At 43.1% G+C, this 288,358-nt stretch overlaps 1 protein-coding gene across 1 annotated transcript; it reads right to left on the reverse strand.

The window, feature by feature from the left end:
- Positions 1 to 17,589: 17,589 nt before the first annotated feature.
- LOC144754977 (cysteine-rich motor neuron 1 protein-like) lies at positions 17,590 to 225,040 on the reverse strand. Its single transcript, XM_078643358.1, has 5 exons — positions 224,721 to 225,040; positions 166,072 to 166,233; positions 146,701 to 146,844; positions 46,630 to 46,872; positions 17,590 to 18,132 (listed from the first exon to the last, which is right to left on the reverse strand). Exons 1-5 carry the CDS (start codon positions 225,004 to 225,006, stop codon positions 18,119 to 18,121), a joined length of 849 nt encoding a protein of 282 aa, XP_078499484.1. The 5' UTR covers positions 225,007 to 225,040; the 3' UTR covers positions 17,590 to 18,118.
- Between the last annotated feature and the right edge of the window lie 63,318 nt (positions 225,041 to 288,358).

The following is a 288,358-nucleotide window of genomic DNA, read 5'->3' on the forward strand; positions in this document are numbered from 1 at the left end:
AGACTGAGTTCAAATAGCCCTCATTGTTTACATGCTCGCGCTAATAATGATGTACAATCAGGATTGTCACCTAAGGGCGCGCATATATTAAGAGAAGAGAGGCCACATGCCTTCCTCATCTCCTTCAGATTATGCAGAGACTGACGTTTTACATTTTTAATTCAAAAGAGGCAGATTTATGCTGTTTACCTTCTGAAATGAGGTATGTATTAAGGCTAACTGAAGCTAAAACAATTAGGAGTCTACCTACACCGATTAGGGGGGAGATTATGTTAAAAGTGGATGGCTTTCCATAATTTCAGAAAACCTTTCTGGCTAACCCTCTGTGGTCGACAGCATACTAAAGCATTTTGTGAAACAAAGACACACCTTCAGAGCTCCACACAAGCTACAATTGATGAAAAACCAGGTGGGAATATGCACTGCAGCATGGTGGAACACAAAAGACAGCCTACGAAAAATAAGATTTGTTATTAGGTTTGCGTGGTCCACCAGACAAGGGAAAGTATCAGCCTGTCTACAAAGACTTGGCCTGGGTCTAGGTTGTTATGGTATTAGCTTTGTAGAACACATCGATATCGTGTGGGATGATCAGCACTCAATACCTTCCCTTTTTTTACAAATTGCTCATCTGTAGTTCTACCGGCATTCTAGACTGTGGCCTCCATCTTGGAGGGACTAGCCTTAAACCACGTTAAGAGGCTACACTGCAATACTTCCTCCATCAAAATTGAGAAGGCCCATATAGACTAGGTGTTTGTGCCATCGAGTGAACTAAGTATATCTTTATCTTATGACCACTCACTGCATTCCGAAAGACAGTGACCGCCAGAGAGTTTCTTAATCTTTCGGCTAAAAGTTCTATAGGTTCTTTAGTACAAAAATTGTGGAGAGAGTGGAGACTAATGATCTGTGCCGCAAACTAAAAAAACTGACCATAGCCCTGAGTAGACTAACAGGCCGAAAGTTTTGTCATATGTGCCCTTTTAGTTCTAGTGTGTGACTTTCACATGAGCTCCTACTTATGACGTGTAATCCCTGGGGATCCTGTAAGAAATTAAATATAAGGTGTGATCATCTGTGCATTCAGGGCAGCAAGGAAAAAAGCATCCAAGGGGCAGGCCCTTCAACGACAGCTGCCAAATTTACGAGACACAGTCCTATTCTGTTTGTGGGCTGTGCAGTTTAGTGGGCCACCTCTGGCTACCTTATGTATGCTACTCTCCATCTCACTTCTCATGATGGCAGACATAGCTGCTAGTCAGTAGTGATAGGATGCATAGGAAATGTAGCTGTGCCTGGGTTCTTCATTCTGTATAACTTTTCATGTTCACTTTTGGCAAGATAATTGTGATCTTTGTTTCCCTTTTCCTATATATGTTCTGTTATAGGTTAGAATAATAAATATCTATTGTATATGAAGCACAGGCTTCATTTATTGTGGGTGTGACAGGTAAGGTGCTGGTTTTAGGCCGCTTGCACACTAACCTTTCGATCTCTGGAAGGACTGATTGTCTTTCCCAAAATAGGGTATTCCTTCGTTGTAGTGTAAGGGAGGGGCTCGAGAGAACACTGTTGTCCTTTATCTGTTCTACATGATTGGTTGATACACCTTCATGGCCTGAGGGCAAAGAGACATCCTACTAGGTGTGACCATAAACCACTTGGCACACATCACTGGCACCCAACAAGGTGTCCTTTTGCATAACACTCATTTGGGTCACGCCAATTGGGATTATCCAAGCCCCTAGAAATATGGCCAGGACCCTGCAGAACAAGGGAAATGCGCAGGTATCTCACACCTGAAAGACAACAGACCTGCTAGATGACGTGCTTGGAATAAAAAGAGCCTACACCGCTCTGAGCCTCCCAGATCAGTTCCTAGGCCTGTAGATTACCTTTCCCTCCACCTAGGACAAACAGGATAATAGAGTATGTGTGCCTGCATAATGTCGTTGCCTTATACGTGTGCCATGTCAAGCAATTACTGAGTGTAATGCACACTAAGGAATTGTTGGCTGAAAGCAGTTGGTAACCAATTACTGGACCCAGCCTTTTAGGGCTAGATGTAGGTAAATGTTATTTACCGATTCATAAATACCGAATTTTACCGATTCGGTATTTATGAATCGGTAAATATGAAGGGGGGAGATGTAGGTATTTTCAGATGTTGAAATACCGATTTGTTAATATTCGGTATTTACCGATTCGGTAAATACCGAATCGGTATTTCCTATTGATTCCTATGGGCTGTGAAGCCCATAGGAATCAATGGGAAATACCGATTCGGTAATTACCGAATCGGTAAATACCGAATTCTGCAAGGGTGCAGGGGGTGTCACTTTGACACCCTCTTGCACCCCAAATACAGGCATGTGTGCCTTGTGGCACACAGATATGCCTGTCTGTCACATGGCATAGGTGTGCATGCACACATGTGCATGCACACCTGGATTCGGTATTTTACCACCCAATTGAATTGGGTGGTAAAGGGGCACATGCATCAACCTATTTAGGAAGTGCAAACGGTGCGAATCGGTAAATTCGGCCGTTTGCGCTTCCTAAATACGTTTTTGGGATGCATGAAACAATTTTTCAAAATTCGCTTTTTTTTGCATTTCCTAATCGCATTTGTGCGATTCCTTAACTGCAATGCATCAATTTTTAAAAAAATGCGAATTTTGAAATAGGAAGTGCAAATTAACACGAGGTTGACCCTCGTGTTAATTTGCGAAATTCTTTCAAAAAGCACAAAAAAATGCATTTTGAAAAGTGTCATGTTACACACACACATGTCCTTAGGACGTGTGTGTGAAACATGCACTTTAAAATACATTTCAGGGGTGCAGGGGGGGGTCCTTTGGACCCCCCTCTGCACCCTTGCAATGCATCAACAAATTGCGAATTCCAAAAAAAAGAAATGCAAAACGGCATTGATTCCTATGGGCCTCTAGGCCCATAGGAATCAATGTAATGCCATTCCTTAATTGCGATTCGCAATTAAGGAATCGCAAATTCCGAAAATTAAGAAATCCTAAAAACTTTTAGGATTTCTTGATGCATAGGATTTTGCACATCCTAAATTGCGATTCCTTAATTTTCGCAATTTAGGAAGTGCAAAATCCTACAATGATGCATGTGCCCCAAAATACCGAATCTGTATTGCCTTTGGGACTCAGAAGAGTCCCACCTACATTTGGATTTACCGAATCGGTAAAATTACCGATTCGGTATTTTACAGAATCGGTAAATTTCCCGATTCGGTAAATTTACCGATTCTGTAAAACAAATGCCCCTACATGCCAATTCTTAAATACCGGTCGGTAACGGCCGAAATTGGCCGTTACCGACCGGTATTTAGGCTCCTACATCTGGCCCTTAGTGGCCAGATTCTGAGCAAGGTGTCCTGGCAATCATGAATCACAGGGAGTTCTCATAAGAACTCAGGACAAAAGGCATCAGTGTAGTGCACATTAGTAGTGGTTATTAATATTATGGCTGTGCACAATAAGTACAATAAATATGTACCTTTCTTTGTGGGAAATTGTATCAGTCACATATGTTATGGCAACATGCACACAGAAAATATGGATATACCCTATTATAGATGATCATGAGTCATGCAGGATAAAACTTCCCAGCAAATAGGAAGGTGCTGGATGACAGAATCAGACTCCTGGCACAACCAACACCTTGATCAATACTCAACAACTGGCTGAAGCAGGTAAAACAGCCCTCAATGCAGGCCCAATAATGGGGGAATATGGAGGCCACAGTTCAATCCCAATGAAGTGAGGACAGCAAAGAGTGTCAGGCATTTCCTCCTGGGACACTGCGCGCCTTCAACACCGGGCCCTTATTATCAATAGACATTTACCTTCTTCTTGTCTGTGGACAAGAATTGAATGACCCTGAGACAGCAACTTCAGTCATACAGGTATGGTACAAGAAGTACAGGAAACCAAAGAGTGCTGCGAATCACATCAAAATGGCACCTACGATGTGCATCTCTGAGAAGCAGTCCAGACAGCTGACATGGCTCTGTGGCGGTACTCCCAGTGCCAACCACTCCTCCACAGGGCCTACCAGCACTCAGACTGGTCCACCGGCCACTCTAGCAAGGGATAGGGATAAGAAGTAAAGGCTGCAGCACCAGTGCGCGCTCAGAGCTGCAGTCTCAGCAACCCAGAGGGACCACGCTCAGCATGGAACGTAGATTCATTTCACTTGTCTCGCAAATGTCCCCATGTGTGCAAGGCCAATGATCCCTCCGCGCCTTGGAACCAGTGAAGAGAAGTGACTCACTGACATACCACTTCACAGCAATTCAGTGGCATACCTTCTCAATGGCTCTGCCATGGGAGAGGGCTCTTGGGCTTCTCGTTGCCTGCCAGGCAGGCACTGTTGAGGCCTGCACCATTACGTGGATGGGTGAGGGATGCTGTTTTGGCTTCAGCCAGCCTGACACAGAAGCACTGACAAGGCCAGCGCCACAAGTCTCAAACGACCCCGCCAACCAGTCATATGTGGATGCCTAAAACACTACAAAGTGAAGGGCCTTATTTAATTATTGGTGGCTGGAGTAGTCACCATTGGCCTGGTGGAGTACTTTACACACACCAGGCCGAGACTACTCCCCCTGCCAAATTTATAAATAACCGCCAAGTAGACGGTCATTTATAAAGGCATTGGCAGGAACAGCCCTCAGTGCAGTTCCTGTCAAAGCATTGTACTGTTTGTTACAGGGCTGTATTGGAAGTATGAAGCCCTGTAGCACACAATAATCTTTTCTTTTCAAAAATAAAATCCCTAAACAGGATTTTCTTTTTGTAAAGAACAAACAGTAAGGTTCTCAGCGCCATGGGGGGCTTTTTCCAATGGGGTGGCATTAAAATGTTTTGACTGTTCCTTACAGTAAAAAATGATGACATGTCTGCCAGCCAAATTGGGTGGGTGGACATGTAGTCATTTCTCTGACTCCCTTGCTCTGCAGGGCCGTTAGAGGAGTTAATCACAGTGGAGAGTGAGCAGTCTCCGCTGTCATTAACCCAAAGGTCTGCCCCATCTAAATGTGGCGGCCAGACCGCATTCTTAGCAGTGAGGTTACTCCGTTACCGCCGTGCAGGAGTATCCTTACAGCAAAGAATTAAATCGGGCCCTAAATCTCTTCAATTGTATTTTTGCAGTCTTGGAATCCCAATGGTGATGCCCCTCTAAGACTTTGACAACCTCCTAGTTTCAGGTTAAGGTCACTCAGGAGATATAAACATGCATATCTTAGGCTCACTTGGTGGTAGCAACATTGGGTCAAGAGATTTAGACCCAGAGGAAGAAATCTTGCAGAAAGGATCAGGATCGCTCTGACCCTCTGATGCAAGTGATGTAGACCCTTGCAGAAAACGGGGTGCATAACAGATCTTGTGTTCCACCAAGTCAAACACTCTGTTTAACTATTGCTCACAACTGATGGGTTCCTTCCTCTCCAGGCATGGGAAGTGGAACCTCGAAGTGTAGGTTGGACGCAAGTTTTCTGGCATCCAGGTTGAGAAACTGCTGATAGGCCAATCCGCATGCCACAATGGGTAGAGGCTAGTTGGTGCAGGGTAATATGACAAGGTCAAGAGATTACATACACAGAGGAAGCACAGATAGAGGTAGGTTGTGCTAAACCAACACCATGGATGATGAGGAGGATGCGTCAATACAAGCTGCTCATCTAAATCCATAACATTATTTATCATTAACATAGTTCATTTAACTGTGAAGACCACCTTCCATTCCATGCCACAAAACCTCATTGTTGCAATAAAAAATTCCTCAGGTGGATATAAAATCTTTTAAAATAACATCTATTTTTAATAAAATTTAAACAGGATTTTACAGGTTACTCAGTGTTTAGCAATCTGTCTTGCATAGAAATGCTAGTCCATTCCTCTTACAGTCAACATCGAGAATGATGAGTGAAAGAAGCACCTTATTAACCGTTTTTACAATCTCAACATAAAGACCACTTTAGAAAGAAATATACACTCCTTGCTATCCCTTCTGTTCTGAATGCGAGACTCACTCATGGCTGCAGAGACAACAGCATTATTCAGTGAGCAAGCAACTTCTTGCTGAAACCATAGAACTAAGGGCCATATTTATCAAGCTAATTAGCATTCGCAAAGGCCGAAATTCTGGGAATTTCGGCCTTTGCGAATGCTAATTTGACAAATGGTATGTATCAAACATGTTTGATGCAAAATAAGGAATTGCAAAATTTGCTATTCCTTATTTTGCGATTGCACTTAAGGAATCGCAAATTTTGCGATTCCTTAAATGCAATATATCAAACAAAAAATATCCAAGTTAGTTGCGAATTCTTTACAAAAAGCTTTTTTCCAAAAAACCAAAGGTGCCATATGACGCCCATACATGCCCTTAGGACATGTATGTGCGCCATATGCCCCCAAATGTCTATTTCAGGGGTGCAGCAGGGTGTTCTTGAGACACCCCTGCACCCTTGAAAAAATTCCTAATTTGCGATTAGCAAATTGCTAATCGCAAATTGCCCCTTCATTCCTATGGGCCTCCTGGCCCATAGAAATGAATGGGTAATTTGCGATTAGCAATTTGCTAATCGCAAATTAGGAATGGGAAGGAATCGCTATTGAATAGCGATTTTGTACATACATACCGTTTTGCGAATTCCAAATAGTGATTCCTTAAAATTCGCTATTTGGAATTCGCAAAACGGAAGTATGATACATATGGCCCTAAGATCTCTGCATTTTCCGCAGAAAACTCTGTTGCTCATATTTGGATTGTCCCTAGTGAAGAGACTAGTTTTTTTTTTTTTTACTAAATTCCTGTTAGATTTCCATGTGGGTATTTCTCAGCTCTCCACAAATTTGTGACATGGTTCTAATTTACACAGATTTTTATTTTTTTAAGTAGTCTAAAACATCCACAAGCCTTTTACTGTCGGGAACTGTGAGAAAGACCAATACACAAAATTACATCTAATTTCATAGGAAACAAAGGGCCATATTATCAAGGAAGCTGCGGTAGTTTATCGCCGCTTTACCGGCAGGAAACTGCCGATAGAGCGGCGATAATGGCCTTGATAATATGCGATTGGAATTTCAATTCGAAGCCCAGGTTAGATGTTCACACATCTAACCTGGGCCTCGATTAAAATTCGAATCGCATATTATCAAGCCCATTATCGCCGCTTTATCAGCAGTTTCCTGCCGGTAAAGCGGCGATAAACTACTGCAGCTTCCTTGATAATATGGCCCCAAGTTAATAGAACAGTGCTTATTTATGAGACAACCTTTCACCTAAACAGTTTCATTGAAACTTTCCTCATGAATGGCATTTAGTATTTCATAGAAATCGAGTCGTAAATCTCCTTTTGTCAAAATTGCCTTTTATTTATGCTTTTAAAAAGGTGAAAATGCCATTCATCTTTCTGTTGGTTTCTAATATAAGATTTGCCTTTTTATGTCCACTGCCCCTGTCACGTCTAATTACTGGATGATATTTCATTAAAAAAATGTTGTTCTGGGGACTTAAACCACCTTCCCCCTTTTCCATTGGTCCTTTTTTTGTTTTTCTCTCTCTCTCTCTCTCTCTCTCTCTCTCTCTCTCTCTCCTTCTCTTCTGTCTCATGTATCCTTATTTTCTGAGAGGACACTTTCCAGCCACTATCTTTCCCTCCCTTCCCTTGAGCTGCATGCTTCTCTTTTCCATTTTCTTCATGAGGTTCTTATTGATTCTCTTAACCCTCTCTATAGTACCTGCCTACACCTTCCTTTACTTACCTCCCTTTTCAGCGTTGCTATAAAATCTGCATTCTTTTCCACTCAATCATGAGTGGGCCATTGATCCCGCAAACGGATTTACTTAGTGCAGGAACAACAGACATGCTTTTACTGGCTGGAAAATCTGTCTGTGAAATAGCGCTGGGAAAGGGCTGCATTGTAGCCCTTACCTTTCTCTAGCCTGCACTGACTCTCAGGCGAGGCACAGGGGTCCTGCTAGCCAACATTCTCTCCTTCACTCTACCGCCTCCTCGCTCTCTACCTGCAGCCCCATATACCCTCCACAGAACATATTTACCAACTGCTGAGAGCAGGTGGTAAATATGCATGTTATCCCATTGAAATGGAAATAGAGTGCATAATTACGGCTGGTAATTCCAGTTCCACACAGTTATTCCTCATTCTGAGGCGATTAACTACTCCTAATACTTGGAACTGTATGCAGTAATTTTGTTCAGTATTGGAAATTCCATAAGTCTGTGGTCTTTGCATACAATTCCTCACAGGTCCTAATCTAAGCTTAACTGAATTTTCAGTTATTTGGGTCCTCAGTTATCAGCTTCTACTATTTTATTTTTCTAAGAATGTATATACTGCAGTTAAACAGATCTTTACAACTCTAGATTGGTGAAGTCAGTGCCCCAAGGGCCTCCGTTTTTGCATACTGTAACTCTGGTATGGACAAACAATGTTTTTAATGAACCATTGGTGGAGCTGGTAATAGGCATTTTCTTTTTTTCATGCTATTCCCAAATTAACCCAAAGTGTCAGTCCCCTCCTTTGCTTGTGTGTTAGTTAACTAAGCTGTAAGGGTGAATTCAGGATGATAACTCAAGACTTACATCACGTTTCATACAACATTCTGTGTTGCCTATTGGGTTTTTAAGTATTGAATGCACTTGCCTTTCTTTCATCTATCCTGCGCAGCGTGGAGGGCTCTTCCTGTGGCACATGAAACTGGGTAACGTACTGGGCGGGGTCTATTTATTTAAATTCCTCAATTTAGGAAAGACTCTTTTTCCTAGAGAATTTTCCTGGCTAATCCACTAGAAGCCCAGTTCACAAGGGTGGAGTCTTGTGCTTTATCTTCCGTTTGAGGAAGAAATTCAATATAGTCTATGTCTTCTGAAGTGACCTTTCCCAAAGGATGGGATTGCTCGTAAAAGCCATATAATATTGGCACAATTAAGTATATTGTGCCTTTCCCTTCAGTGATATTCTGCGGTAAGAATTATTTGACTACCCTCATCTGGAGGATCTAATGGGATGGTCATTCTGCCTGAAATAAGTTTAACATGGCCTTTATCCGACGATTCAAGTTCTGTGGATGTGTCCAATGGTCTTGTCAAGAGCCAAATGCAAAAGGCTGGACGGGCTCTTGATGTTCAACCATATTGGCCATAGGTTCTTGAAGGAGCCCCCTATCATCCCTGTGATGCTCATTTGGATTGTTTGTCCCGCATGAGAACTGGGGATTTTAGAGGCTGATGGTCATGCTTCAGTTGGATATTCATACTTTTCCAGTGAGGAATCAATTTCGGGAATTATTCATACTTTGTTGTAAAAAAGGGAATATAGCGTCTTCCTGTTTGCAGATACCTTGCACGCTTGTTTTTGATCCTGCATAGATTCTTTGTTGTTCCTAGTTGTGGTATCGGTATTTTTGTGTATACAAGGAATGTCTACGGCTGTCTTTTTTGGCTTATTCCTAGACTTATTTTGTTTTTTCTTCTGTTTTTGGTCATTGGTTTCAATAGGGTTTTTTTGTCACAGATGCCTGTAAGTTATTGGGATGAATCCCCCATGATTTGGATTCCTGTTCAGCAATTGTGTCTTTCTTCACTGTTAACTCTATTGGTTGATTGTCAACCCCTGCTTCCAAGACTGTGGTCCTAGTGTAACAGATTATGTTAGTTTCTTGGGCTAATTGTGCTGATCTCTAGTAATCCTTTGTGTGGCCTAAGATATCTAGGTTTGCTCTTAGGTCTCCTCCTAAGGTGGTCATAGCATCTGGAATTGTAACAATTTTTTAATTAATGGAGCACAAGTGCAATCGATGTAGGGTACCCCCTCTTGTTTTTGCACTCGAATTATTAGATTGTTTAGATCGGCCAGCTTCTGATCAATACTGGAACCTGACTTTGCTATCATGTTGAGCAGGTCCACTTGGACATCCATTTTATCAGATCGATAGGACAAAGCATCTAATGTCAATTGTGATGTTCTAAACAGGATGTGCCATATAGCCCCTGCCTCTTTTAAGGATGCAATTGGTGAACCTTGCTCCTGTGAGGAATCCAATTTAATTTTAGTGGAATTAATACTTCCTAGTTAGGATTCTGCTTGATTCTCTGTATCCACTTTGGTTTGTACAATATGAGTACTGTTTTGATTGATAGTTAAGCACTGGGTACTCCAAAAATGTATATTCCTTTCTTCAGGTAAATGCCAATCAGCTGACCACTGATGCTTACAGGGGTAGGGCAATGACAGCGTGAAATGTTGGTTCTCGTACCAGCTTGATGTTTGGAGATAGGTTACAGTGATCTCATAGTATCTCTACTAATTGGCTGTTGCTGTTCCATTTGTTCTTCATCTAAATCTTGTTCAAGGTTTTTCTGACATCTTTTACATTAACCTCAATTGGTTGTTGAGCAATGGACCTCAGTATTGATATTTACGAATTTTGAGGTGATAGTGAGCCAGAGGAGTTTTGTAGAGATAGTGACTTTAGTGAAAGTAGTTCCAGGTCAGTTATCAGTCCCAATGCAGATTTTCTGTCAGCTCTATATTTGCTGGTTGGGCTGCTGCGTTTTAGGTCCCCTTATGTGTCAAGTATTATGACAGTCATTCGAAATGTAGTTGATATTTATTGAAGGTGAAATTGGTCCTGGGAGGGCCCCTGTGTCCATGGATATAGAGAGCATGGTCCCAACTGGATCCCCTAAGAAGTCGAACTTGAGCGGAATTTTTGTTGACTTTTCAAACATTCGATATACTGGGGATATTAGCATCTGGGATCCACCAGCGGATTTTTCTTTAGAGTTTTTTTATACAGTTCTTAATTTGTATTTGAAAAATAATAAGTGTAGACACAAAGTCTTATATAGGAGCCTGTCATCCACACTGCTGGATATCAGGGTTGCTGGGAACCAATGATGTCTAGCTTTGATTCCGCATCATTCCTCTTTCTTCCACCATCCTACACTTTCTTTCTCTTTAGCTCACTCTTATAGGTTCTTTTTCATCCCTGCTGTATCTCTTTGCCACTGTTTTCTGAACATTCTCTTATTTCTCATTTATACATTTGGTGGCTTTGTCTTTCTTGCTCTCGGCCAAAATCTCACGATGAAATGTAAGTCCCCAAAAATGAGAACTAATGCCTACCGCCTGCAACCACCAGAAAAAATTAACCAACAGTAGTAAATTACCAATGAAAAAAGGTTATCCGAAGAGCTCGGTTTTCACAATGTTGCTGAAGACCATGGTGCCAGACTGTTGTCTCTTCAGAAAGGGATAAGAGGAGCTGAGAGCACAATTCAGTTCATTTACGTTTCCTTCATTTATGAGGAAGGAAAAGCAAGGATAACACAGTCCTCTGGTCTGCACCAGCTTTGAACATACTAATTATATTTTGTAAAGAATGAGAAGAATCTATTTCCCCATTTGGACACCACACCCCAATTCTGCTGCCTTTTTTTACAAGCATTTAGAACTTTTGGCCAATTTCTAAAACGGGCTCATTCTGAAGCCACATCATATACCCCAACATCATTGCTTTATGCACTCACTTGATTAGAAATGGAAAGTCACACACATTAAAGAAAGTTGAAGAATTGCACATTAAGTTCTAGCAACAAGTGTCCTTCTCTTAGTGTTGTTGACAAAATGGTAATAAAAGTGTAAAGTGTTTAGCCTGGCATGTACGCGGAGGCTGGTAGAAGATTGTAAGAGTGTGGCTGTTTTATTGACATGACAAGGCACCCACCCCATTGTCCCAGGGTACATTGAACAAAGCCCTGAGTAAATATTCACAGCTTTTGAGTACTAAAAGAGGTTCAAAGATGCAGCTCCACCTGCAGATTTTAAATTTCCTTTTTTTTTTTTTACTAAACTTACACTGGGAACAATTGAAATTTCTGCAGCGTGTAATATTTTAATTCTAGCACGCCCATACTTAATTGGACCAGAAGATTCACCCTTGTTAGATCTCGGCAAGACACACTGTCTTGAAGAGACTGTTGTATTAAAAATGTGGGCTTCAGCCCGCCCATAGGATAGGATAGGATAGAAATTTATAAAGCGGGCTAAACCAGGAAGGTATCAAGGCGCTTGGCGGGACGGTGGGGAAGCAGACAGTCACCAACTACGAGGCGAAAAGCCAGGCCTTTAACATCTTCTTAAAGGAAGCAAGTGAGTTTGCTGTGGTGATAAAAAGAGGTAGAGTGTTCCAAAGTTTGGCGGCCGCCACAGAAAATGAGCGGCCATCCCCACCTGGAGCGACGAAATCTAGGCAAGACAAGCTTCTTCTGGATGGAGGACCTTAAGGTTCTGCCTGGGTGTACCAGTGGAATAAGGTTGCAAGGCGAGATGATTCAGTATCATGCATGGCCTTGTACACTAAATTCAGAGCCTTAAAGGGGATCCACTTCCTGATCGGAAGCCAATGCAAGTTATGGATTCCTCCTCTAATGGAGTGATGTTTGGGAATGTTCAGTATGAGTCTTGCTGCAGCATTTTGTAGTACCTGCAGCTTGTTCAGGGAGTCTTTACTGACATTGAGGTATAAAGCATTGCAATAGTCAAGCCGAGAGGTGACTAGGGCAATGATAGTGGGCCGATGAAGATCTAAGGGAATGTAAGGCAGCACTTTCTTCAGCATTTTAAGATTATGAAAACAGGTGCTAATGGTACGGTTCACCTGGGCACCGAAAGACAACCCATTGTCAAAGAGGACTCCTAGGTATTTAGCAGTAGTCACTGGAATGGGAAGAGGGCCGCAGGTTTCAGGCCACCAGGTGGCAGACCAGATTAGGGACTGAGTGCCGAAAACCAAAACTTCGGTTTTCTCTGTATTGATTTTAAGAGAATTGTCCTGCATCCAGAGTATTAGGCTGATCATGCATGTATTGAAGCTTTGAGCAACCAGCAGCAAATCATCACAGATTGATATAATGATGTGCGTGTGGTCCGCATAGGAGAGGACTTGGAGGCCAAAGGATCTCACCAGTGAAGCCAAGGGGGTCACATAAATATTGAAAAGGGTGGGGCTAAGTGAGGAGCCCTGGGGGACCCCACAAGGTAGACTGAACGATTTGGCTTTAAACCCGCCGTAGCTGACTACATTAGTTCTGCTTTGCATAAAAGAGTGGAGGACCTGTAAGGCCTTCCCACTGACACCAACATCCCGCAGTCGCTGAAACATGGGAACTGGGGAAATGGCGTCAAACACGGCCGAGAGGTCAAGCAGGATCAGCACTGCTGACCCGCCCTGCTCAACCTGCATACAGATACAGTCAGAGGTTGCAACCAAGGCGGATTCGGTGCTGTGCCCTGCTCGAAACGCATTTTGGGAGCTATCCAGGATGCTGTGTGTTTCAATGAATTTCATAAGTTCAGTATTAATAAATTTTTCTAACATTTTGGCAGGGGCGGGGAGAAGAGAAATAGGCCTATAATTCTTTAATTCTGAGGGGTCGGCACTAGATTTCTTACGGAGGGGTGAGACCGTGGCTTCCTTCAGATGTTTGGATAGTGTCCAGATAGAAGAATGTTATTGAAAACTTTGCACAGAGACTCCGCTATAATATCAGGCACCAGCTTAAGTGTGGAAACCCTACAAGGATCGATAGGACACCCGGATTTGAGCCCAAGTAGGAGTTCCATAGGCGAGACACTGTGATAGCTGGGAGCAGTGCCAAGTTAGGCGTAGCAGGTAGGGTTGCTAAAGTGCAATCTGTGACAGAGTTGCTTTCCTCGGAAGAGGAGAATTCGTAACAAAGTTTCAAGACTTTCTCCTGAAAATAAAGTGCTATGTTGTCACAAAAGTCTTGGATAGGATTCAGGAGTGGAGCTCTTGGTGGTTCAGTAATTTCTCTGATGACTTTGAAGAGCATGCTAAACAAGTTATCGGCTGACCTAATTTTGTCAGTAAAATATTGGGATTTGCCTAGAAGATGGCACGCTTATAGTCCTTCAGCAAGGATCTCTGTATCACTTTTCCTGTTGGCAGGGGCCTACATGCTGCCATACCCCTTTGCAAACCTCCTGTAGTAACCAGTGAGTCCAAATAAGTCTGGTCTTGGGGGTTCCCAAGCCAGGATGGTCTCAATCTTAGGCTGTAAGGGCGGCACCTGGCCGCTCCCAACTTGGTGTCCCAAGTACACCACATAAACCTGCCCGATCTGGCACTTACTCGCCTTGATTGTGAGGCCTGCTCTCCACAGCGCCACCAACACTTCCCAGAGGTGGCGCAGATGTTCTTCCCAACTGGCGCTGAACACTGCAATGTCATCTAGGTAGGCAGCACTAAAATCTTCCAGCCCAGCAAACACCTGGTAGATCAACCTCCGAAAGGTGGCAGGGGCATTCTTCATACCAAAGGGCATTACCCGGAATTGGTAGTACCCATCTAGTGTGGAGAATGCTGACCTCTCTTTGGCCCCATCAGTTTAGGCGATCAGCCAGTACCCAGAAGTCAAATCAAATGTGCTGAGGTACCGTGTAGCGCCTAGCCAATCAATGAGCACATCAGCTCTGGGGATGGGGTGCGCCTCAGTCCTGGTGACTGAAATGAGCTCTCGGTAGTCCACACAGAACCGGAGTTCTGGTGTGGCACCCTGTGTGGCAGCCTTTGGGACCAAGACCACTGGGCTGGCCCAAGGACTGGCAGAGGACTCAATCACCCCTAATGCAACCATCTTGGAGACCTCCTCCTTGATGCAAGCTTTCACCCTGTCAGTCACTCTGTAAGTTTTGTGCTTAAAAGGAGGACTATTCCGAGTGTCTACATCAAGGGCACACCAATCAGTGACACTGGAAATCAGGGAGAACAGGTAAGAAAACTGTCCCAACAACTGACAACAGCCATTCTGCTGCTCAGGGGTCGAGTGGAAAAGAGGTTTACACCATCCACTGGCCCATCTTGCTCTCTTGCAGACTGGAGGTCAGGAAGAGGATTAGTCTCTTCCTCCATTCCTTCATCTGTCGCTAGGAGCATGCCCACTTCGGACCTTTCTAAGTGGGGCGTCAGGCGAATGACATCCTGGGAGACCGCAAGTCCACCAAGTAGGTGACATCACTCTTGCACTCCACTTCCTCAAGTGGTCCGGTCCACTTATCCTGGAGCGCACACAGCTACACGGGGGCCATGACCCAAACTTTCTGACCATGCTGAAGCTCAATCAGAGTGGCATTCTGATCGTACCACCGCTTCATCTATTCCTGACTGGCTTCCAGATTCACCTGAGTGAGTTGCCTGAAATGCAGGGTTTGGTTTCTGAAGGCCAGCATGTAGCTATATACATCCTGGGGAGGTTTCCTGGGAGCTTTCTCCCAGCCTTCCTTTACCACACTCAGAGGTCCTCTTACCGGGTGACCATACAGCAGTTCAAAGGGCTGAACCCTAAGGACTTCTGTGGCACCTCTCTGTAAGCAAAAAGAATGCATGGCAAGAGGAAGTCCCACTTACGCCTCATAGGTTCTTCTAGACCCGTAATCATGCCTTTGAGGGTCTGGTTGAATCTCTCAACTAGCCCATTACTTTGGGGGTGGTAAGGAGTGGTGAACCTATAGGTTACCCCCACACTCCTGCCACAGGGAATTTATATACTTGGAAATTACGTTTGTACCATAGTCTGGCACCACCTCTCTGGGGAACCCCACATGGGAGAATATCCCCATCAATGCACGTCCCACCACGGGGGCCGTCATTGTCCTGAGAGGGATGGCTTCCGGGTAGCATGGTCCACCAAGATCAGGATGAACCTTTTGCCCATGGTTGTCTTGGGATCCAGAGGCCCCACAATGTCAATGCCCACCCTTTCAAAGGGGGTGCTGACCACAGGGAAGAGCTAGAGAGGAGCCTTGTGCTTCCTCCCACTCTTTCCACTTGCCTGGCAAGTCTGACAGGTCCTGCAATGAGTATCTGAACTCTTGCACATTTGGGGCCAATAAAAGTGGATGACAAGCCTTTCAAAGGTCTTGTCCTGACCCAAATGTCCTGCTAAAGGTAGATCATGAGCCAAACCCAGTAGGAAGGCTCTGAAGGGCTGGGGTACCACCAGTACAAGGGCTGGCCAAGGCTCAGCATCCATAGGCTCGCTATACAGGAGACCATTTTCCCAGTAGATCCAATGTGATCCAGACTGATCACCTGCTGCCTGGTTTGTGGCCTGTTACCGCTATCTTCCAAACTGTATTTCTATCCTTAAATTAAATCCTCATGGTTATCATGTATTGAAGGGGAATGGGTTCACAATTGTAGCTTACCAATATTACATCAGTCTTTTGAAAAGTAATTGTACTTGTGTCAAAATTAGGATGGAAAGTGTCAATATTAATGAACGTGAAATGTGAGCAAAAATCTGCAAATACTTTGATTTTCGCACATCATACAGCACTCTTGGCGCTCCTATATCCTGTTCAAGCGGGGCTTATTACAGCGTATTCCACTACTGAGTTCAGTAAGAAAGGCTTTACATTCCATTCTGTTGTCTCACATGTATAGCTCTTTGTTAAGTACCATATACATTATTGAGTTGGCCATCCTCCTTGTTGGAAACTAGAATCAGACAATTGGCATCTGTCTCTTTCCCCCACGCTGTCAGGTTGAAATGTGTACTCTTAATATCAACCGAGAGGAAGAGGGGGAGCGAGAATCTGATTGACACCACAGCACTTTGCTCAAGTGTGACAACCTGCCCCTTTCGAGGGATGTATATCATGTGCTATAGATCTTTAAGATGGTGGTTTTTGTTTTCTGGTTGGAAGAGGTGTGACTTATTATTGGGGAGCAGTGGTTCTGATGTAAGGCCTTTCCAGGTTCTTAAAGGGTAAAACATGGGATGTAAAGGCCTCCAACGTTGTCACATGAGCTATCATATTCATCAAGTCTGTGCTTGGTAACATGTTCTGAGGACTCCCTTAGGGTTTTGAATGCACCCTAAACCATTAACTAAATGAACGTGTTAATAAATGATCTAAATACATGCTAAAGAAAATGTACCTCATAGGTTTCTGAAATGCCAAACATTTGCACGCCAAGGTTTCACTTGTCCTTTATGAATACCATTGATTTTTATAACAGGTCATATTTACAATATGCTCCCTTTGCCAACTCATGGGAGCTGCATTCATTAGACTGTATTTGTGTTTGTGTTTGAACAAGTCATTCTGTGTAAGATGCAGTTTTTGCAGTGGTCAGGGGATGCAAGTCACACGTTTACAGTTATTAGCCCTTCCAATAGCCTGTTCGATATTGAACCAGTGCAATCAATTAAATCCGGAAATATTAGTGCAAATTGCAATCTGTGTAATCTGGCCCTGAATGTAGTTCAAAATTTCAAAGGAATAATTAATTTGCTGCAGATATCTATTTGCAATCTGCTGGCCACATATTTGGATTCCCACTGTGCTCAACTAAATCTGTCATCCTTCCGTCAGTGAAATTAGTTCCATCAAATTAGACAATATTCCCACATTTTTACAGTAAGGTGCACACCAATATAATAGCAAAGGTTATATAAATGCAGTAAATTAAAACATCACTCAGATGCATAGCTGTAAGAAATATATTTATTTCACATTATGTTTATTATGGTACCATAGTCAATACTGTGATAGTTTTTAACTTGCACAAACATATTTGCGAAACAAATCATGTTTTAACTGCTTGAATGTATTTAATTTAATGTCAAAATTCTCTAAATTCTGAATATCTGCAAATTGAAAAAATGCCTAATTGCCCAAAATATTAGCAACCACACCATTTGTAGCTTTAAAACTTCAGAGATTTAAACAAATTTACGAATTAAAGAAAGTTATTTAAATTCCACTACAAACCAACAATTATCACATTTACAATTTAAAACTCAACAAATTCTGAAGAGTCTTCAAATAGAAAAAATGCACTATAATCATTACGAACTGCAAAGTCATGTTAGTTGTAGTGATTTTCTTCTTTCCACAATTCCCATTAAATTTACTTGTTCCAGAACCCTTTGAATAGAGTATGTATTGCCATTTCACAATGTTGTCTTCTTTATTTATGGTCCGAGAGTATCAGCCTCCTTTTCACGTTACTTCTTTTGTCATGTATCTGATACTTCAGGGGAAAAACACATATAAATTAGAATTCACCAAAAGTATTGGGGGGAGTAATTCTTTTTCAGTAAGGCAATGAAGAAAAGCACAATTACAGTAACTTCTGGAGGGACCAAACTAACGAACATGGATTCTGCCATATATTCAAAGACTTTCCGTTAATATCTGACGGGGTGGACAAAATTCCAATATAGTAAGCATTGCCACAGCAATAGACATAGAGCATTATTAGGACTTTGGTAGTCTCGGTACAGGGTCACCTGCTGCCCCTTCCCCGCTCAGACACAGCCAAAGCCATTAAAAACCACCCACCAGAGAAAAACTTATTTGTTCTCTGGCAGACGGTTCTTTGGCAGTCCCATTGCGGTGCCTTTGAAAAAGACACCACAATGGGAGCGTAAAAATCAGTTCCTGCAGGGCATGGACTAACGAGTCCATGCTCTGTAGGAACTGGGAGTGTACACACACAGGGAGGCACAACATGTGCCCGACCTGCATGTACCCCATGGCGCAGAGGCACAGGGGGCCCTCCAGGGTCCCCTCTGTTTCCTCAGTGCCACAGTTTTCATGGTGGTCAAACCGCTATGAAAAGTGTGGCCCTGAGGAAACTCCTAATATGCTTGAAAGTTCTGCAGTCACATCACCAGCACATTAGGGGCCTCAGACTGCTGCCCCACAGCCAGCGATCATGGATCCCTGGCGGCAACAGCGGTCCCGTGATGGTCCAACTGCCACAGTTCTATTTTGGCGGGTGGACCACCAGTCTGGTGGTCCGCAGACTGCCACAAAAGTTCTGCGGTAAGGGCCGTACACTTAATTACAAAACCACCTTATTTAATATCATTCATTTAGAGACACTGTCCATGTTTCAAAATTAACCAAGTACTAAAATTGGTTTAGAACATTTAGAAATATGTTTTTGGGATTGCAAACTCTAATTTGGAATGTTTGTGACCATAAAAAGATTAAGGGGCTGATTACGATGGCGGATGGACTGAAGTCCGTCTGCCACCATTTCGTATTTGGGACCACCCACCTACAAGGCAGCAGTCCCACAGTACAAATTACGATGCGAATGCCAACGAGGTGGTCGCTTTGCCTATGTTTTGCATTGTGGTGGGTGCTGCTTGCTGCAGCACCCGCCGCAATGCAAAAAAGAGCTACTTTACATATCCCTGCACTACGTGGCAGGCACCATGCGGTGCTTGTCACATAGTGCAGGGATGTGTAGGGGGCACAATTGGGGCCTCCCAGGCCCCGTGTCTGGGAGCCAGGGGGTAAGGAGGGCCCACTATGGGCTCCAAAGTCCCTTTCTGCCTGCCTGTTCATGGCGGGTGAACCACCATGAACAGGCAGGCAGAAAGGGACATCGTTTTCCCTGCCCCTCTGCTGCACCGGCAGGCTCAAGGAGCCCGTCGGATGTGTGGCGGTCACTCTTTACGACCGCCACACATTCGCCTGCCATCATATTTTTGGGGGACGGTAAAGTTGGTTATGATGGTGGGGATATTGCCACCGAGAGCCTGTCAGTGGCGGTCTCCCCACCATCGTAATCGAGCCCTTAGTGTATCTGGTCCCTAATTCAAAGAAGTAAAAATCAACAAAACCATGATTGTCAGCTGGATACTGGGCATGGCTAAACTTTCCAAATTAAAACAGTTGCATACAGGGTAGACCTTGTGAGATATCTTGGTGTTATGTACTATTGATACCTCTTGATATATGTACACAACTGATGCTAACAGAAACATACGTAATCCCTCTCCAATCCCTCACATAGCAGAGGTATAGTCCCCCTGCCTCCATAACTACTCAAATAATTACTTTCCTATTCATCCAGTATCACCATCGTCAGGCCTGTTACCCATAACCCACCCCTCTACATCCTCTTTTTTCCTCCCTTTTCCCTCTCTCTCTCCCCACACTCTTCATCAACTAGATCTTAGATTCCCTCATTCATTCTGGCTAGATACCCAGGTAGAGGATGTACCCTCAGATGCTGTTACTTTGTCCTTGTTCTATTATCTATTCCCATGACCATCTGCTGTGCTGTTTGACTCAGAACTGAGAATTTTAATTTTGTTTCTGTTTATATGATATGCCATTTGTTTCACTGATGAACTTTATGTATAGTGACATCTCCCCTTGTTACCCTAAATCAATAAGCAAATGTTACAAAAAAATAAACAGTTGCACACAATCTAAAAGAGCGCAATAATATTTATTGGGAAGACGTCCCAAACTAATATGAGATGTATAACAAAAGAACCAATGTCTTTGTAAGTTTTTTTTCTTGTACCCTGTATAAGTTGTTTTCTTTTATTTTTTTCTCCTCAGTCCATCCATTTTACCGAACAGTTTCCAGCACTCTCTAAACTACTCATACTGTAAGTTGTGTTCAGACATGACATCCTAACTTAAAAGAATTGATGTGAATTGTAATTTCTTTTAATTAAGTGTTATTGCTCACAGTTGCAGGAAATAACAGCTGTTAATTACTCTCCTCATAGGTACGAACCTGAGTCACAAGTTTATTTGGTGATAGGAAGCAGAATCAGTCAAAGTAAATTAAAAAAGTTTTGTTTATGTTGTTCTGCTTTTTATTAGGTGATTAGCCTTTCCTCTTACAAGAGGATGGACTTAGACAACGGTGTTTGTGAACCAGCAGCTGCTAGTGAAGAGGTTGAGGGAGTGATGCAGGTGGATGCAGTAGTTGTTTCACCCGCACATTCGGATAAGATGTTTCTTATTCAACTGCATCACACCATATTTACCCACAACACACAAAACGGACTTTGAGAAAAGGGCAGACATCCATTTTTAGGTTTATAATGGTAAATATAACGTGAAAAGAGAGCATTCTAAAAGGTTAGGGTGTTTCATCAAATATAGTGTAAAGATATTATAGTTCACCAATATTGTTTCAAAAATATTGTGACTTCAAAAAAATCATGGTACAGAATTAAGAAGGTAACAATATCATATTATTATGTAATATGTCCTTTAAATATAGTTGTCTGTCATATCAATTTATTTAATATAGTTGTATAAAATGTAGTATTTTTTAATTAGTTTGATACTTTTATGTTATTTTAGTATTATAAGTTATTACTAATATAAGCATAATTGTATTTAATTGGTTTTAATATAGTTTATGACTATTCATATAAACGTATTTCTTTCTTTACTTTGAAATATTAATTTAGTATCTGGTTGTTGGGTTTGTAAAGTTTGCCTAAATGTATAAAATGTATTATATTGTTTTTAATGTAAACATCTTTTTTATATTATTTCATTTTGTACTTGACAATTAATTATGTGTATACATTAACTGATTAATTGTTATTTTAACTTTGTTTTAATTTCTAATTAATTATCAATTGGTTGATTTGTTTATGTAAATATTTAATTGTGTTAATGAATGAATATTTATTGTTTCAATTGTTATTGTTCTATGTAATAATTACCTTAATATTAATCATTTATATCTGTTATAATGTTTGTTTTGTTTATTAATTTTTAATATTTGCCATTTTCAAAAATGTAGACTTTTCTATTTCTAATGTAAATTTGCACTTTTTATATTTTATTTCTAGTCTATTTTTAAATATTTTATTCCCAAAAATAAGGAGTGAGATTAGTAAATCTGACCCTTTCAAGGTCCAACACTTTCCCATTTTTGCTTATGTTGGAGTTGGGAATCTGATGGATTCACTACTGTTTCTCCGATTGGAGTGGAAATTGTAGATTTGACCCCCTGCAAAGTCCAACACTTTCCCTACTGTTGCTCAGACTGAAAGGGGAGTAATGAACTTTACCTCTCCAAATCTAACTTTTTAAATTATAATTTTTATGTTGTTTAATATATTGTTTTGTTTTAATTTTAAAATTTGTATTGATTTGCAGATTTTTTATGTTGATATTATATATATTTCTAAGATTTTAGTATCTACTGTTTGGTATTATAATTAAATCTTATTATGTGGTAATATTTATCTTTCAATTATATATATTTTTTAATAGTATGTTAATTCTTTTGCAATTATATTTCAGTATATATATATTATTTTATGTTGATAAGTTATAATTAGTTTTAGAAATTGTTTATAGTGTAAATATATTTTTTAATGTAATATTATTTTTTAAACTTAATCTATTTTTCTAAGTTAATATATTGTATAATAGTTAAAATTCATTATGAATGCCCAATTGTTTTCAATATTGTGGTTGTCTATATTTTTATGTGCAAAGTATATTATGTTGATATTTGTGTCCTCAACATTTTTTGGTGATCTCTTTATCGCCTATATTTTGTTAGACATCCATGTTTGGTCATTGCCCAACATTACCGTTCAGGATATACCTGTTCTTTTTCATATTTATTATTTTAAAAATGTAAAAAAGGAAAGTAGAGCATAGGAATAGCTTCACTTACTGCAGAAGAACTATGTAAATCACCTGAACATCAGGTTAAAGCAAAGAAGCTAAAGTTGAAAGCAAGCTGTAATTTACAGTCTGCATACAGTGTCTGCACTCCACTTGCTGAAGGCTGCTTAAAGGAATAAAGTAAAGGGGTCGGTTTTGATACTTTCTTGAAAATAATAAAGACAAGCAGAGGAGCCCAGATCTCAAGCACATTAATATGTGAGAGTTAATTACATCTCTACACAAGACTAAATCCTTGGTCACAATTTTAAGCACTGCAGAATTTTATGTAAGTTGATGTCACTTATGACTCCAGAACGACCATTAAATGTGTAGATTTTCCAGCACTCACATGTTGCACATAGGGAAATTAGTCCTTTCTGAGGAGAGGACAATGCAGGCAGTCATGAAACCCACAAAAATGTCATTTTGTGGGTATTCACAAATAGTATCATTGCATTTCCCACACATCTGAATTTCATAGCTTACACATAAAAGAACCAGGTGTTAAGTGATGAGTTACATGAGTCACGTCCTATCGAACACACCCACCTTTTACTGGAAGAGAAAGAAAAAGTAAATCTTTAGAAGAGAGGTTGTACTTTCAATTAGAAGAAATCAATAGAAAATAATAAACTGTAAAATAGCACTTCAATTCTAACTCTAATAGTGGAGTTTTCCACAAAGCAGATAATCTAATCACATAGGTTTGGAGGAAACACTTGAATAAAGGGGTAATCACAACATGCATAGCTTTTCTCATGTGCGCCCAGGGCCTTTGTGAATTCCATAAAAGTTAGAAACCTCTGCAATGCGTCAGCATAAAGTTAAATAAATGAGGTCCAATATCGTATGTCAGAGAAATGTGCAATTATATTTAAACACCTTAGGGGCCTATTCACAAGCTGCAATTTGTAGTACATTTAGTAGTATTAAAATAGTACTACTCATGTACCTCAAAATTTTATTCACAAATCTATGTGTGGAGACCTCTCTTATCTTTTCTATGTGGAGTTATCTGCCTAGGTTACAAAGGTCTCAGCAAATGAATGTGGATGTTTTAGTACAAAATTTGGGAGGAACCTGATGGAGTGGCTGCTAAATTTGGAATACTGACTACTAAATGGGATAAGATTTGGGTGGAGTAAGGAGGGGTTTAGGGAGGTACATGCAAACACAACCATCCACCCATAAAAGAGTAAGACAATTGTTAATCATATGCCTCAGTTACATAGTTACCACACTAATAAAGACCCAGAGTAGTTTTAAATGTAGTCCAGCTAATCCTTAGAGTAAGTCCAGCATTACAGCTGGCCACTCATAGGGACTACAACAAAGTCCCATATAAAATAATGATGGTATCGACTTAAAATAACACCCCTTAGGAAAAATGGTGATATACAATACATTATTGTTTGCATTTTAAATGTTATATTATGTTTTTAAATTAAATACGTGGATTTTTATTTTGTTTAAAAATAATTAAATGAAGTTTTTAAACATTTCAGTAAAAATGTAAATTAAACAAATACGTTTTAATACAATTTGGTGCATAATAATTAAATATAAAAAAGATAATCAGGGTAGGATTTTTTAAAATTATTATTTTAAAATATAAAAGTTAAATTGGTATATTTTATTTTTTAATTATTTATTAAACATTTATTTGATGAGATCATGTGCTGTAACTTTTTTTTTAGTCACAGGTAATAGTAATTATTTTTGTTTAATTTACACTTTTATTTTGCTCTAAAATATTTGTAATGTGTTTTTAGTCATTAGAAACTGTTATTATTTTCTCTGATACATTATCATAGGGAGATCGCCAACCTGGTGGCAGAGACCTCAACCTACATGGGAAAATGTACTAGTGGCAACGCTATGCTTGTTAATATTTCTCTAGCAGGCTCCACTCCCTGTTTTTTGAGTCATTTGGGACATATAGGTCTTCTCCTTCTAGTAAATTTGCACTCAGAAACAGTGAGTAGCAGGAGATGTAACCTAAAGGCTAGAATGCTGATGCTGAAGTTCTCAATTACAACTTGGGTTTGGCAGTCGACAAATATAACTGTGTGAACCAAAGCAAACTATGATTTAGCCCTGTGCATCAATGCAAGGTGTGACTGCACAGCTTACTTTCCAAGCTCGATGCCAACTGTTGGACTTCGCCCTTTTGGCAGGGTCATACCAAAACTTTTTGCCTTCCTCCTGTATTTTTTCTGACCTGTTGTTGGTGGTTTTATGTCTCTGGGCACTTTATCACTGCTGTTCAGTGCTAAAGTGCATGTGCTCTCCATTGTAAACTAGGTAAGATTGGGCTACTCCTGTTAGGCATATTTAATTTACCTGTAAGCCCCTTGTACAGTGGTATCCCTTGTACCAAGGGCCTATAAATTAAATGTTACTGGTGGCCTTGCAGCGCTGCTTGCGCCACCCACCAAAGTAGCCTTTCAAACCTATCACAGGTCTCTGCCACTGCAGGGCCTGCGTGCGCAGTTTACTGCCACTGTGATGTGGCACATAAAGTGGTTGCCACTTCCGTGACTTCCCTTTTACTACATATCAGTCACACCTAAGGTAGGCCCTAGCTAACCCTATGGGCGGGGTGCAGTGTAGATAAAAGGTAGGACATGTGCCTTAACTGTATGGCATGTCGTGGTAGTGACAAACAGCCTATTTGGCTTATCACTGCTGTGAGGCTGCCCTCTCATATGAATGCATTGGGGATTCCTGATATGCGCTATAGTGGTAATTCCTGACATGAGAGGGGTAGCGTGATCAAGTTTGGTATTTTTGGAAAAGTAGTGATAAATCCTGCTTATTGTTGAAAGCGGATTTATTATTACTATTTTAGAAATGCTACTTTTATAACTAGGCATTTCTGTGTGCATGTGTCTTTGTGCCTGCCTGTTGTGTATTGACCATCTGGTTCTGACTGACAGGGGGAGAGGGGAAGTGCATTTTCTCCAGGCAGTCCCTCGGGGGGTCAAGGTGTGTCCTGCCCTTCCTGGGTGACTCAGCGCAAGGCTGAATAGACCTTGGCTGAAATTAGAGTAGCAAGAAAGGTTTCCCCTGACACCTAAATAGGCCTGGTTGCATTTGGAGTGGTGGGAGGAGTAGCACCTGCACCTGAATAGGGCTGTGTCTGCCTTCCACAATGATGGCTCCACCCCCCTGTTGTGTGTCTGGAGCCAGGGCTTACAATTTCTGTGCAAATGTTTGTGGACTGCTTTTTGGTGGTGTAGGGCAGTGTTCCCACTGATGGTACTTAAAAACATTTTTAGGTGTTATAGATTTGTGCAAGAAATGATGACCATAATGTTGGTAACAGTACAAAGTGTCATAGTCTGAAGTACCTTTTAGCATTTCAGTGTTCGGAAATGCAGCAGTTTTCTCTAAATCAGACAACATGTTATTAACAGTTTCAGAGTCCCAATCACAGAAAGTGTACTGGAGGTAATGATATCACTCAATGAAATTTTAAATACATGAGAAATTTGTAAAAGTTCAGAAGGACCGAATATGTCGAAATCAACCTTGTCCCAAACTATACCGTCCGGTATAGGAATTGCTGTAATGTTCACTGATGACAAGTCTCTTTGTTCTCGTTGAGAAGACTGATATGGCTTCAGAATCAAATTAACTTTTTGGGCTGTAGAGCTTTGTTGGAGATATCGTCCATTAATAAGCATGCTAAAAGTTATAACTATGCATAGCCAGAAAAGAAAGAACAGTATCCCAGTGATTACCCAGAGTTCTATCCAAGGTGATACCAGGTAAGTCTTTTTTAGAAAGTTCAGTAAGTCCTTGACTTGTTGTTTGCGTGTTTGTTGGGCTCACGTCATTTCTGGTTCACTTGGATCCAAAGAAAACGCATCAAAGTTCATGAAGTAGCCAGAAGTAGTTTGATCAATTGTTGGAATTACGTCAGGATTTGTTGAAATCGTATTTCTCTCTTGTGGAGTCATGTTGACGTAGACGTCTGTATTTGGTCTAATTGCAACTTGTTTGTTATTTTGAGTTTCATTTATGAAGTTGAACTTGTGGTTCAAGGGGAACGAGTTCCATAGCATTGTTGCATAGTCCTTCATTCCATAAAGGTGACTCTTCGAACGTGATGAGTCTTTCCGTTTGAACTTCTTGAATTGTAGTGAAAGGAAGGCATCTGCTACTTTGGAGTCCATGTGGCCTACTGCTCAGTATCGGCCACATTGTATGGTTTGATTAGGTCAATTGAGACAAATCTTTTCTCCTTTATCCCGGCAAGAGGCGGCAAAAGCATAGTTCTTGTTCCTTGAATTGCTAGGACTAGTACAGGATTTCTGTATGATGGTCCAAATTATTTTTTATCCGCTATTTTCTCTCTGACCAGATCCCTGACTTTTGGGATCCAGACAGTTCTTATAGTGACTGCTTTGATTTCCCCAGTGGCTGTTCGTTTCACCTGTACATTACTGTGCAAGGCTCTTGTTTCAGTTAATTCCTGTAAGATAGCCAAACGGTTATGGATAACAAAAGGTTTTTCATCCGCCACTGTGCCTTCACAATCAAGACCATGGACCCACATTCTCATCCCATGTAGGACCACGTAAGGAGTGACATCCCCTAGAGAACTTATTGGCTAGTTGTTGAGGGCTCCCTGTACCCCATATAGATGATGGACCCAACTACCGCCCTTGCCTAATACCCTAGCTGTTAAAGATTGTTGTAGGTCCCCTTTTTTCCTTTCCACTACCAAACTTCCCTCAGGATGGTACGGAGAGGAGTACCGCAAAGTTGCGCCCATACTTTCCATGGCCTCTTTGTAAGCTCGAGAGCTAAACGCCGAGCCACGGTCAGAATGTAAGGTGCTAACTGCGAATGTCCCTATAAAGACTAGCAAATCTTTGATAACAGTTTGAGCGTCAGCAGAGCGCTGAGGCCAAACCCATAGTAATCTTGAACATGAATCCACTGCCACCAAGATATACTTGTAAGCCCCACCTGATTGTAAGGTGTTGCAGTGGTCCAGATACACACAAGTGAGAGGTTTGTCTGATTTTAATAAAGGTGTCTGTGCCGGGCGTGTTATGGTGGAGGCTTTCATCTGCTGGCAGATGTCACATTTCAACACATAGTCTTTAGTTTGCTTTGTTAGACCTGGCCACCAATAGCTCTGTTTCAATAATGAAATAGTCACTGTAACACCTGTATGCACAGAGCCAAACTCTGGTGTGCTGCAACAACCAAACCTCTTCTATGTTCCATATTTAGTATTACTCTATCCCCCACTCCAGGAATCTGAGCAAATGGAATGTTGTTTGCATCTAACTTGAGGAGAACTTGAGTGGAAATGTCTTTGGTACTGCTGAGCTGCCCTTGTGTGAAGCAATGACAGCAATCATAATCTCACGGTCTATCCTCGTTTTTGAACAAGTGATTGCAGCTATGGAATCTGTGCGTACTGCACCCTTCGCGGTTTCATCAGGCAATGAATTCCCTTCAACGTGAATGCCATCACGTTGATGACTCAGTGTATGAATCACATGAGCCCGTGGTAGTTTGTTTCTCAACTCAACTACCTGTTCCCATAGCTTTTTATGCTTAATTGAGCCACCTTTTGTGTCTTTGAACCCGTTCTGTTCCCAATGATGTAAATATTCATTGATCGATTGCACACAGTAAAAAGAATCACACACTATCAGTGGGGGGAATTTGTGATCCGTATTCACCAGTGCCAGTATCAGAGCTTTTAATTCTGCCAGCTGTGCCGCACAGTCCACCAAAGATTGTGTTTTTTGCAACTAGGATAGAACTTTTCATCCTGCATACGACCTTTAACGATTGCGCATGCCACACTGTATTGCTGCTTACTCCCTATGGCCAGCTGAGCAGATCCGTCAGTGTAAATTATATATTCATACTGATCTAGATGCAATATTTTATTTGGTAGAGGGTATTGTTGTTTGTATTTCAGGAATGATTGTGGTTGTAGACTTGGATCTAATCTGTATTCAACATCCGTTGCAGTAAGAGAATTAGCCCATTGTATCCATCTCCGATGTAAGGCTTTTGCATTTGGAATGCTGGCCTTTGTAGCAGCTTCTAAAGCTGGTACCGGTTTTGCAACAATTATGCGTTTTCCCTGAACCAGTGCTCTTTCTCATGCTACAGCGGTCAGAATTCTGTCTGATGAAGTGAAACACATTTCTGTGTCTGTGTACAGGTGTGATTCGTAAGCGATTGATACTGTTTCGCCTTCATAGAAGGTTAAGTAGGTGTACCCGCATTGACCCGCTATTACATGGATCACTAAGGTGCGTATGTTTACCCGCGTCTGTAAGTGCTTTGAAGCTATCATGTCTTCTTGTAGTGAACGTAGGATGTTTGTGTGTTCCTGTCTCCATTGTCTATCTGAAAAGTCAGGTTTTATTAAGTCGTAGAAAGGTTTTACTCTTTCTGCGTAATCCAAAATGTATGTTCTGCCGAAATATAGAAACCCCAGTATTGATTGTACCTTTTTTAATGATTTTGGAGGTTGGAGCAGCGCACACTTTTCAAAAAAATTTGCAGCCAGACTTTTCCTTTCACCTGACACCTCATATCCTAAAAACAGGACATTGAGGTGGGCAATTTTTGATTTTTTTATATTAAATTTGTAGCCCTCAGAGGCGAATCCCATAATTATGTTGTTCACCCTGGTCAAGTGCCTTTCTAAGTCGTCGTCCATCAGATAAATATCATCAACATAAGACAATGCTTCGTCATAAAAATTTTGGAGTAACTCAGTCCCACATGCATCAAGCTAATTTGCGATCGCAAATGTTGCAAATCGCATAAAAATGCTGTTTGCGATTGCAAAACAGCTACTTTCAATGCATGTAGCAAATTCGCAGAAAACCTTACTTTTCGCAAGATTTGCGATTTCTTAATCTCCGAATCTGTAATAGCGATTCTGTATTACGGAATCACAAATAAGAAATCGCCAACTCATATGCAATAAGAATTCACTAATATAGAATCATGCAAGAATCGTAAATTGCATCTCCTAAATAAGAAGTAATCTTATTAGGTGGTAAAAATTTCACATACAACAAATCAGGTGTAAATCATTAGCAAACTACTTAAACAGTCCCAGAATGCATCAGAGTGTCTCACAATGGCAGCGCTCTACGTCATAGTGAGGAGAATGAGGCTAAGAGCAACAGCACAGAGAAGGAGGATTCAGCAGAGAATTTTCAGAGTGCGCGTCACTTTGCTAGGGCAGACGGAGGAAGAGATATATGATAAACACAGGCTGAATACTGCCACAATCTTAGATCTCATTGCTGAGTTAGACCCAATACTGCAGAGTCAGACTCGCAGGACACATGCCATCCCTACCCATGTGCAGGTCCTATGCTCACTGCATCTCCTAGCTTCAGGGACCTTCCAGGGAGTAATTGCAACAGCTGGTGGTGTGTCTCAAAGTGCCCTATCGCGCTTTTTCAAGGCTTTCCTAAATGCCATGTTGCAGAGGATACACTACCACATTAGATTCCCCACAACACCACAGGAATGCTGCAAACCCAATGAGATTTTTATCAGGTTGCACAATTTCAACATGTCCTGGTTGTATTGATGGGACGCATGTACCCATATGTTTCCCCTCAATGAATGAACATATCTACCGGAACTGCAAATCATACCATTCACTGAACATCCAAGTAATCTACAATTCAAAAACAATAATCACAGACATAGTGGCAAGTTACCCTTGCAGTGCACATGACTCCTACATCTTCAGGCATAGTGGCATACACAGACGTCTGCTGGCGGGTGAATTTTGAGAAGGCTATTTGCTGGGTAAACAGATGTAATACTGTCTTGCACATCTGTCCGCCTTGGTGACACATAGCAGTACCTAATGTATGTCTATTTTTCACATTCTGTAGGTGACAGTGCATATGCTGTGAGGTCTTTCATCCTCACTCCCTAGCTGAATCCTACAACACGAAGGGAGCCGCGATACAATCATGCACACATTGCTACACTCAATGTGATTGAGAGGACATTTGGTGTACTCCAATCCAGGTTTCGCATCCTCCACAAAACCGGTGGGGCTTTACAGTATAGGCTGGAGACATGCTGTAAAATCATCTCTACATGTGCTACGTTGCACAACGTTGCCACCAATAGGGACATTTCCCTGGAAGACTCTGATAGCAAGCCAGAACTAGACATCCAGCCAAGACAACCACACCAAGCACCACGCTGTCCAAATGCAGGAGAGGGGAGGTGGAGACTGAAAGAAATCACGCAACATTACTTCTAAGGTGAGTAATTAAGGCACAACACAGTTTTTTTGTCAAGGCTTATTTTGTTAGGTGGGTAGTTGTGTTGATGCACACATACCATTGTCAGACACGTGCAGTGTGGATGCCGACAATTCAAAAGTCATTCTCTTGGCACTACAACATCAGTGTTTAAGGGAGTCATATATCTGGTTACGTAACAAGATTGGTACAGTTCCAATTCACTACTTTCTGCTGCCACGCACTCCTGTGGCCCTGTTTGTAGGCTCTGCTACCCCCGTCATTGAACCCTTCGTGCCGGCTTGACTCCTGGTACCTCGCCTCCTGTCTTGTGACACAGGTACCAGTAGGCTGCTCAGGCTGGAGCCCTCCTTACTGTCCCCCTGCACGCATGAGGCTTCCACTATCTGCTGCAGTCTGTAGTCCTTCCACAGCAGTAGTGACCTGGATGAGGCCCCTGGCAACATTCCTGCAGCAGTGGGCCATCCCCACCTGCATGCTGACTGCTCGTCTTGAAAGCTGAGCTGTGGTGTGACTCAGCCTATTGATGGCCCTGGTGTAACTTTGCATGCGTACCATGGAAGTCTGATGCCTCCTGCCAGTTGTAACATGCTCTGCCTGAATGACCCTGCACATATCCGCAATGGCAGTCGCAACATGTTCTAGTCTCTCATTGTTCGCCCTGTGCCCTTCCACTACTGCAGTAGTAAGCTCCCTCAGGCAGTCATGAATGCCACCAATGTGTTTTGACATTTTTCCCAGTTGACCCTGTATGTGACGGATATTCTTCCCTTGCAGGCGCTGGACCCTCAGCATCTGGGACACCAGGACACTTGCAGTGAATTGGCCATCGTCATCAGCAGGCATGGGGATTGCCCTGGGCCTTCGCCTGCAGAACTGCACCGAACAGCACCGCATTGTTGGCTCTGGTGTTGGTGATGGTGGGGTATGTGCAGGCTGCTGTGTGTGGGATCCTGTGTTGCTGTCCTCATCACTCTCCAAATCAGGGAGTGGTTTTACTCTTCTCCTGCAGTGAGTGGGAGCAGGTATGGGTGAGGAGGCTGGCATTTCTTGTCTCTCATCATGCTGTTCCATCTATCCCTCTGACTTGTGGGCGTCAGCCACATCACTGCCCTGCACTGCATCTGTGATTGGAACAGTGCAGGTTCAGTTCGTTTTTTATTTGCACTTGTTTGTAACATTGCGCCTGCGCAGTTATATTAAATCTACTTCTGTCATGTTTAAAGTCTACTGTTGTCACTTCCTTGCTGTACTCTGCTGCACTAGTGCTTTGTCCCTCCATGCCTTGCCCTTACATTTGTCTGCATACAACTCCCAGAATGCATTAGGGTGTTGCAAGTAAAAGGTGGACTGGACCCAGGTGTGCTAATCTACCCAGGGTATGCATTTGGGCAGTTTGTGATTACATTTGACTTACAAACATGTTTAGCTCTGCTCTTACCTTTGGATGTGCCCGCATGTCCTGAGGTGTCGATCTGTGTCACACCAACATCTGACTCTGGCTGCAAAGTAGATTCCACCATGTCCTCCAGTGGGGTGTTAGGGCGGTCGCTAGATGGTCCCCTCCTGTGTTCTTAGCTGCGGCTAGCTTGTCTGCCACCCTCTCTTTGGCCTGGCTGCGAAGGTCATAGCATCTCTTGTGCAGGTTAGGTATGTCACGGTGTGTCACCCCCACAGCATTTACCTTGGCTTGTATCCCAAGCCAAATCTTCCTCTTCATTGACTCTGCCACATGCAGGGATTGTTCCCCAAACAGCTGGTCATGTCTCTGGACAACTTCCTCAGTGAGGATTTCAAGTTCCTTGTCACTGAACTTGATTTTTCTCTCCCTGCCTTCTCCTTTTTGTTGTTCCTTTTCAGTGGCCACTGTGTATTTGTTTCACAGCTCCTGTTCAGCAACACTTCCTCCAGGGTGTGCTCCACCAGTCTTCCTCCTCCTCCCCCTCTCCCTGTGTACAGTTGTGGTGAATCAGTGAAAGACTTCCTGGTTTGTGATGTCATCACAATGCTGCAATATGGGTAAATCGCTATTTCCCAATCGGTAATTGTGAATTTGCAATTACAGATTCGGAAAACACAGAATCAGTAATGATATTTGCGATTTTTACCGAATCGCAAATATTTACCGATTTCATTGATGTATTCGCTTACGCGATTTCCTAATAGTGATTCCTTAATTTCCGCTATTATGGAATTGCAAACGCATTTTTTTTATTTATTTATGTATTTATTTATTTATAAAGTTTTATATGGCGCAAACTTGACCCAAGAGGGTATCAGAGCTCTTTACATTTAGGATTGTTACGTTAAAAGTTACATAAGTTGCAAGAGCATAGAAAGATACAGTACACATAAATAATGTTGCAATAATTCGTAGGAGGGAGTGAAGGAAGGAGTCAGTAGCAGGCAGACGAGGAGGAACTGTGCATGTGGGCCCATGTTACTCTTGCTGAAAATACCCCCGGGCTGCTCTTATACCCTTGAGGGAGATGACAAAATTGTCGCTGGGACTCCAACGCTGAGAATGCGGTCAAATACCTGCTTTCAGGCGCTATATTTTGGCAGAAAAATCTATTTGAGATATCAAGTGAAGTTTTGTATTTCTTCCGCACAATGTTATTCATTAATGTGGCACAGTGTGCATTTTGGACGGCGAATGTCTTTGTGCATGTGTTTAAATGTCTGTAATCTAAAACTAGACAATATGAGTTGTCCAGTTTAATTACGGGAAACAAAGGATTGGTCATTGGTGAGGTACATGTTTCAAAGACGCCTTAATATTCAAGTTGATCTAAGATCTTCCTGACCTGTTTTTTAGCTTCTTGCTTTATTGGATATTGTCTCTGTGCATTTGGTGAGACTTTTAACAGGATCACAAGGTGCGTTGAATCCTCATCCCATCCGGCATGATTTTTGTATATTGCTGGAGCTAGGGCAACAGCCCACTCCCGTGCTTATGTGTGCTTAATATGAATAGGAACGAGGTTGAAGAAGGTTGGAAAAATTATATTTTATTCCCTAGGACACTCCATAACGAATGCTGTCGGCCACTCTTGTTCAGCTAATACGATGTCATAACCAGATGGCAGGTTCTCCCAAAAGAGACCTTTAACTTTCCTAGGCTTGACCCCCTCCATTTGGAGTGTTATTTCACGTAACGTATGTGGGACGCTTACCCTTGTATCTGGAGTTTTCACCATGATGTAATCATTCAAGTCGGCTGTCACCAGAAATTCAGAGGTTCTAGTGAGCTATTGTTCCTTCTGCCACACTGTCTAGCATTGACTAGCAAAAAATGGTTAGGGGTTCTGCCCACTTAACCCTCCCATACCTGAGCAGGAGACATCCAAGGATGAAAAAGTAGCAACAAAGGGTACTGAAGGGATCAATCCTTTTTTAATTTTCAAACAAGAAACATCTAATTATCTTGTGAGTCACAAATTAAACATTGGAAAAATATATAGGTTAATTCATATACACACAAATGAGCGGACATCTAGGGAGGCACAACAACCAACAATCTATATACAAAATATCACATATACATCATATACAAATATACAAAACATTTACAATATAAACAAACATTTATCTGTACCCTAAATTCAAAAGATATATAAGAATATATATACACCAATTAAAGTAAGTGCCTCCTCTTGATTTACACTGGAGTGCACAACAAAGTGGTAGTCCCAAAAGAAAAGCACCAGGGGGTTAGAACATCAACCCAATCTCTATTTGTATAGGTGCATATCAGACAAAAATCAAATCTTTCTTAAGTTGTAACAGGGGACTCCATTCAAAACAAAAGGTGTCGACGCAGTCGCGGTCGCGTTTCAGCCAGATGATGTAGGCTTCATCAGGACATGGGTACTCTAATCTTGAGGGCCCTGGCCAAGCCTAGGGCCGGAATAGCGGCTAGTCCACAAGACCACCCACAGGGGTGGGGCGGGAATCACTATCTTTGCCCAGGTACTTATATATACAATGTGTCCACTTGAATAAGGGAAGTATCCAAAGAAGCGTGGCTTGAATCACACGGTCTTTCTAAATTCCTTGGGTGACACGAACAAACAGTGTTCACCTCAGTGATAATCACACCACCGGGAACTGTCTAGCATTGTCTGAGCCCATTCCCCGTTCAAAAGTTGTGTCCTCAGAATTCTGGGCATGTCTGATCTTCAGCCCTGCAACTTCCTTCTTTTTAAACTGAGGTTTTGATTTTGGCTTTTCTTCTTTTTTGGAAGTATAGTCTTGAGTGTGCTGCTTGTACCTGGACTTTGTACGCTCTTCTTTTATCAACTCTTTGTGTTGTTCGAGTAATTCATCTTGTGGCATTGTGTCAATGTCAGGATGTGGTGTGTAGGCTGCTAGTATCAGCCATCTTGCTCCTGGTCTTCTTAACGGACCGAGCCTTACTCTTCTTCTTTTAGGGGGAGGGCGCCTTTAAACAAGTATTCATGTTCCTGGCACGTTAGTGAAACTTCAATGTCCTCGTACGGAATGTATTCCACTGGTATGTCATCATATGTGTAATAATGAAACATTTTTGTTGTTGCATTTGCTGCTGGGAATGTAACCCATGAATATAATACCTCTGTTTGGGAATCTTCATGTGTCTCTATCACGAATACTACTATGCCACCTCTGGCTGTTAAACCGTGTTTAAGTAGTATAAGGGTGAGTGTGTGTCTAATATTTGGATGAAATCTTATTCCATTCAGATCTTCCTCCTCGTCTGAGTGAGGAAGTACTTGTGTCAGCAGGTCTAAGTCGCCTCCTTGGTTAGTCATTTGTGTTTAGAACACAGAATAACTAAGATAAGGTGTTTTGCACAATTTAAGAACAACGTGTCCTTCAAGCTTGATTAACCAGCAGCCAATACATAGAATATTTCGCCTACTCAGCTGTGGCGGAGTTTGTGCCCACCCACTCTAGACTTCTCCGGCGTTTTGTGAGTAGGAGTCTCTGAGAACAGCACGACTGAACTACTCAGATTCTACTGTTAAATAAGTACGCAACCAACATTGGTTGGATGTATGTAATTACGACGCAGTGTTTACACCGCGCTGTCATTACAACGCAGTTATCACATTGCAAGTCGTTACAAGGACTTGCGTTGGAGGCCGCTGGATTGTGGATTATTTTAATTTTCTATTCCAACTCCAGCCCACGTAACAGTAGGGAAGGGGTTGGAATAGACAATTAAACTATTCCTTGAGCAAGAGCGCCATCCAGCGCAAGTAGTAGTAACGACTTGCGTTGTGATGGCTGCGTCGTAAAGGCCCCGCGGTGTAAACACAGCGTTGTAAAGGATGTTTCCTCATTTGGGCCAGGTCATGTAGTTCCTATATAACCTATACAGAATCTGCGCGTTCAGATAACTTAAACTGTGGGTTTGGTGGCTGACTGGTTCCGAGCACCCCCACCTGTTTGCATTAACTAGCTCACAGTGCCACTAGAATCTCCTCTTATCGGGGAGAGAATAGTTTCTGGCAATCTTAGAACATGACAACCCTGATCCCTCAGAAATGTGGAAACAATGTACTACCTTTATCTCAGTCACTCGTGCTCACATATTCGGTCTCAGAGAGTTACACAGAAAAAACAGTTGGGCGTGTGTTGGACTTGGCCTTTTTTGCAGGGTCATCCTTTTTTGCCTTCCACCTGTTTTTTGTCTGACTAGTTTTTGTTGGTTTTATGACTCTGGGCACTTTACCACTGCTGATCAGTGCTAAAGTGCACTTTATAAAGATTTATGTATGGAGTAGTGATTCCATGATTGGCTGGTTTGGTTTACCTGTCAGACCATAGTACAGTGCACCACGAGTGCCCAGGGCTTGTAAACCAAGTGCTGCTGGTGGGCTTGCAGCACTGATTGTGCCAGCCACAGAAGCAGCCTGTAAATGTGTGTCTAGTGGTTCAGAGTAGCCCAGCTAGGTCCCGTTGTGGGAGGGGTGTAGGGGCTCACGTCCTGTCTAAGTGGAGAAGGAGTCAGTGTGGGTCTGCGAAACCCAGTCTCAGAGCCTGGATGGTTCTTTAAGGGAACACCAGGTGGGGAGCCTAGGCTGTCCTGATGGGACGCCCTTTGAGGGGGATCCCCTAGTGTCTGGTGAACTGTGAGTGTCTGTAAGCAGGCCTCCATCAGTTCTGGTGTCTGGCCGTGCCGCTCCTAAGTGGAGGGTGCAAAAGACCAGATGAAGGGTGAGAGGGGCAAAGAGACCCCAGTGGAAGAACCCGTGGGTCAGGGACCAGCCAGAAGGGCTGCGTCACCAGTGAATGACCATGGTGACACCACTTCTGTCCTGGGGTATCTTCACGCACTGTCAGATGGATAGGGGTCGGGAGATCTGTGCTAGGCAGACTGCCACACGACGCATGAGTTATGTGTCACCCTCAAAGGGGGCATATATGCTCCCAAGGAAGTCCTGGTGTGCCAGGCGAGTGTTCCACCGCAGGGGTTGGTCCCTGGATTGGAGAGCCAGGTTCAGGTGTTTTACGACCTGGAGGGTGGGACAATTGTAATCAGTGTCCTGACCCATGTCGCTTCTAGGGGTACCACTCTAGTTGGGAGGGTGCAGTGCTCTGAAAGGGGGTGCAGAGGGAGTGAGTCCTCACCTCTGACCACGGTGCAGCCCGAGAGTTTAGACCCTAGGTTGGCGGGCCAGGTTCAGGGTGTCCCCCCTGACCTGGAAGCCCAGTTGCAGGAGAGAACCCCTAAACTGGTGGGTGAGTTGTGCAGGACACCTGCTACAGGCACCCTGACAATTCTGGAAGGGGGTACCGCTCCAGGTGGGAGGGTACAATGCCCCAGGGAGGAGGACCGGGTGTGGGAGAGCCCACCACAGACACTGGTCCAGCCACCGGGTACAGGCCTGGGGCTGGTGGGTCAGTGTCAGGATGTCATACTTGACCTGACAGGAGGGAGAGTAGACAAAGGGTGCCAAGCACCTGGGGTTACTGCCCCCCGCTCTCTAACGCCACAGAGGTTTGAGAACCCTGAGAGGCATAAGGCCCGGGTATCATCACCGACTACTGTCAGAGGCCACTGTGGCTTGCTGTCTATCTGTTGGCACACACCTGTGAGCAAGCTAGGGTTAGGTGCTGCACAGATGGTGTCCACAGGTCAGGAGAAGGGTTCCACATGGTTTAGCATGGTGGGCCCTGAGAGTATGGGCAGAGGAATTTAAATGGGTTCAGAATGGCGTAGAACTGGAATACGCCCCTGCTGTTGCGGGCCAGGTCCATGTTCTATCGCCCAAAACAGGGAAGCCCATCAAGGTAGTGATTGGTCTACACTGCGTTTTGACTGGAAAGGGGTTGTGTTGGACTTGGCCCTTTTTGCAGGGTCATCCCTGAACTTTTTGCCTTCCTCCTGTATTTTGTCTGAGCAGTTTTTGTTGGTTTTATGACTCTAGGCACTTTACCACTGCTGATCAGTGCTAAAGTGCATATGCTCGCCCTATTATAAATTGATGTATGGATTAGTGATTCCATGATTGGCTGGTTTGGTTTACCTGTCAGACCCTAGTACAGTGCACCAGGAGTGCCCAGGGCTTGTAAACCAAGTGCTGCTGGTGGGCTTGCAGCACTGATTGTGCCACCCACAGAAGAAGCATGTTGACTGAGCAAGTGCACCCACTTGCCAGTCCCTAAAACCTTCCCTTTTCTTCATATCAGACACCCCTATGGTAGGCCCAAGGGCAGGGTGCATTGTAAGTATAAGGTAGGACAAGCTCTGATGTGTGTGGCATGTTCTAATAGTGAATTACAGCCATTTTCTTTTTTCACTATTGCAAGGCTACCTATTCCCCATATTCCAGTATGGGCAGTTAGATTATTACATTTTATAATCCTAACTGACTCAGGGAACATGGTAGAAATTCGAGTTTAGTATGCCTGAACTCAGAATGGTAATATTCATATTTTAGTGAAGTTGGTTTTAACATTCTGTGTTTGAAAATACCACTTTTAGAAGGTAGGTATTTTCTTGTCTAACTATCCAAGCCTGCCTCTGCTAGGTTGTGTATTCCTTGTCTGGAGTTTGAGTGACAGAGGCTGGGGGGTTCCAGGAGGCAGGGTGAGTCAGCCCAGTGGTGAATAGAGAGAACTGCATCTAGATGTGAGGGAGGAGTTGCACCTGGGACCTGAATAGGGCTGTGCCTTCCCTCCACAATGCTGGCTCCACCTCCTGTGGTGCATCTGATGTCTCTGCCCTGCACCGTGAAAGGAAAGAAGGAGTTATGTAAACAGAGTGCTCCAGGACTGACCAGAACTGGTTTGGACTTGGCAAAGGCCTCTCTGCCTTCAGAGAACAAAGAGAAACTGGGTATAAAAGAGGGGTCCCAACCCCCAGAGAATTAGATCACTTTTGGGACAATAAGAAGAAACCTTTGTTGAGGAGTGGAACCAGAGAGACTGAGGAGAGACTATCCCTAAGCTGAAGTGCTGCTTGAGGCATTGGCCTGCAGTGGTTGCCTGACAGCCAAAGAAAGGAGAGAGGAACTTTGTGTGTACTTTCATCAACTTGTGTAAGGATCTCCAAGGGCTTGAAAACAGAGCTGGCCCCCTGCTGAAATCTCAGGGACAACAGACTTCACCCACCAGCTCCCCAAGAGTTATTTTGAAGTGCCTGCAATTGTGCTGGACTTTTAGAGGACTTGCGTGCCGCAAGGAGCTGGAAGCACGATTCAAGATCAAGAAGCGTGTCACCGAACTGCCGCTGCATCTTCACAACACAAAGCGCCTCACATCGCCGGAGGAGAGGATCGACATCACAGCAGACGCTGCCGCATCACCGGGAAGCGTGTCCCAGGAGAAGAGGATCGACGTCGCATCAGATGCCGCCGCATCTCCGAGAAGCGTGTCGCAGGCATCGCCGGAGAAGAGGATCGACGTCGCAGCAGATGCCGCCGCATCACCGGGAAGAGTGTCGCAGGGCCTGTCGCGGCTCACATCGTTGAGGAAGCAACTCGCATCGCCAGGGGAGAGGATCGACGTCGCAGCAGACGCCACTGATGGAGCAGATTTCATCTGCAGTCAGGCATTGTTTTATTTTTTTGTGCTTCAGACAGACTGCATTTAAATTGCCACGCACATTTTGGTGCAGGTTAAAAACATGGCACATGAAAAACATGAAAGTGAGGCCTATTCAGTCTGAAAATGCTTTTGCTTAATTAACATGTGTTTTTTGCAATGTAGAGAAAAGAGGCCTTTTTAGCTTTGAAGATTAATAGAATGTGTTTCTCTCTTCCCAGCTTATCCCTTGTAATCTAAATCCACTATTTCTGTCTTAAAAGACTTGGACTTGTTGCATATTTTGATAAATATTTTCAGTTAATAACACCTCTTTTTATAATGTGTGTGAATTAATAATGCACCAAACACTACACAGGGACTAAATGCTTTTTTGCATGAAAAGCTATCTAAAACATTAAAGCATGTTGGTGTGTGTGCTGCATTAACTGTGTGCGCTATAGTAACTGTGTGTGCTTTTAAAATTTACACTACAGCATGAAAATGCTATTTTGCACATTGCACATTTTTGCATGTTGTCATAAATAATAGAAAAGCTGCTTGAAACTAATAGCTTGGCTAGGTAAACATTTATAAGGGGTATTAGTATGGAGTTGGGAAACATAATGGGCTGATTTACATGAAATTAATATTATCTTTGTGTTTGTTTTATTTTTGGGGCCTACAATTAAATGGCTGCCTGTGAATCCAGCAAGGCTATGGCTTGCATTAAAAGAGAAGAGAGCATGCGCAGACTGTACCAGCTTTCCTAAAGGAGTCAAGGACATCTTGAACTGTACATTCTTGTGATTCTGCCAATGTACCAGTGTTAGTTAAAAGTGTCCATCTGACTACCGTGTGGAAGGAAGGAAGGATGAATTAGAATGAAACATTTTTCCTAGTAAATGTTGCAAACGTTTATAAATGTATTAAATCATTTGCGCTTCTTTTGTTAAAACTGGTAAAGTCAGGTTTTTAGAATGAGTCAGGGTAGTGAGAACTCATGCCATCATGACTGACCAATCACGTACAGGTTCTCCTGAAAGATGCTACATCTTTGTGTAGTCTGCCAATAATTAGAGTATAAAATAATGTCCTCTCTGGATGGGGGCTGGCTTTCTCAGCTCAGCTGGCTTCTAGGCTCATTAGGGGGGTGTGTGAGCTCTTGAGAGAAGGAACAGATTAGGCCAGACATCCTATGGGTTAGGTACGAGATCGTCACGGGTGCATGGGCGTCCGAGGAGAGTTAGGGGGAGGTTTCTTGCTTCCACGTCATATTTTGGCACTGCAGGCCACATTCCTTTGAGGTCTGGTGAAGGGCGGGCTGTCTCCCTCCTTGTTTTGCTCTTTAGATACAGAGATGCACAGAGCAGCAACAGATAGAAAGGCTCTTTAGATTTAGATGCTAAACTTTAAGTTTATGCTTTGACTAATTAATTAGGTCTGAAAAGCTTTATTTGTCTTATGCATTTATTTCTCTTTATGGGAGATTTTTGCCAACTATTTAATTATTGATTAGCTTTGCAAGACTATTTTCTTAGAAACTCTTTAAGAATTTTGACTGATATTTTGCGCCACATTTTCTTCCCTACATGTTATGGTTATATGCAGACTGTAATGTGTTCTTTATTAATGCTATTTCTCCTGTTCTCCAAATTCTGTAACCTGATTGATATTTTACTAATGAATAAAGGGTCAGAGAAAAATTAACTTTTGACTAGAAAATAAAACCCTTTAAATACTCAACAACTCTCTTTATTGGCTTGAAATAATAAATTGCATTTTTGACTGTTCAGGTTTATTTAAATCTCCTGAAGGTAATACATGGTGTGAAGGGCCCAACACCTTTTGAGCGGTAAATTAGAGGTAGCATGAGGGTTTTGCATTGAGAAACTACCAGAAGAAATTACCGCTCCATCACCACCGCATCACTGGGAAGCGTGTCGCAGTCCCTGCCGCGGCTTGCATCGTGTCAATCATCTCGCATCGCCGGAGAAGAGGATCAACGTCGCAGCACAAGCCACCGCATCACCGGGAAGCGTGTTGCATCAAGGAGAAAGCGCCATCTTTGTTTCTTTGCCCCAGATCTTCAGCGAATCACCTTTCTTGCGTGTAAAGGACTACCGCATCACCTTTCTTGCAACACTTTTGTTGCCCTTTGTGTCGCATCTTAAGGTACATTGACTCAAAGTGTTGCATTTTAAGATCTAAAGAGAACTAAGCTAATTCTACCATTTTAAGTACAGTATTGTGGATTTTTGTCGTTTGTGGTCTTGTGTTAAGTCTATATAAAGAATACTTATTTTTAATATACAACTGTGTGGTGTCCATCTGTAGTGTTGTCACTGGGTTACTGTATGTGTTTACAAATGCTTCACACACTGCCTCTGAGATAAGCCTGTCTGCTTGTGCCATGCTACCATGGGGGTGAGCAGGCGTTATTTTAGGAGTGTGTCGCACTTACCACTAGAGGCAAGGGTCCCTATTTGTCACAAGTACCTACCTGTGCCAACTAGAGACCCCCAAATCTAACAGCGTGTTACAATAAGAATGTATTGCACAGTTGTTCGTCTAGTGTAAAATAGATGCGCTGCAGCAACCGTTAGATAGTAACAGACATATATGATTAGCAGTACAGTGACTATAAAAGGATAGTACAGTTCCACTATCTTGCAATGATCATGAATACATACATGAATATACAATGCATGATAAAACGAAAGCTCTTACTCCTACGATGCCTATCTAGATATACCTAAGTGTACCTAGCATGCGAGTAGGTGTAAAGCCAAGAATCTCTCTAGGATTTAGTCTAACCCCGTTATCTGAAGTGAGAGAGTGTGGGACCCCGTCCTGGTCTCAATTTGGACACCCCACGAGGGATGTGTCAGACCATTTTCAGCTGAAGCGTCTGCATGCAGGAGCCTCAGCGTTTCTGGTCAGTGTGTTGTCTGGGAAGTCTCGATCTCCTCTAGCTAACACTAGTAAGATGTGCTGTATTTGTACAGAAAGTATCTAGTGTTCCTTTGTCCCTTGTTTCTTGTATTAGCCATTATTGGATTTGAGGATGACGTATTGGATGAACCTTGTACATATATAATATGCAGGTGGTGTAGCCCCTGCCTGGTTTTCAACAAACCTTATGAATTTTCATTCATACTGTGTGAGTCTATTGATGAAATTATAGGACGCTATTGTTCATGGAAAAACCCTCCCTCTGCGCCCAGGACTAGAACTAGGTAAAGGTTAAATCCTAAAAGGCTTGTTACTGTGTAGGGTAGAGGAGGTAATGTAGATGAAGGTGTATGATATTACCCGGGCCTATATTAGGGTACTTACATGGAACATAACAAGGCCTGACACTGAGAGAACAGATAGGTTCACTAATTTTATTAGGAGACACCAATGCCATCCTCAAACCTAATGGTATGCAGTTTCACAGCTCTGAAGTACATAGAAGAAAACAAGAGTTTTATAATGGAAATATGAACTTAATATGATTTAGGAATTTGTCGTGAAAATATTCTGGAGATTGTTTTGAGATGTAGAGGCAAAAAAGGTATTTTCCGAGCCTTTAATGATAAATTGTTTTCTTTCACATGACATTACATACTACATTCATATATTCTCACTATGCTTTTGGATATTGGTCTAAATGCAGTATTCTCAAAGTTTCTGGGAACGGGGATATTTTGGCTGCAAGGCAAATTGTCTTTCTGTCAAGGCTGCAGTTTAAGGACATCCGGACAACCTTTAAGTTAACCCCATTTGTTGGACTTCAGGATTCAGGTGCACATGCGAATAATACTGTGCACTCTGCAGCATTAAAATCCTTTCAGTGCTATTTGGTTTTAGCCGGAGAAAAAGACAATTTGTTTCATGTACTATGCTGTCTGAGTTCGTAATATTTAGTCTCTGCTTATTTATTTTTTAATAGCAATAATACTTTTACATATCATATACATTAGACTGGTCTCAAGTACAGCCTTATACAATAATGCTTCACATTTCTTGTGTGTGCTCTGTTGGAGAAAACAAAAAAGGAACTCGTGAAAACCCTGTGTCTGTGACAATTAATATTCTATATGTTTTAAATTCTGAATTCAAACTTTCTCTGTGTAAGTTCAGTGGAGACATGGGGACATCACCTGTCTGTTTTCCCTGTTCAAGCTGGTAATTTGGTTTATCTGTGCCTGGGTAAGACCATAGGGAAATCTAACGTGTACGGTCAGGGACATGCTACAATTGGTTCATCATGTTCCAAGGAGATGTGGCCATTAAGATCCAAAATGTGTCATAAAAAGTATGAAAATCGAATTGTGAGGGGCATTTATGCTACATATTCAGAAAGGTCTTAATACGTTTGGAGGTTTGGCATTCTCATTTGGATGCTTGCTTTTTTTGATGAGCTGTACTGGTTTTATACTAATGTGAGTTGGAAAGAGAATGTCACCAGCATTTCGCAGGGCACTCCTCTCCCCACAAAAAAGTTCTTACATTTGTTGATAGCCCAATTGACAATCAAAGTCACCTTCTCTATTACAGAATAGTTACATTTTTAATTGCTTGGTGAACTTGAAGCAAATGTGATGGTTCATCAAAACCTCCCCTAATTGACTTGAGCAGGTATTCATTATAACCACATATTACCGGCCAGGAAGAAACACTTGGAGATGAGGTGCTTTCTCTAGATCCCTCTTTATCCCTCTTTATCAGCTGGATCTCATTTTCACATTCCTTGCTCCATTCGAACCCCACAATTTAATTAAGTATATTTCCCATGGTACTAGATCTTTTAGACATCCCGGCAACACACCTACTATTAAATTCAAGCTTATCAAGGAACTGCAAAAATTTCTCTTTGCTTATAGATGATTATAACTACTTTCTACTCAAATCTTCTTCTATAGGACGTCATGCTCTGAGATGGTATGTACCAAGTAACTGATCTGTTTTTCCCAAAACATTGTATGTCCACTTTTAGAGTGCATCCATACACTTCAAATTTCACTAAGAGCTTGGCAACCATCTCATCATGATCAGGGTTTACCAAACATCAAGACATCATCCTGATAATATTTCACAACCTGTTTGTCCCCTTGTATCAATCCCAAAGACCTTTGGAAAGATATAGGCTGCTAGGTTTAAGCACAAAAGATTGTCCCCGTTGGCCTCTGGTTACCACAGTCTGTACCAACCATTTCATTGTTTCTACCAGTTCAATCATCCAAGAGTTTGTTGAACTCTTTCTTGACAGCATCATGAACATTGACAGTTAAACTCTTTACTTTTAAAACAATAGACCTGATGCGATTCTTTAACTTGATTTGTGAACAAAGGATTTCTAACAATCACACTTGTCATATATATATATATAAGAGCTGCTCTTCAGACCTCACAGTTGCATGCTGATGTACTTATGCTCTGGCATTGGAGTAAATGAAAACCCCTTACTCCTTCTACTGATGTCGCCCCTCCGTGATACATGAAAATTACCAACAACACTTTTCTCTCTGAACTTCATAGAAGTGTTCAAATATTTTGCGGTTTTGATTTCCTGCCCCCCATAACATCACAGCCTTTTGCCCTTTTAACTCATTTACACTATATCTTTTAACATTTCTCTGTATTCGTTCTCAGAAATGATTGTTAATCCTGGACCATGAATCAAACATCATTTCAATTTTCCTACCTTCCATCTCAATGCAATCTGAGGGATTACTGCCACTTTTATTTCCAAACTGCAACAAAATCTCACCGCACACATCTTTAACTTCCACAGCTGTTCTCCCTCCAAGACAATCTTTTCTATTGGCCATATCTCCAGCCAGACAAAATCTATAATGCTGCTCTATGAACTTTGCCTCACTCTCCATTTTACCCTCTGACTTTTGCACAGCCACTACATTCACAGACTCTTTCCTGAAAATCATTTTCTTTAATTCTTTATACTCAATTGTGTGTTCTATGACCTTTAACATTACAATCACTTCAAAAAGTGACCGTTCACCTTTCAACCATAAGTCTTCTTTTACTTGTTCACATTTACAGTCCAAGAGGAATCGATTCCTTATTCACTGACCAGATAAAAAAGGGGCCGATTATGATGGCGGACGGACCTGAGTCCGTCCGCCACCATAGCGTAGGAGGGAACCTCCGCATTGCCTGCGGAGTTCCCTCCTGTGCAATTAGGATGTGACCGCCACCCTGGCGGTCACATCCTCAATCTTTAACATTGCGGCGGGTGCAGCTTCAAGCTGTTAACCCATTCCTTTCCTCCATCAACGTAACACATGGCATCCAGCGGTCAGTTCATATCTGTGGCTGTGTGAAAACACTGCATTCCACTGCTCTTCAATGCTTTTAAAAAAGTATCTTTTTCCGCTTCACTTGGGTCACAACCTCAAAACGACACCTCCACAGCTTTGCCTTGTCTGTGTAACTCCACATAGGTGAGCACACCAACTCACCTTGACCTGTACTCAACTACATGTCTCAGCTTGCCTGAAGGACTTCAGCACCTCTGATCTGTGTACATCAACGTGTTCCTCACAGGCTTCTTGTCACCAGTGTCAAAAAGAGCAATAGAAGACACCCGGAGAAGAGATAGACAAGAGCCAAGTTGATTTAGCCCTCATCCACAGTCTACACTAACTGAATCATCAAAAACAGACACTGTACAACAGCCTCCCTCCATTCTCGAATGGAACCTTCCTGCAATGATGCACAAGATTCCACACATAGATATGATAATGCATTCTTACCTGAAACACATTCGAAATGATCACAGCATTTCCCAGGAACTCCCTCACCCTTTAAAATCATTTCCTTTTTAGCGTTGCTTTCGTCGCAGTGATGTTTGCATTTATCAAAGTTACAGGTGCAGAAGCTGGGTATGGTGGGGCAGCATTCCCCAGGAGGAATGTGAGGTTTACTGGCAACTGAATCACTGGAACAGTTCAGTTGGGGCATCTTCGGACATGTGATGTTGGCACAGAGTATATTCACTGAAAATTTAGAAAAAAATTAAATATTATATGATACTTTATAGAGTTTACAGCAGATTAAAAAAAAAAATACCAATTTTATTGGTGCCTGAACATGGAAAAGAGGAACAGCAGTTGGCGACCACGTAAATCATATATAGGTCAGTAAACATTATTGTTTGTCTTCTGCAGAATAGGCAGTATCCTTATTAAGGATAGAATGTATGGTTCATTACTCAGACCTTAAGGAACTTCGTTCACATCACTTCACCAGGCAAGGATCCTCTTCCCTCATCTTTAATTAGTTTATAAGATACCCCTCTCTAAACATTCCAGTCGTACCACAAATTGTTGTTGAAGTATTCTTTAGCCCTAAACTCTTCTACAGGCATCAGCCATTCACCCATATTTTTTAGCCACCTCTCAAAGGATGGTAGCCTAGATTGGATAAATAAGCCTAATAGACACTAAAGTTCTGGGGCGAAAGCAAGAGTCTGGAGTCTGGAGGATTAGTAGTAGGGGCCCAACCCAAAATGCATTCAAATCACTATTAATATGTAGGAAAATTAACATTTTACACTTTTCCATGAAACAAAGTCGAAAATGCAGTTTGAAGGTATGTCCTCAGGCAATTAAAAGACATTCTAATTGAAATGCTTAATATCATGCTCACTAACATGATGTGAATGAAAGAGGTAGGATGTTGGGGATTCAAAAATGATATTTAACATAATCATCTCTATTCCCTCTTCGGGGTGTCACTTTTGATGGACGTGCTGCTTATGCTTGTCTGAGGGGATATGAAGGCTTCATGCTCTGCAGGATGGTGGTGTGTGAGCGGACTCCACAATAAATAATCTTGTGATTTAATCAATACTAGAGAGCCTCAAATGTAATGATTTCAAACGCGAGTGGTTCTCGGTACCCCCTTTCTGCCAATGCACTGTGCAGCTCAGATGTGGCATTCATTGTTTATTTAAGAAATCTATTTGATTCAATGGTCCTACTTTCTATGTAATATTTAAAAAATGTATGTTTTGTGTGCCTGATACCCTGCTGAAAACTAATTTACAGTTGTATACAATTGAAGGTTACTTCCTTCAGCGCAACGGAGGTGTTGTTTATATTTCCAATTTTTATCTTTTCTGTTTAAGGTTTAATACACGATATTAATTAGATTTAGGGAAAATCCCAATAATACCATGTGATGTGTTTAATATATACCTATTGGCTGTGAGATGTTACTTTCTTTGTCACGGTGACGGCACAGTTTCTTAGTCTAACATTGTATACAAGCCCACTATTTGGGTAACAAGCCAGGTTCCTTTCTGTCCCTCTCAGAGAGCAGACTCCATGTTTCTCTGTTTTCCACATTTTGTTCACACTGCTCTTCTACCTCATCAAGCAGTCCTTACGACAAATGTTCCTTGAATCTTATTTGCCATGAAGTGGACTGTATTTAGTGTTAGCTATTAGTTTGATTATGGCTCAGTTTCCGCAGCCAATTAGATTTTATATGCATTTGTTTTTATGAATATTCTGAATTGATTAACCAATGCATTTTTTCCCCTTTTGTGATGACTTCTTCATTTTTAGCCAAACTCCATTGTATTTGTTTGTTCTTTGAATCCTGTCTTGTGTGTATTGTCTTGAGAGGATTGTCTTTTGTATTGGGGTAATTTCAACGATTTATTTAAGGTCCTCCTGTGAAATATACTGACACATAGCCACGATCCTTCAATCAGTCTATTTAATGTAAAAAGTGCCAACACTGGCATTGTGACCTAGTGATTGTTTGTGGCATGGCTTGCTGCGTTGACGGGCTAACATGGTGTTAGGTTAGGGCATTCTGTTGCTGGTTTGGCACCTCGGATCCTACCAGCTGGATATTTCACTTTACCAGGGCTTGCCTAGATTCTGTCCCACTCCTCTCGATGTCACACATCCATTGGCACCAACGAGCAAGTCTGGGTCTCACAGTTGTTACCCCACTCCTCTGGATATTGGGCACACCTTGGCATCAAGGAGCAGTTCTAAATCTCAGACAGGCTTTCATGACCATTGTCTCTCTGCTGCACTTCCCAAGTCATGTGCAACAAGCTGCCTAACTCTGCCTTCCTCTACAGACTGATCATTGTCGCAACTCTAGGCTTGGTGTAACCAGAGTAAAAGTGGTGATTGGGACCTGGGTCCCCACTCCGATGTCTGTATCCTAAGCTATATTGTCCAGGTTAGGGTGACTTAGACCATGCCAATGCACATGAAGCAGTAACTGCACCCTTCCTCTTTCCATGAACATGCTACCCAAAAGCATGTGGTCACAGCTTTTTTGTGTGCACCGGGGACAAAACATGTATGGACCAATTGTTCGCTTCTGTTTCCTCTTGTGCTCAAACACTTCATACACCATACGCCTACGCTTTTGCCATCCAAATATTCTCCTCTCTCCCTTGCTAACAAATATACTGCCAGTGTTAGTGCCAAGCCAAAACCCCTCATTAAGAAGAAATGTTGGAACTGACTGTAGTACCAGGTGTGTACAACTGACTGTGCTAACAGTAGCACCAAGGAAGAACTTTGCTATCATTATGACCAAAGATTCTACATTTTGGAGGTAGGCCAGCACCCCAATGACATCAACATGAAGGGGCCCACACTGACTGCAGGCCAGAATACTGCTGTCACTAAAAGTAGGCCCTGGCAATTTGCAGCAGCCCAACAATGTTAAAAGTAAGGTAATTACTGTTAAAAATAGCATAGTACAGTATTGAACATAAAACAGCACTGTAAATAAGAAGTGTTAACCAATTTAACCTTTTCAATTCATATAAATCAGACAGATGAACAGCTCAGTGGCCTGGTGGGATTTGACTTAAGACTTGTAGGTCAATACAACTGCAGGATACGGTGCTGTCTTGTGGTATTGTTTTTAAGTTAATATTTGTGTGCACTAATATTGACAAACAATATGCTATTTTACAAATGATCCTACATATATAGGCTGAATTAATTTAGTTTTGCACTTGAAACACATTTTATATGATATAAATGGAAGTGAAGGTATTAATGTGTTTTAGGCCACATGTCTGTATAAATATCCATTTTAAACAAGATTAGAACATTGGAATGTTGGGAGCTCCATTGTAGACAATGGAGTGCCCCATGCCTTTACGGGCCAGTAAAGGCCCACAGAGCAACATTCCAATGTTCGAGGGGATTTAAATCCCCTCAAGCTTTGAGAGGCCTTTGTTTTATTTGTTAGAACATTCTACCTTCTAGTGGCAGAATGTTCTAATAGCCTTATAGCCCTTCGTAGCAGGGCTATACCGGCTTTTAAAGTCCCGGTCCCTTGTTAAAGTCCCTCTCCTTTGTCTCAGACCTTTAACGCGGGAGCAGGCCTTTAATAGCCGGTATAGTCCGCTACGGCGGGCTATAAGGCTATATTAATGACATCTCTGACACTTACTCCTGTCCCCCTCACACATCCTCTCCACACAGGCTCCTGTGTAGTAGTTTATTTCCACTGTTCTAAATACATTGCTTTGAATTAACTTTTCCCTGTTCTCTAAATGTTCTCTATGACTTGTAAACATTTTCACGGTCTCTTCTCCTCTGATCATTATTCATTCACTGGAAGTTTTTATTGTTCAATGTATCATATTTGTTTGAACATCTCCAGACGACATTAGCATAAAGGGTGTTGAATACATTATTTAGAAATGGGATGGTGCTTATGTGTTAAGGTAATGACGTGTATAATTTTTCTGTTCTGATTTGCTAAAGAAATGATACTTTTGCTCACACCACAATAATTTTGCAGTTTTTCTAATTTGCTATCAAACCGCAATGAGGTTGCAGTTTCTCCAATTTGCTATGCGGAAATGTGTATAAGAACCCCTTAGTTTTGGGGTTAAACTAGAGATTTTCCCCAGCTTTCCTATGTGGCTAGGAATGCTGCCTGAATTCTTATGTTTTTGCTATGCTACCCAATGAGACTTAGATTATGTTTCTGATTTGTTTTACATACCCCCGTATAACTTTGCCTATGAGATTCTTCATGGAATTGACTCAGTAACAATTTTTTTGAATTTTGTTATAAAACCCTTTAACGTTTCATTGATCTAGAATGCAATTCTTGAGTCAACCTCAATATTTAATGACTGTTCTACTCTCCTAATTGATGTTTGAGGAGGTGCTTTAGCGTGATGACATTTTATCACATGAAACGTATGTTTAACACTGTCTCTGATCTAGTAAACTGTGGGAGAACAGAATGAGGTGAATTTTGGGGTGTCCAAATTTTGGGGTATAGTTTTGCACCCCCAGTCTCACGGCCATTAAAATTATTGATTTTTCTTAAAGGGTCAGTGCGAAGGATTGGAGTAGTTTTAGCTAAGCAATGACACAACGGTTGATGTGAATTTTAGAAAATTCTCAAAAGTTTTGCTAGAGTAAGATGCCAGACCATGTAACGGCAGTTTAGATATGTACTGCTACGGATGCACACTCTTTTCATCCTGGTATAGTGAATTTCAATGAAATGTGTAACTCTTTCAGGCAAACATTTCATATTGTAAGATCTTGCTTACAGACTTAACAATGTGGTCCCAATGCTAGTCACTGTGAGGGTTACACACATTCACTCCATCATGGACTTCAGAGCTCTCAAGTTGCCCGAAAACAGGATGAGTAGCGGCTCCAGTCCAGTTTTATTCTTTGCATTTTGTTTCATCCAGTCCGGTAGTAAACTAAAAAAGAAATACTGCAATAATAAGAAAATAAAAACATTACTGGATGAATTACTCCCACCTAGAATTGGAAAACTCGTGATGCTTCAGCATACATTGTTCTCTTATTTTGCACATGAATACATTTCCTGATGTAGCGCACTTTAGAAATTATTTGCTTTTAAGACACTCATATTTGTGGTAGGGAAGAGAACGAAGTCACAGGTGCACAATCATTTGCCCAATGGCACACAATTTAACAAGATTAAGATGTTGCTTCTCCGTGTTCCTGTTCCTCAATTTTGAACTTAGTAATGAAGCAGAGTGTCTTAGTGCATAACTTTGCCAAGGCATCATTATAGTCAACCAGAAGCACCTTCTTTGCAAAAGTGTGGTTCATTTCGGAAATTCAAGGAATAGTGTTCTTGGGGCCGTGAAATGGTAACATTCACTGTGTGGCGCCGTCAGCGAGTCTTTTTAGCCAATGATAATATACATCTTGGAGCTTGAAGTTTATGTTTTCTAATATATGTAGCTATGTTCTGTTGGTTGAAAGCCAGGACTAACTGAAATGCTCATATTTGACTTTCGGAAGTAAGGCAGATATATAACTACAAGGAGGGAACCTGCTTCCTTGTTAATATCCAAGTTCTGTTAAAATAATTTTGGCACATGCTCAACATTTTTCCAAAGCAGAAAATATTAACCTGACATTTGTGGTTCAGCGTTTTTTTTCCCGAGTGCTCTCTATATTTGGTAAATTGTTAATATGTGCTTATTTATAAGGTGGAAACAGAGATGTAACAACATAGGGAGGTTTTCAAATGCACTTTTATTTACACGCCTGGCTCCTGGTGTTCTTTACTTACTACTGCCGAAGCAAAGTATTCTTTTTTTAGTGAACGTTTTGTTGATTTTATAGCCTGTTCCCTATACTTCTACAGTTTAGTCAATGACAATAAAATAATGTAGTTTCCTCACATTAATCGAACTCTGGCCAAAGATGGATAAAAACAATTCAACTAAATTGTAACTAAGAACTGAAAAAAGAGAAAATGTACAGTGCTGCCTTGCTCTTACTACGACTTGGAGAGTAAATATGAACTTGATACTGGATGTGGGAGGCAAGCTCTGACCTGCTCCCCGTAATGCAACCCCTGCCTATGCGAATAAGCTAATCCTCCTCTCCTCTCAATGTAGCAGCTGGAAACACACAGACACAGACGTCACTGCCACTAGTCTGCCTACCCTGAGGCACTTCTGTAAACGTGATAAATCTAACTAACCACTCAATCATGTCAAGTTTATATCCCCCACTCAAACATCTGGGGATGGGGTGGTGAATCCCCTTCGCCCTCCCTTGTTCCTAAACCCATGGCTTTAATCAGGTTCCAGGTTTTAATGTCTTTATTTCGATATTAAAATCATAAAAGACAGATTTTCAACAGTCATTTAAAACAATTTCATCATCCCTACATAAGAGAGAATATTATAAAGTAGTTGCTTCTATATAACATCAACAATCTAGACTCTATTTAAAAACCATAATTTTTTAAAAAGTTATTAAACCTTGTTAGAAATACACAAGACATTACATTTTGACAATTCTTAAAAATTAATTTTATCAATTCTTAAAAAATATATTTGACAATAATTGGAAGGTATTAAACAATTTGCACACTATTATTTAATCATGTGGCGGATGAATTCGTTCTTGCCCTGATTACCCATGCCCATCCTAAGTATTTGGCCAAACATATCACAGTGAAATCAGATGTATTTGTTTTTAGGGCCCATATTGCATCCGAGGATTTTTTGCATTTCGTACGTTTAAAAATGGGTTTTAGCCATTTTAGACGGGGTTCTCTATATTGGGGGCAGGCGAATAAGAAATGACCCTCTGTTTCTTTACACCCGGGGCAACAAATACAACAATTGTTAGTATTATTGCACCAGGATGAAGTAAAGGAATTAAGAGGTAAAGAACCCACCCGAAATTGGTGGAACAATTTTCTGTCCAATGGTCTGGAGATAAGATCCCAATATGTCTCACGTACCGGATCCAATTTGAATCTTAAGAAACGCCCCGTTAAATCATCAAAGCTTGATGCACGTGCCAACGAGTGGCGTGTTGAGGCCCAAAATAAACTCTTAAATTCCTTTTTTGAGGGGAAATTGTGAGTACTTGGCGAGACCCATAGGTGACTAAGACCCATATCACAAAGGCTCTTTTTCACCGATTGAAGCCAGGGTATTCGCTCTGAGCGCCCAATTGCCTTCACCTCAGTTAGCTCCCTCGCAAAGAGTGCCAACTCCTCCGTAGTCCACAAACGCCTCCAGGTGGACACTACTCTAAACCTTGCCATGTCCGATATCGGCAGGCAACCCATGTCATGACAAAGAGGGGTCAGTGGGGTTGATTGGGGGAGCCCCACTAAGTTGCGAAGAAACCTACACTGGGTTTTATACAAGCTCGAGAGATCCATAAAACCCCATAACTCAGCCCCATAGAGTGTTGCAGCATTAATTTTAACATCATAAATTTGTAATGCGGGGGCGACCCTTTTGGTAATAGATTTCTTTTGCTCTCGCAGGAGGCAACCGGTCAGTTGGGCCAATTTTAGCTGCTGGGTCTCTATTTGTGGCTTCCAAGACAAACGGTAGTCCAGGGTGACCCCCAGATACGTCATCGTGTCAACCTGATCCAGGTTAACCCCGTTAAGTTGGACACTACTACGTATTGGTTTTTTCCTAGAGAAAACCATGAATTTAGTTTTCCCTACATTTATTTGGAGGTCATTTTGGTGACAGAATTCCTCAAAGTGGTTTAGAGCTCTCTGCAGGCCCCCCCTCGTCCTCGATAAGAGGAGGGTGTCGTCCGCGAAGATCAACATTGGGAATTTAGTCCCCGCCAAGGACGGTGCATCTGTATTGAAAGTCCCGAAGAATTTCACTACCTGATCTATGAAGAGTAAGAATAGGGTGGGTGCGAGAACGCACCCCTGGCGGACTCCTCGTGATACTCGAAATGGGTCCGTAACTTGCCCTTGTGTCCCCCATCTAACCCTAGCGAAATTATCTTCGTGTAGTCTAGTAATAATTTCCACTAGTTCCCCCGGCATTCCTAGGTCCCTTAATACCCGCCATAATTTTTCCCTCGGCACCAAATCAAAAGCCGATTTCAGGTCGATAAAAGCGGCAAAAAGGGTACCACCGCCAAGTGTGACAGTCTTCCAAAAGATCATACAAAACCTCAGGACCTGGTCAATGGTACTTATACCAGATCTGAAGCCCGCCTGTAATGGGGACAATATTCCTTCAAGCTCCATCCACCCCAGAACCCTCACCAGAATCATTCGAGCAAACACTTTTTGAAAACAGTCAATCAAACTGATTGGGCGGTAATTCCCAGGGTTTGATCTATCACCCTTTTTATGTATGGGGATGATCTCCGCCCCTTTCCAGGTATTGGGGATGCTAGCACCTCCTGCTATGGTATTGGCTATATTAGTTAGATAGGGTACCCAAAGGCCGGTGTTTACTTTGAAAAGGTCTACCGGGATTTGGTCCAACCCAGGTGCCTTCCCCCTCTTTGTTAACCCTAGCGCATACTCCACTTCAGCTTCGGTAAAAGACAGGGTCGTAGTACTTGGGATTATTACCGTCAGCATAGAAGGTCTGGGTAAGGGGTCTACGGCTACTGGGCAAAATTGGGTAGAATAATATTTAGTCCAGTCTTCCGGGGATACATGGTTGGACGGAGTGCGAAACTCACCATCCTTTCCACATTTAACTATATCCCAGAATTTAGTCTGGTCATTTGATTTACTGGCATCTAGTAGATCTGACCAGAACTCATCTTCCCAATCCTTTTTTGCCACCCATTGCACCCTTTTATACCTTTTCCTGGCCTCTTTAACTGCACCAGAATCTCTGGATTTAACTTGCTCAATGAGATGTCTATGGGCCTCTCTACATTCTCTATTGTACCATTTTGCTCTTTGGGGATTCGAGTGACCGCTGTTTAACTTACATGGCTTTGATAAAATCATTTTAAGTTTAGAAAAACATTCATCATGTAGGCGCATCATCGTATTTAATTCACCCTGACCCCGCTCAGCTGCAACGGACCTCATATTCTTTATGGTGTTAGTAACAACATTTTCAATGTCGGCCTGTATCATTGCATCGTTAGAAATTAGTGACCACTTCACTCTCCTCCGATCATTTGCCAAGGTTACAACCCCAGGCCCCCTTTGAACAGGTTCTCCTAGGCCTATCTGACCGGACATTTTAAATTTCAAGGACAAGGGATTATGGTCACTTTCTGGACGTACTTTAATTTCCATGTCATCAACTATACTCCAATATTCCATTTTTATAAAGATGTAATCTATCCGACTTTTCCTTGCACCATTGTCAAAAGTGGGTTTAGCTTCAATGTCCGATTTGGTGCGTCCATTCACTGCCCGAAGTCCCCATGTAAGACAAAAAGCTGTCCAGTTCAGGGCTGCATCCGTGGCTTTGACTGGAATTTTGTTGGAAAGTTCGGGGATCATCCATGTGGCGTCTTCCTCAAACCCCCAATTGTCCTCCGGCAGATACAATGGCTCAATCGTACAATTGATATCCCCTGCTATAATGATTAGTGAGGCTTTATTCCAGCCCGTTAGTAGCGTATCTAGAGCACCAATCAACCTGGGGCTTCGGCCACCCGGGAGACCTCTGGAATATATATTAATAATGAGCATGTCCTGCCCCCCTGCTATGCTCACCCTAATAGCCAGAATGTCAGGATTATCTATATACAATTCAGCAGCTGAGAAACACCAGGACTGTTTTACCCATGTGGTTAATCCCCCAGATGCCCGCCCCTTTGTACCTTTTATAGCAGGTTTAGAGAAGTTTAAATAACCAGCCAGATAAAATGGAGATGTAGCCCACGTCTCCTGCAACAACACAACCTCATAATTGCCTATAAACCCCAACCAATCCTCCGATTCCAAGCGCGACTTGGCTCCAGCAACATTCCAAGACACCATATGTGAGTTTAGTGGATCTATCTCTGCATGATTGTTACTAACAGGGATAGAAGAATGGGGGCTCAGTGAATCAGTGCCAATTGGCCCATTGGCTTCTATATTAGAGGTGGTGATGTTAGTCCCCCCATGCTCCCTCTGCGTCCTAGGATTATGGAGCGTAAGCAGTTGCTCCTTTGCTAGTTGTTGGATATGAGTGGGAGGGGTATACACTTCTTCAACTTCCATAGATCCTGAACTAGGTAGCTGGGTCGTTGCACATAGTCAGTCCACCCATTCTAGGTCTGACAGTGCCTCAAATTGGTTGTGGAGTGGAGGATAATATTGGGGGTGGTGTGTTGCAGGCTCTCGGTGTCTTCCCCCTTTAACTTTCCATGGGTTGTGACTCATGTTATGAGTTTGGTGTATATAGGGATAGAAGTAGCCAAGATTTAAGGTCTGAACGTCACCCAAACGGGCGAATCTTGGTTTCCTCTGGATTCTGTCTACCACCCAGTAATCTCTAAATGAAACCAAAATACAGTCCCCTTCCAGATCTTTTTCGCCCTTTCCTACCCATTCTACTCTCCTTACATAAAGGATTTCTGTAGGGGAGGAAGGGGGAAGTGGGCGATGTTTATTCAGCCAAAATGTGACCTTATTTCGCAGATCCATTTGGGATTCTTTGGAACCCTCTCTAAGGGGGGCCACGCCTGTTAGTACAATAGTATATTGTGACGCTTCTGGGGGCAGATTAACTCTCAATGGGTTTCGTGTGGATCTATTATTAGTCCTCTTATTCCTGTCGGTATATGGGGTTTTATTATCCCTTCCCAATGCAGGGGTGTAAACCGGGGTGTTTTCCCCCTGATTTGATGCACCATTCCCTCGTTCTTTTTTCCCCTGAACAGTATTGACTGCCAAAGGATATTTGGCCTTCGGTGTTTCTTTGACCGGGACTCTACTAACAGGTGGTATTTTTATCCCCGTTTGTTGTTTCTTGTTTGTATTAGTAGTTGGTGTCACCACTGGATTGATCTTGGTTATCCCCGTATTTACAGTTGTTCCCCCATTTGGGTTTGGGCCCCTCAGCTTTATACCAGTGGGTATTAGATTTTGTAAGAGGTCCATATTAATATTAATAGCTGCTTCTAAAACATCTATTTTAGCGGACATTATCCTAGTATTCTCAATAACTGGAAGCAATAGAGATTTAACCATTGCTTCCATTTTTGCCAACAGGGCATCGTCACTGCTAAAACAGGTTGGACATGTGTTTGACGACCCAGAGTGAGCCAGTGATGGACAATACACTACTGGGGGTCCTTGAATAGACTGGGAGTGGGAGGAGCTATCTGCAAGATCTAGTTTGATTTGTTTCTGCTCCATGACCCCCTGTGGGCTTGAAACGTGTTTTCTTTTTCGTGAAGCCTGCTTAGGAGTTACAGGTAACGGGACAGGAGTACTAGGTAGGGTAAGGATATGTACTTGCGGGTTTCCTGGCGAAGTACACTTATCATTCTCACTAATTACGCTATCCCCTTCTATACTAGTCGAACTGTAGTCGGGGTTCAAATCCATATTTTCTTGTGGCTTATGTGATATAGCTTCAACCCCGTCCTCATGAACTATTATGTCAGTGTTTGATATGGAGATACAGTTAAACGCTGCATTGGTTAATGGGCTTTTAGCACAGGCCAGAGCACCTAGTGAGGAGCGTTTCCCAGTGACTAAGTCCAGGGACAATCTATGCTCGACCTGTTGAATTTCTTTTTCTAATATTCCTGTAGCTCTGGTAATGAAAGCATCTAGGGGGCCTGAAACAACACCCTGTGTGGTTTGAATATGGACCAATCGTTGTTTACCTGATCTCAGGGCCATAATTATATGTAAGTGTTAGAGCCTCTGGGTACAGTTAGACAAAAGTATCTAAATATAATATAAAATTAAAAAAATTAAATGGACCAGGACTTTTGGCCCAACCCAACCTCGTCCGGCCCCGGACGGCCACAGACGGTCCCGCCCTTGTCCCGGGCTTCTCCCGGCGCTACCGCGCGCTACCGCGCAGCGGAAATGTCGGTGACAATTATATGCAACTGAAGGGGAGGGGGAGGAGCAGGCAGGGAGAGCGGCCCAGGTGATCTCTATTTGGGCAAGCAAGCGCTCCTGGGAGCTGTGGTCCTGCTCCAGCGCCTGCTTTCACTCGCAGCCCCGCCTGACTCACTCCTTCGCCAGACACCGACGTGAAGATCAGGGGTCCAGAATCCACCCCAGGCGCAGCGGGACCCGCGGAGCGGGTACCGCAAGAAGTAGGTTTTTACACAGGTTACACAGGTTAATACACCGTCCTCGCGCTAGCAGCCAAATGCACAAAATAAGGGCGTCCCGGTGCAGGTCCAGAACACAGGAGTTTTAAAGTCCAGAGGAGGGGGAGGAGCAGGCAGGGAGAGCGGCCCAGGTGATCTCTATTTGGGCAAGCAAGCGCTCCTGGGAGCTGTGGTCCTGCTCCAGCGCCTGCTTTCACTCGCAGCCCCGCCTGACTCACTCCTTCGCCAGACACCGACGTGAAGATCAGGGGTCCAGAATCCACCCCAGGCGCAGCGGGACCCGCGGAGCGGGTACCGCAAGAAGTAGGTTTTTACACAGGTTACACAGGTTAATACACCGTCCTCGCGCTAGCAGCCAAATGCACAAAATAAGGGCGTCCCGGTGCAGGTCCAGAACACAGGAGTTTTAAAGTCCAGAGGAGGGGGAGGAGCAGGCAGGGAGAGCGGCCCAGGTGATCTCTATTTGGGCAAGCAAGCGCTCCTGGGAGCTGTGGTCCTGCTCCAGCGCCTGCTTTCACTCGCAGCCCCGCCTGACTCACTCCTTCGCCAGACACCGACGTGAAGATCAGGGGTCCAGAATCCACCCCAGGCGCAGCGGGACCCGCGGAGCGGGTACCGCAAGAAGTAGGTTTTTACACAGGTTACACAGGTTAATACACCGTCCTCGCGCTAGCAGCCAAATGCACAAAATAAGGGCGTCCCGGTGCAGGTCCAGAACACAGGAGTTTTAAAGTCCAGAGGAGGGGGAGGAGCAGGCAGGGAGAGCGGCCCAGGTGATCTCTATTTGGGCAAGCAAGCGCTCCTGGGAGCTGTGGTCCTGCTCCAGCGCCTGCTTTCACTCGCAGCCCCGCCTGACTCACTCCTTCGCCAGACACCGACGTGAAGATCAGGGGTCCAGAATCCACCCCAGGCGCAGCGGGACCCGCGGAGCGGGTACCGCAAGAAGTAGGTTTTTAGACAGGTTACACAGGTTAATACACCGTCCTCGCGCTAGCAGCCAAATGCACAAAATAAGGGCGTCCCGGTGCAGGTCCAGAACACAGGAGTTTTAAAGTCCAGAGGAGGGGGAGGAGCAGGCAGGGAGAGCGGCCCAGGTGATCTCTATTTGGGCAAGCAAGCGCTCCTGGGAGCTGTGGTCCTGCTCCAGCGCCTGCTTTCACTCGCAGCCCCGCCTGACTCACTCCTTCGCCAGACACCGACGTGAAGATCAGGGGTCCAGAATCCACCCCAGGCGCAGCGGGACCCGCGGAGCGGGTACCGCAAGAAGTAGGTTTTTACACAGGTTACACAGGTTAATACACCGTCCTCGCGCTAGCAGCCAAATGCACAAAATAAGGGCTTTAATCAATTAAATATAAGTCTTTTGCTAACAATAATTCCAAAGAAGGGGCTAATCAATATTGAAGCTTTATTTTGGTCTTATTTGCAGGCCTGGGGGCCGTGATTGCCAGTTAGGAATGGCCTGTTCCGTTTGTTGACAGGACCAAGGCTGATTTATTTGCATATTGCTGGTATGGGTATGCACTGGTTAATCAGGAGTTTGACCATCTTTCCTATCACTGCTTACATATGCCACCACCATACCTCAATATGTGACACCGTGAGGCAAGCCCGTAAGGTATGTAAAAGATCTAGGCCCAGATGTAGGTAAATCTCATTTACCGATTCATAAATACCGAATTTTACCGATTCGGTATTTATGAATCTGTAAATGAGATGTAGGTAAAAAATCTGTATTTTTTACCGAATCGGTAAGATTCGGTATTTACCGATTCTGTAAGTACCGAATCGGTATTTGCTATTGAATCCTATGGGCCTTGAGGCCCATAGGATTCAATAGCAAATAACGATTCGGTATTTACCGAATCTGTAAAAATACCGAATTGCTAAGGGGGACAGGGTGTCACTTTGACACCCTGTTGCACCCCTGTAACTGGCGTTTGCGCCATGTGGCACACAGACATGCCCTTAGGGCATGTCTGTGTGCCACATGGCACAGGTGTACATGCACAGATGTGCATGTACACAAGAATTTGTAATTTACCATGCAATTGTATTGCATGGTAAATACCGAATTCTAAAGGCCCAGTAGCACTGTTAGAAGTGCTTCCTACATCCCAAAATACATTTTCGGTATTCTTACCGAATAGTAAATTTACCGAATCGGTAAAATTTACAGAATCGGTATTTTTACCGATTCTGTAATTTTACCGAATCGGTAAAATTACCAATTCGGTAAAAATACCGAAAATGTACGTTTTTCTAGCCCCTACATCTCCATAGCCCTTTACCGGTCGGAAACGTCCGAAAATCGGTATTTTCGGCCGTTTCCGACCGGTAAAGGGCTACCTACATCTGGCCCCTACTCTCCTAGGTCTGCATCTAGAACAGCCATCTTCGCAGGTCACATATATCTTGTTTAGGGGTGCTGGGGTGAAGTACTCTCTATGTATGAACCTAAATTGGGTGAGGTGGAATCCAGCATAGCACATTATTCTACTGTTCTATTGAAGTGATGAGTACTACTCACTGTTCGGTACCTCTCTCCCCCACTATGCCCTGACCGGGAGCCTCATTACAGGATAATATGCACAAAGTGCCATATAGAGTGTTACTACAGCCTTGCACCATGCATCAGAAAATGAAGTTCCTAAGAAGTGTTACATTTTGGGTTGCCTACCAGGGGCCTCCTCTCACATTAGCTTGTTGGCTCTTCCCAATAAAAGATATACCAAGAACTAGCCAACGTAAATCCCAAACCAGCATCGCACTTAATCAAATTTCATGAACACATCATATTTGCAGAGATCCCTCATCCTATGGCAGCCACCCCTAATCAATTCTTCATCTCATGCACCACTTCTTGAATTTGCAAATCTTGGAAGGCCGAGACTTCAGTGTCAATGGAAAACAAAGGGCTCATAAACCTCTCTTAATGCGCCTGACTCCAGGTCTGGATTGGGAAAACAAAACGAGCCCTGGCAAACCAGTTTATCACCGGCCCCCGCCACTACAAAACCGGCCCCCACCCTTCCTTCTGGCCCACTGGGAAAATGGCCAGTGACCGCTACGTCCATTCTGGCCCTGCCTGACTCGGACCAGTGACATTAGTGATATTAAGTAAGGAAACCCTGGTCCATCAAAAATAAAAACAACCTCAACAAAGTGCGTTCATAACATACAGTGCTCAGCATAATCTGTCCACTGGAATGGGTGTTTTATAGTCAGGCCCAAACGTTTTTTTAAACTCAACTTCACCCCAAATGTCTCCAATAGTTGGAAAAGCCTTATGACAGACCTTCCAAGATCCCTTAAGAAAACAAATGTATGCTCCGCATATAGTGACACCAGAGGGGTCTTGTCCTGAGTTGTAAAACCTTAGTCAATCAGTTTTTGTTGTAACATAGCCACCAAAAGCATTATAGCTGAAGCAAATAAAGAGTGGCCAGAAAAACCATGCCTTGCTTTTCCAAGCCTTAACTGCCGACCCTCTGATATAATACAATTTGATTTCACTCTGGTTCTTACTGCGAAGTATAAACGTTGATTCAATCAGCATGCAGGGGCCAAAGCCATATAAATCAAGCTCACAACTAATTCTACCCAACTGTATCTCATGCCTTTCCAATATCAAGGGAGACACCACGTAGACTCCCTTGCCCATCTCTACATAAAGCCTGAAGCATAGTCAACGTTCGTCTATGAAGCATGATGCCAGACAGGTCTTAGTATGATAGTTCCGTGATGTCCCTCAGTGGCCTCATAGCAATTGCTTTGCAAATTACTTTTACATCAGTATTGAACATTGATGATAAGGTAAAGGCAGCTATACTTCATTACTCGCTGGCCAGAGCTAGTGCCACACCAGTTGAGAGTGTCTTTTAAGCTGTTACTAAGGCCTGCATTTTCCTGCTAGCGTTTATTGCACAGCGCGATAGCGCTTTTTAAAATTGTTTTATTTGCTACATCTATTGCCACACTAGTGTTTGGATACCTGGAAAATTTGTTGGGGCTTGAATTACTCGCAAGTGACTCCCCGGTCCACCACAGCTTTTAGAGCTGCTTGATGTGGAGGGAGGTTCACTCCTTAACTTTTCGACTTCCGGGTTGCCACTAACAACGGCCATCTTGAAGTCGGCGGACTAGTTGATCACCGCATTAGAGGGCAGACATTACTTAAACCGGGCATAACGCTGACGCACAGATGATAAGGTAAAGGGAGCTAATCTTCATTACTCGCTAGCCAGAGCTAGTGCCACACCAGTTGAGAGTGTCTTTTAAGCTGTTACTAAGGCCTGCATTTTGCTGCTAGCGTTTTTTGCACAGCGCGATAGCGCTTTTTAAAATTGTTTTATTTGCTACATCTATTGCCACACTAGTGTTTGGATACCTGGAAAATTTGTTGGGGCTTGAATTACTCGCAAGTGACTCCCCGGTCCACCATAGCTTTTAGAGCTGCTTGATGTGGAGGGAGGTTCACTCCTTAACTTTTCGACTTCTGGGTTGCCACTAACAACGCCCATCTTGAAGTCGGCGGACTAGTTGATCACCGCATTAGAGGGCAGACATTACTTAAACCGGGCATAACGCGGAGTCACAGATGATAAGGTAAAGGGAGCTAATCTTCATTACTCGCTAGCCAGAGCTAGTGCCACACCAGTTGAGAGTGTCTTTTAAGCTGTTACTAAGGCCTGCATTTTGCTGCTAGCGTTTTTTGCACAGCGCGATATCGCTTTTTAAAATTGTTTTATTTGCTACATCTATTGCCACACTAGTGTTCGGATACCTGGAAAATTTGTTGGGGCTTGAATTACTCGCAACTGACTCTCCAGTCCACCACAGCTTTTAGAGCTGTTTGATGTGGAGGGAGGTCAAAGTCAAAGTCAAAAGATAGCTTTATTCGATTTTAGAATAAAATCATAAAAGCACAATTGAAAAATATGTACATTCAGATGGAAACTCAGGTTAGACACATTTAAAAGTACATACAGTTATACATAATTCATAGTGGGATACCCTCTAAAACCAGTTTTTGTTTGTAAATACGCCACTGCAGTTATCCCATAGTGGATCTACATCTGATTGCGAATTTCAAATACTTAGATACAGCAATAGTAGTCATTTCATCAGATAGTGTGAGTAGTTTAAGTAAGGCGGGTCTACATTGTCTCTTATTCCAGAACCTCAAGAGAGGTAGTAGGTATCTCTTCCGCCCCCACTCATAAAATCTACAGAACAAAACGCAATGAATAGTAGATTGATTTGAGCAATCATCACACGGGCACTTGTCTAATGTTAACAGCCAGTCATTAGGGTTGGGAAAAGTTAACATCCTAAAAAAGCTACCAGTTCTCAAACGAGTTAAAAGCATTCTGGTGTAGCTTGTCTGGTTAGGTGACAGGTAGAGCTGCAGACCAGGGCCCTGCAGCAAAAACTGGTGATAAATGACAGAAGCCTTCTTTCCCTCTAAAGACCAGCGTTGATCTTCCAAGAAGGCAAGACAGGAATCCTTCAAAGCTTTTCTTGTAATTAAGGACGTTGATAAGGGTGAATTATAGAATTCTTGGCACCTTGTGGAGGGAGGTTCACTCCTTAACTTTTCAAATTCCGGGTTGCCACTAACAACGGCCATCTTGAAGTCGGCGGTCTAGTTGATCACCGCATTAGGGGGCAGACATCACTTAAACCGGGCATGACGCGGACGCACCGAAGGCGCGCCAAAGGAAAGCCTGTCTGCGCCCATCCGCACCCAGCCGGGTCCAGGGCCCAGGGCCCTTGCCCAGACCATCTCACCTCCAGGTAATTCATATACCTATACCAGCGCCGAGCTCCTAACCCTAAACTCTGCAGTTCAACCACCATGCAAGCACACACTGAGTCTAGATCAGTCACTGTGCTGCTTGGCCTGTGGATTCACGGGAACAGCAAGCGTAAATCACGGTCAGGAATCAAACCCACAATTGCCCCAAAGGGAAATCGTGAAAATGGGACTAATTAACTGTAGATCCCTACCCAAGCACATGGTGGAAATTAAATTATTAATAGAAAACGAAGACCTGGATGTCTTGTTTTTGACCGAAAGCTGGCTTAGGGAAAGCTCAGCACCAGAAATAGTAGAGATTCTACCCCTGGGATATGAAATTTCCCGCTTGGACAGGGAGGGATCTGTAGTGGGAGGATTAGCCATCATTCATAAAGCACGGTTCGGGTGTATAATATGCCCAGAGAATATTGCAAATTCCGAGGCCCTCAGCTTCCGAATATCTATCTCTGCCTCAAGTTCCTTCTCGGGGGGATTAATCTACAGACCCCCAGGACCCTGTGGCCAGTTCTTGGATGCAGTTCCGGACCTAGTAGCAAGTATGCTTGTTGAGAGGAGTGCCATTACAATGCTAGGCGACTTTAACATACATCTAGATGACCTTAATGATCCTACAGCCAGGAGATGCCTAGCGGACATGGAAGCCCTACAATGAGAACAACGGGTATTATCGGCCACCCACGATAAAGGTCATCTTTTGGACCCCATTTTCTCAAATGATTTGAGATTGAGGTTATTAGATCCCATATGAATGACATGGACGGACCATGCCCTTATTCTAATGCATCTCCTAATGCCACTGGGTGGGAGAAGAACAAAAGAAAGAACACACTATAGTAGGAAGAAAATGGCCCAGGATTGTGCCGGAAACCTGAGTCAGCGATCTGGAGTCCTCTGTATCCCCGGACAATCAAGATCCAGAAGCGGCCTATAGGAACTGGCAGACATGGGTAAACACCTCCATAGACAAGAACTTCAGGAAACCAGGCCCCCTATCTAACAAAAACTTGAACAGATCATCCTGGTTTTCACCCACACTGGTCACTCAAACAAAAAGCTGTAAAAGGCTTGAGCGAGACTGGAGGAAGTCATACGACCCAGAATTAAAAAGAGCCTATAAAACTGCAATACAGCTCTACCACAAGAGTATTAGGAGAGCGCAGGCTGTTTTCTTTGAGGAAAAATAGCAAAAGCCTCTAACTCCTCTAAGGAGCTCTTTAAAATTGTAAAGGGACTCACTACGGTAAAACAGGGAGCTATCAGCCCGCACTACTCTAAAGAAAGGTGCAATGGATTGGCCACGTTTTTTAAAAGTAAAGTAGAAAATATCTATAACTCCCTCCCACCCCAACCCAATGATAACATCAGGAGCACCGGTCCATGAAAAATCACAATGTGAACAAAGGGAACCAGACTCACCGATTGCCCCTGCTCTTAGGTCCATTCCACGGGTTAATACAGATCTCATTTCCGTTTTACTTCAAGAAATTAAATCAGGTTCACCACGGGACCCAGCCCCACCACATATTCTTGCACAGGGAGGAAGATCAATGCTTATCCAGCTATGGAATGTAATAAATCTCTCCTTTGAAAAAGGTATAGTTCCAAGTGATTGGAAACACGCTACCGTTAAGCCCCTGCTGTAAAAGACGGAGTTGGACCCCGCTGATCTATCAAACTATCGTCCAATATCGTTATTGCCAATAGTGGGGAAAATCGCAGAAAAGCATGTGAACACTGCAATTTCTTCTTTTCTTGAAAACTACAGTGTCATCCATCAGTCCCAGATGGGGTTCAGACCCAAACATGGGGGGTCATTATGATTGCGGAATTCCCGCATCCTCCGGGCCGGCGGTGGCTTCCGCCGGCCCGGAGGATGCAGGAAAACCGCAGCGGAGCCTCCACAGACCCACTGCCAAATTAGGATGGCTGGTGGGTCTGATAATCTGTCCGCAGCTTTTCCGCCGTGGTCGGAAGGCGACCGCGGCGGAAAAGCACTAACATGTCTGGCGGTGTCTATCAGACACCGCCAGGCATATTAGGATGTCTGCAATGCTATGCTTTTCCACGGCGGCTTTTCCGCCGTGAAAAAGCATACGGACCTTCACTTCGGGGGCCCGTTGCGGGCCCTCTGGGTGAAGGGGTGGTGGGGGGTGCACATGGGGGGTACCTATGGTACCCCCCTGCATTGCGTGCACAATGCAGCAGGCACCGCGCGGTGCCTGCCGGTTTGTGCACGCAAATGCTGTGCATGCATTTTTTACATTGGGGCGGGTGCAGCTTGAAGCTGCACCCGCCGCAATGTTAGAGATAGAGGATGTGACCGCCACCCTGGCGGTCACATCCTAATCAGATCGGAGGGAACGCCGCAGCCCATGCGGACGTTCCCTCCTCCTCAGGGGTCGCAGACGGACTCAAGTCCTTCCGCGATCCTAATCGACCCCATGGTACTGAATCGGTACTGTTAGTGGTCACCGAAAAGCTTAAGTCCCTATTGGACCAAGGTAAAACTGCAGCTGTGGTACACTTAGACTTGAGTGCCGCTTTTGATACGGTAGACCACTCAGTGCTGATTCAGAGGCTGGAAAATGTGGGAATAGTAGGAGTTGCAAAGAAGTGGGTAGCTTCATTTCTGAGTGATAGGTACTTTCAATGCATGGAGGCAGGATTCCAATCAGACCCCCTTGAAGCCCCTTGGGGAGTACCACAGGGCTCCTCCCTGAGCCCGACGTTATTTAATGTCTACCTCAGTCCTCTGGCTCATTTAGTACAGGAATTTGGCATTTCCATCGTATTATATGTCGATGACACGCAATTGGTGTTTTCAATCTCGGATTCTCAGAACTCAGACCACCGTCAACTTGTCCCCTGCCTCGAAAGAATTGGGTCTTGGATGTCAAATTGCAGGCTCAAGTTAAACAGAGATAAATACAGAACTAATGACTCTGGGCAATAATGCTAATCCGTGATTGGAAATCTTCTGGCCACCAAGCTGGGGGCCTTCGCCTTCCCCCAAGGCTGCCATTAAAGATCTAGGCGTTTGGCTGGACTAGAAACTTAACAATGGAGGTCCAGGCCAACAATCTGTCCGGGACCAGTTTTGGAATCATATGTCTGATTAGGAAAATCATGTCTCTGCTCCCGGTGGACGCACGGAGAACCATAGTTCAGGCCCTAGTTACATCGCGACTGGACTATGATAACTCCCTCTTTTTGGGATCACACAAATACGTTATAAAAAGATTACAAGTGGCTCAGAATGCCGCCGCCTGATTGTTGCTGAGCATTCCCAGACATCAATCAGCCAGGTTAGGTCTGCGGAAATTGCATTGGCTCCCGATTCATGCCAGAATTAAATTCAAGTCTCTGAGTCTGGCTCATAGGGCCATGCATTAGACACACTGTCCTCATCCAAAAACTGATTATGCACTACTTACCACATCAGTGCCTCAGATTTAGCTCAAAATTCCTGATGAAAGCGGTCCCAGTTAAAAAAGCCGGATGGGGCAGAAGATCCTTTACTCATCTGGTTCCGATGCTTTGGAACAGCTTAGACCCAGCGATCCGTCTCATGGAAAATAAACTGACTTTTAAAAAAAGGCTCAAGACCTCGCTTTTCCTGGTGGACTAAGTGTGGACGGTCTTTACCTTTATCTGTCAGCGCTGAGATGCCCAAGGGTGGTCACGCGCTTTATAAATCCCACAAACATAAACATAGACAGATGTGTGTGAGAATTGTAGGGACCAGGTTGGAATTATTGCTGTTATAGCTTCCTTCATCATGTTTAGCTGTCAACCTAGCTCCAAAGCCCAGCACATACTTCCTATAGTCTAGCCAGATGTTTGCCAGGCACGCTCCTAAAAAAGTAAGCCTCAAAGCAATATAGCCAGGGGTCTTGCTGCGGTGTGCATATATTCATGCTTCCACTAAGACTTCCATATTTAACAGCCACTCCAGTTTGTCTCACATCTGAGGTTACATTGACAAGGAAGACGTTCAGATATTCCTTACTGTCTATGCGTCCACATCCAGTGGCTCTGAGTACAAATCAAGAGGGTAGCTGCAAAGCACATCATCAATAGCCTCTAATGTAATCTGATCGCTGCCCACCCCATTCACTGTCCATAGTATCGACTTCCATCTGGAGAAACCAGGCCAACATTCTACCAGGCTTGTCCTATTCCTTAGGCAACCTCTACCAGTACAACATGTATGAGTATTTATCATGCTTATTGTACAGGTCTCCCAGTATTTGTTAATTTGAGCCAATAGTTATTGGTGGGGCCCACTGGCACTCATTTATATGGACCGGCAATTATTTTTCTTCTTCAGACTTTTAGCGAGATCAAGAGAGTGAAAAAAAGCACAAGTGGAAAGACAGAGAAACAGAATGACAGATAAACTGTCACAAAGGGAGAAAGCAGGATCCTGTAAGAGTGAGATAAAAGGACACTGAGGGTCTGATAGTGGATTTAAGAGGCATGGGGACATTGAAGACTAAAGAGCCTTGATATTTAGGGTGCCAACATTTAAGAGCATCAGACACAGGCTTCTAAGACCACCTTTGGGACCCCAGCACTCATTCTTTTACAAATTACGCACTGTTTATGGTCATGAAAGAACTGGTTCACCACAGAGGAGCATCTCATCTCAACTTCCATAGGAGTGAGCTTCTCTTCCATATCCCTTATGAGTTGCACCTTCTTGAGTATTTACATCTTATACCCTACTTATGCACATTCTACTCACTGCCACTTTCCCTGCTTCACAATAATTGCTATAGTTGAAGAGATGCTCTGATTAATCAGAAAGTATTTCAATAGTTTCTGGCAGTAAAATATCTCATACTCCATGTTTCGAAAAGTCTCCACTCGTGGGGCCTCATTTAAAGGCAATTGCGCCGCTAGTGTGTTCCTTCTTTTGATGCACCGGTGGCGCAGTGTGCATGCCCATATTTACAAGGCCATGTAAAGTGACACTGCATGGCTTTTCATACAAGAATAAATCTTAATCCTGAGCAAATATATGTCATCAATAAAAAGTTCACAAGGCCATGTATGTCCAAATCCAAATCTTCTTCATTATTTTCAAAAAGATATCACTTCCAAAAGGCACAGGAAATTCACAGATGATTCACGTTATCACAAAGACGCAGCCAACACGTGTTTCGTCTTATCACCCACGACTTCCTCAGGGCATATAGTCAATAGGGTATCCGTATATATCCTCAATCAATCGTATCACAATAGTGTCTAAAAGTATCCTGTATCCACTCATATTCGGGATAACGAGTACAGAAAAATGTGAATCTGACACTTGGGGAGTGCTCCAAATAATACAACCTGCTTTTCATGGCCTTGTAAATATGGGCCTCTTTCTCACATTACGCTTCGTGAAAGGGGTGTTCCATGGGTGTTGCTGCGGGTGTTCCCAAGCAACATCCACGAAACCCGACACATTCCCAGATTTACAAAGTTTTGTAAGCTGGGAGTGAGTCAGAATCCTACGTAGGAGTAGCGCAACAAGGAGAACTAGTGTAGTAATCTATCTTTCATGTCTATTATTGTGCATGCTCCCATATTGTCATTCCTCTCCTATGGTTACAGAATTTTTATGTTGGAACATTCCCTGTGTATTCTGGTTTGGCAGTTTCCTGGGAGCTGTTGGGACTAATGATCATTAAACTACATTTGACCTACCTTTTGAGTGTACTTGGAGTTACTTCAAATTGGCGACGAGGGCTGACCATTAGTACCAGATACCCACGTGTGTTGCAGTTTTAACTACCACTGGAAAGTATCCTGTGAACTTTCAGAATATTTATTGCTGATGGGATCGTGGATCTCAGTGATAAATCATCTTGGAATTGGTAGGGAAGTGGTTAATTGAAGCAGCGTTTAACCAGGAACAAGACAAGATTTAGTGCACAAAGTAAAAAGTTTATTTTGGAACATAATTTAGGATTTGAGGGACAAGCTGTTCTTGAACACCTCCCTCCCATTGTAGCGGGGGAGGGAGAAGATGAATTAGATGAGTTCCAAAAAGTTGTTTTGAGTCTACAAAAACAATTTGATGTTGAAAAAAGTTTGGTGGTAGCGAGGCATAAATTCTAAGTTTGGTGGTAGCGAGGCATAAATTCTTTACAAGAGAACAGGAAAAAGTTGAGAGCATAATTGCTTATGTGGCCGCATTACGCATACTTGCATCTGAATGTGAATTTGAACAATTCACTTCACAACTAATTCGTGATCAGATTGTGGTTCATACTAATAGTGGGAAAGTGCAGGAGAAATTGCTCACTCTTAAAAATCCATCATTGGATGAAACAATATCTATAGTTAAAAGCATTGAGCTTTCTCAAAAATCGAAGAGAGAATTGAAACCAGAGAAAAACTTGGTGAATATTGTGAGAGAAAATGAGGAGAAAAATGTGAAATCTCAACCTCAAATTAAGTCACAAACTGAAGTTAAGGGTCCTAAAGTTGTACCCTATAAGTCTGACAAAAGGAATTTGGTGTCTAAAAATTTGTGCAAAAAGTGTGGGTTCGCAGCTCATTTTACAAATGTTTGTCCGGCGAAAAACGCCACCTGTCACAAGTGTGGCAAACAAGGACATTTTGCACGGGTGTGTAATTACAAGAGTAATGTAGGTGTGGTTTGTGATGAACAAAGTGAGAGTGAGACAGAAATTGTATGTTCATTATCAGATTTAGTGGTGGTAGTGAAAGATGAAACAGAAGACTGTGTTGATCCAATAGTGGAAATTTTGGTAGACAATAAACCACTTAATTTGTTAGCTGATTCAGGGGCACGCATTACAATGATAACAGATGAGTTGTTTGAGAAAAATTGGGAAAATAAACTGCTCAGTCCACCAGACAGAAGTCCAGTTTCATATGAGGGTAGAAGAATTGAGTTATCTGGTGTGTTTGAAACCTCTTTGGTTTTTAAAAATAAACACATTCAAGGTAAAGTGTATGTAGCGAGAAAAGGCATCAATATATTAGGGTGGTATCACCAAGGGTTGTTTGGAATGACATTAAGACCAGGTACTAAAGAAAAGGTTTCCATAGTGGAGGATTTAATGATTGAGGATTCATCGGTATCATGGTTTAAGAAATTTCCTAAGGTTTTTGGAAATCAACTAGGATGTGTTTCAGGTTTTAAACATTTAATTAAGGTAAAGGAGAGTGCTGTCCCTGCTAAGCATAAATTGTGTAATGTTCCATTTAGTGTGAGGGAAGATTTAGGGTCAGAACTTAAGAAAATGTGTGTATCAGGAGTAATTGAACCGATTGAATCTTCTCTTTGGTTGTCTCCCTTGGTGGTAAGACGCAAACAGAATAGCAGTCTTAGGGTTTGCATTGACCTTTGCTGTGTTAATGATGAAATTTGGGTGGATTCACATCCTCTTCCAAGGATTGATGACATATTATCAAAATTTGCTGCGGCAAAGGTTTTCTCTAAAATCGACTTAGCCTCAGCATATCACCAAATTCAATTAGATCCGTCATGCAAACATGTTACTGCTTTTGTTTCACTGATTGGCACATTTCAATTTAGAAGGATGCCGTTTGGCTAAGCTTCGGCGGCGTCCATTTTTCAACGGGTAATGGAAAAGGTTTTGGAGGGTGTTGATAATACAGTGGTTTACCAAGATGACATCTTAGTAGCAGGTGTCAATGAAGGAATACATAATTGTAATTTGTCAGCTGTCTTGACGAGATTAGAGCAGAATGGTATTGTGGCGAATAAACAAAAATGTACTTTTGGGGTACAGTCTATTGAATATCTGGGGCATCAGATTTCAGGTGAAGGTATACTTAGAGAAGGCTTGGTTCAAGCAATTGTTGATGCTCCTAGTCCCACTACTAAAGATATGGTTTCATCATTTTTAGGAATGTGTGAATTCTGATCAAAATATATTCAGAATTTTTCAATGAAGACTGTAAATATGAGACAATTACTCTTGAAAAGAGCAATTTTCAGATGGAATGACATTTGTGAAAAAGAGTTTATTGATTTAAAAAAAGATTTGGGATCATGTAAAATGCTCACACCATTTGATCCTGATCTAAAATGTACGGTATCAGTTGATGCGAGTATGTATGGATTGGGAGGAATGATTACTCAGTTTAAAATGGGGAAGGAACAAACGGTGGGCTTTGCATCAAGGGCCTTACGTCCAAGTGAAAAAAATTACTCTGTTATAGAGCGTGAATTGCTTGCATGTTGCTGGGCAATTGAAAGATTTAAGTGTTTTTTGTGGGGGAGAAGTTTTGACCTATTGACTGATCATAAGCCTCTGATTCCCATTCTTCAAGGGAAAGTGATAAAGTAACACACACCACGAATTGCGAGGCTCAGTGCTAAATTACTACAATATAGTTTTAAGGTGGCGCATATATCAGGTGGAAAGAACACACGGGCAGATTTTTTATCTAGATTTCCCATTCCTATTTCTGCTCATGAGTTAAACAAAGACGTCGATGAGGACTGTCTTATTGCAGCTATTGATGCGTGTTCAGTGGGATGTTTTACAGAACATGAATGGTTCTCTGCCATGGAAATAGACTCTACTCTTAAACAAGTTAAAAACGATATAGTCGAGGGTTGGCCCAAAGAGAAACATTGCTGATAAACTTACTGTGGAGGAAGGTGGTATGGTTATGAGAGGTGATACGTTTGTTCCACCAGAGAGGTTGAGAAATTGCATAATCAGATTTGGTCACGAGGGACAGTTGGGCCAGACTAACACTAAGAAGAGGATTAGGAATTTCTATTGGTGGCCATCTATGGATCGGCAAATAAATTCTGTTGTTGAAGATTGTTTAACCTGTAATGCCAGTGATAAAGTGGTGAAAATTGTGTCTCCCCCTAAACAAGAGCTTCCTAGGCCAGATGGTCCTTGGTTAAAATTGGCGGTGGATTTTGTTGGACCATTCAATATTCTACCTAATAAATTTAAATTTGCTTTGGTGGTATTTCAGTAAATGGTGGGAAGTGCACTTCATGCCTGACCCTAATTCAATGGAGGTTATCAAATTTTTTCAAAGTTTGTTTGCAAGGGAAGTTTTTCCAAAGAAGATTGTGTCAGATAATGGAGTTCAATTTACTTCTAGAGAAATGATGAGTTTTTTAACGCAATCGGGAATTAATCATAGAAGGGTGGCACTATATCACCCACAGGCAAATGGTTTTATTGAGAGGGTGAACCGTATTTTGGTAGAATGTTTCAGTGGGCAGTTTCATCTAAAATTGACATCAAAGAAGTGGTTCAAAGCATGTTGTGGGCCCATCGCACTACACCAAGCAATATTACTGGTTCAAGCCCTTTCAAATTATTGAGAGGGAGGGAAGCGTCTTTCCATTTATATCCAGCTCGGATGAAAAAATGGGGATCTACTCTTAATGTGAAGATGGGTGAATCTATTGTTAAGTCTGAATCGGATTGTGTAAGAGAAGTAACAAATGGAGAGGTTGTGAGCAATAATCAGCTTAAAAAGGTTAAGATTTTTGTTTCTAAAATAAAAGTGGGTGATTGAGTCAAAATTAAATCACCTCATAACGTGCCAAAAGGTCTATCTAAATTCAGCTCTCCGGTGAAAGGTGATGCTGTTGCTAGGTGTGCTGTTAGGGACAATGGAAAGAATTGGTGGAATCTTTCACGCATTTACAAATTGCCTGAGAAGGTGATTTCACAAATGGGTATTGATGAAAGTGATGAGAAAAAGAATTCAAATAGTAATTGTAAGCTAGAATATATTCCTCCTAGGAGGAGTAATAGGATCCGGATTCAACCTAGACGGATTGATTTATGATCAGTTCTGTTTCTTTTTTCTCCTTTAATGATACTCTTAGGAGGAATAGTAGGATCGGTGTGAATTTCTTGTTTTTATTTATCTTTTCATTTTGTTCTTTTTTCTTCTCTTTTCATCTTTTCATTTTTCTGCTTATTATGTATTAGTCTATAGTTTTAAGTTTATTTTTGCATAACTGTTATTATTTAGTTTTAGTAAAGAAGGGAGATATTGTAGTAATCTATCTTTCATGTCTATTATTGTGCATGCTCCCATATTGTCATTCCTCTCCTATGGTTACAGAATGTTTATGTTGGAACATTCCCTGCGTATTCTGGTTTGGCAGTTTCCTGGGAGCTGTTGGAACTAATTGTCATTAAACTACATCTGACCTACCTTTTGAGTGTACTTGGAGTTACTTGAACTAGCTTTTTTTCTCCTCATATTCCCCTCTTTCTATGTGTGCCTCATAGAAAGAAGAAAGTGCCATCACTGATTGTTTTTGTGCAGGAAGGTATTCCTGCCTGCACAAAAATAGTAATTCCCATAATGCAAGTACCCTTGCAACATGACGCAAGGGTGCCTGCGCTGGTGCATGGCAGACAAACTTGCGGCAGTGCAGGGTAAAACACAGGGATGCATCGTATTGTTGTTAATGCGACACCTCCCTGTGCTTTTAAAATGACGCAGCTCGGCGCAGCAATATATCTTGCTGCGCTGCACTGCATCATTTTTTGTAAATGAGGCCCTTGGTCTCCACATAGAGGTAGGTGATCTTGTAGGTTAAAGGTCAGATACATCTGTGAATGGTCTGATGGTATCTTTCCAAGGTGAATTACTGACATAATATCGGAGTCAACAATATTGTGTAATAGAAATATTGTGTCAAAAATATTGCTTACAAAAATATCAATTTCCTATCCTTATAATGGTATATCAAATTAACAAAAAATATATATTGTTTCGCACAAACATAAAAAACATATAGGGGTCTATTAGCCGCCCGCCACACTAGCGGTGCTGGGACCGGCCGCCAAGGGTGCAGCGGTCCCGCACCGGCAATCTGGATGCCACCGCCACAGTGGCAGTGGCATGCCCCATCCACAACATTGTGGCTGGCGGTGCTCACAGCACCGCCCGCCACAATGCCATGGATGCACCTTGTGCATTTGCATGCACAACGTGGCAGGCACCGCGCGGTGCCTGCCACATTGTGAGTGCAAATGCAGGGGGGTACCATAGGTACATCTCATGTGCACCCCCCACCCCCCAACACCCTGGGGGCCCGCAACAGGCCTCCACAGTCATGCACCGCATGCCTTTCCATGGCGGCAACGCCACCCTGGAAAGGCAGTGATCTGCCTGTATGGTAATATGGATGGCGGTGTTTTCCAGACACCACCACCATATCCAGCCCCTTTTCCACCCGGTCGACTGGTTGACAGGCGGAAAACCGTCGGACGGTCTTTCCTTCCGCCAGGTTCCCCCCGCCATAGTAATATGGCAGGGGGGAAATGGGTGGCGGGTATGTATAATGGAGGGCGGATCGCCACCGCCATACAGGCAGTGGCGATCCACCTGACATTATAATAGACCCCATAGTTTTTAAATATATATAGGTTAAAATAAGAAATCTTAAATATTTTAATATATACCATAATATTTAATACTATATATAAATGTATACTTATATAAACAAACATAGATTTATATGGGTATATTTATATACATGTACAGATGTATATGATTTAACACAATTATTGAAAATATATAAACTTTACATATAGTTTTTTTTGTTTAATTCTTTATATTTACTACTATAAAACACATATTATTTATTCATTTTATATGTTTTACAGGCAATTGAAAAAATATTAACAATTCGATTCCAAAACATTAAATAAAATACCAAACAAATAAAATAAAATAAGAAATAAAAACATTTATACTATTCCCACTCGAGTTTATGCAACAGTAGAGAAACTGTAGGACTTCCGAGAGGCTAAATACCTTATTACCACTACAAACAAAGCAACAGTAGGGAAAGCGTTTGACTTCGGACGGGTTACATTTCCTATTTCCACTCCAGTCTATGCAACAGTAGGGAAAGCATTGGACTTCAGAGATGTCTGATTTATGATTCCCACTCCACTCTGTGCAACAGTAGGGAAAGCATTGGACTTCATAAGGGTTACATTTACTATTCTCTCTCCAGTCTGTGGAACAATAGGGAAAGAGTAGAACTTTGGAGGAGTTACATTTACCCTTACTACTCCAGTCTGTGCAACAGTAGGGAAAGCGTTGACCTTCGGAGGGGTAAGATTTACTATTCCCACTGCAATCCGTGCAGCAGTAGGGAAAGCGTTGGACTTCGGAGGGGTTAAACTTACTATTCTTCAGTACAGTCTGTGCAACTGTAGAGAAAGTGTTGGACTTCTGAGGGGTTAAATTTACTATTCCCTCTTCCGTCTGTGCAACAGTAGGGAAAGAGTTGGCCTTTGGGAGGGTAATATTTACTATCCCCACTCCAGTCTGTTCAACAATAGTGAACCCATTGGACTTTAGAGGGCTTAAATTTAGAATTCCCACTCCAGTCTGTGCAACAGTAGGGAACAAGTTGGACTTCGGAGGGGTTACATTTACAAGTCCCCCGCCAGTCTTTGCAACAGTAGGGAAAGGGTTGCACTTCGGGAGGGTTAAATTCACTCTCACTACTCCAGTCTAAGGTACAGAAGATAAACCCTATTTGTATTGAAATGATTCTTTTTGCATGTTCACCCCCACATTTATTGGATTGATGCTGATGTTTTTTTTTTACTTTGAGAGTGCACTGAGGCCTTCTAACTAGACCTCAGTGCCAGTGTTCTAACCCTATGCCATCTTATGTCAAATTGAATACACCAAATCAGCAAGAACTGGCTCACTTGTAAGTCCCTAGTATATATTACCCAGGTGCCCAGGGTATGTAAGATAAGAGTGTTCATTCAGGGCTGCAGCATTGTTTGTGTCTCCCTGCATGAAACAGAGACAAAATGGACCCCAGCCTGCCACTGCAGACTGACAGGGCAGTGTGTGACACTGCTAGTTTGACTTTGCCATTACACACAATGGCAAAGCCACCACTTCCCTTAAGTAACATATGTACATCTACTCTGATGAAGGTCAAGAGAGCCCTATAGCTGGGAGATAGTTATTACAATCACGTATGATTTCTTATGATTTCTTATATGTCTTAACAGCAACACTTTCAAATTATCGCTTTGCTGTGGAATGGTTAGGAGGCCCATTGACTAACACAGGGTTACCGGCTAGCACCCCAGTCCATTTTATTTCTAAATTGGCCTACCTAACTAAGTCAAGTAAGATATTGAGTTTATTGTGATATTAAATCTAACCTAATGCCCAGGCCAGATTTAAAGTCACTATTAAAGTTAAGCAACTTTTAGAAATGTGCCACTCTGCACTTCAACTAGTCCAGTGACCTCACAAAGGCATTGACACATAGACAGGTTTCTGACTGCCTGGGGAGACGTGTGAACATCTCCCATGCCCAGGACCAAAGGCAGTTGTTGCAGAGCGAGGTGTTATCTCCTCTCCCAAGATAGCCACTCATGGTATTATCCCAAAAGGCAGGCTTCAAAGGTGAAGCCATCTTTGAGGGGCCACTGTGACCACATCTCTGAGTGCGTTGCCTTTTGTACCTGCAGACACATGGACGACAGAGCTAAGGAGAATGAAACCAGTGCCTAAACCGGTTTTTCAGTGGGCATGTAGCCCAATGGTAGCCAGACATTTAGGGCTCGATTCCGATCCGTTAAAATCACCATCGTACGACTCGCATCCGGAGCCGTTTCCGTATGTATCGTACGGACGCCGTACGACCGGACGATTCCGATCCCGATCGGGCGACCCAGACGCGATTCGTACGGTCCACGTCGATTCGTACGGAAAAGTGCATGATCACCTACACACCGTACGGCGGGTACCCCCCATGATCGCAGGGGTATGTGCCGTACTCCTGCGATCATGGGGGTACGTGTCGTACACCCAAAGGACATGGGGGTACGTGCCGTACACCCAGCGTACATGGGGTACGGCACGTACCCCATGTACACTGGGTGTACGGCACGTACCCCCATGATCGCAGGGGTACGGCGCGTACCCCTGCGATCATGGGGGTACGCGCCGTACCCGGGGGGGGGGAGTTCCGTACCTGTTTCGGGGCGAACTCTGACTGTACAACAGTTTCCAGCTCCCGTAGAAAAAGGGTCGTACGGAGCGTACACAACACGGATCGTACTTGCCGGGTCGTAAAAAGCAGCCGCGAAACGTATGAACGTTGTGTACAGCGGCTTTCGAGGGCGATTCGTACGGGAATTTCATTCATGCGGTCCCTGGTACGATTCGGACGGATAGTTGCATCGGGTGTGGATCGTACTACGTCGTTCATACGGGGACGGTTATGGGTACGATTCGTACGGACAAAAATGCTCTGTACGACGATTCGGAGCGCTTTTTACGGGATCGGAATCGACCCCTTAGGGTGGGCTACCCCGCTCCCGAAGAACATGGAAGTGTTGAACAATCTTGAATGGGGAAAGAAAGGGGCACTCTGGGATAGCCAGATGCCACACATCATAGGATCTTCATCAATAGAGAGGAAGGAACCCAGTTGACCATCGGCAAAGGACTACGTGGTTCCTTCAAGGCACATTCCTGGGATACGTTGGGCATCCCTGGCACCCTGACCCTCAGTCCTCACTTGGAGAAGAAGAGAGGACCAAAGAAGGACTGCCATGCTGACTTTTGTTTGCACAATGTGAGGCTGCACCATGTTGAAGACTGCACCTTCTGCACTTTTGGGGTAGCAAGATTAGGGCTGTGCCTGCAGCTCCTGACATGGGGAAAGGTTGATTTCCTGCCTTCACTAACAGCAGTGACTCCAAGGATCAGTCTGCTGATCTCCTGGAACCAGCTCCAAGACAACAAATAAAGACATACTCAGATTTTTATAGTGTGACTAACCACCAGCGAGGGTATGCAGGTATTGTCCGTTGCCAGGGAGATTGAGTGATTTGCCCAGAATCACACGATGTTGAGTAAATGCAGAGACATGAACCTGGATCTCCCGATACCGAGTTGGCTGCTCTGGCCGCTGCTCCATATCCTACCCTAAGGGCTGAAAGAGCCCATACGGACTAGTTGGTAGCCACTGCAGACGTTTTGCCACTACCAGTCGCCGGACGCCACAAAGAGACAATCCAAACTAGCCGAAACCTGCACCCTAGCCTGCTGGAGCCAGGAGTGCTGTCAAAGACCGGATTCGTCGCACCCAAGGGACACCAGCTCCCTATAAAGAGTCTGCATTCAACCACTGTACTGTGAGACCAGTAGTGCAGCATAGGCTACCCGACTATTGCAACATAGATGACTTCGAGAGATCCTGATCTCCATGGCCAAAGTTGCCCCACAACACCCGTGGTCTGACAAACCACCACCAAGACCAGAGCTTTCTTTTGAGCCTCTTTGCCTGCATCCCACAGCATCGGGACCACTCCATTGACTTCTATGTCAGCCATGCTGTAGAGTTTGGAGCTTGCTCTAAAAACACTTTGGTGGCCAGGTAACTGTTCAGAACCTCCATATTGGCCCCCTAGACCATGCCCCTGTTGGATATGGTCACACAACTCGCGCAGGAGTACCTGCACTAACTTTTCAAACTTTTGAAAAGTCTATAAACTTTTTGTTGACCAATACTTGTTTGCAGTTGCATTTAAAAGTGATAAATTCTAAAAACGTTATCTCCGGAATCCTCCGGTGGATTTTTGTGATCCAGGTCTCTAAAAATATATTATATGCTGTATTTTTATAAATTGTTGTGTCTTTTTATTGGTATTTGATTTTCTTATTTTATTGTTTGGTGCTGTTAAATGCTGCATACTAAGTTCCTTTGCCAAGCCTTACTGCCCGTAGCCACTGCTACCCAGGGAAGAGCTAATGTTATGTAAATTATACTGACTAGACCCAAGACGGTGTCTGTGAGTGTAATGCACCATAACGCCCCACAGCCATATCATATAGTACACTCAGATCCTCCCACTATTAATTTACAAAAAGTATAACACTCTAAATATAAACATTATCACTGAACATAAAATATATATAAAAAAAATAAATAAACAACAATGATCCAATTTACTAAATTCAGAAACAATGTATTAATTAATTTTAAAATAAAATGTAATGGCTATTTAATTATTATTTAATTAACTCCCACCCTATACGCCTCCAAACCTAGCAGCCCACACTTAAAATATAATGATATAAAATATGCATAGCACAATTTATATAAGTATTAATCAATTACATATTTAGTTATTATTATTTAATTGTTAATTCATTATCTTCCCACCCTATACTCCTACAAACCTAGCAACCCACAACTAAAATATAGCTAAAATAAATCAGTGTTGCATAATGTATATAATTAGTAATCAATTCAATATTTAATAAGTGATTAATTAATTGTTAATTAATTAGTTTCCCACCCTTTACCCCTACAAACCCAGCAGCCAGCACCTAAAATATAACAAACTTACATGATTACACAATTTACATAATTAATAATTAATTAAATAATTAATAACACATTATAAACTAAATGTTAATTATTACCTAATTAACTTCCATCTTTATACACCTACAAACATAGCAACCTGCACCTAAAATATAAGTATAATAGATAAATAATATACAATGTAAAAATCAATATCAATCACATAGTTACCTAAAAATGATTAATTAATTATTACTTCATTAGCTTCACATTCTATCCCCAACAAACCCAAATTAGAGGTTCATGAAAGTTGAAGCCACAAGCAGTGGCAGCTATTACAACAAAATAAAAATGGGCATTTTGATGATATCTTCCAGTAATTCCTAGAGGAAGCTTGTTCCATTTTTGCAAAGATGCAAGAGTCAAGACACATAAAGCTTCAAAGTTTAGTTTAAAAATGTTCTTCCTTTTGATTGAGAATTTAAGTCCCAAGAAGGTAGCAATGGAGACGTAGAGAGGGTCCGGACTGGAAGACTTATGGTTATACAAAATTTGGATTTTGTTTTTTTTAAATGTTAGCCTCACTCTTCAACAAAATATCTCACCTAATGTTAAATGGAAGACAGAGGGATAGATGGATCATTAGTAGAAATTACATTATTTCAAATGAGGTTGAACTTATAAGGCAAATAAGTGCGTAGACAGTGGACTACCCTGAGGTGCTCAATGTGAATAAAGAATTTGATTGACGTAAGTTGTATGTGAACCACACAGGCCAATATCGCATACAGAGATTTAATTTTCAGTTGAAATAATGGGCCAAAACTGAAGTTCTGGAAAACATGCCATAAAAAGGGACAGTAGGCCCTGACAAAGTCCTTCTTGGTATCCAGAAAGATCAGCGTTGTTGGATTGATTATAACCTTTGTGACATCGAAAAGACCAAGGGGCTGATAACTATGGCGGACAACTTCAGTCCGTCCGCTATCGTTTTGTATTTGGGACCGCCCGCATACAAGGTGGCAGTCCCACAATACGCATTAGGATGCAACCACCACCGAGGCGGTCGCATTGCCTGTTTTGTATTGCGAACCTGCTTGCAGGCCAGGTCGCCCCCCCTACTGCCGAACATCTCCACCTGCTCGACAGCCCGCCGCTGCTCTGAGCTCGAGTTTGAGCCTTCTGTGCCCTGATTGCCTCTGCTCGCCGCTGCGCCATTTGGGACAGTATCGTATTTTTTGTGTCTTCCTCCCTGTATTTACTGCCTGTTTGTTGCCGTGTACCGTATTGCTTAGTTCCAGCCCTCTCGTACACCCCCCCTTCTTGCTCCTGCACCCGTTTCCCGCTGCTGCCCCCTGCGGCCCACCCCCTCATCGCCCTGCTCCCGCCTCCCAGCGGCGCCCCAGACGTGGCCTTCCTGACCGAGACCTGGTGGAATGACTCCTCGGCACCCGACATCGCCATAGCCATCCCAGACGGTTACAAGATCACCCGCAGGGATCGCGCCAACGGAGTCAGAGGAAGAATAGCCATCATCCACAAGTCCAACCTCAAGGTCGCCACCCATGCAGACGACACCCTCAACACCGCCGAACACCTGCACTTCCGGATCCACACCGACCCCAACACCACCCTCAGAGGAACACTCACCTACAGGGCCCCTGGACACCAGGCTCAGTTCAGCAACTCCATCGCCAACCTCGCCAGCACCCACGCACTCGCCTCCAAGGACTACATCCTTGTCAGGGATCTGAACTTCTACCTCGAGAACAACAATGATGCCAACTCCACCACCCTGATCGACAACCTCGCCAAACTCGGCATCAGACAACTCGTCACCGCACCCACCGACGCCGCCGGCCACACGCTGGACCCCGTCTTCTCCACAGGCTCCCACGCCACCTTCAACCACACCACCGAACTCCACTGGATCGACCACCGCTGCATCCATTTCACCGTCAAGAAACCAACCACACACCACCGCACCCAACAGCAACCTCGCCGCTGCTGGAGCAAAGTCACCGACGACCAGCTGATCACCACCCTCACCCAGAATCCACCCACCAACTCCACCAACCCAGACGCTGCAGCCCACAACCTCAGATAGTGGATCAACGACTGCGCCAACACCTTCGCCCCGCTCAAGAAACCCTCCAACAACCACGCTAGCAAGAGAGCCACTTGGTTCACCGGCGAGCTCCAGACCTCCAAACGCGCATGCCGGAAACTGGAGAAAACATGGCTCCAAGAACACACACCGGACAACCTCGCAGCCCACAAGGACGTCACACGCAGACATCACCACCTTATCAAACTAGCCAAGAAATCCTCCTTCAAAAATCACCTGTACAACAACGCACACAACAGCAAAGAGCTCTTCAGCATCGTAAAGGAACTCTCCAACCCCAGCGCCAACACCAACGACACCCCGCCCTCACAAGAACTGTGCGACTCACTAGCCATCTTCTTCCACTGACATCCACGACAGCTTCAACACCACGACCGCCCGACTACGCCAGACGCCACTTCCCCTGTGAACACCACCAGCGCCTACCGCCTGACCTCCTGGTCCAACGACGAGACACACAAGGTCATGAACTCCATCTACTCAGGATTTCCGTCAGACCCGTGCCCACACCACATATTCAACAAAGCAGACGCAGCCATCGCAAACCAACTACGGAAGGTCATCAACATCTCCTTCGAAACAACGACATTCCCGGAAAGCTGGAAGCATGCCAAAATCAACGCCCTCCTCAAGAAGCCCAAAGCAGACCCCAAGGACCTCAAGAACTTCCGGCCCATCTCCCTGCTCCCGTTCCCGGCAAAGGTCATTGAGAAAATCATCAACATGCAATTGGCCCGCCACCTGGAAGACAACAACGTCTTGGACCCGTCCCAGTCGGAATTCAGGCGCAACCACAGCACCAAGACAGCCCTCATCACCGCCACAGACGACATCAGGCGCCAACTAGACAACGGCGAAACATCAGCCCTCATCCTCCTGGACCTGTCAGCCGCCTTCGACACGGTATGCCATCGCACCCTAAAGACACGCCTCCTAGAAGCCGGGATCCAAGAGAAGGCCCTTGACTGGAACACGTCCTTCCTCTCAGGCAGATCCCGGAGAGTCCGCCTCCCACCCTTCCTATCCGAAGCCACTGACATCATCTGCGGCGTCCCCCAGGGTTCATCCCTCAGCCCGACACTGTTCAACGTCTACATGGCCCCCTCGCACAAGTGGCCCGCCATCACGGCCTCAACATCATCTCCTACGCTGATGGCACCCAGCTCATCCTCTACCTCACCAAGAACCCACACACCGCCAAAACCAACCTCCACGAGGGAATGAAGGTTGTCGCCTACTGGATGAGGAGCTGCTGCCTACAGCTGAATTGGGACAAGACGGAGGCCCTCATCCTCGGACCCACCCCCTCAGCCTGGGACGACTCCTGATGGCCGACCACAATGGGAACAGCGCCAACACCCACCGACCATGCACGCAACCTAGGATTCATCCTCGACTCCTCCCTCTCCATGTCCAAACAGGTCAACGCCGTCTCCTCCTCCTGCTACAACGCCCTCCGCATGCTCCGCAGGATCTACAAGTGGATCCCAACCGAAACATGAAGAACGGTGACACATGCCCTCGTCAGCAGCAGACTGGACTACGGCAACGCACTCTACGCAGGAATCCCAGCCAAACACCTACAACGACTACAACGCATCCAAAACGCCTCCGCCAGACTGATCGTCAACGTCCCCCACCGCATCTACATCACTCCCCACCTGAGAAGCCTACACTGGCTCCCCGTCGACAAGAGAATCACTTTCAAGCTCCTCACCTACGCACACAAAGCACTCCACAATGCTGGGCCAGCCTTCCTGAACAGCAGACTCAACTTCCACACCCCCAACCACCAGCTCCGCTCCACCAGCCTCGCCCTCGCCGCTGTCCCCGGCATCCAAACGTACGACCTCTGGGGGCAGATCCTTCTCCTACCTCGCCATCAGGACCTGGAACACGCTCCCTATCCACATACGTCAGACCCAAGACCTACTCGCCTTTAGAAGACCCTCAAGACCTGGATATTTGGACAGTAGCAGCACCCCCTCCCCGCAGCGCCTTGATTCCCTCACGGGTAAGTAGCGCGCTTTACAAGTACTCTGATTGATTGATTGATTGACTTGTTCCGCGGTCTACAGCGCCCGCCACCGTACAAAACTAAGACAGGTTACCCATCCCTGCACTACATGACAGGCACCATGCGGTGCCTGCCACATGGTGCTGGAATATGTAGATGGCAGAGTGGGCTAAAGAACGGTGATGGATCAAACCCAGATCTTTTGACTGGGTGTGAGTGTTTGATTGGTTCAGATGCTCTGTCCATCACCACCCCCTTTTGTACCGGAATATGTAGATGGGCATATGTCCTAGCCTGAAGGATAAAGGGGGCCCCACTACGGGCCCCCAAATCCATTTACACCAGCTGGTTCATGGCGGGTTGACCGCCGTGGAATGACAGACAGAAAGGAAAATCATAATCCCTATGGGGTTGCCGGGCAGGCACTGCCGCAATGCATAGACTAGTAGTCGTTCCGATGGGCGGTCTGATTGAATCCACCCTTCTGGACATTGGCGGTTGGTCTTTCCGACCAATAGACTTCCACCCGCCATTGTAATATGGCAGGCGGAAAACTGCATTACGATGGTGGAGGGACCGCCACCAGCAGCCTGTTGGTGGTGGTCCCTCCGCCATTGTAATCAGCCCCCCAGTTTGTGAGGAAGTAGTATTTTGCAACAGGATGAAGCCATGCTGCATAGGATTAACCCAATCTCCTATCCAGGGGCACATTCTAATGGCAAGTATTTTGAAATAAATCATTGTATCCCAATTTATGAGAGAAATTGGCCAATATGACCCAGAACATTTGGAATCTTTGCCTTTCTGGAAAAAAACAATATTAGTTTTTTTCCATATAGGAGGAAGACAGGAATCTTATATTATTAAAAGAGTAGAACAACGATATTAGAAAGGCTACTTGAACATTAAACATACTTGATAGAAATGTGGAGAGAGAAAGTTCATATCTGAAGGTTTAGTGTTGAATAGGCTAGCATTAGGTTTTCCTAAATCTTGGTTAGTGATAAGCATTTTCAAATTATGATTTTGGACCTTGATTACATGGTGATAATTCTTACCTTGCTTCTCATTATTCTCAAAACATTTAACACTATTTTAGAAATTCAAGAGTAAGGGATATTTCTCTTAAATGGTCTTGCTTAGCTCTTTTTATCCCTAGTGTTAGACCTGGCCTCTCTGGCATGTGTTTCCCCTGTCTTTATTTTTGCTTCTGACTTCCTGGTTTCTGACTGTGTACTGCATTTCTTTTTTGCTGGTATTAGTATTCTGGGCACTTTACCACTGCTGACCAGTGCTAAAGTGCAAGTGTTCCATGTGTAAAATGTAATTAGTTTATGCATGTTTGGCGTATTTGATTCACTTGTACATCCCTAGGAAAGTGCACCAGGTGTGGTCAGGGAATGTAAATCAAATACTACTAGTGGGTCTGCAGCACTGACTGTGCCATCCACATCAATAGCCCTGCAAACATGTCTTAGAACTGCCACTGCAGCATCTGTGTTGGTAGTTTTAAACTGTTGTGTCAACTTGGCAAGGTGGCAAGTGCAATCACTTGCCAGGCCCTAACCTTCCCTTTAACTGCAAGTAAGGCACCCCTAAGATAGGCCTAAGGTAGCCCCATAGGCAGTGTGCAGTGTATGTTAAAGGCAGGACATGTACTGGCGTGTTTTAAATGTCCTGATAGTAAAATACTGCTAATTTAGTTTTTCATTATTGCAAGGACTATTTCCTCCATTAGAGCTGCCTTGTAACATCTTACAAGTGTAACTTCTAATTGGGGACAGATAGAGATTGGGAGTTTGGGGTCTCTGACCTCACAATTTAAAAATACATCTTTTAGTGCAATTGTTTTTTTAATTGCGTGTTTGAAAAAGCTACTTTCAGAAAGTAGGCATTTTCTTGCTTTATCATTCAGTGCCTCTTTTTGCCTGTGGAATCCATGTCTGGGTTTGGTTGACAGGTGGGCTGTTTGTGCATTCATTCTAGGTACTTACACAAATGGAGCTGAGGTGTGCCCTGCATATCCTGATGGGTCTTCCTGAGATAGAGCGGTGGGAGGAGTTGTCACTGGCATCTGAATAGGGCTGCACCTGTCCTCACACAAAGCTGTCTCCACCTCCCTGTAGTGTGTCTGGAGCCAGATCCGGGAAAGGCAGGGTCTTGTGCACCACACAGACCTTTCTTTGAATTTTGCCTACTTCAGAGGCAGAAACTGGTATATGTAGTGGAGCTGTGACATCATAACTTCAGAGCACTTCTGTACTAATGGAAACTGTGCCAAGAAGAAGAGCTGGATGCTGTAGGAGAGACTGACACTGCTGGTTGCTTTGTTGTGCTGGCCTGGTGCTTGCTGCTTCTGTCTTGGATGGTGAAAGAACTGAACTTTGCTTCCTCTATCCTGCTTCCAGGGTTCTCCAAGAGCTTGTGTGTGCTTGCCTCCTGTTAGGAAGTATAAGGGCCATCCAAGACTAACTCCCCTGCTGGGAGTTCTGACCTGCCAAGTGGTGCCAATTCTAGTTCTGGGCCATTGGAGTTGGTTTTGCTGATAAAAACCAAGAAAATCCAGGCATCGGCTCTTAACGCCTGTTTTTCTGACGCAGCACCACCTTGTGATTGAAAAACCATTGCATTGCCGCTGTGCCGCTGAAGAATTGATGCAGCACCTGCCGTGAGGCTAAAAGATCACTGCCGCTCGAGTCGCACTATGTCACTGAAATACGTGGCACCAGCTCAGACTCCAACGCAGGGCTATCAGGGCGATGTGTGGCTGAAGAAATCGATGCATCACTTGCTTTGCAGCTGGGAAATCGACGCAAAGCCTGTTCCGCCACTGTCGCATTGAATCAGCGCATCTGGATTTTTGAGACATTGTTTTGAGACATTGTCCCTGTGTGCCAATATCTTCATCGATGTGGCCCAGCAGTAAGGAACTAAGGCTGCATGTCTGGATGTCGATGCATCACCTCCCCTAACAGTAAGATACCGACGCATCACCTCCGCTCACAGTAAGGAACTGATGCATCACCTCCCCTGTGCTGCATTAAGGAACAGACACATCACCTCCCCCAGAAATAAGGAATCGAAGCATCACCTCACCTGGGAGTAAGGAACCTACGCATCGCTTTGCTTTTCTGGCACCTCACCTCCCCTGCACCGGTTTATCTCTTTTGATTTTGACACATCCAAGGGACTTTGTGATAGATGTGATGCATCCATAGATTTCTATGAACTGAACGGTTCTGTACCTTTAAAAGTGATTTATTTTTATGCATGTTGGATTGTTATTGTTTTGGTTGTGTTTTATTCAGATAAATATTGGCTATTTTTCTAAACTGGTGTGGTGTCTATTTGTAGAGTTTTCACGGTGTTACTGTGTGTGTTTGTACAAATGCTTTACACTTTGCCTCTTAGATGAGCCTGACTGCTCGTGTCAAGCTATCAAGGGAGTAAGCAGAGGTTATCTTAGCTGTGTGACTCTCTTACCCTGACTAGAATAAGGATCCCTACTTGGACAGGGTGCAAACCACTGCCAACTAGACTCCCATTTCTAACACCTAGTATTAGTGGATGTGACAGCTGAAACTTGAATAACTGCCCTTGAACACCACAACACCATATTGAGAGTAGCTGAATTAATGTTAGAAGTCAAATATTCTGTGTTATTTCTAGTCATATAGGTATTAAAGAGTTATTTGAAATATGCAAAATGTGCATATATCATGTAAAACTTTTTTTGAAATGTTTTAGTTTTAAGGATGCATAGATTAGTAATCGAAAAACTGATAAGATTGCACCTAAAATAAATTACCTACTTCATTCTGAAGAGTAAATAATGCTATCAATAGTCATGCCACACTTTCATCTATAATGCCATTATTATAAAATAGCTGCAGTTTCTAATTTTCTGTTAAACGGCTCCTGCTAATTCACCCTCCCAATTAGTGTCCTGCTGCAAAGTCATCTTTTTCCTCTTTTTGTGGAGCGCTGAGTGAATGATCTCTAGCTAATAGCGATGTACAATATTTGTTAGAAAGTGTGTATTGTGAATGAGACTTCCATGATGTTGGACCTGGCCCTCTCTGCAGGGTCATCCCTGAACTTGTTGCTTCCTCCAATATTCTCTCTGACCTGTTTTTGTTGGTTTAATGACTCTGGGCACTTTACCACTGCTGACCAGTGCTAAAGTGCATATCCTCTTCCTATATAAAATGTATATATTGACTGATTTCCATGATTGGCTTATTTGGTTTACTGTCAGACCCCAGTAAAGTGCACCAGGAGTGCCAGGGCTTGTGAAAACAAATGCTGCTGGTGGGCCTGCAGCACTGGTTGTGCCACCCACAGTAAAACATAGTAAAATGTGTCTACGGTCTGCCATTGCAGAACCTGCGTGCAGTCTGGTACTGTCATGCTGGCTGGGCAAGTGCACACACTTGCCAGCCCCTAAACCTTCTCTTTACTTCATGTGAGTCACCCCTATGGTAGGCCCAAGGGCAGGGTGCATTGTAAGCATAAGGTAGGACAAGCCCTGATGTGTGTGGCATGTCCTAATAGTGAATTACAGCCATTTTTGTTTTTCACTATTGTAAGGCTACCTGTTTTCATAGGCCAGAATGGACTGCTGGAATTATTACACTCTATAATCCCAGCAGGCTCAGGGAACATGGTAGAAAGTCAAGTTTAGTATGCCTGAACTCAGAATAATAAAATACTTCTTTTAGTAAAGTTTATTTTAATATCCTGTGTTTGCTAATGCTACTTTTAGAAAGTTATACAAAAGGAGGGGTTAGGCCCTGAGGATTAGAGGGTAGGCTGGGCTAAATAATTCAATACAACAGGAAGGTGCCTGTCCCTTAAAATTATTTTGAAAAATGATTTTATATATGAAAAGATAAACAAAACTTTATACGTTTATCCTGGCAATTATTTATGCCTTTTATTTTAAATGCTTATTTATGCTTTAGATATTTTAAATCATCAAGAAAGACACATCATCCTTATTACAAAGTGCCACATTGTTAAAACATATTTACAAAAAACAACAGTGAATTGTGCATTTATCAAATCTATAATAAGTCATACAAGTGTTATGTATTATTTAGAAAATAAACAAAAAAAGAGAGAATATCATGAACATTTCTTAGGACATATAAGATCTTTCATATACCGTAGCCCAATATACAACTTGTTGACAACAAAAACAACCTTGTTATAGGAAACCTATTAATTGTCTCTATTAATCAAGGAATTTTGGGGATATGTATCCAGTTATCTAATTAATCACGGAATAATAGCCGTTGCCGACGCGTTTCGAGTTCTGGTTCAAAGTCACCGGACTCTCATCAGGGCTGTGTTGATCTTTTCATTAAACCACTTCATATTTTCACGAAGCTAGTGGATTTAAAAAATGTCGAAGGTATCGAAATTGCTGGTGGTTTGAATCTCCTTTATATAATATTAAATACAGATCAGGACAGTCGCCGGTTCCTTTCTTTTAGCCAAATATACACGGAACAGAATCAGATGGATGATTTGTTGGCAGAGTGTGCCTTTTTCTGAATTAATGCGGCTATCGCTTGCGGGGTTGTTTGCATGCGACGCTTGGCGTCACCGTTTTAGAATGTCGGAGGTCTGTTCCTTCTTTCAAATCGCCGGCTCTGTAGAAGGTCACAGCTGCATTGTGGTATGGTCATTCGAACATCCAGGTCTTGAGTTCCTTCCTGAATAGCTGGAGTGATAGTGAAGTCCTTAGGTGTAATGGTAGGCTGCCATTTGCGAGAATGAGAATCCTCCGCTGTTGGTTCGGCAGATCCTTGGGGTGTCTTTGAGGGAAAGTGAGGCCGTATGGAGGTGTCTGGTTGACTGGTAGAAATTCAGTCAGTCAGTTGTTGATGTATGCAGGACCTTTGTTATGCAGGGCCTTTTAGGCGTGGGTCAGCATCTTTAACTGGCATCTCTTGTGAATCAGCAGCCAGTGTAGTTTCTTGAGATAGGAGAGGTCGAGGATGAGTCTTGTGGCTGAGTTTTGAACTGTCTGGAGTCTATTTGTGAGGTGTGTAGTGGTTCCCACGTAGAGTATGTTTCCGTAGTCCAGTCTTCTTGAAATGAGGGCCTGCGTGATAGATCTTCTGGTGTTGGCAGGGAGCCACTTGAAAATCTTGCAGAGCATGGGAAGGTACGAGGTGATACATCTGAGGGAGTCTCTCTGGATGCCTATGTGGTGAAATATGTTGATCAGGATGTGATGTGAGTCGGTGTCAAACACGGTTGACACGTCTAGGAGGATGAGGGCTGCTGTGATCAGGGCCCTCTTGATGTTGTGTTTGGCTAAGAATCTGGATTGGGAGGGGTCCAGGACATTGTGGTCTTCTAGGTGTTGGGTGAGTTGTTGATTGATCGCTTTCTCGAGGACTTTTGCTGGGTAGGGGATCAGAGAGATGGGCCGGTAGTTCTTAGGTTTGGTTGGGTCAGCTGACCGTTTCTTCAGGAAATATCTCACTTCAACATGTTTCCAGTCTACCGGGAAGGGGGCTGTGGTGATGATGGAGATGTTCAGGACTTTCCTGATCTCCTTGTCGATTGTCTAGCTTCTGAGGTTGAAAACATGGTGGGAGCATGGTTCCATGGATGCTCCTGAGTGTACGGCGTTCAAGATGGAGATAGTGGCTTGCGTGGTGAGTGGGTTCCAGTGGGTGAGCAGGTGTTCAGGGATTGAGTTCAAATTTGTGAGCTGATTGAGGCTGTTGGTGAAGGAGGGTTGGGGGTTGATTTGTTCGTAGATGACTGAGAACTTTCATGGAAAAAGTCTGCAAGGTTGTCGCATAGTTCTTAGGAGGGGGTAATGCTATTCTTGATGGACGTGGGGTTTGATAACTCCTTCACAATGGGAAAAGTTCCTTGCTGTGGTTTTTGCTGACTTCAATGCAGGCGGCCAGGGCATTTTTGTTGTTTCTTTTAGGAAATGGTGGTATTGGTTGAGAGTAGGTCCTGAAGGTGGTGCAGTCTTCCAAGCTCTTTTTGATGCACCACTTCTTTTCTAATTGACTGCAGCTGCATTTGACAGAGTGTAGTTCCTCAGTGAACCAGCTTGATCTTTTTGTTGGTCCTTTGGCTTTGGCTGGGACGATGGTGTTGCTCATTCTGTAATCCGCTGGGAGAGAATTTTTGCTTCTTGTTTTCAGTTGTGTGTAGAGCCTGGGAGGTGGGCGTGGAGAGCGTTGCTCCATAGGTGTTCTGATACCGTTCTCGAGTCTCTGCACGTGGATCTGGGGGGTGTAGTGTTGGAGTGGGTGGGTCCTGTGATGGTGATGTGGAGGCTGTTGTGGTCGGACCAGGTGAGTTGAGTGGCATGGTTGTTTCTGACTCAGTCACTGGAGGTAAAGATGGGGTTGAGCCTGTGCCCTGCGATATGGGTGGGGGTGTGACAATCTTCTTGAGGCAGTGTTTGCTCATCCTCTCAATGAGGTCGGTGGTGTTGGCATCAATGGGTCATCAAGGTGGAAATGGAGGTCCTCAAGGAAGATGCAGTGCTCCGGGTCATTTGCAAGTGGGGCGATGATGTTTAGGTTGTCGTCGCAGAAGCTGTTGTGGGGTCTGTAGGCAAGGGTACCTTTGAGGGTGCTTATTCCCTCTGTGTTGAGTTGGAAGATGAGCTGTTCCATTATTGGGTCGGTTCATCTGGGGATGTTGTGCAGTGGATGGTGTCATATAAATGCTTACGATTCCAACCCAATGTTTGTTGCTTTGGTCTCAGTGTGTTATCTTGTAGCCTGCGTGGATGGCCTGCATGTCTGGTGCAGAGGTAGGGTTTAGTCAAGATTCTGTGAGGAAGATGACATCTGGGGTGAGTGCTGAGATCCTGTCCTAGATGTCTGTGGCGTATTTCCCAAGTGATTGTGCATTGTGTAGGATGCATTGGAATTGTGTTGAGGTGGTATCGGTTCAAGTGGTGGATGCGACTGTGTTTGTGGTGCCTCTGGTGTTGTTGATGGCTTCATTGTTGAGAGTGAGGCGGCAGTGTCTGCAGGAGAATGGTCCTTTGGTGGTATGCAGAGATGTGCGGCAGCACTGGGTGTTGGTGTGTCTGAGGTCGAGAGCTCGGAGTTCAGCACCGGTATAACTTAGGTGGGGAGGAAGAGCTAAGGCTCCTGGCACTGGGCGCGTTCCAGGAGTGGACAGGCTCAGAAGAGCTTGCCTTTGGTGTACAAGTAGCATGGCCACACAGCAGCCTCCATAAATAGTCCTGGGAGGTGGGATGGATCAGCAGGGAGGCAGATGGGGCAAAAGGTGAGAGAATCAGCATCTGCAACACGCTCAGAAACAACACACTTAACAAGGCAGTAGTTTCACAGTGGTTATGACAACAAAATAATGAAAAAACATTGAAGAAAAGTACTATTGGCAAATTACTGGCAAAGACAATTGACAATGCAAAAAGCCAATAAACCCTAGAATCCCTACATCGTGATCGATCCAGGGCTCATGGGCTTGAGGGACTGGGGCATAGTACCTCTGTCAGGAAGCCAGGCAGAGCTGGATGGCAGCCAGGGAGTGGCTACTAGACCGTAAAGGTCAGGGCTGCTCACAGGGGCCTCTTGACAGAAGTGAAATGAAAAAAATCAATCAAAATTATAAAATGGACACATGACAAAATTAGGGAGATGGATGTAATTACATCGAAAGCCCGCATTAAAGATTTGATTGTGCAAACATGAGACTGGAGTAATATATAGAAATACTGGGAAAATTGGAGGAAGGGAACAGTGAACAAGAAAAAGATGAAGACTAGTGAAGTAAAAGTGGTAAAAGGTGTAGAAAGCGATTCAGAAGTAGGGATGAGTACAGTGGATTAGTTTCCTCTGAGAGAAGTACACAGAAGTAATTTTGTGCATGTTTCTTGGGCAAGGGTAGACTTGTGCTTTTACGAATAACTTTCCAAAATTGAGAGAAGATCCAACAAATGGTATGATGAGGTGCATAAATGAATGTATCTGTCTCCAATGCTGTGGACATATTTTAATTCATTGATTGAAATTGTTGTTCCAGGAGATTTGTGGTTTGAGTGTAAGGTGGTTGCAGGGCTGAGGCAGAAACCACTAGACACGTTCCTAACAATGCACCATCATCACAGGTGGCTGAGAAATATAAGGCAGTGACTGAGCATTTGAAGACAAGGATTCCAGAAAGGGATATAAATTAGGAAAATATTTTAAGAACAACACAGGAGCCTAAACAGTCAGTGCATTCCTTTTATGAGAAATTGATGGAGATATTAAAAACACATAGCAGAGTCAAAAACTACAGAGAAAGATGCTGTTGGAGGTTTTGTTTATGCTTTCATGAACAGGTTGAAATCAGATATTAAAAATCTACTTCATGCTGGTTGACAAAGGGCATTGATCAGATTTTGAAACTTACTAAGAGCAGTAGTGATTATCTTGAAAAAAAACAGAAAATGCTGAAGGAGAAACTGATGGTGGCTCAAAAAAAGCAATTTGAATGCGGCCAGATAGGTTTAATGAAATTAGGGAGAAATGGAATGAATCAAATGGGGCAAGGTGACCCGGTAAATAGTATGATTGGGAATGTCGAACTGTTGAAAATTAGTACAAACTGCCATTTGTGTGGGCGGATCACGCATTGGAAGAGGCAATATAGACAGAATCCATATAGAATTCTGCTTAATATGCAAGAATGGTGTAGAGAAATAATGCAATGTCAAATTTGTAGTAGAGCATGAGGCAGAATATGCAGAGTCAGGAAACGTTTCATATGCCATTATCCTCAGCATCTGTAATGCAGCAAATTTATTTTATTTTTATTTATCAGATTTATAGTGCGCATGGCTGCCCCAGCGACGGGGCGTCCCAGCGCAGACCACAGACTCCAGGACAAGAACCAGAGAAGATAGAGCTTAAGCCGGAAAAAGCCAGGTCTTTATGGCCTTCCGGAACGCAAGATGATTCTGGATCACTCTGGTGGACACAGGAAGTGAGTTCCAAAGTTGCGCGGCCAGGCTGCGAAAGGAACTGCCACCCGCTCTGGCTTTCCAGACATGCGGGGTGCACACCAGAGCTAAGGCGGCGGATCTTAAAGGACGTCGTGGTGCATAGAACTCTCGCAGCCCCGCCAGTCCCACTGGTGCCTGAGGTGATAAGATCTTATGCGCCAATCAAAGCGCCTTGAATTGAATGCGCTTTTCTACCGGCAACCAGTGGAGTTTCTGAAGTACATGGGAATCAGAGCTAGTATGTGGAAGGGCCATCAGCAAGCGGGCAGCTGCATTCTGAGCCCTTTGAAGGCGCTTGACGCTAGCTTTGTTCGCGCCCAAGTATAGGCAGTTCCCGTAATCCAGTAGACAAAATTGTCGACTGAAGGATGATTTGGCGAACTTTAGGAGGAAAGAAGCCCAACAATGGCTTCAGGCCCCTCAGAAGCCCAAAATAAGCCCCAGCCGCTGCTTTGGATTGGACTTCAAATGTTAGGCCATTGTCAAACCAAATGCCTAGGTTTTTCACTGTCTCATTGGGCGAGGGGGCAGGTTTCAGGCGGTCCGGCCATTACTTCTCGGACCACAACCCCTGGTCTTTCCCAAACAGCAAGATCTCGAATTTGCTGGCATTAAGCTGTAAGCAGTTTGTCGCCATCCAGTCCGCAATCACAGAGAGGTCCTCTTTGAACTTGATCAAGTTGGTACGGCTTTTCTTGGAAAATGTGATCACTAGCTGCGTGTCATCAGCGTATGATACCAGTGACAGACCCCTTCCCTTCGCCAAGACAGCCAGAGGCTGGACGTAGATGTTAAACAATAGATGGCTTAACACTGAACCCTGCGGTACAGCCTGACACAAGGCGAGTTCTTGAGAATGGAAAGGAGGGACGAGTACTTGGAAGGACCTTCCCTCCAGAAAAGACCGGAGCCACTCCAGAGCCATGTCTCTGATGCCTATTTCCTGCAGGGGGTTTAAGAGAATCGCATGGGAGACGGTGTCAAAAGTGGCACTTAGGTCCAAAAGGACCAAGGTCGCTGAGTCTACGACATCCAAGTTCACCCGAATGGCCTCCGTGCACTACCAGAAGAGCAGACTCAGTGCTATGGCGGGCACGGAAGCCATGTTGGGATGGGTCAAAGATGGCATTCTTCTCCGAAAACTTGGATAGAATGGAATTCATATGCGATTCTGCCACCTTTGCCAAGAACAGCAAATGGGAAATCGGGCGGTAGTTAGCTGGCTCTGCAGGGTCCAACGAGGGTTTTTTGAGCATAGGAATAACCTTGGCATGTTTCCAGGCCCTTGGTACAGACGCTGAGGCCAAAGATAGATTGACCAGGTTGAAGTTCAGTGGAAAAAGAAGAGAGTGGAACTGACGAAAGTGAGCAGGCGTCAGTGAATCCGCTGGTGAACCTGATTTGATCTTTGAGCAGAGTGCCTCAAACTCCATCTGAGACCGCAGAGGAAAAGATGACAGGGTGTTAACTCACATGGAACAAAAAGTCCCCGGGTCCCCCACTACCGGGGGTGAAATAGGGGTGGGTAAACCCTGATAAATCTTATCAACTTTATTCACAAAGAACAAGGCCAACTCGGTACACTGCTGATCAGAGGAGATCGAAGAAGTCCCCGTGGTGCCTCAGCTCTTCATGCTCTTCAGAACAGAGAAGGTTGTCTTGGCAGGGTTAGTACTGGCCAGAATTTTATTGGCCACAAACTCGGCTCGAGCTTGCTGAATAAGCTTGTGGTACTGCTTAATTGGGGCACGATATTCCCTTTTTGGCGCCTGGTCATAGGAGCGCCTCCAGGCACGTTCCAACTGCTTGCAGCCCTTTTTGGCTGTGACTAATGAGTCACTGAACCAAGGGTTTGATGGCCTGCGGAATTTCCCTCCCAGCCTCGCCGGAATACAACTATCCAGGCCTGATGTTACCCACTCATTAAAGCAGGAATTTGCTGTTTCCATATACTGCGGCAACTGGGGCCTATGGCTAGACAGCCAATTAGAAACACAGCCAGAGTCGAGCTTGTGCCAAGGGCGCTTTAGCACAGGAGTTGGGCAGATCAAGTCGCCTTTTACCTGAAGTCGCATGTTAAAGGAGACCAAAAAATGGTTGGTCCTTGCCTGCGGAACGGACGTAGAATCGTTAGAGAGCGTAAGTTAGAAAAGGTAGGGCCCAGCAGGTGGCCAGCCACATGAGTACCTGTTTGAACCTGTTGGTCCATCTGATAGGCCTCCAAATCCGCCAAAAAGGTGGCGATCTCAGCCTTCCCGCAATTATCAAGATGGAGGTTGAGGTCCCCGAGAATAGTGACGTTTGCCGTCCTGCATGCATATTGCGCGACTTTGTTGAGCAGATCTTCTCTAAAGGGACAAGATGGACCTGCCGGGCGGTAAATAAGGAGGCCAGTCATGGTGAAATTATTATTCAGTGTACTTTTAAACAGAGCACTTTCACAGCCAGCGGTGTTCTCTTTGCTCAGGGAACAGTTGTAGACATCCTTTGCAATGATTGCGATGCCCCTCCTCTGCCGGCCTCTCTGCAGATACTATGTAACCTATATCCCGAAGGAAGGGCCAGCCAGGATTCAGCCGCCGAGTCAAGCGTAAGCCAAGTCTCGGTCAGGAATAGAATATCCGGGTCCTCCTCTGTTAGGAGATCGAAAAGCTCTCCGTGGTGTTTGACGAGAGATCTACAGTTCAGACTCAAACACTTTAGGTCAATATCATCTCCCAGACGGGGATACGAGTCCTTAGATGGAAACTGGCAGGCACAGTACTTGCAGTTAAAAGCATCCTCACTTGGATCCCAGACGGGAGAAGGGCACTTAACTTCCCAGGCCAGTAGCTCATCACGCGCATACACAATGCGAGCAGCAGTGAAAAGGGCAGGGGTCATAGCAATTGGCAATGGCCCGGCGCGGACGGGTGCAGACGGGCTTGCCTTTGGCGCGCCTCGTGCCCGCTGTGCGCGTCCGCTGCGTGGGCACCTGAGTGACGTCATTTATGGGAGCCCCGGAGGTGGTCAGGCAGGCAAGTCAGCAAACACTAGTCTGCGACCTCGTCGTTCCTCCCCCAAAATGGCAAACACACTCCCTCCCTCCCATGCCCCGAACAGTGAATCTCCGAGGGCAGCAACTGTGCGATCAACATACGGCGCAATGAGGTAATAATGAAAGCAATGAATTCCCCACACAGTTAAAAGCACAAATAAATATAAGCAGCGAAATTACTAATGCAGCGCTAACAAAGCTCCTGGCTCACGCCTCAGGAGTCTGGTGACCCCTGAGAAACAAAATGCCATATAATACAGGTTATCCCTAGAATACTGTGATCATCACTGATGAGATGGTAGGCACTAGTCTGCAATGACAGTGACTGAGAGGGGAGGAACATTGCTTACTAGGAGCAGTCTTAAAGGTAGATCAAAATGGCCCATACTTTGATGGAGAAGTCAATGGCCATCCTGTTTCATTTCTGATTGATATGGGGGCTACCCATTCTATAGTTCATTCTGTAGATGTTCCGAACCTACCCTTCTCATGAAAAGAAGTCCAAGTTGTAGGGATCAGTAATAAACAAATTGTTAATCAGATATCAGGAGGCGTGCCAGTTAAGATAAGACAAATTAGGAATAAACATCAGACTCAAGCACGGTGAACTAGCTTGGAAGGGATCTTCTTTGCAAGACGAACAGATGATGTTGCAATAGAAACACAAGATGCGGATTCAATTGTTAAAATTAGTGCAGAGTACTCTAGAGTTGAGATGTACCCAGGTTTGACAAAAGAAGGTCTTCCTCCTAATTTAAGCATCACTGTTACAGAAGAAGTGTTGAGTTTTCCAGTAAAGAAATTGGATTGATTAAAACATCAGAACCGTTGACAATAAAAACAAAAACAAATGCATTATTCCCAAGAACTAGACAGTACAGATTATCTAAAGCATAGGAAGGAAAACCAGTTATAGAGAAAATGATTGAGCAGGGAATCCTTTGAGAGATTCTTGGCAGTCCATGCAATTATCCTGTCATAGGAATTAAGAAACTGAGTGGTAAATGGAGAATTGCTCAAGACCTCAGAGAGAATAATGAAATTGTGGTTCCTTGTTGTCCTATGGTACCGAATCCAGCAGTAATACTGTTCGAAATTCTGGCAGAGGAAGAATGGTACATAGCCATTGACTTGTGGCAAGCATTCTTTCGATACCTTTGCATGAGGATTCTCTATTCCTCTTTGCATTTACATTTTTGAATAAAGTTTTTGTGTGGTATTGAATCCTACAAAGGCATACAGAGAAACCTTTGATTTTCTCCCAGAATCTAAAGAAGGATTTAGAGAGTTTGAGATTACCATGTAATTCAGAACTAGTCCAGAATATAGATGACCATCTATTGGCATCCAAGAAAAAAGAGATTTGTAAACTTGATACCATTGCACTGTTTGATAATTTTGCGGAAAATGGGCATAAATCATACCCAACAAAAATGCAGCATTGTTAAAAGGAAGCTATCTATCTCAGACACCATAATGAAAAGGGTGTATGAAATCTTTAATAAAAAAGCATTTGAGCAATTCTGAAATTGAACTCCCGACCACTCAGGGGGAATATTAGATGTTTCTGGGAATTGTTGGTTATTGCCGGGAGTTGATTCCTAATTTCTCCCACATTACATGTCCTTTAGTAAGGCTGGCATATAATGATGTCCAAGATCTGGTACCATTTGATGATGAGAGTCCTGAATCATTTAAGAGATCACAGGAGGGTTTGTGTTATGCGCTCGCACTCCAGATGTCTGACTACAATCAGATTTTTTTTATTTGTTATGTCATGAACAAGACAAAAGTGCAATACTCGTTCAGAAACAAGGAGGATTCATGTGCCCTAATGCTTTATTTTTCAGAAATGTTGGATCTAGTTGCTGGGAGTCTTCCCAGATGTCTAAAATCCATTGCAGTACTTTACCTAGCAATAGAGCAAAGTGAAGGAAATGTATTGGGTCATACATTGATTTTCTGTGTTCCACACTCTGTTGAAATTCTTTTAACGAGAGCAAAAGCAACGCACATTACAAACAGCAGATGGACACAATATGAGCAGGTGATACTTTGAGCAAAAAATATCTCAATTCAAAGGTGCAATGCCTTGAACCAAGCAACACTGCTCTGATTTCAGACAAATGAGAAGGAAAATATTGTTGTGGAGAATGATTGCATCAAGGTGACGGAGTTATGTACAAAACAATCCCAGATTTTAAGGAAGTCCAGTTATAAGAATCAGATTTAACATTGTTTGTTGATGGTTCTTCTATGAGTGATCCGTATGGAGGATTGACAACTGCTTATTGAGTGTGTTATGCTTCAGAGACATTAGAGGCACTCTACTTGCCAAATGCTACTTCAGAAAAAGTAGTAGAGTTGATTGCCCTAACACAAGCTTGCTGCTTGTCAGAAAAATTGAATGTAACTATTTATACAGAAAACCAGCATGGTTTAGATTTTGTAAATGACTACGGTCAACTCTGGTGTTAGAAAAGGTTAATGCCATCTTCAGGTGCTCCTATTAAAAACAGTAATGTATACCTTGGATTTGTTGGATGAAATTCAAAAAATAAACAAAGTGGTAGTTGTGAAGTGTCAAGACCATAAAGCTGGCAATTATTTAGATACAGTAGGAAATAAGTAAACTGACCAAATGGTAAGGTATTGTGCCTTGCAGGAAGGCACTGTCATTCAAGAGAATGAAATTAAAACATTCATAAATGGTGATATTACACAGAGTTCAAACAATGTGAAAAACTACTTCTTGGATTAGTTTCAGATTTCTTTGACTGAATTAAGGTATCTACAAGATGATACTCCTGATGATGAAAAATTTAAATGGATGACATTGGGTTACAAAAAGAAGTATCAGGATCTATACGTAAATAAGGATCAGAAAAATATCCTACCTAACTCTATGTTGACGCCTATGTATAAATAGTTGCATAATCAAACTCATGTGGGCAGTTAGCCTAATCAGGCCAAAAGGAAGCACTGGGAAATAATATATGACATTACAACGCATGATATTACAACTCATGCTTTTACAATGCAGTCTTTACATCGCAACAACCAATGATTTTACAAGCGTGCCATTACAATGCATTTTTAAAAACTACCATTACAAAGCATTCCATTACAACTCCTACCATTACAATGCATACCGTTACAACGCATAATACTTTTAGGCCAACAGCAGGGTAAGTGTTGGATAGTGTAGGGGTAAAAATTACTATTCCCACTCCACTGAGTGCAACAGTAGGGTAAGTGTTGGATAGTGTAGGGGTAAAAATTACTAAGTGTTGGATAGAGTAGGGGTAAAAATTACTATTCCCACTCCAGCGAGTGCAACAGTAGGGAAAGTGGTGGATAGTAGAGGGGTAAAAATTACTATTCCCATGTACCCCACAACCCATACCCACCCTAATACTAAAAAAATCTCCATTACTTAACTTATAATGTGTTGTAATGGCATGCGTTGAAGTGACCTGCGTTGTAATGGCATGCATTGTAATGGCATGCGATGTAAAGGCAGTTGCATTGTAACAGTTGCATAGCAAAGGTAGGTTGTTGTAATGACTGCGTTATAATGGATGTTTCCCACTGGGAATACATGGGATTTCGACATGTTCAAGAAGTGCGTGACAGATGGTTGGTCTGTCATCTAAACAATCAGGGGGAAAGAAGTGTTACTGTTGTGAATCACAAGGTTGTAAGCAGACTTTATTGAGATACCACTTTGCAGTGTTCTTAAGTATATCTTGGTAGTAGTGTCTTTGTTCTCAAAATGGGTTGAAGCATTTCCCACTAGGTGAGCAGATAGCCTAACAGTAGCTAAATTGCTGTTGAGGGAGCTGATGCCACATTTTGGCCTCCTAACTTCTGTTAAAACTGATTGTTGCTTTCATTTTAAGAATGATGTACTACAGATAATTTGTACAGCTTTTGAGATCAAGCAAAGATTTGACTGCAGTTATCAACCACAATCCTCCGGTGTCGTGGAGAGAACAAACAGTATGCTTAAGCACAAACTGGCAAAGGTCTGTGTCTCAACTGGTGTGAAGTGGATTGATGCACATTCCCTTGTGTTGAGGAATATGAGAAGTACTCCAAACAGGAAGACAAGCGTATAGCCCCATAAAAATGTCATGGGCAGAACAATAAGACATGCACATCACCTTCAGCTGTGTTAGTTTCAATGGCTGATGATATTGCTCTGGACTATTATAAAGGTCTGTCTGATGTGGTGAAATCTGTCTCTCAACAGGTGTATGCAGTCACTGAAGACTACAGACACACTCCCTGTCACAGCCCGAATGCTAGTTATTGGATTCCTATTCATAAGCCCGTCTGCAAGGGATGTCTGGATAAACATTGGAGTGGCCCTTTTCAGGTTATTTTGACCACCAAAAATGAAGCCAAGTGCATAGGAGTGCATTAAAAGACCCACACTGCTGACACAAAGAGTGACATCAGTTGAAACTATGGAAGAGCTAAAAGAGGCAGATGATCAAAATGCACAGACAGCTGAACAAGGTGACAATTCAAGTGACAGGCTAGGCCAAGTTCACAGCGTGCATCCAGATGGGGTGAAGACTTTGTTTCTACAACTGCTGAAGATCATGTTGAGATTCGAGTCAAAATCTCAAAGAACAATCTAAACAGGCAGCTGCAAGTGAGGGACAGGTCAGACAAAGAACTTGTAACTCCAGAAGTCCAGTTACAAAATACTCAGAGAAAAGGGCAGATTCCATGCAAAAGAGTTAAGCTTGTGAGGAAATTAAAAGAAGTAGACCCTGATCCAAATGATGTACTTGATAAGTTGAAACTGAACATCAATGTCAAAAATATCCCCTTTGAAAGAAGAACATTTGCTGTAGAAAGAACTGACAATAGAAAGTTTGGATAATATATGAGATCATGTGAGTGCTGAATTTCTGAGAGAATTAGAGATTGTCACAGAAGAAGAAAAGGCTGAAGATGTCTTCAGAAAAATAACTTTCAAGCAGAAACACTGTGAGCCAGAATTAAAGACAAGAAAACAGTCCACCTGAGAAATCAACGAGAGAACAGCATCAACTGGAAAAATATCTACCAGAAGAAGAGTTCCTAAGTGAAAGTATAGTTCCATCAGAGTGGGTATATCTGGGTACAATATCAGAGGAAGACACTGATGAAGATGATTATTTCCCTTTGAACAGGTGCCCTGATTACAATGAGAATGATCAAATTCTAAATTCTGATGCTGAAACAGAGGAAGAAAGACCTTGAGTGTAAAAAGTGACTTTGAAACATTAATATTTTTGATAAACCTCAAGATAAGATAGTGTAATGCTGTTTACAATTGAAAATACTGAAAGATACTTATGCAGAGAAATATTATGAGCCAATAATGTGGAACTGATGTTGGTTTTTGAATTTTTGATTTTTACACTGAAAAACGGTTTCCTTTTGCACATATTAGTTGATTATGAAGAACTTGATTTGCTACAAGAATGTTTGTTTTTGCTTTTGTTTTTGTCTAGTCTCTAAAATGAAGATAGGATACAGCATTTGCTGTAAAATGTAATGAGTGGCATTTTAAATGTAATAATAGTGATATTAGTTGGCCTGTTGGTGTGCTTACTGACTCCTGTGGGAAACGTTTTGCAACAAATAAATAATATTGTAGTAAGTAGAAATAATAATATGGAATACCAGCACAGAAAAAGCATTTAGTTAGTGGTTTTAAGAATAATGGATATACAAGAGAGTATATTAATATTATGTGGGTTAATGATTGCTTTGTGTGCTCTTTTCTTCCTAAGTCAGCTGGAGAAGGGGCTGAGTATGAACAATTTGAGATTTTCTATTCATTGTCCTGTAATATGTTTGTGGGTTTCCTCAAATAGGAGGAAATGTTATTCTCCATATCTAACTGCTTTTAACGTGACACAGGAGAATGTATTCGTTAATGAAAATGATAAGGAGATAAAATATGGAGGTAGGTATTTAAAAGACATTATACAAATCAAGGCTGAACCTAACATGGATGATGCTAATTAGTGTTTGTTGAGTAAAGAAGAGCAAGATTTTCTCTTGGAATATAATGAGAGAGGAATAAAAGTTGTAAGAAATCAAGAAAAGCATGATACAGGCATGGAAGAGATTAAGGAAGAAGAAGAATTTATGTTTTTGAGTTTACACCCAAGATTGAGGATGGAACGAGAAAGGAGAGTTGTGTATGGTAAGGCGTGCTTCTATGGAAAGGAGGCAAGGTAGAATTTGTTGGTGAAAGTACATGCGCAAAAACCTATGAAGTTAGTGGAGGCATTTTAACTGGAAGAGAATATGTGATGAGGGGAATTTATCATGTTTGTGGGAAAACTGCTTATTTTAATTTGCCAAAACATCGGGTGTGTTCATGTTTTACAGCTTTAGTTTTTCCTAGTATCTATCATGTAGAATTGAATGAGGAACATGGGTCAAGTAGAATGAAAAGAAGTTTTGGGTAAGTGGTTCTAAATATTTTGGGGGCTATCATTTATCCTATGGGAATAGCCATGAATGATGTAAAGAAAAGACATTTGTCAAGAATTGTAGATATTCAAACAACAAGAGAGGAAGGGTCAGACAGCCACTCTTACACCCCTTAGGTAGATTATCCAAAACAACAAAAGAGTAACCAAAAAAGCCAAGTAAAGGCTAATTGCAGTAAAACCTGCAACCAACAGAGAAAAAAACGTGAAATTAGTCAGAGACACTGTGGTTCAAATTAACTCAACCTTTTGTTGTCCGTCTTCACTTTGTTTTTATTGAAGGTGTACTGTCCCTTTATTAACCGCATGGCTGCGGTGGCTTTTCCCGCTGTACGCGGTAATTTTAAAAATACCGCGTTACATGACGAGCTCGTCATGAGCGCACTGCAGGTTACGCTTATGACGAGCTGAGCTCGTCATCAGCCTGGAAGGGGTTAAAATTAATTCAGGGAATGATTACATCCTCTTTTAATCACTTCTTGCACATATGGGCACTAATTCACTAGCCTATACTAAAGAACCCAATTATGAAGCCAGTCACCGACTTTGTTGGTGCATGAGGGTTCATTTTTCACAGTGTCTAATTTCACGTTTTTTTCTCTGTTGGTTGCGGGTTTTACTGCAATTAGCCTTTACTTGGCTTTTTTGGTTACTCTTTCGTTGTTTTGGATAAAAATTGTAGATAGTCTTGCAATGGATACAGCAGGGTCTTTTAAACTGGGGAATGTAGTGATGGTAATGCAGAACCTTCTCATCTTCGATATTATCTTGGCGGAGAAAAGCGGAGTCTGTGAAGTATTTGGGGCAAAGAAGTGTTGTACTTTTGTCCCTGATCATAGTGGAGTAATTGACTCATATATTACTCCTTGTAGGAAATCCGTTATGCTGTTGGTTCTCTTCATGAGTCTGACTCAGAATTTGTTTATTAGATTATATGTAATTATAGACTGATAATTTTGCATTTTCTGTATTTCTGTAATTTGGCGATTTATGCATTCTCTTTCTCTATACTGCATTTTGATTACTCTGTAACAATACCCCTTGCTTTATTATGATCTAGAACTGATGGTCTTATCTATAAGAGCCCTGCGTCACATTTGCACCAAGTAAAGTGGTACATACATGACGCAGGGCACTCATAAATCCACCCTGCATGGCTTTTAGTGACCTCATAAATCATGAATATGGTGACACAGCACACATCGCTGTGTCACCTTACTCTGCACCTGGGAGGCGTTTCATGGGTGTTGCAGTGGGTTGTCCTATGCAACACCCATTGAATTTGATGCTGCCCCAGATTTTCATAAACATATATCCAGAGGGAAGCGCCAAATTCGTATGGCTCCTGAGGTGAGGCGTAACAAGGAGAAATAACTTAATTTCTCCTTGTTTTTTTCCACTTTCTATGTGTGCTGCAATCTGCAGCATACATAGAAAGAAGAAAATACATCTTAGGATTTGTTTTTGCAGGAAGGGGCACCTTCCTGCACAAAAACAATCCTGCCTGCCTGCAACAAAGGCACGCTTGCACCATGGTGCAAGGGTGTCTCCATTGGCGCTAAGCTGCCGAAATGGCACCAGTGTAGGCAGAAAGGTTAGGAATGCACCATATTGCTTAAATATGGTGCATTCCTGCCCTTTCAATTTGGCATAGTACAAGCCAACCTTAGTCTTTTATGCATCCAAATATGATATTCTGTTTGAGTCTGCTGAATTGTAGAATCTGGATGAGGACTGTAGTCTCTAACCGCAAAATAAATGAGAGATTCCAGAGCTGAGCTATTTTGGAGTGATTGACTATTGAGGTTCGGCTCCCATATAGGCTTGATAATTCATATCTAAAAGATGATTTGTGTTAAATGTTTATCTATTAATAATTATTGGGATACTGAAGAGACTTCCAATTATGCTCAAGACCAGAGGATTGTTAGTTGAGAGGGGCAAGTACCCACCTCAAGTAATAATCACATTTCTCAAGTACCCACCTCAAGTAATAATCAAATTTCTTGTTAGGTTGATCCACTAAAGTCACAAAAATAAACCTGAGTTCAACCCTCCGGTAGCCATGGAACAGAGTGGACAGGCTTAGCTTACAGGCAATATTTAAAGTATTTATGGAATACTAAAACAGTATTAAAGTTGTAATGCAAAAGAATAAAATCCCCAAATGAATTAGAAAAAAGAGTAAAATGTAATAAACAAAATTACACCAAAATGATAAACATCCAATAAGGGGAAGCAGAGATCTGATTTTTTTTTTTTAAAGTAGAAGCAGTGCCAAGAAGCACAAAGTGCCAATGATAGTCAATGGTAGACATAAAGCAGGACCTAGGTGCAATTTGATGCTCTCCACGATGGAGCCTGGGTCAGATAAACAAATCAGGCTCATTCTGGGCGAACGATTTTACCTTCTGACTTTAGGCCTGTAATTCCCAATCCATCACAGAAGTACACATCTGAAGCTCCCCAGGACCTCCTGGCAGGATGGGCAGCTGGAGGGTCCTGCCCAGGTCCATTTGCCATGGTCAGTTGGTCAGATGCAGGAAAATGCCTCTTGTGGCTTGTTGTGTTCCTGTTACATTAACATAAAGTCAGCCTTCTGACCCTTGAAATCCACTTCCTTGTCTTAAGTACAAGAGGGAGAACAGGTCCAGTCTTCTAGGCCCTTCTTAGTTAGCAGGTTCAGTCCTATTCTGATCTTCTGCATATCCAGGAGTGTTCTGAAGTGGGTGCAGGAGATACCACATTTATGTCAGCCACTAGGTAATGGGTTGGAATAGCCTCTAGAGATGCCCTAACCAATAGGTTAAAGGTTCCCAGGGCTAACCTTACCCACTGTGTGCATTTTCAAGATGGCCGTAGTCTTTGGCCACACTAAACCGAGGGCAGGGTGTGTTTGTGGGGAGTGTTCTATGGCATTCCTGATTCCTCTCACATCTAACACTGAAACCCACTATTATACAGTCCCTGTTTCCACAACAAACTCAGACACAGAAATCTGGTGGGACAAAGCTGAGCAGTCTGCAATCAGACAGCAGACATACACAAACTGTTTTGGCATTGTGTTTCCCTCCTTTGAAGTTCACCCCAAATGTCATATGAAAAACCCCGGCAGATCAGTCTGTCGCAGGGATCCTGTTCTCCTACAGAACTGTGCATAGAGACTTGGAACCTCAGTAAGTTAGGGTGTGCCAAAACCCACCTTAGTACCCAAAATCCCCTACCTGACTAGCTACAGTGTCTCATTGGTCATTACAAACTCCAAATACTTCGACAAACCAGAACATGGACTTAGAATACCTCAGGTAACGTGGAACACATGAACACTCTTTCGTTATACAATCATTTCAATCCAGAACAAGGAGTAAATGAGGACGCGTGCATATTTGAAATATTTATTTACTAATGCAGTGTTCTCAAATGCAGTATCTTAGCTAATACAAGCAAACATATGATAAGAATCAAAGTAATCAGCATAGTTACTAGTCCATAGAATGCAAAAGGTGACAGCATGTTAAAATGCTAAAACGAATAGGGTTAATCAACACCTAATTCTCACCCTCCCTAGCTAGTATATTATATTATATCTAAGAAGGTCTCTTTGGGTTGTAGCAGGGCGGCCCCATACCTCTGATCCTAGTGGTATGGGATCACATCATCTTCCACCAGCTCTCTGCAAGCGAAGCACCATCAAGTGTGTGTGGGTGCTCCGCGTGAAGCAATATAAAACGTGCCTAAAGCCAGAATTTGGCTGCCGCTGCATGTATGTTATGTCTAGGAAGGTGCGAAGATCAGACCTCCTCATAACAACCACTGTGTCGAGTTATCCTTGAAGGTTTCAGCATTCACTGTACAGACACAGTTCACTAAGCAAAGCTGATATCAGAGTAATAACATATTATTCTCGTGTGAATCAAAACGCTCTACTAGGCTCAAAGTTAAAACAACAGTTATGTGTTGTGTGCAGAAGCAGCAGAAAGGTAAAATGGCGTTTAAACTTCTAATAAGCTCATGCTAACTTAACACAGCATATAGGGACAGCATATCTATATGACATCCCCCCATGATCCGAGCACGGATAAGACAAGATAAAATAAGGAGCTCATTTTTGAAATGCAGAGTTCAGGAACGATAGTCAGTTCAAATTTGAGGAAGTGAGAAAAAATATTTTCGTCACCCAAAAAATCAAAATATCACCACCATGACAATTTTAGCGTTCAAATTGAACAAAGTCAATAGTTCTGTGACATGAAAATGTATTCATAATTTCAAAAAATATATTGAAAAAAAGGTCAATGTCAACAAAGGCTTCGATCGGTCTCAGCCCAGGAATGAATATGCAAAATAAGCAGCAACAGCTTCTAAAAGGAAGTCCCTGTTATCATCCGAAAACAACTCAGCCATCCAATTCAATAGCGGGAAAGAACATTCATGCTCTTCAATTACCGGAGCCTCTAGCACCATCAGAGTACAACTCAGTGGGTTCTCAATGAAGCTGTGTGCCAAGAAATCTTGCGCCGCTGCTAATATATTCCAATGACCCATTACTCCATGCATCGCAGCCAAGGCCATAATCCTTTCGTCAGAACAAAGCAACACATGAGCAACTAAGGGACTCATCAACTGATTAAAATCCACGTCAGGAGAAACCATCTTGCAGAGACACAAATCCAGGGGCCAATCGAAATCGCAGCTCAGGCAATGAAATACAGGCTGGACACAGGTAAAGTAGTAAAATCGAAACGATAATCCATACGCTGCGCCCAAGGTTGCGAGCGGCAGCGTGACATAGTATTCAAGCATTCTGTTGCAAAACAGCACCAGTCGCGACTGCTCGTCTTGAACCACAGGACGGGCATCCATTTTTAATAAAACAAAATAGCACCAGAACGCCTGCGGCCAGTGCCAGAATAACGGGGAATTCACCAATAGGCTGGAAAAGATTGAATGGAAGAAAGCCGGAATGACTCCAAATATCTTTTCAAATGAAGTCACAAGACCGCTGCTAACTATTTTTAAAAAAATGTGCGAGGCCCGAAGTGGAGGACCCATTAAAGATTGTATGAATCAGTTCACTGAAATGCAATGGGAGGTCAGTATTCAATAAAGCCTGCACCTCTGTGCGGGTGTTGGCTACGTGAAGGACAAATGTTTCACGAGCTGAAGTCAGGGCAACTTCTTTTTGTGACAATAGGGCTCTTATTCTACTCATTCCATTGAACTCTGCCTTCAAGGTTGGAATTCTCGGCCAGATGGAAACATCCGAGTTCCCATGCGGGGGTGGATACAAAACGTTTTTACAGCAAACCACTCGTTCACTGACTGTAACCACATAAGCGATGCCTTTTATTAACCCACAACAATCTTCATTATTTAAAAGCAAATAGCTGCTGTTTGCCAGTAACGTGAATGTGGGGACGATTGCGGGAACGGGAGTACCTTTCAAAACACAGGCTAAATTAGGCTGTTCTTGGTTGTAAGAGCCGCGTAATTGGATATGTCTACACATCAATGAGTGATCTGGTGTTTCTGTGCACTCTTCACCTTTTAGATAAACTTCCTTTCCTTCTCTAAGGCATCTGTATGTAAAAGGAAGCGACCAGGCTTCATGGAGATATGAACTACCCAGGGGCTTGTATCTACCAATGGCAAAATATTGCATACAATTTGTAAATTTAAACAAAGCAAACGGTAAAGTAATTAACCCGTGGATAAGCCATGTTGCAACAGTGGCCTCTGCCACAGAGAACGGTAAAGACTCCAATCTTTCAATGTGTAACATGGAAAAAGATGCATCTCCCATTGAAAGCAAACGCTGCTTGTCAGTCAAATTAAAAGGGGCAAAGAGAGAGGAGACATTCATGTAATTCCAAGGCACTTTTCCGGCCTTAAGTGTCTGCAGGGTCCATGCAAATTGCATAATGGAACGTAATTTATTTTGACCATGGTACAATACAGACACCTCACCCTGCACAATTTCAACAACAGATGAGACAATATTATCCAATGTGTAAATGCGAGAAGAAAGCGTGTCAATGCTGTTATCTACAACTGCAAGCACTTTTTCTAAGCATGCTTGATCAATAGCTCTAAGGCGGGTAGCCGCCTCAATCTGTGATGTTTTCCAGATCTCATTATAAATCGCATATATCCATCTTTTCTATCTACCACTAGCCGGGCCTTTTATGAAATCATTCAAATCAACATCATTAGTCAGCTTAGATAGATGCAGTTTAACCAATGCCAAGGTAGAATGCTTGAGCCAATTCTGACATAATTTGCCTACTGAATAAGTGGTGACAGAATGGTCAGTCTCAAAACGGGGATCGGTCCTGACTTGTGTAAATCCATCAGCTAAACCCAGAAAACGACGTTGGCATGAATCAGCACCTCTGTGCCACAACAGCCAACCTTTTGGATCCAAACTGGATATGTTAAAGGACGAATTTTGCAATAGAGCTTGCAATTCCTTGATAGAAAATTTTGTAATATTACTCCAACCAGAATATTCTTCTAAATCAGGGACAGAAGGAGTATTTAATCTTTTAGAAGTAGCCAATCCAAAGCATGTTGTTTGAGAAATGGTAGAATTCAAAAACAACATATGATTTGGGATGAGACATGCACGGTGCAAAGCCTCAGTGCCTTGTACCTGCCAACTTTTAGAACCCCAAACAGATTTAAGGTCAACAGTTTCCTTCCACAACTCGTAGCCTCCAACAGCTAGCTGGTCTAGAAAGGACTTCGAGTACAATAACTTAGTATCGGTAAGTCTAACCTTGGACATGGACTTTTCTGTCATTTTAAAATAAAATGAAGCGGGATTGGACTGATTGAAATCAGTAAAATAAGTGTACTTTTTCAAAAAAGTATTCGACCTGCCTTGTAAAGGAGCTGAGCAATGCTCCCACTGTGTATAATTTACAGTACTCTGTCTGGAGTTAGTTTTATGTAAGTAGTGATTGCCAAAATGTTGGAGGCAAAATACATCACCATAATTAGCAGATTCTAAATACAAATCTTCAGCATCAAAGGCAGCATAATATTTCAAATCAGAAAACAATGCCTCTACGGCCTGAACATCCCAATCATCAGAACGTATGTTTTGTTTTACCACATCCCCCATGTTTACTCTGAGCACATTAGGGACATTAACAACCTCAGTCGGGCTATGGATTTGAAATTTAACCGCATCCCATACAATCCCATCAAGGACAGGCCAAGCAGTGATGTTAACAAAAGCCAAGTCCCTCTTCAGTCTGTGTGCTGAATGCGATGAGGAAAGGGGTGCCAAAGTTCCATTTAAATGTTGCATGCATGTTCTCTCTTCGACATAGTGTCCACTGACGATTCGGAAAAAATAAAACACAAAACCAATTGACATAAAAAGGTAAATTGAAAAAAGTACCAACCAAATATATGTCCAAGGGGGAATCAAAAAATGTTTTTTAAATAAACTTGTCTAAACTGCCACACGTGAGGGCTTTCCTGAGTTATGTGAAACAGTGTCAAATGAAAATCTGGATTCTGTGGCCAAACGAGTTTGCAAATCAGGCATCGATAAGTCAGTTGGGTAAGTGTAGTTAATTTAATCAAGTTGAGTACCAGGCAATGTACTCAATAAAGGACTAGAAATAGCATGCATCTCGATGGCCACCTCTGGTTCTGGATTCGAAGCAGTGGCCAATACAGAATTTCTCACAATCGAAGGACAGGAGACCGCCGGTGTCATACTAAGAAGAATCGGCCACTCTGTGTATCTTGACATTGTCAATTGAGATATACCTGTTATCCTTATGAGCTGGAAGTGGTGGTAATATGACTGTTCTTGTGCCCTTCACACCAAGCACAGGAACTTGAGCACGGTAGGAGGGACCAAAGTCTTTCTTGTTGTCGATCTTCTCTCGAACCAGTTCACCAACTTGGGGTAGCCAGCCAACTACCGGGACCTGCAACGCATCATCCGAAGTGGAGGGCAAATGTTCCTTTGCAAGACTGTCTCTTGTCTTTTGTAGAGTCTGTAAAACATTGCAATGTTCATCTACATCAAAGGAGGTAGCGCAAGCTACCGAGTCTAGACCGTCAAGGTCCGGCACATACATCTTGATACCAAAGAGCATTTCGTATAGGGTCCGCCCACCCAGAGACCTTCTAGGGAGATTATTAAGAGCACGCTGCATGCCATTGAGATGGGTCAGCCAGTTCCTGCCAGTGCCTATAACTCGAGCTGTCAGTGATTGCTTTAAGTCACGGTTCATTCGTTCCACTACACTATTATCCTCAGGTCTGTATGGAGAAGAAAACTTGACTTGGACCCCCATCGAAATCATGGCATCCTTGTACGCCTTAGAGGCGAAAGCCGGACCCTGATCCGAAAGGAAAGTACCACAGGCAAAAATCCCTACAAAGACACGCAAATCTCTTATGATAGTCCGTGAATCAGCGCTGCTGTGGGGCCAGACCCAAACAAAGCGTGTGCATGAATCAACTGCGACTAAGATGTACTTATATGCAGTATCAGAAGAAAAAGGACCGCAGTGATCTAAAAAAACACAACTTAGTGGTTTATTAGATATGTACAACTGTGTCTGTGGCGGATGCGCAGCAGTGGAAGGCTTAATCTGCTGGCAAATGTCACATTGAAGGACATACTCGCGCGTCTGTTTGTACAGTCCCCGCCACCAGAAACGCTGTTGTAATTGAGATACAGTGGCTGAAACGCCTGCATGCGCAGACGCAACACCTTCATGAGCCGCTGTGATCAATGCATTTCTGTAATCCGAGTTGGGAATTAGTCTCTCCCTAATTTCAGGAATTTTCACATAAGGAACCTTATCGGGACTTAAGTGGAATGTGTACTTCGAAGGGAAACCCGTAGGATATTTACCTCCCTTCTCAGTGGCCGCAACAGCCGCCAAGATATCATCATCAATCTTACTTTTGGACCGAGTAACTGCTGCAACTAAATATGTCGATACCGCAGATTTCGCCGCCTCATCAGCAAGCGAGTTACCAACAGCGTGAACTCCAACACGCTGATGGCCGAGTGTATGAATTACAAACACAAGTGGCAACTGCTCTTTAAGCTCAGCCACTCGGACCCAGATCATTTTATGTTTTATTGTGCTACCCTTGGAATCAAGAAAGTCATTCTGAATCCAAAAGAACAAGTTCTCATTGTAAGACTGGACACAGTAGTAAGAATCACTCACAATAAGAGTCGTCACACCAGGATCAGCGTACTCCAATGCAAGCATCAAAGCACGAAGCTCTGCCAATTGTGCGGTGCAGTCCCCAAGAGTCTGCGTGTGCACGACCCTGGACTTGAACTCATCGTTCACCATGGCACCAACCACAATGGCGCATGCGGAAACGTAGACGTGTTTAGAGCCATGCGCAACCTGCGCAGAGCCATCAGTGTAAATGATGCAATTGAAATCCTCCAAAGGCCGCATAGCTAAAGGAGCTGGATGAACGAATTCATATTGTAAATACTCCTGCGACCGTAAGGAGGCATCAAAAATAAACGTGACACCTGGAGACGTCAATGAAGCAGCCCATTGTATCCACCGAGAGTGCAAAGCTTTTGAATTAGGTGCACTGGCTTTCGTAACTGCCTCCAAAGCAGGACACGGGGTAAAAACCAACATGCGTTTTCCTGACAGAGCATGTTCTTTAAGAGTGGCCAATACAGAATTTCTCACAATCGAAGGACAGGAGACCGCCGGTGTCATACTAAGAAGAATCGGCCACTCTGTGTATCTTGACATTGTCAATTGAGATATACCTGTTATCCTTATGACCTGGAAGTGGTGGTAATATGACTGTTCTTGTGCCCTTCACACCAAGCACAGGAACTGGAGCACGGTAGGAGGGACCAAATTCTTTCTTGTTGTCGATCTTCTCTCGAACCAGTTCACCAACTTGGGGTAGCCAGCCAACTACCGGGACCTGCAACGCATCATCCGAAGTGGAGGGCAAATGTTCCTTTGCAAGACTGTCTCTTGTCTTTTGTAGAGTCTGTAAAACATTGCAATGTTCATCTACATCAAAGGAGGTAGCGCAAGCTACCGAGTCTAGACCGTCAAGGTCCGGTACATACATCTTGATACCAAAGAGCATTTCGTATGGGGTCCGCCCACCCAGAGACCTTCTAGGGAGATTATTAAGAGCACGCTGCATGCCATTGAGATGGGTCAGCCAGTTCCTGCCAGTGCCTATAACTCGAGCTGTCAGTGATTGCTTTAAGTCACGGTTCATTCGTTCCACTACACTATTATCCTCAGGTCTGTATGGAGAAGAAAACTTGACTTGGACCCCCATCGAAATCATGGCATCCTTGTACGCCTTAGAGGCGAAAGCCGGACCCTGATCCGAAAGGAAAGTACCACAGGCAAAAATCCCTACAAAGACACGCAAATCTCTTATGATAGTCCGTGAATCAGCGCTGCTGTGGGGCCAGACCCAAACAAAGCGTGTGCATGAATCAACTACGACTAAGATGTACTTATATGCAGTATCAGAAGAAAAAGGACCGCAGTGATCTAAAAAAACACAACTTAGTGGTTTATTAGATATGTACAACTGTGTCTGTGGCGGATGCGCAGCAGTTGAAGGCTTAATCTGCTGCAAATGTCACATTGAAGGACATACTCGCGCGTCTGTTTGTACAGTCCCCGCCACCAGAAACGCTGTTGTAATTGAGATACAGTGGCTGAAACGCCTGCATGCGCAGACGCAACACCTTCATGAGCCGCTGTGATCAATGCATTTCTGTAATCCGAGTTGGGAATTAGTCTCTCCCTAACTTCAGGAATTTTCACATAAGGAACCTTATCGGGACTTAAGTGGAATGTGTACTTCGAAGGGAAACCCGTAGGATATTTACCTCCCTTCTCAGTGGCCGCAACAGCCGCCAAGATATCATCATCAATCTTACTTTTAGACCGAGTAACTGCTGCAACTAAATATGTCGATACCGCAGATTTCGCCGCCTCATCAGCAAGCGAGTTACCAACAGCGTGAACTCCAACACGCTGATGGCCGAGTGTATGAATTACAAACACAAGTGGCAACTGCTCTTTAAGCTCAGCCACTCGGACCCAGATCATTTTATGTTTTATTGTGCTACCCTTGGAATCAAGAAAGTCATTCTGAATCCAAAAGAACAAGTTCTCATTGTAAGACTGGACACAGTAGTAAGAATCACTCACAATAAGAGTCGTCACACCAGGATCAGCGTACTCCAATGCAAGCATCAAAGCACGAAGCTCTGCCAATTGTGCGGTGCAGTCCCCAAGAGTCTGCGTGTGCACGACCCTGGACTTGAACTCATCGTTCACCATGGCACCAACCACAATGGCGCATGCGGAAACGTAGACGTGTTTAGAGCCATGCGCAACCTGCGCCGAGCCATCAGTGTAAATGATGCAATTGAAATCCTCCAAAGGCCGCATAGCTAAAGGAACTGGATGAACGAATTCATATTGTAAATACTCCTGCGACCGTAAGGAGGCATAAAAAATAAACGTGACATCTGGAGACGTCAATGAAGCAGCCCATTGTATCCACCGAGAGTGCAAAGCTTTTGAATTAGGTGCACTGGCTTTCGTAACTGCCTCCAAAGCAGGACACGGGGTAACAACCAACATGCGTTTTCCTGACAGAGCATGTTCTTTAAGAGTCGCCATCTGTACAGCTGTCAAAACTTTCTCCACAGTGGAAAACCGCATTTCAACCGAAGTGTACAAGTGTGACTTGTAAGCAATAGGTACTGTGTCTCCTTCGTTAAAAATCAGGTAAGTGAAACCCACCGTCCCAGGGATGATTCTTATCACCAGGTTGGTGTGGTTGTCATGAGTCAGTAAGAATTTAGAAGCGAGCAGATCAGCTTGCAAAGATTGCAGGATAGCTGAGTGCTCAGGCAGCCAGCAAGATTTGGTAAAAGTAGGTTGTATCAAAGCATACAAAGGCTTGATACGCTGGGCATATTCCGGGATATATGTTCTACCAAAATTTAAAAAAAACAGCAAAGACTGTATTTTTTTCAGCGTTGTCGGAGCGCGCAGTTGTGCGCATTTCTCCAAGAAGTGAGGTGCCAAACCTCTGCCTTCATTGTTGAGCTCGTAGCCCAGGAACAACACTGTATACTCTGCATTGTGCGATTTTGCAAAGTTGAATTTGTAACCCATGTCCGCAAAGCTACAAATCAAGCGGTCAACTCGACACCGATGCTCCCAAAGTTCGTCGTCTGTGAGATAAATGTCATCCACCGACGAGCATGCATCTGGGTCGACTCTCTCCAAGAGAGAGACAATGCGGGCAGCAAATACCCCAGGACTATTTTTATAGCCCATAGGTAAATGTCGAAATTGTTTTTGCACACCGCCGCAAGTAAAGAAGGTCCATAGGCAACTCAGACCATCCAAATGGTGGGCAAAAAAACCGATGGAAATGTCAAGGGTGGTCTTAAACCGCTTACGCACAAGACTATCCACCAAGGCCGAGCCGTAAGTATTCTGTACTGCACAGGTATGGCAATGCGAGTTTAAATGCCGGTAATCCAATACCAAACGATAAGATCCGTCAGACTTGGTCACAGTAAAAAGTGGGTTATTCATTGGTGACACACATGTTTCAATCACTCCTTGATATTCCAATTGCCTTAGCTTCAAGTCTTATGGGATATTGAGGTTGAGGCTGTGGCTGAGACCGCAAAGAATCTCGTGGTGTGGGGAAAATGTATCCCACCCACTTTGTGTAAGGTACAGAGCCAGCGCGAGAGCCTTAGCCCACTCTTCTGCAAAATTCAGGGCATGCTCCTTAGAGACTGTGTGCGCGAAACTAGGGAGGATTACCTCTCCCCTATCGGAGCCGCAAGAACAAAAGGTGGGGGCCAGTCAGCCTCCGCTAACAAAATGTCATAGGTAGTTGTAAGATTTTCCCAAAATATCCCTTTTATGGTATGCTGTATGTCACCTTCGATCAACAGGACAATTTCATAAAGTCTGTCAGGGGGAGCAACTCTAGTGTCAGCTGTTTCTACCACAACATAACGGTCAGTCGCTGTCACCTTCAGTAGTGGACGCAGGGCCTCTCTTATTATGGTAATCTCCGCCGCGCTGTCCAGCAAGGTCAGAGCCCATGTCAGATTCCGAAGCTGAGTTCTCACTATCTGTGGCATATCTCGCTGTTAAAGCGACTACTTTCTTCTTTTGAAACTGGGGTCTTTTCGGTGGTGAGCCTTCCTGCTTGCCTGCACTGTCTTTCGGGCGGCGGTGGTCGCGTCCCTGCTGGCCACCCCGACCCCTGCCGCCTCCTCCACCACCTGTCGCCGAGGCCGATGCATCCTGAAAAGAACGAGGAGAGCGTTGATCAGAAACCTGAAATCGATCAGGTGATTTTATCTTCGCGCGATCGCGCAAGTCATAAACACGTTCTGTTGGGGCAGGCAATGGAGACGCAGGACGAGACTCCTGTTTCTGTTGCTGTTGCTTTCCCTGTTTTTGTTTTTTAGGCCAATTTTGTTTTTTTGGTCTTGGGCTGAATGTCAGTCTCTGACTTCTGCCCTTGGGGTTGGTTTTTCTCTTTAGTAGAAAAAGGCTTGAGACCCCTACTATTGCGGCCCACGGTTTTATAAGCTGCCACAATAATCCTCGCTAACTGACGGGGTTTCTCGGCATCGGGAAGCGCATGCAAAGCATTGGCCACCTGAAAGTTCACTGCATCCCCCTTGACATTAGCAAGAATGAGATCGCAAACCACATCAAAGGTGCCACATAGGCGCATACCCAATTCAACCACAGCCTCAGGTCCGTGCTCATCCTGAACACGCTTAAGGACCGTTGGCAGGACAGCCATAGACGGAGTGCCGTAACACCTTGCATAGACCGCCGCAAATGTTCTACCCCAGGTCTCACAGTCACCGATTTCAGGGGCCAAGTCTTTAGGTAAGCTGATTGTCAGAATACTGTGTTTCTCACCAGGAGTCGTGTTTGGAAATACTGCCTCAAGCTGGTCAAACTTCTCGGCAAGCCAGAAAGGAAAATCATCCTTATCTTGGGGGCGCTTGCCCATCACCGCGTTGACCATTACAGGACTGCGCTTCATGCCGCCCTGTCCGGCAGGAGGCGCCGCACCACCCGGGACCCCGCCCGGGAGATTACGGGTTATGTAATGCACTAACGATCTAATCACGTTAATTGTGACCACGGTACATGCCCCGTGCTGAGGATGAGGTGTAAATCCAGCCAAAACAGGCCAATTTGCGCCCGGAATGGACAAAGGACCTAACCTCGGAGCTGTCAAAGAGTGGGGGAGGGCGCCACCACTCCACACGCGATGCTGCCAAGTATCTATAGGTACTTCATGTGCCCTATACGGAGTATATTCATTCGGCAAAGCAGTGGGTGTGTACATGTGCAACACGCCTGAAGTTCCGTTCACAGCTGGAAAGGTAACCCACGAGTAAAAAATTTCGTAAGGGTAAGCCACCTCTGCACTCACCACCATTATCACGGCCATGCCATCCATGGGAACATTATACTGCAGCAAACGGTTGCGCACCGCAATGCGACTATGCTGTGGAATGTCCACCGCGGCCATACCGACACAGAAAGTTAAAAAGGACAAAGGTAACTTTGTAGCACAACTGGGTAGTAATTCAAGGAAACCGTTTAGAAAGATTCAAGCTTGAAAAGACCTATTCAAAAAAATAGGTAGGTTTGTCCGACACCACTGTTAACCAGAACAATAGTGAAGGGGTCAAGGACTGAATGATGTACTACTCAAGTGTCATGTAATAAGACCACCAAAACGTTGGGCGCCATGTCGCAGGGATCCTGTGCTCCTACAGAACTGTGCAGAGAGACTTGGAACCTCAGTAAGTTAGGGTGTGCCAAAACTCACCTTAGTACCCAAAATCCCCTACCTGACTAACTGCAGTGTCTCATTGGTCATTACAAGCTCCCAATACTTCGACAAACAAGAACATGGACTTAGAATACCTCAGGTAACGTGGAACACATGAACACTCTTTCGTTATACAATCATTTCAATCCAGAACAAGGAGTAAATGAGGACGCGTGCATATTTGAAATATTTATTTACTAATGCAGTGTTCTCAAACGCAGTATCTTAGCTAGTACAAGCAAACATATGATGTAAATGTAAATTGTAATGTAAATTGATACTTGTATAGCGCACTACTCACCCACAAGGGTCTCAAGGCGCTTGTACGAATACCGCTGTGGAACCCATCCTGGCTTTCCCTGTGAGGTGTCCACTCCTGGGCACCCCCAAGGTGGAGGCCAGGCATCCTTAGCGTTGTGGGGGCCGTTGTGGAGATTAAGCAAGCTATTGCCCAGAGTTGCAGAGTGGGACTCCATGATTGGAATAGGCACCGAGGCGAGAATTATCAGGTCCGTGGAATTTTGAGCCCAAGACCCGCCGAGGCGGGGAATTGAACGCAGGTCCCGGGCTAGACCTCTGCATCAGGGTCTGCCACTCTAACCATTGAGCCACACTTCCCCACTTCTCTGATAAGAATCAAAGTAATCTGCATAGTTACTAGTCCATAGAATGCAAAAAGTGAAAGCATGTTAAAATGCTAAAATGAATAGGGTCAACACCTAATTCTCACCCTCCCTAGCTAGTATATTATATTATATCTAAGAAGGTATCTTTGGGTTGTAGCAGGGCGGCCCCATACCTCTGATCCTAGTGGTAAGGGATCACATCATCTTCCACCAGCTCTCTGCATGCGAAGCACCATCAAGTGTGTGTGGGTGCTCCGCGTGAAGCAATATAAAACGTGCCTAAAGCCAGAATTTGGCTGCTGCTGCATGTATGTTATGTCTAGGAAGGTGCGAAGATCAGACCTCATGACAACCACTGTGTCGAGTTATCCTTGAAGGTTTCAGCACTCACTGTACAGACACAGTTCACTAAGCAAAGCTGATATCAGAGTAATAACATATTATTGTCGTGTGAATCAAAACGCTCTACTAAGCTCAAAGTTGAAACAACAGTTATGTGTCGTGTGCAGAAGCAGCAGAAAGGTAAAATGGCGTTTAAACTTCTATTAAGCTCATCCTAACTTAACACATCATATAGGGAAAGCGTATCTATATGACAAGTCAAGTAGGTCCTAATACTCCAGCAGAATCTGAAACTGTGTTGTCAACTAGAGGCCCACTGTGATGGAGGCTGGTCTGGCTCTAGGGACAAAAGACTGCATGCAGTCCTGGGTGTTAGCTACCTCTGTATTTGACAGGGCAGGCCTCATTGAAGTTTATGTGATCAGTCCACAGGCCCTCCTTTCAAGAGCATAACAAGACCTCACAACACCCAAGGTCAAGGACTTTTGTATCTGTCCTAGGAGCAATACCATGCACCCTGCCCTATGAGTAATAAGACATACTTAGGGGTGACTTATAAATATTTAAAGGACGTTTTAGGCCTATTAAAAATGAGATATTTCAACAGGTTAAATTTTCCATTAAAACTGCAGAGCTAGGCTCTAATGATAGGTCTTGGGACATGCTTTACTGTGCCACTGTAGAAGATGGCATGAGTGCCACAGTCCAGTAGTAGCATTTAATTTGCCAGCCCTGGGTACATCTGGTACGATACACTAGGGACCTATAGGAAAATTAAATAAACAAATCAGGTGTTTAATCATGTTGAAAGGAGGAGCACAAGCACTTTACCTCGGGTTAATAGGGGTAAAGTACACACAGTTCTAAAACCAGCAAACATAAGGTTTAGCAAAAAAGCTAAATAATCTATAGTGACACTGCAGAAAGGGTACATTTCCACCAGTTGTGACCTAATGCTATTCTAGGATATAACTTGATCAAAGATTGGAAGCATCAATTCTGTGCAATGAGCAAAACATTGATTCTGAAATATGTTTTTGAGGTTCTGAATAAAATATAAAGCCAAATTTATACAAGTTGAACTGGTGCCAGCATCCTTTGAGACAAAAAGAGGTCATAATATGAAGTTGATCACGAATATCTCTTACAAGGAGAACCTCCAAGGTTCATACATTTGGTTAACTTCACCAAAAAGGAACTAGGGACCTTACCATGTAGAGATTTTAAGCAGTAATTGTCAAGCTCTGTAGGATCATCATTGTCAGAGACACATAAATTACATATTGTAAAGGAGTATAAAATGTTAGCGATTATCCATCTATCCTGAATATCAGATTTAAAATTGTGGCATTTCCAAGTGCGACCTTTAACCAGTAAAGTAACCCATGTCTAGGCACTTAGTAGCACCAAGTGTTGTGAATCCTAGTTGACACAGTTTGTCTCAATCAAATTTTGTCAGATGTGTTTCCTGGTTAAAAGAAATCTCGGGGCAGAATTCCTAAGCAACTGAGTTACATACTATCATATTGTTGGTTGGGCATTGAACATAAGCAATGTGTCCTCAAGGTTTTGCTGCTCTACATCATCTTTTAATTTTTCCTAATTCAAACCATCTCTCATCCCCATCATTCACCCCCTCTCAGGATCCCCCCATTCCTTACCAATGACTATGGGGGCTTCTATCAGAAGGGTCAATGTCACCCACGAGAAAATAATGCAAAAAGTCAAGCATCAACATCAATTGCCTTCAAGATCTCCATAGAAATCAGCCATCATCTGATGAGCCCCATGTATTCTTTAAAGCAAAATATATTGGACCTTTGTGTCTGTGTTACAATTATAGGTATGTGAGTTATTTATGATCTTTAGTCTTTAAGGCTCCTGGAAAAAGACATGTGCCCCAGTGATGTGCAAAACTGGGATCATGTACCTTAATTTCTAGCAGCATCCAACAGTGGAACGTCAAATATCCAATCTGAAAAAAATCTAATTGTGATATTCATTTTCCAAAATACAATTTTTCAGAATTTTGCATGAACATTGAACACTAGGGGACATTCTGAATTCAGAAGTCATGCAAGATAAAGGCAAGCGGTCAGCGCAGCAGCAGGGCCTGTGTTGCTCCCAGGAGACCTTTTTCTCCTTGAAACATTGTAGGGTGTAACAATATTGCTAATTTAACAAGTAAAACAGAAAATGAGCACAGACTCCCTTCTTATGAAAGGACATGATTCATACCAAGTAAGCACAACAAAACATGAGCACCGGGGGAAATATTGAACACCAAAAGGTGTGCACCTTATCCAGGACACAACACAACCACCCATAACAGTCTATTCATTCACTTACTGAGCACAAAGCTATCCAATCATATAGTATGAGGGATGACCTGGACCCAGTTCAATCTTGAATGAAGGAATCTTTGAACCCAACAGTGAACCCTCTGAGTACCTTTCATTGCCTACATGAACACATCAACCTAATAATAAGTATGATACGTCAAATGACAATGACTGCTTGATAAACTTGTTGAAGCTAACAAAAGATTTAGTGAATGGGCTGGTGGAGTTTTTCTTAAGATGATTACAAGTTGTTATGAGTGTCCCTATATGTCAGGAAAATACTTACTAAACATCTATAAATATAAAAAAAAAGAAAATGTTAGTTCCATCGGTGTTGATAATGGTGAGCAAGTATTCTCAAATTCAAAGATTTTAGACTTATTAGTAGCATTTTATAAAACTTTATACAATAACATGATATACTCTGTCTGCTACTGAGAAGGGCTCATATTTTTCATAAATTGAGTTTGCCACTAACATGGATATGTCCTCGCTGAAAAAGGATCCACCTAGCTTTGAAATCCATGATGTTATAGTGCGATTGCAAATGGAGAAGACCAGAGGGATAACTTGTGGTATTGTATATACATTTTCCAGAATCTTAATACCAAAATTACTTGAGCTATGTAATCATTTCTTAGATAATTATAGTTGGAGGGGACATTTCTTGTAGCCATGTTTGCCTGATTACGACTAAAATATTTATTTTCCCATTTCATTAACTATTCTGGATTGTAATCTTTTTGCTAAGATACTAACTATACAACTCGGAAACTATATGCCAAAGCATATCAAGTGAGATGATTCCAAGTTTGTTAAGGGATGTGCGATATGTGGTAGTTCCATAACTATTTATGAGAATCATAGCTAAATCCCACATTGCTGAATCTGTTTATGCTGCTATTTGTTTGGATGCTGAACAGGCTTTTGATTGAGTAGGTAAGGATGGTATGTTAAGGGAACTTTAATGGCAAGGTATTAGTCTAAAATAAATGAAAATGGTTTCTCTTCTTCATTGTTCTCGCAGTGCATCTATACAAAATATCAATTCCCCTTTTCTCTCAATCATGGTATGAGACAAATGTGCACTCTCTCTATTTCCCTTCATTTTGTCACTTGAAGCCTTCTTTGTAAAAATGTGCTATAATACACCCAGAATAGGTTTTAAGCTTAAAGAAAAGATTACTAAATCTTCAGCATACACTAAAGATATTTTGATATATGTATCAGAATGTGAATATTAAGTCTGTTTAAAGAAACAGAACCATTTCCTGTGGTTTTATGCTGCAAGGTAATAAGTAATATAGTTAAAACTGTGGTATTTCAGTAAAATGTTTTTTTTTACCAGAAATGGCCTTTGACTCTTACATGTTGGCAAGGAATATACAAAATTAAAATAATTGACTATCAGGTTTTCAAAGTCTGTGCATCAAACAATAAATGTTAACATTAATGATACTGTATTTAAAGTCAATTGGTTCCTAGAAAGTTGTTTTTACCAGGATTTGGTCTTAGCAGAGATACAGGATTTGGCATAGGACTGGAGGACCAAGAGATTTTGGAGAAAGGGAATATGGAAATTGAAAATAACTCAAACACTAGACTGATAACATGATGTTTACCTGTAGACTATATCAACTCTTTGGTCGTCAGACACTTATGGGATAGACGGAATTAAGCCAGTATTTAAGCATATAGCTCACATGTAGATGATGCCTGGCAATATGTTATTAGATGTTGTAGCTCTGTCCTTTTATACTACTTTTACACACATTCTTGTGCCCCTTACCTTTCTTGTTTTCCTAACATATCAGTTACCTGGCAGCCCTAGTCCATCTAACCCCTCTCCTTGTGGTTGGATTCTGTTCTTTGTAACTTTGGGTATTATGCCTTTCTCGCTCTCTTTGACTTGCTATCTCAGCTCCTGTCTGGTTTCATTTGCGTTGGTCTCCTGGGTGTGTTTTCTGGTGATCCTGGCATAGAGGAGTTTCATCATGGCAAACTCTGCGATGCCAACCTGTAAGCCAATGTCTTAACTATACTATGATATCATGTCCTTTATCAGGATCCAATACTTACCTGTGGCCTTCTAATCCCTTGAGGCTGGTGCAGGAATGTACGCTAACCCTGCCAATGAAGTCTCCTGTACCACTCATGACTAGAGCGTACTCCAGTCCAAACGAGAAGGCTAGTCCAGTTTTTCTCTTTTGTTACCACAAGTGATCTGTTCTTTTACTCATTAGTAAAGTGGGTAAGGGGTCAGCAAGGGGCTACAATGGGTCTACACACCAGAAACCTAACAGGCCTCCCCCTCTTACTTTCTTTGTGGAGCAAATTGGATGGCATTTGTTTGGTGTTATTTATGTTAATCCCTGTTAATAACTATGTTTATTGATGTTCCCAATAAAATTAGCCTAATCCGTTCTGGGGTAATATTGAACATTTTATCTCCTTTCTCATTTAAAGAAATGTTGTATATATTACAAAACTAAATTTTCTGACTTCCCCTACTGTAAGACATATTTCTTCTCTGTTTGCTTTTATTTCAATGAGAAACCTGCCTGTGATCAAGTATTTTTTCTATTCAACAATTTGGTATAATGAAAATGTAATATCCTATCATTCCCAATGTGATGCATTTCTACCATCTTTAGAATGTTCATGAATGCAGCAGTCAGAATGTTAGTACTCTGACTGGAGAGTGACAGTTTGGATGGGCTGAGCACCTGGATAGGAGCTCCTGGTGGGGTCTCCACAATACCTTCCTAAGTCTCTACTAAGTCTTCCCTAGGTCCCTTTAGTCTCCTATTGAGCTTATACCTGACTCAACTTATCTACTCAATAAAACTACATGAAAACTACCTTCAAGCGTGGACCTATTTACTACATTAATTTGGCGACGATCCTAATTACGAACCTGCCTACCTTTTTGTCAACTCACCTCTACAAGACCTACAAGCAAGTTTCCACAAGCAAGTTACAAGCAAGTTACAAGAACAAGTTATCCTGAATTTCACTCAAGACACCCCAACTGGCACCGAGACCTCACCAGTGACCCGACATCGGTCGCCCACAGCAGCCTGCCAGTTGTACAAATGTCTGATGAGTCACTTCTCTGACTATAGTACATTTCTCTACAAGCTACAACCACTAAATTACCTTATATTTACAAGCCTTGTCTCAACTTGTACTGCGTCAAGCCTCTACACGACCTCTAGCAACAATTGGGCTGATCGCAATTTGTCAGACTGTTTTAAAAATACAAGGATTTAGACATAGCTTGTCATTCGGCCTTTGTGTGCTGTTTCTCTGCCTCGTTATTCATGCTTCTATTATCACAGGCAGTTTCATTACCATGAGCACAGCGTCACTGCCATCTACTGGAAGTTTTTTTTAATAGCAGCAAAATAAATTGTGGAAACTTACACGCAAATATTTTGTTTTGTTTTCGGCCCTAACACGTATGGTACTGATTTAGAAATAAATTGACAGTGAGTTTTGGGGTACCTGCTAACGCATTCGGGAAAGCACTGTGGAAAAAAATTAACAGTGAGTTTTGAAGTACCTGCTAGAGCATTCGGGAAGGCGCTGTACTATTACAGCTGAGTTAAGACTCTGAATGGTCTCAATTTCCAACATCACTCGTGGCTTGTTTACTCACCTTCATGAATGTCCGTTAAACGTCGGTTGATCACAAGCGATCTTCCCTCCTTCCCTCCTGCCGTCCATTTAATGACGTATGTAGAATGCTTCAGGGAATTAGCGATACCAGATTCTTTTCAAGTCCTGACGCTTGTGACGCCGACCCTTGAAGACGTTCTTCACGCTTCTCACGCCACTACTAACAACGTGACAGCCATTTTATGTATGTTTGGATTGTCATAGCAACGGCATGCTCGTGATGTTTGCAATCAACGCGTGAATCAGGGAACATTTGCTTTTCTTACGGTGATGTACACACCAGTGTATATTTGGATGTCTGAATTTACTTCAAAAATACTAGATGTGGAAATTCACTTGGGTGATTCAAAGAACGGTAGAGTGGAGGAATCTTCACTCATGGTAACTATTACTTTACACTCAGCTGACCAGGGACCATGTCGACATCTGTGTGCTCATCTGCGTCGACGAAGAACAGTATACACAAAATTTCGGGTGAGACAGTTCGCTCACCGGCGTGCTCTTAAAATAAATATTTATAGTGTACAATAAACTCAGTGCAAAACTTAAGTATTTATAATACATTAAATTGTTATATAGTATAAAGTAAGTACCTATAATTAGAAATATACATTTTCACAGCATTATATTTATAATCCAATATCATTTAAAATGGTAGTGTCTCTTTAGCAATGTTCTTTACCATTAGCAATGTTCTTTACCATTAACTGCCTTTTTGTGTGGTGTTTAGATGAAATGTCACATTTTAATGTCGTTTGGGGACAGTTTAAAAGTGTTTTGGAGCTGGTCTCCTTACCCTAGTTCATCTTTAGTGTTGAGTGATGCGCACACTCTTTCACTAGTCACACCTTTTGTATTCCTCATATAAGTAGTCTGTACTTTTCACAACGTGACTTTTATTCCCTTGGGCAGTTTTTTTTGTTTTACAATGATTTGGATCTTGTTGCACTAGTGACTTGGTTTTCAGTATTGATTGACAGTTTTGGTTAAACAGACACTCTCTGTGGTACGTAGGGTTTTAGTCCCTTTAGTTTTTTTGTTGTGCACATCAGTAGTCCATACACAGATCCCACTGGATTTAGTTTGTCTGTAGTTTATATAGGGTTATTTTCCCTTTAGTTTATCTGAGTACATCTTGTGTCTATACGCAGATTCCTTCATAATTTTGTTTATCTGTGTTTTGTTAAGGATCATTGTCCTTTTAGTTTCTATCAGCACCACATTGAAATTTGTAGGTACCAATTTCGTTTACTTACAAGGAGTTATGCTTGGGATAGAGGATGGTTTGTATATTTAATTCCATTCTTTAGTTTCTAACTTTATTTCCATTCCATTCTTTGGTTTCTAATTTTAATTCCATTCTTCTATTCCTATTTCGCTAATTCTTTCTTTCCTGTGCTCACTTTTCTTGACTTCATTTCTCTGTTTCTAAAATGATGTTTTTAACTTTTAAATTTTATATAAGAAAGGGAGATATGTAATATCCTATCATTCCCAATGTGATGCATTTCTACCATCTTTAGAATGTTCATGAATGCAGCAGTCAGAATGTTAGTACTCTGACTGGAGAGTGACAGTTTGGATGGGCTGAGCACCTGGATAGGTGCTCCTGGTGGGGTCTCCACAATACCTTCCTAAGTCTCTACTAAGTCTTCCCTAGGTCCCTTTAGTCTCCTATTGAGCTTATACCTGACTCAACTTATCTACTCAATAAAACTACATGAAAACTACCTTCAAGCGTGGACCTATTTACTACAGAAAAGATTATAATAAAAAATATACCACGTTCTCTTCTTTCTTTTGGAGCCATATCGGACAGGACCCCGGCTGCTCCGCATAATACAACTATTTGGGGAGACCTCTGGACTATATATGAACACCCGCAAATCTATACTGTGGCCTCTACGGGGAGAGTCTGAAATGGGGACCTGGGCAGGAGAGGTAACACCAGCCACAACTGGGTTTAAATATCTTGGGGTCTATCTGTTGTAATCCCCATCTATATCCTGGGAGAAAATATTACCCCCATATGGACGCGGATTCAGGCTGAGATGAACTTATGGGCCCGTCACTTTCTATTCTCAAGAGATCAGCAATCTTTAAGATGGTGTCGTTCCCTCGACTCCTTTACCAATTGCAATTGTATTCTTTAAAGCAAAATATATTGGACCTTTGTGTCTGTGTTACAATTATAGGTATGTGAGTTATTTATGATCTTTAGTCTTTAAGGTTCCTGGAAAAAGACATGTGCCCCAGTGATGTGCAAAACTGGGATCATGTACCTTAATTTCTAGCAGCATCCAACAGTGGAACGTCAAATATCCAATCTGAAAAAAATCTAATTGTGATATTCATTTTCCAAAACACAATTTTCAGAATTTTGCATGAACATTGAACACTAGGGGACATTCTGAATTCAGAAGTCATGCAAGATAAAGGCAAGCGGTCAGCGCAGCAGCAAGGCCTGTGTTGCTCCCAGGAGACCTTTTTCTCCTTGAAACATTGTAGGGTGTAACAATATTGCTAATTTAACAAGTAAAACAGAAAATGAGCACAGACTCCCTTCTTATGAAAGGACATGATTCATACCAAGTAAGCACAACAAAACATGAGCACCGGGGGAAATATTGAACACCAAAAGGTGTGCACCTTATCCAGGACACAACACAACCACCCATAACAGTCTTCATTCACTTACTGAGCACAAAGCTATCCAATCATATAGTATGAGGGATGACCTGGACCCAGTCCAATCTTGAATGAAGGAATCTTTGAACCCAACAGTGAACCCTCTGAGTACCTTTCATTGCCTACATGAACACATCAACCTAATAATAAGTATGATACGTCAAATGACAATGACTGCTTGATAAACTTGTTGAAGCTAACAAAAGATTTAGTGAATGGGCTGGTGGAGTTTTTCTTAAGATGATTACAAGTTGTTATGAGTGTCCCTATATGTCAGGAAAATACTTACTAATCATCTATAAATATAAAAAAAAAGAAAATGTTAGTTCCATCGGTGTTGATAATGGTGAGCAAGTATTCTCAAATTCAAAGATTTTAGACTTATTAGTAGCATTTTATAAAACTTTATACAATACCATGATATACTCTGTCTGCTACTGAGAAGGGCTCATATTTTTCATAAATTGAGTGTGCCACTAACATGGATATGTCCTCGCTGAAAAAGGATCCACCTAGCTTTGAAATCCATGATGTTATAGTGCAATTGCAAATGGAGAAGACCAGAGGGATAACTTGTGGTATTGTATATACATTTTCCAGAATCTTAATACCAAAATTACTTGAGCTATGTAATCATTTCTTAGATAATTATAGTTGGAGGGGACATTTCTTGTAGCCATGTTTGCCTGATTATGACTAAAATATTTATTTTCTCATTTCATTAACTATTCTGGATTGTAATCTTTTTGCTAAGATACTAACTATACAACTCGGAAAGTATATGCCAAAGCCTATCAAGTGAGATGATTCCAAGTTTGTTAAGGGATGTGCGATATGTGGTAGTTCCATAACTATTTATGAGAATCATAGCTAAATCCCACATTGCTGAATCTGTTTATGCTGCTATTTGTTTGGATGCTGAACAGGCTTTTGATTGAGTAGGTAAGGATGGTATGTTAAGGGAACTTTAATGGCAAGGTATTAGTCTAAAATAAATGAAAATGGTTTCTCTTCTTCATTGTTCTCGCAGTGCATCTATACAAAATATCAATTCCCCTTTTCTCTCAATCATGGTATGAGACAAATGTGCACTCTCTCTATTTCCCTTCATTTTGTCACTTGAAACCTTCTTTGTAAAAATGTGCTATTATACATCCAGAATAGGTTTTAAGCTTAAAGAAAAGATTACTAAATCTTCAGCATACACTAAAGATATTTTGATATATGTATCAGAATGTGAATATTAAGTCTGTTTAAAGAAACAGAACCATTTCCTGTGGTTTTATGCTGCAAGGTAATAAGTAATATAGTTAAAACTGTGGCATTTCAGTAAAATGTTTTTTTTTTACCAGAAATGGCCTTTGACTCTTACATGTTGGCAAGGAATATACAAAATTAAAATAATTGACTATCAGGTTTTCAAAGTCTGTGCATCTAACAATAAATGTTAACATTAATGATACTGTATTTAAAGTCAATTGGTTCCTAGAAAGTTGTTTTTACCAGGAGTTGGTCTTAGCAGAGATACAGGATTTGGCATAGGACTGGAGGACCAAGAGATTTTGGAGAAAGGGGATATGGAAATTGAAAATAACTCAAACACTAGACTGATAACATGATGTTTACCTGTAGACTATATCAACTCTTTGGTCGTCAGACACTTATAGGATAGACGGAATTAAGCCAGTATTTAAGCATATAGCTCACATGTAGATGATGCCTGGCAATATGTTATTAGATGTTGTAGCTCTGTCCTTTTATACTACTTTTACACACATTCTTGTGCCCCTTACCTTTCTTGTTTTCCTAACATATCAGTTACCTGGCAGCCCTAGTCCATCTAACCCCTCTCCTTGTGGTTGGATTCTGTTCTTTGTAACTTTGGGTATTATGCCTTTCTCGCTCTCTTTGACTTGCTATCTCAGCTCCTGTCTGGTTTCATTTGCGTTGGTCTCCTGGGTGTGTTTTCTGGTGATCCTGGCATAGAGGAGTTTCATCATGGCAAACTGCGATGCAAACCTGTAAGCCAATGTCTTAACTATACTATGATATCATGTCCTTTATCAGGATCCAATACTTACCTGTGGCCTTCTAATCCCTTGAGGCTGGTGCAGGAATGTACGCTACCCCTGCCAATGAAGTCTCCTGTACCACTCATGACTAGAGCGTACTCCAGTCCAAACGAGAAGGCTAGTCCAGTTTTTCTCTTTTGTTACCACAAGTGATCTGTTCTTTTACTCATTAGTAAAGTGGGTAAGGGGTCAGCAAGGGGCTACAATGGGTCTACACACCAGAAACCTAACAGGCCTCCCCCTCTTACTTTCTTTGTGGAGCAAATTGGATGGCATTTGTTTGGTGTTATTTATGTTAATCCCTGTTAATAACTATGTTTATTGATGTTCCCAATAAAATTAGCCTAATCCGTTCTGGGGTAATATTGAACATTTTATCTCCTTTCTCATTTAAAGAAATGTTGTATATGTTACAAAACTAAATTTTCTGACTTCCCCTACTGTAAGACATATTTCTTCTCTGTTTGCTTTTATTTCAATGAGAAACCTGCCTGTGATCAAGTATTTTTTCTATTCAACAATTTGGTATAATGAAAAGATTATAATAAAAAATATACCACGTTCTCTTCTTTCTTTTGGAGCCATATCGGACAGGACCCCGGCTGCTCCGCATAATACAACTATTTGGGGAGACCTCTGGACTATATATGAACACCCGCAAATCTATACTGTGGCCTCTACGGGGAGAGTCTGAAATGGGGACCTGGGCAGGAGAGGTAACACCAGCCACAACTGGGTTTAAATATCTTGGGGTCTATCTGTTGTAATCCCCATCTATATCCTGGGAGAAAATATTACCCCCATATGGACGCGGATTCAGGCTGAGATGAACTTATGGGCGCGTCACTTTCTATTCTCAAGAGATCAGCAATCTTTAAGATGGTGTTGTTCCCTCGACTCCTTTACCAATTGCAGAATCACCCCTTTCAGATCCCACCCGTCTGGTTCCGTCAAATCGATTCAGGGCTGAGTTGTTTCCTTTGGGCTGATCAAATGCTAGAGTCGCACTGAAAATCTGCTTTCAGTCCACGTACTCTGGGGGGATAGTAACCCCAGACATCCAATCGTATTATGCAGCATCACACCTTTTGGTTTTGAATGATTGGTGGTACGTGAATAGAAGCGACCTGGTGTATCACGTGGAACAGTGACTGATGGGCGACACACTACCTCACGCACTCCTACATAGACTAAGGGAGCTTCGATGCCTCCAGTCTGTCACACGAGTAGTTATCGGGGTATGGAAGGATTCACTGCGCAGAATGGGATGGTGGGGACATTTGACAGGAGAGACGCCCTTATGGCGGAGTGGCCTTCTGCCTCAAATGTCAACCTTGTCGGGGTTTCGAGAATGGGATGCCATAGCAACTCTACTTTAGGAATTGTTATGTGGGGCACCACCCTAATATTCTTCTAGAAGCTCAGGGAAGAATTTGATATGCCACACACGCAATTCTATAAGTACTTACAGTTTCGGCATGCTCTATATCCATATATTGGTGCACAGTCAAAATATCGAGTTGAAAATTTCGACCTACAAAAATATTGTGTTTAAAATTTCGCAGGTACAGAATATCGATGTCAAGAATATCGTAGGACAGAATATCGACCCTGAGGTAAGTAATATCGAAATCATTTATATCGATGTAAGTAATATCGAAGTTAGTAATATCGATAGCATATATATCGATGTAACTAATTTCGATGTTACTAATATCGATATTTGTATTATTTTTTTGATTTTTATTATGTATGTGTTATATGTTTTTGTTAAGTATTTAAATTAATTTATATTATATGTGTATTATTTTTATATATTAATACATTTATTTTTAAGTAAATTATATGTTTTAATACCGGAGCGGGTTGTGGGTTTATAGGGGAATCGGGTGGGAAGTAATTTAATTGTAATTATTAATTGGCAATTAATTATTTTAATTGATAAATTAATTATTTAATTGGTAATTAATGATAATTGTTATTAAATGTTATGTTTTACTACCAGAGCGGGTTGTGGGTTTATAGGGGAATAGGGTGGGAAGTAATTTAATTGTAATTAATTAATTTTTTATTTAATGATTAATTGGCAATTAATTATTTTAATTGATCAATTAATTATTTTATTGGTAATTAATGTTACTTTTTATTAAATGTTATGTTTTGGTACCAGAGCGGGTTGTGGGTTTATAGGGGAATAGGGTGGGTAAGTAATTTAATTGTAATTAATTAATTTTAAATTAAATTATTAATTGGCAATTAATTAATTTAATTGATAAATTAAATATTTAATTGGTAATTAATGTTAATGTTTATTAAATGTTATGTTTTAGTACCAGAGCGGGTTGTGGGTTTATAGGGGAATAGGGTGGGAAGTAATTTAATCGTAAATATTGAATTTTTCATTTAAATAATAATTGGCAATTAATTATTTTAATTGAAAAAATAATTATTTAATTGGTAATTAATGTTAATTCTTTTTTATTGTAAATAATTACATATTTTTATGTGTAATATATTTTGTAAATATTTATTAATTGCCATTCCCTACTGTTGCACCCTTTGGAGTGGGAATAGTAATTTTTACCCCTACGCTATCCAACGCTTTCCCTACTGTTGCACTCACTGGAGTGGGAATAGTAATTTTTACCCCTATGCTATCCAACGCTTTCCCTACTGTTGCACTCACTGGAGTGGGAATAGTAATTTTAACCCCTACGCTATCCAACGCTTTCCCTACTGTTGCACTCTTTGGAGTTGGAATAGTAATTTTTACCCCTACGCTATCCAACGCTTTCCCTACTGTTGCATCCACTGGAGTGGGAATAGTAATTTTTACCCCTACGCTATCCAACGCTTTCCCTACTGTTGCACTCTTTGGAGTTGGAATAGTAATTTTGACCCCTACGCTATCCACCGCTTTTCCTACTGTTGCACCCACTGGAGTGGGAATAGTAAATTTTACCCCTACGCTATCCAACGCTTTCCCTACTGTTGCACCCACTGGAGTGGGAATAGTAATCTTTACCCCTACGCTATCCAACGCTTTCTCTACTGTTGCACCCACTGGAGTGGGAATAGTAATTCTTACCCCTACGCTATCCAACGCTTTCCCTACAGTTGCACTCACTGAAGTGGGAATAGTAATTTTAACCCCTACGCTATCCAACGCTTTCCCTACTGTTGCACTCTTTGGAGTTGGAATAGTAATTTTAACCCTATGCTATCCAACGTTTTCCCTACTGTTGCACCCACAGGAGTGGGAATAGTAATTTTTTCCCCTACGCTATCCAACGCTTTCCCTACTGTTGCACTCTTTGGAGTTGGAATAGTAATTTTTACCCCTACGCTATCCAACGCTTTCCCTACTGTTGCACCCACTGGAGTGGGAATAGTCAATTTTACCCCTACGCTATCCAAAGCTTTCTCTACTGTTGCACCCACTGGAGTGGGAATAGTAATTTTTACCCCTACGCTATCCAACGCTTTCCCTACTGTTGCACTCTTTGGAGTTGGAATGGTAATTTTTACCCCTACGCTATCCAACGCTTTCCCTACTGTTGCACCCACTGGAGTGGGAATAGTAAATTTTACCCCTACGCTATCCAATGCTTTCCCTACTGTTGCACCCACTGGAGTGGGAATAGTAATCTTTACCCCTACGCTATCCAACGCTTTCTCTACTGTTGCACCCACTGGAGTGGGAATAGTAATTTTTACCCCTACGCTATCCAACGGTTTCCCTACTGTTGCACCCTTTGGAGTTGGAATAGTAATTTTTCTCTCTACGCTATCCAGCGTTTTCCCTACTGTTGCACTCTCTGGAGTGGGAATAGTAATTTTTATTCTTACGCTATCCAACGTTTTCCCTAATGTTGCACTCATTGGAGTGGGAATAGTCATTTTTACATACCCGCTATCCAATGCTTTCCCTACTGTTACACTCACTGGAGTTGGAATAATAATTTTTACCCACCCGCTATCCAACGCTTTTCCTACAGTTGCACTCTCTGGAGTGGGAATAGTAATTTTTACTCTTACGCTATCCAACGCTTTCCCTAATGTTGTACTCATTGGAGTGGGAATAGTCATTTTTACATACCCGCGATCCAACGCTTTCCCTACTGTTGAACTCACTGGAGTTGGAATAGTAATTTTTACCCTTACGCTATCCAACGCTTCATCTACTGTTGCACCCTCTGGAGTTTGATTAGTAATTTTTACCCTTATGCTATTCAATATTATTTATATTTATTTATGTATTTAAGATGTTACATAATGTTGTATTTAATTAATTGTTTAAATAAAGAAAGTATATTTAATTGTTGTTATTTATTAAATATAATTATTTATTATTATGTGTTTATGTATTTTTAAATCGTAGTATTTGTTAATATTTTACATTTATTAAAAAAATTATGTATATATTATAATTAATTAAGTATATATTATATATTTTATTATTATTTTAAATTAAATGTTTAATAGTAAATATGTATTATTTATTCATTTTAAACATTATAACACATTTTAACAAAAGTTTAAAATATATATAAGTACTATTTACTTAATTTTACCTTTTTTATTTTCAACGATATATTTAATTACGATATTTTTAACATCGATATTTTAGTTTCAATATGTTTGTACTTACCATGTTGTAGATAGGGTGTCGATATACTTGCCTTCGATATTCCAGCATCGATATTTTGTCTGTCGATATTTTCAGCCTCGATATTCTGTCAGAGATTCCCATATATTATGCACTTGGACTCTCTGCCGGACTTTAATCCAAAAGAAGCCAAGGTATTTAGGGGCGATTTGGGAGACCACACGATTACAAATATTTACCAGTCCCTGGTGACGAATCTCTCCACCACATTAGACTCACTCCAGGTTAAATGGCAGCCAGAGCTTGGCCCCCTTGACAACGACGATTGAACAGAGGCACTAGAATCCCAGCAGGGCGCAGCAATAGCCTCTTGCTTAAGACTTATTCAAATCAAGTGTTTATACCGCGCTTATTTTACCAGACACAGACTGTGGAAGGCGGGACTGATACCTTCCCCTACATGTCTGTGTTGCTGTGAAGTTGGGCACATTAATACATACAGTTTGGCGATGCAATGCACCCAATACATTTTGGCAGGGAGTCACGACTTGCCTGTCTGAAGTATTGGGGTGAGACATACCCCTATTGCTAAAACTTACCCTACTCCATATTATAGAAGAAATAGGCAGCAACCGTTATAAAAGACACTCATTTTTCTTGGGTCTCACCTTGGCTAAAAGGGATATAGCTAAAGCATGATAGGCCCAGGCTCCACCCAGGTTGGGAGCCTTGACCGGTGTATGTGCCAAGAACAACCTATATTTACAACCTATATTTAAGGCGCAGGGTTGCCCACAAAAGCACCCAAAGATTTGGAAACGGTGGGCAGACTATAGAGGCCTAGTTTTTGGAAACCCCACCACCACCAACTACAGATGTGGAAGGGCTGTGGTAATAGAAACTGGTGGAAGATGATGGTACAATGGACTAAGTTATATGCGAACTGGCTCAATAGAAATGATGTATGGATCATTAGTATGTCTCTATTAAAAGAGAGGGACCCAATGATCCAAAGGAGCAGGGTACCAAATGACAATTGTCAAACCCTTACAGCACAGAAGCAAGCAACGGAAAATGCAGAATTATTCAAAATGTGAGAAAAAAAATAATATATATATATATATATGTGTGATAAAACCATACAGTTTATCAAAACAAGTTAAGACCAGCTCAAGCTCGTAAACATCAATCAGTACAATAATACATGTGAAGTCATAAATAAATCAACAATATACATAATAGAAAAAACATAATAATTATTACAAACAATCAAGGGACAGAAAGGAATAATGATTCCTGAACACTATGGGAGAGCTACAAAGGTGTAATGGAGATCAATCCTGATTATTAGATGTACAACTTATGTCTTGTTCGTAGTCCCCCAACTTGACTCAAGGTAGTTCTCCCTTTCTTGTATCAACGCATTTCGGTGGGCAATAAATTTGTAGCCGACACCTTCCTCAGGATAATATATAGTACCATCCCATTAGACCAATTAAAGCCGGCAAGAGTATCATGGAGTTGTATTACTCGTACTCCGGACAAAATAATTATGGGGCAACCGTGGGCAGTTGACAGCGTCACCTCCGAAATTACTACCGTTGCATTGAAGTACTTCTAACAACGATGGTGAGCTTAAAGTAAGTCTCAGAATCTCGATGTCATACAATGTTCAAGCGCCCTCTATAAGAGGATGTCAGCGACTAGCTTGATAAACCAAACACCCGGTATATATGCCTGCCGGGAAGTGTACACTGTATATAAAACGACGAACTATCGGGACTAACGCCTCCACGTCGTGCGGACAGCTAGCTGTCCGCACGACGTGGAGGCGTTAGTCCCAATCGTTCGTCATTTTATATACAGTGTACACTTCCGGACGTGGGGTGTCGAGATTAAGGACTAGGCTACTCTTGCTGTTTCCACACCGGCAGGCATATATACCGGGTGTTTGGATGAGTTGTATTAGTTGCAAATTTCATAACCTCTTTCTTATTTTCACATGCTTTTGATTCTAAATGTGGTTACCACTTGTTTTTATACTTACATCTTCCTTTTTGCCCTTTCTTCTGAAAACTTACAAACATTTATTTTTCTGATATGTTATGTGTTTACATTTTCATAATGGTACATAATAAGTTATACCATTCAACAACCACATTACCTGTTAGGTTTTCTTTATAAAAATATATTTGTATTTCATCTTATAACATAAGATTGTCTAGAGTATAATTATTGGAACATATCGGATTTCGACATTTAGATTTAAAAAAATGTTTTACACAAAAAACACTAGCTCCTAGGTGATATGTGGTGATATGCTGGTGATTTCCAAAACACGTGTGTGTGTGTGTGCGTGTGCATGTTTGTTTGTGTTTAACCCACACTATGAGGACCAGATTGTCCTCATAGCATGGGTAAACACTAGGAGATGATGGATGGAGCGCTGAAACGTTTAAGACACTCACCCCCAGTCACTTTCAGATCTGGTTTGAATCCATCATCATTCTTTAGGTCACTTCGCCACCCCAGTTCAGACCCAGCCATATGCAAATCAGTCTTGCCCTGTTCCTCATGGGAACTGTCCAGCCCGTACTGCCAAGCCAGGTCTTCCCTGGACCAGGAACAAGCATCCTGGGACCGTTTTCGGGGTAACACCCCTCATCAGCCAGGCTAGCTTGAATCCAGTGGCAAAGTGATCAAGGGACCCACACCTGGGCATACACTGCCAACTTAGGGCAAACAAAGTAAACACAAAAGAACTGAGTCAAGACTGATTTGCATACGGCTGAGTCTGAACTGGGGTGGTGAAGTGGGCAAAAGAACAATGATGGATTCAACCGAGATGTAATAGTGGCTCGGGGTGAGTGTCTGAAATGTTTCAGTCCTCCATCCATCATCTTATTGTGAAACCCTGACAGTACCAGAGATACACTATCTGCAGTAAGGACCAGTGCATTATGAGGACCACTCCAGGTAGTGTGTTTTGGTTACTTCGAGTGAGTGTATCAAACAACTGAAAGTGCAGTTAGATTTGCCTCGGTCTGCTTTATAACCAACCCTACTTTCTTTTTTTATTATTTTTTTATTTTTTATTTTATACCAGGCAAAAAGCAGGAATCATTTAACAGTAATGTAACATAGAATACAAGTACATAATACAGGTAATACAAACAATACAAACAAACAGCGGATATTGAGATTCAAAGAGTAATTCAAAGATCATGATGAAACAAGGAAGGTGAAATGAGAGATCAAAAATTAGATACAGCACCAGACAATTACACCCTAAGATCATTTACACACATTTTTTAAGTCAGCCAATACCGCTGGGGACAATACAATTTTTCCATTCAGTTATTGGACGCCAAAGTATTTCCCCGCGTAGCTTAGAGTGTATACCTCTTGTTTCAAATATAGCAATTTCATATCTATAAACTGCCAAAAAGCGTGCTAACCACATCTGGAAGCTTGGAGGATCTACCTCTTTCCATCTTGCAGATAAAATTATCCTAAATACTGCCATACCAATAAAGATTAGTCTTTCTTCAGATTTCATTAGATTTAGAGAATAATCATGGCCGAGTAAAAATAAGGTTTCTGAATATGGTATTTTGTGCCTAAATATTTCTTCCCAAAAGGAAATTATCATATTTTTGATTTGAATCAAATTGGGACAAGTATAGAACATATGAGTAAGAGTTGCCGGCCCTTGAATACATCTAGGGCATGAATCATTCTCACGTTTACCCCAGATAAACAGTTTAGCAGGGGTGAAGTAGAGATCAAAAACAGTTTTATAGAGTTGTGCTTTAAGATTACTTGCCATCAGTAATTTTTTACTCATATTTAATACTTTATTGATGTCTACATTAGGATTATTTAATTTTAAGGCCCACTTTCTTTCCGTTTTATCAAGATCATCATTCTTCATGCTTAAGAGAATACTATATAAGGTTCCAATTCTAGTATTTGATCTTGGTATTACATCCATGATTTCAATTTTAGATAGACAAATTAGGGACTCTTTGGCCTTTAATTTAGCAAATATCTGTGCAAATTTTAGAAAATCTCCATTGGGTAGCTTATATTTTACTTTTAGAACAGGAAAGGTTGTGTCAAAATCATTGATTAAAAACTCACCAATAGTTCTAATTCCCCGTTTATCCCATTGCTTTAGAATACCAGTGAGGTCCTGACCTTGCATGGCGTTAGAGTGCAAAATCGGTGTATATCGATTAATTTTCTCAATTTGCATATATTTAGCAATTTTATTCCAAGTTTTCCATGCATTAACCATAATTTCTCCTTTAAAATCTTTATATTTTCTTGTCTCGGTCTTTCGTAATAGTAATCCCTTAGCCTCCTGGCCTACCAGAAGCTCATATATGGAAGGTATTTCAGCAGGGCCTTCTGAGTTCTCTGAATTATAGCCTCTAATCATAGGTGTAAGTTGTTTTATCTGCGCTGCCCAATAATATAGTATCATATTGGGTATAGTAAGGCCGCCTTTATCAAGGGGAAGTGATAATAACGCAAGGGATCTCCTAATCTTCCCATTCTGCCACACAAACTTGGATATAAGTGAATTAATCAATATTAATGTTTCATGTTTGATAGCTAATGGAATTGCCCGAAACAGGTAAAGGCATCTAGGTAGCGTATTCATTTTGACATAATTAGCTCTTCCTATAATGGAAAGATGAAGACTGTTAACCCTTTCAAAGTCGTTCTTGATCTTATTCAGTAATAGATCAAAATTAATTTTCGTGATTAACTTAGTATTTGCACAAAGTTCAATTCCCAGATATGTAGCTTTTTCAGTTCTTCGTTGGTCCATGCAGGTTGTATTATCTGTGCTTATAATAATCGTTTTTCCTTTATTAAGAGAGTATCCTGAGTAGGGCCCGAATTCAGATGTAACTTCCTCTATTTCACGAATAGCCTCTATCGGTTCAGATGTAATAATCGCGATGTCATCGGCGTAGGCCAGTACTTTTGTTTCGAAATGATGACTAATAACAGGTTTAATATTACTACTTTCTAGTAATTTCAAAATAAGAGGATTAATATATAATGCAAATAGTAGGGGCGAGCATGGGCACCCTTGTCTAGTTCCTCTCGTTATGTTAATATATCCAGAAAATAGTCCTGCTGCCAAAACTTTTGCTTTGGGGCGATGATACATTGATTTAATAGAGTTAATAAATTTAGGGCCAAAATTATTGCGTGTCATAACTTCCCAGAGAAAGTTCCAAGTGACACGATCAAAAGCTTTCTCAGCATCAAGCAGGATCATCGACATTCGCCCCCCCTGGCAACCATGGCGTCAAATAAAGCAATTGCCCTGCGGATATGTTCTGTAGTTCCTTTCCCAGGAATGAAGCCATGTTGCCAAGGGGACACGAGATGTTCGACGACCCCGCTGAGCCTGAGCGCTAGTACCTTTGCATACAATTTAGAGTCCGAATTAATTAGAGATATGGGGCGATACGAGGTGAGCTGTTCAGGGGATTTTCCCTTTTTAGGAAAAACGATTATATTAGCCTCTTCCCAGGAGATTGGAGGTACACCATTACACTGTATCCCAAGGAATAGATCATGCAAAATAGGAACTAGTTGATGACTAAGAAGCTTAAATAACTCAATCGGTATTTTATCGGGCCCTGCTGCTTTGCCGGATACCAATAATGATAATGCGGCACCCACCTCTGTGAATGTAATTTCTCTTTCAAGATCCTCCTTTGTAACATCATCTAATAATTTCGTGGCCTCAGGGTTAACAAGAAAACTATCTAAATAATCTTTTATATCCTCCTCAGAGATTAAAGCTTCCTCAGTATACAATTTCTGATAATACCTCTGGAATTGAGAGTTAATTTCGACTGCATGAGTAAAGGTCTGCCCGTTTTCTATTATAGCAGTAATATCTTTTCTTGTAATTTTTTGTTGTGTACTAAGTGCCAGTTGTCTGCCCACTTTCTCTCCACTTTCGTATACTTGTTTCCTGTGTGATTGATATGTTTGGGCAGCTTTCTGGCTAAATTTAGAATTTAATTCTGATTTCAGTACTGCCACCTGCATCATCACATGACTAATATCTTGTTTTTGTATAATTTTGAGAGTATGTTCTTCCTCGGCTTTAGCTAGAGCTGCTATTCTTATTTCATATTCTTTTTTTTCCTTTTTTCTGATTTTAATTTGGTAGCTGATAGTTTCCCCCCTCAATGCAGCTTTATAAGTATCCCATACGGTGTTTCTTGAAGCACTAAAGCGATTCATATTAAAGCATTCCTCAGTCCAAATTTTAATATAATCAATATATTCTTTGTTACATAGCAGTTTCCTATCAAAAGACCATGATATTTTTTGAGTAAAATTAGTTCCATCAACAATTAGTAATGTTAAGGGATTATGATCCAAAATTATCTTTGGGAATTTATGTGTGAAGAAGGTGCTAAGTCTCTAGAAGTGAAAATATAATCTATTCGTACATGTTTTTGGTGGGGATGAGAATAGTAAGTATAGCCAGGATCAGTTGAATTATTTTGCAGCCATATGTCAGTTAGTCCAAGGCTGCATATTAAACTACTAACAGCGTGATAAACCTTCGGTTTCCGACCCGTATATTTCAGTTTAAATGAATACAGCGATAAGGGTGGTATCAAGGAGATATTAAAATCACCGCAGAGAATTAGCGGACCTTGCCACATAGCTAGTTCTGTTTCCAAAGTTTCAAAGATTGTAGGATCATCCTGGTTTGATCCATAGACAGTGCATATAGTGATTCCATTTGCTAATTTAGCAATCGCCCACCTTCCATGTGCATCAGATAAAAAGCGTGTTCCTTGCCCATAACAGTTTTTAACAAGAATTGCCACACCCCTAATGTTGGTCGATTGAGATGAAGCTACTATTAAATTATATCCCTTAAGTCTTAATAACGCTCTCTTACTCCAAGGAATATGGGTCTCCTGTATACACAAAATATCCACAGGATGTAATTTCACTAATTCCTCTAACCTTAGGCGTTTATCTCTAGACAGTAACCCTCCTACATTCCAGGATTTTATACTAAGCTTACCCATTGTTGATATGGTAAATTTGACTAATAGCATTGCTCAGATAGTACTCCATATCCATGTCCTGCTGTTTCTTCTCAAAAGTTAATTTTATTCCTGCTATTAAACCTGGTTTGTTTTTCTTATTTTCTACCTCCCCCCCTTTCTCCACCACCCCCCCTCCCTTCCCACTGTCCCTCCCCCTGACCCACCCACTGCCCCTCACCATTGCTCTTTCCCCCCCTTACACAGGCATTCAGACTCTCCCAGAGTCTGTGTGATGAAGTTGCTGCACTTCTACTGAGCTACCGCTCCTTGCCATAAATAACAAAGAAAACTTTTTAAGTGAATAAGATTAATGCCTAACATAAGAAAAAAAAAATGACATTATATATCATATATCATATGTCATAGCTGTGATCATCCTGTCATCCACATCTAATCTATACCTAATCAGGCTAATCAGGCTTTTGCCTAATTTAAACCAACCAGTTTTTTAAAGTATCAGACAAGCTATCAGACAAGCTATCAGAAAAGAAGCAGAAAGAGAAGAGAAGAGAGAAGAAAAAAAAAAAAAAGGGGAAATACTGAAATCTCATTCTTTCCCTCCCTGCACATTTATAAATGTATACATTTATAAATTATGTAGTATGTATATTATTGCTGCAGTTATCGGTGATTTATAACAAAAATTGTCTAAGATATTTCATCCAGAAATTCTTTTGCTTTTATCTCAGACTGAAAAAACTTTGTCTGGCCACCATGAATAATCTTAAGTCTAGCAGGGTTGTTCAAAAAAGCCAGAGCACCCTTTTCCTGAAATGGTTTGATCAGCATTCGCAACCTCCATCGTCTTTCGACGGTTGCGTGGCAAAAGTCAGGTCTTGAAAAAAAGGAAAATTCTCTAAAAGTTAATTTGCGATCTGGTCTCGCTTTCTCTGCCACTGCCTGCCGAAGTAGAAAATTGCCAAAATATACTAAGATAGCACGTGGGTATACCCCTGGCTTTGATGGTGGATTAAAAGGGACTCGATGAGCCCGTTGGATTTCCAGCTCCCAGTTCCAATTCTGTATCTCAGGCATAGACTCGCTAAAGAGTTTGACAATGAAAGCTCGCACATTCTCCCCTTCTATTTTCTCCGGTACCCCTAGAACGCGGAGATTATTGCGACATTGTCTATTTTCGAAATCCTCAAGTTTCCATTTAATATCCATCAATTCTGCCTCCTGAAGCTTGATCTTCTCATGATTTTCTGAGGAATCTTTCTCCGCCGACATCACCCTTAGTTCCATTTCAGTTACTCTTTCGCCAATATGAGTACACGTTTTAGAAAGTTTTTTGACAATCCCCTGCATTTTACGCAATGCTGCGCGCGATCTCCTACTATCTAGAGCAGTCTCTTCCCTGTGGGCCGCTATTGCTTGTAGAATGGTCTCCACTGCCATGGGAGTTATCTCGGGAGTGTCTAAACTGGCGCCTTGATTAGACTCAAGATGACCCTTGGCTAATTTATTCTGTGTAGTTCTAGCGTTAGTTTTAGGCTTAGTCTTTACAGTATTGAGATTCTGTCTTCTCTCTACGTAACTGTCTTCTGAGGAATATATATGTGGTTCTGATTCCTCATCTTCATCATCCTCGCCCTCCGTAGATTCAAAGCTCTCTGACCACTCTCCTAGTGCATCTACTTCGGCCTCCCCGGTTTCATCGGAAAAGGAGTAGAACTCACTGAGGTCTTTTTCCCCCTCCGGTTGTTGTCCAGTTCGCCCAGTTTGTAGCAGAGCTGTACTCGGTAATAAATCATTAATACCTTCGCTTGTTATAATCTGTTCCGAGGTTGGTAGTGGAGATGCACATGATAACTCTTCTGTGGCTATTAAGCATGGAGTTAGTGCTGATGTTATAGACGCATTCCGGTTAGTGATTAGTGTTGCTTCTGCCGTCAGATTAGCTTGATCATTTTGTACACCTACAATATTGCCACCGGGGCCCGAGAATGACATTGTGCGGCCCTCCTCAGTTTGTTTCTCGCCTTTCCCTGCTCCCACTATTAATGCATCAGTTCGTCTGGAATTAGAAATCCCAATAACCGTAGGGATAGCCGTAAGATTATTAACATTAATAGCGCTCAGGTCTTCCGTGCTAGCTGCAAACAAAGAGGTGGCAGGAGCATTTGAGGGGCCAGAGAACCCCTCCTCTAATTCTTGAGTGTTATTTAATTGTAAAGTGGTTAAGCTATTCTGCTCGTCATTCAATGGTGGGGTAGACACAATCTCAACCTCAGTCTGTGAACTAGTTTGAATCCTACTTTCAAAGCGCATTTAGAGTTAGAATAGAAATTAGACACTTCATTATGTTTAATGGCCGGTTCTCATAATATTAGGTATGTTATGGTGTGTGTGTGTGTGTACGTGTGCATGCATGTGTGTGTGTGTGCGTGTATGTGTGTGTGCGTGTGTGCGTGTGTGTGTGTGTGTGTGTGTGTGTGCTTTCACAGGGTGCATCTTTCACAACAGACATAAAAGACGTGGAGAAGGAAAGCTTGTGTTTCTTGTGGGCTTCCGAATATATGTTCAACCAAGTTTTTCATGTCTTAAGAAATGGCAAAAACAATGCTAGGTTCTTTAGCAAAGGTAAAGGTCATTTAAATAGGCCTGGGAGAAGCACTACGCTACGCTCGCGTAGTTTGCGCTACTTCGCACTACGCGAACTGCACGTAGCACAGGGCGAACACGTGTAGCATAGCGGAGCGTAGTGCAGCGGTAATTTTTTGCTTGCTCGCAGTCCTCAACGTGAAGTTGGCGACCGCGAGCAAGCAAAATGACATGCCGGTGAGACTTTTTCCTCGTTCGCGATCATGAACATCAAGTTGCTGAACGCGAGCGTGGAAAATAAACCTCCCTGTGAGATTCTCAATGCTGGGAGGTCAGGTTTCTCATTGCAAGTGGTCACGTATGCTCGTGACCGCTCGCGTTGAGAAACTACTAGTCTGCGTTGAGAAAGCTGCCGCTCGAGTAAAAATCCACTCGAGTGGCAGAAAACGACAGCTCTCACTGTGCAAGATGCCGTTTTCAATGATTGCACAGTGCCGGATGCATATCTGCACTGTGCAATCATTGAAAAGGCATCTTGCACAGTGCGAACAGGCTACTACGCAGTTCGCGTAGTGCTACGCGTAGTGCTACGCGTAGCTCGCGTAGCTCGCGTAGTGCGAAGTGCACTTCGCGTAGCTTCGCGAAGCGCTACTACGCAATCTACACCCAGCCCTACATTTCACCCTTCTGTGGCTCTAAAACACATGTAACTATTATTCATCTTTTAAACAGTTTACTTAGCTATCCAGCTGTCTCCTTAATCAGTGAGAAGTTCTCACACAGTGTAGTTTGCACCTTACTTGTATCTCGCTATTAGATTTAGGTGTTTAGTTACCTTACATGTGCTTGGTGCATTGACCAAAAATACCCACGTTCTTTTCACTACAAAATGTCTTTTTAACCACCTCCTCCCATCAAAGTATGTGTAATTTGGGAAAGAAATCTCCCTTCATAAAATATGTCATTTAATTAATCTTACCAAGTGCTTCTTTACATTGTTGCTTGTCCTTGAAGGTGTACTGAGTTCTGCATTTACCAAACTCGCAAAGACATCGTTTGTCTCTAATTTCACATCCTTGGTTCCAACAGGTTTCAATTCCAGCAAAGTAATCTGGGTCATATCCTAGATAAATCAAATGATGACATTTATTTTTTCTTACTTCAAGATCTTCGGTAAAAAAACATATTATAATACAATTGCCGCAGGTCTTGAGAAATGATACTATGAAATAAATAACAGGAGAGCACGTGTGAAGCGAGTTTATGAAGGTCAGCAGGTTGGGGTGAATTTTGGGAAGATAGATTGAGAAGTACAAGAGGTAACATGCAGACACCAGGCCTGCAGAAAGCCAGTCAGCCATTCTTCACGTACACTTTAGGCTAGTTTAGGTCAGGTCAGTGCAAATCAGGTTGGACTTGTTTTGTTTAGTTTAGTTTATTTAGTCTTGGTGTCTGTTGCAGATGCTGGGGCATTAAAGTGGTGGGGCAGCGCAGGGGGGCAGCGCGGGGCAGCGTGGGGAAAATAATTTAAAAAATGCTTACCTGCCATTTGCAGCGTCGGTGTAATTTTGGCCTCTGCACCTAAACTCCCAGAATGCCACAGGCTCCCCTACGCCAATCCAGGTGCTGGTCTCATACTGGTGTTACCCAGTATGAAAGCAGTGCCGTGACTGGTGTGAGCACTCCAGTTAGGCGCTCACTAAGAGACTATGACCCTGTGCTTGCTCTCCACCCAGATGTAAAGCACAGCTCGGGTGGAGAGATTGAAGTGCGCATAACGATTTGGCCGGCCTTAGATGCAGCAACGGCCCGTGCAGGTAAGAGCCGTGGGCCGGGTGGGGGGCATTTCAACAGACGACGACGAGGGAAAATTTATTATTAATTTAATTGTTGCTCGTGGTCATCTGCCAAATCCCCCTCAACCCGGCCTCTCTGCCCCCCCCCACTCTTACTTACACAGGCCGCTCCTGCTTAGACGGGTGGCAAAACTGTCCTGCACACTTGAAGCAGTGCCACCACTCCTCCTTCCTGCAGCTGTGTTGTGTCAGAATGGACGGCCCAGCCCCACCCTGGCTCGGCTCCAGGAAGCGAACGAGGAAAAATAAGTTAATAATAAACTCTGTTATTTTCATTTTATTTTTCACTTTAGAAAAGCAGTGCGTCGACGCTCCTCCACCTTAGCGGAGGAGCCGCCGCTACTTGGTGTGTTTTTTATATAGCGTTTATACATACAAAGGATTTAATGGTGCAATGTTACAGACATTAGAATATATGTTATGTTATGTTAATTTGTACGGACAAACTATCACACCTAAAGGGTGTATTGGCAGTGTGGAGTAAAACAGAAATGGCTGAAATAAACAAAGTGTAAATTGCTCGAGGGTCACTACTGCAGAAAAAGTAAGTCTTGCTTGTATTGTAGATGGCTGCTTACATTTCTGAAAAAACTCAGGAGAGAATTCCAAAGGTGTGCCACTTTGGCGGTAAAATACCTCAATACACCTCTGGCCTACCTAAAATAAAGGACTGAATATATTAAATCAGTAAAGGAAGGCATGGGGTGCCTTGGTTGATAACTCACTGAGCTATTAAATATAGAAAAAAGTCCTAGACGGAGAAAAGATTCTATGTGCAATACAAGTGCCTTGCTTTTAATTCTTTCACAAATGGAAAAAATATGTAGGTCACAAGAGTTCTGTGTGGTAGAATCTACAAAGCCATACACTGGTGGCATTCTGTATTCACAACGAAAAAACGATAGACTCAGAGGGAAGGCCGAGAAAGCAGTGGCTACCCATGGAGAAAAGAGTCACCTTCAAAATCCTCACCCACGCCTACAAATGCTTACACAACAACGGACGCAAATACTTCAACGACAGAATCAGCTTCCACGAACCCAAAAGAATCCGATCTGCAAACCTCACACTGGCCAAAACCCTGCGCAACCACAAAGCAAGAGCAGGCGGAAGATCCTTCTCTTACTTTGCAGCTAAGACCTGGAACAAGCTACCGGCAGACATCAGACGCGCGCCCTCCCTGAACATCTTCAGGAAGAACCTCAACACATGGCTCTTCATCTGAACAGACCTGCGGACCCCCCTCCCATCAGCTCCTTGAGACCCTCACGGGTGATTAGCGAGTTTACAATTCCCTGATTGATTGATTGATTGATGGAGTAGTGGCTCCTCCCCTAAGACAGAGGAGCATTGCCCCACTGCTTTGCAGCTTTGAAGTTATGAAAACAAAACGATAGAGGGGGCGTGGCTAACCACCAAACATGGCGGCCGCAGATTAGTGGATCTCTGAGCCTGGTCTGAATAATCCTGACTAATTACCGCTAGCCGGAGCTCATCAAGGCCAAAATAACAACTTACCAGAGAAGTGAAGCCAGGACACATCAGCTGGCTGACAAAGGGGTGAGTATCAGCACCGGGAAGCTCGAAGTCTGAGGTGAGTCCTGCGCAGTAGGCAATCCTTGAAGTGCGGCGGCGGCCCAATGCTGCGAGGAGGAGGAGGAAGCCTCTCCGGCGAAGTGCGATGGACGCGCCGAGGGCTGCGGAGAGTGCCGACTGCTTCCTAATACCCCGCCCGCTCGCCTGTTGCCCATGGGCTGGAGCGGTGGGCACGACTGCGGCCGGGAGCTCTGGTATGGGCCTAAAAGAGAACAGAGGCATACGGAAAAAGAGCGCTGAAGACCCCCAGCCGGTACCCTCTCCCACCTGACTGCTCGAGAGAGTGGGTGACTCATCCGTGCCTGCGGCGATCCTTAAAATGTAAATACTAGATGGCCAGAGAGAAACTGCGCCGGGGACTGCGCCTTCCATGTGGCACGATCTCTGTTGAGGAGGGAAGAGCTGCGAGCGGAATCAGGAGTGCCATAGAGGCTCCCTGCTGCAGATTTTTATCGGTACAACGCCAGATTCAATCGGCACCGGACATCGCTGGGCCACGAGTCTTCCCAAGTAATATTTCCCCTTTGAGGAACGCGGCTAGAACGCATTTACTGGACACAGCGACGAGTTCCCTTGCAACAAACCTTATCCATTTATGATACAGGTTGCCTGCCCTGTTACACGTCCTGATGAAGACCCCACTGCAAGGATAATATGAATACCTGCGCATTTCAGAGGGTCGAAACGTCGACAACCACTTGTTCTTTCGATGTCAACTCCATGTCCTAACTGCCCATTAATTGAACTTTGTGGAGTATGACCTTTGTAAATACACAATTTGAACTTTTTTGTCCGTTTTCCTGTACATAATATGTAACTCCTTTTACTTCTTACTTCCAATTGATTGATTGTTCTGTCACTCAATTCCTTCCCTAACACATTGCCCTCACTTGATATCACTCACCCTCTCCCCTCCCTCCCTGGGGCACTGTTCAACCACTTGTTTATTGTTCAAAAGTGATATATGCATTACTTTCTCCCATTGTGATTAAAACAATGTGGACGGATTCATTTTCTGTGTGATTGTATCAATTTAATTTTCATATCAATTGTCTGTTCAGGCTGGGACCCTTTCCTCTTAGTACCCTGCTGCAGCGAGGCAGACAAGGCCTCAACGATCAAGTGCCACAAACGAGGGAAAACTGCGGCGGGAGGCTGTCTGCCTCTCCTTGCCCCTCCTGTTCACCTCCCACCCACAGGGCTGGAGCAGAGGGAGCGAATACGTCTGGGGCTCTGGTGAAGGCCTAGCCGTAGACTGAGGCCGGCAGCGAGATGGGCACTGATCCCCGGAAGGCCTACCGGCGGATCTCTGCCCCCTCCACTCCATTAGTGAATCAGCGTCACATGGATTGATCCACGCGGGAATATGAGGCTAAGAGGTATGGACACAACCCCTGCGCAGCCTGGCTTGCACTGACAGCCTGGTGATCCCTACGGTGCACATTGGGGGCTTCGCAAACCACCGCCTGAAGCACATAAGTTTCAAGAGGCCAAACACAGCGAAATGAACAGCCGGGATCCGCACCAGTTATAAACAAAAGAGTGACCACTGCTGTATTGGGGAGTAAAAGAAGAGGGAACAGTGAGACACAGTGCAGCCTGAGGCATACATGGTGGACTGCCATGATAGAGAGAAACACATATTGAGCAGGATTGCTAGTCATGAGAGAGGCCCTGAATGAGACACATTGGCAGCTGATATAAATTGAAGCAACTGGAGTGACTGTGCTGGTGTGAAGCCGGTAGAGTACATACTCTGATGCGCTGCCAAGAGTGTAAAGGAGTAGAACACGGAAGGTGAGCACCAGACCAGGACCCACAAACAAAACGGAGGACACACCAGGCACCTGAGCACTATTGGCACAAAGCTGTCCAGAGGCCTAAAGAAGAGCTACTAACTTCGGGAAAAGCAGCCATAACTTCACGGTAAATTTTTAACAAAGGAGGGAGGGAGAGGGAAATTGGATTCGGTCTCCCCTGGCAAATTACATAAACAAAGTAGAATCCACTACAGTGGTAAAAGTGGTCCCTGCAGTGGTAGGGAGCACACAGTGTTGTGTAAAATACCCCTCACACACCAACAGGCCCCTTGGTGTCATGCTTCATCATTGGGGTCTTCGCACCCCTCTGCGGGATGCGGCGTGCTACGACTCACGACTACGTAGGAGCACTTGAAGTGTACTATGTGTTGGTGTGTGTAGGGAGTTATGTGTGAGTGGTGAGGTAGTGAAATAGTGATGGTTTAAAAAATGCCTGGCTCGTAGGGTAAAAATACATTTTATTAGGCCCTCGGCTGGTATCGTTAAAAGCGGGTGCAGGATGAGGTTGTTACTGTGTTTTAAGATACATCAACCACAAAAAGTGTGTCGACATGACATGTTTCGGAGTGCCAAAACTCCTTCTTCAGGACGAGGGAGTGCACAAACCTCCTCACCTTACTCACATGTAGTGTAGATGTCAAAGTGGTTTTTACAAAAATTCTATCTACAAAAGAATTAGGTGTAATGTTCCTAATTGTGTTTATAATACAATGGTCTGTTGCGCCCAATTGGCGATAATAGAACAAGACTTATATGTTAAGGCAGGATGGCCTCATGAGCCCTGTGTGGTATTGAGGGTTGTCTTCCGGCTCAATGTGGCAACGGTTATAGCGAACCTCACTGGGCTGTCTTCCCCACCATCAAACCCAGTGATAAGGGTGGAGGTATTGTGGTGGAATACAAAGAACAAATACAACTCATGTTGAGTGTCTCTGAACACTACTTTCGTAATGCCACTTATCCTGCACAATGAATCAAGACAGAGATACTAGACATCACTCAGAGAGGGATGTATGACTGAACCACTACTACCTAAACCACGAATTCCCTAACCACGAAGGCTAAACAACGATTCAACCCAAACAACTACATTTTTTACAAGTTCCTTAACCACAAAATTTACCTTTTTTCTCTTTACACATTTACAATAGTATTTTCTTTGCAATCCTCTTTTTTTATAACATTTCCCACTGATCTTACTTTACTTTTGAGGTACCCACCATGATATTAAAACTTCTTGAATTGTTTTCTAATCTTTCCTGTCTTCCATTGCTGCCTCTTCTCTTCTTCTCCGGAATGCACCACGGTCCGGTCCGGAAAACAGAGTGAAACGATTCTGCGCATACATCAGCAGATTCGACAGAAATGGTATGCATGCTTTCCCCAAAGTATTAATTTAAAGTATTTCAGCCATTTTAGGATCTTCACAACTGCGTAAATCATTTTATGAGCAAACATATATTGAGGCAAAAGTATGGACATATATATTGAAGTGCTCATTTGGAGTGAAATACACATTTAATTAGAAGTATACTATTTTTTATGAAAAAGGAATACATTGTTTTAAAGAATAAATCTCATTTGCTGGAGAAGTAATGGCACGCTCGTTTCTGAAGACATATTTTTGAGTAAGATGAAATGTTCAATCATGCACAAGTCTCAGTTCTGTAAAAGGGGCTTTTTAATAGATATGACACCAGTTTTAAATCTCGGGAATAGTATATGTGATTCTTCCTTATCTCGATATATAAATATACACCACCATCTGTATTGTCTTTTTTTGTAATGAATCTGCAGCAGCCTCTTATCTAATAGTTTTAGCTCCCTAGAGGCGGAGAAGTCTGAGTCTTGGTTTAGGAATGTTGTGGTTCAGGAATTCGTTGATATGAAGAGTCGTGGTTAAGGACTTCGTTGTTCGGGATTCCTCGTTGTTCTGACTTCGTTGTACAGGTAAGTCATAATTTAGACTTCGTTGTTTAGGATGTTTCCACTCAGAGAGCCCTAGAGAGAGGCTCCATATGTATGCAGGAGTTTGAATACCTGAACAGACCTTTTTACAATATCCCGGTCCTTTATGGGGTTCCTAAAACATACAAACACACCCTTAACCACTTATTTAGGCCCATTGTACTATCATAGGCTCACTTACGGAGCTTCTGTCCAAATATGTGGATGTTTTTCTTTTACTGTTGGTTCTTGATCTACCTGCCTATATTAGAGACACAGGCCATCTCATCAACAAAATAGAGGGCATTAAGTTTAACCCAGTCACAGATATATTAGACGGCTGGATAGGACACTATAGAGTTTTCTTTCCTCTATTGATTTAAGTGAGTTGTTTTGGTTTATCTCTCATGTACTAGGACCTATTTAGAATTTTCGCTTCAGTTTTCCTGTTATTTCTTTTCAGTCACGTTGGACCCTAATTCTTCCCATTTTATCTGGGGCTCTGGATTTAGGCCTTTGGCGCTCCATTCTACTTGGCCACTTGTGTACTTGTTTTAGACGTATGTATATCTAATATCATTACCTTTATTTAGACAGACTCTTGGAACAGAATTTTGCTGTTACAGATGATTTTTGTTTTCTTGTATCCGCTTCAGGAATTGAGTTCATTTTTCACTATTGTGCAGGAACTTCATATTTACTCATGTTCCTGTTCCAATTTACGTCTTTGGTTCATTTATAGTTTCATAGCCTTGTCTTGGCACAGCTCCAGTCGATATATGATGTAAATATTGTATTTTCTATTATTTTATTTCCTCTATCTATTGGTTCTTTGGATTCTTTACTGATTCCCCATTCTTCTCAATATGTGTCTATGCTGCATACACTTTTTTTCGGGTTTATTTCTTATATCTCATGGTGTTTGTATTTGTAACTTTCTTGACATGACTTTTTGATAGTAAGTATCTTCTTGTGAGTTTTGCTCCAATTGATTGGCATTTTTAACTACATGTTTATAGTACATTTGACGTATTGTTTGCTTGACCCCACAGACATTTAATTTTTTAGAGCCCTGCTGTTTCTTCATTACTGATTATGTACCATGGATATAGATAGCCCGGTGTGACCACTACCTACATATGATGAACTTTGCGCCCTGATGTATATGTTTATTGTAGATGTGTTTTATTTTTTTATTTTATTGTATTGTTTCACTTTACATAATTTGTAAGTTCGTCATTCTGATATATATTCAGCTGTTGTCTGTCTAGCACTGTATATCCCATTATGTGATTATTTATTATATGTAGAAATGTGCCTTTTACAAATTCACTGTTTGTTAAAACTAATGCAAAAACAAACATAAATATAAATATAAATATAAAAAAGAATATTTGTATATTGAGAATAAATTACTGAAAAATAATAAACTCTGTGGGTGAGATATATATATTTGGATGTATCGCCTGTCTATTTGAATACTGAGTGGGGAACTCTTTTCATGTTTTGGGCTGTGCTTTTCCCTGTACTTGTTTTACCCCCAGAACCTGTTTTGTTCTCAGGGTCCCTCTTCTGTTATTTCTTCGTTACTCCCAATATGTACCTCACCCTCAGCTTTTCAGACTACCCCTCATCAGTCTGTGGAGAGACCCACTGTTGGTGGCAGTGGCTGACAGTTAAGGGGGACTGTGTATTTTACTTTTCTATGAACATTCATTCTGTCCCTACTCAATATGTGCTGGATGCCATTGGTTGAGTGATACGTGTGGTATGTGTCACGATTCGCTCCCTATGCTTCAGTGCCCACCATCAGGGGGCCTCATTGTGTGACCGTCCAGTGTTCGAATAAGCTTCTGGACCCTCCCCTTCATGCATATGCTGACTTCCAGCCAATTGGACCTTATTTGGGAATTGACATCCATTCCCAATCCATGTCGGGTTTTGTGGAAGCCAGCCTGCTCATGCCTAAAACTCCATTGCCTAGAATTCCCTGCTCACTGTTTTGTCTCCACTCCTGCAAGCGAAGGATGAGTGGAGGAATTCAGCTCACCTGTAGCTGGCTGCTGCTTGTCTGCTCACACCTGATGCATGTGATTACTGGGAGCTCTTTTAATCCCTAGCTCCCTTCAGTCCAGCTTTGGTAATTGTAGCTGTGTACCGGTGAGACCGACCCTTTTTTCCTGAGGTTTTGATATCTTTGTTTCCAGTGTTTCCTGAGCTTTAGTTATTCCTAGTTCCTGAGCTGCTGCTGTTTTCCTAGTTCCTGAACTAGCACTGCCTGCAGTGCTACCTTGACTCATGAGCTTTAGTAATTCCCCGTTCCAAAAATAGTACTGCCTGCAGTGCTACCTTAGCTCTTGAGTTTTTGCTAATTTCTTGTTCCTGCTCCAGCACAGCCTGCAGTGCTACCTTGTTTCCTGAGTTACTGAGCTTTAGTTATTCTTTGTTCCTGTTTCTGAGCTGCATCTACTTCTTGTTCCTGATTTGCACTGCTTTCAGTGCTCTCTTGACTCTGTGTTTCCTGAGCTGTAGCTATTTCCTGTTTACAGAAGTAGCACTGCTTCCCAGTGCTACTTAGATTCCAGAGCTATAGCTATTCATTATTCCTGAAATAGCACAGCTTGCAGTACTTCCTAGACTACTTGATTCCAGAGCTAGTGCTATACCTTGTTCCTGAACGAGCACTTTCTTCAGTGCTACCTTTTTTCCTTGATTCCTGATCCAGTACTACTCTAGTGCTCCCTTGATTCTCTCTCCTTCTGTATTTGCCTTTTCCCAGTCTCTGTCGTTCTTCCCACTACCTTTGCTCTAGTTCCTAGTTTGCTGTCTTTCTATTCCTGCTGTCTTGCTTCTGTTACCTTGTATGTTTGTTACTTGCTTTCTTCCAAATGTGCCCTGTGATTTCCTTCTTTTCCTGTTAAGCACCCCTTCTTGCGAGCTCTTTGTCTATTGTGCTTGTGTTTAGTTTTACCCCTTGCTGTTACTGCCTTGCATATTCCTGTTTGATCTCCACGATCAGTGGGCACAGCTGACTACCTAGGTGGTGTTTCCTATTTACTGGGACAATAGCCTTTGAGTTACATTTATAACATCAATACAAATGGAGAAGGGGCACATATAGGTCCAGCATACAGGCCCCAATAAATACAATGTAGCCCCAAAGGAGTGTGCAGTTCCTGTAGGGTGGGACAATAATAGAAGGAGGCTAGGCTGGTCAACACCCTTTCTCAGTAGTGGAGTGTGGGTGTCTCCCAATTTGGGAAGTGGGGCCCTAACACACCCATTTGGGTGTCATGCTTCATCTTAGGGCTTGCTCCTCGTCAGGCCAAAGCTGCAATGCCTGACGGGCACCCTAAGAGGGCCTCTTTGTCTGAGATCTTTTTCCCAAGCCGTATAGGTGAGGTGCGTGTGAGGGGCCTAGTGGTGTAGATGTGAGATGACGTGAGGAGAAATAAAATGAGGCGACGTGGTGCTCCAAAATGAATTTTAATCTGCAAGCCCACTTGTCTCAATTAAAACCAGAATAGGGATACCGCTGATTATAATGGTCAGAGGTGTCTATATGTGTGTAGTCATGGTCAACATGTTTCTTGCCCTATGTGTGTAAATCACTCGGCAATTCTTCAGGACCTATCTTGATGCACTATCTACACAGGTGGTTGGTTATTGAAAATGTACCAATCCCTCTGATGACCTTTCAATGAGGTACCTTAATAATACAAATCATGTGACCACCCTAATGAGAATCAAAACAGAGAGAGATAAACAGCAGTACATGCATAAGATATGCACAGACAGTAATAATGCCTCCAGAAAGAAATTAAAAACATGCCACAAACACATGCACAAGTGGTTAGTATAACTCAAGAGGTGCATGGCCAGACAAACATAATAAGCAGACTTGTGGCACATGTGACATTTACAAAACATACTGGTGCCATTGATGGTAACCAACCACCGTAGGAAATGGCGCGATGGAACTCACCCAATTCGGGCTCAAGTCACGCCCACCCCCGGATACTGCACTGGAACCTTCACCTCGCCACTTCATTTGGATTCCGGGCGTTGACTTCAGTCTACTCACGAGACCCCGCAGCCGCCGGAGGCCACTGGATTCAGACGTCTGTCATTAGGTACTGACTACAGGACCCCGGCAGTGGATTGGTTGGTCCGACCCTGCCCCCCCGACTCTGCTTTGATTAGGCTTGAGAAACTTTGCAAATCGGGGCTCCGACACTGCGTCTCCGTCTACTTTCGTTCCCTACTTAGTGCCTTCCAAACTAATACCACATCGGATTTTTTGAGCCTTCTTGAACTCAACCAGGACACCCTCGAGTGCCTCGAGTAAGATTACTTCACTCGCTAGGAACCCGTTTCTTAGCCTTTGGAGCACCCCCGTACAGTACCTGGACAGTACAGTACTGCACATTGCTCACAACACATCCAAACTGGCAACCCGGTCCTGATGAAGATCCTGACTAGATAGGATCGAAATGCCGTCGACCCTATGCACAGCGTGACTCCCGGCACGCCCTCAACCTTGGTTCCCAAACAAATACTTGTTATCTATTCATTGATGACAAACCATTGCTTCTGTACATTTTGTTTTTCACTTTGTCACCTTGCGTCGGTGTGTTTTCCCACCTGTCACTCGCGCCGTCACTCTTTGTTTCAAGAGCACTAAGTGCACAAATCCCCCTTGGGTTGCCATCGCATTTTATGCCAACAATGCTGCTACAACTGTCCTGTATAAAATGTGATTTAAATTTATGATGCTATATGCTCTTTCCAAAATTGATACTGAGAGTCGCTCCTTCTTACACGACCTAGTAATGTCTTGTACACGCACGTATATTTGCCTTTCTCATTGAATTCGATTGAGATATTGTTGCTGAAAACTCATCAACAGTTAGGCAGAGAAACAAGTTACAAAAGTTAACGTCATGCTGGTTTTGAGGGAGAAAGGGGGAAGATAAAACACGATAGGTATAAGCCATGGAAGGCTGCCTAAGGATGAGCAACCTGTCGAAGTGGAGACACCCATACTCCACTACAAAGTAAGGGTGTTGACTAACCTAGCCTCCTTCTCTTCTTTCCCCACCCTATAGGAACTGCATACTCCTTCAGTGCTACATTTATAACATCATCATAGGTATCAGCTTCACAGGTCCTGCCTTTGCATGTATATGCTATATGTGGGTATTGGTTGTCAGAATCTGTAACAGCAATTGTGAATGAGGAAGCTAATGAACTTCAGTGTTACCGTGTGCAGCTACCGAGTGATTTACCCCTCATTCCCTCTATTGTTAATGTTGTTATGTGTATGTTTATATATGCCTGTCTGTTCTGGCTGTATTTGTTCTGCATACTAAATCACCTCTTCAGTGCCTAGCCTTTCTGAGTTTTAGTTACATTGTTCCTTTGTGCCGGCTTCCCCTTTGGATCCCTTTTCTCCTCTCCGACTTCCTGTGTGATTCTGAACAGTGCTGTGCTCCCCTTTCTGCTTATGTTTTCTACTGAGTCACAAGTCATTGCCCAAGTCCCTAACTGTGTCCCAGACAGTCCCTGACAGTATTTCTTTTGGTTTAGTTTCCAAAGACAAAGTGAATGTAGCACAAGTTGGTGGTGTCCCACTTTCCCAGCCATGCTGATGCCCACAAGGTCTACACCTAAGAGATTTATTGATGTGTTCTACTGACTAAGCTTAAAAATATATCTAGATCCAGTCAATTCAATCAGTTCAATTCAATTCAATCTTTATTCGGGCACAAAAAGGAATCCATAAAAGTGCAACCTTGCATGATAAAAACATACAAATAAATACTTAGTAAAAATAATTCAGAAAAACGAGCAGTTAAAATCCAACATCTATGCAGAAATGAGCAATTCAGCGCAACAAAATTGTTTGTTCATGCTTATTTGATATTCATAGTGCTACATACTTGCTCATCTGTTTTTAGAAAAGCACCCACATGGATAATTACCTCTTCATTTAAAAGTTGGAAGAGAATACTATCTGTGGGCCGGCCCCGGTAGATTGATGGAGGGGCAGACAGCACAGAGCTATCTACATTAACAGGCGCTTATCACAGCGATATTTATGGAGCGAGTCCTTCACACCCCCCTACCCTCACGTCCTCCCCGCCGAGCTCTCGTCTGGGATGCGGGGCTGTAAATGTGTGTGTGCCTCACCCTGGCAGGGAGTAAAGTAAGGAGGTTTATGAAGAGCGGCGAACACTCCCCACAGGGGCCCATCCTTTCGGCAGGCATGCAGGGGTTAGTACATCTCGCACGCTGGAGCACAGCCTCACTCGTTTGGTGCTAGTCTCACACCTTACTGCGCAGTCTCACTCAAAATTCAACATAGGAACCTCCGCTCTAGAGTGGTACCTCGCCTCAAAATCCCAAGATACAAGAAAAAAAACATGAGTGGCACATTCTTCTCTGTTCAAGCAGCTAAAATATGGAAGTTTTTATCCCCGCCAACATAAGATCCATGGACAACCACCTTATCTTCAGAAAACTACTCAAGAATTGGATCTTCCCCACATAAGCACCATACACAAACAGAAATATAAAGCATATCCCTCTGTATATAAGTATTTATTTGTACTACAGATATGTACCTATATATGTGTATTGCTTTGTATATACCTGTAGAATAATTATGCTTTTAAAAAAAAGATTAAATACATTTTTTAAAACAGCACTTGAAACCAGAGTTTATCTAATGCATCTTTAATCTAAATATACTTACTTCCTTTATGCATCTATACACCTTCCATGTACTTGGATCTATATATTTATTACTTTTCTCCCCCAAAAAAGGACATTCAATGCACTACCTATTTCTCACCTTATACCTCTATCAATATCTTTAATCTACTTATACTTCAAATATGCATCCATATACTTTTCATGTACTTATGGATCTATATATTTATTAATTTCTTCTAATTCAGCATATCTAATGCATTACCCTATTTCTCACCCTATACACCTCTCAATATATCTTCTACTTCAACTTTCTGAATCATCTTAAACCTCTTTCTACTACTCTTTCCAATGCACTACCCTATTTCTCACCCTATACCTCTATCAATATATCCTCCACATCCACTCTCTCATTCATCCCAAACCCCGTACCACTACTATGATCCCCAAAATAGCCCCTTTCTAGACTCTCCCCTACTCTACCCCGCCTCGCACCTTCTGACACCTCTTTTACTATACTCATCACCCAAAACAAGCCTTTCTAAACTCTTCCCTCTGACTCTTCCCCTTCACATTCCTTTTTCCTCATCCCAAGCCTCCTACTACTGCTATGACCTCAAACATAAATCAAATTTCATATTTTACTATACTAATTCACCACTAATCCTTTATGGGTTGCAGAGTAGCATGCTACTTGCCAAAAAAAGAGCTTCAACACCTCATCAGGGGTAGCAAGCACTATATAAATGCAAAGCTTTTTTCCCTCTTCTATCGCTCCGCTACCCTTCTCTATCCAAATAACTGAATAACATATCCACCACTCAAATTACTTTTCATATTTCACTATACTAATTCACCACTAACCCTTTATGGGTTCCAAGGTAGCGTGCTACTAGACAAAAAAGCGCTTCAACACCCCATCAGGGGTAACAGGCGCTCCTAAATATATGCAAACCTTTTTCCCTCTTCTATCCATTCGCTACCCTTCTCAATCCAAATAACTAACTAAAGTATCCACCACTCAAATTACTTTCATTTTTCACTATACTAATTCACCATTAATCCTTTTATGGTTTCCGGAGTAGCGCGCTACTGGCCAAAAAAGCGCTTCAACACCCCATCAAGGGTAACAAGTGCTATATAAATGCAAACCTTTTTCCCTCTTCTATCCCTCTGCTATCCTTCTGAATCCAAATAACTTACTAACCTATCCACCACTCAAATTACTTTCATATTTCACTATACTAATTCAACACTAATCCTTTATGGGTTCCGGAGTAGCATGCTACTCGCCGAAAAAGCGCTTTGATGCCTCGTTAGGGGTAGTAAGTGCTATATAAATCCAATTGCAATACAATACAATATGCTGCACTAAAATCATTATAAGAGGAAGCAAAAAGTGCCTCATGAACTTGGAATAAAAAACACTGAAGAATGTAAAATGCAACAAAGATTAACCTGACCTTCCATCGCACAGACAAGGCACTGCATAAAGGTTTACTTGGTAGCCCAGTGGAAACCACAGCAAATAGTTAATGGTGCTTGCCCTGTAACAAACAATATGCTATGCTCCCAATGACGAATTTGTCTAGTAAGGTATCCAGCAGTTAGGCGGTCTACTGTGATGTTCAAATACACTGCCACACTCGTCTTCCCCCTATCTATGGTCATTCTTTCAGTGTGAGTGAGTTTAAGCAGGACATGCTGTAACTGTTGTTTTACTAGTACTGATGTTACTCTCAGCATCCGTCAAAACATGCGGAAAACCAATCTTCTGAAAGCAAGATTCCACTTTGGCTAGCCACGGAATCTCAAGACCCTTGTCACAACTAAGACAGTCCGTGAAAATGTCTCTAGTGATGCTTGCTGTAATGGTCTAGTTATCCACCCGGGGCTAGGTGAAGACCCGGAAGTACCCACACACAATGTTTCACTCTTTGGCCAGGCGTGGCCAGAGGGTATAAATAAATGGGCCGGGGTCGCTCGGGACTTCCGGCTCGGACGAACTATACTGAGTGCCTGTCTCATCATTACAGAAAGCAGCATTAGGCCTACTTATGGCGCATGGCGGTACATGAATAGTGAGAGCCCTACACTGGCGACAATGGTGGGATGTTCAAATCACAACCACCATGAAGAAACGTCACCTATCGTGCAGACAAGTCCGGCGCTAGCAAAGTGCGGAGCCCAGCGGCTGAGGAAGCAGAGAGACGACGTCGGAAGCTTGCGGTGAGCCGATGGCAGCGCCCACAGTGATCACAGGCGGCCCGCTCAGCGCTCAACATTGCTCTGCTCTGAGGCGCACCAGTTCTGTGTGCATCGCCGGGAGCGTTGCAACGCTGCCTGGGAGTCCCGGTCTTCCCCCGTGAGTGCGCCCATGCGCAGGAGCAGACAGGGGCCCGACCGAAGATCAGGCGAGCGGAGAAGAGGACACGTGAGGGGGAGCGAGCGGCTGCTAAGAGCCTGAGCAGCTGTTGGGAAGCACCAGACGCCGCACGAGTGGTGTAGGACACGGCGGCAGTGTCTTAACCTGAAGATAACTGTTCAAACCAACAAGCACTGGCAAAGGCAACACCAGTTAGGCACAGAGACCAGAGAAAAGAAAAAAAAAAGGAAGAGAACGTCAGGTACCAGCATGACAAGCACAATTGTGGCATGACGTCAACCCGCAGGTTCAGCACGCACAACAGGAAAAGAAGACCAACAAGCATTGGCAAGCACAACATAGCCTCGCACAAAGAAAAAAAAAAGAAATCAAAACCAAACACAAATATTCGTGATTAGGAACATCACAAGAGCGTGGTGACACGCTGGTGCTACTACCAAATAGAGGGACAGCATGTTGAACCCAGTGGGACAAGCAGCTTCACAGGTGGCGGCCCCACCTAAGCCACAACACCCCATACATTCCCAAATTGCTGCACTTCTGCCATTCAGCGAACTAATTGACCCAGCCACTGCATCACCAAGATGGAAGGTGTGGGTGGCCGCCTTGACAATTACTTTGTGGCAACGAGAGAAACCGACTTAACCGTCAAGAGATCGCTGCTCCTACATTTCCCTGGTGACGAAATATACAAACTGTTTGAGCATCTTCCGAACACTGGGGCACCCACTGACTATGATGCTGCGGTCAAAGCTTTGGGCCCCCATTTTGACCCCCAGCTCAACCCTCACTACGAGCTATTCAAACTCAGGCAAGCCAGGCAAAGAGAAGGAGAATCAATGGACACTTATCATGCACGCCTCAGAGAGTTGGCAAGCACGTGCACTGAGGACGATCAGACCAAGGAGGTGACGGTGCAACTCATCCAAGGCTGCCGCAACAAAACACTGCGGACACTCATACTTCGACAACCCCGTATCTCCTTAGAAGAAATTCTGATCCTTTCTCGCTCACACAAATTATCAGATATCTGAGCAACAGCAATGGAAACTGCGCTCCACCCACTAACTGAGCAAACCGTTAACGTCAAAACAGAGCGAGTTGACGCCATTCGCACACCATCTCGTGGCAGGCGAGGAAGGCGGCCAACCAGGACAATGCGACGGTCACAATGTGGGTACTGCGGGAGAGAAGAGCACCCTCCAGACAGCTGCCCAGCAAGGGGAAAGACATGCTCCAAGTGTGGTATCCCCAACCACTTCGCAAGCGTATGCCGAGGAGGCTCGCGAGGGAGAGGCAACCCTGGGAGAAGAACACTGATGGGAGCTGTAAGACATCTATCGCTGGAATAACCCACAACTTCACGGCCAAAAAGGACACCTGCTCGCCACAACCAGTGCCTGGATGACTCCTCCACGGAAGAAGACGAAGAATCCTATTTTGTGTCGTTTGCAGGCGACCTCAAAAAGAGGCGACGACCGTAGCCCAAGTGCAACATTGAGATTGATTGATCTCCAGTAACTGGCCTGATCGACACAGGAGCTACTGTCAATGTGATGGGGTCACAACACTACAAACAGCTGAACCTGAGACCACAACTGACACCGTCCAAAATCAGGATTCTAATGTACGGAAGCCAGAAACCGCTTCCCCTGAAAGGAAAGATCACAGTCCAGGTGAAATCGGATGGAGTGATGGAGAGTTTTTTACCGTGCGGGATGTTCCTGGTTTCCTGTACTTTGAGGAGGCTCAAAAAGGCACTGCGCCAGAGGGACATTTTCCTAGAATAGAAGATGAGGTTGTTGATGACAGTGCCCAGGTTCATGCAGAGATGATGGTCAGATATCAGGGTCTCGGGATGTCTTTTCAGGGTGGAGTGTTCAAGGGATTTAGAGGCGGATTTGGAGAGCTTAGGACGATAGTTAACGGAATAGTAATTGTCCCCCGTGTAGGTCAAGCAGGGCTCTGCCATGTTGGGGAGAGTGATGGAATTGACGCCCCAGCGATCGTTTGCGTTGTGCAAGATATACCCAGGTCTGCCCTACTATCACGGTTTGCTTAAGGACGGTGCAGCAGAGCCCAGATGGCCCATTTGAAAGAACAACTCTAAACACGTGTAAAGGCTGTTAGAGATGTGCCCATGCCCGGATGGGGTTTACCAGGTCACATTCTTTATAGTAGGTTGAGAGGGCGGAAGACAAAGCTAATATGAAGATGGTCGCTGTAAGGGTCTTCTTTCTGTTATTGGAGGTAGCTTCTGGCCCAGTCCTCTTTCTATTGTTGTGAAAGTATGGCATAGTCCTCTTTCAGTTACTATGATTAGGGTAAGAGATGACAGCTTCTATTGTGTGAGGCAAGCGTCATAGAGTGAATGAGCCAGCCGATAAATATAAGATGGCTGTCTCAAGTAACATGTCTCCACCCCTAAAGTAAAGCAGATGGCTTACTCTTCTTTGAGTGGGTGACGTACCTTGCTAAACTCCACTCTGACCCTCCCTAAACACATCTTTCTCCTCCTTAATCCCATTCTCTCTTTCTGTCCACTCCCCTATGACCTTCACACCATTACTACTAAAAGCTATACTTATGTATGACGAAACTCTTCAGTCAGGACCAGTGGTGTAGCTAGACTGGTTGCCACCAGTGTCAATCCCTGCGGCAGCCGCCACGCGGCCGTATGTAGGACCTGGTGGTGGGGGTGCTGGTGATTCCTGCGTCAGCTGCCCTGTGGCCGTGTGTAAGAGCAGGGGGAGGGTGCTGGCGATGCCACAGGTAAGAGTGAGGGACGGAGGCTGCCACCCTAAAAACTCAGGCCCCCTGCGCGCCCCCTTGCTACGCCACTGGTCAGGGCTGAGAATCCTGCAGACATAAATATGGGGTAAACATACCTTTTGTGCTACATTTTGTAATACTACAAAACGTACTTCAAATTGCAGTTTGTGAATCAGCCCTAATGTTTATACTGATAGCAGTGTGAAAGTTCCCAATATGAGCACCAAATATTTTAAATAAGTCAATGTCAATGAGCTCAGGATTCCACCCAAATACAATTTTGATCAAAAGATGTACACTTTTTTTTTTTTTTAATTATTCTTATGTATTCTTTTTCTGTAAATCGTAAAACGAAAAGAGTTTTTGGCCTCGTGATCGATATTTGCCATATTAGGCTCAAGTGCAAACCTTTATTGTTGATGTGGTTCAGGTGTTCTAATGTAAGACCCTAAAACAAACTTTTCTTAAAATACTCAACAAAATCTCCTAGTGTAAATCATGCATTGTATCTTATTTGACATTGATTTCTGTTGTTGGGGCAAAAGAGAGTTGAGGATCAATGTTGACACCGTTTGCCTTTACCTTATGCCGGTATTGTTGATGTGATGCAGTGAGATGACTAAGAAAAAACATCTAAATCCACTCTGTCCAGTATATGCATCATAACAGTTCTTGCATCTTTCATGCACCTCCGCCTGAATTTTACTCACTAACATAAAAGAATGTAACCCAGCTATATAGTTGGTTGCTGCTGCCTGCTGAAAAATACTAATATGTAGGGATTCTGGATGTAAACTGAGATTTCAGCATGCATTGGAGAATTTTGTAAATTTGTGGAGTGGAAAATCCTGCAGCAGAATCACCTTTTTTCACTGGGATATTATAGCACAAGTCCTTCTAATGGAGGATTTTCGTCTGGCACATGGGAAAACAGTTGGTTAGAACTCAACTCTTAATCAAACTTCTGTGCTCTCAATGGAGGAATAAAGCCACTCGTGTCCCTTTCAGTAAAACTAATTCTGGTATTTACTACAGTCCATATCATGCCTGGTTAGGATCCATTGACCCGAAGACACAATGAGCCATTCTGGAACTTTTGTATAATTCTGTACTGTCCCACTCACCTTCCTCATCCTCATTTCCTGCTGTGTATTTGTATGTACAATTTGCATGCAACCTTTGGTTTGATAATATTTACACTTCAGATATTAACGGTAAAACGTAAAAAAGTAAAAACAGAAAAACGTACAGACACCTACCTTCATCTGTATGTTTGTAGCAGATGTCGTAATTGTGGAACCTAAAGTCATCAATGCAGGTGTTTTTGGTGTAGCAGTCACAGACGCCTGTTCGCTTGTAGCAGCCATATTGCTTAGGACATATTTCATCTTCTTCCACAAAGTAGGAATAATCTGGCAACCCTGTGCAGTAACAAACGTGGCAGATTCTACTTTACTTATTTCATTCAATTTTTACGTATTACAACAAATTACTATGCAGGGAGACACAATATGTAATGTTATGTTATGTTATCCTGTTTTATAGAGCACACAACTGCCCCAGCAAAGAGGCGTCCCAGCTCTAAAAGCAGAAACATAGAAGGCTGCTGACAGAAAAAAGAGACTAAAGCGGAGGAAATAGGTATGTTTTGATAGCCTTGCGGAAAGCCAGCGGAAGAATATTGGCGAAGCATTCCAGAGTTTGTCCACCAATAAACGGAAGGAGAGCTCGCCCGCCTGAACCCTCCTTGTCCGGGGCACAGCCACCAGATGTTGTCCCATCGAATGACGAGAGGGAGAATAGGGTGAAAGCAAGTTCGACAGAATGCCAGGAGAGGAAAAGTTCAGAATTTTGAACGTGATACAGAGGGCCTTGAATTCCAGGCAGTTGGCCACAGGGAGCCAGTGTAACCTACGAATAGCACTTGTTGATCCCAGGAGTAATAAGGAAATGAATGTATAAGTTATCAGGATTACATTTAATGTTCGGTTGCAAAAGCCCTAAGGTAATTATTCCAATTACTGTTATGAATTGGGGGACAGCATGTCTGTGGTTCAAAATGGAAGTATAAAGGCTACAGTTCAAATAATGCATTGTGTTAAGAAGCTTTTTGAAACATGTTTTTTGCCTGGCATTGGCTGCAAGCCTTGTGGCTTTGTCAATTCTTATTTTGCCATATTTGTAATAATGGTAGTGTTGGTATAGCTGTCGGTCCAATGCCAATATAATAAAATGTCTAAAAGCACACATTGCCATGTTGTCTGTGGTAGGGCGTTTCCTTAACAAGGGCATGGTTCTGTGATAACACAAGTACATTATTGATTGATTGATTGATTTTATTATGATTTGGAATTCCACAGAATTGCACATAAAAATACATCTTAAAAACACGTTACATTCCACAAAAGATATCAACATAAATTCATATTGTCATTACATTTAAGAACCCGTGTAATCCTAACAGAAGCAAGAGGGCCTGAATGTTGCTTATTCATGTTGACATACTTGAATTCATACAGATTTATAATCACTCGCTATCCTAAGACATTCGAAATTACATTTATCAATAAACAAATGTAAAACAAATGTAGAATTCGCTATACAGTACTAGATCGTGAACACAAGAACCATGTAAAAAAAATATTTGATCTATTCACTAAACTGTACTGTTAACCAACAGCATTACAGTACAAAGAAGTTCAATACCATAAACACGCTTCTTTTAGTGTAAAAATCTACAATAGATTAGCAGCAAACAGGGATTTAGGGAGGTACTTGGAATCCTAATGGATAAGAAACTAGAAGTTTATAATAGTGCCCATACTTAATTCCAAAAACTAATCTATCGGACCATAAACGTCTAATATATAATAGTCTAGCAGCAGAACGATTTTGGTAAAATGCTTGAAATCCAATAATTAGTAACTAGCAGCAAAAAACGGTTTACAAAGTGCATATGCTTAATTGTAAACATGAAAAATAGTGCAAGTGCTATGTACAAACATACTGAGAAAATCTTTACGCCCTTAATAAATATTTAAAAATTGTTTAAAAAAGCTAAAAATGTTAAAACACATCATTTCGGATGGGGGTGGAAACAAACAGTTTCGGGCCTCTTCTGCAGTAAAAATATTAAACTTTAGAAAACAATTCCTTAAATATCTGCGACGTATTGACTGTAATGCGGGACAAACGAATAAAACATGATTCAAGTCTTGTATACAGGAGTTGCATAAATGACAAAACCTTTCATATCTAGGGATACCCTCCCAGATTCCTGTTACGATTCATAGGGGGAGTAAATTCAATCTTAGTAGCAAAATCACCCTACGCACTCCATGTTTAAGATTCCATAAAACATAAGGTTAAGGATTTTTGACAATACTACTCCCCACTATACAATCTATATTTCTATTCTTTGAACACAGTTTAATATCTCTTTCACGAGAGACCCCATAGATTGTTTTCTTTATTATAATTTTCAATGCCCTCTTAGAGAGAACCGCTACCCCTTCCATATCTAAACCAAACTTTGATAGTGCTTTTAAATTATTCCTAAAAATAGCCCTTTTTTCTTTCATATTTACAAATATTTCTCTGTACAATGCTTCCCGGAGCAAATTTTCTGAGCAATTTAACAGTGCATTACTCCATCATAAGCAAGTGGCCATTGAAAGCACATATGTAGAAAGGAGACCAAATTGGAGCCTAAGCACTGCAATCAGTGCCGCATAATTCAGATTACATATTTGGCGCCAGATTTATCCTTCCACTCTCTCGAATTTGGCCCACTGTTGTGCATCTATTGTTTCGCTGGCATAGCTCAGAGTTGGCGGAATATTTATTTTATAAACCGAAATAATATGTGAGAAATGTCTTTTCCCACAGTGTGTGTACAGACGATTAATCGCTAAGGCTTGTGAAATAGCCTTGCCTTTACAATGGTCCATATGTTTATTCGTTGAACACCTATTTGTAAATATTTTTCCTAAATACGTATACAATTTTACTACTTCAAATTTCTCTTTTCCCAGGAACCAATTCAAATTTTTTCTGACCTTACATCCTTTAGCACTAAAGATCATGATTTTGCTTTTCATAATATTTATTTTTAGATAATAATCCTCTGTATACCTAATTAGCTCACCAAGTCGTCTTTGTAGTCCAATTGGGGTTAAATCCATTATTATGGCATCATCTGCATATAGCAGACAGCTCAACTCTAAGTTTCCTAATTTAGGGGGATCCCCTTTACTAAGCCCCACTCTTCTTGGCATATCATTAATATAGATAGAAAAGAGTAAAGGGGACAGAAGGCACCCCTGCTTCAATCCATTATTGGTTACTATTTTATTCGAGAGGGTTTGTGTTCCCTCTAATAATACTTGAGTCCAAGTAGAAGAATGGAGAGCAATAATTACCCTTAAAAGATTCCATGGTATCCCCATGGTGACCAATTTCCTCTATAGCTTCCCCCGATCTCACCTATCGAATGCTGTGGAGAAATTTGTAAAAGACGAATATAATGGCATGCCCCGACTTACTGGATATTTTTCAGTTAGTGTTTGCAGAATGGAGATATTATCCAGTGTGCCACTATTCTTACGGAATCCTGTTTGTTCCAGTGTGATATAATTATTTCCAAATGCCCACTCTTGGCGATAAGTAAGTATACTCTTTGCAAACAGTTTAACCATTGCATCCACGAGCAAAATCTGTTTAAAACTGGCCAGCAAATTTTTGGACCCTTTTTATATAGCGGGATCAGAATACTTCCCTTCCAGGATTGTGGAATATCACCGTAGTTATAACAATGGGCAAACAACGGGTGCAATAATTTCGCCCATTCTTCACTATCGTGTTTTATTATAGCTACTGGTAGGTCATCTGGGCCTATTGCTAGAATATCTTGCCCCTTTAATGTAACCCTCAATCTCTGTGCATGATGGCAACCCATAGTGGCCCCCAATAGTTAGGGTGGTATTAACCTCTTGGTTCTGTCCAACTATGGTATTTAAAGCATAGAGTTGGGAAATATACATAGACCATTCTGCTTCTGGGATTAAAATAGGTTTTGACTTCTCTCTCCCATCACAAAATTTTGCTATCAGTGCCCAAAACTTCCTAAAGTCTCCAGAAAGAGCCACCTCTCGGAGTCTAACCCATGTTTGGTCTTCCACCCTGGTCAGCAGTTATTTTCCTTTTCCGTACCTGTTTCAGCCTATTTATTTCTCTCTGCCTTTGTATCGTGGGCAACCTAAATTGGTCTCTAATTAAACCATTAATTTCTCACTTCATTTTTTTAATTTCCCATGGTATTATTACTAATGGAGTAGAACTAAAAATGTGCTTCTTTTTTCCAAAGGATCTAATTACGGCAAAGACTCTCTCAAACCTCTGGACCAGTGTTCCTTGAGAGGGAATGAAGGCGATATTTTCAAAAACCGTCCTAAAATTTGGAAGCAAGTTATTTGACCAGCAAGTGCGCCCATTGTTTCGATTATAGGAGACCTTTTCCTCCCTCTGATTCCAAAGTTCAGGCTTCTCAGTTTCCGTGTCCACTTTTACAACTAAAATATTATGATCACTCATGTTTGTGGCAGATACCTTAAATTGTGTACATACATTAAATAGTTGAAAAGAAACTGCCATGTAGTCAATTAAAGAGTGACCATGCGGCCCTTAAAATGTATAGGCTGCGGGGGAATCCTCCGGAAATCTCCCGTTTAACGTTACCAGATCTAAGCTTCTAACATTTTTCAGGAGTAACAAGCCTCGTTTATCTGACCTTATGTGGACCTGCAATACAGAATCTGGAATAGCCCAAACCCCCTCCAGTTCTGGGTTAGAAAAGGACATAACTACACTATTGGATAATTTGGCGTAAAAATCACCCACCATCAATATACGTGAACATACTTCTTTGTTACTTAATCCTTGTACAAAAGTACAGACAGAATCGACCAATCTATTTGACACTCTCCCTGGGGGAATATACACATTTACTAGAAAAAGAAAAATTGCTTGCCCCTCGGTTATTTACACCCATCCACAGTTTTGCTACAATATAAAAATTTTATGGATTCTTATAAATCACAGGATTCCATACTATATCACAAGTAGGCAAGATAGCTAAACCTCCGCTTCCGTGCCCTTTTACAGATTTTTTTGCTGTACTACAGTACACATAAAAGTTCTCAAACTGAAACTCCTCCTCCATCCACGTTTCCTGGAGGCAAATGATTTTTGGGTCTAATTCTAAAAATGATTTAAGTTTATAACTTGATTTTCCTACCCCCGCCACATTCCAGGATAGAATATTTCCTAATTTGCTACCCCCGCACTATGGGTTTTATGGTAGATGTTTTTGAGCTATTCAGGGTACCTGCAACCCAACTCCACTTTGCTACCTCATCCTCTCTGTTAGGGTTAGTGGGCCATCGTTCATCTGGTTCTAAAATGTTAATTTCTCTATCTCCTGAGTTTCTCCCTACTGTTATTTCAATATCTTTTAGATTTATAGGGATATTTACACCCCTATTATTAGAGCATCCGTACTCTTGGGACTGATAAATCGTTCCTAAGCTTTCTACTGGAACTCGGCTAGGGGATACAGTAGGGATCACATCTATACCACTTTTCCTAAAGCAGTCCGCATTAGCCATAACCAGTGCTGACACTATCCCTGAAGTAAATATAGCTCTCGTGCTTGTGGGAGTGCTCCTCCAGTCTAACTAGACCGTCTCAATATCTTTACTGGTTATTAACCCCAAATCCTTTATCTGTAGGAGGGCACTTCTATTCCGTAACATTGGTTCTGTTTCAAACAGGCAGACAAAAATCAAAGTCCTGCTCACTTGCCCGACTCCAGGTTCCGTTTTCATTATTGTTCTAATACCAGGCTTCCCGGGCTTCCCTATGGCTGTGTCTCTAACCGGCCCCCCACCCCAGTTGTCCCCTGGCCAGGGTCAAACCTTGCAAGAAGAGTATTCTGCCCAGTTCGGTGGAATACATCACCACTTAAGTCCACCGGATGGTCTATGACTGGCACACAAACAATTTCCATTACCTTTCCTAATATGGGGTCACTACTTTTCTCATGGTTTATCCCACTTTTTTCCTGGCCCTCTTGACACTGTGCGGCTATCGACTCCTCGTTCACACAAAACAACTGATTATTATTTAAATGCACAGTCTTTTGACCCGTATTCAATATGGATATGTATTGCCCCAAAGTCCCTGTTTCCATTCTACTTGGAGGAAGATTTATACTATTTATTTCCTCACTTACTGGAAGGAACCGCAGTTCTTTTTGTTTTCGTTTAGGGATGCGTCGGTTCCTGGTCTTCTTCTTACCCCTTCGACCAATTCTGACGTGGCCTTCATTCAATACTGGGACCTCCCCTAAAGGTACACTGTCTAGGGTATTTACTAATTCTTCAGTTGGTTTTACGCTTCGGTTGATTGTGTTACTTTTTTTAAAAATAGAGTAAAGTCGTAATGGGGGAGTTACTGGGGATCCTCTAAAATTAGATTTTTCCCCTTGACTAATAAACTGTGTGCTCTCCTGAGATTTAACTGAGGGTAAACTAACAGTTGGGCTACTTCCAAAGGAGACGCTTTTAGATCCCACATTAAAGTCCACATTTGTAAAGCGCACAATCACCCGTAAGGGTCTCTAGGCGCTGGGGGCCGTCGGGAAGATTAAGCGAGTTATTGTCCAGAGTCACATGGTGCTGGGCTAACCTGCCGCCGGAGCCGGGGATCGAACCGTGGTCCCCAGATTCCAGCGTCAGTCGCCCTGGCCGCGGCGCCACACCTCTCCCTCACTTCTTCCTTTTCCCCATCCATCAATTTAGTACCGCTCTTTGGCATCCTGTTACACATTTGACATGCATGACTGGGTACTTCAGAACCCTTTTCCAAATTCTTTATGGCTTGCTTGGTTTGATTAAATTCTTGAACCCCTGTTAGTATGGGCGTGAGGACATCCAATATATGATCTGTATTTACTGTGCTTTTTTCCAGCAAAGATAAAATTGCAGATATAAGTGCATTAATACATAGGATGTGTGTGTTTAGTTAGGTTTAGAACTGAGAACATTATCTCTTTGAATGGTTATGCTAACTAATGTGTGCTCAATTGCAATATTTTTATTTTTGTAAGCACGTGTTTGGCATTGATCATGTAAAAAGGCACAGGGGGGGAAGTCTCCATTTCCCTGCTATGCATGCTGTATTACAGCTACGTGTCCATCTCACCTTCTTTTAGAAAGGAAGCAGAAGCTGTTACATTTGCTTGCCCTCGATACATTTCTGGTCGCACAAGCCTGGGTCAAAGACAAAAGATAAGGCTGAATGTGATGGAGTGCGAGTCGGATACACGAGGTGGATTGAGCCTGATGTCAGCTTAACTTCCAACTTAGAATATTTCTTGAAGAAAAGTCCAGGAGAAGTTAGAGTTCAGTGGGGCAGGGCAGTAGGCAGTGTCCGAGGAAAAGTCATCGCTGGGGAGCGCTAGATGAAGTCTCAGTGAAGCTGTTGTTAGGGAGAAGAGCTCGGAGCGGAGGAAGCTAGGTTTCCAGGCAGAGGAAGTCATCATCATCAATGAAAGTCTGTCACCATTAAGCCTGGCGAATATTTTTACCTCGGACTCAAACAACTTTTGGGAATTTGAAAAGCTCAATAGGGATGAAGCTACAAAAGGGCTCCATGATGGCAAATACTGTCGAGCGAAGGTCCCACTGAACAGGGTTTGCTGATGCAGAGAAGAACATAATGGGATCTACTGCAAAGTCAAGCCGACCATAGAGGCACCTTGGGCAGATCGGCAGGCAGGTAGATCCTGGTCTTCTGACAGCTCTTTTGCTGCCCACGTTTATAGTTATGAAGGAGCAGCACCTCTTACTCCTCATCAAGGGTCCAGGACTTGGGAGGTGCCACCTGGGGTCTTAGGACTCACTCCAGCAGAGGCCAAGTGCAAGGTTCAAGGTCCCTGGAGCTTGTGATGTGCCTGTAGCTCACACAGGAAGCCAGCCAACTTGCCCTTGGAGTCACTCTGGTAGTCCTGTGTTCAAGCAATAGGCAGGCCTCAAGCAGCAGGTCAGTCCTCTGAGGAGCAAGACAGGTCTCAAGCTTTAGGGCAGTCCTCTGGTAGCAGCAGGCCAGTCCTATGGGGTCCAGACAGTCCTTCTGAAGTGTTCCATAGGTCCAGAAGTGTACTGAAGAGTTGTTCTGAGGGTCCAATATTTAAACCTGGTGACAGCCTTTGAAGTGGGGGAATTTTCTAAGCTACCCCCAATTCTGGTTCTGGAAAGTTCCTTCATTTCCCTGCCAAGGCTCCAAGAATCATGGGGTGACAAAAGACTAGTGACAGCTTCCTTGTTAGTGTCTATGGCAACCCTTTGTAGTGTATGTGGGGGCAGGGAACAGCTCCACCTCCAGCCCTCCTGGCAGGATAGCCCATAAATGCTGGATCTAGGCTGGAAAACGCTCTGGTAGCCAGGTAACTGTCCAAAGTAACCCTACTGTACTCCAAGACCTTCGTCCTGTCGGGCTTGGTCACCCAAGTTTGGCCAGAGTCTCTGAACTAACTGATCCAAACTATTCAAAAGTTTGCAAAGCTTGATCAATGCTTGTTTGTGGTTTCATTTAAAAGTGTATATGTCCTCAAAATCTGTATCTCTGGAACCTTCTGGTGGATTTTCAGGATTAAGGGCACTAAAACTTCATAAAATATGCTCCATTTTTATAAATTGTTGTTGTGTCTCTTTCTTGTTGCATGACTTTCTCATGTCATTGTTTGGTGCTGTTAAATGCTTTACTCACTGTTCCTTTGTTTAACCTTGCTACTTGAAGCCACAGGTACCGAGGGTTGAGCTTAAGGTTTACATATGAGCCTGACTGGACTGAAGACAGGTTGTACGAGTGTACTCCATGATAAGGCCCCACAGCCATATCATATAACACAGCCAGATACTCACATCGGTGCCTAGTGACGGGATCCAGAACTTCTGTTAAGCTGTACCAGACAATTAGAAAGGTCACAACCACAGAAAGAACATACAGAATTAGAGTTGAAGTAACAGTTTAAGAAGTTTGCCAAAGTTGTGTATGTACTAGACATTGTTCTTTTCAACAGCCAAAGGAGTTAACAAACAGTTTTCATATAATGGCAAAAATGTATTGTAAAGGCTTAAAAATGGATAACAAGACAGTTGACCTGGCAACCCTGCCCACACTAAAAATCAATTATTTGAAAGGAATTTGCAGGGGAAGGGACATTGGATTAAGCATGACTGCTAAAAGGGAGGAATTGGAGCAAGCCCTCAGGGAATGGGAAGAGGCAAGTAAAGCCCAGGCCCAGTTGGCAGGATAAGTCACTACTGACAGTGGTGAGTAAGAGGACAATGGCAAAATTCTTCTGATAATGAAGATCACATCTAAAGTGTGGTCCCCAGGTTCAGACCAAGGAATGGCTCATTATCTAATTTATTTGAGTCTAAACTCGAAAGTCCTACCAGTTCCCAATCAAAAGTCAGCACCTATTAAATGTCACGAAGTAACCAAACATTATCCTACGGGAGAGGTCGGCCTTACAGTAGTGAAAAACAAATTTAGGAATTATTCACTATCAGGACATGTAAAACGTAAGAGCACCTGCCCTGCTTTTAAAATACAATGCACCCTGTCCTTTGGGAAGTGTAGGTCCCCCCATAGGGTAACTTATTTGTATAAAAAGGAAAATGTTGGCCTTAAAAAAAGTGTATTTGGCCAGGTTGTACTGGCAGATTAAAACTGCACTACAAGCTGCAATGGCAAGCCTGAGTGGGTGGTACAGTGAGTGCTGCAGGCCACTATTAGCATTTAACTTACAGGCATTGGGTAGCACCTTTTGCTAGTCTCACTAGTAAATTAAATATGCCAAACAAGTGTAGGCCAATTTTACCATGTTTACCAGAGAAAGCACAAAGCACTTTAACACTGGTTAGTAGAAGTAAAGTGCACAGAGCCCTTATGCCTACAAAAACGAATTTAAAAAAACAGAAAGGTTGAATGCAAAATGTTTGAAGAACACACCAAGGATGTCAGGTCTAACAGGCATTGTTAGCATACAAAAGCAGTAATATATGATATGAGCAGGGAGCCCCCTCCTCTCTACCTCGGAAATTCCTGGAACCTTTGGTATAAGAGGATGTCAGAAGCAGGTGTGTGTGGCACACTTGGTTTGAGTGCTGAGGAAACATACTAAATGATTGAATTCACAGAGCAGGCCCAGCACCAACCTAAGGCATGTGGGGAAACGAACATGGCTTGGTATGCTATAACTTAGAAGATAGAGCCCAGTAATTATATGGCTGACAATGTGGAAGCAACTTAGGTATGAATTAAACTAATGGAATAGGGATGCGCAGAGGAATACAATAGTAGCATTTTTTAGATTCACTCTAGCATTTGTTATGACTGCTGAGCTTCAGCATAATAATTATCATTATTTTGATACATATATTTTTAGAAAGACAATTGCAAACAACAAACATTGAGAGATCCTCTGACATGTTTGGTCTGACTCCTGACACAGTATAATAGAGTATAACTCATTGGAGAGAAGAGTGAGCATCACATGCCCATTCAATTTTTCTCTATAAAATGTACCATAAATATAGCCTCTTTTTGTGGATAAGGAGAGCTACATGTGTGGCCCCCTAAACTGTGAGAAGTACGATAGTTATAGTAATTCCTGGTGCTGAGGGGAACTATTTTGTATGTGGATGTGCATCATGGTTTAAGAGCAGAATGCTGTCAGGCCTATTAAAGTTAGACAATATCTGAAGTGACATGAACTATTGTCCCATGTTGTATGCTGTAGTGTTGTTGAAGAAATGTGAATGACACCACAACAGACCAATGCATAAGAGCTGGCAGGCAGCTTTCATAAGTAAGTGTATTATACATAGAGTGCTATTCAAAGAAAATGTTGTTGGCTATTGCCAGACCTAAACAAAATTGAATATCCATTTTTGGTCATATTTGATAACAATAACATAGAAAATTCGAATTGTGTTCATCATGATTCAGGCAGCTCAAAAGAAGCAAATTGCATCGAAGTAATGTGTAATTCACAATCTGCCCATATGTAAAGCCTGTAATCAGTGTAGCTGAGCAACATCTTAATATACTTTGGTATCATCAAAATATGTCTTCTCATATTTGATTATGAATATATTGCACACACAAGGAGATGATGAACAGAGCGCTGTAACTTTTCAGACACTCACCCTCTGTCACAGATCTGGGTTGAATCCATCATCGTTCTTTAGCTCACTTCGCCACCAAAGTTCAGACTCAGCTTTGTGCAAATCAGTCTTGCTGGTTTTGGGGGAACACCCCTCATTAGCCAGGCTAGCTTGAATCAGTGGCAAAGTGAGCAAGGGATCCATGTCTCAGCATACCCTGCCAACTTAGGGCGAACTAAGCAAACACAAGGAGATGATGGAAGGAGCCCTGAAACTTTTCAGACACTCACCCACAGTCACAGATATGGGGTGAATCCATCATCGTTTTTTAGCTCACTTCGCCACCCCAGTCCAGACTCAGCTTTACGCAAATCAGTCTTGACCCTGTGCCTCATGGGAACAGTCCAGCCTGAACTGTCAAGCCAGGTCTTCCCTGGACCAGAAACAAGCATCCTGGGACTGGTTTCCTGGTAAAAACCCTCATCAGCCAGGCTAGCTTGAATCCAGTGGCAAAGTGAGCAAGGGACCCACGTCTGGGCATGATGGATTCAATCCAGATCTGTGACTGGGGGTGAGTGTCTGAAAAGTTTCAGCACTCCGTCCATCATCTCTTTGTGTTTGCTTTGTTTGCCCTAAGTTGACAGGGTATGCCCAGACACCACACCACCAAACTTGTAATCAGGCCTTTAGTGCCAAGGGCGTATCCCTAAAGCCCATGATTCAGAATGTTCAAGAAGCTGCACATTTTAAGGCAGTACTACAATTTGGTACAATCAGTATCTCTTCCCACAGTCTCTCTAACGTTTGTCAGTTTTCCCACTTTAGAATCTTGCACTAACTCACGTCTTCTGATGATGCAGTTATTCCGGCCAACCCCCCCAAAAAAATTAACTAAGACTTTAATACCAATTACAGATGATAAGGACCAAATGTATAAAACAGTAAGTGTTTGCCAATTGGATGTCCTTGTTGCCAGAAAAAGTCCTTAAATGCTAATGAGGAGAAAGGTTTCACTCACCTGTTAAAATTATTCAAGCAAAACAAAACAAAGTTGTCGCATCTGTCTAGAAGAATGCCAGGACTTGCTATCTTTTAAAAGGCAGACAGTGAGAGTTGTTGACAACACCTGTCTGGCCTTTGTAGCAAATGCAATGAGAGTGGGTATCAAAAGGTTTCAATTGGGGGAATCAAAATCCTGACCAGGCGAAGAAAAATACATCCCTTAGGTTATTGATTCATGAACCAACTTTTATCATTAAAAAGCTATTTTATTTTGAATTAGGTCTTAAACTGTCGGAGACATCATATTATTGCCTACAGATTAAGGTAAAAAAACGTGTGAGAGTGGTTAGTAAATAAAATCAGGAGATAATAACCTATACGATTGGCTCGAAGCTGGTGCCTACACTTATGATACAATGTTGTTCAAGACCAGTGTCTTAAAATTAGGCCCCATAGCCCCCGAAGTGCCCACTGAGCACAGTACACTGACTGGGTCGGCACTGTGCAGTGCCTGGGAGCTCCTGACTGGGTCGAGGGCGTGGTGGCTCCATGTACTATGCAGGGCCCCCCTCAAGTTTTGTTACGCCACTGTTCATCACGTTTATTTTTCAAAAGCTCTATCAAATACATGATGGTCCACATTATAAATCGGGATAGCAGAAACGTCACACTTGCACACATGTTTTACCTATGTATATTTCACCATGAAAAATCTGGTAAAAAGTGTGTGGGGTAATAAAGAGTGAGGGGAAATCCTGCAGGAATCAGGATTAAAGCACAGTTTCCAGAGGTATTTTCCTATTTTTAAGAAAAATCTTGTATTTGTGCTGTTATAACATATCCAAAATAACTACTACTTCTGGATGTGATATTTTTGCAGCAGGAATTCCACTAAACCCATAATATACCATAAGTAATGTTTAAAGAGTTACTTTGCTAGATAGTTGAGTAAAAAAAAAGAATACAAATATACCTCCAGGCTCAGCTGATATTGTTGAAACTTTATATTGTCATTGCCATCGTAGATGGTGGGGTGGCTGCCCTAGGTGGCATCAGTATTGGTGGCGGCGGCCTTCTCGGGGCGGCAACAGCCCCTCCCTGCTCCTCGAGGGGCGGCAAATGAAGAAAATACTCACCAGCACAAGATCCCCCGCTCTTTACTGCAGCCGCCGTGGGGCGGCAAACGCAGACCCTGCCATGGGCACCCATAGGGCTAGCTACGCCACTGGATCCACCATATTCTTTTTAATAGAATAGAATAATTGGGTGTATGGCATATACGGGTACAGCTTTGTTGTGGCACTATCTTCTTGTAGATAGAAACTTCCATATATCACTTGCGCCTTTTGCCCCCACTAAAAATGTAAGCTGTGAGGTTTCCCAAGTTTCTATTTATCTCATCTTCCCTTCAACAAATATATGACTCAGTTGGCTCACTTGATTCAATCTTTCATCTTTGGCTTTTTTCTCTATGCTGACGATGCTCAGATCGTTTAAAAAAATGCTGGTGGTGGGAATGTTTTTGCACTTCTTTTAATTTGAATGTCTGTGCAAAGTGTAAAGTTGAATGAGCTTTAACTATCTAAAATTAAACAGGGCACATAGAAGTTCATTGCCTCTTCCCTACCTTCTCTGGCACCTTCCCTAACGGCTTCCTTCTTTGTGACCTAACTGCACCATTGTTAAATGTGTGAAAAATCTGGGTATTAAAATTGATTCCACTGTGAAAATAGCAATTGTTAAAGCTTGTCTTTTTAAGTTTAAAAGATAACGTTTATTTGGCAATTGAAGTAACACAATCAACAATAAGCACAAGCAAAAACAAGATGATGTGCAAAATAAGAAAGATCCTAATAAACTCTAGAAACTAGTTATAGAAAGAAAAGTAAGAAGGAAAGAGAGAAAAGTACCACCACCATATCTTATCAGAAAGAAAGCACAACTCTTGTCTTTGTCAACTATGTATAACGAAACATATTTTATATCTGTTTTTGTCTCAAAGGATGTTAATTCTCAATGCATTCATTTCTGTCGATCAGGACTGATGGCGATTTTTCAGTAAAAAAATGTTTCAGGCTAATGCCGACATTAACATGTCACATGCAAATGTATTAGTTGTGTATTTTTTCACTTTGAGAATGACCATTCCTAATGTAGGCCACATTTAAAAATTGCTAACGTCGTTTGCCATCTTGTTCCATGTTGTGTATCTTTCTTTATTTCACAAGAAACCTAACCAGCAATGTTAAATGATGTATCTTTTATTTTATATTCAATCAATCAATCAATCAGGGGTTTATAAAGCGCACTACTCACCCGTGAGGTTCTCAAGGCACTGGGGAGGGGTGTAGATCCGGATCAGTCAAAGAGTCAGGTATTGAGGCTCTTTCTGAAGGTGTGAATAGTGGGGAGCATCTGATGTTGACTGGGAGCTTGTTCCAGGTCTTAGCTGCGACGTAGGATAGTGCTCTTCTGCCTGCTCTGGTTCTGCGGATGCGTGGAGTCTCTACCAGGGTGAGGTCGGCGGATCGGAGGTTCCTTTTGGGTACGTGGAACGAGACTCTTTTGTTGAGGTATTTGAGTCCGATGTTGTGGAGGAATTTGTAGACATGGGTGAGTAGTTTAAAGGTTACTCTCTTCTCGATGGGGAGTCAGTGGAGGTCTCATAGGTGCTAGGTCATGTGCTCATGTCGTGGGGTTCCGAAGACGAGTCTGGCTGAGGTGTTCTGGATGGTTTGGAGCTTGTGCAGCAGGGTTTTGTTGATTCTGGCGTACAGGGTGTTGCCGTAGTCCAGTCTGCTGGTTATGAGTGCATAGGTGATGGTCTTTCTGCATTCAGGGGGATCCACTTGAAGGTCTTACGGAGGATCCAGAGGGAGTTGAAACAGGTGGAGGCAACGGCTTTGATCTGGCAGGTCAAGGTTGGAGAGGAGTCTAAAATGATGCCGAGGTCCTGGGCGTGGTTAGTCTGGGTGTGTGGATGTCCGAGGGCATGGGGCCACTAGGAGCTATCCCAAACAGTGGGCAAGGACCCGAGAACGAGGACCTCTTTCTTCTCCAAGTTCAGTTTAAGGCAGCTGTCGCTCATCCAGGCTGCGACGTCTTTCATTCCTTCTTGGAAGCTAAGTCTGGTGTCTTCGGGGTTCTTCATGATAGAGAGGATGATCTGGGTGTCGTCGGAATAAGATACTATGCTGAGCCCATGCTGTTTGACAATGGCTGCCAGGGTGGCCATGTAGATGTTGAAGAGCATGGGGCTGAGCGCGGATCCTTGGGGTACTCCAGAGTTGATCTCTGTAGGTTCGGAGAGGAAGGGTGGAGTCTGATCCTTTGGGTCCTGCCAGAGAAAAATTAGTGGATCCAGTTGAGCAAGGGCCCTCGAATACCGGCATTGTGGAGTCTGGCGGCGAGAGTGCTGTGTGAGACGGTGTTGGAGAGGTCCAGAAGGATGAGGGTCGCAGTGTTGCCCTGGTCGAGTAGCATGTGGATGTCATCGGTGGCGGTGAGGTCTCAGTGCTGTGGTTGCTGTTAAATCTGGACTGGGAGGAGCCGAGGAGATGAGGATGGTGTTCTCTTCAATGAAGGTGGTCAGCTGGGCATTGATGAATCTCTCGGTGACTTTGGCTGCAAAGGGAAGGAGAAAGATGGGCTGATAGTTTTTTTATTGTGTCCAATTCTACAATGAATATTTACAGAATTGGCTTCAAAACGGTTTCAAAGATGCAAAAGGTGGCACAATCAAGCATAAAACGCTTTGGGAAGAAGTAGTTCAGTTAAGAGAAGGACTACAAAATACTCACGTGATACATACGCTGATTCATCAACGTGATGGGGCTCACGTTGAAGGGAATTCATTGGCTTATGAAGTCGCGAAGGTAGCTGTGCAAATGGCTTCCGTAGCTGCAATCACTCATTCAAAAACTAAAACAGACAGTGAAATAATGCTTGCTGTAAATGACACAAGCAAGGGCAGCGGGGCAGTGTTACCTAAAGGGTTTCCACTGAAATACTCATATATAACTGATGCGAACAATGTTCAGTTTGCTCGAATCCCTGGAGTGGGGGATAGGGTAATTCCAAACATGGAACATAGATTAGGACTAATCCTAGCAGCACATGAAGGGCTCGCCTGTGATCACGCAGGTGTTTCCGCCACAGTATCATTATTAACACAGAGATACTGGTGGCCATGCATGAGGAAACAAACAAGAAACTATGTTTTGGAATGTGAAATATGCCAGAAGATGAAAGTCTCTACTGTGAAACGTCCTGCGCAGACGCCCCTTTTAATTTCAGATAAACTATTAGCTTGCGTTTACCTGGATCACTGCGGTCCCTTACAAAGGGATGGTAACTATAAATATATCATGGTCACAGTGGATTCGTGTTCAAGGTTCCTTTGGATTTGGCCTCAGCGCTTGGCTGACGCTCAAATTATTATAAAAGATTTGCGAATCTTTATCGGCACATATGCAATCGGCACGCTACATTCTGAACAGGGTCCTGCATTTAGCTCTCGAGCTTACAAGGAGGCGATGGCCAATATGGGCATTGCATTGCGGTATTCTAGTCCATTCCATCCTGAGGGAAATTCGGTTGTGAAGAGAAAAAACCGGGACTTTAAGCAATCTATAACAGCTAGGGTATTAGGTTCGGGTGACGGGTGGGTCAAACATCTAATAAGTGTCCAACGTAGTCTTAATAACTTGCCAAGAAGTTCTCTAGGGGGTATCACTCCATATGAGGTCCTTTCTGGGACAAAAATGTTGGTCACGGACCTTGATTGTCACACATCAATGGTGGAAACCTATGAAATTTGATATCAAATATTGTTTGGCAGTTTTACAGGACTTGAATGAACTAAGATCGAAACAAAGCAACGTGTTCCTGAAGCCAACCACCACTGAGGAAAAACCGACTGTCCCAGCAAGGCCTGTCTGGATCCCAAAGCTTGGTGATCTAGTCAGAGAAAAGATCGTGGACAAGAAGGAATTTGGGCCTTGTTACAGACAACCAGTACATGTCCTAGCAATCCACGGATCAAGAGCAGTTTTACTGCCACCCATTGCTGGTAAAAAGGAGAACAGGTTTGTGTCTATCGACTTGATCAAACCCCACTGTGTGGCCGATACTAAGCAGTAGGCCAAGTGGACTCCGACCAAGTAGCAGATGCCCTGCTCCAGCTACAATCCAAGAGGTTCAAACTGAGAGACTCATCCCCTTTGAGGAATCTGCAGTGCCAAAAGAAGGACAATGCAACAAAGCTATGGAACGTTTACCTCTTGAGACCCAAATAACAGTTTGTCAAGAAACATCTGTCTAATACAACGAAATAGCACCTGTCTACAATGAAGTAACAAGTGATCAAGTGGTTCCAGCGATTTCAACAAATCCTGATGCGATCCCAACAATTGACAGAAGTGCCTCTAACTATTTCATTAACTTTGATACCATTTCTGAGGATCCCAGCGAACCTGAAACAACGCCAGCAAAAAGAACTTTCAAAGAACAAGCAAATGACCTTTTTCACCACCTGGAAAAGACTTATCTGGTTTCACCATGGATTGAACTTTGGATTGTGTTGGGAATATTTTTTCTTCTACTTTGGTTGACTCTGGTAATAACTCTGGGTATGCTGATACATTGAAAATATGTCAAAATGGACACAGCAAGTAAGAACGTCAACTTACACCTCAAGCCACACAAATCATCCCATCGTGAACAAAGGGACTTGTCATCAGTGACATCACAGCCTTTCCTATACCTGGGGGTATAGCTTGGGACAAAACAGAATTTGAAATTTTTTGGCCCGTCGGAGCTGCTGATGAATCCACACTTATTTAAGATTTCATTAAGTGTCTGTGAGAGGGACGGGCGGAAGAAGAAGCTAGGAGGTCTTATGCGTGGATCTATTTTGGCGTTTTTATTTAAAGTCTGTGCACAAAGAGAGTTAGTAAAGCATATTGACGTCTTCTAGGGGTAGGTCTCCAGAATGGTGAGGGATTTCCTCTGGCGATGTCGTCTTCTTCTCCAGGTGGTTGTTGGTGACGTTCCCCCGGGTAGCGTGATGAATAGAGAAGAAACAGAGGCGGTAAGTATGGCTGTTAAGGGCCTCTATTAAAGGAGTACCATCACCAAGATGTTTTAAAGGAAATCCCCAGGTGCACTAGGATTGGATGTGTGCAAAGATAGGAGCAAAAAGAGGGCTCAAAGAAAATAGGCATAGAAGGTTTTAAGCATGCCCTTACTTCAGGACATAAGCCTACAGGCGGTTCCCAAAAACCTTAATTACGGGCTTCTTTTTTCTTTACCCGACAAGCAAAGCAAGGCGAAAAATTAGGCTTATGGAGCAAGTAACGCTTTATGAGGATTTAATTAAAGGAAATGGCAGCCCACGGTACACATACAAAGGGTCAGAACTGTGGAGACCAGGTGCGCCCGCTCCCCTCCCCAAAACGGAGAAAAGAAAAAGGAGAGAAACCACAACGCAACAAACCAACACAAATCCCTGTGCCCCAGTCTTTCTCCGTAACGTTACCTCCCTCCCTCCAACCCCTTCACCCGATTCACACACTGTGAAAGCCGTAACTCTCCAGAGTTACGGCGGCAGTTGGGCGTCCTCTGGGGGTGTCCACCAATCCTCAGACCAGGTCTCGGCCTCGCCGTCGGCAGCGTCGTCTGCGTCTGCTTCGGTGGGGTCGTTGTCCTCGGGTTGGTCTTTGTTACAGCTGGTCCTCTTCGTGTTTCGCGCATTGTCCTCCGGATTGTTGGTGTCTTCCGGGTTCTCCCTCTCGTGTGTCAGGTCCGCCCCCCTAATGGCCCGAGTCATGTCCCATTGGTTGTTGTTCTCCCCTGGGCATTCCTGCAGCAAAGAGGATTCCGGGTTAGTTAACCCTCTATTGTCTGGGCCGTGGGACGGCAGTTCTTCTGGCAAACTCCGGCGGCGGCTTATTACTGGGGTAAATATAGGCTCCTCCTCACAGTGTCTTTGTTTCATCTAGTACCTTTTCTGATGATTGGGACTTTGAGACCATTAATAACATGATGTCAGACCTAGAAATGTCTGCAGTGTTCACAAATCATGAATAGTTAGAAGGTTCATCAGAATATGAACAAATGTATTGTTATAATCTTTATGGTCATCATTTCTTGCACAAATCTGCAAATCCTAGAAATGTATTAACCCATAAACAATGGGAACATTGTCCTACGCCACCAAAGGGTAGCTCAAAAACTTTTGCTAATAAGTTTCCATAATTTTCAGGGTTCAATGTATCCAATCCAGAATCATTTTATTTTAGAAATGTAAACAAAACGGGACTGAAAAATATGTTAACGAATACCAAACAGATTTACTCTGCAGCCTTTTATGCCCAACTGTCGAAACTAGGTTTCGACTTTTGGAAAGACAACATTGAGACAAAAACTGTCTGGGGTACAAAAGATTCGCAAGTACAGGGTGTAGAAGCTATGCTTGGAGTCTGCATCATCCCTTAGTAAATTATGTTTTTGAATGACTCTGTCCAACAGAAGTCTTGCCTTGGGTTAGCCAAGATCAAAGACATGAACAACCCATCCATACCTACACCTACACATGATAATGATAACACTTCAGAGGGGGAGGTCAACGTACATACTATTTTGCATCACAACAGAACAGATCCAGATTGGAATAAATGGTTGATCTGGCCCACAGACACAAGCAACTGTCAAGATAAGATTCCTGAACAGAACACAGGGTTTCACATTCAATAGGCCAGACCCAAGATACGTTTAAAGACAGCATCCCGGAATAGTAACAACATACAGTGTAGGGAAGCTCTGCCTTGATTGACTACAAAGATCTACACTTAAGGATGTAAAGCAACACTTATCTTTACTTAAAGATGGCGCTGCTCTTAGGGAATTCTTGCTAGGACCAAGAAAACCGTGTCAAAAACATTTTATATATGCCGGTATCTATGCTGCTTATAATGAAGCATGGAAGATTATGCAAGCAGAGACTGCTGAAAGAAAACGAGAAATTGATTGTATTAATTTAGAGAAACTTCTCTCTGTGGTTGACAATGGGTTAACGACACTGTCGTCCAGGATATATTCATTGGACAGAATAGTGTCTTCTGCCATAGATATCATGGAACAGGACTTGGCCATGCTGCAACATGGTCAGTTGCACCTACGTTCTATCATGCTACTAGGCTGGACGTTGCAAAACCTTCGTTCAAGCTATGTGCCTTGGCATTTAATCAAAACTACGTCACTGTTTTCAGAATTCAATCTCACTGATAAACAGATCAAATTGGCACAAAGGGTAGCAGACTATACAGTGCTGACCATTGAAAAATTGGAAAGATTGCCATTTATGGTAACAGAGAAACCAGCTACTGAATGGATTATACATGGAACAATCAGATTCCATTTTCAGTATTACCTAAAACACATACCAGCAGGCACATATGAAAGGTTGGGTAAAGAGTACATCAAGACATCATGGGATTTACCATACATACACAGATGTTGGAGTGGGGGACGTGAAGTGTTTCTTAGCGGTTCAAACTGTGAAAACGCACAAAGCGGCTCTCTCCTTTGTCAGGGTATAAACTTACACAGGGCCTGCGATGGTTCCTCTAACAATTTATCCTGTCACCTGCAAGGTTCACCAGCTGCGGTGATTGATCCACTTTTTGGACAACTTTCAAATGAAAAGTACCTCATGTTGAAAGATCACAGCTGCTGTGGCATGTTGCTAGGAATGTTACAACAATAGGAGAGAGAGGGAAGGTATGGAACACTCTCAGTCCACCAGGTCAATCTTTGTCAAACAACAAAAGAGTGTCAGAAAAAATTTGAAAAAATGATATACTAAATGTGTAAGCACAAATACAGAGACAAGATGAGCCTTAATAATCCACTTTCAGAATTATTAGGAATTTTTAAGGAAGCCCTCACTCACCACCCTGGTTGGTGGGTGACATGCTTCATCATCGGGCCCACCAGAAGAAGCCAAATGCTTCCCTGGTGTGCTACAACGCCAGAATACTGCGGAGCTGGTTTTTTTGTGAAAGTAGTGTGAAAAAATTGTGAATTAAAAATGTCAAGGTAGTGTACCACACAAAAAGTTTTATTCAGGGGTCAACCTGACATGGTTAAAACTATGTGTTGGGAAATTTACCAAATAATGTTTTGGGTATTTCCACTCAAAGTGGGGTTGACATGTTTCTGCCCGTTATGTGTCATTTAATGGGCTTTCTTCAGGACCATGAGGAGTGTACCCCGGCGGTATGGGCGCGCTAAGGCCCACCCTGACCAGAGGACGTGAAAGTTAAAATATTTTGTGCTTTCCACGAGGTCCGGTTGCAGGAAGTCCCAGGTGCTGAACGGGTGCCAGGTGTTGCGGGCGGTGTGCCATTGTCGCCTCCACCCCCTCCCGAGACCTATGGAGTGTGGATCTTTTTATTAACAAACTATACAGGTTCCTCGCAATTTGAGGGAAGTCCCACGACTTGTTGGTTTGTTTTTCTGCACCTTTAAATTTTTACACAAAATATTTTAACTTTCACGTCCTCTGGTCAGGGTGGGCCTTAGCGCGCCCATACCGCCGGGGTACACTGCTCATGGTCCTGAAGAAAGCCCAGTAAATGACACATAACGGGCAGAAACATGTCGACCCCACTTTGAGCGGAAATACACAAAACATTATTTGGTAAATGTCCCAACACAAAGTTTTAACCATGTCAGGTTGACCACTGAATAATACTTTTTGTGTGGTACACTACCTTGACATTTTTAATTCACAATTTTTTCACACCACTTTCACAAAAAAAACAGCTCCGAAGTATTCTGGCGTTGTAGCACACCAGGGAAGCATTCGGCTTCTTCTGGTGAGCCCGATGATGAAGCATGTCACCAACCAGGGTGGTGAGTGAGGGCTTCCTTAAGAATTCCAAATAATTCTGAAAGTGGATTATTAAGGCTCATCTTGTCTCTGTATTTGTGCTTACACATTTAGTATATAATGTTTTCTAATTTTTTCTGACACTCTTTTGTTGTTTGACAAATGTTACCAGGAATACCATATCTAGTAACTGTGTCATCCAGGGTCACTTGCTGTATGCAAGTATTGTTTCCAAAAACCAAGTTAGTCAGGGAGTCGCCACTTTGGCCTTCACTGAACATCTCTTCTATACGAATTGACACTCTAAGCAGAATGAAAGCCATTCTTTTGCAAAAAACTGTGCCACTGACCTCGGCCAAAGAGACCTATGATCTACAAGTCGCAAGGACTTCTGCCGAGATGCACGCCTTTTTAACTACAACTGCCCTATACATTTCTCAGAAATGTTAAGTCATATCTTAAACATGTATGATACGAGCGGTATTGTAAGTGTATTTAAGACAGTATTTTCTGGACTGTTAGCACCCTTTCAAGCAGTCCCAAGAATATTTCCAAACTTGTGCACTCTGTGTTTGGCAGATTGCCCCTCCTTTTGGGACTCGTTGCAGGGATAGTATTTATGCTCCTACTGCTACGATATGGCAAGCCAAATCACCAGCGACATCCAGTTCTCCATGGAGACAATTCTACTGGCGATGAAGTGTCGTGAGCACATCGTCCAAATTTTGGGACTACCTCGTCTACAAGAATTAAATACCACATGGTTTCTGTCATTCAGACCAATTTGGCAACATTGCATCTTACCTGTTCTACGCTGCCTGCAATGCGGAGAAGAATGCATGTTAGACACATGTCTCACACTCCCATCAGACATGCTGACGGATGTTGATACCTTGCTCGAATCAGTAATGGCCCATGCTCTGTGTTCTCCCCAGCGGCTACCAATTCAGATGACGGCATTCATTGAGATGTCACAGACGCAAATTGCAACTGCTGAGGTACGAGAGGAAACAGACGCGCAGGTACTATCCATTACGAACATTGCTAATGCAGCCAATGCTGACGGCGATGCTTCACATCTTTGTGCAGTTAATGTTCTAAACGAGGTAATCCAACTTTCACCTACAATGGTAGACGACTTTTTGTCAACAGACATAAAAAATGTCATGTTTTCTCCAAGCCCTAACTCTGACTTTTGATGTTGGCACACAGTGTTCTGAGAGACTTTGAAATTAACCTTCATTTTTCAAAACAATGTACTAACTTGGGAACTCTTTTTCCTATGATTAATTTTTCTTTTCCCAAATTTGTTTTTTTCTTTCTTTGGCACAATGTAATCTGCTTACAGTAGACCTATTCATAGAGAACAAGAATTCTTTGAATACTTCCAGAGACAAAATTTGACCTTGTCCACATACAAACAGTTTTATGTAATCTGACATGAAATGGTTTCGGCTTTTTTTCTTCTGTATTTAACGAGCCATTTCATAAATGAATATCTTCACAATTCATTCATTTAACATTCAAATGTCAAACAAATATGCTTCAAATGGAACATTGCTTTAAATGCGTACAGCACCAATGCATCTTTATGTGTACAACCAATTCTAATGCTTTATTTATGTTTTTTTGGGTGGGTTTTTAACACTTCATGTTTAAATATGTTTAACCTGTTTAGAACTTAGTAATGTCGTACATAAGAAAGTGGAGTGTGTGTTGTGTTCGATTTTAGATTCCGTATGCATTTACTGATACATGCCCTTATATAGGTACATTTCACATTGCCCTTATATAGGCATAGATATACAGTCCTTATTTAGGCATAGTCCACGCTACCCAAATACAGGCATGGCTACTTCCATCCGTTCATCTACGTCACAACGAGTACTAGGACAACCAGACTCTTAAGCTGTTAGGGACTTCCCCTTGTTTTTTTTAATATTGATTTCTCCATGAACTCAGTTATTATACGTGAACATCTATTCCTTAGGAGTTCATTCATGACGTTCACATGCCCAACTTTACATCAATACTGGCATTCCTAAACACCTTCAAGGTATACATATACCTTCACTTGCTATGGCAAAGCACAGTGTGGTTCGGTGCAGTTCGACTACCTACTTGCACCACGCAGCTCTGTACAGCAAGTGCCGAAGGAAGCCAACTCTCCAGCTGATGCACTGATCAGAAGCTGTTATACTCCTGCCGAGAAATCCAGCTCCAGTGTTTCTGACTCCCCTTGCTGGGTGTTGGGAAATTCAGTCCCGAGACAGAGATACCAACCTCTCTCATTCTAAGGTATGGAGCTGATTAGAACCTAGAGAACCCTTTGGCAAATTCCTGGCAGAACTAAATCTATGCTAAGTCAGCACCTACTTCTTCCCGCGTACTAGACCTAGGTTAGGTACACTGGGGTAGGCGTATTTTAGAAGCACCAGTTGAGTATTTTAGCCTGTGTTATTTATGTATGTATTTTTATATGTCATAGCAACAGACAATGCTATTACAGTATTATTTTATATTACTGTTTATGCTGTACGCATTATACTTCGCATGCTGTCTAATGATTGTAGCAGTTCACCTCTCTTGCATGAGAAAGAAGACTGTTTAATAAACCTTTTTTATTGCATCACCCGTCTCTCTATTTCTGTGCAAACTCTGTAGAAATTAAGCATGCATGATTGACTGAGTGAACTAGTTATCTATTGTTTCCAGGACTCTGAAGATATTGTTTCGATTCTAGGAGAAACAAAGTTGTCATGTTTATGCAGTTGTCAGAAACGAATCCCTTCTTGTTTATTTGAGAAAGTTTCTAGTGACCTCTGAGTTAGCTGGCACATATACAATTAAGTTTAATGTACTCAATAGAGACATACTGACCTCAGTCCTATGTCAAATCTATAGTGTATATTATTCCAATGCGCAGAGCCTATTGGGAATATAGGAACTACACTACAGTGGCAAATACTTCAGTGAAGAGCGGGGGCCTCCCAAGCTGGATCCATGCCTCCCACACCAAGAGAGTGAGACAAGCTGCTGAAAAATTGGTGAAAACAACCACTGATTCACAGAGTCAAACTCAAGCACAGAATGGTGATGTTGGTTTTGCTATTTATATAATCTTTCGCAAATTCAGTTTGATTATGTATAATTTCATGATTTATACAACTGATAATGATTATGACGTTATTTGCCCTTGTGTTGTACGCACCGGATGATTGAATCACTGATAACCTTGTGGCCATTGATTTTCAATACATTGAGGTTTTATTTCACTCTCTATATCCTTCCAGACGTTGGATCTCCTTTCATTCTACTGTGTTTTATTTTGGGTGTTATTTCATGCTTTCTACTTTTCCATTCTAATTGGTTGATGCCTCTTGGCCTTTAATGTAGTATTCTCCTTGCTAGCTTTGGAATGCTTGGGCCATGGCATTGTGTAATAGCATTCCATTTAGAGTGTTCGTTCAAATGGTTGGTCAGTTGGCTCCTGTGTTTCCCTGTGCGAGCCTGCTGCTGCGCAGCACCTGTCTGTATTACAAATAAACTTCAACAAAAGACAATTGTGTGACATCGCAATTACTACATTTTTCCGTGACGACGATCGCAGGTGTCTGCTGAACCTATCGCGTGTGAAAGAAGAAAGGAACATTTCAAGCTGTGGTGAATCCTACCTCGTCAAGTGCAGGCACAGGGTGGAAGTAGCGTCCGAGTTATTCTCCGCGTAAATCTTCTGCAGCCTCCCACCGGAGCAACGTTGTGAGGTACTGTGTACTCCATTCATTATTTAGCAGCAGCGAAGTACGTTATGTTAGTCTACGTCACAAGACTAACTGGAGTTGGCGTTTCAGCTTCTGTTTAAACACCATCTTGGATATACAATTTGGTCAACGTTCATTGGCTCATTAGTCACTCACGTCAAGTGACGCGGTCTCATGAACGACGTAGAGGCCATTTTGCATGACACTGAAGAGTGTTTCGGAGACATTTTGTTTTACAGTACTTCATTGGCAAGAGTGATTTACGTCACAAGCAGTAGCAATTTTGGAACAGGGTGAAAAGTAGTCTGAGCCATCTCATGTAATGCTTTTCACGAAGAAGCATTTTGAAGGTATTGTAAAAAGGAAATTGTCTATCGGATCGGCAAATAAACAAAACGCGACTGGTTTCTGGAAGAGTCGGTGAAGTGACAGTTTCATATTTAATATACAGGATGGTGAGTGTTACCAGCATTCTTTGATCTACCGGCAAATTAACAAAATGCGGCCGGTATCTGGAAGAGTCGGTGAAGTGACAGCTTCATATTTAACATACAGGACGGTGAGAGTTACCAGCATTCTTTGATCTGCATTTGATGGAACTGCAGCATATTGACTTCTTAGTATGTTCATTTTCGATGACACACACATCATTATGTCCATCAAGACTGAATTAGTAATTTAATCACGTTAAAGTGCTAACTAGAGTTTATTTTTATTTTTTTACTTTCAAGTAAGAAATACATGCTTTATCCATTCTTTTTTCATTTTTTTTATTTTTGGTAATAGCTTCTTGAACAATTGATAAATTGTAGTGAAAAGTTAGTTTAAAAAAAAATTGAAATTTGTTTTCAAAATACAGTCTGTGTCCCCACCTCCACCTTTTTTAGGGAAACGCCAGGAGAACCACCAATACAGTGGAAAAAATGGTACGATGCCTTCATCACCTACATTGGTGCTATAGGGGGTTCACGTTAACGTTATCGGGCTGAAAGGAAAAAATATATTTTATTGAATGTATTGGGGTTTGAAGGGAGAGAGCTTTTTAAACATTTACCTGCATTAGTACGTGCAGTTGACGAATAGGAGATTAATGAGTTTACTGAGACGCAAAAAATTGGAATTGCGTTTTGACGTCCAACCTAGTTTAGTAGTAGTAAGGCACAAGTTTTTTAAGAGGGAACAAAAAGTTGGTAAAAAAGTAGAAGATTTTATTTCAGCATTACGAGTACTAAGTGCTGAATGTCAATTTGAAGGTTTTAGAGATCAGCTTATAAGGGATCAATACATTTGTAAGTGTACTGCCAGTAAGGAGCAGAGTTGAATTCAAATCCCTCTGTACCTGTTACCGTATCCTTGCTGGGAAGGCGCCAGCACCACTCCAGAACTAGTCACCAGGTATGTACCATCACGCGCCCTGCGCTCCTCACATGGAGGCCTATTAAAGGTCCCTAGGGTGAGAAGGGCCCGCATGGGAGGAAGATCCTTTCGCTACCTGGTGGCGAAGAGCAGGAATGCTCTTCCTCTTAATCTTCGCCTGGATCCATCCGAATCTAGCTTCCGGAGGAAACTAAAAACATACCTATTTTCAAAATAACCGGGCCCACTACTCACTTCTGCCCCTGAGTTTTTTTCAGTTCAACGCGGGGACACGCTTTTCAGCGTAACCAAGCGCTTTATAAACTTCCCTTATTATTATTATTATTATTACTGACAAGAGTATCCAGCAAAAACTACTTTCTTTAGGTAACCCAACTCTTGAAGAAACAATTAGGATAGCAAAGAGCATCGAACTTTCAAATGTTTCGGTGAGAGAATTAGATGAAAAAGGATCATCAACTTCTCCATAAGAGGAGTCTGTCAATGTTATAAGGTCAAAAGATTCTAAAACTTCTAATTTCATTCACAATGATAATACGTTTTTAAAACAGACAAATATTTGTTTTAAATGTGGCAATGTTCCCCATTTTAGGTCAAGACGCCCATGTCCTGCTAGAAATGTCACCTGCAGGACGTGTGGTAAGTTTGGACATTTTTCCAAAGTCTGTCAAAATGGGAAAGGAATCTTGAATTTTATCAAGATCCAAAACAGGTTACCAGATTATTGTCCTCAGTTGCAAATGTTTCTGTGTCAGAATCAAAGTGTGATGATTTTGATAGCATTCAAGATGATTTGAGAGACATGGTAGTTGTCGTTTGTGATGTAAGTGTGGTTAACAATCAACCTTCTGAGTGCGTTGACCCTTATGTGGAAATTGGAGTTGGGACAAAGATTTTATGTTTACTTGTTGATTCTGGTGCGAGAATCACTATGATAACTCAGGAAAAATTCCATGAAGTTTGGGGTTCTCGTCCATTACTACCTCCTGATAGATCTCCTGTTTCATATGAGGGAAGAACAATTGAACTAGCAGGTTATTTTGAAGACACTTTGAAATTAAGGGGTAGGAGAATCTTTGGTAAAGTATATGTGGCCATCAAGGGATTAAATATCCTTGGATGGTTTCATCAAGGACTTTTCAAAATGGTACTTAGACCTGGCACGAAGGATCAGGTTTCCATTCTTAGATCAGAAGATTTTGTAGATATTTTGTGTGAAAGATATCCTTCAGTTTTTAGCAACAGTCTTGGACAGATTGGAGGTTTCACTCATTGCATTAAGGTTAAGGAAGGTGCTATACCAGTTAAGCATAAACTCAGGAATGTACCTTTTAGCGTGAGAGAACAACTAGAACAGGAACTCAAGGATCTTTGTAAAAAAAGGGATAATCAAACCTATTGAGTCATCTCTTTGGCTTAGTCCGTTGGTCGTAGTCAAAAAGAAAAATGGTGAACTTCACGTCTGCATAGACTTACGCAGTCTAAATAAAAACTATATGGATTGATTCCCATCCCCGTCCAAAAATTTCGGATATGTTGTTTTTAATCAATGGTTCAAAGTGGTTCACAAAGTTAGATTTAGCTTCAGCCTATCACCAGGTGGTGCTGGACCCATCATCAAGACACTTGACTGCTTTTGTTTCACCCATTGGTACTTTTCAATACTGATGCATGCCATTCGGGTTAGCCTCTGCGGCAGCGGTTTTTCAAAGAATCATGTCCAATTTACTTAGGAACATAAATGGATTGGTCGTTTTTCAAGACGACGTTTCGGTCCACAGTGAAACGTCTGAGTCACATGATGAGGCAGTTTGTTGTGTATTGGAGACCTTGCGTGATGCAGTTGTAGTCTTAAAGAATGAGAAATGTGTTTTTAAGGTGAAGAAAGTAGAATATCTGGGTCATGTCCTTTCTGAACATGGTGTGGAACCTAGACCAGGTCTGGTTAAAGCTATTGTGGATTCTCCAGCTCCTTGTGACAAGGTAGGCCTCAAATCGTTCATTGGTTTGTGTGAGTTTTACTCGCAAGTTTTACCTGATTATGCCTCAAAACACCAACCTCTTTCTAATATGCGCAAGAAAAGTGTTCCTTTCATTTGGGACAAAGAATGCAGCGATGTTTTTGAATGGATCAAAGAATGTTTGGTCAGTCCCATAATACTCAAACCTTTTGATCCTAATGTAATGTGTCCTATCACTGTTGACGCTAGTGGAGTGGGTTTGGGTGCTGTTCTCACTCAAATTGGCATGAGCACACTTTGGGATATGCTTCAAGAGTTTTGCACAGTTCTGAATTGAATTTTTCAGTAATTGGAAGAGAATTGTTGGCATGTTGGTGGGCCATAAGAAAATGTCCTCCTTATGTTTGGGGAAAACACTTTAAATTATGCACTGATCACAACCCACTTGTTTCCATTCTGCCTGGTGACAAAATGAAGGAACATACACCTAGAATTGCACAGTTGTCAACTAAACTTTTACAGTATGACTTTGAAGTTTCTTATATCCCGGGAAGCAAGAACATAAGGGCAGATTATTTTTTGAGACATCCTGTGGAGTGTGAAGATCAATATGACGATTATGATGAGGAAAATAGTTTTGTGGCTGCTGTTCTTTTGAATGATATGTGTGCGATCAGTGAAGCGGAATTGAGAGAAAAAATGTCTGAAGACATATTACTTGGAGAGGTCATCAAGTGTGTGAAAAGTGGTTGGCCGAAAGAGAAGAATGCTCATTTGTCCTTGCAGACTTTTGTTAAAGTAGCTGATGAGTTTTCTATTGAGGATGGATTACTTATGCGTGGTGACAGATTGATTCCTCCGGAGTCATTAAGATCCAGGTTAATTTAGGGTGCGCATGAAGGCCATCTAGGTAAAACATTTACAAAAAAAAGATTGCGTGAACATCTGTGGTGGCCACAGATGGATAACAATGTTGATATGTTTGTAGGGGAGTGTGTCATATGCTCAAATTCGGAGAAAAGTATGAAAATACGTACACCACTTCTCCAACCTATTGAGTTACCAAATAAGCCATGGGATACAATTGTGATTGATTTGGTGGGACATTTTAATACCCTTCCGACCAATGCAAGGTTTGCAATTGTGGCAATTGATTATTACTCGAAGTGGCCAGAGGTTCGTTTTATCAATGAACTTAATTCCAACAATGTCATTGATTTTCTGAAAGATATTTTTTTACGGGAAAGTTTTCCAGCTACAATTATAAGTGACAATGGCGTACAATTTGTCAGCCAGGATTTTGAAACATTTTTGCACCAAAGCGGGATCATACATTTAAGAAGTGTGCTCTATCATCCAATGGTTTGGTGGAGCGAATGAACAGAGTTGTAAATAATTGTGTACAATGGGCTTTAGCTGGAAAATGTAATGTTCAAAATGCAATAAGATCCATGTTGTGGTTCTATCGTACAACACCCCATTCCTCCACAAAGGCTTTCCCTTTTGAACTTCTTCGAGGAAGGAAACCTTGTTCGAAGGTATGTCCTGGATGGATGGCAAGATGGGTAAAAATGAACACTGTAAATAACATTGACAACATTGTTAGGTCTAATGTTCTACAAGCTCAATGTCAACCAAAGACATATTTTGATTCAAGGAAAAGATCTGTCTCCCAGAATATTAAAGTTGGTGATATTGTACGGATTAAGATCCCTACTCACGTGAAGAAAGGCTGTTCAAAATTCTCTGAACCTTTTACGGTTGACAAGGTGTGTGGTAATGCGGTAAGAGTCAATCTGAAAAACTGGTGGAACTTATCTAGAATTGTAAAAGTCACTGATGGTTCGGGCAGATTTCCTCATCTAGTCCCAATAGTTCTGATAACATGTTAAGTCCTCTAAATAATGATGTTTCTGCTTCTCCTGCTGCTGTGGGTTTGCGAAGAAGCTCTCGTCAACGTACCATTCCAGCTAGGTATCGTTAACTTTCTGGATGGTATCATTCCTGTTTTCTCTGTAGCTAGATATTTGCATTTTCCTAATGTTATCTTTCTAGCATTCTGTTTGATTGCCATATTGCTGTTTGTTTAGTAGTTTATCACTATGTTGTTTTTAATTTTTCTTACTTTTCTATTTTGTTTTCTTTTCCTTTAATATGTTGAAAGGAGGAGGATAATGTAGTATTCTCCTTGCTAGCTTTGGAATGCTTGGGCCATGGCATTGTGTAATAACATTCCATTTAGAGTGTTCATTCAAATGTTTGGTCAGTTGGCTCCTGTGTTTTCCTGTGCGAGCCTGCTGCTGCGCAGCACCTGTTTGTATTACAAATAAACTTCAACAAAAAACCATCGTGTGACATCGCAATTACTACACCTTCACAATCGAGTATAAATCTCAGATGTTAGCTCGCTGTTTATTCTCGTGTTTTGCTAGCTCCCAAGAATATGAAATTCTGGTAAGGTAGAGTCTGATACGGTTTCAGTTTACAACGGACAACCCTGAGATTGGCCTTACTTACTTGTGTTTTCTTTTTTGTTTATCTTTCAGCACTACAAAATGGCTGCTGCCTCCTGGCTTTCTTACACCAGTAGTTTCAACAAGTGCAAATCATGGTTATCTACCTACAACATTGCACATATATCTTTTCTTTTTTGTGTTTATATTAATTGTTTTTTTCTTTTGAAACTCCTGAGCATTAACATGCTTTATAACTTACTGCCCTGTGTGCCCCTAACCTTGCGAATTTGTTCAGTCTTGTAGTGTTTGGTAGGGTCCCTTCTTATATACATAGCTGTAATTGGGCATTATTCCTGTGTGGTCTATTCTAATACACCTGACTTCCATACTATAATATGGCGGTTGTCTTCAAGCTGGTGGCTTCATTGGGTTTAACTTATGGTTCTATTTGCTCGCATGATGCATATCCATGTGGTCCACAGCGCTTTGCATAGCCCTCGTTTTACCGATATTGAGTGTATGTGCCATCGATTTATTTTATTATTTTTGTAAGATGCCCGATACTTTTTCGGCCTTGATACAACTTGCGGCACATTAGTCCGCTTTCTACTTTCATGAGGCATACGCTATAATTGCTCAGCATCTTTCCTGATTCTATTCTTCCGTTTGGGATCTAGGACGTGACTTCAAGCAGCATGCTGGCGGAACTGGCCGTTTGAAATGCGCTGGAAGTATTAGTATACTGCTAATTGTTCACGAGCCATTGATTGATGGTTTTTAGCGAGGGAACATTTCCTGTCTGTGAATTCTCTAGCGCCATTTTTACACGGTGTGGCTTCCTTACTCCTTACTTTCAAGAAGCAAAGTCCAATCTGTTGGTTTCAAAGAAGACCACAGCCTTAAGCGGTTATGCTCTGTCCGCAGGAGCTTCTTTTTGAGCCCATACGTAGCAGAACAGGTTATATATCCTGTTTCTCTTCGAAAGCACTTTGGGTTATTTCATGCAGGCGTCTCCCTTAATTTTTGCATGTTAAGGAAATGTTTTCTTTAGCCCTCTTTACAAGTCCCTTTTTGCGTATTACATAGGTTGCCTTTTTAGAGATATCATTCTTTGAACTCGTATATGGTATATGTATACTCCTTTGACTAGTCGTTTTATATGCTTGCAGTCTAAATGAGCAACCCAATTGGATTCCTTGCAACAGCATGACCGCCAGATACTAAATTACTGGTTTCACGACCAGGTATAGTATGTAGTATCTGGGCTATTCAGGGGTATTTTTTTGCCCCTTACTCTTTATTGATACTTTTTTTGGTTTCTATTTGCAGCTCTGTCTGGATTGTAAAACTCTTTTCAGTCCTATCTAAACTGTGGTAATTGATATCCTACTTTTTTCACGATCTTTCAGTTGTAAGTACTTCCTCCTGTGTAGTCCAATTTCACTTTTTCATACCCATTATTTTTGGTTCTTTATGAGATTGTCGTCATATTATAGTTTTTTGCTCTTTTGTTTACTTATGATACAGCTCATCTTAATTATCTACCCTTACGGTAGCCTCTTTGCAAATCACCACAGCCAGTTATTGCTCCTTAATATGCCATCTGGTATGTTGGTTCATACTAATTTCTTCGTTTTTTAATCCTATGAACCACAGTGGTCTAATTGTGTTCCTTTTTTCTACATAATAATAGAATGCAACTTTTCCCTCATGCAGTGAAGTCCTGTACCCTCTGCATGTTATTATTTATTGTAGAGGAAGTCTACCCTGTGATACAGGTGATTATAAGTTTTTTTCCATCATGGAGGAATTTCCTTCTGGTTTTGTATTGATGTACTCTTTTCTTTTACGTGGTCATGATGTTGACAAACTTTTTCTAATTTTTCCACTTTCTGATTTCTAGCACTGGATTTCTGCATCTTGGTTGTGGGCTGATTTGATCTTTGTTTACTTTCCTCTAATTCTTTTGACCACACATGCTATTTGTTTTTTTAATCTTCTCTGGATCACCTTATGTCTAGTCCTTTTTACCTCTCTAATTTAGTTCTCTTTCATTTTCTGAAACCCATGTACATATTTTATTTTAGATATTTTATTGGAACTCTGTGGACACTCTCATGTTCCATGTATTGTCCTGATGATGACCTGACAAATTCTAATTGGTCGAAATGCCGTTGACTTTGAGAATTGGCTCTAATTGAAGGGGTGCACTTTGTTTTTTGCTGTGTGTTGTTTCTGTTTTGTCCAGAACTTTGCCTTTGTAAAGTTTTCTTCACTGTTTATATAACCCCATGAGTGCCATTATTGCTATGTATTTATACTTATGATTGTTTACTTTGAACTTTAAATTTTTTAACTAAAGAAATTGTTTGTACATGGGTACGTTGTGCCTTATTGGCCTGTTGACACCCTCTTTCCGTTTTCTTTTTCGATAGTGTACCTTTTGTAATTTGCTTATGTTTTATTTTTTTACTTTTGTCCATTTTCAAAACCTACTTTTATTTAAATAGTTTACTTGAATCATTGTTTGGATTCCTTTGACAAATATGGCATCCTCTCAGGGAACTGCCCCCTTCATTGCCCCAGAGTGGGCCCCTCACCGAGCTTGTGTCAATTTTGGGGGACACCATTTAGAAATCCTGATTTCAATCAGGGAGCTGGCCTCTACCAGATGCTGTACTTTCCGGAGCGAGAACTTCACATACTTTAAGAAATCGCTATTTGGTAATGGCAAAATGCAATGCACCATACGAAACAGCAAATAGCGATTGTCTAATTGCGATTCCTTAAGAATCGCAAGCGCAATTAAGGAATCACTTGTTGCTATTGCCACTCCATTCTTTCCTATGGGCCTCAAGGCAGATGTATGACATTACCACGCGAGGTTTTACTACATGGGTTTTTACTTTGTAGTAAACACCACGCATACCAGTAGTTCGCCTTTACATTTGCTTTCAATATAAATACACTTGCCATGCAAACGACAGGCATGCACACAGAGAAAGTCACACCAGTAACTGAAATGTTTTTATTTAACATAATTTCAAGGTTGTTACATTTTTAATGGTGAAATAATAACATTACAAATACATATTATTTTTTTAAGTAGTTATACCCCACCTACTACTATGAAGCCACTGTCCTCCATTAGTACCAGAGTTTCACATGCAGAATAATACTGACACCTACTGGACATTTTGTTTATTTTCGTGTGCAAATTGTTTACACCATGTATCTCTTCCCTATATATTTATTGATACAAATTTAAGACACTAATTAAATTCATACTCAGGTTTTTTAAAACAGTACCAGAGTATCAACAAACCCAAAGAAGTAATAATGTAAAAAACAAAACAAAAGGAAAGTGTTTTTATTATTTTTGTAGTGTAATAGAAGTTCTATAATATTGTCATGTGATTTCATTGCAAGACCGGAGGCTACATTACGCATTCATATTTTAATACAGTCACAAGCAGCCGTCTACATCACAAAGTAAGACAGCTCTAGAACGGGAAACGGCCTTTACAACGAAGCCGTTTCCCCGAAATCTTTAACCACGCATGCAGTACAACGCATGCGTGGTTACCACTAATGCCTTTACCACGCATACCTTTACTACGATGTTTGTAGTAAAGGCATATGTGGTAAAGGTTAAAAGACAAAAAAGGGGGCTTGGGGGGTCTCCCCCCCAAATAAAACAACTCACCATAAGTCACGTCGGCGTCAGCGTCGTTTAAGAGAAATCGGAAAAAAATGCCGGTTTCTCTTAACGACGTATGACGTCACCACGCAATTATTCGAGGAAAAGTTTATCCGTGGTAAACGAATTCCGTTGTAACGCATGCGTGGTAAAGGCATGCGTTGCAACGGAATTTGTTGTATCATCATATATTCCTCTAGAACAGAACAATCATTGATGCGCTCTGAGCTCAGATTAAGCTCTCCTCTCAGCACGCATCCCTGCTAGGTTTTCTAGTTCCGTCACAGGTAAGTTCTAAGGGGGGAAAGGGGAATGGACAGAGAAGAGACTGCTCCCAGGATCTGCCTGCTCTGTGTTGTTCTCTTCTTCAGCTTCTTCTGCTTCTTACAGGTCTGTCAACATTTCACAATTACTTTTATACTCACTGCAATTTATAACTGTTGTTCTTTCTTTACTTTTAATATATAAATTCTTATCTTACGAGAATATCTTGGGAAGCTCGCTCCTCTTCTACTTCTCACTTTTTAATTAACTTTGCATAAATGAGAAGTCTTCACTTTACTCTCTTCTTGTAGTTCTAGTATTGCTCAACACACTGATTCTTTCTGAGCCCCTTCTACCAGTGAGGAAATAAGGTAAATGTTAATGTGTGCATTTATTATTATTCAACAGATTTCTCAGCCTTCCCTTATTCCATGTCACTTACTATGAAGAGAGATAAGTGAGGAATTGTACCGGGGGTTCTATTCTGCCTTGTTGTTTCTTTAATCTTCTTACTTGCAGAAAAGAAATGTTTCAAATTATGGAGTTCTTTAGCTCATATATAATTCACTGCAATTATTGCCTTTTTAATGCTCCTTCTTTTTGACCCTTGGTAATAGTTGTTCTTGAGAAATATTACTATGCCCTAATTATTTTATCTTCCAGCTATTTATTAATTGGGGAAGTTTAGAAGTGAATATTTGCTTCTAAATTCAGGGTCTTTATTTAGTTTAAATGCAGAGGACACAAAGCCTAATCACACCTGAAATCATTCTTCATTTTTTAGCTTAAATGAATTCACCAGACACACCTGTGAAAAGAGGTCACATCTGTGTCTAATACATTTCACAGCTTGTCAAACTAATTAACTGTTGGCTTTTGAAAACAGAGGAAATAGAATATCTCTGTTATTTTTCAGGCCTTTCAGCTTTCCTCAACTTGAAGAGTTATTTTAATTGTTTCCTGTCAGACCAATGTTTGGATTAAAGTGTCCACATCTGACTGAACTGTAACTCTCGACTGAAGTCAAAAGAAATAGAACCTCACTTCTTTCCTTGAGTTTTTTCCTTGGAAATGGAACTGCCGATTTGTTTAACAGGAGACAAGATAAAAACTTTATACTGTGACTTGTATATTAGTTCTCAGAGAATTTCTTCTACAATAAATTGTTTAAATGCACTAACCTTTAAACAGAAGGTAATATAAGGGTACCAATGAAGCTAAACCCATATTTTCTGCAACCTACCCTTGCTAGCTAACTCGACGCCGGAATTTCTGATGCTCCTCTTCTAATCTCTTCAGTGAAGTGCGCAGTAGAATGTTGGATCACACTTCACCAGCTATTCAGTGGCTTAAAAGACTAGACCGCTGACAGCAGAATGCTGTCGCAGTATGTGCATGTTGGCAGCCATCTTGGAATTCCTACGATGCCAACTTGCACTCCAACTTAAGGAATTAACAGGCTTTTTGGAATCTTGTGAAGAGGAGATGGTGGCCAGAACTGCGTTACATGGAGGAAACCTCCTGTGAGTCCTGACACCCAATAACTTTCTTTTATTGCAAAAGGCCATTTTGTGATCGGAAACGGACGATTTTTGCGAATCGCTCTGTTTGCGATCGCAAAGTACCTTGATGCATGTGCCCCAAAGAGTATAGGATATCTGGCCAGCCACTTCAACCATAGTCTAAATTCACTGAGTGACTGCATCTTCCTCTTTCACAAGGAGAACATAAGCAGGGGCAGGAGAGATCTATTGCTGAAAGGAAGAAGTTCCCTTCATTGCTAATGACTACTATGTCCATGTGGTTTTTGAGACCAAAAAGTATGTTCGCTATTAGCCAATGCGTTTTTTTTAATTGGTGAGAGCCATGAGTGAAAGCCTGTTCAAAAGTGAGGAACAAAAATATAGGTAGAGAAAGATATCCATTGCAAAGTGGAATAATAGCTCAGATTGAATGTCAAAGACGTAACCGATGAGTGGTGTGATAGAATGGGAAAGAGATGACACTGGTGTAAAATATGTAGACTTTAAAAGGGAGAGGAGTGAGGGAGGAAGCACAAGGTGGAGTGAGATGAAAAGTAAATTGGAAATGATAAAACTAAGAGGAAATGAGGGGGCGTGGCTTGGCGGGCCATCATGGCGGACGTGAGCTGAGAGCGCTCCGTCCAGCCTCACCTTTATCCTGAAGATATCCTGCCTCTCCAGTCACTGATTTGATCCCTGAGCAGCCCTGTGTCGATCGGACGCCGCTGACCGGCGCCTGGGCTGGTTTCAGCATCGCGGGGTGCCCCGTGACAGCTGTGCGGCACCCAGAGGGGGACGCGGCATGCTGGTGACGTAGCTTTGAGTGCTGCTGGGGAGTCGCCTGGCTTCTTGGCTGAGGCGGTATGACGCTGCGACAGTGGCAGTGTTGGAGGGCTGCGCATTGGAGGTCGCTGGAGCCTCAGCCGGCATCGGTGGGTCGGAGCTCCGTTCTCGGAGTGGGCTGCCCCCCGGCCCTGAGGTCTCCTGCAGAGGTGCGATGCGGCTCGACAGCCATTTCAGGCCGCAGTGACAAGGCATTAAGTAGAGGACGTGGTGCAGTCGGCTGGCCGCCATCTTGGTCCCGTGTATCTACGCTACAGAATCCCGGCAAGATATTCCAGGTGATGGGGCTCTGTGCAAAGTCTGGGCCCTTTTGTCCTAGCAGACGGCTGGGACATGTGAGTACCTGCGTGCCTTCTGGATGGGAAGACTGGCAGTAGCTCGCACCCCCTCCATCCCTGGGCCCCAGCACCTCTTCTCTCCCTCCCCTTCTCTCTACACAAGTTGGCTGGTGGCTCGGTGGTCTTGTCGGGCCGCAGGGGGGACGTGCACATACAATCCTTATCGAGGGGGACCCTAGGGGCTTAAGGGCGTGGGGAGATGCCGCGAGGCAGCCCGCCAGCGTATTGTGGGGTGAGTGCCCATTGCTTTGTCGTCTCCTCCCTCCCCCATCATATATCGGACAACGTCGACCGGCGGCTGGCCGTACTGTGTTGGGGCACCGCAGGGGGTGGGTGGCCCTCTGGTGTTGAAGACTTCTGTGTGTGGCACTACGTGGCTCGGAGGCCATACCGGGCCGCGGTGTTGAGGAGCTGTGGGGTGTGCACGGCGCGGTCAGCTGGCCGCTGTCCCAGGGTTGCATCGTTGAGTGGCGGTGGTCTGGCCAGGTCTGGGCTGTGAGGGAAGCCCACTACAGCATTTTGGGCCTTCCCCGTCCCGGCGGGTGGCTGGGGCCCGCGCCCCCTTCTACACTTCTGGGCTCCAACCTCCTTCCCACCCATTTCTTCTTATGTCTCTCTGCTGTGGGTTCGGTGGTCTTGCCGGGCCGCAGGGGAGGACTGTGCGCTAGGGACGCCTTAAGGGGGTCCCTCTGAGGGCCCCTCTTGGTGGATCATTAGGCCGCATGGACTGGTTTGCAGTATTCTGGACTCCGCCTGCTCTGCCGTGGGGTGGATTGCCGGGTCCATGGTGCTACCGGGCGTGAGGCGGTTGGGGCAGAGGGATTACCTATTGCCCCCCTCTGTTTGACTGCGATCTGTTTGCTCGCCTGCAACATGGTGCTGTGATCATTGATGATCTCTGCTTCGAAATCGGCAGGGGTCAGCGGACCATCATGACGAGGGACAAGCTGGGCGGCGGCCCGACCAAGCAAAGCACGATCGATAGATTCAAGGGTCAGGAGTCCCAGGCAGTGGTGACTGGGGGGTCCCCGGGCACGGTGCCGGACAATGCTGCCCTCATGGCCGCCATCATGCAGTCCAGGGATACCCTGGAGGCCAAGATCGGGGCAGTTGGCTCCGATGTAATGCTGCTGCTCCAGGACTTGGGGAACGCTGTTTCCCGTATTACAGAGACGGAGGCGAGGATCTCGGGAGTGGAGGATGTGGTCACCACGCTGCAGCAAAAGGTATCATCTCTTGAGACCGCACAACGGGGCCTAGCGTCAAAGGTGGAAGATGCTGAAGGAAGAGCACAGTGCAACAACCTGGGCTTTCCGGAGGGCTGCAAGAGTGGTAATGTGGAGCGGTTTCTCACAGAATGGCTTGAGGGCTGGCTCCCTACTGGGAGCTGTTGAGATGCTTTGTGGTGGAAAGTGCACAGAGGGCCCTGATGCAGAAGTCCCCACCGGGAGCCCACCCGAGGCCTTTCATTGCTAGGCTCCTCAATTATCATGATCGGGACGTTATCCTGAATCAGGCCAGAGCCAAGGAGCTGTTGCTATTTGACAACTCGCACATACTGAATTTCCCGGATTACACAAGACAGGTGCAGCAACGGCGGCAGTCTTTCCTGGCAGCCAAGGCCCACCTCCAGGAGCTCAAACTCCCTTATGCCTTGCTTAATCCAGCGCAGCTGCATGTGGTGTACCAGTCCAGCACCCACTTCCTTGATACACTGGAGGAAGTGTTCCTATGGACTGGCGAGATGGTGCGGCTGCATCCCCATACGCCACCAGGTTGGGAGTCCGACTCCTCCTCAAGTGGACCCGCCCAGAATCAACTCAGGCCAAGGGGGAGAGGTGGCAGGCGTTCAAAGTCCAGGCGTCGGTCCCAGTCGGTTGGTGCTTCGGGACGAGAGGGATCGACCTCTAGACAACATGTTTCAGCAGACTGATCGCAGGAGGACTGTGTAACTTCCTCAACTTTAACTGTTTGCATTGACCGGAGAGGCGCATACGAAGGTCGGTCTCTCCGCCGGGGCTTTCAGACCATTCACCAGTGGCCCTCACTGTACGGGCCGGTGGGGCCCGTGGGCCCTTCCGGTGGCGTCTCTCGACCTGAAATCTCCACAAGGAGGATTACAGGAAGCAGTTGGAGGATGTTATAAATCAGTACTGATTAACGTAGACTTGGTTCGGGGGGCAGCTACCCTGTGGGAAGCAATGAAGCCCACATTTCTTACTGTGTAGCATCCCGTAAATTGCAAAGAGAGGCCTGGTACGGCAGAGGCAGCTATCCTTGAGCTGGAGGCGCGTAGTGGGGAAGAGGGAGGGAGACAGGCTCAACGCCAACTGCTGCTAGCACAGCAGGAATACTTTCATATTCTCCTAGAAGAGGCTTGTCAGGCGTGGCTGGCTACCCAGTGCAGGATCTATCAGTGGGGCGATAAATCTAGGAAGCTGTTGCATATGTTATGTCAGGGGTCACTTCGCCCCCAGGCTCTACCGGGTATTGTGGGGTCTGAGGGGCTACCCTTTCCTGATGCGTCGGATATTGCTGGAAGTTTTGCTGAGTATTACGCTGCCCTGTATGCCCCTAAGGAATGCCTATCACCCGAAGTAATCGGTTGTTTCTTGGACGGCCGCCCGCCTAAAGCGCTCTCAGATAGAGTACGAGAGGAGTTGGAATGCCCACTCACAGAGGAGGAATTGTGGGCGGCCCTGGCCCGAATGGCTTCCTGAGCTAATTCTTCAAATAATATTTTCTGCAATTGGGGCCCCACTATCAAAGGGTAGTGGAGGAGGCCAGGGACCAGGGTAGACTGCCCGAGGACTGGAGACATACGGAGGTAGTAGTCTTTCACAAGCCCGGCAGACTACCCAAGCACCACGCCTCATATCGTCCCATCTCTCTTCTGAACGTCGAGGCAAAGATATTGGCCAAGGCTTTGGCAAATCGTCTCCGGCCCCATATAACCTCGCTCGTACATCGGGATCAGGCTAGGTTCAAGCCCCAATGGACGACCCCCCACAATATTCGACGGGCGCATGTCGCAGTGGCAAAGATCCAGGGACTGGAGGTGCGGGCAGCGCTTTTGTTGGCGGACATGGATAGGGCCTTTGATTAGTTGAGCTGGGTTTATCTATTCGCTCTTCTGCGATGATTGAACTTTGAGTACACAGACTTAACGGCGTTGGTGCGAGTTGCAGGCTTTGTTTCCTCTACATTTCCCATTGGGCGGGGTATCAGGCAGGGGTGTCTATTTATTTGCCTTAGCAATGGAGCCCCTGGTCGCTTGTGTGAGGATGGACGGTCAGGTGTCCGGCTATGAATGGGCGCACGGATTTTCTGATCCCATAGCTCTGTATGCCGATGATGTGTTATTCTTTCTCACCAACTTAGATAGCACGGGTCCTCTGCTGTTTCGCATAATGCAGATTTTCGGGGAAACCTCAGGATTATATATGAACCCTTGGAAATCCACCCTGTGGGTCCTGGGAGACGGGGGCGCACTGGGTTCTTGGGCTTCATCAATGCAGGTGTTCCATGGGGGACTGAAATATTTGGGGGTTTACCTGTCTGACTCTCCCGCCACGGCGTTGGATCGTAATCTTGCACCCGTATGGGACCGCATGCGTGAAGACATTGAGATTTGGTCTCACATGCCCTTATCTATTCATGGCTGGTCAGCCATTTTTAAAATGGTCTCGCTCCAGCACCTTTTGTTTCAAATGCAGAACCATCCCTATTCGATGCCCCTGCGGTAGTTTCATCAGGTGAATGCAGCCTTGGGCCAGTTCCTCTGGGATGGTGGGGTGGCTAGGGTAGCGTTAATGACCTGTTTCCAATTTACATATTGCGGGGGCCTGGCAACCTCGGATATTTGGTCTTATTATATGGCATCGCACCTGCTCATCTTAAATGAGTGGTGATATGGGGACAGGACGGACCCGACATATGCTGTCGAGCAACGGTGCATGGGGGATCATACTCTACATATGATTCTTTACTCCGCCCTACTGAGACGCTCGTTACCGTCGGCCACGCGGATTGTCTTTCAAATCTGGAGGCAGGTGCTACGAAAGATGGGTTGGTGGAACAACCCCACTTTGGCATAATAGTCGCTTTCCACAACTGGCATCCCTATATGGGTTCCGTGATTGGGATGATATTGGGATTTCCACCTTGGGTGACGTTATGCGGGGTCCAATCTTAAAATCTTTTCGGGATATCCAGAAAGACTTTCAAAGGCCGAAACCCCACTTTTTCAAGTACCTACAGTTCAGGCACACTATCTCTCCCAGCCTGGAGGGTTAGGAGTCCCTGCCGGAGTTCAGCCCAGTCTAAGACAAAGTATTTATGGGGGACGTCCTTGACCATAAGATCTCCAAAATGTACCAGACCATGGTTACACATTGTTCCTCTTCACTGCAACGCTTAAGGGAGGCCTGGGAGGGCGATGTGGGTCAGATGGAAGAGGAAGACTGGACAGAGGCTCTGGCATCTCTGCGCGGGGCAGCCATCGCAATGAGTCTACGGCTCATTCAATTTAAGTACCTCCATAGAGTTTATTATACTAGGGTTAGGCTCTGGAGGGCGGGCTTGGTGACCTCGCTGGTGTGTCTCCGATGTAATCATGAGGATGGGACCCTGTTGCAAACTATCTGGCACTGCACAGCACTGACAAGGTTCTGGAGGGGGGTGCTGGCCTGTCTCTCTGAAGTCTAGGGTGGGAGCTCCCCAATTCCCAAAGCTAGTCCTCCTACATGTGATGGCAGGGATAGGGGGCAATATCTACAAGCGCCATCTTATGCTCCTGGGCTTTACCCTGGCGAAGAGGGACATAGCTAGGGCCTGGAAGGCAGCAGTCGCTCCCTTGATATCCGCATGGAAAAATGGTCTATACTTTTGTATGGGCCTGGAGATCCCGGTGTTTGAGGCCAGGGGATATCCCCGGAAGCATTACAAGATTTGGAGGGGCTGGACTGATTATCGGGGCCTGGAACTTGAGCCGCCCAAGGGGGATCGGAGTTGAGACCCAGGGCGACCTCTATATTTCCTGCTGCTCGTTTTTCTTTTTTTCTTTTTTTTTTATTATATCGTTTTGACTTGTGATTCATTTATGGCCCTTGGGCAGGACAATTGTTCATGGCTGATGACGTCTTATATTGTACAATAGCAGTTTGTGTAAGAGTTATGTTGCTCTGGAATAGATGGCAGTGTGGGGGTGGGGGGTTGTTGTTCTAAGGGTTTGGTTTTATTTGCATTGCCTATCATTTTCTCCTAATCTTTATGAAAAATTGTCAAATTCAATTTTTGTATCTTGCATGCGGCAATTGTCTCTGGGGCTCAGAGATCGGCATCATATGTGATATATTGGCAAATAAAATCTGTTTTCAAATAAAAAAAACTAAGAGGAAATCGGAAAGTTAGAAGATTCATGTGAGGGATAAGAGACGTAGAATTAAAGGAAACCAATGTGCTAAGAGTATGAAAATGAGAGGGGTACAGGTGGAGCTAGTTGGACAAGTAGGGTTGCAGAAAAGAGAAGATTACAGAGATAGAGAGGCAGGTGAAAGTAGCATTGAGTGATGTTAGCAAGAGAATGAGAGTAATATGTCTAGAAGTTAGAGATTAACTGAAGACAGATATTTAGTGTTCAAAGATAGAGAGAGTGGATGTTATGGGTATTAGAAAACAAGATGTGTGCAGGTTAAAGGCAAATAGGATGGAGGTGGAGAATGAGAGGCAGGTGAAAGAGAAGCAGGAAGGGATAGAAATGTCTATGGATAGGTAGAGATATGATTTAGAGAATGAGAGTCATATAGTTGGAGGTAGGCTTACAAATTGAAGAGCTAGAGTCAACAAATGAGAGATGGAGGAACACAGAAGGAATAGAGAAGAGTACAATACTGTCTTTCACAGATGTGAGAACAAGAAGTGGGTGTGTAAGAGAACATGGTAAAGTCGTGAGAATCAGACGTTCACATTTGAAGGGAATCTGATCTAGAAAGTGAAAGAAACGGGTGAAATAGGAGGACAGAGGTGGAGTCAAAACGAGAACTGGGAGAGGGACAGGATAGGGGAGGGAGGAAAACTGAAAAAAACTGAAATAAGAATGACTGCAGCAGAGGTAGTAAATACTTTAAGCCAGTGATTGCATGAGGGGATCACCAACACCCATTTTTAGGGACTGGCACCTTTTTTTCCTGAGCAGACTTTGATGCAAAGCAAGAGGGAGAAAAACACAAAAAGGGGAAAGAAGGAGGAAAAGAAAGACAGAAAAACTGTGACAAAGGGAGACAAAAAGAAGTGTGCAAGCGTGAGATAAAGAAGCAGGGAGTGCCTGGTGCTGGATTAAAAATCATGAGTTGGAAACAAAACTACGTAATCTTGGTATTCTGCATCCCAACCTTCCGTAGCACCAGCTGCGGCTCCTGGGCAAAACGTTGGATCTTAGCATTTATTCTTTTACAAATTAAGCACTGAGTAGGCGACAGGAGTGTAAGAGAGAGAAAAGCTTCATATTATGGCAAGGAGTTAAATGGTAGATGAATGAAGATTGGGTGATACGTTTGAAGTAGTAAAGGTGGTGAAAAATTTAGAGAGGTAAAGTTAGAAAGATAGAATTGAGAAATGTGAGAGATGTAAAAGGCAATCAACAACATTCATAGATGTATTGCGAACTGACCTTTCAGGAGACCTAAGGCAGCAATGCCACCTCTGATATGATCTTATTCTTATGTCTATGCCCTGAGTTCCATACATATCGCCATGAATTTATACATGTGGAGCACCCGTACCCACATTTTGTAAATCAATTACACCAAGCACAGTTTGGATAAGCCCAGATGTCTCCCTGACTGCAGAAGATGTGGATCTTATTGAAAGCCAAATGTGTTGCAGATGATCCCGCTGATATATTGGGGATAGTGTGCAAGGGTGAGGTGCTTGAAAACGGTAGGCAGTGGCGTAATTGTTTGTGGTGGCCCCCTCACAGTACCCTCTAAGAGGGTGGTAAACCAATTGCAAATGGGAAGGGGTCCACAAGGGACTCCTTCCCCTTTGTGAATGGGTGTGCAAACATTTTTTCAGAACAGGCAGTGGTCCCAGGGACCACTACCTGCCCTTAAAAAATTAAACAAAAACGTTTTAAAAAAAAAAAAAAATGCATCACATTTTCCTTTAAGGAAAGCGGGCTGCATTTAAAAAAAACTGTTTTATTTAAAAGCAGTCCCAAACATGAAGGCCTGTTGACCCCAGCAGGCAGCCATCCCTGGGAATGCCAGCCATTCCCAATGGGGTCACAAATTGCGACAGCCTCATTAATATGCATGAGGCATGCACTTTGCGACCTCATTGGGAATCGCAAACCGTGTCTCAGACACTGTTGTACATTGGAAATTGCGACTCGCAATTTGGCGCAATTTGCAAGTTGCAATTTCCAATGGTCGTACATCTGGCCCTAAGTCTCAGCCTTTGCCTCTGGCCAAGTGCAGAGATGCGAGATTCATTTCATCAGCTATACATCCACAACAATGTGTTGCAAAACCTCCATCTTTAAGTTCCATTCAATGGAATTAAACTCTTTCACAGCCACAAAAAACATAGTACTAGCTTGCAGTTGTGGGTCCACCTGATGCAGGAGAGCAAAGAGTATGCATATGGTTTAATGTGGCTTCGCCCAGCACAATACTAGCTTGGTCCAGCAGGATCATTGCTGGATGGAAGGCGGCCAAAAGACTGGCAATTATTCCAGCAAACCCCCTTCTGTCTTAAAACAGAACAAACTGTAGGATGCATTGGTTGCTGTATTTACCAGATTTAATTATCACTATGTGTACCCCCTCCCTTGTAGTGGGATGGTGAATTCCATCATTACTGGCCTCCTAAAACAAGGTCTTTAAATAGAGAGTCAGTGTTGCTGAAAAGAATTCAGCAGTAAGGCCATCTGATCCAGGAGCTTTCCCGCTACAGATGCTTCCAATAGCTCTCAAGATTTCTTTTGATGTTGAGGACTCTAGAAACACTTACCTGCAAATGTCATCTATCTATGCGTTAGTTGCATCAGTTAAATATCAAAGTTCAGACCTGAAATATCAATTCTATAACCACTGATTAGTTTGAAGAGTACAATTATGTGCAGGGTGATGTAAAAGACTCAACGATATTTAGGGTATCAAAGGAAACTTTGCCTTCTACATCACTTATTCCCATTATGTAAGGAAATGCCTCTTTTTGTATGATCACCCCTCAAATGTAAATGATTCTGCTTGTTGTTTGACTCTGAAGTGCACGGGCCGGGCTGACCAGTCCCCAGAGCAAGTGTTCTGACCCCTCCAATTATATCTGAAATTGGCTAACCTGAGTGACATATTAACTTACCTATTTGTTCCTAGTAAATAGTACTCACTGTCCCCAGGTCCTATAAGTTGAATGTCACTAGTAAATAGCAGCACGTATTGTGCCACCACTGCAGTGACAAAGTGAAAACCAGCCTCAAAGTCTGCCACTGCAGGCCAGTCAGGCAGTTTTAAAACTACCGACATGGCAAAATAATCCTTTTGCCAAGTCTAATCCTTCCTTTTTAATATTTATAAGTCACTCTTAGACAGACCTTAGAAACCCAAATAGCAGTGTGCAAACAATTAAAAAGACGGACATATGTTGTTTATGTTTTACATGTCTAGATTGTGAAAACTCACAGTTTTCCTTTTCACTCTAGCAAGGCTGATAGTCCAATTAACTAACATGCAGTTACACTAGCTCAACTGTTAAGTACTACCTTACATTTGAGAACACAAAATATGGTACTTCAAGGGTTCAAAATAATTGCTACATTAAAATTGACATAATGCTAATGTCAGATTTAAAGTCATTTTTAATATAAAGGTGACTTTAGGAAGTCTATGAGTCTCAAACACGTGATGGTCTGTGCCAAAGGTAAAGTTTCAAGCCAACCGCGATAAAGCACCGGTAAGATGCTGGGCCGTGCTAGTCCTGTTCATACTTTTACTTTAGTGCTCAGAAACTTTTCTAAACTTTTTGCTACAAGTGAAAAGAAGCAATTTATGAAACTTTTTTAGTGAATTGCAGTGATTTATCAAAACCTTTAAAAAAATCATAACTCTGGTTCCATTCCTCGGATGTTTGTTATTTTGGTGACTATTTAAGATAGAAATATATGCTATTTTTATAAATGTTATTGTGATTTTTATTTTGTTGTATTTTTTACTTATTAACTGTTTTGTCATTGATAAATGCAATGCACTTTTTTCCTTTGAGTTTGTGTCACAGCAACCCAAGACGGATCGATGTTTTAAATTAAAGTAACCTAACTGAGCCTGATCCAGAATTGTGACATTATTACATGTGGAGATCTCACAACCACTCCAACTAATAACGCAGTTTCTCACACTGGTGTTTCAGTGGTTGAATCTGGAACTTGGGTTTATCAGTACCACACAGCAAATAAGCTAATAAATTAAAAATCCCAAAATTGTCATCAAGCAAAAATAGCTTTTGATTTTTATTTGGGTCTAAGTCCTTAATTGGTCATTTTTGATTTTTCCATGTTATTATTTTATTCCACTTTTTGCTATTTTTAAACATTTTAAGGGGCCTTGAAGCTAGACCTGGCTAACCTACACAATCTGTCCCTCTGAAACAAAAGAAGCCACAGAGAGGAAAGAAGACCATGTCCCTCTATTGGAGGAGGTGGACAATGAGGACAATTTACCCCAGTGCAATACTTCAAGACGATGCTCTTACTCTGGCAGTGAAGGAAGCTCAGCCAGTACCAGTCATTCTGACTAGGCTGGCATGAGCTAGAAGAGCAAATGGCAATACGGCTTTGGCAGACCCTTGAAGAAAATATGCTGGCCCAAGAAGAAGGAGGGTCAAGTTTGGCCTGAATTTCCAGAGAGATAGTGGCAGTGAACAAGAGCTATCCACAGGGGTCACATGACCTATGACTTCCCAAAGGGATTGGGCTTAGTTTTGGGGTTAGGAACAACATGGATAAATGGTTTGCCTCCTTTGAAAGAGCTATGAGGCTGAGGGAGGTCGGCATATATCACTGGTGGGCATATTTACAAGGATTTAACGCCATGGTATCGACAATTTGTTGATGTTACGGTGGCTTTTTTTAACTGCAATATTAACACGTTGCCATAAAGTCCAGTTTGCAGCATTTTTCCAGAGTTGACGTGAATTTCCACACCACCACTTGTATTAGCGTGACTTACTGAAAATGAGATGCAAGGTAGGCGTTCCGGCGTAAAAACACCCACAAAACACACAACGTGATATTTACAAGGATGTCCGTCGCTGTAAAAGAAAAACTGCTGCTAAGTCCCATTAGCAGCAGTTTTTAAACATCAGAAATTACCTGGTCTTAAAAATGGTGCAAATACACTTGGGGCCTCATTTAAGAGGTTTTGGTGCAGGACATTGCCGCAAGGAATCTTGCTGTGCTGTCCTGTGACAAAACAAAAGGGCAGTAATGCACCCTATCAATAAGAAAGGGCGCATTCCTGTCTTTTTCCCCAATGTTGGTGCACAATGGCTGCCATGCGCCAATGCAGGCACCATTGCACCATGTTGCGGGGCTGATTGGTTTTGTGCAACCTTTCAGTAAAAAGGAATCGAGAAAGCAGGATTGCCTAATCCATGTGTGCTGCAGCATGCTGCAGGCTTTTTTTGTGTTTGTTTAAAATTCTTTATTGGTAATTTTCGCAAAACATAGTTGCTGTACAGTTAAAAGCATCATTTCAGATCAGGCGCGGAGGAGCATACATAACAGATAATAATAATTCAGACAATAGTTCAGTGCAGGGCCTGGAGCGTAGGCTGCTGCGACTAACACTGTGCCACTCGCCAATATGCTTTACAGGGCATACGGGGATTGGACCTTCATCTTATGCCACTAATAGGAGCTGATGAGTATGGCACTTTGACTGGAGGGGAGAGAGACCAGGGTTTAGGGAATAACAGTATTACCTGATGCCCAACTTAGGTCTCCGCTACTACTATTTTCTCCCACACTGTCTACGCGATCCACACAACTGTAGGATCAATGTGTACATATCTATATGCATCCTTGGAAGATGATGAGGAAAGTGGGAAATGTATTATGGGGATAGGGGGAAGGGGGGAAAGACAGGGCTACTGTGGGTCAATGAAGCAGCCCTGCCTTACTTGCTACTGTGTCGCTGCTACCGCCACTACGTCCGTACATATTACTGGAGCCTGGAACTCGCCCTCTGACTGCCAGCTGCGTTGAATCACCTACAATATAACATCCTAGTCAGCTTCATCGGAACTTTGCGCATCCCATCCCCAATGTGTCTTCGCAGCGCAATGCGATACTTTCAGCTTGCACCTAGATAGATAGTGTACTGGAACATGCCAGCGCAAGGTGAGGCTCCGAATGTTTCCATCTCTTGGTGATTAGCACTTTGCTGCAAGTAGTCACAGATCTATAAACCTGGACTCCACCCTATGCCTAGCCAATCTACGGAAGAGCCCCATGAGACATACATCCCACATATATGCCACCATCTGCCCAGTGCAGCCAGCTAAGTGTGATGTGATGCTACACCAGGACTCATCGGGCACGGTGCAGCCCCAGAGCATATGAAAAGGATCCGCGTCATTCACTGTCATCAGTCTGGGCATAAAAAGGAGACCATGCCTGTTCCAAAAAGCCCCCCACCGGTGGGCAGTCCTCATGGTTTGCTAGTGTAAGGACTGGGATGGGGATTTGCCCGGGGAAACCAGCGGGTATAGTGAAGTCACCTTAGTATCCGTGCGGAGGGTGGATGTTGACACCCTGGCAACCTTACCTTGTATTATGACCAACTATCAATGGTACTAAAGAAGAGGGATACTGTTGCAAGGATCCTGCGCTTACACAGAACTGTGCACAGAGACCTAGGACATTAGTGAATTGTGGTGTACCAGAAACTCAGCTCAGTACCTAGAAAAACCCCAACCAGCTAGCATCAGTCACATTAGCTCTTCATCCTATAGCAAAGTAACCAATGATTAGACAACCTAGAACATGCAACTTAGGACCATCTCAGGAATGGTGGGAAGTGAGAACACTCTTTTGTTATATTCTCATACCAGTCCACAACAGGAGAAAAGAAGAGACACGGTATGGTTAAAATATTTATTTTAACGACGTGATCTCATGTGCAGCATTTTAGCCAACATAAGCAGACATATGATTATGAATAATATGGTCAGCATGGTTACAATTCCATAAAATACAAAAGGAGGAATCATATTACAATGATGGTGAAAACAGGTCCTATAGCGCCTAGTTTTAACACCCTCCCTATATAGGAACTATGTATTATAAACTAAAGTAGGTCTCTTGGGCTTGTTTTGGGGGACCCCATTACCTTTCCGCTCAGTAAGTGTAAATTACATCTGGATCAGCATAGTCTCTCTGCATCCCTGGAAACAAGAATCTTCCAAGTGTGTGAAATCATGGCGAGTGTGTGATAATAAGGACACCAGAATCTTACTTGGCTCACAGCTGCCAAACTGTTGTGTCTAGAGAGCGTTACACGGACATGTTGAAAAACAGCTAACATGTTTTGATAACTGTTAGAAATGGGAGTCTCTAGTTGGCAGTGGCAGGCCACAGTCCAAGTAGGGACCCTTCTTCCTAAGTCAGAGTAAGGGGGCTACACCCTTTAATAACCCCTGCTCAACCCTGTGGTAAGGCAGCTAGGCTTATCTCAGAGGCAGTGTATAAAGCGTTTATGATCATACACAGTAACACAATGAAGGACACTACAAAGGGACACCACACAAGTAGTTATAACAAATAAGTATCTTTATATATAGACTTAACACAAGACCAATAACGGTAAAAAGCCACAATACTGAAAAAGGGGGCTACTCTTGAAAAGCTGGAAAAAGAGTTCAAGGTGTTCAAATAGGGGTTCAGTTCAAAGCAGGGGTCTCTGCGACCCTTTTACTTACAAAGTACCTGGATTTCGTAGCAAAACAAGCAAAAGGTCGCAAACGAGCTGTAGCGATGATTTTCCCCACGCTAGGCCGGCGATGCGTTGAATCCTTGTCGCAAGGGAGGATGATGCGCCGGGCTACGGGTTCGTGCGGGACAAAGCGACAGACTTATTCACGCTAGGCCAGTGATGCGTTGAATCCTTGCCGCGAGGGAGTATGATGCGCTGATCTTGTTGCTTGTGCGATCTTGTTGCAACGAAAGAAAATGGCACCCCGCGAGGGAGCGACGATCCGGGTGTGATGCGAGGAAAATGGCAGACGCACGGCACCCGCTCTGCAGACTGCGCTGATCTTGATGCGATTATCTGGGGTTAGTGAGCCTTCGACAAGCCCGCAAATGTGCGATGCTATGATCTCTGGGGTTAGCAAGCACTTTGTGGCTCGCAAGCGTGCAATGCGATGATCTTCAGGTTGCGAGCGCTCGGCGGCAGCGGCGCAACGATTTTTCTTACACTCTTCAGCTGCGGTGGCTCACAGCTGCCAAATTGTTGTGTCTAGAGAGTGTTACACGTACATGTCGAAAAACAGGTAACATGTTTTGATAACTTTGACGGCTCAGCACTCACTGTTCAGACTAGGGGCACGATGTAAGTCTAGAGATGCCGAAAACAAACCTTTTCTCATGTATAGACCTTCGTGAAGGCTAACGTACAAAAACAGCTATGCAGTGTCATGTGAAAAAGCAGGAAAAGGTAAAATGGCGTTTAAACTTCTAATAAGCCATGCTAACATAACATGCGCGCAAAGCAGGCCTCAGGCCATACTACAATACAGAAGTCAGCATGACCACTGCGGTACAGGTTGGTTTCCCCAGAGGAGGTAATCACAGATCTTCTACACAGAGTAGTCATGGCTGACAATGAAGTAAAATGTCACTGCATGACAGTGGTGACCTTTGAGTGGGGAGGGATTTACCTGCCTGAAGAAGGTAGATGTGACCCCTGCCATCCCAGTAGAGTGTCTGATGGAATGATCATGAAACCTCTGCTTGGTCAAATGTGGAGAGGAAAACTCATGCAGAGACATTGGGTCGCCCTGAGTGGATATGTGTAGCCACTCGTGCCCAAACAGCACATTGTGGGAGTCAAAGGAGGCTGGGCCATAGAATAATGGTCCAGGCCCCTACAAACAATAAGAAGGGCTAGAAGTCTGGGAAACCAGATTCCCAAGTTCCCAGGTCTCAGAAGGAGAATTACCATCAGGACCTAAAGGAAAAGCACCCCCTCCTGAGAAGATTTGCCAGCTTTTAGAGTTCCTATGGGCAAGAGAACAATCCAGGGAAGAGTTTTGCCATGTACAGAGGACTTGTCCTACTCCGAGAGCCTTTAGCAGCAGGCTGAAGTACAGGAAAAGGAGAATATCAGTCATACCCACATGGTCTACTGGGGCATTGCTGTCTTATACAGTGAGCTACAACGTGTTCTGTCAGGTAATACAATTGCTTATAGTAAACAAGAATTGAACTAACAAAGCCACAGAGCAATCTTTGAGCTGAAGCGTTCAGTAATCAATACTTGGCATTCCTTTTCAACAATAAATCTAGGTCAATACACTGTTGCACCATATGTCACTTGCTTCACTAAGTCACGTTTTTATGTTTTTTGGATGTATGACAGCCATATACAAAAGAAATCATCCTAAAAAAATAGGAATTTGAATATGTAAATTGAATAACATTTTTGTGAGATGTGTTGACTTACATTTATGGGTGAATAGGAGTGCCAAGTATTGATTACTGTGTGCTTCATCTCAAGGATTTTTCTGTGGCTTCATTAGATCAATTCTTGCTTACACTAAGCAATTGTTTTACCCAATGGAACACATTGTAGCTCATACTGTGTAGACCCAGGCTCTTGGTGACACAGGGTCCCTACATTATATTTAATGGTCTTATACAGCGAGACAAGGGAGCCCAAACCTGAAACAACTATGAGCTTGTTGCCCCCCCAACACTACAGAGCATTCCTACAAAATCTGGCCCATGTTTGTCTCCTTGACTGGGCATCTGGGGCAGATCAAGACCTGAGACATGTTGGTCAGCCAATTTTACTAGCCCCAGATATCAGAGGAAATAAAGGAGTTCTGTCGCTCCTGCCCCACCTATCAAGCCAGTGGCAAGACAAGCAGAAAACCAGAGGATCCACTACCTGTGGTTGGGACACCCTTTGGGAAGTTCAGGATTAATACTGTGGGCCTCTTAGACCCTCCAAATGCTTCTTGCAAAAGGTGCATCCAAGTGGTGGTAGACATGCCACAAGATACCCAGGGGTAATACCCATGAGGTCAATGATTGCCCCCACAGTGGCCAGAGCCTTGTTTGGTATCTTCACCAGAGTGGAGCTTCATAAGGAAGTGGTATCTGGCAAGGGCACAAACGTCATGCCTGCGTACTTGAAGGCAATGTGGGATGAGTGTGGGGTAACTTATACGTTTACCACCCCTTATCCCCCTGAAATGGTTTCTTTTTAAAATTCAACAAAACTGTGAGACACACGACTATCGATTTGCTGACAAAATCAAAAGAAGGTGGAATGTCCTACTAAAATGCCTGCTATTTATCTACAGGGAGGTACCACAAACAGGAGTGATCTTCAGTCCATTTGAACCTTTGTTTGGGCAACCTGAAAAGGGTCTGTTAGGAAAGGCCTTGTTTTCCATGTCCACCCCCACATTTTTGGACTGATGCTGCTGGTTTTTTGACTCTGTGAGTGCATTGAGGCCTGCTATTTAGACCTCAGTGCTAGTGTTCTAACCCTATAAAAATTGTGTTAAATTGGAAACACCCAATTGGCAAGTACTGACTTACTTGTAAGTCCATAGTCTATGGTACCCCAGGTACCCAGGGAATGTATGGCAGAGTTTTCACCCTGGACTGCAGCACTGTGTTTGCCGCCCCGCATGTGACAGAGATATAATGGACTACAGCCTGCCACTGTAGACTGACAGGGCAGTGTGTCACACTGCTAGTTTGACTTTCCCATTACACCAAATGTCAAAGCCACCCCTTCCTTTAAGGATGTTAATGTTAATGTTAAGAATAGTTTATAGAGCTCACTTACACCGGGAGGTTTCATGGCGCTGAGATAGGGTACCTCCATTACCTGCGGAGGAGTCAGTTGTAGGCTTGTGCAAAAAGACACTTTTGAGTGACCATCTGAATTGCAGAAGGTCAGTGCAAGAGCGGATCTCCAGGGGAAAGGAATTCCACAGTCTGGGGCAAGAGCCGCAAATCTGCAGCCTCCCAGCCATTTCCATTTGAACTTGGGGGTGGAAAGGAGCCAGAGGTGAGCTGATCAGAGGTTGGAGGATGGAGTGTGCTTAAGTATCAGGTTGTTTATGAATAAGGGATTTTGACCGTGCAAGGATTTGAAAATCAAGCAACCAGTTTTAAAGGTGCAGCGTTGGAGGATGGGAAGCCGGTGCAGTTTCCTCAGGAGAGGAGTCGCTGGTTGCCACCTGGGTTATTGGAGGATCAGTCTAGTGGCCTGATTCTGGACCATCTGTAGTCGTTTAAATAGGTACAGTGGCATGCCCAGGTAGACAGAGTTTGCGTTGTCCAGGTGTGACAGGACCGTGGCTATTACCACCTGGGTCAGGGCATCCTGTGTGAATAAGCGGCGGATCTTCATGATTTTTCGCAGTTGAAAGCAGCATTTAGATATAACTGACCCAACCTGAGTTTTAAGTGAGAGATCGCTGTTAAGGGTGAGTCCGAGTGTTTTAGCCGAGGAGGAGGGAATGGGCGAGGGCCCTAGCTCTGTCGGACAGTAGTGTGGTCCCCAGAACTTATGGCTGTCCCCAGTGAGGACTAGCTCCGTCTTGCCGGTTTAGCTTAAGGTGGTTGCGATCCATCCACTGTTGGATGTGCAGCATGCTAGCCTGAAATTCGGTGACAGAGCTGTGGGAGTTGTCAACCGTGAAAACCGGCTGCAGGTCATCCGCGTAGTTGAAGACGATGATCTTTCTGTCTTGGAGGGACTGAATCAGGGGAAGGATGTAGAGGTTGAACAGGTGAGGGGAGAGTGAGGAGCCTTGTGGAACACCACACGTAGTTCTTTTATTTGGGGGCTGTGAAGTGGCCTGAGCAAACGGCCTGGAACCGGTCCTCCAGGAATGAGCTAAGCCAGCAAGCAGCAACGCCCTGAATGCCTGCTTGCCTGACACGATCTGCCAGTATGGTATGGTCGACCGTGTCAAAGGCGGCGGAAAGGTCAAGCAGCACTAGAGCCTGAGGGGAGCTTCTGTGCGTGTTATCGAGCAGAGTGTCCAATACAGCTAGTATCACGTTTTCTGTGGAGTGTGCAGGGCGGAAGCCCGCCTGATGTAGGGTCAAGGTATTTTGAGTCTTCCATGAAGTGGGACAGGCGTTTTGCTACATAGGCCTCCAGTACTTTCGCCAGAAAAGGGAGCAAGGAGAAGGGGCGGATGTTAGACAAAAAAGTGGGGTCAGCGCCGGTTTTTTTTAAGAGAGGAACAACTATGGCTTGATTAAATGGATTAGGAACGTGACCAGTCGAAAGTAAGTCATTCAGCAGGGTCAGTGCAGGACCCGGGAATATTGAGAGGGAGTCTTTTAGTATGTGAGGAGGACATCAGTCCATGGGGGCTTCCGACTTGACTCTAGCCAGGAGGTCCTGTAAGGTCTCGGTGCTGATGGTTGGGAAGCAGCTGAGCGTGCGGTTGTTGCTCTCTGTGACAAAGGGGGTCATGGTGGGGGTTGTTTAGGGATACTAGCTTTGATAGCAGTGATTTTATCAATAAAATAGTGATTCAGTGAGTCGCACAGAGCTTGGGGAGGGGTGGCCTTGGGTAGGATTCTATCCGGGTTGGACAACTCGTTCAGGATTGAGAACATTTCTGTGGAGTTTTTGTTGGAAGTGAGGATACGTGTGGAGAAGTGAGCAGCTTTGGCAGAGAGAATAGCCTTCATGTATTCTTTCGAGCTAAAGTGTACAGGAGTTTTTTGTCAGAGGAATATTTTTTTCGCCACTGCCTTTCTAGATGGCCAAAGCCAGTTTTGGGGATTTGAGTTCCGGAGAGAACCATCTCTGGGCATTGGCGCGGCGGGCAAGTTTAACTTTTTTTAGGGTAGCACCCTTATCGCTAGCCGCGAGAAGGATATATGTTAAGTCTTCCTTAAGGAAGGGCTATGGATCGCAAAGGCACGAAGCTATATAGTATTAAGTAAGGCATATAATTTTCAAAGCATCACTTACAAACTGTTGTTTCGCTATGGAAAGGTCAGTGGCCCTATTGGCTAACACAGGATTACCGGCTGGCATACCAGCCTGGCTAACTTCTGAATAGGACTACCTAACAATGTAAATTAAGTTATAAAATTAATTATGGTATTAAAAATAACCTGATGCCCAGGCCAGATTTAAATTCACTATTAACCCCATGGATGCTCAGCATATTCCCCATCTGTGCTGAGAATTTGTAAATCCCATTATTCATGACGAGCTGGGCTCGTCATGAGCGTGCGAGGAGGCTACTTCATGACGAGCCCAGCTCGTCATGAGTGTGGAAGGGGGTAAAGTTAGGCAACTTCTAAAAAGTTGCCACTCTGCACTCCAGTTAGTCCACTGGCCTCACAAAGGCACTGACATATATAAAGATTTCTGACTGCCTGGGGAGATATGTGAATGACTCCCAGACCACTAAACAAAGCCAGTTGCCACAGAGCGTGGTGTTACCTCCTCTCCCGAGACGGCCACTCAGGATGTTAGCCCAAAGGTGAGCTTCAAAGGAGAAGCCGCCATGGAATGGCTACTTGTGACAACACCCATGAGTAGGATGCCGTTTGTTCCTGCAGACAATTAGAAGAAAGAGCCAAGGAAGAGAAACCAAATGGACAAGCTGTTAGCCACCACAGAACTTTTGCAACTACCGGGCATTACAAGAGACAAATCTGAGATTTGTCAGATGTAAGAGACACCAGCCCCACCAAAGGTTTTGCCTCTAACCGTGGTGCAGCGAGACCAATAGCGCAGCATCAGCTGTTCAACTACTACAACATAGAGGACATCGAGGGACCCTGAACTCCGTGGACAAAGTTGTGACACATCACTTGTGGACTGAGTACCAACCAGAGAGACACCCCATTGACTGCACCACAACGGGAGCATCCCTTTGAGAATCTTTCCCTGCTTCCCTCAGCATTAGGACCACTCGATTGAAATCTATGGCGGTCATCCTCTAAAGTTTGGAACTTGCTTTAAAAATGCTATGGTGGTCAGGTAACGATCCAAAGTATTCTTTCTGGCCACCTAGACCTTTTCCCTGCCGAATTTGGTCATTCAACCTGGGCTGGAGTACTTGCATAAACTCTTTCAAACTTTTGAAAAGTTCACAAACTTTTTGTTGGCCAATGCTTGCTTGCGGGTGCATTTTAAAGTGATAAAAGTTTTAAAACCTGTATCTCCAGAAACCTCTGGTTGATTTTGTTGATCAAGATCTCTAAAAATTCATTAACATATGCTCTATGTTTATAAACTGTTGTTGTGTCTTTTTATTGATATGTGATTGTCCTATTCTGTTGTTTGGTGCTGATAAATGCTTTATACTAAGGAGCCTATTTACAATTCACTTGCACCACCAGTTAGTCACTTTTTTGACACACCAGCGGCGCAGTGTGCTGGCACTGCTGGCCCATATTTACAAGGCCAGGCAAAGCCCCCTGCATGGCTTTTTATGGCCTTGTAAATACAATCCCTTTTCACACATCACTTTGCGTGAAAGGGGAGTGACATGGGTGTTGCTGTGGGTGTTCCCACGCAACACCCATGGATTCTGCCGCATTTCCAGATGTACCACATATCGTAAAGCTGGGAATGTGTCAGAATCCATGGGTGTTGCGCAACAAGGAGAAAGATTTGTAGTTCTCCTCGTTCTATCCTCTTTATATGCGTGCTGCATTCTAATTGTTTTTTAAACGTGCCTCTTCAATCCTGCAACACATAGCTTGTTGTGCCTCACATTGCTCTGTTCCTTCAAAGCACCTCTGACTTCCGGTGTGGGCAGAATGTATTCACATTGTCTCTGTGATTGGGGGTGCTCGGCCTGCGTGCATCACCTGTCCAGTCACAGTACTATCAACCACTCAGCGTGAAAGCGGGTTGAGCATAGCTGCATCTTGGCACATTGTAAAGCACTAATCTAGAGCATATAGGCCTTAGCCGGCCTGTCCACTCTGTCCATGCATTTTATTGCTGCTTGATTTAATTCCTTTGCAGCATGCCAGCAGGAGCCGTGGGGTGCACCTCTGACATGAAAGATGATGATGGCCCTTGGAGGCATCCGTTGTGCCCCTGACGAGAGCACTAAATGCAGAACTGGGGGACCTATATGAAGGTAAACCAGGAAAAAATCATGTCTGTATACCGACAGGCTGTTTTAAGTTGTAATCGGGGGGTGCAACGTGCAAGGGCATTATAACCAGTCAGAAAAAGTAATTCCAGTTTATTTTGGCCCTCCCTGCATTTCCCACCTCCTAATCAGGGCCATTAAATGAAATCTTCAGTACTTACATTTGCAGACTCCAACGTCGGGGATGTGCGCAAGGTCAGTTCCAATCACTGCCGCACATCTCGTCCTGTGGTCACAGTAGCCGAGTTCCCAGTTGTTGCCGCCACAAACCTCCCATTCCTGCTTGGCACAGTGTCTGCAGCAACCGCAGGGATCTATCGCCCAATTGCCCGGGCAAGGAGTTGACTCAGGAAGACATTTGCTTTTGTCGCACTCGGTACAGTTGTAGGCCGTCACATCTCCAAGCACAACAAAGCACACAAATGCAAATAATATCCTGGAACCCATGTTCTGCGCACAAGTAGATTCTAAAACAAAATGAGCCCACGTCGCTCTTTTTATATTTTTTCAACTGAGATTGTGTAATATTTTTTTTTTAGCCAGACTCAGCTAAATTTGTTTACTCACGAGGTCATTTCTCTTCCCGACGGAAGGTAATGTACATATTTACACGTACTCACTAGTTCGACAGAGCGTTGACTTCACAGACGTATCATCCGGTCACTATTTTTCAGCGCGTGCCCACGTGGCCTGTTTCTGCACACCCCGGCCCGAAGGTTTTCTTAAAATTTGCTTATGAGGTAGATTAAAAATGTATGCAACTTCAATCCCCGTTATTCGCTTTCCCGGTGTTAATGTAAGCACCACCCAACAATGCCATCGTGAACAGTAGAGAAATTGAGTACATTGTCAAGATGTTGGAACATTTCAGCCAATTTGCCCAACACTTTGCTCACACAACTATAAGTCCTGTAAAGGTAACTGAGGAAATGTTCTTCTGAATGTTAAAGAAAATGAAGTATGAGGCAGTTTACGCAGGGCTGGGTGTTCAGAGGTCTTTTGGGGTCGCAAAACGATTTGCAACAAAATACCTTTTAAAAATGTGTAAATGCAAGGATGCCCACTATCGCCCTTACTATTCCATGTAGTGCTAGAACCCTTAGCATGCACACTCCGCCAAAAACATGCAGCCACTGCTCTACAACTTCTTCAGCTCCCAATTGGCATATCAATGTATGCAGATGACATGGTACTGTATGTAGAGAGCCTCATGTTCACTTATCATCGCTATTGCAAGAATATATAAAAACTTGGCAGACACTCTGGCCTCCAAATAAATTGGAATAAGTCCACAATATTCCCACTCACAGTCATCACAAAACCAGGACAGGTGGAGTTCCCATTGGAATGGCAAACGGACCCTGTTAAATACATGGGCATCTGGTCCCACAGGGACCCAGAAGTGGTCATTCGAGAAAATGATGGAACTGTCAGTACCAAAATCGAAGAAAAAATAAAACACTGGATTAATCTCCCATTGTCATTGGCAGATAGAATGTCCGTCATGAAAATGGTTATACTTCCCAAAATACTCTACCTATTCAATATTATCCCTATACCACCACCCACCGCTGTATTCAACAGAATCACCTCGTGCATCACCAGGTTAATATGGGCTGGTAAACTAGCCCGTAATGAATTGCGCACACTGACACTGCCATATGACAAGGGAGGTTTTACAGTGGCCAACTTCTTATTATATTACTCAGGTGCCCAAGCGAAATATGCGCATTGTTGGTTTTTCCCTGTGTGTTATCTGCGACATACGGCGGTAGAAGCTGGGGACGCCCATCCGATACCATAGGGATGTATATTACCACACCAACGCCCCCATATAGCCAAAGACGAAATAAACACAATTAAAACTGCAAACCTAGGGGGGCGTGGCTAGCAGCCGATCATGATGGCTGCATAGTAGAAGAGCTCCGGAGACAACGCGGCCCTTCGCATTAATCCGCATGCTGATCCGGTACAAAACATAGCTCTGGGGGCTGTGACTGAGGTCCAGGACCAGGCGGCGGAGACCGGGCAGAATCCGACACCGATACCGGGGCTATGAAATGTAGTAAAAAGAAAGCAATGATATGCGGCCTAACCCGCTGCCAGAAACTGCGTCCTAAAGTACCTCGAAAGCCGCGGCGGAAGAAGAGGTGTATCGGGCTCCGGCGAGACAATAGATTGCGGCGATTCAAAAATGGCCGAACAGCCGAGAGTTCACGGCAACCAACAGAGGAGTCGATACAACGATCTCAAGGGGCGAGGGGGGAGCAGGAACCCCCCCGGATAGCACAGCAGGAGGGGCGGTCGCCGGAGACTCACCGGGTCTGCTAAGCGCTGCGGCGCGCACTAACGGCATATCCTGAGGAGTGCGGCATCCCTAAAAACACATGAAGATTGAACGCAGGACCCCCGCCGCATCACCCCCCCACCCCCCCCCCCACCCCGAAAGTGAGCAGATTGCGGTTTGCACAGTGGGGACCTGGTGGTGGCCTACCTCGTATGCAGCGCCGGGACAAACAGTAAACGGAGGCCGGAGGAGGAGGGGCGCGGTTGCGGAGGCAGCAGAGGCAGCGACGAGAACAGTGAGCGCCCCAGCAGCGTGATAGCCCGCGGCGGCGGGTGTAAGCAAGACCGGAGCGGGAGGAAAGCCCGGCGCTGAAACTACAAGCGAGAAGCCTGAGCGTAGGAATTGCACAAGGGACAAAGAGAGGCTGACCAATACCGCATGCATTGGACGACCGGCCGTGGCTGTCCCGGTAGCCGTAGACTTAGGTGGAAATCAGGCAGGCCCCCCCTCCCCCCCTCACGCCCCCGCTGGTGAGGGGATCACCAGAGACTGAGGTGTCCAGATGGGCACTGATTAATGATCGGATACACAGCATTAAGCAACAATGGCACAACCAGGAAGGTGATATCGGGGATTAAGGTCAGCACTACACCAAGGTGGACCGGCATATGTCAAGGCTAAAATCGGTGGCAGTCAACTTACAGAAGCTATAGCAGTGCATGGTCCGTCAATCAGACTCACTACGGTGCTATATATAGCGGAAGAAATCACAGCTACCAGCTAGCAAACCCCGGTAGCCCCCAATCTGCCCCCCAGGGGGGCAAAAAGTCCACTAGACACCAGGGATTTTTTTAGGCAAATTTTTATTAGGGTGGGGGCATTGGCATGCCCGTCTTGGGCTGACCCCTCCCTAATTAAAATTTACCCAAAAAACTCCCTGGCGTCTAGTGGTCTTTCTGACCCCCCTGGGGGTAGATGGGGGCATTACCCCCAAATCTGCCCCGCCGGGGGGGGGGGGGAAAGCCCACTAGACGCCAGGGATTATTTTGCGGGCAAATTTGAATTTGGATGGGCTGCCCAAGACGGGCATGCCTATGCCCCCACCCCCTCCCCCACAAAAATAACAGCCTTCCTGCCCCCCCTGGGGGCTGATGGGGCAGTAGCCTCCAATCTGCCCCCCTGGAGGGGCAAAAAGTCCACTAGACACCAGGGATTTTTTAGGCAAATTTTTATTAGGGTGGGGGCATTGGCATGCCCGTCTTGGGCAGACCCCTCCCTAATAAAAATTTACCCAAAAAACTCCCTGGTGTCTAGTGGTCTTTCTGACCCCCCTGGGGGCATATGGGGGCATTACCCCCCAATCTGCCCCGCCGGGGGGGGGGCAAAAAGCCCACTAGACGCCAGGGATTTTTTTGCGGGCAAATTTGAATTTGGATGAGCTGCCCAAAACGGGCATGCCTATGCCCCCACCCCCTCCCCCACAAAAATAACCGCCTTTCTGCCCCCCCTGGGAGCTGATGGGGCAGTAGCCCCCAATCTGCCCCCCCAGGGGGGCAAAAAGTCCACTAGACACCAGGGATTTTTTTAGGCAAATTTTTATTAGGGTGGGGGCATTGGCATGCCCATCTTGGGCAGACCCCACCCTAATCAAAATTTGCCCCAAAAACTCCCTGGCGTCTAGTGGACTTTTTGACCCCCCTGGGGGTAGATGGGGGCATTACCCCCCAATCTGCCCCGCCGGGGGGGGGCAAAAAGCCCACTAGACGCCAAGGATTATTTTGCGGGCAAATTTGAATTTGGATGGGCTGCCCAAAACGGGCATGCCTATGCCCCCACCCCCTCCCCCACAAAAATAACAGCCTTCCTGCCCAGCCTGGGGGCTGATGGGGCAGTAGCCTCCAATCTGCCCCCTGGGGGGGCAAAAAGTCCACTAGACACCAGGGATTTTTTTAGGCAAATTTTTATTAGGGTGGGGGCATTGGCATGCCCGTCTTGGGCAGACCCCTCCCTAATTAAAATTTACCCAAAAAACTCCCTTGTGTCTAGTGGTCTTTCTGACCCCCCTGGGGGCATATGGGGGCATTACCCCCCAATCTGCCCCGCCGGGGGGGGGCAAAAAGCCCACTAGACACCAAGGATTTTTTGCGGGCAAATTTGAATTTGGATGAGCTGCCCAAAACGGGCATGCCTATGCCCCCACCCCCTCCCCCACAAAAATAACAGCCTTCCTGCCCCCCCCTGGGGGCTGATAGGGCAGTAGCCTCCAATCTGCCCCCCTGGGGGGGCAAAAAGTCCACTAGACACCAGGGATTTTTTAAAGCAAATGTTTATTAGGGTGGGGGCATTGGCATGCCCGTCTTGGGCAGACCCCTCCCTAATTAAAATTTACCCAAAAAACTCCCTGGCATCTAGTGGTCTTTCTGACCCCCTGGGGGGATATGGGGGCATTACCCCCCAATCTGCCCCGGCGGGGGGGCAAAAAGCCCACTAGACGCCAGGGATTTTTTTGCGGGCAAATTTGAATTTGGATGAGCTGCCCAAAACGGGCATGCCTATGCCCCCACCCCTCCCCCACAAAAATAACAGCCTTCCTGCCCCTCCCGGGGACAGATGAGGCAGTAGCCCCAATCTGCCCCCCCCCCACCCCACTTGGGGGAGGGGGGCAAAAAAACCACCAGACACACAGGATTTTTGGGCACATTTGTCTTAGGTTGGAGGCTGCCCAAAATGGGCATGCCAATGCCCCCACCCGCAACAATGACAGCCTTTCTACCCCCCTGAAGGGAGGATGGGGGCAGTAGCCCCCAATCTTCCCCCCCGGGGGGGCAAAAAGCCCACTTGACGCCAACGATTACGCTGGCTTTTTTATGTGTGGGGTGGGGGCTGCCCAGAATGGGCATACCAATGCCCCCTCCCCCCACAAAATATAGCCATATAGCCACAATGTTTCTGCCCCCCTTGGGGGCATATCGGGGCAACCACAACCCCGAAATCTTCCCCACAGGGCAGCAGAAAGCCGACTAGGCACGGATTTGTTTTTAGCAATATGCCTACCAGTGGATTTTGGGCCCTAGCGCAGCTGCCACATAGGGAAACCTAGCAAACCTGTACATTTTTGAAAACTAGACACCCAGGGGAATTCAGGATGGGGTGACACGACTGCCTCCCACCAGGTTCTGTTACCCAGAATCCCTTGCAAACCTTAAAAATTGACAAAAAAACGCATTTTCCTCACATTTCTGTGGTGGAAAGTTCTGGAATCTGCGTGGATCAACAAATTTCCACCCACCCCGCGTTTCCCCAGGTCTCCCGGAAAAAATGGTACCTCACTTGCGTGGGTAGGCATAGTGGCTGCAACAGGAAAAGGCCCAAATCGTACGGTGGAGAATTTAAAATAACCTATAGCAAAACTACCTTCTTTTTTGGGGGGGGCACCTGAGTTTTTGGCCTCTGATTTTTTTCAGCTACAATCGAGATTTGCAAGGGATTCTGGGTAAAGGAACATTGGAGGATCCACGCAAGCCATACCTTCTTGGAAGCCCCCAGGTGTCTACTTTTCAGAAATGTGTGGGTTTGGTAGGTTTCCCTAGATGGCCGTCTAGCACGGGGCCAAAAACCCAGGTAACCCCTCTTGCAAAAGCTGGTGGTTTTGACAATGTCAGTCGAGTCACCCCATCCTGAATACCCCTGGGTGTCTAGTTTTCAAAAATGTATAGGTTTGCTAGGTTTCCCTAGGTGCCGGCAGAGCTAGGGTTCAAAAACTAAAGGTAGTCTCTTTGCCCAAAAAGGGCACGATTTCACTGCAAAATTGAGGTGCGACCACGTTGCATTTTGCTCTGCTTCCTGTCGCAGGCACTCGGCAGACCCAGGCAAGTGAGGTACCATTTGTTTTGGGAGACCCGGAGGAACACTGGGTGTGTGGAAATTTGTTGATCCACGCAGATTCCAGAACTTTCCACCACAGAAATGTGAGGAAAATGCGTTTATTTTGTCAATTATTTAGCTTTGCAAGGGATTCTGGGTAACATAACCTGGTGGGAGGCAGTCGAGTCACTCCATCCTGAATTCCCCTGGGTGTGTAGTTTTCAAAAATGTATAGGTTTGCTAGGTTTCCCTAGGTGCCGGCAGAGCTAGGGTGCAAAAACTACAGCTAGGCACTTTGCCATAAAAGGGTCAATTTTTAACTGCAAAATTGAGGTGTGACCACGTTGCATTTTGTGCCGTTTCCTGTCGCAGGCACAAGGCCGACCCACACAAGTGAGGTACCGTTTTTATTGGGAGACTTAGGGTAATTCAGATTTGTAAATCAACTGATATTACCTATTGAGTTTTCATGCATTTCTCCCTTCCCAATGAAAGACATTGTGTAAAAAAAAAATCTTTTTGAAAAATGGCCAATAATTCTCATGCTAGTATGAGTAGTCCCAATTTTGAAAATGTGCAAATATATACTGTTTCTAAACTCTATAATTTGTACCCAATTCAGAAATAGATAGGTGTCTTTCATACAGATTTTTCCATGTACACAATTTCCAAGAATAAGGGCTCTATACCCAGTAAATAAAATAATACCATTGCAAGTTGCTGCTCAGTTTTTAGATCTGGGTTCGTCATGTTCTTGGTGAAACTACAAGTCCTATATATCCCCACAACCAGGACGGTCTAACAGATGTAACGGTATATTGCTTTCCAAGAGTTGTCAAAATTACAAGAAGTTATAGGCTAAAACGATGAGACAAAAGGCTATTTTTTCAACAAATTTTCAATTATTCCAATATTTAACTGTTAGTTTCTATAAAGAAACCTTCATGGATTTAGACAAATGACCCCTTTATGAATCCAGAATTTTGTCTACTTTTCGAAAATATATAGCTTTCCAGGATCCATTATTGCTTTCAGACTCATTTCTACCATTAACTGGAAGGAGGTTGAAAGCTCTAAAAATAGCAAAAATAGGCTATGTCCCAAAAAAATGCCAAAACTGTGTGAAAAATGTTGGTTCTCTGACAAAAGACTGTCATTCCCTAAAAGCTGAGAAAATGGAGATTTAAGCCCCACAAACCCTTTTTTGATAACATTTGCAGGGAAAAACCCCAGAGGCTTTCATTTGCAGCCCGTTTTTCGCATTTTTCTGAAAAAAACTAAAATTTCACTGTATTTTGGTTAATTTCTGGGACCCCTCCAAGGGAATCCACAAACCCTGTGCACCTTTAGAATCCACATGATGCTGGAAGAAAAGGACGCAAATTTGGCGTGGATACCTTATGTGGTCAAAAAGTTACAGGGGCCTAAACGCGCACTACCCCAAATTGCCAAAAAAAGGCTTAGCACAGGAGGGGAAAAGGCCTAGCAGCGAAGGGGTTAAGGAGGTGGAGGTGATTACCAAGTCACTAGTGGAGGACACGTCGGAATTACAGACGGCATTGGCCCGCATTCAGATGGAAAACAAGCAACTGAAAGAAAAGTTGGACGACCAAGAAGGGCGCTCAAGAAGGAATAATGTACGCATTCTTGGGGTTCCCGAGACCGAAGGCACCAAAGCAATGGACCTTTACGTTGAGGAGCTGATCAAGACAAGACTGCAGCCCAAGGGACTGTCAAGTTTTTTCTCCGTAGAGAGAGCGCATAGGGTCCCCGGTGGCAGACCAAAACCCGGAGCCGCCCCGAGGCCAGTGTTGGCCAGACTATTTAACTTTCAGGACAGGGACGTGATCTTACAGACGGCAAGAATCTCCCCACCAATTTGAATACATAACTCTACGATTGCCTTTTTTCCCGACTACACGGCCGAGGTCTCCCGTCTCAGAAGAAGTTTTATGGAGGTCAAAAAGGCACTAAGAGCGCAAGAACTACCCTACTCAATGTTGTTTCCAGCACGGCTCAGAGTAGTAGCTGAGGGGAAAACGTGGTTTTTTGAGACGCCAGAAGCTGCTTATGATTGGCTAGAGGGATGAAAAAAAGTAGAGGGCCCCCGTCGTGGAAACAAAAATCGTCCACATCGGAAGGAAGACGACCACCCCGGATCTCAAACATCAATGCAAGAAGCTCTAGATCGCTCGCCGAGCGTGAGAAGTGAAGAAAATGAACATGAGTTGGGCCTTTGAATATCCGGCTCCCGAGGAATTATCTGTTGCTGTGAAAAACATGGTCGAGCCGAACATGGACACTGGACTGAGGCGGGCCTTGGAGAGCAAGAAGGGCCGCAGCTCTCACGGGACTTTTACCCCGACAAGCAAGTACTATGGGCTGGGGATGGGAGAAGCAGTCTGCTAAGTTGGGGAGGCGGGCGGTTGCAAGTCTGTTAAGCAGGGAGGCAGGGAGGGGGGAAGGGATGAAGGGTGAAGTTAAGGGTGTTTTGTTTTGTTGGTTTAGAGCAACTCTCGACAGGATAGACACATCACATAATTGGACACTTGGCGGATGCACTAATGTCTTAGAATGGAAGAGACTCCTCTTCCTTCAGCAGGTCACTCATGGCACTTGATTCGCAACGTAACCATACCAGGGCTCTGACGCAGGAAAATCCGGTGCCCCCCCTAGAAATAGTAACATGGAATGTAAGAGGACTAGGCGATAAAATAAAAAGAGGACTAGTGTTACAGGTCCTAAAACGACATGGCCCAGCACTAGTGCTTTTACAAGAGACACACCTCACGGGACAGCTTGTAAGGCTTTGGCTATATGGGGATATAGAATGGCGGCACACTCCGAATTTTCTACGGGCTCAAGAGGGACGGTTATCCTGGTAAAGAAAACCTCACCATTCATAACATTACAGAGTAAGATAGACGACCAAGGACGTTTTGCGGCGATACAGGGCCAGTGGGAGGGCAGACTTCTGAATATAGTATCGGTTTATATACCGCCGGCACTTCAGTCAGTGGCACTGCCTGCGCTGGGAGAATTCCTACTAACTTTACCAGACGGTGATCTTATTATAGGAGGGGATTTCAATACAGCAATTGACACGATGATAGAAAGGCTCCCTGCTTGACCCCAGACATCCGGATCTTCTCGGATCCAGGGATTTTAGAGGCAATGGGATTGGTAGATGTGTGGAGACTCAGGTACCCTGCAGCTCGCCAATACACATACCATTCTGCAGTACACAATAGTTTATCACAAATAGATTATTTCTTGATGTTGGGCGCTAGAATGCAATGCGTCAGAGATAGAAATAAAACCCAGGGGAATCTCGGATCATTCCCCGGTAATACTGACGCTCTCTTGCCAAGAGAAATCTCGTACGAGACTGTACCCTATCTACCCTAACTATCTTAAGATTCCCAGCATTAGGAAGGATCTTAGAAATACTACTAAACACTATTTTGAGGAAAACATAGCATCAGTAGACTCACCGTCCATAATATGGGAAGCATACAAGACAGTCCTCAGGGGTCAAGCAATAGCCTCTATCACGGGGTATAAACGGACACAGCAGAGAGAGTTAGCTGAATTGGAACTAAAGCTGCAGGAAGCGAATACGGCACACATGGCAGACCCCTCTCAAGACAAGACACACTCCCTGATCATACGTCAGCAGCAATACAAGGACCATTTAAAAAATATAACTGTCGGTAACATCACTGCAACAAAACATAAATTATACGATGTGGGAGACAAAACAGGCAGAATGCTGGCTTGGCTGGAAAAAAGAAGGGAAGGCTCCAGGAGCATACAGCAATTACAGACACAGGGGGGAATGCTCCAGAAACACCCTACAGAGATAGTAAACATACTGAGGGAACATTTTAGAGAGGTTTACACACCAAGTCAGAATTTGTCGGAAGCTGAAGCAATGGAAACACTCAGACACATGGAAACAAAGACACTTACACCTGAAGCAGCCACAGAATTAGAGGCAGACCTGACACTGGACGAAATTCAAACGGCAATCCGTTCGGTTCAATCGGGAAAAGCACTGAGCCCTAACGGAATCCCAATAGAATGGTACAAGCTTATGACCGAGACTATAAGCACACCTGTGTTAGCAATGTATAATGAAAGTTTGAAGAATGCGGAGCTCCCACTGGATCAACGAATCGCGACAATAGTGGCAATTCCAAAACCAGGTAAACCCCCGACAGAATGCATTCCTACCGCCCGATATCGTTGTTAAATGCAGAAGCCAAAATTTTAGCTAAACTATTGGCAAACAGGTTTATGTCCCACCTACCTCAGTTGATCCACCCAGACCAGTCGGGTTTCATGCCAAATAGGAACATGGCCCTAAATATCAGACGCGTACATGGAGGGCTCGCACGAGCTTCGAAGTTGTCGGAACCGGCGGTGATACTATCGTTAAATGCGAAAATGGCATTTGACATGGTAGACTGGCAAAATCTCCTTGCTGTCCTGGCCCATATGGGCTTTGGCCCAAAATTTAGAGCCTGGATCTGGCTATTGTACTCGGCACCACTGGCTCAGATTACGGCAAACGGCCACATATCCCACACGATAAGACTGGCGAGAGGAACGCGCCAGGGATGCCCCCTGTCACCGTTACTGTTTGCATTGGTACTAGAGCCACTGGCGACGTTAATTAGGACGACCCCGTTGTTGAAGGGTATTAGCTGGGAGGAGGGATGGGAAGACCGTCTCTCGCTCTATGCTGACGACATGTTAGTCTATCTGACGGACCCGGAACACAGTATACCAGAGCTCCTTAAAATTTGTGACACACACGGGAAAGCACCGGATATACAATAAATTGGTCCAAATCGGTACTTTATACTCTGCAGGGACCAGAGCCCTCACTCCCCATGGAGTGCCATTGGTGATGGCAGGGAACGCCTTTAAATACTTAGGTATTTACATTACTAAAGACACGGCGGACTTCTTTACGAAAAATCTGGCTCCACCGCTAGAATGTTTGAAACGTGATGTCGCACACTGGGCGACTTTGCCCCTGACGCTTCTAGGGAGAGCAGCGTTATACAAAATGATGGCATTGCCGAGATTTCTTTATGCACTTGACATTGCGCCATACCCGATCCCACCCAGATACTTTAAGCAAATAGCGGCACAAGTATCGACCCTGTTGTGGGGTACCCGCCCAGCACGTATAGCACAGGTTAAGTTGCATAGAGGGTGGTATGACGGCGGGATAGTGCTACTGATGGAGCGAGATAGAAAACAAAATTTTGTTTAAACTCGTGAAGTCACATTTCCATAACATGAATAATAATATTAATGATTTGTGATATGTCTTGTTAATACAACTTAGATTAAACTTTACACGTGGGGGGACTAACATGTGTGCTCATAAACGTGCATAATTGTTGCATCTTTTTGTTCGTGCAAAATAATAAAATAATTTATTGTTTTCATTTTTGTCACCACTAACTGCTGCAAACTTAAAAGAAGCATGTGCTTGTTTTGCTTTTCCTTGTCTGTGTGATGTCATTTCTACTATTCTAGGTGCACATGGCTGCGCTTGGCTGGATTAAGTCCTTCCTCACGGAGAGGTGTTTCCAGGTCAGATTGGGTGATTACTACTCCAGGGAGATTGAGTTGGGCCAGGGCGTACCGCAGGGTTCGTCCCTGAGCCCAACTCTATTTAACATCTATGTCTCCCCCCTGGCAGCCATCGTGGAGGGGTATGGTCTCCGCCTGGTGTCCTACGCCGACGACACGCAGCTGGTTATCTCCCTATCGCGCGCGCCCGGACTTGCGGCAGACATCTTCAGGAACTGCATGAACGACCTTGCTGCCTGGATGTCTGCCAACTGTTTAAAGTTAAACGGGAGCAAGACCGAGGTGCTCGTGGTGGGGGGAGTGCCGTCTGCGTGGTCGTCGGCGTGGTGGCCACCGTGTCTGGGGGAGGTTCCTGCTCCCTGCCGCGAGGCCAGAAACCTTGGCGTATGGTTGGATAAGGACCTCACCTTTGGCCCACATGTCGGTCGAGTGGCAGGGATCTGTTTCGGTGTTCTGAGAGCTCTCAGGAAAGTATTAGATCTGCTTCCCACTCCTGCTCGTCAGACACTGGTGCATGCCCTGGTTACCTCCCGACTCGATTATGGGAATCTGCTCTACCTGGGGGCCTCAGGCAGGGTCCTCGGCCGCCTGCAGGTTCTACAAAACGCAGCGGCGCGGCTGGTCCTCAGACTCCCCAGGAGGTCATCCACCAAACTGGCCTTGCGGGCGCTTCATTGGCTCCCCATAGAGAGGAGAGTGGAGTTTAAGGCTCTTGCCACTTGCCATCGTATCCTGAGTGGCAAAGCACCTCTCCCGCTCCAGAGCCTTATAGCCCATTATGAGCCTGCACGCAGTCTCCGGTCTTCGCAGACCGGGCTGTTAAAAGTCCCAAGAATATTTAAAGCTCGCATGGGAGGCAGATCTTTCAGATACCTTGCTCCCAAACGCTGGAACAATCTGCCACTGGAACTTCGGTTGGAACCCTGCGAAGTCCAGTTTAGAAAAAAACTTAAAACGCACCTGTTTCAGTAGATAGCTTGGTTGGGAGGAGGGGGGGACAGCCACACCACTTGCCATAGCGCGGAGACACGCCAGTGGCGTAATCAGGCGCTTAATAAATTTCCAATAATAATAATAATAATAACATAAGTCTCATGGATTAATGAAGACTGGTAGATATAAACGCTGCTTTATTTGTTTGCATTTGCTAGGTAACATTTGATTAATCGGGTGGGTTAATTAATTAGTAAATCCTGGGGTGGATACAGAATCTACATTATTTCTTACATTAATACTTTTCTTGTGTTTGTTTTATACTAGAAAGCATAAGTTGCCTGCTTTTGGGCCTAGTTTGCTCGAGCTACAAAAAGCTGAATTTTACTTCTGCAAAAGTCACGAGACGCCCCTTCTGAAATAAAATGTTCGTCAAAAGCTGCGTTCACAAAGCAAAAACTGACGTGCTATCATCATTCTGTCGGACATGGCCAAGGTCGAAAAAGAACATTTTGTCAGCCCTTAACTTGGCATCCGCGGAAGTCAATTGGAAGCAATGAGAACATTAATATACTTTTGTTGCAAACCTAGGAAGCTCCTGGTTGCATTCAGAAAAGACAATGGTCCTTAAGAAAAGTGACCTAATGGAACTTTTGAAATGTGGGTGACATGTCACTTGTCATTCTCAGCCAATGGGACGTCGAAGATTTCTGAAAACTTTCCTTTGCGTAGTTTAGTTAGCGTAGAAAGGTATAAAAAGTCATGCCCCTAGGGATGGGCTGGCTGCTGCTTTCTGACTTTCCGATGAGGGTGAAGTGCTGTCGGACATTGCGTGGAGCACGTAAGAATCCTCAAAGAACTTTACTATAATTTCTATCTATTTAGCTCAGTTAGGGACTTAGGTTTTAGAAATGCTAAACTTTAAATACTTACTTTAATTTTGATTCACTTGCTTAAATTGTATTTTTCTCACGTTTCTTTACAATCATGCTTGCTTCAATGCTAATAAATAACTTTTATAAAACTATCAATTAAAATACCATAATTTAGTAAATAAAATCTTACTTTTGACAAACAAGCTGGTCTTGGTTATTCAGAAGTGTAGGTTACTATTAGCTAGATCACGTCGCCAATGGTGGTCGTTTAAATGGTTAGGATTTATTCTAATGACAATATTCTTTCCGCAGATGTATAAAATTGTATATAGTTTGTAGATAATGTGTATATAGATTTAATCTGACCACCTGATTCAGTAGGCCCAAAATATGTCAGGTTTATAAATGGGTCCATAGTTTAGTATAGAATTTTGTTTATAGGTTATGAAGTTGGGTAGCGTTGTTTATGATATATTTTCTATAGGCCGCTGGATCAATTCTCTGGTAGCAGAAATTGATGGTTGCTAAGAGTAACCAAGGTAATATGTTGGTTGCTAAGGGTTACTAAAGTGTTATGGTATGGAAATAGGATCGATGTTTTAACACATGTTAAGTTCGTTTTTCGTGCTATCTGTAAGCTATACCGGTATAGATTGTGTGGCGAGAAATTAGTCACGCAAGCCATCTGTTCTGTTTGTAGTGATATCGCCGAGTATCACAAGAGGTATCGCCGTGTACCATAGTGTTGTCGCCGAGCAGCACAGTTTTAGGGCTAGGTGTGAATCTCGAATAGTGAGGGTTTTCTAAGAAATTAAAGCAGCATGAGAATAGGGACAAAGCGCCTTCCATAAAACTCACTGTGATAAGAGTATTAGTTATATCCGAGCTTGAGTGAAGGGTAAATTAGCGTCGGTGCATGATTATCTATAAACAGGTTAGAGTCCTGTACGGGTACATGTTTCATATCTATAAACAGATGAGAGCCCTGTACGGATAACGTCGTTATTTTGCTAACGGTGCATGATCTCTATAAACAGGTGAGAGTCCTGTACGGATTTCATGTGTGTTTGAAATTAGGGAATTTTCAGTGTGAAAGTGCGAGTTTGATTTGTATTTTATGTTCAAGTGGAACTCTTAGAACTGTCACTTCGCGGTGCGTTCAGAGCAAAGCGAGTTCATAATTATACGTGATAGAAGGGTGGGGTAAAGGTTACTCTACTGACAATTGGATATTATCCTTAGTGTGAATAGCGCCGTCTATTCCGAAGTGTGGATACTTGAATGTATGTAAACTATCCTAAATAGTGAAACGAACAGATGATGTCCTTATAGTCATTGTTAAGAATTAATTTACACTGAAAAGTGCTCTTAAAATGGCGCTGTGAAAAGATTTTGTGAAGGAGGGGTAAGCGCCAGGAGTGAGAAACGAGAAACCGCAGCTGCTGTGTACGTCACAGAGCCGCGCTGGGATTGGGTGACCTACGTCACAAACTATACTCTGATTGGCTCTTGAGTCTCTGACGATCTGTAAGCTAATTGGTTCTTTAGGAAAACTCCATTTTTATTGGTTGAGCAGAAAAGTGACGTAGCTCAACTGTTATTGGCTTGTTGGTGTGTTTCGCGCACGGATTGGTTGTTTTGCGGAACATCCCGGAAATATTTTACGAACGATTTTGTGAATTAGAATTAACTCTTAAAAATGAGTTATCATTTTAAACATGTTGAGAAAAAGCCAACATTATTTCAGAAGTTTAAGAATTTATTTTCGCCTGACAAGAAAATCGAAACGCGAGGTGGTAAACTACTTCATAAGTATAAAACACCTGCAGCGTACATGGAAGGTGAATATGGATATCATACTGTCTTATGGTTTGATAGTTGGAAACGCTATACTAAGAACGACGGTGTTTTAACTTGGCCTGATGATGGTTCATTTAATGTAAAAGTCTTGAGAAATTTACGAGAGAAAATGAATGCTCTTGTTCCGAAACCGAGACCAACTCAATTTGAAGCTTTAGTTGAGTGGGAAGACGAGATGTATCAGTTACAAAGAGAAGCTAGTGGAATTAAAAGACCTTCTAAAAATCCACCTTGGAGAAGAGAAACTCATGAAGATAGATTGCGAATGTGGAGACAGGGAAACATGAGTGAAGGATTGTATTTAATTCAGGAAATGGTAATGGGTACTCCTACAGGGAAATCTATGGAAAGTGAATCTGAGGATGCAGTTATGGAGGAAATATATACAACTGCTAGAAAGAATCAGCCTTTGAGACCTCCTAGATCATGGTCTACTCCGGTGGTTTCTACTGAAACTTCACCGAGTGCACCTCCAATTAATGAAGCTCCTAAACTTTATCCAAATAATTGTGAAATCATTGAAACTCCTAGAAGACCAGAATTTGATAATGCTCGAAATGAAGGTAGACATTTTACAATGGCTCCAAGGGCAAGAGAAGCTCCAAAAGATTATACAAGAGAGGCAAGAAATGTTGAAGATGTCGATTATAATGAATATTTAAGATCTAAAGAAGAATTAATAAAAAGAATGACAAAAGGCATGGAAGCTGTGACAGTTCCAGTAACAATTGGTCCTGTTCAGCCTGTATTTGACCAAAAGGAAACAAACAAGACAGGATTAACTATTCCTTTAAATGCAGAAATTCAAAAGGTTACTGAAAAATTTTATTCAGACTTATCTGAAATAAACTCTTCTAGATCGAAAATGCCTGATTTAACCTTTAATGAGGATTTATCTCCAAAAACACCAATGGGTGCTATATCAGATATAGGGAGTCCTGAAGTCAGGGTAACCACACCAAAACTTGATGTGGCCAAATTAAAAGCGAATATCGAAGAATTAATAATCGGAACAATCGGTCCAGATAGTTTAAATTACTATCGAGATGATGAACTACTGTTCATTTGCAAAAGCATTCAATGGAAAACAAAAAATAAATATGATCAACTAGAGGATCTAGCAGCAGAACTTGAAATCGATGTGAGCAAACAAAAGAATTTTGCGAAACATTACAGATTAGACTTTTCAGAAAGTGACATTGAGAGTTTGAACTCAATGGGAAGAATAGTACATATAAAAGATTTGATTGTTTATATCAAAAAGCTAGGAGAACTGAATAAGTGGAGAGTGAAATGGACGAAAAAGAAGGAAGATGAAAGATTGGAAAAATTGTCAAAACAATTTCCAATGAGAGAAATTGCAGGTGGAGGATATGTTCATGTCCCTTGGTCGAGACAGGACATTCTGTTGTTTACAAATGACTTTCCAAAATTGAGGGAAAAACCAGTTGAGTGGTACAGACAAGTAGATAGATTTATCAAAGTGTCAAAAGTTCTGTGGATTGATTTAGATGGATTTTTTGACATTGTCGTTCCATCAGATCTTTGGACAGAATGCAAGATATCGATTAGTTGGCCAAAAACAGAACCTGAACGAATCAAAGAAACAGGTGCTCCAAATCCACTCGTAATGGATTTTTATGAAAAGGTAATTGTTTGGATGAAAAACAAAATTCCACCCAAAGAAGTCGATTGGGTTAAAATAGAAAGGACAGAACAGGAAACAAAAGAATCAGTTCATTCTTTTTATGAAAGACTACTGTTAATCTTTAAACAATACAGTGGTTATGAAAAACTAGACGAAAAGGATATGAGCCATTTTGTCTATAGATTTGTTTATGGACTAAAACCTGAAATTGGAGAAATGATCAGAAATAGCATTGTAGGATGGCAATCACTATCTGTAGATGATATTCTAAGAAAGGCTAAGTATTGCAGTGATGAAATAGAAGTAAAACAGAAGAAGCTCAAGGAGAAAGCCATGTGGGCTCAGGTAAAAGTGGCTGAGCAACAGATTGCCAGCATGGGTAATAAGAACACTAATTTTGTTCAAACTGGAAATACAAATCAGATACAAGGAAAGTTTAAAAGTAATAATTTCCCAAAGAAATTTAGCCCAAAGATTGAGGAGTTGAAACAAAGATTACCTTGTTTTAATTGTGGCGAAATTGGACATTGGAGAGACGAGTGTCCTCATCCTCCTAAAAACTTAAAGAATCCCTTATTGAATCCACAGATGCAGAATGGTGTTGACCTGCAGCGACAGCTACAGATACAACAGGGGTTAAACGAATTAAATATTCAACGACAGTTGCAGCAACAGCAACAGCAACAGGTGAATAATCGTCAAGACCAATTGCCACAACCACCTTTTCCGAATTGTGGGGGAGTTCAAAAATATAATCCAAACGTGGGATTTCAGGGAAGTGAACAGGTAATAAAACCACAAAAACAGCAAAAGCAGCAAAGAGTTCAAATGCAAAATGCTTCACAACAATTTTTATTAACAGAAAGTCAAGACAGCGATTCTGATGATTATTGCTGACGGTGCCCGAGAGAGGAGGAAGAGTGTGTTGTTGGAGCCACTCTTGAGGTTGACCAGTCTGGTCCTTTTGTAAACGGGAAAGTTAATGATGTAGACATCACTTTTCTAGTGGACACTGGTGCTACCCGTTCTACTGTTAGATCAGTGGAAATTGAAAACCTACCTCTCTCTGGGGATACCATCCAAGTTGTCGGAGTAAGTAATCAGCAAATTAAAACTGACTTAACTGATCCAGTACCAGTTGAAATTGGAAATTACAGAGACAAACACAGATTTGTGGTTTGTAATAGTAGTCCAGTGAATCTATTGGGCAGAGACATCCTATGTAAAATGAATTGTAGAATATATTGTTCTCCTGATGGAGTTGAGTTACAAACAATGGAGGAAGATGGTTTATACAGAATGACAATGATGATGATGGAAGCAGAAGAAACAAAATTGTTTCCTGCATTTGAAGAAAAGGATTTACCTGAAGAGCTCAAGGAAACAGTGAAATCTGATATATGGGATTTTACTGGAAACGAGATGGGTCTAATGAAAAATGTAGATCCAGTAAAAATTACATTGAAACAGGGAATAGAATTTCCAAACATTCCACAGTATAAAATGAAAACAGAAACAATTGAAGGTATTACACCAATAATTGAAAAATTAATCAAGCAAGGTGTATTAAAAGAAATGGAGAGTAGTCCTTGTAATTCACCAATTATGGGAGTTAAAAAGTCAAATGGAACATTTAGAATCGTACAAGATTTGAGAAAAGTGAATCAAATTGTCATTCCATGTTGTCCTGTGGTTCCAAATCCAGCAGTAATTCTATTCCAGATTCCACATGATGCTGAATGGTATACAGTCATTGACCTTTGCAATGCATTCTTTACTGTTCCCTTACATCCAGACAGTTATGAAATCTTTGCTTTCAGATTCCAAGGTAAAACCCTCGGATGGTCAAGAATCCCTCAGGGCTATACAGAAAGTCCTTCAATCTTTAATGAACTGTTAAAAAAATCATTAGAAGACCTAGACTTACCTGGTAGGTCTACGTTAGTGCAGTATATTGATGATCTGTTAATAGCTGCAAAGACAAGAGAAAATTGTGTGACAGACACAATAATTCTGTTAAATCGCCTTGCAGAAGAAGGACATAAAGTGTCCCCAGCAAAACTACAGTTTTGCAAACAAGAAGTAAAATATCTTGGTCACAGAATTGCAAAGGGAAAAAGACAAGTAACAATAGAGAGAATAAAAATGATTCAAGCAATGTTACCACCAAGAACACAAAGACAGGTCAGAATGTTCTTGGGAATGGTTGGATACTGTCGACAATGGATAAGTGGATTTTCAGTAATTGCAAAACCACTACAAAGACTGACAAAGTCAGATGTAAAAGATCCAATTATTCTCAATGATGCTGAGATGGATTCTTTTGAGAACCTGAAAAAGAGCTTATGCCAAGCTCCTGCTTTAGGTATGCCAAATTATGAGAAAGATTTTGAACTGTATTGCAGTGAGAGAGAAGGATGTGCATTATCTGTGTTGATTCAGAGACACGGAAATTTAAAGAAACCTATTGCATACTTCTCTGCAGTTCTTGATCCAATTGCAAAAGCATTACCAGGTTGCTTAAAAGCAGTTGCAGCTACAAGTATTAGTCTCGAACAAAGTGAGGGGATCATTATGGGATTTCCTGTGAAAGTTTTTGTACCTCATTCAGTAGAAATATTATTGACAAGAGGTAAGACTCAGCATTTAACAAGTAGCAGATTGACAAAGTATGAGAAAATCATACTAGGAGCAGATAATGTTTCGATTTCAAGATGTTTAAATCTGAATCCTTCTACATTACTGCCTGATTCTGAAATTGTTGATGACATTGAAACAGAACATGAATGTTTAGATGTCATGGAATTCTGCACTAAACCAAGAAAAGACATCAAAGACAGACCTTTGTCTGAATCGGATTTTGTCTACTTTGTAGATGGCTCATGCTTAAGATCCGAAGGAGGTGTCTTAAAAGCTTCATATTCAGTTTGTACAGTCAAAGATGTCGAAGAAGCATCATGTCTTGAAGGAGTTCGTTCAGCACAAGTGGCTGAATTAATTGCTTTGATTCGTGCATGTGAAATATCAAAGGATATAAGAGTTACCATCATTACTGATAGTCAGTATGGGTATGGAGTTGTGCATGATTATGGACAACTCTGGTCACAGAGAGGATACATGACATCAGCAGGATCACCAATTAAAAATGCAGTTTTCATTAGGAGATTAATTGAAGCAATACAATTGCCAAAAGAAATCGCCATTGTTAAGTGTGCAGCGCACACTAGAGGAATTGATTATATTTCCAAGGGCAATGCCTTCGCAGATGAAACAGCTAAATACTGCGCAAGGAAAAATTATTCTTACAATCGGGAGAGGAGTAAAGAAACTGATTCAAATTCATTAATGCTAACAACAGTTGTAGAAACATGGCATGAGATTAGAGATTTACAAAATGAAGCAGATGATGAAGAAAAAGACTTGTGGTTAAGATCAGATTGTAGACCACGTGAAGAAGATGGAGTGTGGGTTTACAAAGATGGCAGAATAGTCTTACCAAATTGCTTGATTGCTGACATGGCCAGATTATATCATGGTCCAGCACATCTAGGAAGAGATTCTATGGTTAGACTTTTCAGAGAAACATGGGTCAATACTAAGTTTAGAACTATTGCAGAATCTTTTTGTCAAAGGTGTTTGTCATGCCAACAAATGAATCCAAACAGAAAATCAGTGGTGGGGACAGGAATAATTGGTCGAGAGGGTGGTCCCTTTACCAGGTTACAAATGGATTTCATTGAAATGCCCTTACATAATTGTTTGAAATATGTGCTTGTAATTGTTTGCTTATTTTCAAGATGGGTAGAGGCTTTCCCTACACGACATTGTGATTCAATTACAGTAGCAAAACTAATGCTCAGAGAAATCATCCCAAGGTACGGTTTTCCAGTCACTATTGAGAGTGATGGAGGAAGCCATTTTGATAACAAACTGATGAAGTTAATTTGCGAAGCTTTGAGCATTGAGCAGAAAATACACTGTGCATACAGACCAGAGGCATCAGGAGTGGTTGAACAAATTAATGGAACAATTAAAAACAGAATTGGAAAAATGTGTCTTGAAACAGGTGTAAAGTGGACTGATGCTCTTCCACTTGTTTTGATGTCATTAAGAAGTACACCAGATAAAAAGACAGGTTTGAGTCCTCATGAAATTTTAATGGGAAGAGTTATGAGGCAAGCTTTTGTACCTGTAGGTAAACTGTTGAGCATAAATGACAGTGCTATTTTGGATTACTGTAAAAGGTTATCTGATATGGTAACTTCTGTGTCTAATCAGGTGGGAACTGAAGCACAATCAAATGAAAAGGTTTTGACACATGATCTGAGACCTGGCGATTGGGTCAGAACGAAAGTACATCGGAGAAGGAATTGTCTAGCTCCTAGATGGCAGAAGCCTAGGCAGATAATTTTGATCACTACTAATGCTGTAAAGTGCAGAGGATTGAAACGCTGGATTCATCCTAGTCATACTATTCCAGTACCAACTCCTGAGAGTTCTGATGTTGAAAGTGATACCACAGATGATTCTGATTCTGAAGCAGAAGGCGAAACAGAAGGTGAAATAAATCCAGATTCTGAAGATCGACAAGAAAGTCGACATCTGGAAACTGTACCAGTGAATGGAAATTTGACAAGAAAAGACTTGGAAATCATTGAAATAGATTCTGAAGGTGAAGAGAATCTGTTAAAGGGAAAGATAACTGAGGATTCGGTTGTCTCTATCGAAGACAAAGAAGCAGAACAAAAAGAAGTTTCAGACCAGGAGAGTATCGAAAGGCAGAGAACAAACTCTGAAGTAAGGAACAGAAATCCGAAATCTGGGAAGTTGGGGGTAATTGAAGAAGAGGAGGAAGACGAATTACCGAGTACCAGTGAAGGAAAACAAAGTGAAGTTCCTGAAGGAGTGAAATTGCCGAATAGAGAAGTTCCTGAGTCAATTGAAATTTCAGACTACGAAACTGAAGAAAGTGACGTGGATGGTGAAAGTGAAAACAGAAAGAAAAGGACTTGGAAGTCAGAATCAAATAATTCTGAACCAAAAAAGAAATACGTGAGAAAAGCAGACTACTGGCCTGGTGGAAGATTGAGAGTGAGATTGATCAAGAAACCAAAAGAACAAGTCGAAGAAATCAGTAGTCAAAAGAGTCCTGGAAAAGAAGTTGGAGTTGGAAGGAAAATTGAAGTGATATCGAGAAAAGGAAAAAGAATAGTAAGACCAAACCAAAAATACAAGTCTCCTGAGTGGACTTACTTAGTAATTCCACCTGTTATAGACATATATGATAGTAGTGAAGAAGAAGACGAAATCCAAGAAATTAGTGACAATGATTGAAGTACAGATATATTAAATTGGCAAAAGGCTGAAGAAAATTTGTTAGTTGACACAAGGTCGAAGAAAAACTGTTTAGTTGAAGAAAACTTATGTATGACATAAGGTCGAAGAAATCTTGTTTAGGGTTTTAAAAAAAAAAAAAAAAAAAAATATTTTAAAAGGGGGGTGTAAATATAAATTTAGATTTTAAAAATTTTATTTTATTTTATTTTATTTTGAGGCTAAACTAACCAAAAATGCCTTACGTTAAGGAGAGCACTTCAAAGTGTTCTGTTTTTAAGAGATGCTGTAAGATGACTCTGGTGTGTCTGCTCATTTTAATTCTGCTCTGGTTGGTTTTAGCTGTGATTATCCCTTTGGAGATGAATAGAGAATTACACAAAGTTAACATAACAAGCAAAGCTCTGGTTAGCCAAACTAAACATAGTACGTCTGCAAAAGTTATTGATCATCAGCCTAACATTCATCAAGATAAATCAATTAGTGATTTTTCAAGTAATACATTCACAAAGCTATTGAGTGAATATGTTAAGGTAATGGATGCAAAAGACTGCTATGTCTGCGTTAAGTTACCTGCTTCTGTTTCTGAGGGAGTAACATATAATATGCTTCCTCTCACTTATGCTGTAACATGTAGCGTGTTAACTAGTTTATTTTATCAAACTGGACGTTTAGAATATTACTATTCAAATTATGATGAAATTTTTGCAAATATTAAGATTGAAAATGCTTTAAATAAGCACAAGAAAGCAAAGCAAATGAGAGAATTTTTCCTTGTTACTAACGAACTTACTTATGAGTATGCTTATAAAAATAATCTAACTTGCAAATTAAGTGCTGAAGGAAAGAAATGTTTGAATATGGTTGAAGAGAGAAGAGCAATTTATAAGAGGAATGAATTAGTCAAGCAGACTAAGTCTAATTTCTGGCAGAAAGAGGATGAGAAGTTAAATGGCAAAATGCTTGAAAATATTGCAATTCACATAGACAAACCAGTTAGTGGAAAGCTTTGCATTAGAAGAGATAACACACTTTTTGATAATTACTTTGTAGGTGCAAGTAACTGTGAAGATACTTATCAGATTTTGGGAGGTTGGGGATTCAAAGGTGGAAAGGATCCAATCTTTCCTGGGATTTATTTTGTTTGTGGTGACAAAGCCTACTACAACCTTCCAGACCACTGGTATGGAACTTGTTATGTGGGAATTGTTTTTCCTAAAGTGTTTCATGTTGACAGAGATTCAGAAGGATTGTTTAAAATTCATAATTATGTAAATAGAGTTAAAAGAGAAACTTTTACTGAAGTTCTGGGAGATATTTTTCAAGCAGTAATACCTTTTGTTGGTATAACCTTAAATGCAGGGAGAATTAGAAAATTGTCCACTATAGTTGATAGATTATCAACTGACACAGCTGATGGGTTTCAATTAGTAAATGTTGAAGTTATTGCAATTAGATCCATGGTAATTCAAGATCGCCTTGCTTTAGACATAATCCTAGCAAAAGAGGGAGGAGTCTGTGGCATTTTACATGTACAACATTGTTGCACATATATACCTGACGAAAGTAAGAATATTGAAATGTATATCAAGAATATTACACAAATGCATTCAGAGATAATTCCTTTAGAAGAAGAAGATTTTACAGGGAAACTTTCAAAAAGGTTTCAAGCAATTAAAAACTGGTTTCACGATATTGGAAGTTCAATTCTTGGCAAGATTTTGGCACCTTTGATTATAATAGTATTCATTTTTATTTTGACAAAAATAGGTTGTTTGTTACATAAAAGAAAGAAACAGTTGAAAGAAAAGAAAAGAATCTATAAACTTAGAAAAGAAGAAGAAAGGGAGATCGAATTACAGGAGTTACATAGAGAGCGTTATACTAATTCCAAAGATTATGCAGAAACAGACTTTTAGGATTACTGATACAAATGAATTTGAATCGATCTCTCGGAAGTTTAAATTACCAAAATTTTGGGTGCTGGTGTGGTGATTTGTTAATCACCAGATGAGGGAGTTGATGGAGCGAGATAGAAAACAAAATTTTGTTTAAACTCGTGAAGTCACATTTCCATAACATGAATAATAATATTAATGATTTGTGATATGTCTTGTTAATACAACTTAGATTAAACTTTACACGTGGGGGGACTAACATGTGTGCTCATAAACGTGCATAATTGTTGCATCTTTTTGTTCGTGCAAAATAATAAAATAATTTATTGTTTTCGTTTTTGTCACCACTAACTGCTGCAAACTTAAAAGAAGCATGTGCTTGTTTTGCTTTTCCTTGTCTGTGTGATGTCATTTCTACTATTCTAGGTGCACATAAGTCTCATGGATTAATGCAGACTGGTAGATATAAACGCTGCTTTATTTGTTTGCATTTGCTAGGTAACATTTGATTAATCGGGTGGGTTAATTAATTAGTAAATCCTGGGGTGGATACAGAATCTACATTATTTCTTACATTAATACTTTTCTTGTGTTTGTTTTATACTAGAAAGCATAAGTTGCCTGCTTTTGGGCCTAGTTTGCTCGAGCTACAAAAAGCTGAATTTTACTTCTGCAAAAGTCACGAGACGCCCCTTCTGAAATAAAATGTTCGTCAAAAGCTGCGTTCACAAAGCAAAAACTGACGTGCTATCATCATTCTGTCGGACATGGCCAAGGTCGAAAAAGAACATTTTGTCAGCCCTTAACTTGGCATCCGCGGAAGTCAATTGGAAGCAATGAGAACATTAATATACTTTTGTTGCAAACCTAGGAAGCTCCTGGTTGCATTCAGAAAAGACAATGGTCCTTAAGAAAAGTGACCTAATGGAACTTTTGAAATGTGGGTGACATGTCACTTGTCATTCTCAGCCAATGGGACGTCGAAGATTTCTGAAAACTTTCCTTTGCGTAGTTTAGTTAGCGTAGAAAGGTATAAAAAGTCATGCCCCTAGGGATGGGCTGGCTGCTGCTTTCTGACTTTCCGATGAGGGTGAAGTGCTGTCGGACATTGCGTGGAGCACGTAAGAATCCTCAAAGAACTTTACTATAATTTCTATCTATTTAGCTCAGTTAGGGACTTAGGTTTTAGAAATGCTAAACTTTAAATACTTACTTTAATTTTGATTCACTTGCTTAAATTGTATTTTTCTCACGTTTCTTTACAATCATGCTTGCTTCAATGCTAATAAATAACTTTTATAAAACTATCAATTAAAATACCATAATTTAGTAAATAAAATCTTACTTTTGACAAACAAGCTGGTCTTGGTTATTCAGAAGTGTAGGTTACTATTAGCTAGATCACGTCGCCAATGGTGGTCGTTTAAATGGTTAGGATTTATTCTAATGACAATATTCTTTCCGCAGATGTATAAAATTGTATATAGTTTGTAGATAATGTGTATATAGATTTAATCTGACCACCTGATTCAGTAGGCCCAAAATATGTCAGGTTTATAAATGGGTCCATAGTTTAGTATAGAATTTTGTTTATAGGTTATGAAGTTGGGTAGCGTTGTTTATGATATATTTTCTATAGGCCGCTGGATCACTACCAAACCTACAACTGTATTACTGGGCAGCGCAACTCAAAACCCTTAATCAATGGATCCACGCACCTCAAGATGATCCAGCATATAGGGCAGATACGGCGCAATTGGGCTCGAATAATATACTAGCAGGGCTCCACAACAGAGGACTAGCCTCGAAACTGGAGGGGCCCACAAAACAAATGGTTGCCATATGGTACATGGCACAGGCAAAGCTGGGATGGAAAGGGGTTATAACTAAGCTTACCCCACTCTGGGACACCAAGGCTCTGGGACAACTAAGACGCAGTAAAGGTTTTACGCAGTGGGATAATATTGGCATCTCCACAGTGGGTGACTTATGGGATAAAGGAACGGTAATTCCCTTTACCCAACTTCAACGACAATATGAACTGGGCCCGAATGAAACTTATAGATATGTACAAATTAGGCATGCGTTATTAACAGCACTTCCGCCAGACACAGAAGTACTGGAGTCCTCCCCGTTGGAGGACCGTCTGCTCACTGACTTTATGCAAAAATGAGCAACATCACTCACATACCGAAAGTTACTCAACAACCTACCTGACACTACAATTACACTATGGGAGAAGTGGACGACAGAAATAGGAGACATGGACGACACGGAATGGTCGGAGGCATTGGCGTCCCCTAGAGAGGTGGGAATCTCAGCCAGGCTGAGACTGGTGCAGCTCAAAATCATACATTGCATATATTATGGATGTATGACGTTACTCCGCATACCGTTACAACTACCTACCATTACAACGCGACCATTACAACGCATACCATTACAACGCATAGCGCTTTGGGGTGCTGGATAGTGGTAAGTATAATTTACTATTCTAACTCCAGTCCCCGTGGACCCTAGGGAAGGTGTTGGATAGTAAATTATACCATTCCCTATCCTATAGCGCCCCCCAGCGCAATGCGTTGTAATGGTATGCGTTATAAAATTCGCGTTGTAATGGTAGTGCGGAGTAACGAATGCGTTGTAACAGGTGCATACCATATATTATACCAGAACCACCTTGCATAAGCTACAAAGAGTGCAACATCCATACTGCCTTCGAGTGTGCGGGGAGGAGGGTACATTTCTCCACACTATATGGGAATGTCCAGCAATAGTAGAATACTGGAGACAGGTGCTACGTACAGTGTCACATACATTGGAGTTATCCCTTCTGCCAGAACCACGAAATTGTCTTTAAACATATGGGATCCTAACGATCTTACTCGCCATGGACAGATTTGGGCCACACTGGGATTCATGATTGCCAAAAGAGACATAGCGCAGAAATGGGGGGCGGTGGATCAGCCCGCGTTGGCAACGTGGTGTAGGAACATGGACCTTACAATGATTGCAGAACGCAAAGTATATGCGAATAGGGGAAGCCCGCGTAAATGGAATAAAATCTGGGCGGCCTTGAATAGCTTCCGGGGAGACCTGTGTGACCTGTTGCCGGAATCTGAAATAGAAAGCTCAGATGAAGAGATGGAGGGGGAATGAAGTTAGTGAGGCAACTGTGTGAAATAGTATAACTGTTACGGGAACAATGTGGTACTAATATGATGGTAAGAATTGTGTATCCAACGGTGCAAAATTGTATAAATGTAAAATCACTGTCTAATTGATGTCATGACTGTCGACGAGACGTTTGGTTTAATAAAAACATTTTTTTTTTAAACTACAAACCTAGCTTGGCAACGTATAGGGAAATTAACAGGGAAACTACCATTATACGCACCTGCACTACCGTTGCAACATCACCCGGCAATATCGGTGACACACAGGCAATGGTATGTCACTGCTGCAACAAGTGGGAATCACCACCATGGGGCATCTATACATTGATGGCAGATTCGTAGTGGAGGTAGACCTTGCATTTATTCGAAACCAAACATTGTTGTTTAAATTCACATACCATAGACTTAGGGGGCGATTGAAGATCTATAGCCTACATTTCCTAATGAACCGCCAACCCTGGCAGCACCACAAATGATTCTCACGAACCCGAACAACACACATATGGTTTCAAAACTCTATAGACTCCTGCAGGAGGATATAGCAGGCAACACCAACAAGGCATGTGCACGCTGGAATGCCCAACTGGAAACACCCCTAGGCGAGGAAGACTGGAAAACATGATGTGCTCTGATTGCAATGCTCACCCCAAATAGCAATTTACATATAATTCACTATAAATATCTACATCAAACATACCACACTCCGATAAAGTTACATAGGTGGGGTTTGGGTGAAGATACTAGATGCCGACGCTGTGGGGAGGACGATGCTGACTTCGTACATTTAGCATGGAGGTGTGAAAAAATTAGGCAATACTGGGTGGACGTGATAGGCACGTTAACTCACATCTTGGAAAGTAAAGTTGACTGTACAGTAGAGGTTTGCCTGTTGGGTCTGGTTGTGAATCTGAGGCCAGTAAAACGTAAACTGTGTGTTATGGCGTTAATGGCTGAAAGGCAGATTTCTATATATTGGGACAGTAAAAGATTTCCGAATAGGAAACAATGGTTGATAGATTTGTTGTACTGTAGAGACTCATTAAAAACATATGCGGTGGAACTACCAACAGCCTCGACAGCAAAAGACGATTGGTCAATGTTAACAGAATATTTGAGATTTCATCCAGAAATGCTATAATCTAATATTGTGTAACAATGTATATATAACGATATATAGATGGGGAGGACATGGTTTATCATTTGTGTCAAATAACTACCCAACTTGATTGTACTACTATGTCTACTTTAACTGTACCTGTGCTGTTCTGTTGTTTGCATACTTTTTTGTGCATATAATAAAAATGTTAATAAAAAAAATGTGTGTATGAGTTTTTCAGTTGTCTCCCTTGTGTACTTCCCTAACCTTCCTTCGCCATGCTCGCAGTTCCTCTCGCAGGCATGTGCTTCTCCACTCCTCATCCCAGTGTTGCTTTCTTGCCTGTTATAATGGTAGTACATTGAATGATAAACACTTTGAACATGTCTCCTGTTACATTTCCAAATACAGTTTACCTCAACTGTTACACTTTAGAATTATTTAAACATGGTTTTTGTTCTATTAAAATATGCAACAGCAGTTGACTGACTGAGTGGATAGTTTTATCGGTGATATTCGATTTAATCATTTCACAGTTGAGCTGAGCTGAGATGATCTGTCCATGGAAAAAAGAGATTCATTAGGTCGAACCTAGACAGCACCTGCGCTGTCAGGTGATCTGTTGTAGGTAGTTTGTGGGGGCTGACTCCTCCCACTCTTTGATTGGCTTTTATGTGTGTCATTTAAAAATTGTAGCCTGCAAATGGCTAATGGTGGGTACATGTCCCACCTTTTCTCATAAGTTCACTCCCATGGAGTATTGCTGTGGGAACGAGCAGCAAAGCATGCACTGCTTGCTGCCTTTATCTTGTTGTTTTCACCTGAACACACTTTCGGTACAAAGCGCATTCACCCAATGTGAGTCATTTAAAAAAGCATTTATAGTTTTGTGCTTGCAGTCGGATGCATGATTGAATTGATGCATTTGGAGTGCTGCAGTTCCCAGTGGCGCCAGTGTGAGCGGCACTCACCGTGTGAGCAGCCTGGAAGCTTCCCGGGAGCAGCGCCCGCCCTACAGGGATGGCTTGGAGAACAGCCGGCGATCGCAGCCTGAGGAACCCGCTACAGCCTCTCTGTGCCTCTGCGACCTTGCTGTCCTTGCGCACCCACTGCCACTGTCAGCGCCTCGTACTTCAATCTCACGCTCGCTCCTACTGCTGCTTTGTTAAAGGATGCATGTTTTTTTTTTTTTAATTGTAATTCTGCTGCCGTTTTTGCTTCCTCAGGGTTGGTTACACGCCCCCTCCCGGCCCGCTCTGCCATCCTCTCAGCCCTCCTCTTCTGCTTGTGTTTTCCTCTCTAGCGCTTCTCTCCTTTTTCGTGATCATATCTGACAGCCCCTACAATGTATATAAAACTGTTGTCTTCCAAATTATGTTTCAATGGCATCGGCCCTGGCCTGAGCTGTACTGTTTGATTTGTGAAACTGTTTATACACAGACATACTTTGTACAGCTACTTTTAAGGGCCATTTTTAGGTCTTGCCTACGCAGCGCGCATGCGCTACATAGGAGACCTTTAGCTGTCATTCAGCTCTTTTTCGAAGCACATACTCGTGCTTGTGGTGGCATACACCTTGTGGGCGCGCGCCACAAGCATGAGTTTGTGCTTTGAAAAAGAACAGACCGCGCACGCACGCACCACTCTTGGGCCAGGAAACACATGATTGCAGTGCCAGCAGTGTGTTTTTCTTTTACTGTGACAAGCACGCGTGTGACGTGTGCTTTAAAATATCCGCATTGCTTATTGCAAAGTTCACCAGCATATATCTGCATTTGCAAGGCTGTGCAAATGAAGAAATAACACAACCTTTACCGGTGATCCGGAGAAGTCTGAGGAAGATTTTATGGCTTTTTTTTTCTTTACCCGCTGCAGCTTTGATAGGTCGCTTGCCGGCTTTTGGAACTCAGCTGCTGTTTTGCATATAAAATACATGTAGCTGAGATTGCGATTTCAGTTTCACAGGCCTGCCACATTTTACGAAACTGTTTGAATCTATGAAGCAATCGTATGCTCTAAAAGCGAAGGCACGTCTGTTCCCATTGAGTGCACCCACACTAAAGAACAAGCATTGGCAAGGACACTAGGTCTGCGTGTAGCGTGTGCTTTAAAATATCTGCATTGCTTCTTGCAAAGTTCACCGCATATATCTGCATTTGCAAGACTGTGCAACTGAAGAAATAATACAACCTTTGCCGGTGATCCGGAGATGTCTGAGGAAGATTTATGGCTTTTTTTTTTCTTTACACGCTGCAGCTTTGATAGTTCGCTTGCCGGCCTTCAGAATTAAGCTGCTGTTTTGCATACAAAGTACATGTAGCTGAGATTGCGATTTCAGTTTCACAGGCCTGCCACATTTTACGAAACTGTTTGAACCTACCAAGCAATCGTATGCTCTAAAGGCGAAGGCACGTTGTCTGTTCCCATTGAGTGCACCCACACTAAAGAACAATCATTGGCAAGGACACTAGGTCTGGCCTAGGCAAGCATGAACTTTTTTTTTTAATTATCAACATGTGCCACAAATAAAAAAAGAAGTTAATATTTAAACAGCGCTGCTGCCTAAACATGGCGGTCACATACCTACAGAAAAAATTGCAATTAAAGGCATGTGCTTGTTATTAGAGGGTTTTATCTTTCGACTACACTGCCGTTTCTGTTTCTACTCCTCTGAGGATGTGTGTCATGCATGCACTGTCTCCGTGCCTTTCCTGTGACCGTATTGGTGTGTTCTCAGAACTAGGCCTGAGAAACATAAGACCTCCTACACCGTTTTCCAGGGCAGTGATTGTAAACCTTGTGAATTCTGTGGACCCCCACTTAACTATTGCTCGAACCTGGGGACCCCCTCTGAATCATTATTGGAATCTGGAAACCTCCAGTGAGTCATTACTGAAAGCTGGGGGCCCAGCCTAGGGACTTTTTAATGGTTTGAACTGCAAAACAATACAGAAAAAAATATAGAGACAAGCATCCATCAAACAAATACACAAACGAAGTATAAATATATATATTTTTTAAGTCTACATTTGAATTTTAATAGGAAGGTTAGAGGAGATTTCTAAATTTAGTTTAGGTCACTCATCATCCATACTATATTATGTTTGAGGCACTTGCACTGCTTCCATGAATCAACGTGAAGATGCTAACTTAGGGCCAGATGTAGGTGAGCAAATACCGGTCGGTAACAGTGAAATTCGGTAAATTTCACTGTTACTGACCGGTATTTAGCCATGTGGGATGTAGGGAAGAAATCGGTAATACGGAATCGGTAAATACCGATTCCTTAATACCGATTCCTTATTGGCCTTGCATTTAAGAAATCGGTAATACCAATTCCTTAAATGCAATGTAGGTAGCACTTAAAACAGTGCACCTCAGCCTTAAGGAATCGATATTTACCACCAACCTCAAGTTGGTGGTAAGTAGCGATTTCCTTTCAAAAAGCACTTTTTTTGCCTTTTAAAATATGCCATGTGGCCCACATCCATGCCCTTAGGGCATGTATTTGCACCACATGTGCACACATGCACATTTCAGTCATTTGGACAACCTGGCACCCTTGAAATACCTCCCGGTTTTACTGATTCGGAATTACCTAATCGGTAATACCGAATGTCTTCACATTCATTCCTATGGGCCTCCAAGCCCATAGGAATGAATGGGTAGGTATTCGTTATTACGGTAATAACGAATATTAAGAATTCTGTATTTTTTACCGAATTCTTACCTACATCTGAAATACCGATTTCAAAATACTGAATCGGTAAAATTCGGTATTTAGAATTCGGTATTTCCCTATTACCTACCTACATCGGGCCCTTAATTTTTAGCCTCCAATTTCAAATTACTTTAAATGTACAAAACACTTTACAATTCATAAATTAAAATGTAGCTTTTTTATTAACATACACTTAATTAATTTGTTAATATTATGTCATATTATAGTTTCAACAATTTTTAAAATATTGTTATAAATCCATATCACATATAACAAACATTGGCATAGCCAATAGGTCTTGCCTTTGGGACCGTATAAGTGTTTAGTCATGCAACAGTTGATGTTGTTGTACCAAGGATATTATGCTGCATAACTAAATACTTATAAGGTCCCAAAGGCGAGACCTATTGGCTATGCCAATGCTTGTTAGTCCATGATATAGGAAAGCTTGTGATTTTGGCTACTCCAATGCCGGCTGCATGTTTTAGACCGTCTCTTCTTTGGTAAACAGTGTTTCGCAAGATAGAGGCAATAAAGTAATTCTACAGCGTTGTATAAATGCGGTAAGGGCGACACCTAGTGTCCAGAAAACACTTTACATCGTCGAGACCCGGTCGTAGGGATCGCGCAGGTTTACATACGGGTGCCTGGCGTAGCGGGCGGTGTGCCATACACGCCATCACCCCCCTCCCGAGGTCTATGTGGTGATACTCTCACCCTTCAAGTGCATTTTAAATTATTGCCTCTCTTGGTTTTAGAGACATAAACGGGATGTGACCACCATTCATAATTTTTATTTTGTGTGGCTCCCTCCTTTCCATTTGCACTTTTTCAGACGACTCTTTACTTTCACGTCCCAAGGTAGGGTGGGCCTTAGCGTGCCCATACTGCCTGGGTTTAATTCACTATAGGTCCTGACGAATGCCAGGTTAAATATACCAAACATTGGCAGAAACATGTTGACCGACACTTAAGAGTATTGGAAACTGACCATTCAACTTAGTTAGCCTAGTTCTCCAACACATTTTTAATATGTCTTTTTGATCAGCCATTAAAACAATTTTGGATACAACTAAGACATTTTTAAACTCACCACTTTACACCTTATTTATTCGCGTAGCTTATCACTTAGCGCTCACATCTTCACATTACCCGCTCCGCAGTAAATCTGGCGTTAAGCACACTGGGGTGGCATTCGGTCACTCCCAGTGGGGCCCAATGATGAAGCATGTCACCGACCAGGTCGGTGAGTGAGGGCTTTCTAAACACACCAAATAGGTGTTGTTCTTCTATGTGCTCGAATACCTCTGTGGTTTCAAACAAAGAACACTTCTCCAAAAAATAGAACACTCTTTCATTGTTGCTCATACAGAAAACACTTTAGCCATTACTACTTCTTTTTATTTAAAAAAAAAATTTTTAAATATAGATATACAATCAGAAGATACAAACAGTACAGAGTATGCAAGAGGGGGGGGGGTTCATTCGGGATCGGCCATAGTCTTTACTACTTCTAAGCAGAAAATAGATAGCGCGTGCTTCGATGAAGTTTAACCAAGCTGATCTACCTTTTGGATATAGCTGTTCCCATTTTTAAACAAGACACTTGCTTAATATTTTTTAAGTATCACTGCTAACAACATGGTTCCACACTTCAATAGTAATTTTTGTTTTAAATAATGCTTAACCCGCTGGTAGCTGTGCCTGTTTCAGAGAGCATAAGTGCTAGTGGAGTGGGCTGAAAGTACTCGTTGCCTGCCCGCTAGCTAGTCCCTCGGCTGCAAGTAAACTGAGGGTCTGAGGTTGGAAAAGATGGGGCAATCCTATGATGTGGTTGTGGGAAAACTCTTTAAAAAATAAATACACTTTTCTACGCCGCCCTTGCTTCTATCGCTCCTCTTCATGCTGTTTTGCAGCTCCTCTCTGTCTCCTTTCCAGAGGCATTCCCCAGCTTTGCCGAAAGTGTAGAAAGCAAACAATTACAAATAATTGGCTCTAGCCTCTATGTGCGCTTTTTGGACTCCGCTCAGACACACACTCGTCCGCTTATGTCAAATTTTGATGGACACTAAAGAAAGTCTCAGCAGGGTGAATTGAGTGACCCTCCTCACGCATGGAGACACAGTGAGACTGCGCCCCTTCTGAACCCAGTTTGCAACTTAATAAGTGCTGCTCCAGTCAGTGCTGGTCGCACTGGTAGATGCCATCACTGTCCCGCCTACACCAAGTAATTCTTTCTCAAATTATTAGTTCTCGCCTATGTGACTGATTGGCTTATTCAGATAATTAATAGATAAGCATCTGCTTCCCTGTTCAGTCCTCCCTCATACAGCTTTAAGCCGTCTACAAGGAATTAGTACTTGCTGGCTAATGTCTTATTTATTTATTTATTTTTGTGTTTTATAGAGCGCGAACTTGACCCGTTACGGTATCAGAGCGCTTTACAGGGATCATAGAAGTGTACAGTAGGCATGGAATCACAAAGTACAAAAGATAAAGAGGGGGCGGGGTGCTGGATACGTAAGGGATAGAGGACACCTATGTACAGATTAAATTTATGATTACTCAAGATAAGGCCCCAGGATTCTTGGTGAGGTAATGTCTACAGGTAAGGTGGACTTTGTTGTAATTGTGTGTGTGACTTCTGTTTGTATATGTGGGTTAACTCACACCCATTTTTTTGTTGTTTTATAAGATCTTGCTAGTTTGTGGACATTTACACATTTTAGCCAAAAGTGCCCCCCATTTCCAGTGGAGAAGCTCCATTCATCGAGATAGTGCCACTATGTAGTCCCAAATTCTCATCTTGTTTTAACATAGCTTAAACACATTAGCAGAGCCAATAGCTCTGGCTAAACATTTATAAGGTTCCAAAGGCTAGACCAATTGCATTGCAAATGCTTGTTTTTCAAAGGGAGTCGATGAAGAATGTTTCATTTGAAGCTCAGTGGACTGACTTTGGTGTGAACGTCACCCACTCAGTAACGTACCTTGTGCCTATCTGCATATAGTCTGTCCCTGGAATCGTCTTTTCTGCCACATTGCACTAGAGGTTCAACACATCACATCTTTAAATTAGTTACTTTTAAGATGTAATGTGCATATATAGCATTTACTATGCTGGTCTCTTTAAAATAATAGTTTCTGCCTGCTCCAACCCTTCATCATCACATTGCAACTGCAGTCCATTTACGGCCACCTCTTCCTGTCTCTTGTGCCTTTTGAAGCGATATGTGCTTTTTAAAATAGTGCCTCTTCCCCAAACTATGTTAATTTTTGCTTGGTCACTAAAAAAAATGACTTGTGTTTACAAAGGGGAACGTCGTTTACGACGCAACTTTTAGCACGCAGTGCTATTACAACGCATGACTCTGGGGGGCGCTCAAGGATAGGGAATGCTTTTAATTTACTATCCAACACCTTCCCTAGTGTCAACGGAGACTGGTGTTGGAATAGTAAATTAAAATATTCACTATCCAACACCCCTTTCTGTTATGCGTTGTAAAAGAATGCGTTATAAAAACCTCGTTGTTACAGCATGCGTGCTAAAAGCATGCGTTGTAACAACGTACATCCGTTTACAAACGTTACTAGATCATACTTAGATGTAAAGGTGTGAGGTGGTAGTCAGTATAAGCTACGTGAAGCTATGAGCAAATTAATAAAACACACACACAGAAGGCTGGACCTTATGAAAAGGTAAATACTTGCTTCCTTCTACGTTAACCCCTTGGGCGTGGCCGTGATTCTGCACCTGTGCGGCACTTCTAAAGAGGCGGGGGTTATGACGGCCCTCAGCCGTCATCAGCATACGAGCACCCTGATGCATGACGGCTGGGGGCCGTCATCAGCATGGAAGGGGTTAAACCGTGAGTCGATTGTTTACATGCACATTGTCCGGCTCTCATTGAAGGCAATAGTAATTTAGTAGTTAGTATAGTACTTTTTCAATAAGCCAGCTGCATGCAAGACTGCATTTTTTCCAGATAACCACCATAAAATACGTCAACCTACCTTTTCACATTACGTTGAATTTGAAAGCAGTGAACACGTTATTTGAAGATTTTGTAACCTCGCTAGTAAAAGCATCCAGCTTGAAGGATGCAAAACACAGCATGTCTCTTTCATAATATATTTTACCAACGTTTTCCAGTGTAACCTGGGTAAATAGATTCTCTATTTCGAACTATTCTCGACTGGATGATAAGTTCCTTTTTGCTTTGTCGGTTAAAGAAAGGTAGCTTAATTGTATCTTTTCCCTGACACCTGGCTAGGGGCAAAAATTGTCCCTAAAAAGGGCTCACCTCTTCTACTAACTAATTATAGGCCGATCAGCCTGATCGATGTTACCCAGAAATTGTTTGCACTGGTCCTCCTTGACCGCCTCCAGCCAGGGATGGAAGAACAGGAAATCTTGAGCCCTTACCGAGCCGGATTCAGAAAAAAACACCTCCACCATCGACCAGATATTTAGACTCCAACTGCTTTTCTGGAAAACGGTGACAGTAGAGGGTGGCAGCCTCCACCTAATATTTGTGGATCTGAAATTGGCTTTTGATCTTGTGCCCAGGGCCAAACTATGGGGTGTACTGATAGACCTGGGGATCCCCGTACCTCCTTAGCATTTAGATGAGACTGCACGTAGCCAACTTTGCGCAAGTGAGGTATGGAAAATGTGGTGAATGAACCCCCCCCAGCTTTTCGGTTAATAAAGGGATACAGCACTTGTCGACCACCTCAGAAAGATGAAGGACAATGACGCCACCAAGTTAGCATGTAGTAAGGTCCCAGCTATTTATTTATTTAGAAGTTTTCTATAGTGCTAACAAGACCCGAGGGTAGCAGAGCACTTTACAGTAAAAGGAATGAAAAGGTGAACAACAAGACACGTAACAAATAAAGGCGATCAACGAAAGACAATTTGGGAGGAGGAAACGTTCGTACAGTAGGGCTTCTTGGTAGTAGGATACAGAGATAACACATAGTTCTGGGGATGGTTGTTGATCCTAGTTACCCAAAACCTAGGGAACGGATAAGGAACAAGGATTTGAGTTGGCTCTTGAATTCCGCATAGGACGGTATGGTTCTGATATGCGGGGGGATAGAGTTCCATATTTTGGTGGCATTTCCTGTAAAGGAGCAGTCCGCAGTTTTCTTCTTTCTGGTTTTTGGTAGGATGAGCAGCAGGGAGTTAGAGCTTCTCAAATTTCTAGTTTGGCCAGCTTTTGTGAGCTTGTTTGCCAGGTATTCTGGTTTTCCGGTATGGAGGGCCTTGTGGGTTAGGCAGGCCGTTCTGAAGGTACTACGCATTTCCACCAGGAGCCATTCGAGTTCTTTGAGTGCTGGGGAGATGTGGTCAGATTTTTTGCATCCTGTGATCATTCTTGCTGCTGCATGCAATGTTGTTTTTAATGGAGCCAGGTGCGATTTGGGGATGCCTGTTAGGATTGAGTTCCCATAGTCCAGTCTAGATAGAACTAGAGATTGCGTGGCTAGTTTAAGGTCCTTGTTGGGAATGAAAGGTTTGATTTTGTTCAGAAGTCTGAGGTTAAAGAATGCACTTTTTGCCGAGTTCTTAATGTGGTTTGTCAAGGTTAGTTTGGGGTCTAGGGTGAAACCCAGAGATTTTACGGAATCAGCTAGCGTGAGAGTACCTTTAAGAGCATCGATCGACTTCAGCCACTCGATGATTTGGGGGTTGTCTTCTTTGTTTGAGATGAGAAGAGTTTCGGTCTTGTCGGGATTGAGTTTCAGGTGATTCTTTGTCAGCCAATCTTGAACATCGTTTAAGACAGCATTTAGTCTGTGGATGTCGTTAAGAGAAGAGGTTTCCAGGTAGATCTGCGTGTCATCCGCGTAGAGGTGGAAATGGATGTTGGCATTCCTGAGTAGTTTGGCGAGCGGTTCCATATAGATGTTGAAGAGCTGAGGAGAAAGTACTGATCCTTGGGGGACACCCTTGTTGACTTGCTGGGTTTCAGAGGTGAAGTTCTTCATTTTTATTATTTGCGAGCGGTTATGTAGAAAGGAGGAAAACCACTCGAGAACTACCTCGTCGAGGCCAGCTCTTACTTGCAGAGTCTTGATGAGGAGCTTATGGTCCACCGTGTCGAAAGCTGCGGATAGATCAAGGAGTATGAGGAGGCAGCACTTGTCAGCGTCAAGAGAACCGTGAATGTCGTCTATGATGTTCAGCATCGCGGTTTCTGTGCTGCGGCCTTGTCTGAAGCCAGATTAGAGGGGGTCCAGGAGATTGATGTTGTCCAGATGATGAGTCAATTGCAGGAGTACGCAGCGTTCCAGTGTTTTAGCGATTAGAGGGAGGTTAGATATCGGTCTGAAATTGTTCAAGTCTGTAGAGTCAAGACCGGGTCTTTTCAGCAAAGGGGTGACTTGTCCCATTTTTAGACAGTCGGGGACCACTCCGCTTTGTAGGGAGCTGTTTGTGATTTTTCCCCAGATAGGTGCTAAGGTGAGCTTAATTTTTTTGATTAGTGATGGAGGAATGGGGTCTGAGATGTGAGCTGATGGTTTGGAGGTCGAGATCAGCGAGATTATCTCCGTTTCCTGCACGTGGTGAAAGCTTAGCCAAAGGAGGGGAGAGGGGCCTGATGGGAGGGCCTGTGGGATGGCCGTGTTGCTCTTCGGGAGGTGTAAGTTGTTGATGTCTAGCGATAATTCGATTTTTAAGACCTTATCGTTGAAGAAGCTGGCGAAGTTATCGCATAGTTCTTTGGACGCCTGCAGGGGTGAGGGCAGAGGCTTGGATGTTTGATGTCTGATTATGTTGTAGAGCTCGTTAGGTCTGTTTTTGGAATTGGCTAGTGCCTCTCGGAAGAAGCTGGATTTCTTGTTTTTGATATGGTTGTTATACTTCCTGCGGGCTGTTTTCAGTTGTAAGCGAAGGATGGCTGTTGGGTTGTTTCTCCACTTTCTTTCTTTGGCTCTCAAGGTTCTTCTTTCTGCGTTGAGGTCCGCATTGAACCAGGTTCTAGATGGGGAGGCACGGCTTCTTTTGAGCTTTAGAGGAGCTAGATTATCGAGAATGGAGACTAGCTCGGAGTTGTAGTGGTCGATGAGATCATTGGTCAAAAGGTGCAGAGAGTTGTCTGGGAGAAGTGAACTTAGCTGACCTTCTAGGATGTCTTGGGGTACTTGGGAGAGGTTTCTCGACCATTTAGGGGGGTCTTGGGGAGGTTTAAGCGGGATGATGGGGTGATTGATGTGAAATAGGATCATATGATGATCTGACCAGTCAACGGGAAGTATGTGGTTGACCGTGATTGAATTCTTTTGTGCAATGATGGCGTCCAGTATGGCTCCTTTGTAATGTGTCTCCTCAGTGCAGTGTTGAGTAAGGTTGTTGTCAGCGAGGAGGCTGGATAGCGAACTGATTAGAGGGTTATGAGTTTCGTTCCAACGGAGATTCAGGTCACCAAGAATTAGGTTTTTGGAATCGCCGAGAGCGTCTTGTGCAATCAGGTTGGATAGTTGATCTCCAAACTCGTTGTTTCTGCCCGGGGGGTGATAGAGTAGAATGGCACAGTAGAGAGTCATTGTCTTTGGTCTTGATGACAGCGGATAGACATTCAAATGAGTCGTACTCGAAGGAGGATGTTTCTGTGATGCTCCAGCTGTCCTTGTGGATGATAGCGACCCCACGTCCTCGTTGTTCTATCCTGTCTTTGGAGATGAGGGAGAAACCAGCTGGTACCAGCATGTCTAGGCAGGGAGGAGATGTCTTGTTTAGCCAGCTCTCAGTGAGGAACGCAACGTCAATGTCGTGTGTGAGGATAGCTTCGGCTAAGTCCGTTGCATGTAGTGAGGCCGATCTGCAGTTGATTAGGAGGCAGTTGGTGATTTTCTCCTGATTGCTGGTGGTTTTGTCTTTAGCCTCTCTAGGTATAGCGGTGAGGACTGGTAATCTCTGTCGTTTGAGAGCGGGTAGATATTTCCGGTAGCCCGTGATTTCTTGGATTTTAGATTTAGGTGAAACTGAGATGGGAGAGTCGTAGGTATCGGCTAGTAAGGCTGCTTCTCTGTCTGACATAGGAGCTTCTGATCTGAGCGGTCTGGAGGTCAGGTGTTTTGAGCCTGCTAGGGTGGGAGATGAGATTGCGGTCAGGGGCCTGGTGCATGGGGCTCTGGTAGATTCTGATTTTTTGGGACTGGAAACCAGGCCCTTGGGATAGGGATCGATCGGATGGGCACTGAGGGCTTCTGTGGGCCCTCTGGGAGATGTTGGCGTTGGCGAGGAGGGGTGTTCGTTGAGGGGGTTTGTGGGAATTACAGGCTATACCGAGGTTAAAGAGGATTTCTATTAAGCCTTGGGTGATAGTGTCGACCTGGTTTTCAAGGGCTGTGAGCCGCTTTGTTATGGAGTCAATGGGGGGGTTGTGGGTAACTGTAGTGGGGCCGAGCGTGTTATGGTTCGAGAGGATGGGTTGAAAGATAGGGATCAGGGTAGAGGGAGGGGGAGGTGTGGGGAGAGGGCTGGGGGGAGGTTTAGACATGGGAGAGATAGGGAGAGGGACAGGATGAGGATTAGACAGAGGAGGTTTGCGAGTTCTTTCACTTTCCAAGTCGCCTATGGGAATACAGCAGATTCTTGATAGCTTTGTTGCCTTCTGTAGAACCAGGGAGTTGGAGATTAATACACAGAAGACGAAATTTATGGTCTTTAATCCTGCCAACAAGTCCTGCTCTAACCCCTGTTTGAATGGCACCATGCTTGAGAGAGTGTCGGTTTTTGACTATTTAGGTGTCACCTTGACTGAAAACCTGGAGTGGGGGCCGCAAATGGCGAAAGCAAGCATTAAACTTGTGCAGATTGTAGGAGGAATTGCAACTTTCACCCACAAACCAGCCGGCCGAATAGCTGAAATTTATAAAGTACAAGCCAGGGGTACTACATTATATGGGGCAGAATTATGGGGGCATTGTACCGCTAGTAGCCTGATTAAGGTTGAGAACAACTTCATGAGGCAGTTGTTAGGCCTCCTCCATAGTATTCCCCTCACCCCTCTGTGCCTGGATCTGAGCATTAGGCCTATAGGGGAAGAGATCGGCCTTAGACCCATATCTTTCTGGCGAAGATTGTGGGTGACCCCGGAACTGGCCGTCTATGGGTCTGAGTTTAAAGAGCTATTGAGTTTGCCAGGTATCAATAAAATGCCTTGCTTTGTATACATAAAGGATGTCTGTCATAGGTTGAGCAAAGCAGGCTTATGGAGCAACCCTGAAGAATCATGCCCTCGACTTTCCCAGCCAGAACTGGTAAAATCTTATAGGAGGCACAAACTTGCTGACATCCAGGAAAGCTCGCCCTCCGGTCATTTGACAATTGATTGTTTTAAAATGAATGATGAGTACATTATAGAACCCTTCCTGGATGACATTCAACCAACCCTGGCAAAGAAAGTATATGCACAGTTTAGATTTGGGACTCTACCGCTTCGTGCCTTCTCAAGTAAATGGTCCAAAACTCAACCTCGAGGGTGCCCTGCCTGTAACTACAAGGAAGAGACAGAGTTACATGTCTTTTCTTTCTGTCCTGGTTATAAACTACCCAGACAGTGCTGATTCATTCAACTCTGCAGGAATTTAGGTTTCGTACATTGTGCAGAGGCATTTAGTGTCCTAAAGTACTGCACTCATGCCCCTATTGTTTTTGCTGTATTGCGTTTTTTAACTCTTATGTGGCGTGTTCATTAGACTTTCTTAAACAAGTTACCACGGCATTAGAAACTTGTATTGTTTGTATTTTTTTTAATCACTCTTTGTACTTATTCATTCCTTTAAAAAAAATATGATAACTCCCTATGATGAAATACGTTTTTAACCTCGGATCATACTCTATTACACAGGTTTTTGTTTTAAGTGATTCCCAGGCAGTTTGATTTGGAAGGGTTGAGTTTTGACTTGCTTAGGCTTATTTCCTGGAAAATTCTAAAATGCACTTTATTATTGTTAACTTTGTCATACTGTACAGTTATTCACTGGGACACTTTTTTAGCCTATACTTTTTATATGAACTCATTTTATGCTTATGTATTATCTAAGGCTCACTTGTGTATACTCCTTTAGGAGGAAATTTATTTTTTGTCTGTTTATGTACTTTTATGGTCCATGGGACCGAAATAAAGTTATGGAATGGAATGGTATCTTTTCTAGGTCATTGTAATGCTCAGCAATAGACACAGAGTATATGTGCATTTCTCCATTTAAATATTCACCCATGCACTTTAGGAGATTTTAACGCTGCCATTCCAAATAAAGAAAATGGCATTTATGCTGGTATTAAAATTAGAAATTGTGAGAAGTTGGCCTGGTAGAAGATGTTCACTAATTACAGTGGGCAATTTGCACCAGTCCAAACAACCCTTATGGTCATTTAAGAGGTCAAAGATAACATTAGAAAGCTATTCAAGTAGTAGCTGTGGAGAGCAGCCTTCAGGCTTAGTCTTGAAGGAATGTTAAGCAGCTTGTATTACCAGAATGCAACCTTAATGTGTTGGTTAACTGAAAGGAGAACCACATAGTAGTTATACAAATATGCATTTATTGTTATAACACACCTTAAATACCTCACAGTATCTGCTACATGCAGATAAACACAAAGCACATAACACTGTAGCACGCAAACAAACGTAAGTAGCAATAATACACAGTGGGCTCCAAGGGGAGACCAAACCATATACTAAAATAGTGGTATAAGAACCACAACTCAAATCAAGACAGTGTCTAAAAGTCGTAGAATCACTGGGACTTCAAGGAACCACCCAAGGTGAGTAAAGAGGGACCCCACGGAGGAAGGGTGCAGTGTGAGAACATGACCGTGGACTACGTACAATTTAATGGGAGAGACACGGTTGCAGTTTTAGTGTTTAAGGACCCTTCCCAGTGGATTCCGAAGAACCCCTTTAGAACATAAAAGGTTGGAGAGCCACCCCACCCGTGGATACCGAAGTCCCAGAGTTACCTATCCCAGGTAAGCCGGGTTCATAGGGTTGAAGTGGCGTGGGAAACCTCAGTCGTTCTCAATGGGAGTCTTCAAAGAAATGCCACTGCTGAAAAGAAGAAAAGTGTCCGGTGGAACCCACAGGTGGATCCTTGATGGAAGGAACCTGAAAGCAGAGGGGACAGGGTCTGGGTCATTCAAGAGTGACCAGGGGCTCGGTAGATTAATGTCCACCGATTTTGGGTGCTTCAGGTGTGAAGATGGAGACATTGACTCTGCAGCCACGAGGACCAGGAGATGTCAAGGATGACCAGGAGCCGTATACAAGCTTTCCTACAAAGGATGTCAAGTGCTGAGGGGTTGGTGTCTGGCCGGGAGCAACAACAAGCCTTGGCAGCGGCAACCCTTGAAGAAGGTTGAGGTCTGGCCCAGCAAGGATCAGTGGACTCACCACAGCAAGGGGAGTCAGGGCAGGCCAGGAGCAACCAGGAGAGCCCAAGGAAATAAAAATTGTCTCTCAAGTGGACCCACAGGCCGAAGGCACAGGAGTCGCGTGGGGACCTCTAGCATTTTCACAAAACAACAGCTTGCAGGGCAAAAAGTGCGAGGAGGCCAAAGTCCTTTGCATGAAATGTGCGCAGAGGTAGGGGCTATCCATAGCCCAATGCACTTAGTTGGTGAGGGCTAACAAGCATATGCACATGCAAATGTACGCTGTGCACAGGGGTTCGGGTTATGCAGTACCCACGAGGGACACTGGCCTCAAACTTGGTAAAGGAGTAGTTCGACCTCCAGTAACATAGGAACCCACCTCCTGTGTTGCTGGAGCCTTTTAAGTCTCCAGGAGCTCTTGATCAGCAGACCAGTCAGTTGCGTTATGGTGCCTGCGAATGCAGGGGAGTGACTCCTTAACCCCAAGGGAGATACTTCAGATGGCCTTGATGTTCCACAGGTCCTGTACGGAGCCTGTATGGTGTACGGACACAGACGATGCTTTGGACGGAGAGGGAGATGAAGTTGGGCCCAGTCAAGGTCCAGAGTGTCCAGACGGTCGAAGTTCAGTGGTTCCTTGATCAGAATCTTGTCCATGTCGAATCTAGGGTCCTATAGCCAGGTAACCCACGGGAAAGGGTTCGACAGATTCAGGGTACCTTCCAAGGGGAGGGTCAAGACAGAGGGGAGAATACTCCTATGTCCTTTGTACAGTTTCGGGCCAGGGCAGGAGCCAATGGCTCCCAGGACTGGTTTGAACTGGACTATGCACAGGAACACCAAGTGGGCCCCAGATGCAGAATTTCAGGCACTTTGGAAGTAAACCTACCCAGCCCCAAAACACTAAATCCTGTCTGGGTGGTGGTCACACCTCCCTGTGACAGGATGCCTATTGTCCTGCCTTCCCCTGCTTGAGCTTGGCTCAGCAGCAGGAGGGCGGAAATGTGTCTCTGGTCGGCAGCAAACATTTTGTGCTGCCCGCGTCGAGAAGGCTGGTACCAGGAAGACCAGTGTCTCTGCAAAGCTTGCTTCAGAAGGGTGCAATCATACCTTTCACATCGGTTACCGGTAAGGAGGTATGATTCCAAGGTGTTTGATACCAAACAAGACATGTTTTGTTGCAGCCGTTTTCGAGATAGTATTTTACACGAGCATATAATGCACCTCTACCTATATGTCTGGCTGCGCCACCGACAACCAGGGAAAATGGTCTCCGAAGGCTGGAGAGAGGCTCTGCTCATGCAGAGGCACCCTCTCACATAAAACCCAGCACCCTGCCTTCAGGATTGTGAAGGCCTGCTATATGGGTGACTAATAGGTTTTAAGTGTAGTGACCTATAGATATTGTAAGCCTATATCTAAAGTAAGTGGTGCAAGCAACAGCTTATACAGGCTGAAATGGCAGACCTGTAGTTCCATTTTGCATGGCCAGTAAAATCATTCACTTTGCTGCCAAGCAACCAGCCTTCCAGGGCCTTAATGGCACTATCCACAAAGTCTACCCAATCCTGTTTCTGTGTCTTCTGGGTGTCTCTGAACTTAATCATGTACTGTTCAGTGGTTAAGCCAAACCCATTAATGAGAGCACTCTTCAGGACTGAATAATTGTGAGCATCCTCTTCTCTAACAGTGAGGAGCGTATCTCTACCTTTATCAGCAAAGGAGAGCCACAAGATAGCTACCCACTGCTCTTGAGGGACCCTTTGTACTTTACAGGCTCTTTTTAAAGCACTTATCCACTTATGGATGTCATCCACAACATGGTCGGGATGTACAATCTTGCTTAGGTTCCTATTATCAAAGGAATGTTCCTTAAATCTAGGGACACTGTTGCTGCTACCATGGGACTCTAGTCCCAACTTTTTTCTAGCTCTCTGGACTTCTAGGGAATCTTTGTCCAGGGCAAATTGCTGCTGCCTGAGCCTAAGCTTAGCTTTCTCAAGTTACAGAAATTGGTACTCGCTAACATAAGAGTGGTCCCTCTTGCTAGATACAGAGGTCCCTACAGACTGTCTTGAGTGATGTGATTCTGCAGAGGGAGATCTAGGTCTCCTTGGTAAACTCTGCACTCTTCCATGAGGGTGAAGAAAGGGGCCATCTTGACCTTCTTCAGCATCTCCCTGAAGATCTGAGATATCCAGGTGGGAACCATCTTGTTCCTCCTGGCCAGGGTTTGTGTGTAGGTCATAAAAAGTGTCACCTCCTGACCTGTCTTCATTCCCTGTCTCACCCACTCTGTCCTGTTCATCCGACCCAGGGGTCTTCCTAAGGTCATCTAACAGTAACCCTTCAATGAGACGTTGAGTGTTGGCACTTCTCCCTGTCTTCAGCTTTCTAGAGGCACACAGGGCTTTCAATTCTTGGAATGAAACCTCACTGTATCTAGAAGGTAGCGAGCCACTGGCTTCTCCTTTAGTAGACATACTGCTGCTTGATTGACAGATGGAGTTGTTGGGGCGTACCTGGACTCTTTTGCTCACCCTACCACTACCTACCACCACCTCTCGCTGCCCCCGCTCCGCGGGAGCTGCTTGCCTGCCAGTATTTTGTGGTGCCTCGTTGGGAGAGTGCTCGGGACCGGGAGGAGACGCCTAGGACCTTGAGGTTTGCGGGACTGCGAGGACCAGCCAGCAGCGCGGTGGGTCCTTAGCCGCAGCTGGTCCTCTTCCTGCCCACGTCCTTCGCCCGATAAAACTCCCCATCTCTGCTGCATACCTGGTGCTGCTTGATTTACTGCTGGAGTTGTTGGGGCGTACCTGGACTCTTTTGCTCACCCTACCACTACCTACCACCACCTCTCGCGGCCCCCGCTCCGCGAGTGCCGCTCGCCTGCCAGTATTTTGTGGTGCCTCGTTGGGAGAGTGCTCTGGACCGGGAGGAGACGCCTAGGACCTTGAGGTTTGCGGGACTGCGAGGACCAGCCAGCAGCGCGGCGGGTCATTAGCCGCAGCTGGTCCTCTTCCCGCCCCCGTCCTTTGCTATTTCAGTCCCGCCCCTTCCGCGCACGTAGGACGCGCGCGGGTAAAGCCCGGGCCAAGGGCGGGCCCGTTTCAGCCCGTTCCTGACCGGTCGGTACCGGACCGGGCCCTTTCCCTTGGTTTTATTTTTTGCTCCACTCGTGACCCACCTAGGATCAACTGTGTGGACAATGTCTGGCCGCGAGTTAAGAAGCAGATCAACCATGGCAGGTGGCTCTATAGCGGGAGGTATGGAGAAATTCTTAATCAGAGCCAATTCATTAATTGAAACTGAAATTTCTGGTTTGGAAAAGCGATTATCGCAGGAAATCTCTACTATTAAGAGATCCTCTTTGGGAGCAATTGCAAACGTTAAAACCCCTGATAGGAACTTGGTTCCAGGTTTACTTGTGACTTGTACCGGGGAAACGGACGTTTCTAGCTGAGAGGATGAACACGATTCGCAGGACTTGGAGATTTTGGTCAATGACATTTTGCCTGAGATTAATTCACTCCTTGACAATCATGGTACCAATCCTACTGTTACTGTGGAAACTGTTACAAATATGCTGGGACAAGGGCGCAAGGAAGGGGCAATTCCCAAAAGGAAACGTGTGTACAATAAAAAAAGATGGAAGTAAGGCTAAAATAGCCAAACATCAGAGTGGTAATAATTTATCAGCCAGGCCCACTGTGGTACCCATAGAAACTGCAAATGGGACATTTGATTTAACTGTACCCGATTCTGGTACTCATTTGCAGGCCCAGCCTCCCATCGATTTGTCTATTGAGAGTCTGGGTGCCCTTTTTAAATCCTTATTATACCTCCTAGAGGCCAAACTGGAACAAATCGAACTTAGATTGGCCAACATTGAGAAAGTCACATCTGATTTAAGAGGAAACTTAAGTGTGACTATTAAGCCGGCTGTTGCTAGCAATGCTGATTGCCAGAAGGGGGGACACCACTTATTGCAGATAGTAGACCCCTGAGTCAACCAGGCCCTATACCGACTGGCCAGCAGCCCCCCCAGCAGACTATTGACCCCTTGCCTAATGTCAATGGAAATGCCAGTATTAGTAGCAAAGATACCTGTAAGCCTATCCCACCTGCCCAAGAAAATGAGTGTAGTGTTAACAATCTCTTACTACCGGATGTACCCCCTGAAGCTAATCGTTTGATGGTTGTTCTGGCTGGCGTTCCACCTCTAGAGGAGGAGGCTAGAGAAACCTTTAGCTCCCTGAAAAATAAGGTTGTTAGATGGCTAAATTGGAGCAGACCCCTGCCCGCCCACTTTTCTAGTGAAATTATAATGTTAAGAAAGTTACCTTGGTTGGGTAAGACAGCCAAATCAATAAATGGTGATTGTATTACAGTTAATTTTAGAGATCCTAGAACTGTTTCCTATATATGTGCAGGTTCTAATAGGTCATCTGAATCCACCGTCCAGACACTACCCTTGTCCTTCTTTTATCCTCCGAATTGTACGGTTAATGCTAGAAGGACTGATGATTGGGTAAGGGTGGATCGTAGAGGAAGAATTAGGGGGTTCTGTGGTAGATCAGGCCATATGCCCGTCCCTCCCTCCTTTTTTGATAACAATCGCTTTAGCTGTCTAGACGCAGTTGACTGACTACCCCCTGTCACTCCGAGGTTATTTGTAGGCCCACCTGATGAGGGGACCGACGCCTTCCCTGTGGGGCCTGCTGACCAATTGGTGAATGAACATGTGGAGTGTGCACCCAAGGCTCCAGACCCTGTAGGGATAAATTACCAGCCCAACCTCGTCCCATCTGCAGGTAGCATGCATACTGTAGGCCCGGGGGCCCCAACGTTACCTGGGGTCCCTTGCACGCCTTTGGGCGAAGTTTTAAGCCCTGGTGGGGGGAACCATGATAAAGGGTATAACCTCGTAAGTTGGAATATTGCTGGTTGGCGTAGAAAAGAAGACTCTCTTGGTTGGCGGGAGCTCGTTAACAACTATGACATACTATGCCTACAGGAGACCTGGTCAACAGAACAGATACATTTTGATGGGTATATTTCTTTTAACCTCCCGGCCCAGAGTTCTGCTATGGGCAGAGCTAAAGGTGGCCTTCTGGTATTACTCTCTGTAAACCTCCCGGTGTTAGGTAAAACTTACATAAAGATTGGGTTTCATTCGCAAGTGCTCTGGCTGCAGCACAGTGATGGCCGTAACGTCTTTTTGATCAATCATTATAATAATGTGTTTGATCCCTCTAGCTCTTCAGTAGTTAATGCATCAGATCTTGCACTTGATAACTTATATGGGTCCAATTGTGCTCCTTTTGTCATTATTTGGGGGGGGGGGGGGGCGATTTTAACATTGCTATGTGTACTTTTTCATTTTCGAATGTTTGTGGATTCAATGGGGACAAAGGGGAGGACTGTGCTCATTTTATTCACTGCCCGTATGGAGAGTCTCTGAATCTACTTTTGATTAAATAGGATTTGGTTATATCCCAGCCCGCAAAAGATAGCGAGGGTAATTCTGTCCTGACCTTTACCGGCAGGAATTCCGCCACTGTAATCGACCATTTGTTGATTTCAGAGAGCATTATCCCTATTTGTAACACACCGATTGTCCTAGATCTGGTCCTTAGTGACCATAACTGCATTACAATGTCTCTCTTTATCTGGGGTAAAAAAAATCTTGTTGCCCGTACGATTGTTGATAGCATAGTTCCGTGCAGGCCGAATGGCACTAGGATTAAATGGTGTAGGGATAATTCGGAAAAGCTCCTGATAAAAATAGTGGCTGCCAGTATCCAAGTGCTGGACAGCTGCCTTGATGATTATGCAGGTGCTGTCTGTATCCTTGCTGGTTTTAAAAAAATTAATGAGTTAACCAAACAAATTTTAACATCCACCAAGGTCAACAGAAAGAGGGACAACATAGGGTGGTTCGATGGGGCCTGGACCAAGTCCCTCCGCGAATTGAAAGAGGCACTATCTAAAAGTCCCAGGGACAAGGGAACTATTATTAATCTCAGGGCAATTTATAAAGATCACCTCAAACGTAGGAAGCAAGAGCTTCGCGAGGAAGCCTGGGACAACCTTGCTAAGGCGGTGGAGCTCTCTAACAGTAAGCTCTTTTTGGACACTGTGAATAGCCCCTTCCTTAAGCAAGAGGATTTCCCCGTCCTAACAGCTCAGGTTAGTGAGGAAAATTGGGTTTTGCGCTTTTCACGCATATTTGACCCTGGGGGTGGAGACATCTTAGGACCCGGGATCGATGTCTGTGGCCCAGTTCTACCCCTTAATATCACAGTTCAAGAGGTGGATATCGCTATCCAGAGTAGTAAGGGAAGGAAAGCCCCGGGCCAGATGGGGTTCCGACTGATCTGTACAAAGCAGATCCTTTGCTCTGGGGCCCCTTTTTGTCCAAGGTTTTTAATGCGGCAACTATGGAAAGCATCCCCTCAACCAGGGGTGAGTCTATAATTATTCCAATATTTAAGAAGGGAGATAGAAGTGAGGCTAAAAATTATCGACCTATCTCCCTCTTAGACGCATCTTTGAAAATAATGAGTAGGGTACTTTTGGTGCGCCTAGAGGAGTGGGCAGAGGCTAATGGTATCCTGGCGCATTCTCAATATGGGTTTCGTAAGGGCCTCTGTACCATTGAGCAGTGTATTAATCTTGATCTTAATATAGGGAAATATACACGGGCGAAGCAGGGTTCATTGTTCCTCTGCTTTGCTGATCTATCCAGTGCTTTTGACCTGGTAGACCACGCTTTACGGTGCACCACCCTATTAGATTTGGGCGCCCCCGCCGCAATCATTCACTTTTTGGCTAGAATGTACACTAAGCTATCGGCTCGGATACGTTTTGGTCAAGCGGGGGAATGCACCAATAATATCGATGTCAAGTCTGGTATTAGACAAGGCTGTGTCCTTGCTCCTCTCCTTTTCTCCCTTTTTATCAATGCCATTGATACTGATTTGAAATTGGTTAACTCTTGACGCACCACAAGCTGCGGGCCAAGCAATTCCTGTGATGCTCTATGCAGACGATACGGTCCTTTTATCAAGAACACCTTTAGGCTTACAGAGACTTATGGATAGATTTTCAGATTTCATTAGGGGCAGGAAATTGTAGATCAATAATTCCAAAACATTTATTATGTCATGTGGAAAAAAGTAAGGAAATTAAGATCTTTCCAGATCGAATAGCAAACAATTCAGGTAGTAGATAAATTCTGCTACATGGGCATTACCTTTAGCAGTAGTGGCATGTGGACACAGGAGATTTTTAACGTCAAAGCTAAGATGGGCAAAAGTGCCTTTGGTATTTTTAAATTTGCTTCCAAACTGGGTAGTAGACGTGTACATGACATGTTGCATATATATCGTCATAGATGTGTTTCAGTAGCTCTTTATGGTTCTGGAGTTCGGTGCCATTGTCCTCATGGGGATCTGCAAGTAGAGGAAAATACATTTTTAAAAAAACTCCTCTGCCTCCCAACATCTGCCTCTACTGGGCAGACACACCAGGAAGTAAGGTTGGAGTATTTAACAGACCTCATTGGACTAAGACCCCTACTAGCCTGGCGATCGATATGGGCCAAGGAGGAAACAGGCTTTACTAGGAGAATCATTGATGATTGTCTCCATTTGGACAAATGCTCCTTGATCCCCTGGCTTAATTATGTGGTAACATCTTTTAAAGACATATTTGACCTGAACGTTTTAGAAGATCCAGCCAGTGTTATTGATATCCCCAAGAAGGAGCTAAAACTTACATATCTGGGGGAAAAAGCCAAACGGCGTAGTGACGCCTCAAGCCAGCTCGTAACCCAGCAATTTTATTATGATAACAATTTGGCTAGTTCTGGCTTTCCAAAGTATTTAAAGGAGGTCACTTGGCCCTCTCATCGGTACATCCTCACTAGGTTAAGATTAGGTATTGTACACGATTTGGTGGCCTTCCCCTGTATAAAAAAAATCCTTCTGTTCTCTGCCCATGTGATGGGAGCACGAAGCAAAGTACTGTGCACTTTTTGTTTATTTGCCCTCTGTACTTTCGTATTGCTTATCTTAAGACACTTTTTTTTTAATATTCTGTGTCGTCTGTTAATTCTGCTATGAGGCTGTTATTTGCACTTGATGAACCTGATGTGTGTTTTTTTACAGCTGTTTATATCTTGAAATCTGTGGCTGCTAGGAAAAGCATGGTCTTTTCTTTTAATTAACCAATGGTCATTGCCCATGATTGATGCCCCCCTATTTTATCGTCATGTTAAACTTGTTGTGTTTTATGTGCTTTTATGATTGTTTTTAATGATCGAATAAAGCTTTTCAAACTGAAACTGAAACTGACATACTAAGTGTGGTGTATTCATCTACCTAAACCTATTGGGAAACTCAACTCTCCTAGGTTGGAGAAAGGGTGTGCTAAACCCTTAACTTACCCAATCCCAAGTTCAGTAGAACTTACTTATCCAAGCTAGTATTATATGTACCTAGTACTTAATGGTTTTCAGTTAATCAATACAAAGATGTATCTGGTAAAACAATGCAGGCTTGAATCCCAACCGCTGCACAGCAATTTGAGAAGATGGCCTGGTAGAAGATGTCCACTATTTAAAGTGGGCACCTTGCAGCAGTCCAAACAACCCTTATGATGATTTAAGTGGTCAAAGTTAACCTTAGAAAGCTATCCAAGTGGTAGCTGTGGAGAGCAGCCTTCAGGCTTAGTCTTGAAGGAATGTTGAGCAGCTTGTTTTACCAGAATACAACCATAATGTATTGGTTAATTGAAAGGAGAACCACACAGTAGTTATAAATGTCCAGGTTTGCTCCACGGAATCCGATTGATGCTTATAAGGGTCCACCTCCAATCGTCACAAACCCTCTTGTACAAACACACAGAGGATTTGAGCCATTAGGTGAGGGAGAAAAAGAACAGGGAAGGGAAAGGGAAGGGTCAGCAGGGAAGGGATATACCTGAAACGACAAAACACATACTTAGAATCGCTCCAATGAAAACAGGCTACTCTCATATGGTCTCACTAAAAAACACCCAAGTACCTTATGGTATGAAAGCAAATGGCCCTGGCGATACTTCTCCTCAATCACCTCCTGTCACTTTATAAAGCCTAGTGGGACACAAATACAGGTCAGGAAAAAGCACACCCTCATGAACACATAGGTCACAAAAAACACACCCCTGTATTTGGCATACCATGACAAAAGCCAAGAGACTCGAATAACTGGCTTCTGTTTATATACACAGCACCTTGCTGGAAATAGCCAACGAAAGAAAGGTTCTCTGGGAATGAAGTATTAACCACGGCTTCCTTAGTATCAGAAACGGCAGTGCGTGGGAAGCAAGAACCACCACACTCCGCTCTGTATCATCATAAGGGCATGAACTATTTACTGCATAATCCCCAGAAATAATAAGTCACAACAAAATATCTACGGTTAGATCCAGAAAGCATGAAAGCCTCTCCGCTCTTTCTTTCAGCCAGAAAAGCGAAGATGAGAGATAGACAGTACACGGTAGCGTGTAGATTCGACCTCCACCGCGCTCCGCAAACTGAATGTCAAAATATAAGTCTTTTACTCCAGGAAGAAAACAAAGGGCAAAATCCCTCAATACTCCTATCAAATTTAACTCACTCCATAGAAGAGAGAACGGCAACGCGTGGCTGTTAACCACCGCGCTCCGCTCTGTAAATGAGATCCAGGTACGGCGTAGCCGAAATCGCCCGCCTGATTTGCGAGCCAACTCCCCGCAATCCCGATCCTACCTGGGACTCGGGTCACGAAGGAATCAAACTTGAGTTCTGTTCAAGACAGCCGACTGACCGGCTGTATGCGTCTCCAACCAACACTCCGGGGGAAAGCCGGACACCAAACGAATTACACGCACAGGAAGCGTGTTTGCGCTGCTCTAGTAGTCCCCCTCACCGGGGAGTCTGGGAGTTGTAGTCTTTCACTCCCGTTCCGGTCTTCGTGTCCATTGTCCTAGCGCTTGCGCACACATGTATTCCGCAATGCAGGCGCAAGCTGGGAATTCCTGACAATAAAAATATGCATTTATTGTTATAACACACCTTAAATACCTCACAGTATCTGCTACACGCAGATAAACACAAAGCACACAACACTTTAGCACAGAAACAAATGTAAGTAGCACTAATACACAGTGGGCTCCAGGGGGAGACAAAACCATATACTAAAATAGTGGTATAAGAACCATGAATCGAGTCAAGACAGTGTCTACAGGTTGTAGAATCGCTGGGATCACAAGGAAGCACCCAAGGTGAGTAAGGAGGAACCCCAATGAGGATGGGTGCAGTGTGAGAACACGACCGCGTGCTACGTATAATTGAATGGGAGAGTCGCGGTTGCAGTTTTAGTGTTTAAGGACCCTTCCCAGTGGATTACCTAGAAACCCTTTAGAACATAGAAGGTTGGAGAGCCACTCCACCCTTGGATACCGAAGTAACAGAGTTACCTATCCCAGGGAAGCCGGGTGCAAAGGGTCGAATTGGCATTGGAAACCGCTGCCGTTCTCAATGGGAGTCTTCAGAGAAATGCCACTGCTGGAAAGAAGAAAAGTGTCCAGTTGAACCCAGAGGTGGATTCTTGATGGAAGGAACCTGAAAGCAGAGGGGACAGAGTCTGGATCACTCAGGAGTGACCAGGGGCTCAGTAGATGAGTGCTTGTGGTGTGAAGATGGAGACCATGACTCTGCAGCCATGGGGACCAGAAGACGTTGAGGAGATACTTCAGATGTCCGTGATGCTCCACAGGTCCTGCCTGTAGCCTGTATGGTGCACGGGCACAGACTATGCTTTGGACGGAGAGGGGGACAAAGTCGGGCCCAGTTGAAGTCCAGCGAAGTCCAAAGTGTTCAGAAGGTCGAAGTTCAGTGGTTTCTTGATCAGAATCTTGTCCACGTGAAATCTAGGGTCCTACAGCCAGGTAAGCCCTTTTGTACCCACGGGAGAGGGTTGGACAAATTCAGGGACCCTACCAAAGGAGGGTCAGGACAGAGAGGAGAATACTCCCATGTCTGTTGTCCAGTTTTGCACCAGGGCAGGAGCCAACGGCTCCCAGGACTGGTTTGAACTGGACTATGCACAGGGACACCAAGTGTGCCTCAGATGCAGACTTTAAGGCACTTTAGAAGTGTACCCACTCAGCCCCAGTACACTAAATACTGTGTGGGAGGTGGTCACACCTCCCTGTGACAGGATGACTATTGTCCTTCCTTCCCTTGCTCGAACTTGGCTGAGCAGCAGGAGGGCAGAAATGTGTCTCTGGTGGGTAGCAACCATTTTGTGCTGCCCGGGTCGAGAAGGCTGGTACCGGGAAGACCAGTGACCCCACAAAGCTTGCTTCAGAAGTTTGTAATCATACCTCCCACACTGGTTACCTGTGTGGAGGTATGATTCCAAGGTGTTTGATACCAAACACAACATGTTTTGTTGCAGCCGTTTTGAGATAGCATTTTACGTGAGCATATAATGCACCTCTACCTATATGTCTGGCTGCATCACTGACAACCCGGTAGAATGGTCTCCGAAGGCTGCAGAGGGGCTCTGCTCATGCAGGGGCACCCTCTCATGGAAAACCCAGCACCATGCCTTCAGGATTGTCAATGCCTGCTATAGGGGTTACTTATAGGTTTTAAGTGTAGTGACCTATAGATATAGTAAACGTACATCTAAAGTAAGTGGTTCAAGCACTAGTTTACACATGCTGCAATGGCAGGCCTGTAGTTTCATTTTGCATGGCCTCTCAAGGGTGGCATAATACATGCTTCAGCTCATGGGAGGCCTCTAGGGTACCTATGCCCTTGGTACATGTGTACCATATACTAGGGACTGATAAGGGTACCCCAGTAAGCATTCTGGAGTGTACCTAAGTACATGCATAACATTTTAAGGAGAGAGCAGATAGACTGGGGTCCTGATTAGCAGGATTCCAGTCAGACTAGTCAAAAAACAGTGTAACATCAAGCAAAAAGTGGCGGTAACCATTAGAAACAGATACTACTTTCCTACAGAAATGGAACAGATTATAAAACCAAACCATCACTAATTTAAGGTCACAAACATTTGGTTTGAACAGTGCATTTGAGTTGTAGTCAGCTTGCTTTATTTAGTTATTCATCTTCCTTTTTCACGATTGTAATAAATGTATTCAATATGTAAACATTTGGTCAAAGACTATATGTGTGTTTTTTTCGATCATGGTCCCAGTTTCTGAGGTAAAAACATAGGGCCTATTTATAAGAAGTGACGCATTGCTGCATGAAAACAGCGATGCATCACTTCTCAGTGCGCCCTCCTTCCAACATGATGGATGTTTCATATTTACTGTATGACACATCATGTCGCAAGGAGTTACAGATACATCAGTATATCTGACATATCTGTAGCTCAAAAGTGACAAATTACTGGGGTGTGTCTCAAAACAGACGCAACTCCACACTGCATACATTATATACTTGGTGCAGGTATAATATGGCGCAGAGGTTTACAAAATGACACATCTGCCTAGATGCATCACTTTGTAAATAGGATGCAACACGGTGCATTTTTTATGCCGCTGGTGCTTCACGCACCGGCGGCGTAAAAGTGACGCAAGGTCTCATAAATAAGGCCCATAATCCTTAAATACAACATCCATTTAAGTTACTGAAAGTTGTAAACACGTGCCCCTTTTCAGCAGGTTTTTGGTGCAGTGCTTTCCGGTTCCATTCTTTTTCACACAAAGGCAGAATTCCACAGCAGTCGGAAGCAGTTGTACTAAGTTACTAATATGGCGAGCATGCTTTTTTTTCACCAAATTAATATTTTTATTCAATGTTTGATGCGCAATGGTTCTTAAAAGTATGCTCAAAATTTGTAGCACTCAGTGAAGATAAGCGATGTGTCCATCCATCTTCATGGATGCATGCGTGTACCTTTCAAATAAACTTGCTATTCTACAGCTAGAAGTATCTGTCACTGGCAAGTACTTTTCTTTGTATTGTTTACATGCAGTGTAGTCTTATCTTATTGTGACTGATATAGCCTCCTTAGTTGGAAGGCTGATTCAGTTAGTGTGGTCTAAAAGGTTGTATTACCATATAGTTAACACTGGTTGTTTTGCTAATAGTTGTCGGGCGTTTGAGGCTTTCAGACGAGAGTGTTGTATGATAAATCTGAAAGGACCTAATATAGCGTAAAATATATTGCAAAGATGCACACTAGCAGGCAGTGCACTTTTACATTTGTTATCATAGCTGAATGAATGAATGAATGAAAGGCAATTTATAATGCGCAGAACAATGACCCGCAGGTATCAAGGCGCCTAGCAAAATAATCAGAAAAGGGAAGAAAAGAACCAGGGAACTTTACATATATGCTTGCCGAAAAAGAAGGGTTTTTAGCGCAGAGCGGAAGTGCTGTAAAGAAGGGAGAGATCTCAGATCTAGGGGAAGTTCATTGCTGTACTCTGCTTTTAGTATTCATTCCTATGTGACCATTGGTGTTACTATACAGTACTACAGTGAATATGGTTTGGTACTGTATAAACTTTACTTAGTGGTAAGCCACCTCAGTGGGGGCCACTATTTACCGAAGGTGGCAGGGCGGGGGGAAGGTAGGAGGTTGTAATTTTTTTTTTAAAACACACCTTCAGGGCGGCCACCAGGCTGGCCGCTGCCTCTCGGTCTGCTCCCGCCTCCTCTTGCTCCCCTGAAGCAGGAAGCACCCAGGCCCCTGACTCCCCTAGCCAAACACAACGCTGCAGTGCAGCGTTGTGATTGGTCTGAGCGCTGTGGATCGACGCTTAGACGGGGAATGGGGGCCTGGACATGTTATGTACCCAGACTGTAATGCAGCCTGGGTGCAGCACATGCAAAGTGCGCATGACTCTTCTGGCCGGGCTGAGAGGGCCTGCCAAACAGTTATACGCACTTTAGAGTGGAGCACCACTCCTACTCTTGGCCTCTGTTCTGCCAGTCTAGCCCCGCCCACACCAATAAACGCAAAATTAAAATGATAATAGCGATGGTTATTATCATTTTAGTTTTCTTTTAACTACTGCTCCCAGAGCAGTGCAGTGACACTCCTACGCCATAGCGGAGGAGCCGTCACTGAGCCACCTGTGGGATGATGACTATTGCCTGTACAGCTGTGGCTTCGGAATCATGTGGTTTGATTATGATCCTACTGTTCAGGTGAATAAATATGACATGTTTCTGCAGCTTCCAGAATTCAAAATGTATGCAGTCCTGAGCTATTGGTACACAAGGTGCTACAGCTACTTGTCATCGAGGCTGAGAACTGTGTACTGCCAGTTTCTTCAGTCAGCCTTTATTTTTGTTTTAAGTATCATCAAATAAAGCACATGCACTGTTTCTTGCAAGATATTATGTAACCTTACAGGGGGCTAAGAGGCAGCCCAATGCTTACCATTGGTTGGCTTCACCGTCACTCTCATTTGCTTCCTTGTTATTCGTTAGCTTCAGTATGCTTTCTTCCTCTTCATGTGTTTGTCCCTCCCCTGGAGCATGGGAGGATTACTTAGGTCGTACCACTGCTCATTTTTCAGGGGTTATTTTTTTTCTTTTTGTATAAGCACTCTATGAGAGTGTGTTTTTCAGGTGTGTCCATCATGTATTTCTCCCCCTGTGTGTTCCTCCGCCACCCACCCTCCCTCTGTTATCAGTTTGCTGGACTTAGCCCTCCATTGTCCATGTGGTTGGCCTCAACCCCTCCCACCCAACCTCTAATGTCTGTCTGCTTGCCCCCAGCACTTCTTACCCATCCTCCTTTGTCCGTGTGGTTACCCCACCACCTTCTGCACACTCTCCCATGTCCGTTTGCTTGCTCCCTGTCCCTTCCATCCACTCTACATTGCCTGGGTGCTTGTCCCAGCACCTCCCACCCATCCTCCATTTTCCAAATGCTTGCCCCCAATTCTTACCCACCCTCTGTTGTCTGTGAGCTCCCCCATTCTCTATTGCTGGCCTTCTCCCCCCACCTGAGTCCTTCTCCACCGCCCTCCATGTTGTCCCAGGAAACCACAGGGCTAATAATGTTTTTTTTCAAAGTGCTGTTTTTGAAAAACAAATGCATTACGCAGGTCACGTCATAGTGCTTTCTGTTGTTGTCGTTTTTAGCCATACAGCACATCAGCCGCACTACTATACAACATGACCACAAAATATTGCCAAAGCCAACCGTACTCGTTGGGTGAACCTATTGACTTTGTCAATGCTTGTTTAACACCTGTTTTTCACAGTGAATGATGGGGACCCTGGAAAGTCCAGGGGGAAGTCACTTGGTGTCCTTTGACAATAAGTCCCTCGGTATGTTGGCCACCTAGTTGGTATTCTATCAGCACTGCCTGTATCGTTATGTCAAAATCAGTAAAACTGGCATTTTTCCCTTTGAAATACAAACCTAAAACAATAAACACATGAAGGAAAATATTAACAAAGGTATTTGAGAGCGTTCTAAATTATTTCTGAATAATTATTAATGTTTTGTACTTTTTGATATTTCTAACATGTGAACGTATCTTTCAAGCCATTGAGTGCTACATAGAGGGGGAAGCACTAGTGAAAAGGGTGAGAAGTCAGCCTATATGTGGTGCTCTTCCTCTAAGACGTAAGTTTTCAGTTTCTCCCCAAACAGTAAGAGGTTTGGTGCTCTTCTTATGACAGTTGGGAGATTGTCCAAGAGCCTGGAGTCATAGGTGAGAAGCCCTGCTCTCTTGTTTACTCCTTTCTCCAGAGCCTAAACTATGATCTGGTGATATTGGAGCTCCTCATCTGACTTTCAGCTTCAGATATTGTTATTTTAATTGCTAGGTAGACAGGAGTATTGGTGTAGAGGGCCTTGTAAATGATGCCGCCTATTTTGAAGATGATCTGGGCTTCAAGGGGGAGGAGTGCTTATCATTTAGCACAAAGGTGATGTGATTAGATTTGTTCGAGCCCCTTGATATGCAGTGCTACTTGTGGAAGGGCAACTTCCATGGTGATGAAGGTGGGCGTCGGGGTCTCTGGAATGCAATTGTGCCATTGAGCAGGGCATTTTCACCTTTTAAGTGAGAGAGGACTAAATATTGAACTGTGGTCTGAAGTGTTTCCCAGGTAGATAGGGTTTCACTTTTTTTCAGGAGAGAGCTGGAATCAGGCTGTTTTGATCTTCTTTGAAATGTGTTCTATTATTGACAGGATCACATTGAGGGTTAACCCAAGAGATGTTACCTGTTTTCTTTGTTGGAGTAAGAAGCCTGCTAAGCTTAAGCTTGATAGCCAGTACTGAATAAGATAATGTCTGGTGTTTGTTAGGCCTGGCATATTTTGATATGTTTACCCTGTCTTTGTTTTCTGACCTCCTGTTTTTGATGGTATGCTGCCTACCAGAGTGCTGCCCTAGTTCAGTCACTGAGTGTGCCCATGGCTTGTAAATCAAATGTTACCCGTGGGGCTGCAGCACTGGTTGTGGCACCCACATAAGTAGCCTTTCAAAGGTATTTCAGTCCTGACACTTAGGGGCTCATTAGGATGGCGGACGGAAGAGCCACCGCGGCCCTGGAGTAGGCGGAAAAAGCCTTTTCCGTGTCCGCCTGCCGCGGATACTCCGTCCGCCATATCAGGATAGGAAAACGTGTCAAATTTCCGTCCGCGACGGAAAAGCACGCTCCGCCGCCGAACTACACACAAGACCGTGGCGGACGGAACACATCCGGAGGCCCCGCCGTACGTACTGACGTCGAAGACCGTCCCCCAAATCAAGATGGCGGAAAATACACATAAAACCGCAGCGGAAAAACAACCTGTCTGAACACGGCGGAATCCCCACTGCGAAGACAGGTGACATAGCAGAGATACCCACCGCAAGCTGACCAACACCATGGACCCAGCGCTACACGCTTTCCCGATGCTCTTCGCGATCCACCACGTCCTAGTCATGGCCCACCATGGACGACGACGCAGGTAAGGCACAAACCATTGGCTGTCTGCAGGGTAATACCAGTAAGGGACGTGACGTAGGGAGGGGGAGTGTCATGTTACCGAAACCATGATGAGAAGCAAATACAAATACACATTAGTAGTACGCAAGCAGGAATGACAACGACAGACCACGAGACCTGATAGACTACCTTTATTGTACAAAATAGGGGTTAAATCACAGTGTATGCGTGAGCATGGGCAAAGTGGGCACCACAGCAGCTACATCATTGGCAGTCAACGAGAGGGCAGAATGCAGTATCAGAGCATCAACAGGGCATTGTGCAGTACAGAACAGGTACATCAGAGCAGGTAACGAGAGGGCAGCATGCAGTATCAGAGCAGCAACAGGGCATTGTGCAGTACAGAGCAGGTACATCAGAGGCAGCACGTGAGAGGGGCAGTATGCAGTATCAGAGCATCAACAGGGCATTGTGCAGTACAGAGCAGGTACATCATAGGCAGTAAACGAGAGGGCAGAATGCAGTATCAGAGCATCAACAGGGCATTGTGCAGTACAGAGCAGGTACATCATAGGCAGTAAACGATAGGGCAGAATGCAGTATCAGAGCATCAACAGGGCATTGTGCAGTACAGAGCAGGTACATCAGAGGCAGCACAACTACGTGTCCCTACCAAACCGTCACAGGGACCACAAGAGTGCCACGCAGTTCTCAACGGACACACCATGTGAACTAACATTTGAGTGAAGTGTACAGCACCTCACATCACAGAATCAGGGGGACTGCGTGAACTACCTGCCTCGGACACACTGGCAGCACCAGCAACAGGAGTGTGAGACACAGCCACAGATGTAGTCACTGACACGTGAGCCACTGACCCAGACAGACTGCCAGCACCAGAAACAGGAGTGTGCAACACAGCCACAGATCTCCTAACTGACACGTGAGCCATAGACCCACATACCCTGCCAGGATCTGCAACAGGAGAGGGCACAACTGACACTGTGCCACCATCTGATACATGAGAGTCAACTGCACCAGCGCCACTGGGACAACTGAAATGATGAGCCACAGGGCTGTATGGGCCAGGAGGCAGGGTGGGCCTGGGAGCTGGGGATAGCTCACCTAGAGCCAAATCGGGGTTGGCAGGTGTCAATGGTGTGTGTCTGCGTTTCTTAGGGAGGTGTGAGTGCACCCTGGACAGGACTGGACTGCCAAGTGGTGGGGACTCCAAAGAATCACCACCCAGCATAGGTGGAGCAACTGCTGCCGGGGATCTGGTTTCTGGGGACGTGCTGGAGCCTGCTTGTCGTTTGCTCTGTGCCTGCCGCCTGGACTCGGAATGATGTGTAATGGGGGATGCAACAACAGGGGACACCCTCCTCTGCTTCTGACTGGCCTGGATGGGAGTGGAGGTATGGGGGGACTCCGCCGCGGAGACATCAGTTTGGCGTTTAGTAGAAAACATCAGCCTCAGTGCAGCCAGGGGTGAAGTATGCCTGTCCTTGATAGCGCCATTGTCCATGCTAGATGCCTTGTCCGTAGGATGTGCCTTATCCTTAGGTGGAGTGTTGTCTCTGGATGTAGCCTGTGCCCTGCTCGCCGCCCTGTTCCTGCCAGCAGACTTGTCGTCTGTGGTGCACCTGTCTCCAGCAGACACCTGCTCTCTGTGTGTGTCCCTGCCCTTGGGAGTGGTCCTATCCACTGCTGTGGGCCTGCTCTTGGGAGTCTCCCTGCTCTTAGTAGGTGCCTTAGTCTTCTCACTGGTATGTGAAAAAATTCCTAGGCAATCATAAACAAGAAAACTAATGCAAGGAGGGACGGACGACTAAATAAATGCATATACATACAAGTACTATTTATTTATCAAAAAAACCATATATTGTACACAGAGTTGTTTAAAAAAAAAAAACAGTTCATAAATCACAATAGACACAGTGAACAATTCATAAATCACAATAAACACAATAAATTATTAAAAACAGTAATAAGGCATCAATATCAAAATGGAACAACAATTAATAATAAAACCAGGGGTGGCAAATTTATTTCGACGCGCGTTTCGGCGTGCAAGACAACGCCTTCTTCAGGAGCCACACAATTTTTAAAATCAAGGATGGGGAATGATTATCTTCGTGCCCTTTCCTAATATGGCTACAATTCCTAACGTGCACCGCAGAGAGTCCACAGGGAATAGGGTATTTCTTACATCAGTGGTAAGTTTACCTTTTTAATCATATCCAAAGTTCTTTGATTAAGGACATCTGACTTGCAATATAAGGTGCAGCGCGATAAGTAGAAGAATAAAAAATGGTTTTATCAAAGAATTAGTTTTTCACGGTGCAATCTTTAAAGCCTTTCCAAATCGGCTGTAAGTTGCTTCCTTATTTGTAGTTGCTCGTGGCTCAAAACAGGGTAATGTCGAGCTAGTCTCGTAAAAAAATTTTTAAAACAGATTATAGTTCTATCCAGCGTCTGGCGTCTGTTATGTGTAAATTCACAGCTTTATGGAAGCGTCCCGTAGAAAACGATTAGCACTTCTACTTCTTTTCTCTCTGTTTACATAAACACTCGTTGCTCAAGACAGGATAATGTCGAGCTTGGAGTCAGTGGAGTTTCACGTGCGTGACGACTACTCCCATCTAGCTCCGGCGTCCGGCGTCCGGTGAAAAAATGATGACCGGACGCCGGACGCCGGAGCTAGATGGGAGTAGTCGTCACGCACGTGAAACTCCACTGACTCCAAGCTCGACATTATCCTGTCTTGAGCAACGAGTGTTTATGTAAACAGAGAGAAAAGAAGTAGAAGTGCTAATCGTTTTCTACGGGACGCTTCCATAAAGCTGTGAATTTACACATAACAGACGCCAGACGCTGGATAGAACTATAATCTGTTTTAAAAAAAATTTTACGAGACTAGCTCGACATTACCCTGTTTTGAGCCACGAGCAACTACAAATAAGGAAGCAACTTACAGCCGATTTGGAAAGGCTTTAAAGATTGCACCGTGAAAAACTAATTCTTTGATAAAACCATTTTTTATTCTTCTACTTATCGCGCTGCACCTTATATTGCAAGTCAGATGTCCTTAATCAAAGAACTTTGGATATGATTAAAAAGGTAAA

The sequence above is a fragment of the Lissotriton helveticus genome, chromosome 5_1, assembly GCF_964261635.1.
Source record: "Lissotriton helveticus chromosome 5_1, aLisHel1.1, whole genome shotgun sequence".
Lineage (NCBI taxonomy): Eukaryota > Metazoa > Chordata > Amphibia > Caudata > Salamandridae > Lissotriton > Lissotriton helveticus.

Excerpts from the sequence above, each read along its gene's own strand:
- LOC144754977 (XM_078643358.1), bottom strand. The coding sequence starts at position 225,006 with ATGGGTTCCAGGATATTATTTGCATTTGTGTGCTTTGTTGTGCTTGGA. Across the intron at positions 166,234-224,720 it reads CGACGTTGGAGTCTGCAAAT|GGTTGCCAGATTATTCCTAC; the intron begins GTAAGTACTGAA and ends GTTACTGCACAG. Across the intron at positions 146,845-166,071 it reads CTACAAACATACAGATGAAG|GATATGACCCAGATTACTTT; the intron begins GTAGGTGTCTGT and ends TGATTTATCTAG.